General features: G+C 42.7%; 2 protein-coding genes and 2 long non-coding RNA genes across 11 annotated transcripts in view; 2 read left to right on the top strand and 2 right to left on the bottom strand.

Annotated features, from left to right (window-relative positions):
- Window positions 1-51,280, bottom strand: part of LOC308463436 (uncharacterized protein) — a gene marked incomplete at its 5' end in the record, with an annotated part of 341,915 nt that extends 290,635 nt beyond the window's left edge. The window contains 2 exons of the mRNA XM_080981832.1: window positions 46,697-47,657; window positions 51,205-51,280. Coding sequence (XP_080837958.1) covers window positions 46,697-47,657; window positions 51,205-51,280 — 1,037 coding nt within the window. The remainder of the gene's footprint in view (window positions 1-46,696; window positions 47,658-51,204) is intronic.
- Window positions 51,281-77,779: 26,499 nt separating this feature from the next.
- LOC308465023 lies at window positions 77,780-91,305 on the top strand. Its single transcript, XR_013980222.1, has 3 exons — window positions 77,780-77,864; window positions 80,296-80,416; window positions 90,516-91,305. It is a non-coding gene; the product is annotated as an uncharacterized lncRNA (long non-coding RNA).
- Window positions 91,306-95,005: 3,700 nt separating this feature from the next.
- SIPA1L1 (signal induced proliferation associated 1 like 1) lies at window positions 95,006-253,309 on the top strand. 8 transcript variants are annotated; one of them, XM_080993719.1, is made up of 23 exons: window positions 95,006-95,130; window positions 124,632-124,726; window positions 184,002-184,070; window positions 199,601-201,405; window positions 202,264-202,394; window positions 203,838-204,026; window positions 205,609-205,783; window positions 211,334-211,437; window positions 213,907-214,064; window positions 215,077-215,650; window positions 216,679-216,953; window positions 219,371-219,652; window positions 226,061-226,210; window positions 228,910-229,028; window positions 232,109-232,203; window positions 234,472-234,917; window positions 237,817-238,053; window positions 239,574-239,739; window positions 245,933-246,155; window positions 246,892-247,038; window positions 247,748-247,862; window positions 249,496-249,577; window positions 250,670-253,309. In XM_080993719.1, the coding sequence occupies exons 4-23, from the start codon at window positions 199,917-199,919 to the stop codon at window positions 250,811-250,813; spliced, it is 5,301 nt and encodes a 1,766-aa protein (XP_080849845.1). In that variant the 5' UTR covers window positions 95,006-95,130; window positions 124,632-124,726; window positions 184,002-184,070; window positions 199,601-199,916; the 3' UTR covers window positions 250,814-253,309. The 8 variants fall into 8 exon arrangements, with proteins under 8 accessions (XP_080849845.1, XP_080849841.1, XP_080849843.1 ...); XM_080993715.1 differs by having other exon boundaries at window positions 232,085-232,203; XM_080993716.1 differs by lacking the exon at window positions 95,006-95,130 and adding an exon at window positions 96,049-96,230 and having other exon boundaries at window positions 232,085-232,203.
- Window positions 253,310-274,482: 21,173 nt separating this feature from the next.
- LOC308474029 lies at window positions 274,483-276,398 on the bottom strand. Its single transcript, XR_013984465.1, has 2 exons — window positions 276,068-276,398; window positions 274,483-274,951 (listed from the first exon to the last, which is right to left on the bottom strand). It is a non-coding gene; the product is annotated as an uncharacterized lncRNA (long non-coding RNA).
- Window positions 276,399-288,358: the final 11,960 nt, after the last annotated feature.

Below are 288,358 nucleotides of genomic sequence, written 5' to 3'. Positions count from 1 at the left end.
ATTGAATGAATGGGTTTCCAAAATCTAAAATCTGACTGTGCAGGCAGTCTGAAACAGCCCCCAAAATCCTCATTTTTCCTTCTCCAAGGGTGCATTAGCTAAAAACCATTAACTTGAGCACTTGAGCAAATGCATAACAAGAACACAGCTGTATAAACAAAGCTCTCTCCTTTATCAGTCCGTGACGCCTAATGAATGGCCTTGCCAGTTCCAAAGTGGAGCAGGGATGACACTTCTGGGTCTTATCTTACATCCTGACTACAATGACGCACAGATCTTGTCAGCCCCCGGGAATGGCGCCAGGAGTACTCTTAGAGTTGGTGACCTTCTTACCCCAAGATAAGGAATACAGGAACATGAACACCCTTTTATGGTCAAGAGTACAGGAACAGGAACATCCTTTTATGGTTAAGAATACAGGAGCAGGAACATCTGTGATGTCAACTTACGTGTATAAGCTTACGTGGCTGGATTCCTGGGGAAGGGGGGAGGGGGTGCCTGGAGGATATATATACTGCATGGAATCTCTCATTTCTTTGGACTTGCTGTGAACTGACCACGCAAGTTCCCTCTGCTATCCGGAGAGCAGAATAAACTCTTTCTCTGAATCAACCTCAGTGTCATTTGACTCCTTCTCCCTGTTCTGGGAGCAATGCTCACCCTACCAATCGGTAAAGTCTAGTAAGGCTACAGCATTAGCTACCTGACCTGTTTCTATTAAGTCAGCAGCCTTTGGAAGACCAGGATATTTAGTGCTGAATGTTTCTTGTCCTCTATGGACTGCAATGCTAGAGCGGGAGTATTTTTACATAGATGATGGTCAATTAGGGAGCAAAACTGACGTGCTCGAAGTAGACATGGCAAAGATAGAATTTCACAGCTGTTCTATCTAGAGTTCTCCCTTGGGAGCCTAAGACTTAGCCAGAAGGATGACGATATATTGGCATCTGTGAAATTAACGTTAGCTGTAACTGAAATGTGGATTCCCCACTCCACACGCGCTCCAGTGCCAAGTATAGTTCTCTCAGATCTTGGGCGAACGAATGACAACTATGAAAGGAAGATGCAGTAAAGAATGTATCAATTGGAGTTCTGTCTGGACCACAAGCTGAGCTTTCCACATAGGAAGGGAAATGATTCTCACCAAGCTCTAATTGCAGCCAGGCTTACCTGCTTCTGTTCATGCAAGGGGCTTATGCTAGCTCAATTGATTTTACATATATTGCTGCATGCCACCCCAATCTCCAAGCAGTGCAAGGGATTCCAGGGTTCATGTTTCCTTTTGGAAATGAGACACAGCAGAGACAGTAGTGTCTTTATGATATATGGCTTATCTACACACATATATACCACCTGAGCCTTTGATGGAGGGGTTCACAGCATTGACACTCCAAAAGGGTCTTGTTTCTCTCATAGCCACAGCCTTGGATTCAAACTAAAATCAAACACCATGCTGTGCCTGTCTAGCTTCCCAGCTTGCTGCTTTTGTCTCCAGCTTCTAGTTCACATAATAGCTCTCAACTCTGGCTTTATATGTTGAGGGAGCCCCGCCCCCATTTTCCATCTCATGCTAGCCCCTTGAGCCTTTGTTCTCTTAATCATTAAGTAATTTGTTCTCTTAATCATTAAGTCAGGCAATCACCTTGAAACAGGATGCTAGTCTGGTTTAATTAGCTTTTAACACTTGCTGGATCCAGGGATTAGAGAGGTCTGGCAACCATCTTAATACCCCAAACCTTGATTAAATTCTAATAGCTACAAGATCCAGGAATTTAGAAAGGTCTAGCACCCCCCCCATAAAAAAAACACATAACAATATCTGTTTCATTTGAAATTCTCAGTACACTAAAAACTAGTACAATATTATAACAGGATATATTGTATTCATTTTAATAAACTTTCAACTGATTCCTCCACTCCATGCAGGGATGGTCCGACCATTAGGAAGAGTGGGGCAGCTGCCTTAGGCAACCGGTGTTGGATATGGGGGTGTGGGGAGGTAGCAGCAGCTGCCCTCCCAGCTTTTCCTTCTGAGTCTCCTGGCTATTCTTCTCTGTTGGAGGAACACAGCTTTTTCACATGCATTGGGATGGGTGAACCCAGCAGGACAGCAGGACAGAGGCTGCTGTCCTGTCTGGCCTGTGTTCAAGGGAGACTCTGTACACGGAAGGTTCCCAACCCCTGATTTAGGGCCTTAAAGGCTAAAACCAACCCTTTAAATCTGAGCTTGGGAACAAACAGGAAGCTAGTGCAACTGGTGCAGCAACGGCAGAACACATCTGTGAATGTGCAGGAGCCAGAATGTATTTGAAGACATCCAAACATTGTTAGCAGATCAGTTCTGAAAAGCCCTCTAGGCACTCAGGAAGATCTCAAAATGGGTCAAGTCCATCGTCTCCTAACCTATGTTGAACCTAATTAACTGCAGAGGGGCAAAAGGAAGGTGCAAGTGCAATCACACCTCTTGCAATGTGCTCTACGTGTGGCTACCTTTGAAGGTGACCCGAAAACTACAATTAATCCAGAATGTGGCAACTAGACTGGTGACTGGAAGTGGCTGCTGAGACCATAGACCATAGAGTGTTGGGGTATAAATAAATTATTATTGTTATTATTGTTATAATTGTTGTTGTTATTGTTACAGTACTATTTTTATCTTGCAGAACACAATTTTGCCTACAAAAATAAGTTTCCATTTTTATTTTCACAAATGGTGCAAAGTTGTGGCTTCTTAACTTGAAAAGCAAACAAACCCACATCCACCACACGAATGCTCATCCATCACATGGATTCCACTGATGCAGTAACATTCTTCTGGTGATATCTGGCATCCATTCACAAATATCCTGGGAGCTTGCCCAAGTGGAACTGCTGACAGAGGCGCTGGGCGCTCTACTGTTCTTTCTAAGCTGTTTTGCTTGTTTAATCAGCAGCTCTGAATTCAGAGGGCTTTTGCCCACCCAGTTGCTGCCGTGTGCAGTACATTTTGTACTTCGTTTTGTTATGTACAGTGCGCTGTGCTGCCTGAAGCTTCCATTGACTTCATTGTGTCTGGTAATGCATCAGAAAGACTGACAAACCCAGGGCTCAATCTGACTCGTGCTAAGCTACCGGAAGTCTCACTCGCTTCAACAGAACAGAGCTCAGGGCATGATTTACTCTCCTATAGAAATATAAATCATTGGGAGTTAAACATACTTATCTTTGGCTGGATTGTGCCCACGCGGATGCTGATTGCAAGTTCATTTTGCCCAACATATGTAGAAGACAATACAAGCATCTGCCTTAGTCACAACCATCTAATTATTCATGTATATGATGTGGACCACCTGAACGAAGCTCGTGAACCGCTGGTGCTCTGCAGAGGACATTTTGGGAACCCCTGGCCGGGATGTCGTTGTGCACACTTGCCTTAGAGCCTCGGAGAATAAAGTTCTGTCAAGCCATCCCTCATTCCTCTAGTCTATTTGTGGACCCAGAACCGATCTACACACAACATAAAATAAAGGTAAAGGGACCCCTGACCATTAGGTCCAGTCGTGGCCGACTTTGGGGTTGCGGCGCTCATCTTGCTTTATTGGCCGAGGGAGCCGGCGTACAGCTTCCGGGTCATGTGGCCAGCATGACTAAGCCGCTTCTGGTGAACCAGAGCAGCGCACGGAAACGCCGTTTAGCTTCCCGCCGGAGCAGTACCTATTTAGCCACTTGCACTTCATGCTTTCGAACTGCTAGGTTGGCAGGAGCAGGGACTGAGCAACGGGAGCTCACCCCGTCGCGGGGATTCGAACCGCTGACCTTCTGATTGGCAAGTCCTAGGCTCTGTGGTTTAACCCACAGCGCCACCCGTGTCCCTACACACAACATAGTTATCATCAAAATGCCAACCCATATTCCACCCCACCCTCCCTCTTATTTAATCTGGGTTTACCTTTTGCAGGGGAAATCCAATAAGTTTAACAAAACCTGTTGCCAACAACCCTTCTGTGATATGTGAATGAGCCACTTGCAATATTAAGCCTCTGCCTGAAATCACCCTTAATACCTTGCAGCTGTTTTTATTTTCCTGCTGTATGTTTGCTTCATTTGATGTTGGAGTTGGAATCTACCTTGGGGTGGGGTGGGGGCGACCTTTTGATGAGGTAGGTAGAAATATGTTTTAAAACAATGGGAGGAATTCAAAATCCGACGGAATAAAACTTTCCATCAGCACAAGCCTTTCTGCTTGTCTCTCTCCTCCCTATATGCTTGGGGGGGGGGGGCTTGACACCCCAGAGCTGATTTGAAAATGCACAGGATGCAAGGGGGAGAAAACCCCTGTTGCACTAGCAGGAGCCTCTGCACTAGGTTCTGTTAGCATAACTACTTAGTTGAATCTGGCCCAATAAATGAAATTACTGCCACACAAAATGTGGTGTGTGTCCCCCAACTACCCCCCAAATGTGTCTTCTGCAATGAGGTTTCATTTTTGTTTTTTGCAATGAAAGCAGCTCCAGGTGAATCACACTCTGCCTCAGTTTCCCGTTCAAAATAAAAATAAAATAAATAGTTAGGGGCTGGCCTTCATCTGAAAGTTGTTTTGAGGGAGATCTCAATAAAGAGTATAAAGGTATACCTGTGGGTATAGGGTGGTATATTAATAATAATAATAATAATAATAATAATAATAATAGTTAAAGTAATAAATCCATGATAAGTAGTAGTAACTTTCCCCCTGGGCCCCGTGAGCCACCTTGCACCAGTGACCCAGCAGTACAAGCAAGACTGGAAAATGATAGTTGTAAAGCACTTTGCACACTGAAAGAGCAGCATTAGTGATGTTAACTGTGATATTCTAGCTTGTTGAGCTAGATTGCCTTGTGGGGAGGATTTGGCTGAAAACACTAGCTGTTACTATGGAAACGCATTCTGGTACTACAGCAAGCGGGTTTATGACTCACCATTACCATAGGTAATAAACATCACAAGGAACAATTTGAGTTGGGGCTAATGGAGGGGGAGTGGATCACATATATGTGGTTCATAGAGGGTGAAGATTTTCCAGATTCTGGGGACAAGCACATCATCTCTGCCTTCTCAGTTCTCGGAGGTATTTGGCAGCTTAGTATTAGAGACAGTGTTCGGGGCAAGGTGCATGTGTGAACATAGACATACTTCTAATAAAGGAAGAGTGAGATGAGCATGTGCAGAGTGCCTTTCCTGGCCACCAGGCAACCTCCACTGGCGCACCCTTGCCAGCTGCCAACCTTGAAGTGCATCTTGAGAAGCAGCACAGCACCTCCCTTTTTAGAAACTGGCAATTTAGTTAAAATACAGCGCTGCCCCGCACAGGTCTAGCCAGGATTAATTCTCAACTGCAATCAATAGGACTTACTCTTGGGTAAGTGCAACCTGAGAGAGATCCCAAATCACATTCATTAATCCATCTTTCAGCTGACATATTGAGCAGATAAGAAATATTGCCAAAGATTTCACAGGGTGCTTGTTGTTGGGGAACCGTTTTCTATTTATAGTAGAACACAGCCTTTTATCAACACACAGAGTCATAAAATCTAATCCATTCAAGTATTAAAATATAAATTGGGCAATTTATTTTACTCATTCCCTTCACAGTGCAATCCTGTGCATTTTTATTTTTGTAAACTACCCAGGGGTTATGGGCTGTCTAGAAATTCCCTGGGAAGATCCCTGGGAAGAGGGATTGGATGTTAAATCACTCTGGAAATGGTAACTCTCAGCACTCTTAACAAGTCACAGTTCCCAGGATCCTTGCAGGGAAGCCAAGACTGTTTAAAGTGGCATAATACATTTTGTTGCAGGACCCACTTCCTTGTACTATTTCCCACTCACTGCCCTAGACTAGAATCATAGAATCTTAGAGTTGGAAGGGACCCCGAGGGTCATCTAGTTCAACCCCCTGCAATGCAGGAATCTCAGCTAAAGCATCCATGACATATGGCCATCCAACCTCTGCTTAAAAACCTCCAAGGAAGGATAGTCCACCACCTCTCAAAGGAATCCATTCCACTGTCAAGAGCTCTTACTGTCAGAAAGTTCTTCCAGATGTTTAATCGGAATCTCCTTTCTTGCAAATTGAAGGCATTGGTTGAAGTCCTACCCTCTTCCATGGGACAACCCTTGAGATATTTGAAGATGGCTACCACATCTCCTCTCAGTCTCCTAAGACAAGAGCCTTAGCATCAAAACCCCCAGAACCTTCTCAAACAAACTACTTGGGAACCAGCTCCAAACCCCACAGAAATGTGTGGATTTACTCTGTAGAAACAGATCTGTGTGTCTCAGCTTCAAAAGGAGAGGAGAGCAATATGTTTGCTTTCGGTGGATGCTTACAGCATAATGTGCATGTCAGAGATGCCATGTCCATTTGCCTCCAGGAGCTGTTTACTTGCAACGTTTCCTGTTCCAACACGTACCAACTTTGGCAAGTATCCTGTTGTAGCAGAAAATGCTACATGTTTCGGTGGACATCAGTTTATACTTCAAGCCACACATTATTCATCTCAGTTGTGATATTTATTTCATGGTTCTTTACCCTTGAAGAGTTTTTTGTGTGTGCTGGAATGCTTTCTAGAATAACAAGGCGATCTTTAGCAGTGCTGAATAATTCATTGCTTTGCTTGAATTTATGACAAGGCCAAAGAATTTTCCACATGCCTTAAGTGTTGCAGTGATGCAAGACCTCTCTGGGATTAGAACCACACTAGTAAATCAGCCCCGTTAATATCCCTGCAATATCCTATTATAGATCTTACCCCTAAGAAGATCCCGTCTGTGTTGTTAATTTGCTTGATGACTGCCTCCTGGAGTTTTATTTGACTGACAAGTCTCTCTCATGCTAGGATGTAAAGGGTTCCTTTTTAGAAACCAGTCCCTGCAAAATGACAATTTTGTCAGATAAGGCTCCCTAATAGCACTCTTTAGACTTTATGAGAGAGCTTTTTTACAAGTTGCCTGCAAAAGGGAAAAATCTTCTTCCATCACAAGACCACATTAAGGTTTTCAGAGTCTCTCTGTGTTGTTTTTAATTCTTTTGAACTCCTGGTTTCAGTCTTCAGACATTCCCGAGACCACAAAAAAGTTGGCATAAAAGGGAACTGCATAGCTGATGAATCACCACCACCAAGCTGAATACAGCCTGCCAGCAGCCATGAAGGGAGCCTCTCAACACCCTCCTGTTTTTGCTGCCTGTGTTGGACTGCCAGCATAAGATTAGCACCACACAGGGCACACCATATGACTGGAGCCGGGACCGGCCCTACCATTAGGCAATGCGAGGTGGCAGTTTGGTCTTATCATTGAAGGTTAGCAAATGATCAGTTATTTCATCATTATTTATACCACAGTGAAAGGTACCATTTCGCTTTGGGGCTCTGTCTCAGGTCAGACTCACGACATTTGTTTGTTTAATTTATACACTGCTTCATATTTCAAAAGAAATCTCCAGGCCGTTTGCAAATCCTAACAAAAAGGGATCAATATAAGTATGCAAAATCCATGTTCAAAACCAAACACTAGCACTGCATTCTTGTTATTATCCCACATTCTAAGTAATTTGCTAAGTAACATGATTAAATTACTTGTTTCTCATAAACTAATGCTTTCATATAAAAACATGCACATGCCAGTGTAAGGGGGAATCAGGCTAGCCTGTTTTTGCACAATTTCTGCTAATATAGAAACAGGTGTGACGTATATTGTCCACACCTAAACCCTTGTCCTTCCCCAGCAGAGCAGCACTTGCAGACATTTTTAGCCTGTGAGTTTTCAGTAAAATCTTATATCTATACTAACTTTGTCACTGACATTGTTAAACGTTGTCTCAGCTACCATCTCCTCCTGCTAGCAAGGATCCCTAGCTCATTGGAAGGGCATCTGCTTTCCATCCAGAAGGTCCTGGGTTCAAACTCTGGCATCTCCTAGTCAGGCTGGGATAGACCCCTGTTTGAAGCCCTTAAGAGAGGCTGCCAGTCATTGTGGATAGTATTGAACTAGGTGGATCAATAGTCTGATTCGGTATAAGGCAGCTTTCCACAACCCTGCAACTAAAGGTTTCGCTTCTAATTACAATTAATTTAAAGGGACGTGGGTGGCGCTGTGGGTTAAACCACAGAGCCTAGGACTTGCCAATCAGAAGATCGGCGGTTCAAATCCCCGCGACGGGATGAGCTCCGGTTGCTCGGTCCCTGCTCCTGCCAACCTAGCAGTTCGAAAGCACGTCAAAGTGCAAGTAGATAAATAGGTACCGCTCTGGTGGGAAGGTAAATGGCATTTCCGTGCGCTGCTCTGGTTCGCCAGAAGCGGCTTAGTCATGCTGGCCACATGACCCGGAAGCTGTACGTCGGCTCCCTTGGCCAATAAAGCGAGATGAGTGCCGAAACCCCAGAGTCGGCCACGACTGGACCTAATGGTCTGGGGTCCCTTTACCTTTACAATTTATTTCCTAGGTAAAATAGGGAAAGTAGCATGTGGAGGAAGGGAGCAGGTGGCATATATTTGTATGCCAGTGAAACATCGATGAGTGGAGCACAATATTTAATTAGTATGGGATGCAGATGGCGCTGTGGTTTAAACCACTGAGCCTCTTGGGCTTGCCGATCCAAAGGTTGCTCTGTCCCAGCTCCTGCCAGCCTAGCAGTTCGAAAGCACGCCAGTGCAAGTAGATAAATAAGTACTGCTGCGGCGGGAAGGTAAACTGCTTTTCTGTGCGTTCTGGTTTCCATCACGGTGTTTCATTGCCCCAGAAGTGATTTAGTCATTCTGGCCACATGACACGGAAAGCCGTCTGCGGAGATGATCGCCGCAACCCCATAGTAGCCTTTGATTGGACTTAACTGTCCAGGGGTTCTTTAATTTGACCTTATTTAATTAGTACCATTTCTTTCTTTTTCTTTTTAGGCATCTAGAGTTGTTTTTTAAAAATTACACCTGAAGATTTTTATGCTAGGTTAAAGCAGCATGACAAACCAATATCATAACAGCAAGGGGCATAGTTCAAGGACTCTCGCCAAAATGATCTAAGGTTGCAACCCCACTGACATGGGAGTAAGCCTGATTGCATCAGAAGGGAATGACTTCTAAGTAGACATAGTTAGGATGGCAACCGGAAAAGCTAAAGGCATTCCCAGAAGGCCCTTCCAGGGATCCTCAGCCAGTAAAAAGTAAGGCAGCAGGGAGCAGGTACCAATTTTGCATTTCTCACTGGGGAGAGCAGTGATGAGCAGAAGGCCCCACAGGTCTGCCAAGGTGACCTGTGCAATTTAACTTCAGCAGAACAAAGCAGCAACTTAAGCGACAGCGAGTGCTTGCAGTTGCAAAGGGACCCTCCTCTCAGTGAACTTTCCATTGTGCTCGGAGTGCGGGAGAGAGGAGCGAAGCAGGTGAAGTCTTAGCTCCAGCTTTTATTTCTTTTCAAGCAAAATTATAGGGCTGGATTTATGCTTTTTCTCTCTCCTCCCGCACCCCCCTCCACCTTCCTCCAGCTGCAGTGAAAATGCATTGCATGATAAAGCACCAGATCTGACAGGGGCTGGGCTGGTGAAGCAAGAACAGTAAGCAGTATTGAAAGAAAATCATGCGTTTCTTTTGCTTCGCGCTTATTTTTGCTGGACCACTGCCACTGCCGACGCCTCTCTCCGCAGCAATGTGTCCCAAAAGCAGGAGCCCAGCCAGAGAAAGAGCGAAGAGCCCAGTAGCAGCAGCAACGGGTCCTGCACAAACATTTGCTTTTAGCTGAATGAGAGGGCTTAGGATCATTTTTCCTGTTAGGCTACAGCTGAGGTTCATATTTCTTGAAAGGGCCAGGTTTCTGGTAAGATTTTGTGAAGACAAGAAGCCAACGAAATAGGATATTTTATGGTTTGTGGAAGTTCACAGTGGGAGAAAAGGAAATTGATTAGCTTTGAGGGAGGGTTGGGGGGTGTTAAGATGGACTATCTCACTGCTCTGAAAACACAGTCATACGCATGCTTATTTGGAAGAAAATCACAATGTGACCGTAGAGTTTTACCTCCCCCCCCCCCAGGAAGGGGGAGAAATAGATTCAGTTGATATTTAAATTTGCACGTACAGAAACATTGTGAGACCCGAAACAGTCATCCTTTGAGATTTACATTTCTCTGAATTTTGCAGTGCAGTTTCCCAGCCAAGTAAAGTATACAGAAATGCATATAGAAGGGTGAAGCATGCATAAAAATGCATGTGTGGGTGAAAATAACATACGAACATGCATTAAAGTAAGGAAATTTATTTGAACAAGTGTGTGCATTGGGAGAAATTGCATGCAAACCTGTATATTAGGATAAATTTACACTGAAATGCTTCTGAATTTTCATAAGCATTCCTTTTTTAAAACTGCAAACTGATATGAATATGTGAAGAAATTAGCTTAAGAGTTGAAAACTGAAAAACTGAAGTTGAGAGCTTTGTCCGTCTCTATTCTCTGGGATCAGGATTATGGCTTAAGTAACAAACGTAGCTAAGAGTCATTCACTTCTAAGCTGCAATTCTATACCCATGCACCTCAAAGGAACCCCCACTAACCAGCATAGAACTAGTTTCTGGGTAAATGTACATAGGGTCAGGCTCTTATTTATGAGCAAGGATTTTCATAGCCACTGTGCAAAAAAACAAAATATCACAGGGGAACTGCAACCTTTTGAACAGAGATTAGATTCTCCTACAAAATGCAAGAGTGTGGTGATAAAAAAATGTACAATAATAAATCCACAGACTGTGAGTGAAAATACCTAAATAATACAGTATTTGGAAACTAACAGGTTTTAGGTTCAAAGTGTTCAATCAAAACCAGCTGCAAAGAAAACTTGTGTAACATGCTCTTTCAGTAGTATTTATCTCCAGGCACACCACTAAAAAAAATCAATGTTGGTATGGTTATCAGTCAAGCACAGATTTCATGATTTTATGAGGAATTGCAAGAAGATTAAAATGTACTGGAGAAAGATTTAGTCTGAAAATTAATGAAATGTTCTCCCATAATGCCCTGGGATTTGTGTGCTTTTAGGGGGTGAAACTTAATTTTTGCAAATTTCTTCAGTGAGTGGTATTTAAAATATGTTTTTGGGTGCAAGGAATTAAAATCTGCTATTATTATTGTGATTGGAAGCTTGGTAAGTCTAAGTTCAATGAAGAAGCACATAAACTGCTTTGGAACGCCAAAGAATTTTACTTGTACTTTTAAAAATATCAACTAATGATAATAAATAATAGCAGTAGTATTAATATGCAACATAACTGCAAGTACTTAGAAATCATTTTAATTTTTAATGATTTCTATGCAATTTTAAACACATTTTACTTACCAAGTAAAACTCGATTGTATTAATATAACCAGAAAATGTTTTGAATTCCCAAGTCGTGTTACAACTTTTTAGGACCCCATATTATTGGAATTGAAAGTTGAAAAATTCAACACTCCCTCCCAAGGCATTCTTATTGGGTTAAGTCCACATTCCCAGCAGGTTTGCACTCCTGTCTCAGTGACGTCTACGTTGACTTGGTCAGGTCCATAGAATGGAAGATGGCAGGATCCCCAATGACGTGTCGTACGGGGAACTGGCTTCAGACACCAGGCTCTTTGGCAGACCAACTCTGTGTTACAAAGATGTCCACAAATATGACATGAAGGCTGACAGCATTAACCCTGCTGTGTGGGAATCCCTTGCAGACAACTGCAGTGCCTGGAGACAGGCAGGTCATGTGAAGTGTTAGCTGGGTTCCCACAAGGAAAGACACAGGGATAACAGCAAGGGCTTTTATTGAACTAACAGAACTGGACAACAGGGGCAAGCCAACTGCTTATATACATTTCTGCAGGCCTGGGCCACTCCCACTCCCAACGTGATTGGCTATCTAAACTCCCAAGCTGTGAATCATGAGTTTAAGGGCCAATAGCAGAGGCCCAAATCTTGAAATGTTCTCTGATTGGATATCATATATCGGATCAGAACACAGGGGCTCAGAATCCTTAGTCCAGACTCTAGCTCAGTCAAACACAGACCACTAAATTCATAACATCATGCATCCATAGCAGTGGCCAGAGGAAGAATAGCCACTGGGAGGAGCTCAGAGAGAAGAAACGCCATGGTGCATCTGCAGCAGCACAACCAGATGTGCCCCAGCAGCAAGAAAACATGTCCTCAACCATCTTGCAACAACTCCACTGTCCTAAGGGATATTGTGCAACACTTTGAGTATAAACTATTTTGTACTTCCTGCCCAAGTTCTAGCTAGGCAAGATGGGTTACTCAAGGTGCTGCTGGAATCCAGACAGAAAGTAGTAAGTGGTGTGTTCAGCAAAGGGCCAAAATGCTACCTAATCCATCTCCTTCTACAGGCTATCTGAGGAAGAAGGCAGAGAAAGAGCAAGGATAAATTAGAAGCAACAGAGCAAATAGATAGAGGTAAAAATATCAGCAGAGGTACAGTGGTACCTCGGGTTACATACGCTTCAGGTTACATACGCTTCAGGTTACAGACTCCACTAACCCAGAAATATTACCTCAGGTTAAGAACTTTGCTTCAGGATGAGAACAGAAATCGTGCTCAGGTGGCGTGGCGGCAGTGGGAGGCCCCATTAGCTAAAGTGGTGCTTTGCTTCAGGTTAAGAACAGTTTTAGGTTAAGAACAGACCTCCAGAACGAAGTAAGTACTTAACCTGAGGTACCACTGTAATAATATCCCAAACTTAGATGCTAGGAACTGTCTCAAGATTCCCCCATCTCACTGCAGTTTACTGCTGCAGTGATACTCTGCTTTCTGAGCTGGTAGACTGGGAAGATCCTAGCAGTCCAAGGCAATATGGTTTCCTATGATATGAGTGTTTATCTTTCAAAATACTGAGTAAACGCTTCCTGTTCAATCTCTCTGTGTTTGCATGACTGTCTATTTATTTTGACCCAGCTCATCAGCCATATTGAGCTAGTATTATTGCTGCAAAAAAGACTATCCCATTATTTATAGCCCTTAATGCATTTTGTCGATGCCTGACTCTGGGGACAGATTTTGAGCACTGAAGCAAGCATGTATGCTTGCTCAAGCTGAACAAATCTTAAATCGAGTGTGGGGAACTTTTGGGCCTCCAGATGTTGTCGAGCTACAACTCCCATCATCCCTTGTCAGTGGTCATGCTTGCTGGGGCTGATGGGAGTTGTAGTTCAGCAACATCTGGGGAGCCGCATGCTCATCCACACCTGTCTTCTATGATATCAGAAATGGGGGGTCTGTTAGGAATTGTAGTCCAAAGATTTTGGAGGGCACTAGATGGGAAAGGTTGTCCTATCGGCTGCAGTAGCATATGGAGCTATTTAAGCCACCAGCATAATGGGAACCTTGGCAAAAACTGGAGCGGTTGGGAACAGAAGCTTCTGATTTTACCTGACAGTCACAAGAACCATTTGTCAGTCTGATCCATTTAAATTGCTGTCATGCTTCATTAAATGGGAGACGGGGCATAAGAAATGTATAACAATGTGCAAAATGTCCAGTCTCCAAGCAAAACTCTAGCAGAAGCCCTACATGTTTTTAAAGTTGCTTTTCAACCGAGAAAGAGCCCAGTTGTTCTTTAAAAAAAATAATTAAAGCAATCAATTTGGAAACATATGTGATGAGTCAAGCTGGAAAAGATATATTTGTGTCTGAGCTGAAAGAGAAAGAGGATTTGGTTGCTGGCATCCATCTGTCTCAGGAGACAATGGAGAAGTGTCCCTTTGGGGGTGAGGTCAAACCATTGGAGAGTTACAGCGCCTGCTGTGGCTGTAGAGGCCGATAAGGGAGAGACATGTTTTGTTGCACCTGGGGCAGATGAAGGCGACTGGCTTTGCTGCTACAGGTGCACCATGGCGTTTCTTCTCTCTGTGTTCTTCCCAGCGGTCATTCCTCCTCTGGTAGAGAAGACTTTGAACCTGGTATAGCAGAGGACTTCATGATGATGGGGTTGATTGAATTCAGTGGGACAGGGAATCCTAGAGCTCCAAAAGTGAGACGTGCTACTACTAGACCTTTTATCAGGATATGAATATGGGCACCACAATTTTTACTAAAAAGATACAGAGAAAGGAAGGGAGGGAGGGAGGAAGGGCAAGCACTGGGTTTAAACAGCCGCAAAGAACACAAAGAACAAAAGGGACCAAGGTGAATGACACCCATTTGTCTAAGATCCTCAGAAATCTGCAATTTCAAGCTAGACAGCGGAACTGAGGCAGATAAGGTACCAGAAAACACTGTAGCAATATAGGGTGCAAAAAGCAGGCACCATCAGTAAATTAGTTACTTACTGAGGTACCAGAAATAAATTGAAGGGTGGAATAAAAGCTCACCGTAAAGCCTGGCTCAATGAAGCATGGCTCACACTTTTCTTTATCACTCAGAAAGATTCCTGCACTTGCAACTAGGCTAATGTGCTGGGCTACCTGGCCTAGCTGCTGATGTGCCATAGACTTGGGATAGACATACATATGATGATCCACCTCTAACTGCCTAGGCAATGTATACTGACAGTAATATGTTTCCGGTGAAAATTTTGTTATTTATCCAGGCATTTCCTATGAGAACACTGTGTATTATATATGATGATGGGTTGTATATTACAATGGTACCTCAGGTTACAGACGCTTCAGGTTACAGACTCCGCTAACCCAGAAATATTACCTCGGGTTAAGAACTTTGCTTCAGGATGAGAACAGAAATCATGCGGTGGCGGCAGCAGGAGGCCCTATTAGCTAAAGTGGTGCTTCAGGTTAAGAACAGTTCCAGGTTAAGAACGGACCTCCAGAACGAATTAAGTACTTAACCCGAGGTACCACTGTATTGGGTTTTTTTGTTTTAATGTATGGTTTTTAAAAAATAATTCTGTACTTCACATGTGGTTTATAAATGTTCTAAACTAAATAATTTTTTAAAATGCTCCACCCTGGATCTCATTAGGCAAGTTCATGTGGTTCTAATGCATGCACTCTCCAGTGAAGAGGAAACTTCTGAAAGCTGTCCTGCACCGAGCAGGAGAAAGGGCTACAAGCAGGGCTTTATTTCTGGGGGTTCCCAAGGGTACACAGTACCGGCACCTTTTTTTCCTAGAAGAAAAGCACTGGTTTAAAATGTGTATTAGGATATATGAGCTGAGAAATAAGACAGGACTCTGGAATTATGTCCTCTGTTATGAGGGACCTAGGGGTCTCTAGATAGGCTGAAACAGGGGTCAGCAAACTTTTTCAGCAGGGGGCCAGTCCACTGTCCCTCAGACCTTGTGGGAGGCCGGACTATATTTTTTTTGGGGGGGGGAAGGAATTCCTATGCCCCACAAATAACCCAGAGATGCATTTTAAATAAAAGGGTGCATTCTACTCATGTAAAAACATGCTGGTTCCCGGATCGTCTGCGGGCCGGATTGAGAAGGCAATTGGGCTGCATCTGGCCCCCGGGCCTTAGGTTGCCTACCCATGGGCTGAAACAAGCCACAGTTCAGGTGCTCCAGCAGAGCTACAAGAAGGGCAAGTGGGCACACCCAAAAACAACTTGTGCTCGTGTGTGTTCCAGAGAAGATAATCTAGAGCAGCCTTTCTTAACCTGTGGGTCCCCAGATGTTGTTGAACTACAACTCCCATCACCCCTAGCTAGCAAGGCCAGAGCTCAGGGATGATGGGAAATGTAGTCCAACAACATCTGGGGACCCACAGGTTGAGAACCGCTGATCTAGAGCTTGTGCATTGGGAGTGTTAAAAGCATGCAGACAAAACTCAGATTGAAAAGGAGCTGTTGGTCATTGTACTCACTCTGACCACATTCCATCAGCATGAATGTGGCACGCTTGTGAATATTCAGTCTGACCACAAGCTTCTGGAAACTATCATCACAAAGCCAATGGGTAAAATGCCAGAGAAGCTACAGTAAATAGTTCTTCTGCTACGGAAGAGTGACATACAAATTTCTTACGTGGCAGAGAAGGGAACCGCAGTACTCACCCACACACTGAACCTGCTAGGGGAATATTTGTCAAAGTGGGGCAGGGGTGTAAATGCAATCAATAAATGAACACGGAGTCAAACCTTCTGCCTGGAGAGTTTCAGAGATGCTGCCTTTTATTTAAGTTAGTAAATTTATATACAGCTTCACATTTCCACAGAAATCCCTAGCCGGTTTACGAATCCTAATAAAAAGTAATCAGAAACACAATACAAACTCCATATTCAAAACAGAACAATACTAAAAATAGTGCTTACAGTAATCCTACATGTTAAGCAACACAATTAATTGAGCATCTCTGGAATCATCTGCTCCTGCACTAATTATCCTGATTGGCTGTTGTTGGCACCTGTCTCTGAAGACAATGGAGGAGTGCGCCCTGATTGGCTAGGCATTGCCAATCTTACACAAAGAAACCTCAAGCCTTCTTTTCAATGGGAATATGTGGTTGTAGACCACACAGATGCTAGTGCAGCTGGTGGTTTCCCTGCTGCTAAACAGGAATTGACATGACAGACAGACAGACAGTGAGTGCGTAAGTAGACAGTGAGTGGCTTTATATGGGAAGAAAAGAAGGAGAATGTGCTCTTTGGTTTCTGGAGGCTCCAGCTAGCCCTGCCAAACCTCCCTGCCACTGAACTCCAGGCCTGAGCCATGCAATGCACAAAAACTGTATGGGAGCTGTTATTTTATGGTTAATGTTTAATGGGTTCCATAGACTTTGGAAAGTGGCATTTGTCAGTTTAGCATGTTGCCTGTATTTAAGAGAAGAAGAAAAAGAAGAAGAAGAAGAAGAAGAAGAAGAAGAAGAAGAAGAAGAAGAAGTTTATTTTTTATACCCTGCCCATCTGGCTGGGTTTCCCCAGCCACTCTGGGCAGCTTACAGCACATAAAAAATTGTAGAAGATTAGATGTTAAAAATTTCCCAATACAGGGTTGCCTTCAGATGTCTTCCAAAAGTCAGATAGTTTTTTACTCCCTTGACATCTGGTGGGAGAGCGTTCCACAGGGCAGGCACCACTACCAAAAAGGCCCTCCGCCTGATTTCCTGTAAGCTCACTTCCAGAAGGCCCTTGGAGCTGGACCTCAGTGTCTGGACTGAACAATGGGGTTGGAGATGCTCCTTCAGGTATACAGGGCCGAGGCTGTTTAGGCCCTTAAAGATTAGAACCAACACTTTGAATTGTGCTTGGAAATGTACTAGGAGCCAATGTAGGTCTTTCAGTACCGGTGTTATAAGGTCTCGACAGCCACTCCCAGTCACCAGTCTAGCTGCTGCATTCTGGAGTCATTGTGGTTTCCAAGTCATCTTCAAAGGTAGCCCCATGTAGTACAAACTGCAGTGGTCCAAGTGGCAGATAACCAGAGAATGCACCACTCTGGCAAGACAGTCTACGGGCAGGTAGGGTCTCAGCCTGCGTACCAGATGGAGCTGGTAGACAGCTGCCCTGGACACAGAATACATATTTACAGGTATTTATGTATTGCTTGTGAAGCAATATATGGTTGACTGGGGATGATGAGAGCCCAAAGCATCTAGAAGACAACAGGTTGGGGAAGGCTGGCCTGGAGGGCCACATTTGGTCCCTGGACCCAAGGTTCCCCATCCCTGCTTTAACCTCTCCAGGTTTTTCTTTTTTTGGCTCCTGTCCAGATGCATAAGGCAGATAAAGGGAATAGCATCTCCTGTGCCTCTCTCCAACAGAACATTTAGTTCTATGGCTACAGCAGTGAGCCTCTCCAAGGGAGAATGCACCTGACCTCTCTGTTTCCATAGCATTTCCCTCAGGTCAGATCTTTAGCCCTAGTGCCTCCCTTTGACATAATGAGTACCAAACATGCTTCAACCAAGTGGGAGGAAAAGATGTACAGCCACTGCAGAAGAAAATGTCAAGAGTTACACAGGAACAGAGTGTCATAACAACTGGAAGAATGGAGGGGATATAGCCAAACATTTAGAAGATAATGAAAGGGTATGGGAAAGGGATGATACTTTTCAAAGATGGGAAATGGGCCCTTTTCTTTTGCAAATGTATGGAAAGAGTAAGCACCAAAAACCAAACTAACCTTTGATAACTGGTGTTTGTGTGTGTGTGTGTGTGTGTGTAGCATCAAGGCCTCATCTGCACTAGACATTTGAAGCTGTATCATACCATGTTAAATAGGCATTTTTTTCTGCCAAAGAATGTTGGGACTTGTTAATGGTGTTGAGAGTTTTCTAACTCCTCACAAAGCTATGATTTCCAGAGTTTGCTGGGAAGAGGGATGGGCTGCTTAACTGCTCTAGGACTTGTAAGCTCTGAGGACTTGTAAGCTCTGAGGGCTCTCCTGGCAACTCTCAGGACCCATAAGAAGCTACAGCTCCCAGGATTCCTTGAGAGAATCTATTATTGTTTAAAGTCATATGATACTGATTTAAATATATAGTCCGGATGGGGCTCAAGTTTGGTCCTGAGACTTTAACAACAATGCTGCAACTGGAAATTCATCAGGCAACTCAGCCCTATCACTAGAGAGAGTGAAGCTATCATCTCAGGTGGCAGATATGAGGAGATTATCAGTAGCACCCATGGCCTTCCCTCGTGAGCCTCTGGCCTGGGATGTGTGAGATGTGTGAGGAAAACTACACCTGCTGAATTTCTGCCTGTCACGCAGCTACCCCAGGCATCGTCATGGAGCCTCTGTGGGGGAAAGTAAATGATAGCAACCTGAATTATGAGCATGAAACTAGAGCTTGTGGGTATTCAGGGTCAATTATTCCACAACAGGAGCATCTCTAAACATCCTTCTTACTGTGCACTCATGATTATTTGTGCTCACGATGGTGTCAGGGTGCCAATACACGATCCTGCTTTCAAAACTGTTGGTTCCTCCAAAGGTTTTGGGGGGAACATACTGCTTCATTTCCAATCAGTGCATGTCCCGGAGCTTCCCGCTGAAATCCTGTTTCTTTTCATACCACAGCTGTTCCGTGTGTGTGTCCTGCTTTTCTTGCGCTGTAGCACAAGAGTGCCCCACCAGCTGGCAATAATGCCTTAACACTGGGGAAGCGTGGCAAGGACAAGGCAACAGAGCCCTGTAATCCACTTTAACTGTGCAAACCTAAATACCCAGTATGTGCTTGAATCCTTCCTGCAAAATACTGACAGTCTAGTGGAGGCAAAACTATGAACAACAAGAAGGAACGTGAAAATGGCTGAAACCAATTCCTTTTCACTTGCAGTTCAGCAGGGGAATACAGCCTCATTCGAAATTGACCCAGGCAGGTACTATTCACAATACACAATACATTTTCTGGTTGAAAACTCCCATTCAACAGAAGCCCTAGGGTGTCTCACAGCTGCACATCTCTGTGAAATCAGCACAGCCCTCTGGTCTCCTAATGTAGTATATGTATTTTAGAATTTATTTTTATAAAAACCTATGCAATGGCATAAGGACAGAGTTATGTAAATGGGTTTATTTTGTCTTGAGATTGCTTTGTTTCTTTGTTTGTTTTGCTGCAGAGGCAAGTTTGCAGTGTGCTTTTATTTGCAATTTTTATCTCATTTTTAGCATATGTACATAATATGTACATAGGATATTTGGTAACAGAATAATGCCCCATGTCACCCACCTTCAATTCTAAGTGCTTAGAGGAGAAGAAAACCAAGTTTCGGATGTCCAAATCAACCACTGATTAGATAACGTAAAACTAATGTTACTTTTCACATTTATGCACCATAAGATGAAGGAGAAAGAGGCCCCCTTCTAATGAAGGAGAAAGAGGCCCTGTTCTTATCTTATCACAACAGCCCTGATGAGACAGGCCCAAGGCCCAAGTAAGCCCAGGCGGTGATCACGCTCCTCACATGCACAGTACTAACCGCAGTCACGAGCTTCCCTGCTGATAAGCACACCCTGAGCATGCGGTGGGCACACCCTGAGCACGAGGTGTGCATGACTTGGGCACGAGCACAGTCAGTACGTGGGGGGCTGGACACATGAATGGGATAGGCTCAGGGGGCTGAACAGGGCGGGGAAACAAATGTATAAAAGGCTTTGCATGACCTGTATGTGTGTGCCAGACTTTGGAAGCAATTCCGCTGGTACCTGCTGCGCAGTAACCGAATAAACTTTTTCTCTGTGGAATCACACCCTGGCGTTGCTTAACTCCTTCATGCTCCTGGCGAGGGTACGAGGTGACTGGACCCAGACCCATAGGTAAATAAGGCTACAAAGATTGTGTGTGGGGTATGCTCCTTTCAAGGTTGCATGTTCCAGCCCACCAACCAGCAGCTTAGCTTCAAAGTTCTGTTGATAATGTGCTAGGAAAGTTATATTGTACAGGAATTTAGTGCTTGGCAGAGTCGAAACATTTCATTTCTGGCTACCAGCTGCATATTATAAATGGAAGTTGTACAGTTATGGATGTTGCAAATCACCCCAGAGATCCTGCCTCACAGAGCCCAGGTGGAGCTTACGATAACAGGATGCAGGGATCCTTTCCAAAACGGTGCTGGAACACAAGAACAGAAATCCCCCAGGAAGCCACAAAACCTACGTTCTTTACTGCTGGACAAAATGCCCATATCTTCATCACATAGATGCACCTCTCCAGTAACTACTGGCCTCCAATAATATGGTGAAACAACCATCATGTTGAAAATACCAAAGATTTTTTAAAATGTTGCAGCAGCCCAGAAATGCACTTGTGTGCAAAATGTCCCTTTCTTGAAACCTCAAAGGTTTCTCTCTCCCTTTTTTTTTTAGGGATAATGTTTCTTTGTTTTTGGAAATATAGAATTTATTTCAATGTACGATAAGGCAACATGGCAGACAGAACTATAGGCTGCTGCCAACACAGACCATAAGAGAAGTTCATTTTATTAAACATTTGTTCCCTTCCAGTCCTTTTTCCTTCCCAGTGTTAGTGTTTCATCAAGAAGGATGATCTGCAAGGCTGGAGCTTTTAAATCACTTGAGTCTTTCTCTTGTGGGTGGAGATACTCAGTCCGCATTGGATGTTGCTCTAGATTGGGGGAGGGGGGGTTATACAAGAAGCAAATGCAAATTTATAAACATTTATTTATATAAAATGCCTGGAATGAAATAAATTTTAAATGAATAAAATATTTAAAATTACTACCTCAAATATCATCTTCATGTAGACTGATTTGGCTTCGGGAGGTTAGTGCTTTATTCACTACTTCATAATCTATAAAGTTTAAATTTCTGCATTTTGGGGGTGGGATTGTTGCTGGAGATTCTTACGTTCAGCAATAAAGCTGCGGTCTCTTCAAGTCCCCCAAAACTACATCTTGTCTCTGTTCTTTGTTGATGCACAACAGAAACCGCCCACCCAATTCCTCATGCAGCGAGAGTAACATGGAGGCAACCCCCTCTTCACTCCTTAAACTGTTGTCAGTGGAGAACACTTGCCCCATTGTTGCAGAACCTGAAGGCGGAAAAAGTTACTGGTATTTATTGTTGCCTATTGGGACAAATTTCTATGCTCATTTGCCCAATGTCATCTCAGAGGGGCTGCTTACATATTTCCAAGGGGGGAAAAGAAAAGGAAAATGCATCATTGAAAAAGAGGACCCTATTTGTGCAGAATTAGAAGAAGTTACTATAATTTAAATACCTCATACCATAGTGGCTCAGTGATTTGTGTGCCAGCTCAGGCTGCTTAACCCTTGCTGTTGACATTGCCTTATTTTCTGGTGCCTCAATCTTAAAAGTGGACTCGGACTGCACAGCCCTTCAAACAGAGAACTGTCCTGTATACAGTAGGACACATGGCCACCCTGAGATTTATGAGCCATAGAAACAAACATATCTGATGAACCTCATACACAGGAAGGTCATGTCTATGCTATTTAATTATCGTTTGGGGGTGGGTGGTAGTGCAAAGAAACGTTTAGTTCTACATTTGAACATCTCTGTTCTTTTTGGGGGACAAATGAACGGAACTGAAAATCCAACGTGGCAAGCTGATTCTGAAAAATGTGCATGGGTATCTCTTGACTTGAGGGATTTTGCAAACTTTCACATACATGCAATTCCTTCCCTCAATATCCAGATCGTAGCAGCCAGGAAGTGAAGTGTTTTCGCACTAAACTCCTTCAGTATTAAGTGTTTTGATTGTTCTGCTGTTCTCATTCCTATCTCCCTTGCAATTTGGAAGCCAGTGCTTTGGAGGCCTTGCAAAGGAAAACAGAGGGTGGGGCGGGAGGGAGGGAAAGCTCCACACCAGCACATGAGCAAGACAAAGCCTGGATTAGATTGTAACTTGTTTATGGAAATGAAAGAGAAATGAACAGATCACACACATGTTAGGAGCGCAGGCACTTCCTTCCTTCAGAGGCAGAAGCCCAACAACAACTAATCTGTAAACACCAGATTCCTGAGTTTCAATCTTTGGTTGTAATTAGAGGTAAGAAGGGGGGGGGGGCATTCTTTAGCCCAACAGCCAGGATTTTACATGACCAAAATTCCCCAGAATCTCAAAAGTTGTTGATTCTTCCCAAGGATTCAAACTTGGCCAGGTATTGCCAAATGATTTAGGAGAGCATCAATGATAGTGAATAGGAAAAGCGTAGGTGGCTAAATCCCATCTTCCAGTAAGTACAGTGGTACCTCGGGTTACAACACTTCAGGTTAGAGACACTTCAGGTTACAGACTCCGCTAACCCAGAAGCAGCAACTCGAAACTTGCCACAGAGCTTAAAGCAATCGCTTCTCCCATTTCACAGGGATGGCAGCAGGAGAATCTGAAGCCAGGACTGGGGTGTGAAGGGGGAATCATCTGACATGTCGTCCTCTTATTGCCAACTGCCATTCTTGAAGCAAGGACCACACCTACTGACCCACCTCCCACTCAGAAAGCAATATCCTGTGGGCCTTGAGATGGTGAGATAGAAAGACTCTACACACACACACACACACACACACACACACACACACACACCAACCCAGTGAGAAATTGCAGTGATCCCACTGGCCTGGAGCAAAGGTAGCTAGTTATTTTGAATCATCTCGTTGCGTGCTTTCCACCAGCAGATCACAGCCCTCCCTGCCCCTGGATTCCCAAGTGAGATTTGATTCCATTTGATTCTTGTTTCTTAGTGTCCCCTCATCCTTCTCTGCCTTGAACTACTCTGTCTCCTAAACAGCAAATCCCCCTGAAGCTTACACCCCTACCTTCTCCATTTCCTATATGAGAGTTTCTCCCATGCCTTATCTCCCTGCGCTTTGCCCTTCGATTCCCACTTCTCATTTCCTTCTCTTGCCAACCATTTAATCCTACAATCCAAAATTTATCCTCTTTTGAAACAGACTAAGCTATATTTCCACTTTCCTCAGCGACATTTTTCAACATTCGATGACTTTCCCCTGAGCATTCAGAATGTTTATGAATATTCTATCACAGCAGCTTGCTCAGGATCTGGAGAAGAAGGGAATCCAGGTAGGCAAAAGTCCATTTTTAGCCTGTTGTATAAAAAATTACTTTAGGCTCAGTTGTGCCACATTATTGCTCAGGTTAGAAAGTTAAATGCTGAATGGAAAGTGACTCATACAAATACTGTTGGAATGATGAAGTATTACCTTTCTTTTCTTTCTCCAGTTATTTAGTGCAGCTGGAAGCTTTTATGAGTAAATCTGGAAGAAGTTCCAGAGTAAGTTGTGCTGGACTTCCCAGAAAAGGAGCTGTAAAAACCTCCAGGAATTGCCAGCAGTCATCCAAAGTTCCTTGGCTAATAATGTGAGCAAGCAACTTGGATCGCCTAGTAGCATAGAATGCCTTGAAGCAGGTAAAGAAAAGCATTGTCTATCTTGGCAAAAATGTTGGTTTCAATGGTACTAGGCCTATAAAACTCGTTTGTTTTTGTGTAATTCCAGTAGGTCTCTCATTTACGCAGTTCCTCTTGAGACACACACGCGCGCGCACACACACACACCCTCCAGTTTAAGTGTTCTGCACTGTACACTGTCTCAAAACAAGGTACCATCCAAAATCTTTTGTTTAGGTGAACAAAAATCGGGATGGGAGCCATGAAGTGTTTTCAGGGATCTTTTCGTTGCTCCACTCAGAACATTTACCATCCTCTCCTTGTTGTCTTTGTGCCATTCCTTAAAATAAAAATTTAAAAGCCTCTTTTCCCTTCTACTTTCTCACAGCCTTAGACTGTGCAAGCTTTTTCAAGGAGAGTGATGAAGCCCCCCTGTGAACTTTCTTCCTCCTTGTGCTTCTCCCCTCCATCTTTAACCCATTCCCTCTGCTCCCACAACTTCAGCTGGACTCCTCTCCACCTCCAGTTACTTGACCATATCCACGTGGTCCATGGATATATCCATCACATCCACACTATGCATTTAAAATCCTCCTATACCACTCTTATCATGGCTTTCCCCAAAGAATCCTGGGAACTATAGTTTGTTAAGAGTGATGATAATTGTTAGGACCAACAGTTCTCAGCACCTTTAACAAACTACGGTTCCCAGGATCCTTTGGGTGAAGTCATGATGGTTAAGTAGTAGGAGAGTACTTTAAATAAATGGTGCGAGCGTGGTCTTGGTTTCCTCCCCCTCTTCCCCTGAGGATTATGGGAAATTTTATCGTGATGCGGCAGACTACAGGGACAAACTTCTAAACACAAGCTGGAGACTTAACCACATCTATTAGGATTCAAAAAAAGAAGAAGAAGGCACTTACCTGCTGAATAACCCCTGCACACCATTGGTGGCATTATTATTAATAATAATAATTAGTAATAATTTATATACCACTTTCATCTTCCAAGGATCTCTAGGTGGTTTACTCCTCCCTGCCATTTAACCCTCACAACAACCCTGTGAGGGAGGCTAAGCTAAGAGATGGTGACTGGCCCAAGGTGTCCACGGAGAGAAACAAGACCACCTGCTTTTTGCCTGCACGTGAAGCTGATTGCAAAGGTGCAACAACCCAAACTGTAACCAGGAGGAGATCCCAGGGCCACTCAGAAATTTCTAGCACTGAGCAAGTTTCCTCTGTGTGGGAGTAACGTTTTTTTTTAAAAAAAAAATGAGGCGTGACTGTGGAAAGTGTATGAAAAGTTGAAAGTTAATAATCTGAAGGATCTATTTTTGTGCGAGGCTGAGCAGTGAGGGCAGAAAGGAGGAAACTGCTCGGAGGGACTTTTCTACCCCTGGAAACATTTCCTCCTGAGTTATTTCCTTTGCAGTGCTTTGAAAGGTTAGACTCCCAATTAGTCGTGCATTAGGCCTAACCCGTGTCCCATTATGATACGCTCAATGGACTGTGATGAATTTTCTCCCAGGTTAAAACAGACTTTCTATTAAAAGGGGAAAGAACAAATATAAGGATCAGGTTGGTGGTAAAATGAAGGGTTCCCCCCACTCTCTCCTCCCTGTCAGCATACCATGCATGCCTCATTAGCTTGATATAAAAGCAAGATATTTTTTAATAAGGCCCTTTCATATTCGCCTTTACTCTTGGTCTTCTCCAATTCATTGAATTAGTAAAGGATGCGGTTACAAGTGTTTCTCCCTGGCCTGTGATCTGCTTCCAAACCTCCATTTGGCATGCAGGAGCCACGCCTGAAGCTGCTAGCTTGGGCCTCATCTAGACATTGTGTTTGCCATGGACACTGGCACCCCAGGGTCAAATTCCTCATGCTCCCACACTCCCACACCCCTGCCATACGCTCTAATGCGGCCTTCCCCAACCCGGCACTCTCCAGTTTCTGCTGGATCCCAACTCCCATCACCCCCAACAGGCATAATCAAGGCTGATGGGAACAGTAGTCCAGCCACACCCAGAGAACACCAGGTTGAGGAAGGCTGTATTGGACTGTATTAGAGAAGGCTGCTGTGGCAGAACAACCATGTACACCAGTAGCAAACGCCACTGCTGTGGAACAGAGTCTGTTAAGCTGACAGCCCGACAGCCCTTCCCATTTATTCGCAGTCAGAATTTGAGAATACAGTGGTACCTCGGGTTACAGATGCTTCAGGTTACAGACGCTTCAGGTTACAGACTCTGCTAACCCAGAAATAGTACTTCAGGTTAAGAAATTTGCTTCAGGATGAGAACAGAAATTGCATGGCGGCAGCGTGGCGGCAGCGGGAGGCCCCATTAGCTAAAGTGGTACCTCAGGTTAAGAACAGTTTCAGGTTAAGAACAGACCTCCAGAACGAATTACGTTCTTAACCCGAGGTACCACAGTAGTGCAGTAAGGAACTTCAATCAACAGGCGGCAGCAAAGAAGATGCAACAGCAACTGAGGAATATTGCAAGAAGGACCTCCAGCAGCTGGCAACAGAGGTCCTTCTGTAGTTCTGCAGCTCCAAAGTAATAGGAATTGCTAAACCAGGTATAGAGTGGTTGCAGGCTTATCTCACCAAGTTAGATCTCTTCCCATAATAACCCAGCCAGTGAAGTTTGGCAATCTTCTAACTAAAGCATTTCTACAAGAAACCAGTTCAACCCATCCATATTCTCTTTAAAAGCCTACTTTCCCCCTTCCCAGATCTGTGACCCTTGCTCTCCAGAAGTTATAACTGGTTAGCATGAACCATCAGGAGCATTCTTAAATGACGGTAGCTAGTGGACAAGGAGTCACAAGTGAGCCAGACACCCTTCTGTTTATTAATTTAGTCCAACGGTTACAATAAAAAAATAGTTGGTCTTTAAGGTGCTACTGGAAGGAATTTTTTTATTTTTAATAAAAAAATATTATTATTACTAGCCAACATGCAAATAAAGTGTGGCATGCTGGGTTTGAACACTACCTGCTTCTCTCTGCACTAGCTGCTTCTACCATTTGGTGGAGTGCATTTTCTCTACAGCTTTACATTAATGTGTAGGATTAGCGAGGAAGAAAGTAAGCCTTCAAGGAAGTGCTGTTTTGTCATTGGAGAGAGAGGGGAAAAGCTGATCAGGTTTTGGAAAGTGGAGGGGGTCTGACCCTCTAAGCCATGTCAGAAATATTGCGCATCAGCATAATAACTTGCAAGATCCTAGCAGAAACAGGATGGTGATTTTAAAAAAAAAAGGATGCTTGAAGTGCCTTAAAACGCTTCTGAATGTAAGAAAGGTTATTTTCCCCAGATCCAGTTTCCCCCTCCCTTTGACGTGTCAGTGAAAATTCACATGCTCTTAGCCATTTGCTAAATGCACATAAATCCCCACTGAAGTGAGAAACAACTTCCACAGTAATTGCTAAGGAGATGTGGAAGATCGAAGGCAGAAGCTGCCGCAGCATCGGAGGCCTGGATAATAAGATGTGATAATTGTATGGAGCCCACCTTTCTGCCTCTGCCAGAAGTGTCCATAAGCTCAAGGTCACGACACAGCAGCAGATCCCAGCAACGGCCTGGATTAATGGAGTGGAGCTGAAAGTGGCGAGTTCTTTTCCTTCAATTACCTCTGTGCTGCCATGAATGAGGATGATGACCAGTCTCTTGGGGAGATTTGTAGGAAGCTGAAGTTGGGCTCAATTATATAGCAAGTGGAAGTACACATCAAAAGCAGAAGGCCCAGAAACAGCAAAGGCTTCTGTGGCTCTTTTGTGTCTACAAATGTGATAAAGAGGATTGTAAGGGTAGTTTTCTTTTTCTTTTCTTTTTCTTTTCAGAGAAGTGAAGAAAATTCTCTTTTAGGCCTTATCGCCCATAGTTTTGTGTAGCTTAATAGAAAATGATTGGGACTTAATAGAGAGGCAGAGTTGTATCTAAACAGTCACACATTGGCAAAGCCCCATTGAGAGATGCAGTCACTAACCTCACACCTGGGGTCAAAGTGCACCTTCTGGAATAGGGAAGGCAGCTCTGCAGACGAAGCAGGGAGTCACATGATCTCAGAATAAGTTCATTACCTGTGCCCTGAATATGGCAAGACAGTCTGGCCAGTGGAACATTTGTGAAACATAAATAAGTTTGATGTCTAAGAGTGAGTGGATGTATAACGTAGTGCAACTGAACCTTGGTAGAATTCCTGGAAATCTCAGGAGGGGAGAGTGCTCTTATGCTAATATTTTACTTGCTGGTTTCCCACAGGCAACTGGTTGGCTACTGTGAGAATGGGTTGCTAGATGGGCCATTGGCTTGATCCATCTAACTATTGTTATGTTCTTACTTAGGGTGAACTGGGGGAAACTGTAACAGCCGGGAGACCAGAGTCAGAGGCAGGAGAAGCTGCAGGACTGGAGAGTGAAGAACGTTTGCAGGAGGGAGAGATAGGTCAGGCCAGTGTGTAGTCAAGGGCTTCCACCCCTCCTCCTCCTGCCCTCACCTCTCCTGCTCCACTGTCTCCCAGGACCAAAAGAGGATTGAAGAGGGAGGAGCAGAAGGCTACACACAGGCAGAGTCTGTGCCTGCTTGTGCACAGCTCGGATAGGGGAGATACATAAGCTGAGGTCAGTGGCAGGGCCTCTCTGTTGTTGTATCTGCTTCATCAGGTGCACACTTAGAAGCAGCTGAGAGACGTAGGACTAATAGACATGCCTTTTCCTAACTCCTAATTCCTCTCTGTGGACATGCCCTGCCTGAAGGTGCTGTGACAGTGGATTATGTACTAAATGAGAGAAAAGAAAGGGAGTCACAAAGGGGTGCTTACCATTCTTAGCTGTTACTACTACTACTACTACTACTACTACTACTACTATTTTTAAAAATTTAATCTGCCAGATTAATCAGGGGGTACCCTGTTAGTTGATTTTTAAAATGGATTAATCAAGCCAATTAGTGTCCTGGCATGGCCGCATTCCTAATACAGTGGTACCTCGCGTTACAGACGCTTCAGGTTACAGACGCTTCAGGTTACAGACTCCGCTAACCCAGAAATAGTACCTCAGGTTAAAAACTTTGCTTCAGGATGAGAACAGAAATCGCACGGCAGCAGCACCGTGGCAGCGGGAGGCCCCATTAGCTAAAGTGGTACCTCAGGTTAAGAACGGTTTCAGGTTAAGAACTGTTGTAAATAAAAATATGCCCTTTTCCCTTATGGGGTATCCAAGAGCCCATATAGAGTCCTTACATAGGTTCCCTATTGGTAGGAGAAAATAACAGAGGCCAACCAGAGAATATTGAGAAGCAAAGCAGCTAGTAAGCCTGATCTTCATTGATCTGTTGCAACAGGGTGCTCCCCTCACTCGAAGGAAAGGAGGAGGACCCACAAAAAATGCTGTGCAAGGGCTTATAAAGACTTTTGAAATTCCCATGCTGTAGATCAAGACCAACCCCAGAAACATTATACATACATCACAGAAGGGGTGTAACCTAAGACCACCCCTCAGATACATCACAGAAAAGGCGGTCTAAAACAGAACATTTGCATGTTGTTTTTCTCCTGTCGCTTGTTTATTTCCTGTCTGGCAGGTTACTTGATTGGATTGCCTGAGGAGCCTGACCATTCTTTTGTAGTGATAAATAGTGATAAATACTTAGTTCCTGAGCCATGTCACAGGCTCACACCCTTATTCAAACACAGACATACCCTTAAGACAGGATTTGTGAAGGAAAAGACAATGGGGAGGGTTTTCCATTTTGACCTTGCAGAGAAAACATTTGGTCAGTTTAGGAATCAAAATGGTTCCAGGTTAGTCTTATGTACGTGCAGTTATGAACATTACCATATATCTAGACCTCAAAATTCCTATCACAGAACGGCCCTCCGGAACGAATTAAGTACTTAACCCGAGGTACCACTGTACTCAAGAGTATACTGAGAGTATGAGGCAATACACTAGTGGATTGGATTTGCTGCTAGTTCCTTCTACAAAGGTGGCTCTAAGTTGAATTTAAACTAGCTTCCTTTGTGCAGCCAAATGCTGAGGAAGTTGTAGACAGTGTTGCACACCTCCCCCCCCCCCCGGCTCCCCGCCTTTCAGGCACATTATCTGCGCTACAAATCTTTCACACGGGTTACTGGTAGATTTCTACTGGGAGAGCTACCTTTGGAGAAATGCCTCAGGCATCTCTGCCGCCAATGCCCACACTTCTGATTTATAGTTTTGAAATGTTTTTGCCTTTCTCCCTTATGGATTTTCTTCTCGTCTCTGTTCATTCTTCCAGAAAAGAAAAGCACTGGTATTGACATGGGCGCATGACTCTGAGCAGGCCAGTTTCTCCAGGGCGATGGGCTTCCGCTTTGCTGGGTTTCAGCAAGCCTTTTCCTTCCGGTAATATGCTGTAATGTTTTAACCTTTTGGGTGGTCTGCAAGCATTGTATTCCCACCTCAGGGCATGGTGAAGAATCCTGACCCCATGATAACAATTCCACCCTGTCCGTGGCATGCCCTGACTGTTGGGATGGTTTGTTTCATAACACTGATGGGAAGCCCTCCCACCTGCATCCCAGAAGGCATTTGTGTGCTACCTACATCAAGAAGCCAATATTAGATGAAAGGCCTTTATGTTACCCAAGAGTCAGCCTCTTCCATGTCAGGCAATAAAGCAGGGAAATGAAAGACCAAAACCCCCAACGACATTGCATGCATGCTCATCCTCACACTTACCGTACTCCTGTTAATCTGCCCAACAGCCGGATCTGGAGGTCCTGTGGATTATTTGTGTGTGTGTAGAGGGAATGGAATGCTGCGGCTGAAGAGGATTTCTGATTTACCATCACCAGCCAGACTTTTACACAAGTAAAACAGCAGGAAGGATAAGCTGTATTTGCGGAATAATGATTTATAACTGAGGATTTTTGTGGGCTGACAAAGTGAAGAGTAACTCTACTTGACATTTTGGGAATATGTTATAGTTAAATAAAAGTCTAATCAGGAATCGAAATATGTACAGCTGATGGGAAATGAAGAAGGGGGGGAAATAATGATAAAATGCTAAAATATTTTAAGCATCGAAATGGTATTAGGAAATGTATGTTACACTGAGCAGTGAGTAAGGAAGGAAAGAGAAACATTGTGGGAAGTCAACTTTAAAATTTGTATTAAATTATTAATTTGATGTTAATTTGTTAACTTTTTTGAAAAGCAATAAAACATTAATTGGCAAATCACCATCACCATCATCTGTCCAACAACCCAGAGATATCACAGTGGAGGAATTCTCCCTACCAAAGATTCAACATGCCCATAGTGTGGCCTTCTCTTTCGCTCTGACATAACAGGAATGGCCACAATCCAGGGAGCTACAGCAAAGCTGAAAGCTAGGTGGCAAATGCCTTTCAGGGGAAGATTAGGGGGCTGGTCATTGTCACACTAAGCTTGGGAAGGCATTGAATGATGGAGGACCTAAGGCCATGTCCAAATGCTGTTGGCCTCCATCTCTCATCAGTTCCAGCCAACTTAGACAACACTCAGGGATGATGGGGATCTATAGTCCAATCATATTTGAAGAGGGCTGCCGGTTCCACACCCCGGTTTAAAAAGTACAACACTGAACCAAAGGCAAAAAGGCTAGGGGTGAAAAGCTGGGTTTTGAATTCTGTCCGCAAAAAGTTGATAGTACAAACTGTTAAGTACTAATGGAATCACACAGAGATCATTATGATGCTCATCGTCACTATTTATGAAAGGAGTAGATGTGGGGAAATGATGCAAAGGGCAGGCACCCTTTGCACTGTCGCAACTAATCGTAGACTGTGGTGACAGCAGCACCACTCTAATGCAACCTTAAGCATTTTGTTCCCTGCCCCCATTGTTCCTTGCTGTTTCTATGCAGGTTTGCTGACTGTAGCTATATATTATATGTGTCTGTACTTCCTTTCATGATCACCGAGCTATTCTTCCCATCTGTTGTGCAAGATGTAATACTTAAAAAAAATAAAATGCCTCAAATACATGTGCAACCAGCCTGTAGGTAGGCACGGCTAAGGTATATCCAGCTGGGCTCTATAATCCTGGTAAGAACTGCAGAAATGGGAAGCACCCCCCCCAAAAAAAATTGTACTTGCTCCCTGAAATCAGAGCCAGCCCCAATATTCCACCCACCAGTAGGGAATCTGCCTTCTCTGTTCCTATTCTTTCAGGTAAGCTCGTACTTGCTACCTGGTGCCCAAACTATGCAATTTATGCAGAGATATTTTTCATGGCTGATGAAAGCAATATGCTGGAAAACTGATGAGCAAAGGGGAAAAAAGGGAAGCCAGCGAGGCAACTTTTAAAAAGCACAGCTCTCCATTTATTAACCTAAGCAATCGAAAAGACAATCGGGAGCCGAGCACCTGGGAACCAAGGCCTCTGCGGTTGGCTGGATTCTTCACAACCCAGCATTTGGATGGCCTCCCAGAATAAGAAACGGGGAATGTTTTACAGAGGACAAGAGGATTCAAAAACCCTTCATCTGCCTTTTACAATCCTCTTCACTCCGACGGTTCACAGCCCAGGCCTAACCGTGTTTACTCAGAAGTGCCCCATTGATTTAAATAGCACACATTTCAGAGTTAAATTTGCTTGGGATTGCAGCCCAAAAGCCTGAGCACGGCAGTCAAATGTGCATGACTGAACGCTTTATTTTCCAGGGAAGACCACTTTGGGAGCAGGTGAAAGTGGCGGTGGAGGGCTTAACAATATCCCTGCCTGGAACCTCCTTGTCCAGAATCACTGGATGGCGTGTCAAATGTATGCTGCATTTGAACCCTGTGTTTGCCTTCTAACATGTAATTCCGTCCTAAAAAAGATGGGCAACTTGCTTACCTTTGTTATAGGAATTCTAAGGTCTTAAATATAGAATAAATGTTGATAATCACACAAGGTAAAAACACATACATAAGTATACAAACCACATGTCTAAAATAGTACATGAGAGCCATCCAAAAGCCATCTTGGCTCTCCTAAAGACTCTAAATATTTCCTCTGCTTCCTTAATCCCCCTTACCTGAGAATAGGTAGGCAGATAGCAATCGGGAAGTTTCTGAAGGGATTCCTCTCCTATATCTATGAACCTCCTTTGTATTAATTGTCATTGTTTGCCCAGACACTCTGCATTGAGGGACATCTGACGGGCATCCTGATTGTCTTATCAAATGCTAATGTCTTGTGTAAACTGTGTCTGGAACTATGTAAAACTTGCCAAATCCTCAGGAATATTACACCTTAGCCTGCCTGAGCCATAGTAACCCCACCTGATGTGTGATGTGATTTCTGACTGTTTGTAGAGGGGATGTGCTTCTTCTCCATGCCAAAATGCAAACCCTTAAAAGAGATGTTTCTTCTTGGTTCTGGGTCTCTCTTGCCTCCTTACAAGGAGGGGAGGGAACTCTGTTGCAACAGAAAAAGTAAGATCTGCCTTGCTTTCACTGCATCCTGCCTCCATCCATTCTTCTCGGACCAATCATGGACTTAGGGGACTCAGTCCCTTGAGGAGTTGGGCAGCAAATGCCAACCCCCCTTATTTTTTCTAAATCACCTTGAAGCAGAAGTGGGGAACCTGTAGCCCTCCAAATGTTGCCAGTGCATGTCTAGGTATAGTTTGAAGACACACAGGTCTACCATTTTGCAGAAGCTAAGCATCCCCAGATCTGGCCAGTAACCTCCACAGTTGGAGGCAGCAATGCTTCTGAACACCAACTACTGGAAACCACTGTGGGAGGGGAGGGGACTCTCATGCTCAAATCCTGCTTGCAGGTTTCCCGTGGGGAACTGGTCAGCCACTGTGAGAAGAGAATGATGGACCAGATGAAACACTGGCTGGATCCAGCAGGCTCTTCTTACTTTATTCTGGATGAGTGACCGCCTGGGAACTGTATGGACTCCACCTTGGGTTGCATGATGGGAGAAATCTGGGATATAAATTCAAGAAAACTAATAATGCCTGCTAAAGAAGGTAAGAAAGTTAGCACTGATTCATCCATGCACAATATTAATCACTTCTTTGTAGGAAGCCCAGCGTTCTTTTTCCTGTTCTACCCATCTCCAGGGAAGGAAATTCGGCTGCTTCTGCTGTTTATTGTGCAGTTTTGTGTACCTGAGCAGCCCCCTCTCCCCATGTACGTGCATTATTCACAGAGATGGCATCGGCATTGCAGAGGCAGAAGCTGATAATCAGGAAATGAATAGTTTGCCTTCCTTCAAGATCTCTGGGGAGAAAAGAACCCTTGTACTGCACTTGGAGTGACGTCTGAGCGCTGAAAGAACCTTTTTACTTAGTAACCTAATATTGCTTCCCATCTTTCTGAATGATAAAGGGCTTGGTTTCTAATTCATGTAATGTTTCCAGTGAGAACAGTGCCTAGTTTAATCATTTGATGAAAGCCTATAGGAGGTTAATTTGATGGGCGGGGATTAGGAGGCTTCTCTAATAGGTGAGGTCTGAGTGGCCCAAGGGGGATGGCAGTGAGATGCCAGCTGCTTTTGAAGGTCACTTGCTCAAATTCGTCCAGGTTAAGGCAATGTCTGCGAGCTCTTTGATTGCTGTTTAAAAAAAGATGAGGTTGTTACAGGTGGATGGTGTCACCACCCCAGATGTCTCCTCAGTGGATGCACTCAGTACCAAGATGAAATGAACGACTGGCCTGTTAAGAGTGAGCAAGGAGATCCGTGGTCTCTCAGATAAACACAGCTATAGGCCAGTGCTCACATGCACCACCTGATTTTCCATCATTGGATTGCTTGGCAATTGACAACTTGCCTCTGAATGTGCGAATGAACAAAAAAACACTTGAATTTTATTTGTTTATTAAGTTTTTATCCTGCCCTTCTTCCCAAAGGAACCCCAGGTGGCAAATGCATCTGTGGTATACCACTAAAAGTAAAAATAAGAATGCATTTAAAAACAATTTAAAGCACCCTTCATCCTCCTAGCAGTTGAGCCTTTGATGTCCTAGAGCAGCAGGCAAATGTGTCATTTCTTTCTTTGGTTCTGGGATGAGCGATGCATTTTGCTACCATTTGGGAATATTCTAGACCTTTTGGCTTTGCTTTTGTTTTAACCAGTTTCATATAAAATGTTTACAGGCTCCTCACTACAAGCTGCCTAAAATGGAACATTACCAGCAATTCAGATAAACAAGGGGAGCTTTCAGGATGAAAGCAGAGCTACTCTGAGAGTTCAGCACCTCTGCAGGTTAGTTAACACATGGAAAATTAATTACCAGAAGCATGACAGGCTTTTAAGAACTTACAAGGAAAAGGGGCCTTTGTCTGCTAAAAAAGAAATTATACGCACCATCTCACTGTGTCTTTTAACACACCTTTCAAAATGTTATCATGGTGACTAAACATTTCAGAATATCTTACCTAGCTTGTTGATTTTTCTTTTTCTCAAAAGCAGAAGACCAAAGTGTTCCGACTCAAATGCATTAAGTATCTACGAGAGAAAGGCAGCATCCTGGGCAACTTGCTCCTTCAATGGTTGGATGTGAATGAAGGCCTTCCTCTAGTTTGCTTTTCCTGAGCTTCACCCCCCCCCCATGGTCTTAAAGAGTCAACCCTCTGACCTGAAGGGGAGTGGTTCTTTGCTTTTCTGTGCCATCTTGCCCATAGGTGCCAACTCCCTGGGGCCCTGGGTACCCAAGCACCCACAAAATTCTCCAGGAAGAGGCCAGGCACCCACAAGTTTCAGTGCCAGGGCCATGCATGCTGCTTGGCACCCATGGCCCCGGGCATCCATAGTCACGGGGCCAAGTTGGCACTCCTGATCCTGCCTGTTGCACTCCCTGTGCTGATAGGCAAACATGATAGTGCAGAAGCCATTAGATTCCACCAGCAAGTCAGACTTGGCTGACAGCCTCTGTGAGAGTCTCAGAATGAGTCACAAGTTCCATGGATTCTGGGACCACCAGCGTCAGACTCAGCATCAGGAACCTGGTCCAGCTGGCGGTACAGCAACCCCAGACCTGCTGGCTCCTCCTCCTCCAACTCTGAACCTAAGGATGGTGCCATAGCACTAAGTCTCCTTGTTTTGGACTTTCACATTATGAGCAGGGATGAACAGACAAATCTTCAGTTGGTATTAGCAGTGCTCCTGATCTTGAGGCACCACAACACATTTACAATTGCCATGCAGCATTGAAGCTGCCTGTCTGTGCTTCTCTCCCACGTGACTCTGGTGTCTGTGAAAGCTGCGCCCATGTTGACAGGGCTGATTCTTGGATTATGCCGGACAAGAGTGTAAACAGAGGCTAAACATGGAGCCTGGCACACTTCCCATTCGCACCTTGCAAACTGTCCGTGCCGATGCAAAAAGTCCTCCTCTGCCTCTTTCTCTTGCCGGTAGCAGAGCGAACACAGCGGTGAGAAGCAATTGCAAACAGTGTGGGTAATAATTCAGAACAGACACAAGGCAGTCCTTATCTTCTCTTGCCTTTAATCATGAAGAATAACACCATAAATTCAGACCTGGCGAGAACTAACACATTCTCCCTCTCGCATAGCGTCCCAGAGGCAGACTGAAACACTTAGCGTCAAGCCACTCCCGTAAGTGTTTCTAACCACGCCTCAGGAAAGAGACGTCACACAGAACTCTTTAACTCTGTGAGTTCTGAAACCATTAACACCCCCTCTCGTCACGAATCCTGAGGGAAACTGTGAACCCCTATTTACAGACCTCTTTGAGTTCAACTCACCTCCCATTGCCTTTTGCCTCCCACTGGCATCTATCCCAGGCAATTGTTGAATCCCTTCCACACTCCCAGAATCACACTGTGCGAAACCAACCCACGCACTGGTGACCTGAAACCTCTCAGGTGGAATCCCCTTTGTGGTCCGAGTTGACCACCGGAGCACAACCTCGGGCGCTTCTCCTGACCCACTGGGGTCAGCAAGTGTGTCTCCAGCAAGCTCAGAAGACTCCCCCTCTGACTTGCTGCGTCTTCGGGCCTCCTGCACTTGGCTAACAGGAGATGAAGGCTCGCTCTTGGGTTCCCTCTTAACCTGTGGAGAAACCCACCCCTGTGCTTGACCATCATCAGCAACCTGGTCTTCAGCAACAGGCTCCGCCTCTGCCTCTCCTTCCTCCCTTTCTTCCTCCCTTTCCTCCCCCTCAGAATCGGACAGACATTCTGAGAGAAAATCAGAACCAACCCTAGGCTGTGACCAACCACCCTGCTCAAAGAACTCAGCATGCTTGCTGACCAGCAGCTTGGTCTGATCACCCTCTGGGTATGCAAACTTCCACCCATTCGTTGCAGGATCATACCCACAGAAGATCATGTCCTGGTACCTAGGACCACCCTCCTTCCGTTGCGCTGTTGGTATTGGCACTGAAGCCCTGGAACCAAACGAACGGAAGAAATGCACCTGTGGCTTCCTCTTGTGCAACAGAAAAAACGGTGTGTCACCTACATCGTGATTGTAGGACCTGTTAAAAACAAAGCTGGCAAACTTCCAAGCCTCACTCCAAAAGCTCTGAGGCAGCCCAGAGTCACACAGCAAAACCCTGACAGCTTCAGCCAGTGCTTCACTCCTGTGCTCTGCCACGCCTCTCTCTTGAGGAGACTTTGCACCCGTCACCTGGTGACGAATTCCCTTTTCCTTGAAGAACTCCTTCAGAGCAGACCCAGTGAACTGTGACCCTCGGTCGCTTCTGAACTCTTGCACCTTGGTGGAAAACCTTAGTTCCACCTCCGCAACCCAATCCTGGATGAGTTGCGCCACCTCCCTCTGCGACCTGAGAGAGAAACACCATAAATTCTGAGAAAAATCATCTGCCACTGTCAGCAGATACCTGGCCCCACCCAGACTCTCACACTTCATTGGCCCTGTAAGGTCTGTGTGAACCAACTCAAAAGGTTTTGTGGTTACCCTCTTTACCCCGGGAAACCTGCACCTTTGAACCTTGCTGCATGCCCTGCACACTAGGGATCCCTCACATGGCGTGATTTTACAACCTTTGGTGCAGCCTGGCAACCTCTTAACATCTTCCAAACAAGCATGAGACATTCTCTTGTGCCATATATGAACACATGAATCATGGCTGGGAACACTAGCACACTGCGCCTGTGCTTTCCCTGCATTCCCACCACCCTCCAGAGGTGTTTCCAGAACAAAGAGATTGTTCTTGCTTTCCACGTTGACAAGTTGTCTCCCCCCTCTGAAAATGGAACAGGTATCATTTTCGAAACAAATTTTGTACCCCTGCTTCGCAAGAGCAGGTATCGATAACAAGCAACACTTCATCCCTGGTACAATGAAGCACTCCAGCTCCGCCTGCAAAACAGAAACATATACATTTGCAGCATTAGAAACTTTCTTTTTTGTCCCGTCAGCTAATGTAACAGTCATTCCAGCTGAAACAGCTCTGCAATTCCGCAGCTCCCCAGCAGATGGCGTTATCAGGGGATGACTCGCTCCTGAATCCAACACCCACTTCACAGCTGTGTCCCTGCTGGCATTGCTCTGTAGCGTTGCCATGCCAACAAACGTCTGTCTGCACCTGTCCTTGGCAGCGTCCGTAACCGCAACATCCTGCGTTGCTCTGAAGACTGGACTTATCTCAGAGTTCCCAGACAACTCTGCAGCCGTTATTTCCCTCTGCAGCAGATGGCTAGCCTTGAAGCCTTTAGCTCTGTCCTGTTTCCCAGGCTTCGACTCACGACGCAAACAACTCTTGGCAGCCTTTGGAAAAAGAGGCTTCTCTGAGCTTTTACTGCTCACCGCCCCCCCACTGCTCCCAGGGCTCCCAGGACGCTTTCCTGCACCCCCAGTGATGGGTAAAGGGCCCCCAGCAGCTTGCCTCTCTCCAAGCTCCTCATGCAGACATGTTGCATCACCCACGCAGCTTTTAGACTCTGCTAAACCAGCAGCAACAGCAGCAGTGGCAATAGTCCCTTCGCCCCCCTCAGGGGTCCCACAGCCTTTCCCAGCTGTGCACCGGCTTTCACGAAGGTGATCCGTGCTCTCTTGCCTTTCCTGTTCTGATGCAGCCATCTCCCGGCCCTTGCTTCCGCCCCCAGCTTTACACGCTTCCTGGAGAGCTACCCAAGCGACCTCAGGCTTCCTTGCATCCAGAACAATAGGCCTCAAATCAGCACTCACGTTCTCAGCCAAAAACGCCAGAACACGCTCCTCAGCTTCACGTTGGCTTGCAACCGCCCCAGCTGACGTAGACATCGGCGTGACTGTTTCCCAGAGCTTAGCTCCGACTAGGGACAACTCTGCTAAATAACTCCACTCCAACCACGTTTGAATGGTTAACTTCACACATGGCAGCTTAAGCTCAAAGCCATGTTCCTGGGACTGAGCCATCTCCTCCCCCCCCCCCCGGGTAAGCTTACTCACAACTGGCATCAGCTTCCTCCGGCCTCCGGCCTCCAGCAGATCGCTTCTCCCCAGCGAGCTCCTTCCAGCTTCAGAGACACAGCTCCAGAGCTCCAGCTGGACCCCAGCAACTTTTCAGCTAGCTTGCTGGCTTCCCCCACACGTGGGACGTTCCTGCAATGCTTCAAAGCGTTGGCAAGCATCCATAACCTCTTGGATTATGCCGGACAAGAGTGTAAACAGAGGCTAAACATGGAGCCTGGCACACTTCCCATTCGCACCTTGCAAACTGTCCGTGCCGATGCAAAAAGTCCTCCTCTGCCTCTTTCTCTTGCCGGTAGCAGAGCGAACACAGCGGTGAGAAGCAATTGCAAACAGTGTGGGTAATAATTCAGAACAGACACAAGGCAGTCCTTATCTTCTCTTGCCTTTAATCATGAAGAATAACACCATAAATTCAGACCTGGCGAGAACTAACACATTCTCCCTCTCGCATAGCGTCCCAGAGGCAGACTGAAACACTTAGCGTCAAGCCACTCCCGTAAGTGTTTCTAACCACGCCTCAGGAAAGAGACGTCACACAGAACTCTTTAACTCTGTGAGTTCTGAAACCATTAACACTGATCTCATGAGTTTTTCCCACCCAGCTAGTACCCTGATGCTGATGAGCTGGCCAAGATCCATGCTATCAACCTCCAGCAACCCTGCTACAAACACCCCACAACTCCACAGAGAGACAACTCCCATCTGGTTTGCTGATTTTGTGAAGGAAGCCTTAACCATCAGGGGAAAGGGGTATCAGCTACCGATGCTGCAAAGCCTCTTAAGTGTTCCATCATGGTCAACTTTCTGGAGGGCCTTTCATTTCAGTAGTTGGTGGAGCCAAAGGAGAAAGTGGGCTGAGCAACAGATGTGACTCTCCCCTTTGTACAGTAGGCTGCATTCCACACATGCAAAAACCAGAGGTTTCCTCTACATGCCCTCCCCCTCTTCTCTTCATCATCCAACCAGGCGAGCAAGAAGCATCACCACACTTCAAGGCTGCCGCAGAGCTGGGGTGAGGGGTCCCAAGGGCTGGACAGAGTGGCCCAGTTGGCTGCTTAAAGTTCCCAGACCTGAGGTTCCTCACCCCTGACCTTGAGAAGTCAAATCCCCAAATAGGAATGAATTGAGAAACCAAATGCCTAATCATTTTCAAGCTGAGAAGCAGATTACTAGAGTGGTGTAGGAGCTCCTTTCCTATGGTCCTCTGTGAGATGAAGCACGTGAGCTGGCAAAACATTGTGGTTCCTTTCAGCACTACAGTTGCCAGATCCTGGCATGGACCAGCTTCTGAGTGTGAGTGGAATATGTTTTTCAACTGGGCTTCAATGGAGGCTATTGTGTGGGGAAAATGTGTATGATGCAGCACGGAGCTTTTGAAGAATCGGAAAGCTGCCATGGTGGTTCCTTATGTGAGTGACCTTTGACCCTCCAGAGGTTGCTGAACTACAACTCCCACCATCCCTGGCTATTGAACAAAACTGCAGGGTCTTGTGGGAGTTGTAGTTCAGCGACATCTGGAGGGTCATTCCAGATCCTGCTGTAAGGGATGTGAACTGGGAGTCTGTCAAGGGAGTTGAAGAGATGAGCTGGAAGAAGATGGGGAAGTCTGGGAAGAAACCTTTTAGAAATCTGCCATCATCCTATGGCTGAATTGTCAGCTTACTTCTCTTTTAGAGTCTTTCATGAGATGCTCTGATTGCAGTTAATATGACCAGACCAATATGGCTGCAGCATGTGTTTGAAAAGACGTTGCACAGTCGTTCAGCTTGTGGCTTCTGGCCTTCAGGTAGGAGGAATGAAGCAAAAAGCTGGAAAGCTGGCAGCATTTATTGGCACTTCTAATGGAAGCTATAAATTATACTTTTCAGAGCAGTGGAAAATAGAAACCCTCATCAATGCCTAAAAGCCAGTCCAAAAACGGGGAAATTTCAGAAGTGTGAGTGCTGGATTTCTCATGAGGAACAAATATAATATTCGCACTGTTTTCCCTGGCCTTGTGGTTTTAATAAACTAAGCATACAGCTACTCCCAACCACGGTGGTTTTGCATCCAATTCCAAACCTGACTGTCCATAACAGCTAGAAATGCAAACTATATGGAGAGGGAGCTAAACATGAAGTTGTCTTCCCGATGGCCAGGACTCAAGTGGTGGATTCGCCATGGATTTCTATAATGGTGCCTTTTTTAAAAATGTTGTTTTCTTTTTCTACTTCCTTTATCTCCCTGACATTCCATCTGTTTTTGACAGCTTATTATACTGATGTTTCCATGGAAGCATCCATAATTCCAACACCTGCTTTTGAGTGGTAATGGTAGTTAATTTAGAAGAAAATAGACCGTTTCACATATTTTCCACTAAGCACAACTTTGTACTTCACACCTGTCATTGCTCTACTTACCCTTCTAACACTGCGAGATCTTTCATTATTCCTCAGGATCTCAAATCCTGTGGTTAGCAATGCTTTCTTTGGAAGCCTGGATGTATCTAGACAAATATGCCTGCTAGTTTCTGTTAAAAGGGGGGGGGGGGGGAGAGATCAAGATGGGGAGGGAAGAAGAGGCATCTCTCAAGGTGCTTTGCTAAAAGAAGACTGGAGACTCCAAAATATCAGCTAAAAGACTTATGGTAAAGACAACTAGGTATTCAATAAACTGTAAAGCTACAGAAGCAGAATTTCATTACCTGACCCAAATGTTCAGAAGCTCAGAGCTATACAAACTTTGGAAAGAAAGCTGAGTCCTTTCTCTTGAAAGTTTAGAACATCTGTTGTGAAAAATCGCAAAGTAAAAAATCCCCACATTTGAAAAAGTGACTGTTGCTATTCCCAGGTTCAATTTTAGTCTTATTACGTATTAAGAATGTTGTGCCCCACAAGATATTGGGCATAATATTCAACTTTTGTCTTGGGAAAGATTATGGAAGGAAGATCTAAAATTTACAGTGTGCTGTTCATTGAAGGAAAACTATATGAAAATGATGTACAGATGGTATTTAACACCAGTAAAATTAGCTAAAATGTATAGAACTGCTTCTAATGTATGTTGAAAATGTAAAGAAAAAGAAGGCATGTTTTACCATATGCGGTGGACGTGCAAGATAACTTAAGCATTCTGGGAAATGATATATAACGAACTAAAGAAAATGTTTAAAAGAACATTTGTGAGAAAACCAGAGGCTTTTTTGTTAGGCATTTTAGGTACAGAGATTCCGAAAGAGCAGAAAAGATTATTCATGTATGCGATGACAGCAGCAAGAATATTATTGGCCCAGAGATGGAAAGAAGATAAAGTTCCAAACAGAGAAGAATGGCTGATGAAGATGATGGACTACACCGAAATGGAAAAACTGACCGGAAGAATCAGAGACGAGGATGAGAAGAAGTTTAAGAAAGAATGGGAAAAATTTATAATTTATTTAAGAGGACACTGTAAACAACTAAAAACTTTGTCAGGATTAGACTAATACTTGTAACGTACAAAACACAATGGAGATAGGTAATAATACTGTTAGCAAATGAGCTAAAAAATGGATAAGCTGAAAGAAAAAGGGATTGACATTGAAAACCAGAGAAGGGTGGTGGGAAGTCTAGGGATTCTGAGAATCCTAAATGTGAAGGCGAACGATATGTTTAAACTGAAATATGTTATGTAAAACTCAATAAAAATATTAATATATAAGAATGTTGTGCCCCCAAATCTGCTCCAGAGTATTGGGGGATCCTCCAGAACAGCACGGGAGGAGTTAAATGGGACTCCGGGGGAGGAGTTGCATGGAATCTACTATGCATTCCCCTCTCTCATCTGCCAGCCTGGCATGTGCCCACCTTCCAGTCATGGAAGTCACCAGCTGTTTTGGAGTAGAAGTTGGGTTGGGGCAGGGATCCCCTTTCCATCACTTTTTTTTTTACAAACCAGCCCAGCACGATGAGTCTGCACGCTCTGCTCTGTAGCTATGAAATGTTCAATTTGTGCTGCTTTTCATTGTGCAGAAGATAGAGTGAGTTTCTATCTAATTGAATCCTAAGTGGGGCTCTTTCTCCTGCAGATAAATTAAGGGGGTGGGCAATGTAAAGGTAAAGACATTAATCGAGGCAATGTGCTGGCAGTGTGGGTCCACTGCGAATTTATCTTGCATTTGAATATATATACACACAGAGAGAGAGAATATATATGAGAATATATATGAGAAAACACAGAAGATAAAAGACTGTGTGTGTGTTTGTGTGTGTGTGTGTGTGTGTGTACACACATACACACACAGAGACACAGTCTTTTATCTTCTGTTTTCTCATTATTCAGCTCTGTTTGCAGTGGATTTTATCAAGCCAAGCAAATAATTGAAAATTGTCAATTTCCCCACAGACAGCTTTCTTTCCTTCCCCCTTCTTTACCTAAAGGTACAGCAAATCCCCTGCCCTTTCTGAGGAGATCTGTGGAAAGTTGCCTTCTCTTGGGGGAAGTGAATGTCATGTTGTTTTGAAGGACTGTGGCTAGAATTCTGTTTGCGAAGCCTAAATGGGGCCATGAAATGGAATTGCTTCAGTAATTAATTAATTGGCTTTTAACTGATTAATGGATGAATTAATTGATTTCATTTAAATAAATGTACACATTGCAAACCTCAGTACTTTGCATATCCTGAAGGGGGAAATCAGTTTATCTTAAGATAAAAAGAAGAGCCCCACTGAATCTGGCCAAAGGCCTTTCTGTTGTCTCCCACAGGGAGACCTACCAAAACGCCTAGGAGATGCTCAAAAGCAAGACAAGTGGGCCCACACTCAGTGATATTCCCCAGTGACTGGTATTGAGAGGCATGCTGCCTCTGAGGCGATAGATAGATATACAGAAAGAGAGGGGAGGAATCATGTTATTTTAACTTCAGCGTTAATAAACATGATTTACGGACACTGAGGTCCAGAACACCCTCCCATCAGATGGCAAGGAAATGAGTATCTATATTACTCTTAGAAGACATCTGAAGGCTTTTTAATATAGGTATAGGGAAACCTTTTAATGTGCAATGTTTTATTATGTTTTTATATATGTTGGAAACGGCCCAGAACGGCTGAGGCAATCCAGTCAGATGGATGGGGTACAAATACAACAACAACAACAACAACAACAACAACCTATATAAGTGGTAAGCACATGGGGTGAGAGATGCCAGAGTTTCCTTCTTATTTCCTCGTCCAGGAAGACGAGCAGCAACTCTCCATGCCTATGTATCACAGGCAAAATACAATTTCCTCAAAAGTTCACATTTCTTCCTGATCAAGATAGGGACTTCTCAAAAGCACGGACAGAGCCTGGCTCACTTAATCTATATCCTCCACAAAGCGTATCTCCTTACATTTTGGAGCCAGGCTCTACCTTGCTCTTTTCCAGTCAGGAATATTTTTAAAAATGCTCTTACTCTATTGATTCCAGATTATTGAGGAGGTGAATAGCATAGCAGTTGGCCGGAACCAATCCGCATTTTGCAGCTTCAGTCTCTCTGAAATCTTAGTTGGAGAAGAAGGTGAAATCTATATCCTTTCCTTGGGAGTCTTGATGAGCCAAGGGACAAAACTGATAAGAGAATGGGGACAGGTTGCTAACAGTATTGATTGTTGCCGGTAAGAGTTGCCTTTTTTCATCATGTCTTCTTGTCAAATCCTCTGGGATCCCTGAGCACACTGTGGACATCATATAGGTTGAAAGGGAGAATGGCTGTGCTTTCCCTTACATATTTAATTTATGTGCTAATTGGGGGGGGGGTGTCTAAAGGGGAATTTTTTATAGTTAGAAGTGCAAAAGAAAATTGGATAAGACTTTCATGTGAGCATATAAAGTAGGGGTTGGTGCCCAGCACCTTCCCATCCATCCTATGGCTTTGATCCAGGGGTTCTGATCCAGGGCAACTCACCCTGGGCTAACCTGGGGACCACACACCTCACCCTGTATCTAGTTCTGAAGTAGTTGAGGGGCAGGACTTATGTATAAGAACCTTTTAACTCTTAATTGCTCTTCTCCCCACACCACCAACCTAGACCAAGTGGGGTGGTGGTGGTATTTTTCTTTGCTGGCAAAGAAGCACCCGGCCTCAGGCAGGCAAGAAAGTCAGGTGGTGTGTTCCTACCTTCTGGTGGTGGTCTGCAAGATTTTTCCATTTGATGCCAGATCAGGACCCAGGCATAGTGGAAAGGAGCTTTTGCTCCCCTCTGTGGTCCTGGTTTAGATCAGGGGCCCTGTGTCTGAAATTTGGATGAGGGTGAGTTCCGGTTTCACTCCAATTAGATCTTTCCTGTGTATGCAATGCTGCCATAATAATATAATAATAATAATAATTTATTATTTATACCCCGCCCATCTGCCTGGGTTTCCCCAGCCACTCTGGGCGGCTTCCAAAAGAATATTAAAATACTATGATACATCAAACATTAAAAGCTTCCCTAAACAGGGCTGCCTTCAGATGTCTTCTAAAAGTCTGGTAGTTGTTGTTCTCTTTGACATCTGGTGGGAGGGCGTTCCACAGGGAGGGCGCCACTACCGAGAAGGCCCTCTGCCTGGTTCCCTGTAACTTGGCTTCTCGCAGTGAGGGAACCACCAGAAGGCCCTCGGTGCTGGACCTCAGTGTCCGGGTAGAACGATGGAGGTGGAGACGCTCCTTCAGGTATACTGGACCGAGGCCGTTTAGGGCTTTAAAGGTCAGCACCAACACTTTGAATTGTGCTCGGAAACGTACTGGGAGCCAATGTAGGTCTTTCAAGACCGGTGTTATATGGTCTCGGCGGCCGTTCCCAGTCACCAGTCTGGCTGCTGCATTCTGGATTAGTTGTAGTTTCCGGGTCACCTTCAAAGGTAGCCCCACGTAGAGCGCATTGCAGTAGTCCAAGCGGGAGATAACCAGAGCATGCACCACTCTGGCGAGGCAGTCCGCGGGCAGATAGGGTCTCAACCTACGTACCAGATGGAGCTGGTACACAGCTGCCCTGGACACGGATTTAACCTGTGCCTCCATGGACAACTGTGAGTCCAAAATGACTCCCAGGCTGCGCACCTGGTCCTTCAGGGGCACGGTTACCCCATTCAGGACCAGGGAATCCCCCACACCTGCCCGCCTCCTGTCCCCCAGAAACAGTACTTCTGTCTTGTCAGGATTCAACCTCAATCTGTTTGCCGCCATCCATCCTCCAACCGCCTCCAGACACTCACACAGGACCTTCACCGCCTTCACTGGTTCTGATTTAAAGGAGAGGTAGAGCTGGGTGTCATCTGCATACTGATGAACACCCAGTCCAAACCCCCTGATGATCTCTCCCAGCGGCTTCATATAGATATTAAAAAGCATGGGGGAGAGGACAGAACCCTGAGGCACCCCACAAGTGAGAGCCCAAGGGTCTGAACACTCATCCCCCACCACCACTTTCTGAACACGGCCCAGGAGGAAGGAGCGGAACCACTGTATGACAGTGCCCCCAGCTCCCAGCCCCTCAAGACGGTCCAGAAGGATGTTATGGTCAATGGTATCAAACGCCGCTGAGAGATCCAGCAGAACTAGGAAACAGCTCTCACCTTTGTCCCTAGCCCGCCGGAGATCATCAACCAGTGCGACCAAGGCAGTTTCAGTCCCGTGATGAGGCCTGAATCCCGATTGGAAGGGATCCAAATGGTCCGCTTCTTCCAGGCGTGCCTGGAGTTGTTCAGCAACCACTCGCTCAATCACCTTGCCCAAGAATGGAAGATTTGAGACTGGGCGATAGTTGGCCATCATGGCCGCATCTAAAGATGGTTTTTTAAGAAGCGGTTTAATAACTGCCTCTTTCAGCGGGTCTGGGAAGGCTCCCTCACGGAGGGAAGCATTCACCACCCCACGAAGCCCATCGCCCAGCCCTTCCCGGCTAGCTTTTATAAGCCAGGATGGGCAAGGATCAAGGAGACAGGTGGTTGGTTTCACTCGTCCAAGCAGCCTGTCCACATCCTCGGAGGTAACAGATTGGAATTGATCCCACACAATTTGACTAGACAGGACTCTAGCACTCCCCCGCCCCGGCCCTGCTCCCACGGTGGCTTCTACCTCTTCCCGAATCTGAGCGACTTTATCTGCAAAAAACTTTGCAAAATCATTGCAGGAGATCATGTGGCCCGTATTGGGCCCCGATGTAGCAGGTGGTTCCGCTAAATTGCGGACCACCTGAAAAAGTCTCCTGCTGCTGTTTTCTGCAGATGCAATAGAGGCGGCGAAGAAAGCCTTCTTCGCCGTCGCTACCGCCACTTGGTAGGCTCGACACTGAGCTCTAACCTGTGTCCGGTCAGCTTCAGAATAGGTCATCCGCCACCGGCGCTCTAGCCGTCTCAACGATTGTTTCATTGCCCTCAGATCCGTGGAAAACCACGGGGCCGTCCGGGCTCCATGCAATCGGAGAGGGCGCTTCGGAGCCAAACAGTCAATAGCCCTGGTTAACTCCACATTCCAGCGGGCCACCAGGGAATCAGCTGAAAGGCCATCAACATGCCATAAGATGACAACTCTCCCTTGCAACCCACAAAGTGCCTGAAGAAGAGGACTTTGATTAATCTGTAACCTGCTGGTCACAATTTTTAATTTTAAGAAATTATTTAAAAATACATAAAGAGTGTACCTGTGCAAACTCCATTAAAACATGCAGTTACATATTCACTTAAAACATGCAATGTATTCATAGCAATCTGACCCAATAGAAAAATTAAGAATAGATATTATAATTCATAAACCCATTATGCAAATCACTTACATATAATATTTCTTAATATATTGAATTATAGCCTCCATTTTTCTAGCACTAATGCATATTTTTAGATGATCTTCGAAGTATACTAAAGCTTAACCCATCTCATTTTGGTCCCTTTTTAAGCAATTATGTTCTAATTGTATTTTTATTGCTCTTCTCTGTTCTTGAAAAAAATCTAATAATTAGAAGTGGGGGGGAAATGCAGTAAATGCTTTTTTAAAAGTGTTTTTAAAAATACACTGAATTTTCAATAAGGCTCACCATCGCCATCTAGTGTCACATTGCATATTGCACTTAAAGCACACTTGAAATGTTTTATTTGCAGCTGTATAGCTGAGTCCTCAGTGTTGGCCTCTCAGAGAATAAACATGTTGTGCCAATCCCCTCTATTTAACAGGGGTGTACTTTTCACGGAACCATTTTTTGTTTCTAGGAAACGGTTAATGCCATCTTGCCTTGACTTTGGATAGCCCAAAAGAGGCTTCTTTCTTAGCTAAGGACCATTAAATCAACTTTAATTATCCCTTTCTGGATAATTAAATCTCTCCCAGTAGTCAGCAATGACAAGACAACAGTAGTATTTTGTGTTGGGCAAAATATTACAGAAAAACATTAAAAGCTTAAAAGGGAAAGCATAAAACCGCAGACCGTTTAACATTCCAAGAAAATGCATTTGTTGTGAGCACTTAGGAGCTTTTTTTTTTTTTTTTAAGGATCTTGGAGAACCCAATTGTTGGTAATGTAATTTCCATAACTGTTCTCCAGAGACTGATCCACACAAGAGTGAAAATGGAGGAATGCAGTAATGAAGCTGCTCCACCTGCCTCCGTTGCAGCATAGCTGGAGAAACACAGAGACATTTTATGTTTCGGTATGCACCTCTAAATGCAAAATACACAGACAATCATCAACTGGAAAGGTTGCTGATAGAAAGGAGCCATCATATCTCCGTTTAAGCTCATGGCCTTCCTGGTTGCTGTTTTTGTTTTTTTGAAAGGTAAAGGTTGTATCTTCACTATGTGGGGATGCACCTCATAGCTGATGCTATGCCCTTCTGGAGCAACCCCTGGATTTTCCACTACACTGCGCACTTCTGGACATCAGTGTTCCATCGCAGGCCAATCAGACCACAGGAAGGAGAAATGGGGACTGGAAGGAAGCAGAACAGAGCTTCTGAGAGATTGTGGGCATAAAAAAAGAAATGGATGAAGAGTCAGAGGTGGGCAAGTGAGAGATAACCAGCAGCAGATGATTTCAGGAGCAGCGACCACTGGGGTGTAGGAGTGGAGTGAAACTGGAGATCCAATAAATGAAAGTGGCAAGAGAGAAAAGGCAAGAGGCTGACAAATCAAAGGGATCATCAGTGGCATGGGTCGGCAAACTAAGGCCTGTGGGCCAGATCAGGCCCAATTGCCTTCTGGATCTGGCTCACGGATGGTCCGGGAATTGCCTCGTGGATCGCCAGCATGCGTGCGTTCTTTCCCTCTCCCTCCCTCTCCCTCACACAGCGGTGGTGGTGGCACCTCCTCCCTCCCTCCTCCTGGCTTCTCCCTGCCCTGCCTAGAGGAGGAAGGGGGCTGGGCTTTGTCGGTGCCAGCAGCAGCCACTCTCGAGCGGCTGCTATTTTAAGCAGCCCCTCTCTGAAGCTCTTTGGTGCGCCGCTCATTGTCCCGCCACTGCCATCAGCCCCTGCTGCTTGCAAGGCACAGGTAAGCAACCACCGGGGCTAGTGGTGCTCTTGCATCATTTTTTTCTTCAAAATATAGTCCGGCCCCCCACAAGGTCTGAGGGACAGTGGACCAGCCCCCTGCTGAAAAAGTTTGCTGACCCCTGATCAGCGGGAATACTGAGCGATGCTTGATTTCTGTTTGAAGTCAAGGCTGAAGCTATGGGGAAAACAAAACCCCTTTGGGGTGTTAACGCTGTGAACCCCTCCATTGTAGGCTTAGGTTGTATATATGTGTAAATAAACCATATATCATAAAGACACCACCATCTCCACTATGCCTTGTTTACAAAAAGAAACATGAACCCTGGAATCTCGCACCACTCAGAGGTTGGGGTGATGTGCAACAATATTTAGGGTGCGCTGAAGATGGACACGTTAACTGTGGCATTGACGTGTGACATGGTAGCCAATTCAGGCAGACATCTATATTTCCCAGTGCAGGAAGATGGAGGATTTTATTGGTTTACAAAGTGGGCCCCAAAGGTAAAGCAATGCACAAGATAGCAGGAACCATCTCACAGTACAATGCAGAGCAGAAGTGAATAAAGAAACCAGTTCAATGAATGCAAGATCCAATTCGTGTGGGTAGGACCCATTCCCAACCAGTAGCCACTGATGATAGCGTTGCCTGCCCAATCCATGACCAGGTGATCACAGGCTAGAAGTTCTCTCGCCAATAATAATAATAATAATAATAATAATAATAATAATAATAATAATTTATTACTTATACCCCGTCCATCTGGCCAGCCCTCCCCAGCCACTCTGGGCAGCTCCCAACAGAATATTAAAAACACAATAAAACATCAAACATCAAACACTTCCCTAAACAGGGCTGCCTTCAGGTGTCTTCTAAAAGTCAAGGTAGTTGTTTATTTCCTTGACATCTGGTGGGAGGGTGTTCCACAGGGTGGGCGCCACCACCGAGAAGGCCCTCTGCCTGGTTCCCTGAAACTTCGCTTCTCACAGTGAGGGAACCACCAGAAGGCCTTCGGCGCTGGACCTCAGTGTCCGGGCAGAATGATGGGGGTGGAGACGCTCCTTCAGGTATACTGGGCCGAGGCCATTTAGGGCTTTAAAGGTCAGCACCAACACTTTGAATTGTGCTCAGAAACGTACTGGGAGCCAATGTAGGTCTTTCAGGGCTGGTGTTATGTGGTCTCAGCGGCCATTCCCAGTCACCAGTCTAGCTGCTGCATTCTGATGTGCTAGGGTTGTTGTTGTTTAATTGCAGGGTGTGGGACATTCAAAACGACGTTCCCAGCCTGCATCTATAGCATTCTGCCATATTCACCAAGGTTGTGAATTGAGCAGGTGACAGGAAACTTACCTATATGGTAGACAAAAGCCAAGTGGGATTGGGTGTAACATCCTGATCATCAACAAGCAGCTGCCGAAGAACTGAATCATACGACAATTATGCAGACAACCATTTTACCTGTGAACTCTTATAATAGTTTATACCCAAGTTACCTGGCCGTATCAGGTTGAAGGCAACAGATCCCCTTGCTTCACCGCCAAATTCTCATTAAAGCGGATTTACACAGCCAGTTCTTCCTGTTCACGTCGCTTTCCGCCCTCGAGGGTGATACCTGTATGAGATGAAAAAGCTCCGTCATCACAGCTCACAAGAATTTCATGAAAAATATGCATGACTGCATTGCATCTGTCCGTATTACATGGAAAGATCTAGAAAAGAGCTACACGTTTCTCTTGCCTGACCCTAACTGTTTGGGCTTGAGCTCTCTGGCTAGTCGTTGAAGTGTGTGCTGTCCAACTCATCACCACCTAAGCTTCTGATGTGAAGATCAAGGCAGCAATCAAAAGTCCACATTCTTCAGTGAACGAGAAAGAGTCACTGCAGTTTTTCAGGCAGTGAAAAGGGCCCACTTGACTCCCTGAAGCACTTGCTCCATTATTTCCTTTATTTTATCATTCATTACAGCAGAAAAAAAACAAAACCCTTCCCAGATATAGGCAGGGAGGGAAAGAAAGAGGGTGGAAGTAATGCAGGGAGGCTTGTGAACTACGATTCTGGGGTGGAGAAGTCCGAGAGATAGCTAAACATCTGAAACCCAAAAGGAAATGAATTCGCACAGCAAAGGGAGAGGACACAGAAAGGTCACAGATGTAGCTAAGCAACAAGGAGAGAACTCCTCAGTCCTGTTGTCCCAATAAGGAATGCCACACAAAGCAAAAGGATGGCTTTGCTACTGATAAGATAAGACCGGGGTGGGTAAACTAAGTGTCCTAGATTCTATTCCCGACTTTTGCAAGTGTTCACCAATGACCTTTGGGAAACAAAAGTCAGATATTTTCTTTGTGAAAGATAAATCTGTTGGGATTTTTTAATCCTACATCTGGAACATGAATGTGAAACTTACATCGTGTGCCTTTGGCTTTCAAATGGATCTCTTCTGTTCTCTAGCCTAATGAGGCACCCACAAATTGGGTGAGTGAGACACAGTGAACTAGGAATAAACTTCATTGGAAACAAAGAGCAGTTCTGAGGATAGGATTGTACAGTTAGAGGTGCTTCTCCATGTCATGCGGGGAAAACACGCATCACCCTTCTGCAGAGGTCATGTATTTTTATATCACTTTGCTACCTCATAGAAGTCTGGGAAGTGTTAATTCCATGTTGTTTTCAAAACACCTTCAGATTCTCACACAAAAGCTGTTACAGCCATGCAGAATAATATATATAAAAATTAAAGATTCCTCCCCCCTCTTTTTTAATGGATAGGCACACAACAGGAGCAGCTACAACATGTGTTTGTGTAGGAGTAAATGACTCATTTGAGTTGCTTAGAAGCTCGCTGCTAACTGTACTTAAAAACATGCATCAAAATAAAACCTGACATTAGAGATATGGATGGTAGAATGGTGAATGATACACTGTATGTCACAGGCAGCCATCTGCACCTTATAGGTTAGCACCAGTTGCTCTAGATTGCAATTGACTACCCAATAGGTAGAAGAGTCGGACACGACTAAACAACAACACCCAATAGGTAGAGGAAAGATTTCACTGAAGGATGAAGACATCCAAAAGAGGGATTCCTAGGGAATTCTGACCACTGGATCAACAGGCTAGTGCTGGTGAGGAAACTCTTCCCCTGAGGTGGCAGCAACAACAGCATAGAACTCAAGACCAGGAGCCTGCAATTTAAAACAGTACCAGCACAAGTGGGATTCAATGACATGCTGAAAAATTCAGGTTGCACAATTAAAATAGATTTAGACTCTTCCACAGCATAGTCACTTCCAAGAAAGTGTAGTGCCTGTGTATTATTCCACACACTTTAAACATGCATTCTGCATAAGGATTGTTAAATGGGAAAGCTCCTTAGAAATGCAGGATTTTACAGCATTTAATCAGAATACCCTTATGAGACTTTATACTCTGCAGCCTAGAGGGGTTTGTTAACAACTTCCTCGTATACCGGAATGTGATGCTGACATACTAGTAAAACATAATGAAGATATCCTCAGGAAGACGGGGGAAAGGCACTTTGCATTTCCTCTCTTGGGAAGAAGTATTGACACTCTCCTGCTTATCTTGGCAAATCGGCCTCTGATCTTTCAACATGTGCTTCTCTTCAAGACCAAAGCCTTTTGTAGGTGTCTTTCCCAAAGCAGCAGCAGCAGCAGAATGTGAATACAGTGGTGCCTCGGGTTAAGAACTTAATTCGTTCTGGAGGTCTGTTCTTAACCTGAAACTGTTCTTAACCTGAGGTACTACTTTAGCTAATGGGGCCTCCCGCTGCTGCTGTGCCGCCGCCATGCGATTTCTGTTCTCATCCTGAACAGTTCTGTATTTACAGAAGCCATCCCAGTTTCTGATTTGATCCCGGAATGGAATGTCCCACTTTTTCTTAGGACGTTCCTATTTTCATTGGTGAAATGTTAGAGCTTATGTCATTTTGGTTGCTCTCTGCCACTGCTTTTCCAGCTCTACAACATCCCTTTGGAGAACTGCACAGAACAGTTCAGGAATGATCACAGCATAGATTGCTGTAAAGGCATTACATTATTAGCAGCTGTTATTTCCCTTCTCTTTCCTCATGAGCCATTTCTATAGAATTTGCCGGTGACAGAGGAATTCTCCTATAATAGAACACAGACATGTTCTTGTACAGGTCCTTTTCAGGTCAGTGGGGCGTGCACAGAAGTTCCTGGTGATCTGTGCCCAGAATCGGAATGTGTTCATTTCAGTGGAAAAGGGAGTGTCACCCTCCTTGCACGTACCTCCATGCACCTAGACCTGACTGCCTCTTGCATCTTCTTCTTTTAAGCAGGAATTCCTTTACAGGTGGAGGAGTTCTTTGTGTGCATTGTGGTCCCCACTCCCACAACTGGTTTTTGTAACAGAGGAAAATATGTGCAAAATATGCAGATTGCCTCTGGATTCCTCTTTGGTTCATGGTGCATTTTCAATATGTTTTTGATTCTCTTCCCCCTGCCCCCTCTTCATTTCTTAAACTGAAAACAACAGTGAAGATAGTTCATGACCATTATTAATGGGAAAGAACAAATCATACAAGCCTGGCGATTGTATCAGGTCAAAGGGATACTCTCCATGACAACGGGTGTTGTATTTCTCCCTAGGAAATATAGCAAAAATAGGGAGAAATAAAGCCAGGGCATGGACTGGGAAAGCTTAATGACTTTTCCAGGCATGCTATTTATTTACCTGAGATTTCTTGGAGGGATTTAGAAATTTGAATGGCGAGGGTCTTATCTTATGCCATGTGTAGCTAATAAAATGCACATCATGTACTTGGTGCACTTCTAAATGTGAGACTATGCTTGCGTTCTGGGAAGGTCCATGAAGCGATCAAAATGAAGATTCAAAGGACATCTATCCCTTGTCTAACATACCCTGTTTCTTTTCATTAATCTAAACTGAGTCATTCGCCTAGGAGCTTAAATCTTGTTCTGTTTCATATTGGCAACAATACACTACTAACCTCATAGTGTCAGTACTGCATTCTCAGATGCTCTTTTTAAAACAACAGCAAGAATAATATCAATCGTAATAGGAGGTGGGGCGGTGATATGCACACATCAATATGTGCACATGCACTTTCTTTCAGGGCTTTAAGTTAGATATAGAATTTAATAATTGCATGGCTCAACGTTCCACTGAACTATGCAAAGGAAACCAGCAACTGGACTATTATGAAACTATTACAGCAAGAAGCTTCCTTCTCTTTTCCTGCAATCCTCTTAGTGCAGCTATGCTTTTTGGCTGACATGATCTGCCAAGATCAGACAGTCTTAAATTGCAAGGAAATGTACATTTGTCAGCTTTATGGAAATGTTTCCCACCAATACTACAGAAAACATGCAGTAGCACATGCAAAGTACTTCCTGTCTACCTTTTTGTTGTTGTTGTTGTTCGCATGCGCTGCAATCACCTGTCTACAGGGCTTTTCCTGAATGCAACGGCAAGTGGAGTAGAGGTTTCATGAGGAGTGAAGGAGAAACAAACAAGCGCTTGGGGTGTATGTCTTCCTCTTCTGTGGTGCATTGTCAATTTCACCAAGCTGAAATTGACAGTGCTGTACTTAGTATTACTTTGTGGGGTTCTTCTTCGGCGATCTGACAGCAACAATCGCAGATAACAATGGCTCTCAAAGTGAACCATTCACAGTGGGATCAGGTGTTAAACAGGGTTGTGTTATTGCCCCAACTCTATTCATTATTTTCATTGCAGTGATCCTACACTTTGCAGGGTATCACATTGTCTTCACAATTCTAAAATAAAAAGCGAAACAACGTGAAGTATTGTTGCAAGAAAGGGAGACAGCTTTGTTGATATTTCCTCCATTTTATAATTTAAATGTTTGTTGAAAGAGCATGATTTCCCAGAATTAGTGGGAAAGCAGAGAGCTTATGCATAGCTGTCAACCATCCCTTATTTGGCGGGAAACTCCGTTATCCCAGTGCCGTGTCCCGCTGGTGTCCCTTATTGATGATGGCCCTTAAATTTCCCAGGTTTCAAAGGAAGCAGCTCCTATCCCTCCCTCCCTGCCGGCCAGGGAGGAGGGAGGCTCCAACTGTGTTGCTTGGCTGCCCGGCCCGCCCCCCTCCGGCCTCCTCCCACCAGCCTTGGCCCCCGGGAGCCCCTTCCCGCCGGGACTGACAGGAGCCTCTGGCCCTTCTGCCGCCATCCTCCTCGCAGCCGCCAAACTGAGCGTCTCTGCCTGTGGCCTCCCCTCTGCCCGTCGCCGCCGCCACCGCTCCTGCTAGGCTGTACTGAGGCTGTGCCGCTGAAGGATCCGGATGAGATGGGCAGCCTGGCACGGCCTATGAATTGCTGAGGAGCCTTGAGAGGAGAGCTAGGGCAACCATAGAGAAAGCAGTTCAGAGAGAGGAGGAGGAGGAGGCGGCGCGGGCAGGTGTTCCAAGGGCTAACCATAGAGGGGGAAAGTGGAGAAAGGACTGCAAGCACTTCTCCCATAGTGGTAGACTAGCATAGATGGTCTTATCTGCGGGTTTACTTCGGGCGCTTCCCCCCCCCTTCCTCCTGCCCCACCTGATGGAACTGAGAGCTGCAGTTGGAGCACGAGGGAAAAGATACAGAACTGCAGCAGCATCTTTGTAGCTTGGACTTTGTTTTGCGCGAAAAGTGGTTGGTGCTGGTAGTTATTTAATTGCAGTGTTTCATCAGCTGGTGTCTTGAGCAGCGACCTCTGGAAACGAAGGGCTAAAAACCAACGCTGCTCTCCAAAATTATCTGGTCCCTTTTAACTTCGTATTTCAGCTGGTTGACTAAAATCCCTTATTTTGGCTGCTGATCCCTTATTTTCGAGGCTGCTGGTCCCTTATTTTCAAATCTGTAAATTGACAGCTATGAACTTATGTGGATTTTGTTTTTGTTTTTAAAAAGATCCACAGAATAACATTGGATGGGGGAGAAATAACTGAGGTTTCTGTTGCTAGTAATGTCATTGGAGTGTCTGGTGTCACACGTACAACAGGTCCACAAGGCCTGTCACAGCAATGTGCAAGCATTAGTGGCGGTTGGAGTATCATTTTCCAGGTAACACCAGGCAGAAATCTATTGCTGGGACAATACAGCTTCCTCGTAAGAGCATGAAAGACACCTAGATCCCCTGAAGCAACTGAAATGGAGATATAAACAAAGGAAGACAAAGCTAGAATAAGAATGTGAAAGCGTCAACTTTGTGTTGGCCTCTCACAGCAAAAACAACACCACAGAGGATGGTGGCATCTTAAAGACTATCAGCTAATTATAGTGTAAGCTTTTGATTTCCATTTCAACAGATGCATGCCTGTTTCTGATTCCAAAAGGAAAGGAAAGTGTTATGTACTGAAGTTCTCACCCTGGGCCAGCAGGGGGATACTATAGAGAGTTATGCAAATGAAGGATCGAAAGTGCACTTCAGTGATTGGATAGTTTTAGAAAGTTGTTATAGTAACGTGGTACTGGAGCTCTATATAAGCAGGCTGACTGAGCCCTTCAGTTCAGTTCTGTCCTGGCCTGTGAATAAACAAGAGCTGTTTGAAGAATCGCTGTGGCATCTGATATGTTCACCCACAACTTAACAGAAAGAAAAAAGGAAAGGAAAGAAAGATCTGTTATTGTTATTGTTTCAAAAGAACAGAATGGCCAAAAAGAATACAGTAGTGTAGCAGGCCTCAGCTGCAAAGTTTAGCTATACAAAGTCATATTTGAGAGCAATTTCTGCTTTAAAAATAGCTGGGAGTAAAGGGAATGAATTAATGTGACAAATGACAGATCAAGCCTTAGTAAACTGACACATACTGACAAGGGAATCCAATTTCTTAAGCTACCCTTCATGTTTTCTTTCTAAATCTCTTGAGATGGCAAAGTGCTCCATTTGGTACAGACAGCCCAATCTTATTTCATTTTCAGTTATTTTCCATTAGAAAAGAGTTTCAGCAAAAGGTTTCCCTCAAACATATTGTGTTCCATAAACCTTCTAAGACTTTTACAACATTTGTTAACTAATTTGGAATTTATTGCTGCTTTCAGCTCTGTTCTCTCCATCCCTGAATCTCTTTGAGTCATTCCTTACTGTGTTGTACCAAGGACAAACAGCCCTGTCAAAACATTTCAGCAAAGAGCTTTTTTAAAAAAAGACTTTTAAATACAAATATTGACCTGAAATGTTTTAAAATAGAATTTAAACAATGCTTCAATTGCTTCTGTTCCTTAGTCTCCTTAATCTTTCAAGCATGCCTCCCCATTCCATCCCAGGAGAGACGAAACAGCAGTAATTAGAGATTAAAAAGCAAAAATTGATTTTGTAATTCCTTATTTTTAGCAGCTTCATTCTGCATTATTGGAGAATGAGAAATCATTTGGAAACACTTGCTTTCATTTTATCAAAGGGCAAGGGCTTGGGAAAGAACAATCTGGGGATCACAGAAAAAAGACGAAAGGGTATTGTGGCACCTTAAACTGAGACTAACAAATTTATTATGGCCTTAGCTTACATGGACTACAGTTACCTTCATAAAATGCATGATGTGTTTATCCTGAGTTACAGATACTTATCTCTCTGGATTTAGACAATTGTTGGCACCCACAGTATTTTTATCAATATATGAGTACTGGTGCCCCATTATTATTTTTTACTAAAAATAATATATTAGGCACTTGTGTGTGTATATATATATTTAGAGAAAGAGAAAGAGATAGAAACAGACAGACATGCATACATACACATACACACACACACATACATGGTTGGCATGTTGGTGGTTTGTAAACAATGGCATCCGATGGAAATGGAATGCAGGAAAACAGAGAAAGTCATAATTAAATAATTAACAGTTGTGATTCAATAAAACAGTTGTTGATAACACAGACATCCTAGCATGGGTAAACCAGCTGAAGCATAACAATGTGCTGAAACTCATTTGTCTCAGCTCAATCTACAAGCAAGAGCAATGAGCCTTCTGCTGTATCCTAATTCATTGATTTCTTGTTGCATATTCCCTTTGAAGAAAAGAGGCCGTGGAGGAGCCACTGGCTGGGCAGCAAATAGCCTGAAAGAAAAAGGTTTAAAAGATAAGCAAGGTGGGTGTCAGCTGCCATTTCTCTCTTCCTGAACACGAATTTTGCTTGAACAGATTTAAGCAGAAATATTTGACGTCTCTCCAGCTTAGGAGTACATGGCAAGCATTGGATATTATTTTTCACTGCTGGGTGCTATCGCAACAGATCTCAGCTCTTGGCTACCTGGATGAGGTAGAAGCTGCTTAGAACACAGATATCAGGAGGCTCTAGCAAGTCATGTTAATCTGATTCCAAACAGGCCTTGCTCAGAAGCCTCAGGTTACAGAGACCGTCCAGTGATAACAGTGAATGGAAACAATACTAAAAAAACTCAAAACATAAATGACTAAGAAGTAAGACATTTCCCCATCTTTATTCATTCCCCTCCAAACATATAGAAAGCCTACCTGAGCATTCTTTTCCAAAGTCAGAATATATTGAAGGTAATTAGCATATACTATTAAATCTATTATTAAGATTATTATCGATATTCTTATCAAAGCTGACATGAACACAGCTGAGATGGACTTAACAGAAATAAATACTGATTTCTGCCTTATGCAAAGTGAGCTTCTCTGTAATTGCACATGTTGTCTTGACTAATAAAGAAGCAACATGCTTAGCGTTGTTTTTTTAAATTTAAAAAAGCCGTATTCCAAGTGGAAACATTTGACACAATCTCTTTTTATTATTTTCCCACTAATTACTGTTCTCATATTTTAATAAACAGCTTAGATGCAAGAAGAGAAGGATAGCACTGGCAATGATTGTTCTGATTATCTGGAGTATAGTTCTAATGAAGAACATGAATATGGCTTAGCAGAGGCGGGGAAGGTTGTGTGTTATATTTCTGCTGAATTAAATTAATTATTAAATTATTTATTATTATTATTATTATTATTTATTATTATTATTATTATTATTTAATTAAATTATAAATTATTAATTTATTATTTATACCCTGCCCAACTGGCTGGGTTTCCCCAGCCACTCTGGGTGGCTTTCAACAGAATATTAAAAACAGAATAAAACATCAAATATTAAAAACTTCCCTAAACAGGGCTGCCTTCAGATGTCTTCCAAAAGTCAGATAATTGTTTATTTCCTTGACATCTGATGGGAGGGCGTTCCACAGGGTGGGCGCCACTACTGAGAAGGCCCTCTGCCTGGTTCCCTGTAGCTTCACTCCTTATTTCCTATTCTCGGGTAACAATGCAAGCAATCAGTTTCACAGATGCCAAAGACAAGGCATGCATTACACTGACTGACCATGCAACATGCATGATTGACAGTGCCATTATTGTCTCCCAGCCCAGCAAAAATTGAAATGGCAACAGAAAATCTGTGATTGGATCTGCCATGTAAAAGTTTAAGAGCAGCCACATTTGGAGCACTCTTCGGAGTGACTTTTCCCAATGAAAATTGCTCCCAGTGCTGCTATTTCCCCCCCTGATCAAAACATTTGTGGCACCACACCTGTATGCTTTACTCCATATGGCAAACAGCAGCTTTGAGGGGGCAATGTTCATCAGTAAAACAGGAGGAGAATTAAATACTCCCTGTTCCCAACACCCTTGATTGTGTGCCCTTCACTACTATCAAAGCTAAGAAACATTTTAAAAGAGGATAGATCAATCATCCATTGACACTTGTAGGTCTGCCTTAGATCTTTTAGCAGTATCAAGGATTCCGTTTTCCATATTATAGATACCTAGGCATGACATCCATTCACTGCGAATTTCTGCCATGCAGGGGCCATTGAAATGAATGGGAGCTGCAGCAGAGCTGAATAGCACTCTTGCACAGCTCCTGTTCATTTTAACGGTGCCTGTGCAGGAGAACTTATAAATTGTGCCCTCTAGACTTTGAGATTTAGGGACGCGGGTGGCGCTGTGGGTTAAACCACAGAGCCTAGGGCTTGTCAATCAGAAGGTCGGCGGTTCGAATCCCCGCAACAGAGTGAGCTCCCGTTGCTTGGTCCCTGTTCCTGCCAACCTAGCAGTTCAAAAGCACGAAGTGCAAGTAGATAAATAGGTACCGTTCTGGCGGGAAGGTAAACGGTGTTTCCGTGCGCTGCTCTGGTTCGACAGAAGTGGCTTAGTCATGCTGGCCACATGACCCAGAAGCTGTACACTGGCTCCCTCAGCCAGTAAAGCAAGATGAGCGTCGCAACCCCAGAGTCGTCTGCGACTGGACCTAAGCATCAGGGGTCCCTTTACTTTTTTACCTAGACTTTGAGATAGTTGATAAACACATATCATTCGCTGGGGCCCTTGTCTTATGCCTTCCCATTTCTGTGATGAGCTACAGGATGATTTCATTCTACATCAAATGCCATGGCAGAATTCTATACTGCAGTCTCAGAAGGAAGTGAAAGCAATGTTACAGAGCAAGATGCACATTATCATTTATTTTAGTAATTGCAGCTGCTATGGTTACCAATTGTGCTCTTGCCTATTTTCAAGTTGAGGATGTTCAGTGTCATGACGTTGCACATTGTTTAACAGAAGCCAGATAAAGCACGGGGGTGGCTGGTAGATGTAACTAACTACCCACTATGGAAGGAATAAGTTTGCAAATGCTGGGCAGGTGGGAGATGTTGGAGTTCTACAGCTTTCTCACAGTTGCTTTGTGTAGACTTTAATAAAGATACACAAAGCACACGAACCATCTCTGCTGACTGCTACTTGCAGCAGGGATGGTGAACAAGATGTTCTTGTACTCAAACTCCCATCAGCCCAGCCAGCACGACCAGGAATAATGGAAGTTGTAGTCCAACAACATCTTCCACGCTTTCCCCATCCCTAGTTTACCCTAATTATGCATACTTTGCCCGTAATCCAGAGTGTATTTACTCTGTTCTAAAACTAACAGAATGGTTCAATAGTAGATGTTGTTGTTGTTTAGTCGCTTAGTCGTGTCCGACTCTTCGTGACCCCATGGACCAGAGCACGCCAGGCACTTCTGTCTTCCACTGCCTCCCGCAGTTTGGTCAGACTCATGTTTGTAGCTTCGAGAACACTGTCCAACCATCTCGTCCTCTGTCGTCCCCTTCTCCTTGTGCCCTCCATCTTTCCCAACATCAGGGTCTTTTCCAGGGAGTCTTCTCTTCTCATGAGGTGGCCAAAGTATTGGAGCCTCAGCTTCAGGATCTGTCCTTCCAGTGAGCACTCAGGGCTGATTTCCTTACGAATGGATAGGTTTGATCTTCTTGCAGTCCATTGGACTCTCAAGAGTCTTCTCCACCACCATAATTCAAAAGCATCAATTCTTCGGCGATCAGCCTTCTTTATGGTCCAGCTTTCACTTCCATACATCACTACTGGGAAAACCATAGCTTTTACTATACGGACCTTTGTTGGCAAGGTGATGTCTCTACTTTTTAAGGGTGTTCTAAAACTAACAGAATGGTTCAATAGTAGATAGGGACAGCCATTTTTGAAACTGGTCACTTACTATATTTAGTACAGTGGTACCTCAGGTTAAGTCATTAGTGTACATGCCAGTACTTAAGTACTTAATTCATTCCGGAGGTCCGTTCTTAACCTGAAACTGTTCTTAACCTGAAGCACCACTTTAGCTAATGGGGCCTCCTGCTGCACCGCCGGAGCACAAGTTCTGTTCTCATCCTGAAGCAAAGTTCTTAACCCGAGGTACTATTTCTGGGTTAGCGGAGTCTGTAACCTGAAGCGTCTGTAACCTGAAGCATATGTAACCCGAGGTACCACTGTATATGGTAGTAACTATAGCCTCATGCCAGGCATAGCTGTGTTTACCTGGAAGTGCAGCCATGCTTTTAGCTCCACCCCTCACATCATGTCTCCTTCATGTTACAACCATGGTTTGCATGTGGCTGTCTGTAAAGCAACTGCAGTATGCAAGCTCCTGCTCATGAGGAACCACCGAACTTTGTTTTATAGAGAGTGGCTTGGAACTGGAAAGGCAGATAGAAGTAGACAAAGCACAGAGAGACTTAGGAACAGAATTTTAGAGGAAACACAGATACAGATTGTTAAGTTGTGGGTGAACATATCAGACGACACAGCGATTCTTCAAACAGCTCTTGTTTATTCACAGGCCAGAACAGAACTGAACTGAAGGGTTCAGCCAGCCTGCTTATATAGAGCTCCAGAACAACGTAATTATAACAACTTTCTGTAACTATCCAATCACTGAACGTCACTTTCGATCCCTTATTTGCATATGTGGACCTGAACTATCTACAGTATCCCCCTGCTGGCCCAGGGTGAGAACTTCAGTACATAACACAGATGGAAAGTGAATTTGGGGTCCCTTGTTCATTAATCACAGAGGTGGAGGAAAGCTAGCTAGGAGAAGACAGCTCTAGGATAGCTCTAGGCCAGAGTTGGCTGAAGGAAGACACATTTTCAAAAATGTGTATGTTAGGCAAAATTGAATACAAAAATATGTATATTGTGAGAAATTACCACCATAATACTGGTGGCTACTTTTCTTTTTTAAAATGCAAACTATGGAGCACTGAAGTTAAGGTTGGAAATATTAGAATCTGAAAGAAACATAAATAGGCAGATTCTCCCCTCCCCAGTGGTGTAGTGTTGGTTGCCGGTGCCCGCCCTGGCCTGGCCTGGGTGAAAAGGTGCCACTGATGCTGTTGGAGCGACCCCACCCACACCAGAGCAAAGCAGGGCTGCACAGAGCCACCTGCCCACCCTCTCAGGGGGGGAGGCCGGCTGACTGACGCAGCCCTTGGTGGGTGGAGAGGAGTACTAGGCCAGCCTAGGGGTGCCTGCGCGGGGGTGCCTAGTTCATGCCCCTTGAAAAATTGTGCACTCGGAGCCACGGCCCCTCTAGTAGCCCCCACGCTATGCCCCTCCCCCTAACTCTTGACTTATTGATACCAATGGGATATTAAAAGCTTATTGACATATTGCTGCACATGTTGATTCAAAGTATGTCCCACTGAACATAATGAGGCTTACTTCCAACTGAGCAGGTGAAGTATTGCAGTCTAAGTCAATGGAATCCTATCTATGGGATACAAGTACTGCAATAATAAAAATTAGTTTAATTATACAAACCGTCACTGTTAATTTCTAACCTGCTGGCAACTGAAGTGATACCTTAAGACACTATTAATTATATAGCTAGAGTTCTTTCCTAACCAGAAGGTTAATCATTCAGCCACAGGCCAATGAAAAGAAATCAAACTGAGGAGAGGCTGATCCATCCATCTTGCTGGTGCAAAGTATAGGCGGTGGAGCATTTGGATGAAGGGAAGGCAGAGCAGATTCCAATCACTGTTCAGCCACGAAGCTCTCTGTGTGGGGCTGAGAAAGTGACTACCTCAATTACAGAGTTGTTGTGGAAGCGAAGTGAGATAATTGTTAATAACTTTCATGCACCGAAATAGTCTATAGAAATTAATAATGATAGCGTTAATCATCAGCGCTGAAAATATAATAGGGAGAATAGAGATTCCATTGAATAAGCAAGCACTTACCAAAGTCAGCATTGTTGTTGCAGGCAGTAGCAATTACTGGAAGATTTGTGAAAATCTTTTGCTGTCCAGCTTGTTATGTTTCTCCTCTCATTGAAGCACCACTCCACGATTATAGAAGCGATGGGTATTTCTCCTTCTCTTCCTGATTCGGTGTTTTGTCTACCTGGGCAACAAGCACTGAGTGCAAACAGCCCTTTCCAAATTCATTTGTAGGTTATCATTTTTAAAGCTTTACCCCAAAGTCAAAACAAGACTTCAGAAGTATAACTAGGGTGGCAATATATTGGTGTGTTGTTTTCTTGTGACTGTTGCAGAAACATATTAAATAGTGTTCTGGCTGACCCAAGACGTTTTGCTGCTTGAGGTGAAGAGCAAAGTGGTGCATTTCCCAACATGCCCTGTAATTTTATATACAGAAGCTGAGTGGACTGGTAGCAGTTGAATCTTACAGGTCCAGGTCCTCAACCACACCCAAGAGCAGCAGGCTCTTGGGGATGCAAAGCAAGACCTGTGGCACACACAGCTGTGTCTTCCAGCACCTTGACACCGATTGCTCACATCTCCAGGCTGACACCTGTTCACTGTTTAAACAAACGCCACATCGCAGAGGCTGTGCCACCAGCACATACATTCCAAGTGTCTCTATTTTCCAGGGACTGTGCTGGAATTACAAAAGCCATCCTGGCTTCTGATTTGATCCTGGAATGTCCTTATGTTTCCCACCAAGCTCAGGGAAGAGGATGAGCTGGCGCTTGTCATGTGGAACTTCGGTGGAAGTGGTGGCTGTGAAGGAGCATCCCGTGGCCTCTATATGACTGTTGCTGCCGGCCTCCTCCCTTGGAGGTGTGAGTTAGAAGCTAGAGGCAAGAGGCTGCAGGTTGTTCAGCTGGGAGACTGAGCCATACCAGATTTCTGCTGGAATCCAGGTGTTTACCCACGGTTCTTGTTTCCCTTGGGAATGAGGTACAGCAGAGACTGTGGTGGCTATAGTTTATTTACACATGTATATAACCTGAGCCTACAATGGAGGGATTCACAGCATTAAAAACCCAAGAGGGTCTTGTTTCTCCCATAGCTGCAGCCTTGGATTTAAACAGAAATCAAGCAGGCCTCTTTCTCTCTGGCTTCTTCTTCCTGCTGCTTCTCTAGCTCCACTGCAAACTCTCTGCCCTCAACTCTGGCTTTGTTCTTCTAACTAACCACAAGTTAGGGTCCCATACCAGTTGCCCTCTCACACAGAGCCCCTTTCTTTTGTTCCCCTTAATGGCCTATCACCCAGGTGATCACCTCTTCAGGAAGCTAGCCTGGCTTATATTTTAGCACTTGCTGGGTCCAGGGTTTAGAAGGGTCTTGGCATACAGCATACTCCCCCACTCAAACTCACAATACTACTATATAATCTCTGTTTCTTTTCTATTTTCTATTGAATATGAATCAAGAATATGAACTAAATTTGCCTGTATGTTGCCCAGTCATATCTGGCTCATTGAACATGATTGGCTTTAAAACTAAGCTGCCAATGACTAACCTTGCGATACAAGCAGAATGGATCTCAAGGAAGTATCTTTAAAAAGCTGTCCGGGAATAGGAGCCTGGGGTGCACACACTTCCCAAAAACAGTGTTTGTAAAACAATCGATTCACATGCCTAGCCTAATGAGATGAGACACAAGATTGCAAGAGGTTGGCTGAAAAATACAAACAGGATATTCATGATGCTTAAATAATATTCTGAGTCAAATCTTACAAGATTAGCTAAGGGTCAGACTGAGTTCATGGTAGATAGGAATTACTGTGATGGCTGCATCCAACACCAGCTAATTTATAAGCGATTAAAATTGTTAAGATTTCCTATATAATAATGCTATGAAATGTTATTTCATGCAACATATATTTCATAGAGCTTCTATAAATATATTTTTTTTCATTTTAGAATGCATGATGGATTCTGTCTGAAGGCTCTGACATGCATTACAACCTCATTTTGAAAGCATTTTACCGCAATCACACAATGTTTCCCACACTTTTACAGTCCCATGCATAACTTTAGGCTCTGAGCAACTCAGTAATCATCTTGTCAGGCAGATAGCTGTTGCCATTTTGGACCTAAGCTGGATCTTACTGCTCCACGAACAGCTTGATATCCTCCCATCGTCTCCTTCTTCCCCAGGAATGTTAGGACAGGGTAAAGCTAAGTCAAACCATTGCAGGTGGTGGTTCCTCCTTCTTGGCTTTTCTAAGGACCAAACTGCACCTCACATTGTACCAGCTGATTGAGGGTAAGGCCAGATAACAATTTGGCCTGTGGAGCCAAAAAGGTCCCCCCCTCCCGCCCCCGCTTGTTTTTACAGAAACTGCCAGTTCAGAAGACCTGATGTGGATCAGAAACCCAGTGGGGACGGGGTGCTAGGGGACTTTAACCCCTTGATCTCTGCCATGGTCCCAATGCAGACCAACTCCTCTGCACTTCCAATTTCCAGTGTTGAAGCAATGATTCTTCAACATCAACTTATTTGGACTGGTCATGTTGTGCGGATGCCTGATTATCATCCTCCAAAGCAACTACTCTATTCCTAACTAAAAAATGGAAAGCGTAATGCTCGTGGTCAACAAAAGAGGTTTAAAGACTGTCTCAAGGCAAATCTAAAAAATGTAGCATAAACACCAACAGTTGGGAAACAGCCTTTACCAAAGGTGTCATGGGCTTTGAAGACACTCAAACTCAGGACGCAAGGGAGAAATGTGCTAAGAGGAAGGCAGGCATGGCGAATCCACACCGTGACCAACTCCCACCCGGAAACTAATGTCCCCACTCTGGAAGGACATGTGGATCCAGAATTGGCCTCCACAGTCACTTACGGACTCATTGTTAAAACCGTGTTTATGGAAGACAATCTTACTTGACTATGAGTGATCGCCAAAGAAGAAGAAGACGACTTCCAATTTACCGTACATGGGGTGGGGTGGGGGGTGGGGAGAAGCTCCAGTTGGAGTGAACAGGAATTTTCTTTCAGTGCAAATTGCAGAAATAGGGGGTTGATCCACAACAGGATCGTGGGAGCTATTAAAGGTCCTCTATATCTCACACAGGGATCAGAGGCCCCATGATGTCAATTTTGTATAAAAACAACTGAAGAAAATCCTTGTATTTAAATGCACAGCCTTGTAGCTAACACAGCAGGTAGTTTGGCCCCAAGACCAGGAGCATGGGGGCTCCTATGCATGCTCTTTAACCAGATGCTAGCATGTAAAGCAGCTCTGAGCTGAAGCCATGATTAACTTTTCTTTAGCACCGCAAGACTTATCCAACAGGATTTGGGGACTATGATCTTCTTTAGCCTGCAGTATTCCCTGTGGATTTTACCACAGCTTCCCTTTCAGACTTTCCTTGACCTTAGCCCAACAGCTGGTTAATAACTTCAATGGGCTTCACTGCTGCCTGGAGGAACAGCCGCCTCTTAAGTTTTGTGGTTTTGAAAGCCATTCACATACTTTTTCCTGTGGTCTTCCATTCACTGTGCCTCTTGCCATTCATCTGTGGAAGAAATTCCATTACCTGATCTGGGGCTTCCCAGATGAAGGCTACAGGGGAGTTTGGGGCATCTTTTTCAATTAGCACTTCCCTAGTGGCGGCTGCATGGAGTGATATTCTTGTTCCCAAGGGTTAGCGCAGATAGAGATGCCGCTGGGGGATAAATGTTTTCTTTTTAATTGCAGAAAGGACAATTCCAGACTCTTACTATTGGCTGTGGTTCAGTCCCCTACCAGCCAAATTTAGGTTGCATGATTAAAGCTGTTTGGGAGCTCTCACACAACAGACCCACAAATATTGGATGTTTTGCAGTAAGGAAAACTGATAGGGAAATGTACGGTGGTACCTCAGGTTAAGTACTTAATTCGTTCCGGAGGTCCGTTCTTAACCTGAAACTGTTCTTAACCAGAAGCGCCACTTTAGCTAATGGGGCCTCCTGCTGCTGCCACGCTGCCGGAGCACGATTTCTGTTCTCATCCTGAAGCAAAGTTCTTAACCCGAGGTACTATTTCTGGGTTAGCGGAATCTGTAACCTGAAGTGTATGTAACCTGAAACGTATGTAACCCGAGGTACCACTGTACTGAAAAGCATGGGATAATGCTTGGTTGATGCCATGTCGTCTGACCTCCTTGCAGACAAATCAGAATGAAAGTTCAATAAATAGCCAATACCATCTGACCTCCTTGCAAACAAATGCAAACAGGCTAAAGCACCTCTTCAAACATTCTTAATTAGCCAGTCATTTTAATGATTCTTTTATGTTTTATTGTAGAAATTGTTGTGCACTACCTGGATATTTTATATGAATTAGCAGTTTATATATTTTTGAAAATAAATAAATGAAAATCAAGATGAATGCTCAATAAACAGTGTTTTTATTTTAGTACTGTCAAGTGGAGGGAATGTGATGAGGATAGTGGGGGAAGTGTTGAAAGTTATTTATAGAGACAGGATATTGAGATGTCCTGAGCTGTCATGGCACGGACTTGCAATGAACTTTGCAGTGTCCTCATACTATACAGTAACCAAGGGACACGGGTGGAGCTGTGGTCTAAACCACTGAGCCTCTTGGGCTTGCCAGTAGGAAGGTCGGCAGTTCAAATCCCTGCGACAGAGTGAGCTTCCGTTGCTCTGTCCCAACTCCTGCCAACCTAGTAGTTCAAAAGCACACCAGTGGAAGTAGATAAATAGGTAAGGAAGGTAAAAGGCATTTCTGTGTGCTCTGGCTTCCGTCATGGTGTTCCGTTGTGCCAGTAGTGGTTTAGTCATGCTGGCCACATGACCCGGAAAGCTGTCTGTGGACAAACATTGGCTCCCTCGGCCTGAAAGCGAGATGAGAGCCGCAACCCCATAGTCACCTTTCACTGGACTTAACCATCCAGGGGTCCTTTACCTTTTACCTTTACGGTAACCAGGACTGGTTCTGGGCTTGAAGGGAGCCTGAGTAAAGTAGCCTGGAGCCTTCCAGCTTCTCTGTTAGTGGCCCTGACTGACTTATCTGGTGTCAGGCATTGCAGAACTAAAATCCAGAGACAAAATCTTTTTGTAATGTATTGCAAACAGGAAAAAATATATATTATTTTGAAAGGTAATGACGAGAGATGCAGTCAGCTCAAGCTCAAGCACAACTTATACCTTAATAAGCTTGTTGTCGGTCGTTGCAAGATGAGATTTAATGGTTCACAGTTAACACTTGTCAGCTTCTATATTAGACAGTTGTTAGGCTGTTGTTAAAATTGTTTTGGCTCTCACTGACTTATCGTTAAAGGCCAACGAGCAGGCTGAGAAGGAAGATTTAAAGGTCGTTGGTCAATGGGTTGTGACTGAAACTGTATATAAAAGGACAGTCACACAGCATTGTTGAGGGGAATGTGGTTTGGTAGTCAGTAGGGGCAGGAAGCAGCCCAAGAGCCAGGCAGAGAGTTAAGAACCCAAACAAAGCTGGTGTGAGTTAGCTAGGAGTGCTCTAGGATAGCTTCTGGTCAGAATGACAAAAGTGGACAGTTGGCCTCAGGGTCAACAAAAACTGCCTCGCCAGCCCATCCCTCAGCGACGGTGACGACGGACGGGCACAGGGTATGGAGGGTTTGTGGGGCCATGCTGTGCCTCCTACCTACCCATGCAGGCAGAGCCAGGAGGATGAAGAGATGCCCCCATATATAGAACAGTATCTCTACCCACTCCCTAATCCTTTTGAGCCAGCTAGTGAAAGCTATCAGCTAGAATCACCCAGAAAGCAAGGACTGTAAATAAGTCCAAGGCTCTAACCAGGGTGCCACAGGAAACCCATTAACAGAAACCTAAGTCAATAATTTCCTGGCAACTAAATTTAGCATAGATCTGTCATCCCCCACCCCTTCCCTTCTCACACTGAAAGCTCTTGCTGGGACAATGCTGTCTTAGTGGTTCAGTTCATTCTCCTCTACCACAGTCACTGGGTCCTGTATAGCCACCAGGAAATTCTTTAAATACTCAGGCATAATTGACTGACTTGCATAAAGGCATGCAATCAAATCTGTTCTACCTGTCTGTTCTAACATTGGTGCATGAGGACTGAGTGCCCCCCACACCCACTGCCTTTTCTCTTGCTAGTAAGCACACGGCAGCAACAATGGAAATACCATCATGAGTGACAGAGGTGAGAAATAATGCTGAGCAAAATTTTGGCATAGCGCAAAAAAGAAAAATAAGACAGAGAAGGAGTGATAAAAAAATGCTGTGAAATAGTCTCGTAGTCATCTTGTCAGTTTTTCCCTCTGCAGAGATGGTTTAAAAAAATCGTTTTTAAACAATCCCACTAGTTTATTTTCCCAAAGACTCTTGGCAGGCTGTCACAGAAGGGGAAGATTATGATTAACTGAAATGTCATCAGCCTGTTATTCTCTGCAGAGGCGATATGAATGGGAATTAAGTAATGAACTTCTGCAAACAGATGATAGGAGAGAAGGAGTTCCAACTAGCCAAAGCTGATTTCTTATTTTAATGCACAGGGTGCGCTGACAAGGTTGAGAGAAGCTACACTCCTCCTCTCCCTCTCGACAGCTTGCCACATTGTTGAACCAAAGCAGGGTGCAGGGAAAGAGAACTTTGATGGCAAATTCAAACATTTTAAAAAATGTTCTCTAATCAAACATTTGACATTTCTTGAAGAATTGCTATTTTTTCCTTAAAATTTTGGTTATGCTCTGCATGCTTCTTTTCCTTCCACAAGCATCCCATGATGATATCTCTGTAGTAGCAACAGGGATGCATTTAAAGCCAGAGAATCAAAGGAATAAAGCAAACTCTGTCCCGTGGGAAGTTAATAGTTGATTCAATCAAACACACTTTAATTAATTTTTTTATCAAAAGGGAAAAAAGCAAATTACAAATTAGTCCATTATACAATTATAACTGGGGATGAGATCAAGCCACATAGTTTGTATCTGAATTTCAAACACGTATTATAGCAATAATGGCACTTCGCCATGTACTGTCCGTATCTAATTTCAGTCCACATCTTGTGAGTTTATAGCTACAAGCTCTGCTGCGTGTACAGATCTCTGCTTGTGCGTCTTTGAGTCTGAGCCACAGAGTATTTCTCAGCTTTAAAAGGCAGTGCAAATTGATAGATGCTGAAATGCCAGCACTGCAATGCAGTTGTCAGGACTTGCTGCTGCATACAGTGAAGATCCACAAAGTCACCCTAGATGTCAGTGCTGGAAGAAGACATTTACTGGCTGAAGAAAATGGCACCCACATAGCACCCTTTAAAAAGTCTGACTCTACCAGACTTCATCTTTCTGCCTTTCTATCTCCCCCAGTCTTTTCAATGGTGTTGCCTGAAGCTGAGCTGGTCCTTCCAGTTGTGCTCTCTCTGCATAATTTACCCTGTCCTCCTAATAACCCCTTCAAAAGAAACAGAGGGCCCCCCTGGACATCATTTTTATTGCATTTTCATGATGATTTCTGCTTAAGAAGCTGCCTTATCTTGAATCAGACCATTACAGTCATACCTTGGAAGTCAAACAGAATCTGTGCCAGAAGTCCATTCGTCTTCCAAAACATTCGGAAACCAAAGCACGGCTTCAGATTCGCTGCAGGAAGCTGCTGCAGCCAATCGGAAGCCGCGGAAGCCCCAACAGACGTTTGGCTTCCAAAAATAGTTTGCAAACCAGATCAGTTACTTCCGGGTTTGCGGCATTTGGGAGCCAAAACATTTGAGAACTAAGCTGTTCGAAAACCAAGGTACGACTGTATTCCATTTAGATCAATTTGGGTTGCCATATTTCAAAAGGTGAAAATCCAGACACAAGAGATGTTGATTTTTGGGCAAAATTGCAAAAAAGAGAGAAGTTTTTGAGCTATTTTAAAGGAAAATCACCAAAAATGACACTGCGGACACATCTAATTTCTGCCCGGACACTGCTTCCAACTGCAGTATTCCAACTATGCCTGGAAAAATTCTGGACATATGACAACCCTAACTCAATATTGTCTGCACTGACTGGCAGAAGCTCTCCAGAATATGAGAGATCTTTCCCAGGGTGTGGCAGCTTTTTCCCACGCCTACCTAGAGATGTCAGGAAAAGCATGTGAGCCAGTGTGGTGTAGTGGTTAAGAGCGATGGACTCGTGATCTGGGGAACCGGGTTCACATCTCCGATCCTCCACATGCAGCTGCTGGGTGACCTTGGGCTAGTCACACTTCTCTGAAGTCTCTCAGCCCCACTCACCTCACAAAGTGTTTGTTGTGGGGGAGGAAGGGAAAAGGAGAATGTTAGCCGCTTTGAGACTCCTTTGGGTAGTGATAAAGCGGGATATCAAATCCAAACTCTTCTTCTTCTTCTTCATGTGCTTGGCCACTGAGCTATGACCCACCCCCATGCTTCTGCATGTAACTGCTTGGATCCTAGGTTTTTTCAGGGTCTGTGTGCTGCAAAGAGTCCAGATTTACATAATTAAACCAAAATAATTATCCTATGCATCAAACTGTGTTTTATTTTTACTCTTTAGGAACTGGCTAGGCTGCATTCTGTTTAATTCCATTTTCTCAGTGTTGTTCTGGTGGTAGAAAGGAAGCAATCCCAGGGAGGATTTGCCTAGTATGAAGGTTGACCCTGCAAGGTATGCCCAGCTGTGTCCTATAACTGTCCCCTCGTACCTCCTCTTGTAATTGGCAGAGTAGAGAAACGACTAAAACCTGCACTCTGCTAGAAAGGCACCAGTTTTACGGGACCCTGGGGAACTGATTCCATTAAAGCTCCACGAAATCAGGACAAGAGAAGCAAGTAGCTGGAAGTTTAGCAGGTTTTCATTTAGTTGTCTTTGCCCATTTTAGGTCAGGCGGTGTGCTGGTGGAAGCACAAGCATTTCCAGGTGCTTCTTAGAGTACACTTATTTCCCTGAGAAAGGATAATCCTGATGGGCGCCTTATACAGTAAATGGGTGGGTCAGATTCAATTTTCCTGTGTGCATGTTTGGCATGTCAGCTTGCACACAGACACATTCCTGGTTTTTCAGTCCTGTATATTCACTGCTGATCTGCTGTTTGTTGTCCATAAAAGTGGACAGAGATTGGCAGGAAAATATGGAGGTGTGTTTTCCATCCCAACGTATGTACTACAGTTACAGACTTTGAGGTAATCCCTGTACTGTACATGTTTTGGAAAACGTCAGAAAGCAACTTTTTTCAGGTTCTTGGAATTTCAATTTGACTTCATTTATGCGACATTTGGTGCAAAGAGGCCTGCTCTTATTGTCTACTCTAAATAGCCAGAACAACCCCGCCTGCACCCCCCAAATTGTGCTCATCGGAGGAACAAACAGCAGTAGGAGGCTGCCTGTCAAAATGTCACCAAGCATTTAACCAACTTCCCACTAAAAAGAAAAGAATCACTTGCAAAGAAGCTTCCATGCTAGCAGTGACAGAAGATGTTGTGTGGTAAGGAGAGATCCAGATTAAATACTTTTTTAAAGAAAGTATGGGGTGACATTTTGATGACAACAATGGTGTATGAATGTGGCAAAAAACCCGCAGTAGTCCACAATAAACTTCCATGTGGCAGAAATTCAACAGAAGCTTTTCCCTCAGTGGGGGAATGGAAATGCAGAACACTTTTTTGTTTTGTTTTGCTTTGTTTTGTTTTTGCCAGCGGTATGTCTGTCTTTTTGGAACACAGGATCATAACCAGGCCCATCCCCCACTTCCTTTCAAAAGAAAAGTGTCAATTTTGATTCCTGGTAACTCACGTCGATTTGTTTGTGCTTGTTCCTTTGGCCTGTTGATTCATTCCTCATGGTATAACAGTTCTCTCTAGAATTTGCTTATGCTTAACCCTTGATAGAGTGGGACGCGGGTGGCGCTGTGGGTTAAACCACAGAGCCTAGGACTTGCCGATCAGAAGGTTGGCGGTTCGAATCCCCGCAATGGGGTGAGCTCCCGTTGCTTGGTCCTTGCTCCTGCCAACCTAGCAGTTCGAAAGCACATCAAAGTGCAAGTAGATAAATAGGTACCGCTATAGCGGGAAGGTAAACGGTGTGTCCATGTGCTGCTCTGGTTCGCCAGAAGCGGCTTAGTCATGCTGGCACATGACCCAGAAGCTGTACACCGGCTCCCTCAGCCAATAAAGCGAGATGAGCACCGCAACCCCAGAGTCGGCCACGACTGGACCTAATGGTCAGGGGTCCCTTTACCTTTACCTAACCCTTGATAGAGCCTAATGCTATCTTGGCCTGTGATCCAATTGTGCAAGCATCTGTTTTGGATTCACGAAACCAAAAAGGACAACATATCAGTATCGCAGAAAATTGAAATTTCTGTTGGTATGTCCAGCATGAGAAGCAAACTATCTGTCTGTATTACAAGGGTGAGGGATTAATAGGATAGGAGCCCGTTACAAGGTTTCCCTGTTTGTGAAAGTTCAAGCAAGCAAGGGAACGTGGTGAGGGTCAAAGTGTATTTCAGCGAAGGATCTGAGATGACATTTAAGGGTTCAGCTTCAGCTATATGCACATCCATTTGGAAGTATCACACTTCTAAATAAAGATGCGCAGGAAATGGCTGCATGAAAGATTTCATTATGTGCAGAATATAATTTCCAGACAGAAAGCTGAACACTTCATAGGGCACCCCAGGATGAGATTTGACAGTGGTCACTGCTGTCTCAGTTCTGCGCTATTGATGTGTGAAAGCCTTTTAGGCATGTCTAAGAATGCATAGAATTCTGCCATCTATTTTCCTGCCAATCTATCTTTCTTCCTCCATGCCAAAATTAGACCACGATTGTTTATTGACAAGGAGTTCCGGTTTCCTACTTACATCAGCTCCTCTTGGAATGTTACAATGGGCAGCCTGTTGCAGAATAACCTACAGCCAAGGCCAAGGGTAGAGTTCTTAAGAGAGATGGGGTTACCAGCGTATCTTTGGACAGGACCTGAAAAGTGCTGTTATATTAGCCTTATGGTGTGTGTGTAATATTACTGCAATGCATTATTCAACAAAGCAAGTTCAGATCATCGTTTTAGATTTCTGTGGTGTAACCTGCCCTGGAAAATGAAGGATGGGCTAGAAATATGTTGTACACTGCTTTGTTACATTTTCAACGACAAGTGAGATTCATAAATGTTTCAATAAATTAAATAAATATTTAAAAGGATACCAAACAGAGATCATATGTTGCCGTGAGGAGGAGGAAGAAGAGATGGATGTGTGTGCACGAACTGGTTGGATGCTTGTGAGTGGGATGGAGGGATAGGTTGGGAGGATAAACCTGAAAAAGTGTGAGAGAATGGGGGGGAGTGAGTTTATTTAGAAGTAATTTTGGCAAATTGGCTGCCTTCTGGGGTTTCTGTTGGACAGAAAACTGCAGTTCAAATGAGTAACTTCACTTTCAGGAATGAGGAGGGGCAGAATGCAGTCACTTGAGAGTCAAAGAACATAAAGCTATTACTTTATCTCATAAAATTAAGGAACAACTAAGCCAATAAATGAAGCATTATAACAATAAATAACCATATCACATTGTCCCAACGTCACATCAATACTGGTTATTCATCTCAGCACTTTTTAAAAAGATATATGAGTCAATGATGTCAGATAACTATCGCAGTTTGGGTGATAAAATTTCTGACCCCAGTCTTTCGGCTTGTCAGAGCTCACTTTATTTTCTGCTCTGTTGTGTAATGGCTTCCTTCCTCCCCCCCCCCTTTCCTTCTTTGTGACATTGCTCTTTCTTCAGCTTCTCATCACTCTGCTCTTCTCTTTCCTCACCCCTCTACACCGAGTCCTTCTTCAACAGACTTTGCCTTTTCTTTCCCACTTACCACCCCATACTTTTTAATTTATTTATTGAATTTATATACCACCCTATACCCAGAGGTAGTTCACAGAATAAAATCTAAATATAAAACCACAAAATACATAATCAAAATAAAAACAACAACCCATTAGCCCCATACCCCTCACATTTGCCCAAGTCATGCCTAAGAAAGGCCTTAGGCAAATTTTGCCTGACCAGTTTGAAATGGCTTTTCAGTGGAGAGGTTTTGTATGCAGAAATTGACTCCCCCCAACTCAGCTTGAAACTCAGTTTCTTGAGCAAGTTACTTGTCCTTTGTGACTAGCCATAATCCCCATTTTGTGATGGTGCCCACAGCAATTTTTCAAATTCTCAAATGTGCCTATATGCTGAAAAGTGTGGTATCCCTTACAGGGGAACTGTCACACAGTAAGAAAGATGGGGTGTTTCTAGGCCACACACAATGAAAAGGGCTCCAGTTGTAAAATGGTTTCTCAAATATAACAAAAGTTTTCATTGCTTACACTTGCTTTAATTACATGCCTATCACCTTAAAAGGGCAGCGGGGACCCATTTTAAAAAGCAAAGATAATAGATTTCACAATCCGAAACACCCTGTTAGTTGTGGCCAAATACGTTATCTGCTCTCTGAGATCTCAAGCAATTCCATGCAGTGTCATGAATTTATATGACAGTAATGGGTTTTATGGAACAGTTCCCTTCCATCTCTCTCTACTCCTTTGAAAGTGGCAAGCAAGAAAAGGAGGCAGAGTTGGGAGCATAAGATAATTTCTCTTTAAAAAATAAGAAGTCACAATTTGATTGGTTAATGCTCACATTTTGTTTAAATTACCCTTCTTAGCTAGAAAACATGCTATTTTTGTAAAACTGGAGGAAGGCAACTGTGAGATGGTGTCATTCTGTAGGGAGAGGAATACGTCCCTCCACCCCAGAATCTGTACTATCCCTCTTAGGAGTTCAGAAACAATATTTTAATTGCCAAAAAAATGAGGAAGATGTTGCTATAAAAATAAGCTACAAGCAGATTGCATGGTATAATATTTTGAAATAAACTTCATAGATAATTTGTATCCAATTGTACACACACACACACACACACACACACACACACCCGCTGTATTTTCTCTCTCTTTTACTCTTGAGTTCAGGGGACTTACATGAAATGTGCTTAAGGTGGGGCTTAGGGAATGTTGTTCAGCCCCATGAAATGTGGGGTTTGCAGGTTTACTTTTATCCCCCATGTAGTTCAACATCAGCATAATACTGCTGAGTGAGACAAGCTGGTGTTTTCAGAGTACATTGTTAGTAATAGGCTGATGAAACACAGCTCTGTTTCTTTTTTACACCTGCAGGTGTGGCAGTTGATGTGCTAGATTGATGTCTGGCCTCAGAAATGAACTGGATGAGAACCAATAAACTGAAGCTTCATCCAGACAAGGCTGAGGCATTGTTAGTGGGTGATTCCCTAGGCAGGATAATAATAATAATGATAATAATAATAATAATAATAATAATAATAATAATAATAATTTATTTGTACCCTGCCCATCTGGTTGGACTTCCCCAGCCACTCTGGGCGGCTTCCAACAAAGATTAAAAATACATTAAAATGTCACACATTAAAAACTTCCCTGAACAGGGCTGCCTTCAGTTGTCTTCTAAATGTCAGGTAGTTGTTTATCTCTTTGACATCTTATGGCGTTCCACAGGGCGAGCGCCACTACCGAGAAGGCCCTCTGCTTTGCTTCTCACAGTGAGGGAACTGCCAGAAGGCCCTCGGCTCTGGACCTCAGTGTCCAGGCAGAACGATGGGGGTGGAGATGCTCCTTCAGGTACACAGGGCCAAGGCCATTTAGGGCTTTAAAGGTCAACACCAACACTTTGAATTGTGCTCGGAAACGGGACGTGGCCTACTCTGGATGGGGTTACACTCCTTCTGAGGGTACAGAGAGGGTATTTCTGGGTCCATTACCATCACCAAGATGGCCCAGAGTGCCTTCCATCAGCTTTGACTGGTGGCCCAGCTGAGCCCCTCTCTAGACAGGGTTAGCCTAACTTCTGTTGTCTATGCTCTGGTGACCTCTCGGTTGGATTGCTGCCATGCGTTAAATGTGGGGATACTTTTGAAGATGTTTCAGGAATGTCAGCTGGTGTAGAAATCGGAAGCCAGTTTGCTAAGCAGGGCAGGACAGTCTGAGTGTATTATAACACCAATTCCGGCACGACTGCACTGGTTATAAACTAGTTTCAAAATGCTGGTCTTGACCTATAAGGCCTAATGCCTCAAGGACTGCTTCTCTCCACATGAACTGACCCAAACCCTGCAATCTTGAGCTGAGGGCCTTCTCCATTTGCCTCCTCCATGAGAGATAGAGGGTGGCAACATAAGAACAGGTCTTTTCAATAACTCCCTGCTTGTGGAATGCTCTCCTGGCCTTATTTTTATCTATTTTATGAACTAGGCAAAATATTTCCCCTTTGAAGGGTTTCAAGTATTTGTGGCTGCTTATAGAAGGGCAGGTTCTTGTAAGTCTTGCCTTTCATTTGTATAGATTTTGGGGGGGGGGTTATTGGTTTGTTTGCTGTAATTGGTTTTAGGGTTTATAATATGTTGTTAGTCGCTTTGGGTCATTTTTGTGAGTAAAGTGACTAATATCAATCAATAATAACAACTTGTGGTTTGATGGTACGCCTGGCCAGGTTGCCGCACCATTGTTTTCCTGTAGTGAAAACCGTGCTGCAAACACATCCATCCAAATCTAGTCCACTGCATGATCTTTCCAATAAGAGGTTGGCAAGCAGGGCATAGCCTACCTGTCTGTCCTAATGGTAGAAAACCAGACAATTTAAACTGTCACTGTCTTTATGCAGACATCAAAACTAAGAATGGATTCAGCTGGTGACTGGTGTAAGTTTCTCATCAGCATCTAGCCGATCATTAGCAATGACAAATCCCTCAAGAAGTCTAGACATCTCAAGCTTATCTCAGTTTTGGTTTATGCTTTCATGCCTTCTGAGACTAGAGAATAACAAACCTGGAGCACAGAACTTCCAATCTGTTAATGCGCTCTGTTTATTTCGTACATTCTTTATGAATCGTTGCAGTGTTGAAATACAGTCATTTCAGAGGTTATCAACAGATGTATTGGATTTAATGAATCACGCACATCTTTGTGAAGCCTGAAAAAGAGACCTCCTCCATATAACAGCATATAAAAAGAAATAGAATTTCTGCCAAAAAAAATAACGCCCTAAGCAAAATAGACATGAGTGTGTTTTAATGGATGTTTAGCCCTGTACATGACTCAGAGGGAAATGTGCTGCAAGGTGACATTGGAGGTACCTACCATTAAGGGATGGAAGAGAAATTTGATTTTGCTTGCATTATAATGAGAAAGTACCTAATGTGCCCTTCTTGAATCAATATGCGAACTGAAACACATCTATCCTTTGAAAGGCGAACTCCAAATTCTGTGTTGCAGTTTTCCAAGCAAGTAATTTATATAAAAATGCACTTATTGGGTGAAAGTGCATACAAATGCTTAGCATTTAGTGTGAACCATGCAAAGTCCATACTGAAAATGTCAAATAGGCCCATAAAGGTAAGGTCCTGAAAAAGTAAGGCTACAATCCTAAACACACTTGCTAGAGAGTCAGTGGTATTCTTCTGAGAACCAGTGCACACTGCTAGATCTGTACATCATCTGATTTATTGCATTTTTAATATTTGTTGCTGACCATCTCAGCTGATAAAGGAAGTGAGATTTAAAAGTACAATTGTATGGAACTTGGACTGTTACAAACCAAAATGCATTTTGAAATGAAGATTAAAATAGTTATTTCTTTGGGCCACACAATACAGAACACGAGCTAATTGCTATCTCTAAAGGAGTGTCAGCTGCCCCAAGATAATTTCTTCTTCCATTGTTATGATCTGTAGAATCAGACAGAAGTGATTTCTTTAAGATTAGAATTCCTTAGGCTCAAGTTATAGCAGCCGTTTCAAGGGAGAGAGATTTCTTGGGCAGAAACCCAGATAAAGAGTTCCTCAGACATGAGAGAGGTCTTACATAGGTATTTTGTTTGGCTTGTAGCTTGTGTACTCTTGTCTTAATTAGCAAGAAGAGAATGTAGGCAGAGACATTTCTGCTGGATAGTGTTTCCTTGGGCTGGACAGGAATTTTGTAAATACTGTAAACTGGGAAGTGCAGATACTTTATTTTCCTTAACAAGGATATCCTGTGAACTTTTCTCTCTCTCCAGTCTTCTCCGTCACTGGCTAAATGCTGCAAGCCGCATAGCGGACTGTCAGACGTCCCAGAAAGTAGCATCGTTAATGGGAGCAAAGGGTCACCAGAATATTTGAAGATTCTATTTCTGAATGGTGAGCTCAGCTTTGGAGGGGCTCACTGAAGCAGATGTGGGTGTGAGTGGTTAAACGGGAATGCTGGAGCATCCAGAAAAAACTTTCATAGTTCCACAGATTCAAAACCAACTCTAGAGCTACTTTTCCATTTTGTAGGGAATCCTTGTTTATAAAGCTTTAATCCAGAGACAGATATTAATATTGTTTGGGGGACATGGGCAATAATATTGTGTATGTTTTGCATGCTTATAATTGCCAGATAGCTAGAATTTTACAGGCTCATTCTGAATTTTCCCATATTGTTTTCTTGCCAGAACTAGGATGTACATTATTTGAGCTGTTGAACCGCGGTGGAAGTACGCTCACTGTGTTGTATACAAATGTACAATTTCCTGTCCAAGATTAAGCTAACAGGAGGTCAGTTCTCCCAGTTTACAGCAGAGGCTGGCTATATACAGCACAGTTTGGCTGGCACTTGAGTCGTCACTAACTTTTCTAGTCCCTAGTACAATTTTGCAGCTCTTTTAACATGGATTTTCAGTAATAAAAAAATAATAATGCAATCATCAAAATGTTTAAATGAATAGAAGATTAGTGCTGCACTGAAAACTGCTTTTTTTTAAAGCAGAAAGCTAAACAGTCCATCTGAAGATTATGGGAAGGGGTCTACTTTATGGGCAGAATTCAGTGTTGTTTTTGGACGCTATTTATGATGGAGAAATCCCGGGTATGTCCGGGAAATCCTGGGCATATGGCAGCCCTAGGAGATCCACAGTTAAAGCCCAAATTTTTGTGGTTTTCAGGGTGGAATATGTGTATTCACTTTAAGATCTGCAGCTGAACCATAAGAAAATGTGGAAGGTGGGAAAGCATCAGCACTCCTTTCTCTTTAGGGGCAACTGACAGAAGCAATAAAACACAACAAAAACCATTGATGTAACCTAGTAGTTAGCATAATGTCTTTCTCTTTTTACTGTTTATCCCTCAAATGCAAGCACTGCTCAGCCTAAATAAATCTATCATATGCTGATTTTTTCCCTTTCCTTCTCATATCACAACCTCATCTATCTCTACATGTGTCTATCATCACCTCTCAAATTTGGCTCGAATCTGTATTTTGGCTCTGCTGAAGCTGTTACTCAAACCACAGCCACTTCCTGACACAACAGTAATGCTTATACATCTGCAGTATCTATACATGAAAGGCCAGTCGTTTTCTGTTTTCTTCAGACATGCATTGCGTGCTCAGAAAAATTAATCTTAGCGTGCATCTACATTTCCCCTGATACCAGTGTTCAAATTCTGATTTTCTTGCCAGTTGGGATCTTCACAAGAGAGGCTAATGGATAGTCCTGAGTATATCACTGTTTCATCTGTGTTTCTGCTTTTATCTTTCCTAGCTAATCTTCTAGTAGAGCTTTATAGTATTCACAAAAGGGCTTATTAATCGTTGGAAATCGCAACATGTCTTTGGGGCACCATCAGTCAAAGAGTGCTTTTCTGAGATGAGACAGATCTGTAACTTGAGATGATGCAGCAGGACTTTTGCTACTAGTTTTTGGTAGAATGAGACAAAATTGATATTGCTCTTTATGGTTGGGTGAAGTTTCACTGAAAATTATATATACAATATAATGATTAATTTAACATATTCCTGGTTATTTATTGTCTTTTAAATATTAACAATATTTGATATATTTTGGACATGCTTTCCTCTTCCAGACAACAATGTGACACAGTCTTTAGATGATAAGACTCGTAGAAGCATCTGACCTGTTTGAGAGGAAAGTTTCAGATTTTGTAAAGAGGATATGTGAGCAGTATCCCTCAGAAGTTCAAAAAGGCTTTGACCATTTAAGCCGATGAGGCTTCTATCCATAATGAAAATAAAAAAAGAAGTGAGAACACTAAATAAAAATAAGGCAACGAAACCAGAGTGAGTGGTTTATTGAATCAGCTAATCTGAGAGGACATGTACATCATTGTCTAATCTTGTGCAATCAGAATTGACATATTTGTTTTAATATTTATGAATATTCTTAAATCTTTAATATGACAAAATCTATGGGAGGAATTCAAAGTAGCGCTTTAGCAATCATTCAATCAACTTGCCAGATGGAACAAACCCTCACTGTTTTGGGGGTTCTACTGACCATCTGGGCCAATTTAATAGTATTAGTAATAATAGTAATAATTCTATACCATCAAAAATCACAGGGTGGTTTACAATATAACAACACAAAAATATATACCATAATAACAGTATTGGGAGGTTTTTAATGCTTGTTGTTTTCATTATGTTTTTAGATATGCTGTAAGCTGCCCAGAGTGGCAGTATGGTGGGGCTGGTATAAATAAAATAATAATAATAATAATAATAATAATAATAATAATAAACGTAAGTTGCAGGTGAGTTGCTGGATCTAACGAGGATTCAATTGATGGAATAGCTAGGCAAGTTTATTGGTCATGGCCCTTAAGTATGGGTCGTTAGCCCTGCATGTAAAAACTTTCTTTTGGTTCTTGGCTAATAGCTAGGGTGATGGGAGTGGAAGTCCAGCAACATCTGGAGAGTTGAACAGATTATTCAACCCTGCATTGTTGTAGAGCTGCTTGTTGTAGAGAAATTTAGCAGATGAAGCCTCTGTTTCCCCCTTACTTAATCTCCTCATTATTTCATGTCCATGCCAATAAAAGTCACATTTATTTTACTTTAAAAAGTGGAGAATTTAGGAAAGAGCTAAACTGAAAATGTATTTCTGTTTTATAATAGTTTTACTCAGGGCTATTTTTCTAGAAAAACAGGTGCCAGAACTCACCGTGAACGCCTCCCTTTTTGTCTTATAATGGCAATGGCACCCACCTGACAGGTGCCAGAAATGAGTTCTGGATACATCACATAAATACTGTTTTTCAGAGTTTACTGGGAGAAGGGCAGTTTCTAAATTAGTTCAGGTCTACAGTAGATATATTCCCTTAGATTTAGCATGAGCAGGCCTCTTGGTGGCATCTTACTATATACAATACTCAGCTAGTAAAATAAGGCACCTCCCCCCATTTTGGTACATTTGGTATGTTTCTTTACAAATATGCAAACAGATCATCATGCAAGTAAATTCTAAGAGCAGGCAGTATAACTGTGAATCCTGCTCAGATTCTTATACCACTGCATTTCAGGGAAGCTTTCGATGTAGCCAACTCCAACCCCCAGCTCACTACATCAAATTCACAAACTCTTTTTCTGGATTTTGATTAAAACATTAATTCAAATTATGTTAAATATATGTATATGACTGTATTCGCCCCTTTGATCACTTTACAATGTATCCACCAAGTTGTTATGTGTTCATGAGTGTTGCATAACTGGACAGAACAATCGAGCAGGGAGAGTCCAAGATGGAGGAACTGCCAATTCCTAAGTATTACTGGCTAGGGTGGGAGATTGTGGGGCACCCCCTCCCTCCCTTGCTGTTGTTTTTTAAAAATTCATTCCCATTAGTTTCAGTAAGAAGTAAACAATTATTGTTATTGTTTAGTAGTGCCTGACTCTTTGTGACTCCGTGGACCAGAGCATGCCAGGCACTCCTGTCTTCCACTGCCTCCCGCAGTTTGGTCAAACTCATGTTAGTAGCTTCAAGAGCACTGTCCAACCGTCTTTTTCGTCCCCTTCTCGTGCCCTCAGTCTTTCCCAACATCAGGGTCTTTTCCAGGGAGTCTTCTCTTCCCATGAGGTGGCCAAAGTATTGGAGCCTCAGCTTCAGGATCTGTCCTTCCAGTGAGCACTCAGGGCTGATTTCCTTAAGAATGGATAGGTTTGATCTTCATGCAGTCCATGGGACTCTCAAGAATCTCCTCCAGCACCATAATTCAAAAGCACCAATTCTTCGGCTGTCAGCCTTCTTTATGGTCCAGCTCTCACTTCCATACATCACTACTGGGAAAACCATAGCTTTAACTATACGGACCTTTGTCGGCAAGGTGATGTCAACTGTACCATAGCCCATGTTGGCGGGCTTCAGATACTGCAGAGCCAGGGCCTCTTCTGCTTGACCCACTGTTGGAGTGTCAGTGGAAGAAGGTTTGCAGTGGCCAGAAGACCTCCGCAAACTGTGGACACAGAGAGAGGGGTCTGCAATATTGAGTGGCTCCTTAACCACCTTCCCAAAGAGTTCAGGATTGCTCTGTTAGTCTTCCCTGCTAAATGAAATCATTGCAGGCAATATTTGTCAACAAAGATCTACTGTCAACTAGTACTAATAAGTGCCAGGCGAAAACATTCCTTTTCAACCAGGCCTTTGGATGATTAAACTATCTATGGCCTTTTAAATACGTCAGGGAGGTATTGGTTTTTTACTCTTCTGTTATGTATTTTGGTTTTTTATGCTGTAAAGCTTCCTGTGATCTTCGGATGCAGTACAGAAATTTAATTATTAAAAACAATTCTACTGATGCCTGTTGTCTTTAGGGAAGATAGTAAAATCCTCTTCAGCACTCAAAGAGAAACTTATTCTATAACTGTCTATATTCTGTAACTATATATAACTGTCATTTCCCTAATTATATGTGGACCCTTAAAACACGTTGCATTCTTTTGCTATGAACAATGCTGGCATTTATCAGTGAATTAATTATGCAAGTTGCCGGGTGTTCTAATCATTGTGTTTAATGTTGCTAGGGAGATCATCAAGTGATATAAAAATGCTATGGCCAAATTTACAGTGCAACCAACTCAGTTTGTATTTATAATGGTTTCTATAAAATGTCTAGAGTTGTGATTGAGACATCAGTATATTTTAATCCGTGAAAGGAAAAAAAGCTACAAGATGAGATTGAATAGCTAACAGGAACAGATTAGTTTAGGAAGATCACCGCATTAAAAGCCATATTTGCTCAGAAACCTCAGAGCTGCAAGTACAGTTAATTTTAGAAACTTGTATTTATAAATGCACTTTATGTTATTACCAGTCAGACAGATTAATTCACCATACTGAGCTTTCAATGCTCACATGGTCGCTTGAGTCATACCAGTTGCTGGGGAAGAACAGCAGAAGCCTACTGTTTTCATCTCCTTCTTGTAGGTTTTCCATAAGAATGTGGTTTGTCACTGTGGGGAAACAAGATGCACAGCTGTTCTTACATTCTTATGGAACTGTTTGCATCACACATCCTTGATCAGCAGCACACATGCTTTCTGCTTGTTGTGCACAGTGATCTGAATTAGGCTGGTTTTAGGCTGGTGGCAGGTTCTACATTTTGGTTGGAAGTTTGACTATAAACCCTTTTGGTGTCGACCAATGCTGAGGTTCAGGGTAGAGACAGGGGCACAGCCTTGTATATTATTATTATTATTATTATTTAATTTATTTATTTATTTATTTATTTATTTATTTATCTTATTATTATTATTATTATTATTACCCCGCCCATCTGGCTGGGTTTCCCCAGCCACTCTGGGCGGCTTCCAACAAAGATTAAAAATACATTAAAATGTCGAGCTTTTCACAAATTATCTAAAAAGACAACAAAATGAACTGGGCTCCTTGGCAGGTTTTGAATAAAAATACACAAATTTATTGGTTGATAACATGATAGATAGATAAGGTAATGATATGTATAATTTTAAAGGGACACGGGTGGTGCTGTGGGTTAAACCACAGAGCCTAGGACTTGCCGATCAGAAGGTTGGCGGTTTGAATCCCCGCCAGGGGGTGAGCTCCCGTTGCTTGGTCCCTGCTCCTGCCAACCTAGCAGTTCGAAAGCACATCAAAGTGCAAGTAGATAAATAGGTACCGCTATAGCGGTAAGGTAAACAGCGTCTCCGTGTGCTGCTCTGGTTCGCCAAAAGCGGCTTAGTCATGCTGGCCACATGACCTGGAAGCTGTATGCCGGCTCCCTCAGCCAATAAAGCGAGATGAGCGCCACAACCCCAGAGTCGCTCACGACTGGACCTAATGGTCAGGGGTCCCTTTACCTTTACTGTGTATAATTTTATAACATGCAGAGAATAATAAGTGCAGAGAAATCAGAAAGAGGAGCTGAGGGACATCCTTGGTGGGAGTGGGGAGGGAGGGATGGAAGGGGGTGGGGGGAAAAGGGGGAAAATAATTATGTGATTATACGGTTTGACAATTTGTTATGTTGAAATTGCTTAATAAAAACATTTTTTAAAAAATACATTAAAATGTCACACATTAAAAACTTCCCTGAACAGGGCTGCCTTCAGATGTCTTCTAAATGTCAGGTAGTTGTTTATCTCTTTGACATATGATGGGATATACAACCATCCTGGCATCCATGGGCATCAAGGGATTCCATGCAGGTGAGCAAGTGGGCTGGCAGAGAAGGGGCACTGTTCCAGCACTTTGAATTAGGACCGGAAAGTAATCAGCAACCCGTGCAGTTGGCCACAATTGGCATTATATGTTCAAACCATTGTATGCTCAAACTGTCTTGCTCTGGTGAGCATCCCCGGTGGCTGGGAGCAGACAGTTGAAAATGATTCTCTGTAGGGATCCCATAATAGGAGAAAAACTTCAGAGATGTTTTGCTACTTCTGAAAGGAACCCCAGATATGTGTTTCTTAAAGAGGTCCAAGTACCCTTTCATTCCTTCTTTTTAATGAAATAGAGGCAGCTTCCAACAGAAGAAGAAAAAAAAGTATACAATTTTCTATGTATCTAGTCGGGAAGGAAGGCGAAGGACTGTATTTATAACAATATGTTGAATGTGTGAAGAAAATAAACTGAAATATACATAGTATGTTTTCCCTGGCTTGCATGCCTACTTTATCAGCATTAGTAGATTCTGAAAAGTTGATGGTGTCCTTTTTATGTAGATTTGGAAGAAGTACAGGCGATTTTTTTCTTTTACACACACAGGAAGAATATTTGTTGTCATGAAATGAAAATATTATATATAGCTCCTCACCTGTGGTATAGCTTCTAATTTAAAGGCTATTTTTTGGGAATGCAACTGCGTAACTAATTTGTAATTCTTTAAATGTGTTAGGAATGTAAACTCAGCAGGCTTGTCTGCAAAGAGTGAGGAAGTGTAAGTAGATTGTTAGGAATTTGTCTCCAGTTTATTATTTCTTTGTTTGTTTGTTCGTTCATTTGTATACTGCTTAATCATAGCTGTATCTAAATGCTATATAGGAGATCCAATACAATAAGACTAAATATGAATTAAAACTATGAAATTAGGATTCAATAAAAAGCCTGTTCACTAATCAATGGAAGTTCAACAAGGAGTGGTCCTCAGCTGACCTAAGGTGGAAGGGATTTCCACCATATTGGGCCCACAATACTGAACCCATGGCTCCTTGTGAATACAAGCCATGCATCCAAGCCATGGGGGATGATTAACAGTGAATTTTTCCCAAACCTCAGTGATCAAGCAGTGGCATAAGGAAGCAGGCAGTCCCTGAAGTATCCTAGACCAAAGTTGTTAATGGCATTGTAAATGAATACAAGAACCTTGAACCCAGCCTGGTAGCATATGGACAGCCAGTGCAAGCTTTTGAGCACCAGAACTTTTGAGCACCAGATGCTGACGCTGTTCTAGCCATCCTCGTCAGTAGTATAGCTGTAGTATTTTGCAGCAGCTGGAGCCAGCAGACAGATGAAGCGTAGCCCCAAATAGAGTGCACCACAGTAATGGGGTACTGAGGTTATCAATGCATGAATCACTGTGACCAGACTATCCCTGTCCAAGAACGGCTGTAGCTGATCTACCAGCTGTATCAGGTGAAGGGCACTCCTAGTCACTGAGGCCATGTGAGCCACCCACAATCAAGATGGAGCACCCCCAAACTCGAAACCTGTTTCTTCAGAAGGTGTGCAGACCCATTCAGAGCAGGCAACTGGCCAGTCTTCTTGGCATGGGAACCACAAACCCACAGTGCCTTTGATTCTGTCTCAAAATGGAACCGGAGCCCTGACTGAAGTTGATCTAGATACATAACTGGTATTCTCCAGGAACTCCCAACAACTGCCCAGTTTTATTTTGTATCTGTGAACTGTTCCTTAAAGATATCCTTAAAAATATCTGTATCATCTAATATTTTGTTCTGACTACAGTGGTACCTCAGGTTACATACGCTTCAGGTTACATACGCTTCACGTTACTGACTCTGCTAACCCAGAAATATTATCTCAGGTTAAGAACTTTGCTTCAGGGTGAGAACAGAAATTGTGCAGTGACGGCGCAGCGGCAGCAGGAGGCCCCATTAGTTAAAGTGGTGCTTCAGGTTAAGAACAGTTTCAGATTAAGAACAGACCTCCAGAACGAATTAAGTTTGTAACCCGAGGTACCACTGTAATATAAAGTCACAAGACTACTCTCACATGGATTAATTGCAATGTAATCATTTTATATTACAGCATACCTTCTTCAAAGACTGAAAAAACAAGTCTCTTTATCTATCCTTGCCATCTTGAATTAGAAGTTATATTACATTGTGACACTGAAGGCTAAATTTTTGTCTTTTGTTTTATTTTTTATCTGTGCTAATTAATGGCCTATACATCTCTCTTTTTGGAAGTATGTAGTTTGCTTGCTACTGTGTTTTGAACTGATAAATCACTAAAGATAGCCTACATGTATCTTTCTGTGTGCTAAACATTGGAGGGTACTTTCTTCTAATCTAGTATGATAAAACCTTTTGGCACTGTTTTAGAAAGTGTAAAAATGATGCAGTACTTGTGGACTGCAGGACAACAAAGAAGAAAGGGGAAAACTTAATATTTATGAATATGATTGAACATTTATCTGGACTAACATATGCGGCCTGCCAACATCCATCTTAACTGAATGCTTCCAGACTGATATCTCCCAAAGGATCATCCCTGAGTATATCTTTTCCTGTCATCTTTCCATTGTGTACCATATATCTGATTTCTACTCTATGATGTTTCATCTAACTTTCCTCCTTGGTAATACTTTCCATAATGATGCAGCAATACAGTTTTTATGTATTTTAAATCCCACTTTAAGGACAGGTGACAGCAATTATACACACAACAGGCTGGGTTAGCTAAACTGTAACTTGTGAATTTTGTGTGGCTTGTAGGTAATTAATGTGGGGCTTCTGAGTGATTAAAGTGATGAGAAATGGATTTGCAGGAGCTCTGTAATGCACATGTGATAGAGGCATGTCCTTCCTACCCTATGCTGAAGCCAGTAGTGAAGCTGCATGCTCCACTACCGGGGGCAGAGAGCAGGCGGGGACGAGGCTGCCCCGGGGAGGCATGGTACGCCCCCTGTGAGGGTGTGGTACGCCACCCACAGGGGCATGCCACGTGTTCTGGGGGCGTGACCGCCTGTGGGGGTGCGGCGCCCGGCGCACAGGGGGGTGCGCGGCACATGTCCAGGGGGGCCGCCACGATGGCACCCTACCGGAATAGTGGTGCCGGGGGCGGTCTGCTCCCTCTGCACCCCTTTCCTCTGCCAGTGGCTGAAGCCAAAGCAATCTAGAAGTGAAGGGGAAAGGATTTATAGTAGCAGAATCTGTGAGGATCTGGATTACAAACTCAGATTTTGCAGCAGGTATTTCATGAACTAATATGTGGGAATGAACTAATTTAAGTGGTCTGCAGAAATCGTAATCTCTGTTGAAAGCAAGATGCAATTATCTGCCTGAAAGCTGTGGAGAAGGAGAACATCAAGTGGGGGAGAAGGCAAAACAAGCAGAAGTTATAGAAGGAAAAGTGATAGTAGAAGCTCAGGGTCCTGTGCCTCTTGGCAAATGAAAACAGGTGTAAAAATAGGCACCGTTGTTTCTTAAGTTTAGGAACTTTAGCAATCTTTGAAATAGACAGACCTTTGTCTTCTAGGACTCCTGGTTTAGCAGATCTGGAAGGAAGTAATGAGGTGCCTTCAAAATTCGTAATGGATGGTTGGGGGGGGCATCTAGAGAAGACTTGCAGGGTAGGGTGAAGGAGGAGAGGAAACAGAAGTCTCATTCTTATGTTGTGAAGCTACAATTGTAGGTCAATTTCTGCATGTTGACCAAAATGGGAATGTAACCAAATATTGTGGATTTTAGCCACAAGACTTTTTGTAGAATAGCAGACTGATTGCCAATCCGGTCTCCTTCCCTCCCCTGGATCCTGTGTAGGTGGCCAGCATGATGTTGTTCAGATGAGAAGCTTACAGAGCAAAACATCAGTGATTCATGAGATGCACAGGATATAAACAGAACCAGAAGAAGAGAATGCTGCTTTGATCATCTCAAGTGGATGCTTCAAAAGCATTGCTGAAGCCAACAAACTCAGTATATGGGGCAAGATTCTACAGCAGCCAGAGGTGCCAACTTCTAAAAAAAGATTGTGGGTGCCTGACACGATGGACTGATGTCACACGCTCAACGTTGTGAGGAGCCAGGGGGTGGAGCTGAATGTGGTCCCAGTGGTCAGTGGCCCCCATCTTCCCCCTATGCCGCACAAGAGAAAGACGGGGAAAACTGCCCCTGGCCAGTGGTGGTGACAGTGGCAGGAGGAACCACTGGCCACTGAAGCCATACCATGCCTGGCTCCACATTTGCCCTCCTCCACCCACTGAACAATGGTGGGGCCCAGCCCCCTCAAGAAAACATTGGGGGGAGGCAAAGTGCTTATGACAGCAACTTCTTCATGCACTTGTCTGTGTGCAAATGAACCAATTTAAGGTGGTTTGGTGGATTTACTAAGATTAGTTGGTTTAAACGCAAGTGCAGTGGTTTAAGTGGTTTGTGCTTGTCACTTGAGAGGCAATTTGCTTTGAAGTGGATGGCATCCACTGATGCCAACATATTAATAACTGCAACACAAAGTGCAATCAATGTTTCCAATTAATGAGACTTGGCAGCTTTTCCTATTTGCAGTGATTCAAACCATGATGCTTGATAAGTTTTAATCTTTTCAATATTGCAATTTAAATAAAAGTCTGAAAATCTATAAGGCCTTGCTGGAAACTTTCAATCACTTCCTTTGTTTGGTTTTCAAATGACTCAGTACTTCCTTCCATATGTATATCACAAGCTGGCATCCAGTCTGATTTATATTTTGTATGAGTCCACCGGAGATTAAAATTCAAAAGTAAATAGCATGTTGATAGGAGAGAGGAGAAAGAAAGAATATTTGTGACTCTGCTATTGCAAGAAGCAAACACTATAATTCACTGGCTTGTTAAGCCTTAAGGGAAGGCTGGAAAACAAGAAGCCAATATGCTGTGGGCAGAGCTCAGCATGGAGAGGGAAACAAAAAATAGAAAGTACATGTTTGCCTTAAACGTAATTGATTTTGTGTTAAAAATACTGAATTCTATGGTATCTTGGAAAAATTCCAAACTCTCTAATTACAGTATGGGGAAGATGGCAGGTTTGGGAGAGAAGAGTTATGTGGATTCATGTAGGCATCACTGCACCTTTTTATGTATGGCATGTGTTTTCAAAGGTACCCTCATTGTTTTTCTAACTTTTTAATTAAGGGCATAAAAGCAAAGCAAAATAGGATTTTGGATATAGTGTGATGAGAGCATATTTGTGGCTATGTAGAGGGAATTAACCTGGCCAATTAAACACCATTAATACATGGGTCATGGCTGGGGAAATTTCTAGCAAGAAAGATACAGTCCTGAGCTGCTTGAGTCTAACATTACCCTGGATTTCTTCACCTCTGATGTGTCACCTTGAATTCCCATCACAGCAAGCAACAATAGGAGTGAACTTTACTTTCCTGAGACCACATAATGAGTTTACCAGTGCTTGGCTATGTTTTTCAATGGCGGGACACCAGGAGAAGTGATAATAAAAGAGTGACTCTGAGTATGTGGACAATGGATTCCTTTTGCTAATAAGTAACTACAACCAGGCCTCACACATTCTGAATTACAGAAAAGAGGTGGAGGGTATGCTTTCTGGGGATGTTTGACACATACTACACACCTCTTTTAGAAAATGAAGCCCTGGAGTTCTCTCATCTTGCAAATAGCAGAGGAAGGGGAGTGTTCAGTTGGAATCATTGTGAGGTGCCTTAGACCTAGTGAAACTGTAGAATCCTCAGAAATAGGGAAGAGCAGCACTTTTTTTAGCTGTAAAGCATGTGAATCTCTACTCTCTTAATCCCTTAGTATTCATACAACATGAACTGGGCTTTGCAAGCTGATGGAGTTATGAAGTGGGAACTATTTCTGAGAATGCTCAGAGCACTCTCACTTCTCAAAGGGACCTATATAAAGGAAAACAAAAGCTAGCTAAGCTTCTATTGCTCCAGGTTACCAAGCATGGGAAACTGGAGAAAACCCTCCCCCCAAATGATTTCTGGAAGCATTAGCAGAATATCTAATGGTAACATACATGATAGGACAATAATATCTGTCAGTGGAATGGACAAATACTGCAGCTCCTAAATTCTGCAATTATCAGATTTCACTTGTTTTGGAAAGTTCTCCTTCCGTACCTTTTAGGTAATAGAAGATTCCACAGTTTGGTTGGTGCAGTATTGTCTGTTGCTACTAATCTCCTCATACATGACAATTCTTGGCCTCTTTCTATTACTGTGCTTTTCTCACCTTTTCCTGAACCTGTCTTTATGCTTCTTTATGCCCACACACCACCTTTCTGTAGAATGTCAGGTGTAGATATTTCCTCATGTCTGTGGATTTTTGTCCTTCAGTGTTTCATTTGTGTGTGCATGGTTGTTTCAACATTAAAAATAACTTATGTAGCATTTCTCTATATACAAAACCCTGTACCATGTTTCTTTATCTTCAAAGCAACACTATGTTAGGAGAACACTGGTAACAGGTATGTGTCAGCATTTTATTGAGGCTATTTTATTTGTAAGTTGCTAGAACAAGAGCTGTGTGCCTTACTTTGGGAACTGACCTTAATGAAGTGGAACACAATAACTTAAGTTGTGCTTCCTTTAATAGGCCATGTCTGCATTGCAGTAAACTTGTCTGTCTGATGTGGTGTTCAGTTGGATTGCTTACACTGCATTTGAGCAAGCTGTCTGCTTTTCTAGTGTGTCCACTAATTCTACTATATCACGTATATCTGGTGCCAGGAGTGGACAAGACCCTGCATATCAGAAATAGATGGGCAAGACAGGGTCAAGAAGGAAAAAGTGAGATGGGGCATGTATCTTATATCCAGGTGTACTCTACTCCTAAAGGCCTTCTTAAGCATCTTATACAATAACTTTCCTTGGAAGTGCTATTGAAATTAATGAGACTTACTTGCAAATGAACATTGCTAGGATTGAACCATAGACCATTCACATCACATGAAATGACCAGATTCAGGGACACCTTTTTTTTTACCAGCAAAAGCACAGGAAAAGAAATATATTTGTTCCGTTTACAGGTGCATGCTGTTGTTTTTGTGCAATAAATGTGCACCCCCCTTTGCATGCACCAACAGCCTATAATCCCTCAAACTGCCTTTCTGTCAGGGATATCATGGTTTTCCAAGTCATTGTGCACTATTTTTTTACCTGTGAAAATATGGTGCTTCCCACACAGAAAGCATTCAGTGCTATTCAGATTCCTGTGTAGGATGTGGTTGCTTGAGTGCCACAGTTTAATATAGTGGTGAGCCACAAGTTTCCCCTCACTCTGCAGCATTTGTTGCATTTTAGTTTAAAATAACTCTTTAGTGACTGTATGGATCCAAACACATCTACTTAAACAACACCCTGGTTACTTCTCATGCCCCCCCCAAATGCATGGATTGTGAATTACGAGGAGGCCCAGGTACAAATCCCCCGTCTGTCATGAAGCTTGCTTTTAAAAAGAATAAAATCTTCGTTTATTTACTTTGAAGTAAGTCCCACTAGGTCTGTGGCATCTTTGATGTTTTTATAATGTTGCACTATTTTAGTGTTGTTAGCCGCCCTGAGCCCGGCTTCGGCTGGGGAGGGCGGGATATAAATAAAATTTATTATTATTATTATTATTATTATTATTCCTGTGACATTGGAGCTTTATGTCTGTGTCTGCTGGTTGCTGCCGAATTCAATCAAATTGAATTTTACGCAGTTATTTGGGAGCAAGCCCTACAAACAGCAGCAAGACTTGCAGTGTGCATAGCACTGGGTTGTTGATCGCTAATCTGTGTGATGCTAAAGGATCCACCCGCTGTGTGTTCGTGCATGGCTTGATGGAAAAAGCCACTGCTTTGCACGGAAGTCGCTGCACAGGAAGGCTTCTGCACTTTTTTTTTTTTGCAATAAGTTCCCAAGGACAGTCTCTACGCTGGATTTATGTCGGAAAAATTACGGGCGAGAATTTAGCAGCCGCATTAGGTATTATCAGTAGGTTGGCTGCATAGCCGCGAACCGGGAAGAAGCTGCTGGGGGCGCCTTTCCCCCGGCTTCGTCCGTCGAGCCACTGCTGCAACTGCAAGGGCGCGGAGCGTGCCTCGACTTTCAGAGCCGCTACGGAGGACAGGCTACCGCAGCGACAACCCCCTCCGGAGCCGAGCACCCTTTCCCCCTTTCCTTTGCCTGCGCTCGCAAGGCTTCGCGGTCCACCGCTAGGCCCGGCGCTTGGCAGTTGCCATAGTAACTGCCGCGGCTGCTCGGGTCCCACTCTTTGGCGCGGCGCGCGGCGATGGCCGCAGCCACGCGGCTTCTCGCGAGAGTTGGACTGCTAAGCAGGCGGAGCGAGGCAAGCTTGCTGGGTGAGCTCATCCCGGGCGCTGGAGAGGGAGCGAGCAGCGGCTCACGCAGAAGCCGCAGCAACTTTGTTGGGTGAGTTCTGGGGAGGGAAGCAGGGAGGCAGGTAGCTGAGCGAGGCTGGGCTGGGCAGCGGGGAGGGGGGGTACGGCTTCAGACCCCCCCCTCTTTCCCCCCACCCCACCTTCCTCTGCTGCCCCCGAGTGCGGCTGAACCTGGCGAGACACGCGCGCGCGCGCGCACACACACAAATATGCATGCACACATACATATTTCTAGTCTCCTCCGCATACTGACGGGGCAACGGCGACACACAAACCAGGACCACCCCCCGTCCTCTAACCCAAGTCCCCCCCCCCCACAAAATGACTCTGGTAGTCGCAGCGGGAGGGAGCTGAAAACCTGAATGAAATGGGTGGAGGCAACACGCCCCCTCTTTCACCGCTCTAATCCCACTTCTCCGAAAACCTCTGCTCCTAAAGCGCCTTTCCCCTTCCCTTCCCTTCCCCCTTCCCTTTGACTCCCGAGACCTTGAGTTTTCTGTGCTATTGATTCCCACCCCGCACCTTGCCAAAGTCCTGCTGCTGCATGATGGTCGCCCCCTCTGTCCCCCAATTCATTAAACCGGGAGCCTCTCCTCCCCCCCTTCGATTCATTGGAGAGAGAAAGACTCTCTTTTCAGCGCCCCCTACCCAAATATTTCCTATATCCCCGAGAAATGAGCTGCACGGAAAGTCTGCGAGCTTCGCCTGCAACTGACCAGCGAGATTCGGAGCTGACTTGCTCACCCTGCCCCCAGTTTAAACAAGGAAAAAAAAGAAGCAGCGGTATTCACTTGGCTTTCCTTCTCTCCCCCCCCCCCCGCCCCGCCTTCTGGTACTCATTGGATTCATCTCTTTTCCACCTCCACCCCTCCAAAAAAAAGAGTGTGCGGGAGGGAGAAGAGGACTCGTATTTCTCCCCAAACCTCTTGACCAAGTTGATTATTTTTCCTGTGGGTAGAACCGACAGGCGGTTGCTGTGGAAAGGTTTTCTTCCTCTGTGTTCCCCCATCCTTTTTTTGGGTGGTTGGGGGAATGGGTCAAAAGAGTCAGCAGTTTTAGTTGTCAGCTCTGCTGTAGTTATTTTCTTCTGAACCAGTTTGGACACTGTGATAATTATTAGCTAATTCAAAGGTAATGCCGTTGGGGATAATCTGAATGTTTATAGTGTGGGAAAGGGAGTGGAAGAATGAAACGTAGTTTCTTTCCCGGTAGTTCAGATAAGTGAATAGGGAATGCTTTAAAACTGGATCTTGTAGAACAGGTAGCTTTGAACAGGTTTGTTTCTAAAATAAAAATAGGCACACTTTTCCATTGTCTCCCGAGGCGGATGGTTGCCAACAAAATGGATTATAAGTGAAGTAAAACTACATTTTCTTTTATGTTCTAAATGTTATATTTTTAGTAACAGTTCTGCCACATGGTATGGTTTTAAAATTAATGTATGCATATCTATTGGATAATCATGGATTATGTTTATTGCTGAGGGGGGGGGAATTTTCTGCATTGGGGGGGGGGAATAGAACAGAAAATGCTTTTAGTAGGAAATTCTCCTTGTATAACCTTGACTGCTGCTGTTCATTTTTTTCTGCTACAAATCCAGACGTTTTTTTCTGAATTCATTTTGTCCAGGATGATTTAAAAATCTTACTACTGATTCTTGGGTTTTTGGTGATTCTGCCAAGTGTGGGTCCTTGCAGTGTTACAATTTTCCTTTAGAGGTGTCAGGTTTCATTAGATTCCCAGTTTGTCTGTCTGGATGAATGAAGATTGGTCCTTCCTCTTTAAATTTTGCCTTTCATGATGAAACTGACCTGGAACCTCCTCTTTTCCACTGCTGTGCACATTGCATGCGGCGCATGTTCACTTTTATGGATTTAAATTGTAAACAAGCTTCATAAAGGATTTTCTTTTGGTGCTTCTTGTTGGTTGTGCAATAGGTGTCTCCAATTTCATATAGAGTTGGGAGCATAGCAGTTTATTTTTGAGCAGTGCAGTTCAACAGTACAGCTCCTTGTTCTGCCTTTGAGGCATAAGGGAAAGTGGAATCTTAAGTTTCTGACAATAGTATTTATTGCAAAAGGTTTTCATTGCATTTATATTTCACTACCTCCATTTCCTAAGTTGGCCTTCTGGCTAACTGTCCAGAGGTTAACCAGGTCCAACTTTACTATATTTTTAAAGTATTTTGAAGAAACGAGTACAGTGATGGTCAACCAGCAAGAGCCTTGTGCACACACTATTCTGTTTGAGGAGTCTGTCTTTTTCCTCTGCATAGTAAATGATCACCTGTTGGGGGAAGGAAGCAGTTGAAGAATATCCAGGAATCACTTTTCCTGATCATTTGTTTGTTGTGTACACGGTGCATGAGCACTTATACATTTGTATGTGTGTTAAATATTGGTTGCCTGCAACCAGCAGCCTTAAGTTTTCAGTTACTCATCAAATTGTGCTTGCCTGAACATGTCTGTTCTTATACCCAATTGTGTTTTGCTGTGTTTATAGTTTGCCTTCTTGTTTTAACCAGTTTTTGCATAATGCAGTATAATGCCATTTAGATAGTATTCAAATTTTTGTTGAAGCATCTTGTCTCTTATGCTGCCTTTGAGAGTAAACTCCTTCAAGTCATCTTACAATAGAGGTATCAATTATATATGCAGTTGGGTTTACTTTGGGTCAGTTTACCTAAGCGGCTGAACAAAGTACTAAGTAGGTAATAGCTGTATCTTTTGTTTGAAATGTTGGTGATATTGGTGGTTCAATGAATTTTACTTCTGTGGTGGTGTTAGGTTTGAGCTTGGTATGTAGCATAGCTGTCAACTTTTCCCTTTTCTTGCGAGGAATTCTATTCGGAATAAGGGAATTTCCCTTAAAAGAAGAGAAACGTTGACAGCTGTGGTATGTAGACATTTGTACGAGCAGTTGTAGATTTGAATTTGGATTAAAGAAATATAGTATGAATTGAAATAGCATGTGGCACTTCTTCTGTTATCCCAGCCCTGTACACAGCTCTGCATATGTGGAAATTTACTTTTTTTGACAATTTCAAGCCTACCCTCCCAACTTGGATTCAGAGCTCTGGGGAAGAGCAGGGTTGCATAATCTCTTACATAGGCCCCAGAGTGGATTGGTGAACCTGTGGCCCTCTATATACTGTTGGGACTGCAACTCCCATCAACCCCAGACAGCATGGCAGATTGTCAGAGATTATGTAAATTTTAGTGTGAAAACATGTGGAGGGCTACAGGTTCCCATCCCTTCCCTAGATAGAATATAGTTGAGTATGACTGGACCTCCCACGTAATGGTCAGATGTATTATAGTGAAATACTAGAACATTTATTTAAAATGTTTTGTTAAAACCAAGACAGTTACTTAAAAACAACAATCCCACTTTCAAACAGTTTATGAACCTACTTTGTAGCTGATGTATACCACTAATATCTTAACTAGATTGTATCAAGTATAATTATTATTTTTATTTTGAAACATGTTGGATCTTATCTTTATTTATTCTCTTCTTACTATGCCTGATTATTCTGTATGTTCAACTAGGGTTTCATTTTTTTTGTACAGTACATGGTGAAGGACAAGTTGTAAAGCTGGAAGACAGCCATTGTTTTAGACAACCTACAAACTCTGAAAGAGGGAGAGAGAGGATTGTGTCCCCCTTGAATTTCTTTTGTATCCATCCTCATTTATACAACCATAGTATGTCTCTTCAGTGAGAGAAAGGGGCACAGATTTCTCCATAGCAATAGTATAGGCTTTACACCAAGGGACTTGCTGCTTAATATTCACTGCTTACAGGACATTCAGGATACCCCACTGAGATGCAGAAAAAGCTCCAGTGTTGCTTTAAAAAATGTAAATCCTGCAGGTTGATCGCTTGTCTAACAACTATTTTCTTACCACCACCTCTAAACTATTTCTAGTGAAAGTTGGGATTACTTTTGGTATGTCAGCAAAGTACTTTTTGGGTGTTATTTAGCTATTGCACCATGCCCCTGTTTATAGAAGCATCTATCACTTGACTCCAAGTATATACAGTACTTGGATGTACTGAATTTTTCAAATATATAACTGGTGATTCATACCTTGGGTTTTCCCCCTATTAACATCATTTCAGAAGTTTTATTTTTAGTTCTTCAGAAATTTGGTATATAGTTTTGTAGTGTTTTTTGTAAATGTGTGTGTATGCTGGATTTCTTTTGATAGCATGCTACTGTCAACTAGGGGGAAATGCCATGCTCCTTTGTATCTTAGGTAGGGGGAGATTCTATCACAGGGTTTGTTGGCTAATTTTCTATATCGATAGTCCAGTCTGTCATTTTTAAATCAGTTGAATTAATTCAATTTGAAAGGAACCTGAATGTGATGTTCCATGGCTCTTGGTAGATCTGGATATATTTTTTATTTTAAGAAGGGTAATTGTGTGTTAAATATCATCTTATAATCAGATGAAAATGTGCTGGATTGTTCTTAGTTTCATGTTTCCAGGGAGATATGACTCAGTGACTTTGCTTCCCAAGAATCTCTGTTAACGTAAGATTCCCCAGTTGATACATATTTATAAATTGTTGGCTTCATTTTGATTCTCATTTGAGATAGAAAGCTGCTTTTTAAAAAGTAACTCCTTAGTGAATTGGACACCAGCAGGTGATAAAAAATAAACTTGGTGATGATTGTTCATACTGTTAATTAATTATTTCAATAGCTATTTATTGGTACTAAATATGGGATCTTCTAGGTTGCTCTTCTGATTTTAGTTTTCTACAATTGCATCATGGAATTAACTTTCTTCACTATTGTTGGTACTCATTAGTGTGTGTTTTTTGTAAATATTTTTTTCTTAATTTTCACAGATATTAAACAATAAAATAAAGATACAAAAATCAAACCACAATCTAACTTTTGAACTTCTAATAAGGAATCCTACTATTTTACAAACTTTCTTGTGAGGTTCTTTAAACCTCAAGACTTCCTTCGACCCCCTTCTACTGATTCTTTACATCTCCTCTGCATTTTGTTATCATTTTTATCCAATTGTTACTCCTTAAGATTTTCTAGTTCCTTACTGCTTACAAGTACTCATTAGTTTGTGATAGCAAAGGTTTATGTAATGGTGAATCTTGTAAACATCTCATGTAACACTGGAACTTCCCAGATCACCTATTCAGGGTTACGTCCCTGGAATTAGATGGTGGAAAAGAAAGATAGAGCTGTGTTTCATCCACATATTAATGCTACCTCTGCTCAAACTATCAGTTGATTTCTCTCTGTGGTTTTATATACCTGTTGAAAAGCATGAGAACAAAGACAGAACTTTAGGGCTAGATGTCCAATTAACCCTAAATATCAAAGGCCAAGGGATGGAACAAAAGTCTCCCAGCACCATATTCTGGGTTTTTAACCCCAGAAAGGGACCGTAGCCATTATAACACCGTGCCTCCAAGTCTCATCCTAGAGAGTCGCACCAGAAAGGCTATTATGGTCAATGGCATCAGAAGCTGTAAAAGGTCCAGAAGAATCAGTAGACTCACCCTCCCCCAGTCAAATTTCGTGGCATAAGTTATCTAATCCAAAATTCATTGGTTCAGGTTATAGCGGGGGGGGGGGGAGGGATTGAGCAAACAGGTTCTAACAAACAAGCTAAAATAATAGAAAAAACACACTAAAACACATGCAAAAGAACACATGAAATATGAAACATACATGCACACGCGACATGTATCTCAGGTTGCAAGTCTTTCCTGAGTTGGAAAACTATTATTGCAAATTTAGCTGTATTCAACATGACAGGCAGTTGGTGTGAAGGCATTTTGATTCCTGTACAAATGCTGGGGAAAATGTGGTTTGGTTTCCATTTCAAAACAAGTTTTTCTTTAAGTGAAGATTTGATTTAATCCCCATGCTACCTGGAAATATATGTATATGCAATGATCTTGTTGAGAAATCTAATTCTACCCACCAAACTATAATAAAAGTGGGCCACAACCATTAAGAAGGCCAAGTGTTTGAAACAATTTTTAATACACTTCTCTATTAAAGAGAACTCCCCCTCTCACCAAGAACCTAACTCTACAAACCTGACTAGGCTACTTCTAAGGTTTGATGAGGCTAATTATCCTTCCACTCATCTTAAAAGTCCTTAATGATATTAAGAATAATGAAGAGAGCTGTAGATTGAAACATGTTTGGATCTGATATTTTTCTATTAATGCTTGATACCCAGTTCTTGAAAAATGTTCTCATCACTTACTTGTCATCACTGACAGTGTACCGCTTTAATTTCTGATTAATATAAATGATAGTTGTATGACTGTAGCTGGATGGGAGAACTCATGCTTTACACGCAAAAGATCCCAGGTTCAGTCACTGGGATCTCCACTTAAGGCTGGGAATTATTCTTCTGATCTGAAACTCTAGAGAGCAGTTGCTTATCATTATGATAAGACTACAGTGATACCTCGGGTTAAGTACTTAATTCGTTCTGGAGGTCCGTTCTTAACCTGAAGCTGTTCTTAACCTGAAGCACCACTTTAGCTAATGGGGGCTCCGGCTGCTGCCACACCGCCGGAGCACAATTTCTGTTCTCATCCTAAAGCAAAGTTCTTAACCTGAGGTGCTATTTCTGGGTTAGGGGAGTCTGTAACCTGAAGCGTCTGTTACCCGAGGTACCACCTTATAATCAAGCAAGATGGACAAATGTTCTGACTTGGTATAAGGCAGTTTCCTGTTTTCCCATTTAGTAATTTGTCAGTTGGAGAATAATGAACACATTCTTGTTCGTCCTTCTATTTATGCTCAGTACCTGTTGTCTGTGACTTTAAACCAGGGGTCAGCAAACTTTTTCAGCAGGGGGCCAGTCCACTGTCCCTCAGACCTTGTGGGGGGCCGGACTATATTTTTGGGGGAGGGGGGGAGAACGAATTCCTATGCCTCACAAATAACCCAGAGATGCATTTTAAAGAAAGGCACACATTCTGCTCATGTAAAAACACCAGGCAGGCCCCACAAATAACCCAGAGATGCATTTTAAATAAAAGCACACATTCTGTTAGTGTAAAAACACCAGGCAGGCCCCACAAATAACCCAGAGATGCATTTTAAATAAAAGGACATATTCTACTCATGTAAAAACATGCTGATTCCCAAACCGTCTGTGGGCTGGATTTAGAAGGTGATTGGGCTGGATCCGGCCCCTGGGCCTTAGTTTGCCTACCCATAGCTTAGCGGTTTATCTGCATAGGCTCCCCTCGGAGCTGCAGTATTCCATGATCAGGGTTCTGGTTTTTGGAGAAGCCCATAGCTGTATAGACTTTCCACCTGCAGAGGTCCACACATAACATGTAGATGTCAGGACAGGGCCAGGAAAGGCCACTTGACCTTATTGGTGGGTCCTCACTCCCTATGAGGACCCCTTCATGTCTTCTAAAATTTGAAAGGGACATGCTATATTTGTGCTAGCAGAATTCTTGATAAGTGCTGAGAAACGGGTTTGGAAGTAAAAGCTTAATGCTTTTTCAGCTAAGGATTTTCTGATGGGTTCTTTGTGCTTATCCCATTTTCTGCCAGCTGTATCCTTTATATATGCCTGCCCAGACCCACTGTGCCCCAGAACCCCACAACCCACTTGCTAATCCATAACCTTTCCCTTTGTCTTCTGTAATGTCAAAGTGGTAATAGTTACCTTAATAGAGCAATTGTATGTGTAAATTGGTCAATGGTTTTCAAAATCTGCAATTTTATGTTCTTTTTACATATGCTTTTGTTCCTATGCAGTTGTGTAGGGGGTAGAAGGCTCTAAGTCAGTGGTGTCCAAATTCGATGAAGTGAAGGGCCAACCAAAGTTGTTGACCTTTTTTAGGATTTTTTTTTTTTTTTAGGATCCTACCCCAGGAAATAAACTGACCGGCGGTCTGCATTAAGCCTCCAAAACGGACTTTGGACGTGCCTGCTCTAAGTCTAAGTGTTTCATAATCTGCTAAAAAATGATATAAGGAATATAAAATTAATTAAAATAAAACATTTTATGTTTTCCATTTTCAAATGTAGGCAAAACTGATAAAAAGCTTAGAGAGGGATATTCCCTCTGTAGTTTAACCACCAAAAATACTTATCTGTGCTGCTATTGCTCAGTAATTGTGAATTGATGGCATTGTTAAGCGCTGTTGCTGAGAGGGTGCACATGGGAATGGTGCCAATATTTAAAGAATGTAGGGCCAGATTTTTTACTCCAAAGCTAGTTTTGACCAGGAGCATCAGTGCTGTTTTAAGCACCCATGCTTGGTGGGAGACCGATGGCTGTGATCTGTCTTATTTTGAGTCTCCAAGGCAACTAGGGCTCTCTGGATGATTTGCACTACAACTGCTGTTAGCCCCAGTGAGCATGGCAAGGAATGACAGGAGGACACCAGGTTGTGGAAGGCTGCTCTAAGGTGTGAGCGCTTTCTCCTCCCAGTAGACAAGCCTTGTGCTTCTGAAGGCATGGAACTTGCTTGGTCCAAGGGTAGGTGGAAGGTTAGGTGGAAGGTTTGCATATTTGCCAGTATTGTGTGATGTTTTCCAAGTGTACCTGGAGTAGCAAGATGATGACGACTGATTTACCAAATATAATAATAATAATAATAATAATAATAATAATAATTTATTATTTATACCCCGCCCATCAGGCTGAGTTTCCCCAGCTACTCTGGGCGGCTCCCAATCAAGTGTTAAAAACAGTACAGTGTTAAATATTAAAAACTTCCCTGAACATCCTTCAGATGTCTTTTAAAGATAGGATAGCTGCTTATTTCCTTCACATCTGAAGGGAGGGTGTTCCACAGGGTGGGCGCCACTACCGAGAAGGCCCTCTGTCTGGTTCCCTGTAACCTCACTTCTCGCAATGAGGGAACCGCCAGAAGGCCCTCGGCGCTAGATCTCAGTGTCCGGGCTGAATGATGGGGGCTGAATGATGTATACCCTTCAGGTATACATGAGCTGTCTGGGCAATAGCTGCCTGAGCAGCAAGCCACTATCAATAGATCTTCTTTTTAGTGCTGCCGAACTCTAATTTTGTTTTCTTTTAAAGAGTAAGCCATCGATGGAGCAGTGCTCTCACTTCTTCCGTTACTACTGGGAAGTATTTAGTACTGGTAAAGTGGATTGTGTTGATGTAAATGTGCATCCTAAGGGATTTATACCTTTCTTTAAAGGGATTCCTGGCACTTACAATTATAATTTTCATTCTAGGTTGCCTTGACTGTTGGAAAGATTGATTTTTTGGCTTATCTGCACCTCTGTGGTGTTTTATTGGAGAAGGAGCAGATTTTGTGATGCAGCGTGCACTGTTTCAACAATATTTTACAGGTGGTAGCGCATAATAGCAGCTCTTGGCTGTGCTTTCGTACGTGGGTGTTTCATGCCTGTTCTTGCAGTTAAGGGCTATAATATTAAACACAAACAGGGCTTGTTTTTGTATGCATTCTGTGATGCAAGACATGCATTGGAATTGGTTGGTGCACCTGTGTGGGTCTGTTGATGGTAAAAGGTGTGTAACAGTTTTGCTGCTGAGGCTTTAAAAAAAAATGTGCTCAGAAATTGACATTGATTAAAATAACAACTTAGATTTAATCTATCCCATTGCTTACAATCATTGTTAATGGTTGAAGATATTACTATATATTACTATATATTCCATCACGGTGTTTTGTTGCCCCAGAAGCGGTTTGGTCATGCTGGCCACGTGACCCGGAAAGCTGCCTGTGGACAAATGCTGGCTCCCTCGGCTTGAAAGTGAGATGAGCGCTGCAACCCCATACAGTGGTACCCCAGGTTAAGTACTTAATTCGTTCCGGAGGTCCGTTCTTAACCTGAAACTGTTCTTAACCTGAAGCACCACTTTAGCTAATGGGGCCTCCTGCTGCTGCCGCGCCGCCGGAACACGATTTCTGTTCTCATCCTGAAGCAAAATTCTTAACCCGAGGTACTATTTCTGGGTTAGCGGAGTCTGTAACCTGAAGTGTATGTAACCTGAAGCGTATGTAACCCGAGGTACCACTGTAGTCGCCTTTGACTGGACTTAACCATCCAGGGGTCCTTTATTTTTATTACTATATAAAATGAGCCCTAATTGGACAAAGCAAAGTAAATTACATGGAATATCATAGAAAGGGTAAAAAAAAAGTTGAATGCTTACTAATAGTATTTACACATTCCTTTCCACTGATGTCACATTCCATGTTTCGTTAGAAGCATTGGGGGAGGGGAATGGTACATTTGTGTCTCTATATCATCCTTTCTCAACCTGTGGGTCCCCAGATGTTGTTGAACTACAACTCCCATCACCCCTAGCTAGCAAGGCCAGAGCTCAGGGATGATGGGAGTTGTAGTCCAACAACATCTGGGGACCCACAGGTTGAGAACCGCTGCTCTATATGAAGGGAGTACTGCTCTAATGAGGCTCATTGCAATTCTTATACGAGTGTGAGCTCTTCCCCCAGCAGTCAGATATTGGCACTGTGGTATCCCAGTACAGCAGGGGAGAGGGAATCTGTGGTCCTCCAGACGTCATACTCCAGCTCCCATCAGCTCCAGCTAGCATGTCCAATGGCCAGGGATGATGGGAGTTGTGGTTCAGCAGCTTAAAGACCACAGATTCCATACCCCTGCAATGGAGCTTTTCTTCCCTTCTCCTTTCCAGTATTATGCCATAGTAGTCTGTTCAACAGACATACCCAACTGACCCTTGGAAATGAGGCCCTTGTTTTATCTATTTGTCACTGTGTTAACTGATGTGCAGAATTCCTTGCCAAAGGGCATCAGTGTAGTCTGTGACATGAATTGAATAGATTCTGTTCCCTTGATGATGCTACAACATAATGCATTGCTTTGCTACTAGAGCTGTAGTAATAAGCTAGGATATGATTTATACAGTTGCTGGGTGACTAAAACTTGCTGATACATGCCAGTTATTCAGCACCAGTACAAACTTTTTCAAGTTATAAAGGTATAATTCACAGTGTTCATAATAACCTGTTGCCCAGAACCTGAGCTCAGTGTAAAACACACGTCTCACACGAAAAAATACAGGTTAAAAAGCCCAGAGAATGCTACATGAAAACTCAGTTTGCATATTACCTTTAACCATAGTTAAAATAAACTCTGGTTTAATGTGAAACAGCTGCTGAAATCTTGGGCGCTTGGCTCCTTATCTGCTCCTGCTTCTGTTGCAGCTGTGCTGTCTGTTCTTTCCAAGCAAACCATGAGCAGAAGACAACGGCTCATCTTGACTTGTTTCTTGTGAGTTTATCTGGGAGAAATAAACACGACAAGTCAGACTATTGCTCTTTCCCTGGGATTGTGGGAAGTTTAGGGGGAAAGTGAAGTGCCTTGGCTTTCAGCAGTGTGCATCAGCTTGTTGTTCATTCACATTAAACTGTAGCTTATTTTAATTGTGGTTTAATCTCCCATGCAAATTGCCAGTTTGTATATCCCCCCACTCCTTGATGACTTGGCAGAAATTACACAACCACTGCATTCTTTTACCCATGTATTTTAAACTCAATGAAACCTACTTCTGAGTAGATATTAATTTTTTTTTAATTTCATAAAATTTATATACCACTTGATTGTAGAAAAAACCTCAAAGCAGTTTACAATATGAATATGACCGTGCTGTAAAATATCAAGCCACAGACTGGATGAAATTTAGCTATTTTTTGTGAAAAGCTTTATCTCTTTGTATAAAGGCACATAACCTTCATAACCTTCAGAAAAAAGTTACCGCAGCTCAGTGCATGTATACTGGCATACCTTAATGTCTGGTACAGAGGAGCTCCTGTACTATATTGGAGACACAAAAGTCATGGGGCTAATTTCCTGGGGATTAAGTTGAATTGAATTGTCAAGTGTTGGGCTTTCCATTAATTCTGGAGAGTCAGCCTGTACAACATTTTTACTTCATTAATAAATTGGAATGAAAACACTTAAAAAATTAGTCCAGTATTGATGATGTCGTTTTATGAATTATTTCCAGCAATACAAATTATTTCCAGCATGTATTGTGAATGCTACTACCAATCTGTATCCGCATCTTTGTGTTCAATGAGGGTTGTATTAAGTACTGTGAGATGAGTAGTTGCATCCAGTTAGCTTGCAAATCTCCTCCTGATTACTTGTTTTTGATAAATGGTGAGATTAGAGCCAGCTGGGGGCCTATTGTACATAAATACTTCCTCAAATTGTTGCAGTTTAAATGTCATTAGCATAACATTAGTAAAAACTCATTCAGAAAGGATTTTGTGAGAACTGTTCTGTTCTAGATATTGACCATTGGTGTCTTATGGAAGTCATGCCTTACTGTTATCATTATCTCCCTATATTCTTACCCAGTTTGATACTGCAAGTGCTGTTGCTTTACTTGCTTATGTAGCCAGAACAAGAGTAACCACACAGAAGGAGGAGGTATCATTAGGCTTGGAGTATCTTGAGATTTGCAAAAGTATAAAAACACTTTTGGCATATTTTCCTCCCCATCACTTTTTTAAAAATTAAAAAAAAACCAGTCCTTGGAGTGCTCAGCATGTTCAGTGGGCAGAGAATGTTGATTAGTGTGTGTGTGTGTGTGTGTGTGAGAGAGAGAGAGAGAGAGAGAGAGAGAGAGAGGGAGGGAGAGAGAGAGAGAAACCTAGACCTGGAAGGGTGGGATTTGACACTAGTACCAGCATTATGTAGATTCTTAGAGAGAGGATGAAGGCAGTGATGACTATGCAGGGCTTTGCATTGGATGAAGGATTTAAGTATTAGCAAAAATCTGTTTTAACCTGGACTGGGCATTCAAATTCTCTTTCCCTCTGGACTCACTGTGGAACTGTGGAAATGAGTGTAGACTGGAATTCATCCCTGGACACGGTTTATTTTTCCATTTTCTGTTTGTTCATTATTATATAATGTATGCAGAAAATAAGTAATATATTGTTTAGAAAAAGAAAATGAGAAGGTGTGGGACTGGAGGTCCCTAAAGAGGAGCATCTCATGTTGCAACACTTTGTTCCAGGTATCACTTGTTCCTTTGTATTACTAAAGGGCAAGTTGCAGGAAGGCATCAGCAGTGTACCTGCAGAACTTCAAGTGAATGTTGGCATTGATTCCCACAGCACCACTTAAAAAGAAGTGAATAATTAAACGTGTCGTAATAATAAAATAGTTCACCTTTCATTTTGCCTAGCAGTGGTGTAATGCAGATGTGTGCTCTACCCTATTGCAGCATTGTATGCACATTGCCAGGCCTGTCTTAGGCTGTATTTGCAAGCAGAGTCTTGTGCTGAACTTCATGTCCAAGACAGCAGGGCACCTGCCTTGCCAAGACTCATTAAGAACCTCACTGAGGGGGCAGATTTATGACTTCAAGGGCAGCATTTTCCCTCTGCTAATTTCAGGCATATGTTTTTAGACGTCATTTGTGTGTTTGGATTCTGCTTTTGTGTTTAAGTAGCACATGGGTAGGCAAACTAAGGCCCGGATCCAGCCCAATCACCTTCTAAATCCAGCCCGCAAATGGTCCAGGAATCAGCGTGTTTTTACATGAGTAGAATGTGTCCTTTTATTTAAAATGCATGTCTGGGTTATTTGTGGGGCATAGGAATTCGTTTATCCCCCCCCCCTTCAAAATATAGTCCTGCACCACACAAAGTCTGAGGGACAGTGGACCGGCCCCCTGCTGATAAAGTTTGCTGACCCCTGAAGTAGCATCTTAAAAATTGTCGCAACAGATGTAACTTCCAAGTCACTAGCTTCTCTAATCCCCAGACTTCAGTCTAACAGAATCTTCTCAGGTTTGGACTTCTGTCAGGTTGGCACAGGGCTGCTTAGAATAGTGGAGCTTATGTACAACTAGTTTATTATCTGTGTTGCTGATAAAGCGTGCACAGATCCATACTGTTTTCCTGATTTAAACTTCTTTGGAGTAACAGAAGTGTTGCAAAGGTCAAACGAGCCAAATGCCTAGTGTATTTGAGGTGCCAGAACAGAAAAAACACTATGCTCATATTTATTATCTTACCTTGTTACACATCCTTGAATCTTTCCTTCCTGCAATGTACCCTCAGACTCTGACAGTAAAGTCCAGCCGCGTACGACTCTGGGGTTGTGGTGCTCATCTTGCTTTACTGGCCGAGGGAGCCGATGTTTGTCCGCAGACAGTTTTTCCAGGTCATGTGGCCAGCATGATTAAGCCGCTTCTGGCGAAACCAGAGCAGCACACGGAAACGCTGTTTACCTTCCCGCCGGAGCAGTACCTATTTATCTACTTGCACTCTGACGTGCTTTCGAACTGCTAGGTTGGCAGGAGCTGGGACTGAGCAACGGGTGCTCACCCTGTCGCAGGGATTCGAACTGCCAGCCTTCTGATTGGCAAGCCCAGAGGCTCAGTGGTTTAGACCACAGCGCCACCCCCGTCCCAGCAATGTATCCTACTTTCCTGTAAAATAATGTTCCCATTAGTGACACATAAAGAAAAGTGGGAAAACTATTTGTTTCACAAGTAGTTAAAACAGTGAAAGGTGGGCTGCTCCACAACCATGCCGCATTGCAATTGGTTCCCTGTTTCTCTAGTTTCTTGCAGAAACTGGAGTCCTTTCCAAGAATTATTTGAGAGAGTTCAGAATGACAAGGCTCAGTGAAGTACAGTGGAACCTCGGTTGTTGAATGCTTCGGAAGCTGAAGAATTCGAAACCCGAATGCCGACAACCTGGAAGTGAATGCTTCCATTTTCGAACACGCCTTGGAAGTTGAACGGCTTCCGAGACGCTTTTCTCCATTTTTAAAAAGGAATTTGACAACCGGAAACTGTGCCTCAGTTGCATAGCTGTCAACCTTTCCTTTTTTGCCGGAAATTCCCTTATTCCAGCGCCATTTTCCGCTGCTTCCCGCTGCTATCCCGGATTGTTAGATATCCTGTAGACTGTCCCCGGGACAGGTGAGGCTGCTGATCCCTTATTTTCAAATCTGAAAGTTGACAGGTATGCTCAGTTGTCGAACATTTCAGAAGTCGAACTGTCTTCTGGAACGGATTACATTCAGCAACCGAGGTTCCACTGTACCCCTTCAGCCCTGGTTTCTCCAGCCCTTTCCCCCCCAAACCTACCATTACTAATGGTGTCAGGAAGGGTAGGGTAGAAGATTTCAGCAGTGCCAGAGATACTATATTTTTAAAGGCCTGGATGCTAGAGGGGATTTCCATTGTTGCTGGGGGAGCCTGGGAAATAGAGTTCTCAATATCCTCTTTGTTGCTGGAGTGGGAGGCATTGGTGACACAGCCTCTCATATTCCCTGATAGTAATGGATCCTCTTGATGGGCACCTGGGTCTCAAACATTACCTCTACTCGTAAAGATAGTATTTCTACAGTATTCCCTGCCATTGGCCCCTCCTTTTTTTGCAATGACACTTTCTGAGAAAGGGGAGAGACAGGTGGCAGGAAGGACTTGTTGATTCTGGGGTGAGCCTGTTATGAGCCATTTTTGAAATTGGACAGGATTTGGGCCCTGCCCATGAAGGGTAGTTTTCTGATCTGGGGTAATTCATTTCTGATTTTCTTCCCAGTTCTTAAATTTATCACTCTCACTGCTTAACATGTGTGCTCTTCAGGCACTACTGGTTTATATACTGTCAGAACTGTACCATGCGCTGCAGAAGCAATCCTGGTGTTATTGTGGTGTGTATTTTATTGGTGATTCTTCTGGACTGAAAGGAAATATAAAAACAATATCATATCATATACTGCACTTATACTGCCTTTTTATTTATATAATTTAGGGTTTGCAATTTGATTCTGGCAGGCACATGCAGGCCTTACTTAGTCTCCTTGTAGAGATTTGTATAGCTACTTCTTTAGTAAGAGAATAAGAGTAGCAGGTAGTCCCTTGCATGGTTGGAAAATAAACAAAACAGGAAGCAATGAAGAGGTTTGATGCATTTGGTTTGGAAGTTCTTATGGTGCGTCTCATGGAGGCTGTCCAAAAGAAGGTTTGATCATCTAGTGGATAGATGTGTTATATTTTGTGCATCAATATTTATATTGCTGTAATTGCACATAAAGCTTTTATTTTTTTGACACTTTCTGCTATTGATTTTGTTAGAACAGTTGGAGCAGTGCAAATTAGTTTACTACTGTAAACACTCCAGTTGTGTTCAGAGCACATTCATTATTCATCTCCTACTCAAACATTCCTCTTATTTACTGTGATAGGCTGCCAACTTTCAAAAGTTAGAGACGTGTACATTTGTGACTTGGTCCTCTGGCTTCTCACATATATTCTATTGTCTTTGAATCCAAGTTCTCAGACTGTTTCTTTTCAGACGAACACTTTAAAAATATTTTCCATGCAGCTCTAAAAAAGTTACTGATGAAGAAATGTGGCCTTTGGGCTGAAAATGTTTCCCCACCCTGGGTTAGAGATTATGGCTTGCTTTTGTTGAAGACCTGGATTTAATAGTTCCTAAATGTTGGCTGGTCTTTGTAATCAGCCAAAATTTATACTTGCCAGGACTTTGTCCCAGAATGGTGAGATCTTGTCTCTGCACTGTGGAGGCACTTGTCTGTGATCAGTATGATGTGAAAGTTAATATATCCCTTCCAAGCCATAGGCAGAATGTTTGGGACCTTCTGTGCCACCCTATGCTTGGAAGCACACTGAGGAACAATATTATAATCTCCTGCTAAGCTTGGAGTTGAGGAAGGAGTCTCTGCTCTAAAGGTACAGAGACTCTTCTAGGAAAGATCTTGAATGGGGATAACTTAGTGTCTTAGTGCCTGTACCCACCAGCACTCTCATCTGTTAACCAGACAGATTAAACTTTTTGATCCAAGGGGGCTTGACTGTTAACTAACCCCACACTAATCTCACAAGCAAATGGGCCAGTAACAGGCCTTATAAAACCTTCCCCTCCAAATCAGCTCCACAGTATGAGCAACTATTTGCTTCAGTAGCAATGTGAACTCCTTGCCTCATTGCTCTCATTGCCTATTTAACCCAGTACCAGTGATGTGGGTTTTCCAGGAATATTTGAATTAGAAAAATCATCTGGAAATTTGCATAGGATAACTTGCATCAGAAAACTTTCTGATGCCCTAGAGCAGGGATTCTCAAACTTTCTTACCACTAGGGTCAACTTGAGATGGTTGAAAATTACTGAGGACCACCAATCACAAAGTGGTGGTGCAGGGGTAGAGCCAATCACAGAATGGAAACAGATGGAGTCAGAATTTGGCATAATCAGCTGGAAATTGCTGACATCCCTGTCTACTGATATCTAAATTCTTTGCCTCAAAATTTTCATTGTGGAAGGAGTTCCGTAGTTTCCCAGAATCTCAGTACAGTGGTACCTCTGGTTATGAAGTTAATTCATTCCGCAGGTCCGTCCTTAAGCTGAAACTGTTCTTATCCTGAGGTGTGCTTTTGCTAATGAGGCCTCTTGCTGTGTGCATGATTTCCATTCACATCCTGGGGCAAAGTTCGCAACCAGGAGCAGCTACGTCTGGGTTAGCGGAGCTCGCAACCTGAAGCATTCGTAACCAGAAGCGTTCGTAACCAGAGGTACCACTGTACAGACATGTGGCTCAACCTCCCAAATTTGCTGATCCAAAGGCTCTAAGCAGAGAAGGTTTTTTTAAATATATATTTTCCCTTCACATCCTGACATGCCTCTTGTCAGAGTTGCTTCCAGATCCTAGCTCACAGAGGATCACGCTAGCCAGCGATCATTAAATAAAAGTCTTTATTGAGTTACAGTTTCCATTCTCAAGCTGCTGCGTGCAACCCTACGTCTAATGGTTAGATCGGCGAAGCTCCATCTGAGTCTCTGCCCCTTGTACACCAACTTAATATCCTAGCCTTGCTCCACCTTTTCCGCCTGACTGTTCTTCTCTGGGTCCCTCTGCCCCCCGGGGTCTCTTCCTTCCGGGATTCCTCTGACGCTGATGCTGACCCCCCTGACTCTTCTCCCTCCTTTCGGCGGGCTTTAGGACCTGGCTCCCTTTCCGGGCTGCCTACTGCGCCACCTTCCTGTGCATTTGAACTTGGCGCGCGCGCCCAACCTTCCACCTTCCGTCTGACCGTTTCTTCGCTCCCCGATGGAGGTGTGGCCACTCCTGACTCGTGCCCTCCCCCCTGTTGTGAGCTGCCAGCGCTTGATCCCTGGCGCCCTTCCTCTTCCCTGCTCTCTGGCGGTGACGCTGGTCCCGATTTCCAACTGCTCCCCTCTGAGTCCCCTCTGGCTCTATCTTCCTGGGGTGTCCCCCTAGGCTCCCCCCTTGCCCTGGCCACTGGTGCTCCTTTCTGTGAATCTTCTGATTCACTGGAAAGACTCGGAGATCTCGGGTCGTCGTCATCACTCATCTTTTCTTCTGCCTCCTCCCCCTCGCTCTCTGTTTCCTCCCTTGCCCTTGCCTCTGCTCCTGAACCCCTGACACCTCTGAACGTATTTTACTCAGCCCCTGTAATTTCTTCTCCCATTCTCCTTATACCTTATTATCTCCAGTTGTTTTCATCTCACCTCCCGTATCCTTTTACATTCAGTTCTCTCTCCTATAACAGCTTTCCTCTCTTCCTTTTATGTTCCCTGTTTATTAATGTATTGTAGTTGTTTTCCCCAGTTAGTTATTATTCATGGGCGTAGCCAGGATTTATGTTGGGGGGGCAGGCTTCATGTTAGTGGGGGTCAGATAAATCAAATTTAGTGGGTAAATTAATAAGTATTTTTATTGATTTACTTGATCTGGGGTGTATGCGGCAGCTTGGTATTGTTATACCAAGGCTTCTTGAACAAACTTACTGTACAGCAATTAATATCAGTGGCTTTTTCTGAATTATTTAGGCTCTTTTGATGCCCCTTATTGAATGAGTGCCTTGTTCTCACTCTCACATGTTAGCAGCATGTTAACAGCAACCAAATTCACTGCAAACCTTAGTTCTTGGTGCTTTATAAAGCACATGCTGAGGCTAGCAGGCCCCAATATAGTAGCAGAAATTTAGATCAGGAATGTTACTGTTGACTCATGGTATCAGATTTAAGGACAGCCAGGGCTTTTAGGAAAATTCTGCCATGAGCACAGAGATTTGATGAGAGATTTAGAAGCTTATAGTTCATCATTCATCTAGTTACAGTACTGCAATTTGAAAATTGATTTGAGTTTTGCATGAACCCAGTCTTGGAAATAAGCACACAAGTTACTTGTTGTTGTCGTTTAGTCATGTCCGACTCTTCGTGACCCCATGGACCAGAGCACGCCAGGCACTCCTGTCTTCCACTGCCTCCCGCAGTTTGGTCAGACTCATGCTGGTAGCTTCGAGAACACTATCCAACCATCTCCTCCTCTGTTGTCCCCTTCTCCTTGTGCCCTCAATCTTTCCCAACATCAGGGTCTTTTCCAGGGTGTCTTCTCTTCTCATGAGGTGGCCAAAGTCTTGGAGCCTCAGCTTCAGGATCTGTGCTTCCAGTGAGCACTCAGGGCTGATTTCCTTCAGAATGAGAGGTTTGATCTTCTTGCAGTCCATGGGACTCTCAAGAGTCTCTTCCAGCACCATAATTCAAAAGCATCAATTCTTCGGCGATCAGCCTTCTTTATGGTCCAGCTCTCACTTCCATACATCACTACTGGGAAAACCATAGCTTTCACTATACAGACCTTTGTTGGCAAGGCGATGTCTTCCTCCATTTCGTCCCCTTCTATTTGCCAGGAGGTGATGAGACCAGTTACTAGCCTGCACATTTTTTTACTAGCCTTTAAGAGAGGCTGGTAGTCTGCATTCCTGGTCACCTATGACTCCTAGGCAAGTTGTTAAAAACAAGACAGTTATAAACCAGCATGTTTGTTTTTGCTCCAGATTTCATAAAACAGCTACTCGTTTCTGTTATGGAAGGAGTGCTGCCATTACTTGATCAGTGACTTGGCTAAGTATTCTGTTATGACTGGCTTAGCTGCCCTGGATTTATCTGCCTCAAAGGCAGAAGAAATAAGTACTAAGGCAAAAGAAATAAAGGACTTCTATTTTTGTATGTTGATTTGTGTGCAGTTGATTGTTCAGAAAATCAGCTAATAAATGTAATAAACTCTTAGCAAGTATGTGATTTCATACTGATTACCAGCTACTTAGTCGATTCCAGAACTAGAAATGGAATCTTCTTCTTTTAAATAAATGGTTATTGTTCTATCTCACAATAGAGAATGATGTTCAGACAAACACTTCATGGACATTTTCCTATATACTGTTAGAGATATGACTATAGATAACTTGTCTTATGGTTTGAGAAAAAACATGCTCATGTTTCAGTATTTGAAAATATGAATGATGGGTTGAGTTGCTGGGTTCTTCAATAAACTTTTTTTAGCATCATAAGCCTCTCTAAATGAGAAGAGACACCAATGCTTTACTAAAGTTTGACTCATTAATTTGGTCCGTGAAACAATTCCGTTAACTGTATAATCCCATAACTGAACTATCCCATCGCCCTTTAATCTCCAACACGATAGCCACCATTTACGTAATTACGCACTGCTGCAAATGCATGCTTTGCAGTTTGCCCTGTGCATTTTGAGATCTTTAAGGTAAAGTGATATTTCTAGCAAAATCACAAGTATTATCTGTTTTGTTTTCTGTAGGGTACTTAACTTGGTTTATTTGTGGTTTCATGTTCACTAACAAAGGCTTATACTTGTGTTTTGAATAACCAGGGCAGGGCTAGCCAATGGGATGCCTTCCAGATGTTGTAAAATAAAAATCTCATAAGCCCCGCTAGCATGACTAAAGATCGGGGATGATAGCTGTTATAATTAAACAATGTCAGGGGGTACCATGTAAACTACTTTGGATGTAGGCATTGAAAAATGTATTGTATCATAAACTTCCAGCCAGGGTGGATTTGATTTAAATAAATTGATTTAAATCACGATTTAAATCACTAATCAGTAAGACTTGATTTAAATCATTTTTTTACATACTTCTGCCTCGCCAGAGTGGTGCATGCTCTGGTTATCTCCTGCTTGGACTACTGCAATGCGCTCTACGTGGGGCTACCTTTGAAGGTGACTCAGAAACTGCAATTAATCCAGAACGCGGCAGCTAGACTGGTGACTGGGAATGGCCACCGAGACCATATAACACCGTTCCTGAAAGACCTACATTGGCTCTCAGTACGTTTCTGAGCACAGTTCAAAGTGTTGGTGCTGACCTGTAAAGCCCTAAATGGCCTCAGCCCAGTATACCTGAAGAAGTTTCTTCACCTCCGTCATTCAGCCTGGACACTGAGGTTCACTTTTGAGGGTCTTCTGGCGGTTTCCTCCCTGTGAGAAGTAAAGTTACAGGGAACCCGGCAGAGGGCCTTTTCGGTAGTGGCGCCCTCCCTGTGGAACGCCTTCACATCAGATGTCAGGGAGATAAAGAATTGCACAACTTTTAGAAAACATCTGAAGGCAGCCCTGTTCAGGGAAACCCAGCGAGATGGAAGGGGTAATAATACTAATAATAGTTTATTTTACAGAACCTTTCCACCCTTGTTTGTGGAACCAAGAGATCTGGAAATGTCCTTTCTTAAAATATAAGCTGAAATTGTCAGGGTTCTGAAAGAATGGACAGACTTTTAGAATCATAGCCATGGAAGAACTGTTCTAGAAATCCTGTGCGTGGTTTCTGTGGAAGGAGAGAGGAAATGAGAAATCCAAAACATGAAAGAACTAGGCTAGGCTAGAGGCAGCTTATTTTCAGAGCTGTGCAAATAAGAAAAAAATCTGTGCCAAGAGAAGCTGGGTATTGTGATGGGTATAAAATTGAGCACACTCACTTAAATAAAACAAAATAAAAAGTTATGTACTAGGATAGCACAGGTCAAAATATCATTCCACACCTGATGTAAATTATAAATGTATGTCTTCTCTTAAAAGACAAATCACCAAGGTCAGTGAAAGAGACTTTGCTTAGCTAGAAGTTCAAACTTTGAAGCTGCTATGTTGAACGAGAATATATGCATGGTCTGTGTGACAACTGGAAAATACAACAAAACTATTACGTATTACATATAACTTGCCATTGGGTCTTGCCAACCTAAATCCGTCTCTCATAATGTTTACCGGCCAACGGTTCCTGTTGAAATTTCTATTAGTTTGTTGTATATATTTGAGATTAGACCCATAACATTTAGAATAGAATTCTAGATCAGAAGTTCAAACCTTGTTAATGGGCTGGCAGATTGTAATTTGGATTTTTTAAAGAAAATAAAACCACTAATGTGCTTGCAACCACTCCCGGGTAATCTAGCCTAAATTGTACTTAAGTAACATAAAAGTAGGAACGCGGGTGGCACTGTGGGTAAAACCTCAGCGCCTAGGACTTGCCGATCGCATGGTCGGCGGTTCGAATCCCCGCTGTGGGGTGAGCTCCCGTCGTTCGGTCCCAGCTCCTGCCCACCTAGCAGTTCGAAAGCACCCTTAAGTGCAAGTAGATAAATAGGTACTGCTTTCTAGCGGGAAGGTAAACGGCGTTTCCGTGCGCTGTGCTGGTGCTGGCTCGCCAGAGCAGCTTCGTCACGCTGGCCACGTGACCCGGAAGTGTCTCCGGACAGCGCTGGCCCCCGGCCTCTTAAGTGAGATGGGCGCACAACCCTAGAGTTGGACACGACTGGCCCGTACGGGCAGGGGTACCTTTACCTTTTATAACATAAAAGTAACATAAAAGTCAATCCAAAAGCCCTTCAGTCTATATTACCCTTTTTTGTCCAAGCCTTCTACTAGTTTCCAGAAATCTGTATTATTATTTTTTTTTAAGCTAGCATTGTATGCAATAGGTGTCAGAGGGGAAGAGATAGGTACCAATTTTCTCTGCCATTCTTTCCAGACCACATAATAAGTGGATTAGAAAGATGCATCCAAGGTGGAGTAAATGTCTGAAATAGGCCCTGCTTGGAGGTTTCCCACATATTGTGGCTGCTATGAGAACAGGATGCTGGACTAGATGGAGCATCAACCTGCTCCAGTGGACTCTTCTTATATTCTTAAATGGCAAGTCTGATAGCAGAAATCTTACTCAGCTTCTTTCTGGTTTCTGAGCTTTCAGCAGGCATTGGCTGCACACTTTCTGTAACATCTTCCCAAACATAAGGGCAAATGTGAATTACTTTAAATGTTGTTGATGTAAGTCATTAAGACTAGAGCCCTTTAAAAATCACTGGTGTACATTGACTTTTCCATTTTGTTATTCATATATTCTATGAACAAGATTTAGTTGCTGCAGCAAATGAACACAAATTGGTTTGCAGCTAAATTATCCCACCTTGAAGCACAATCCAAGATCTCTGATCATGTATTTTGCACTACTCAATTATATCTGCCTGTAGAGATGAGGTGGGGATTATGAAAATTAATTTACTGGCTTTCTTGTATATGTGCAAAGTCTGTAAGTAATATCATTTGGAGCGAAGGGCCATAGTCCAGCATTCTGTGTCCAGAAGCTAGGCTGATAATTATTTTGGGGGGGGGGAGTGCTTTTCCACATAGGAACTGTAAATATTACACTTTCTCTGGATCTTAGCAGATAGGAATCTTGGTGTAAAACAAACTAGTCACTTTCAAAAAAGCCCGCTTCAAACTGTAGGTTATAAAGCTGATTTACATACGATTCTAGTTTGTACTTAATGATAAGTTGGGATTCAGGATAATAAAGTAATTTTGGCTGCTCTCTTCCTGCTGGCCTAATAGTAAGAAAATAGGAGGTGGGTGGGAATCTGTGAGCCACTTTGCTTTGGTTTGCTGAAGTTCTCCAATTACCACTAATTCAGCATACTTAACATGTTTATATTACATGCAGATTTCGTTTAAAGGACAACTTTTAATCTTTTAATATAACTGAAACTGAATCTTATTTAAATAATATAATCTTACATTTTTAAAATTATTCATTCTTTGAAAGGACTGGAAATGTTTTATTCCTAAATGGACACTCTTAGGAAGCTGAATTTGGCAATTACATGACTTCAAAACTCCTGTGCTTTCCATTTTTGAATGCATGAATTTGATGCAAAAATACAGTCATTTTTTCAGCTTTTGTAGCAAGTCTGTTCATTTGACCTCTGGGGATCACAACAAAATTAACAGTAAGTTAGTTAACTTAGTTGTAGAAACTGCAATATAAATGCTGTGTAGTCGCACCAGTAGAACAAATATGTAAGTTGATCATGGAGTGCCTTGAGGACCTGTATAATGTAATTTATACTGTGCTGGAATTGAATGTGGGAGACCTTGACAGGTTTAAATCTCTGCTTGGGGCAGTTACTTACTATGTTCCTAGAGCTTCATCTACATTTTTTCAGTAATCTTTACGGCAACTCTGAAAAAAGGAAGCTGAAGCTGAAAGAGTGGTTTGCTTTGGCACATCCAGTGAATGTATAGCATAGCTGAGAAGAAATTTGAACTCAAAACTGTTTGGCTAAGGGTAGCTCTTAACTATAAGTTTGACTAAACTGCGGGAGGCAGTGGAAGACAGAATTGCCTGGCGTGCTCTGGTCCATGGGGTCACGAAGAGTCGGACACGACTAAACGACTAAACAACAACAACAACAACAACAACAACAACAACAACAAGCTCTTAACTACTATACTTCATCTGCTCATGGTGGTAGTTATACTGTTACAGTGAAGCCCCTGGCGGCAGTGAAAGGATAAATGGGGTGAAATGCTACATGTTGTATTCTGAAGATCAGTGTGGTTTTGTGTTTCTAAAATTCCAACCCAGCCACTGAAACTACTCAGCACAGATGACTGGCTATCTGCAAAGTTTTATTAGATGAAATACTCAAAAACGTGATGTTGTTATTATTTTTTAATGTTTAGGCACATTGACTCTTAATTGTAGATTATGCTTCTTAAGAGTTGTATGTCTAAAGCACTGAGTTCATTTTTGTTTAAAGATGTACCGATCCTGGCCCCTGGATTCATTTAAAAAATCTAGTAGATCACATTAGGGCTTACCAAAGCTACCGCCAAATGACACTAACCTGAAATCCCCAGAACTTGTCTCTGGCCTAAATTTGCTCAGCAGATTCTCTTCCCCAACTACTCCTGTTCCAGCCTTCTGTTTATGGCAAGTGTACACAGATACACTCATGCTCCGTTCTTTTGTGTGCCTCAGCTGTTGTGCATGAAGATCTTTGTGTAGGAATAGTAAATGCACAATCAGCAGGTGTGCTCCTTCATCTCTCCACCACCCGTCACATGGTAAGCTCCAGTTTCAGTCTCCTGTGAGGTCTACCTCCAAGGAGACTTATGGAACAAATCTGTCTAGGACTAGCATCTTTGACAGGGGAATACTTTGTACTGTATGTTCACTTGTAGGACCCTAGTGAAGAACCAATAGGCTCTGCAGATGTGGAAGGGGTCTAAGGAAGTAGCAGTGCATGTTCAGTGACCGTGCACAAAGGTGACGGTCAGGAACTTAGTGAATCCTCCTTCCAGCAGCTGTTAGCCTAGTGTCCGGATGTGTTGTCGCTTACCTCAATTCCATCCTTTTCATCTTGTCCCATACTTGCCTGGAACCAGCTCTTTTACTGAGGGCTGGAGTCAGGAAAAAATGGGAAATCCTCAAGGCAGAATGGTTTCTAGCTGTTGCCTGTCTTCTGACAGCATGCTCTTGCATATGAGGCACATGGAGTATGTGGGCAGATTCATACCAGACGCTTAAAGCACATCTAATGCACATACCCCAAAAGAATCCTGGGAACTGCAGTTCTCCCTCACAGAGCTACATTTCCCAGCACCCCAGCAAGGCACAGTGTCCATTAGTCCTTGTTCCTTTGAGCATTGAGTTGAATGCTTGGAGAACCTGCTTTGGGTTTATTTTAAGCGTACAGCTTAAAGGATACTATGCATTCTGAAGGTGAGCACATGGTTGCTTGCCCGCCCTACAAAATACTCTATTGCATAAGGAGAGTTGGCTCCTGTCAGTCTGGTCTGTAAGTGGCAGATCATTAGAGAAACTCATGACAAGATGATTACTATCTAGTTTCATCTCAAAAGAATAATGATCTCGAATGCTTGATCCCCCCCATTTTGGGGGTGTTGTACTTTAAATTAAATTAAGCAAGAGAGAAAAAAGAGTTGCACAATTTGCAAACTGCTATTTTCATTTTCACAGAGAGTCCCAGAGAGGGAAGGATAACTGGATGGTATACCTTTTTTCCTTCCAATTCACCTGTCAACCGAGGTCCTTGTGCGTATAGTGGCAGTCCTTCCAGTCTGGAGGTGGTGTTTTCGAATTCCATGTCAGTACGTGGTAAAATATGACCTCCTAGGATCTGACCTAGAATGTATTGCAGAGCATGGTTGGAAGAAGTGGATGGGTAAACATATTTTAGCTCTCTGTACCAGGTTTCTCTGTAGAGCCATCAGCTGAGGCTGTGCATGTATGGGCAGGCAGGGAGGCAGAATTGCTGTGGTCTATCATGATTCCATCCACCCTGACCTAGTGCCCTGTTTGAATCATTTAGTTTTTGTTCTTGAGGGCACAGAAGGGAGATTCTGTTGTATAACAGGCTCTTTATGTGACCTAGCTAGGGTAGTTTCCCATGTTGTTGGAGTTTCCCAGCCTGTTGTTACTGAGTGATTTCGACATCCATGCAAAGACCACCTTGTTGGAAGTGGCTCGGGACTTTCTGCCCTCCAAAGCAACTGTGGGGCTATTCCAAATTATATTGGGACTCCTTCACATAACCGGATATACTTTGGGCTTGAATTTTGTTTTGTTTTTGTTTTTGTTCTGAACAAGAGGTATGGAGGGACAGTGTACGGCCCTCTGCCTGGTTCCCTGTAGCTTTGCCTCTCGCAATGAGGGAACCGCCAGAAGGCCCTCGGCGCTGGACTTCAGTGTCCGGGCAGAACGATGGGGGTGGAGACGCTCCTTCAGGTATACTGGGCCGAGGCCGTTTAGGGCTTTAAAGGTCAACACCAGCACTTTGAATTGTGCTCGGAAACGTACTGGGAGCCAATGTAGGTCTTTCAAGACCGGTGTTATGTGGTCTCGGCGGCCGCCCCCAGTTACCAGTCTAGCTGCCGCATTCTGGATTAGTTGTAGTTTCCGAGTCACCTTCAAAGGTAGCCCCACGTAGAGCGCATTGCAGTAGTCCAAGCGGGAGATAACTAGAGCATGCACCACTCTGGCGAGACAGTCCGCGGGCAGGTAGGGTCTCAGCCTGCGTACCAGATGGAGTTGGTAGACAGCTGCCCTGGATACAGAATTGACCCTCGCCTCCATGGACAGCTGTGAGTCCAAAATGATCCATTTCAGTCTGGCTTCATGCCTGAAGTTGGAACCAAAGCATCTTTGGTTGGCTTTGTAGACAACCTCCACTGGGAACTAGACAGAGGGAGTACATCCCTATGTACATCCCTATGGGCTCTGCCGAACTTCTCAGAATGTAGCAGTAGGTCTGTCTTAACACCTATCCGGCAATGTCAGCACTGGTTGTCAGTTGTTTCTGGTCACAAATTGAGACTTCAGTGATTGTCTTTAAAGCTTTAAATAGCTTGGGTCCACAATATCGGAGGAGTTACTTCCTTCCATAGTAGTCTTTTGCTCACTCCCTAAGATCAGAAGGAGATGCCCATCTCTGTGTTCAACCTGGGTGGAGGCATGGTTGAGAGCAGCATGAGATAGGGCCTTCTCAGTGGCTGCACCAATGTTATGGAATACAGTACTGTATCTTTTTTCTTGAAACATGTACCCCCCCCCGCCTGCCTGCTGCCTGTTGGTAAATACATTCTTTTTTGAGCAGGCTTTTGCCTGCTAAGTATCAGCAACTTTGTGTAAAGGTTGGATTATGTTTTTGGTCTTCGCTTTTGTTATGTTTTTAGTGGGGCAGTGAAATGGGTAGTGTTGATGTGATTTTAAGTTAATGTATGCTGTGCTAAGTTGTGCATATGCACCAGAAGTGTAGGATAGAAATTTCTGTATAAATTAAATAAATATTTTTTAAAATGTAATTATTATTCACTTGTTTCCCCCCATGTCAGTTCTCCTGTTGGATGTAATTTGAATACAGGTTTTTATTTCTGCAGCCAATTTACCACGCAGTCCAGTCATTTTTTCAGGAATAGTAGTACACAAGAAGCTGCCTAATAACTGAGACAGATCATAGGTACATCTAGTGTCAGTACTGTTGACACTGACTGGCAAAGTTTCAGCTGAGACCCAGGATAGAACCTATGGCATTTTGCGTGAAAATCATGTGAGCAACACAAGCTATAGCCCCTCTCTTGCAGCTTAACAGATGTAAATCTTCCAGGGCATAGAAACTAGTTCAAGGGCTGATCTTTCCTTGCTTGAGCCTCCTGAAACATAACGAATGTTGCTATAAAAATTAATCTCTTGCGCCAAAGCAACTGACTGTTTAAATTAGATATAGAAAAAAACATTCCTGAATCGATTCTAATCTGCCCATCTTTGAGATTTCCTCTGCAGAAAAAGGAAAAATATACAGTATTAAGATGTTGGCATTTGTATTTGGTATAATCTAGCCTGCTGTGAAGACAGCACTTATACACAAGATTCCTATAGACCAGGGGTCAGCAATCCCCAGGGGCATGGGGATTCTGTTTGTTCAGGCAGCGCCATATCCTCCCCTGAGCCATTCCATTCGCCCCCCTCCCACACACCGCGACGGCCCCTCCTCCCTCCTGGCTTCTCCCCGCCCTGCCTAGAGGAGGAAGGGGGCTGGGCTGGGCTGGGCTGGGCTGGGCTGGGCTGGCTGAGCGCCATTTTAAGCAGCCCCTCTCCGGAGCCAGCCCTTTTGCGCCACTTATTGTCCCTCCGCCGCTGCCCTGGTGCTCCTGTGGGCCAGAGAGCGGAGCGGATGAACTCGCTCTGCTCACCCACGAGAAGCAGCGGTGGCGGTGGCCCCTGGGAAGATAAGCGCAGCAGGTGGGGGTGGGGAGGAGGACTACTTGCCCCCTTCACCTCTTCTTCCAGCTCCCCCCCCCGGCCGCTTCTCCATCCCGCCACAAGGTCTGAGGGACAGTAGACCAGCCCACGGCTAAAAAAATTTGCCGGCCCCTGCTATAGAGTCCAGTCACCCCACCCCATGGCATGCATGTGTGAGCATTCAGCACGCTGGGCTATTACAGTGAAGAAGAGGCCTTTTATTGGATCTTCTCCCCTCAATTCCACCCTCTGTTTCATTAAGGAACATTGTGAATGGATCTGAAGGGGGGAAAGAACTTCATGCGGATATGAGAGATAGGAAGTACACCCTTGCAACTAGCTTGCCCTGGGCTCCTATGCTTTTCCTTTTATACTTTCTCAAGCAACTTGAGATTTTAGAGTCAAGGTGCTAGGGACATGTTTAAGGCAAAAGCCAGTAACACTCTCATTAATGTATATTTATGGTGTAGTGAAAATGAGTTTAACAGTATGGAAAAGGGTGAGAGTGTACTATAAGGGTTGTTCTAAAACCATTTCCTACGTGGTTATAAAATAATCTTTCTCTTTTCTTTGTCCCCCTGTATTTTACAGCTGAAATGCTCCCTGGGTATATTGTACAGTGATGCTGAAAAAAGGAATAGGAACTTCAATTATGTTAATGAGTGATCAGACAAACAAAACTTGAGGTAAGAATATAAACTTTGAAGAAGCACAATGTGTCTGAAGGCAGCCCTGTATCAGGAAATGTTTTAATGTCTGGTGTTTTACAGTTTTTTATATATGCTGTAAGCCGCCCAGAGTGGCTGGGGAAACCCAGCCAGATGGGCGGGGTATAAATAATGAAATTATTGCTATTATTATTATTATTATTGGTGGAATGGACAGCCCCAAATTCCAGATGTTTGGCTCTGTAGTTACTCTTGAATTTTTCCTTCTGGAATTAAGTGAGGTAAGGGGTAGCATTTCAGATGTATAGGGCATTGCAAAGGGGTTTTAGAGGAAGGGGAACGATCCTGACCAAGGTTTAAAGACTTGCTTTTTTGTATAGTCAAAGCAGACACATTTCTTTTTCGTCATAGATACCTAGTTTATAAGCCCACTTCCCATAACAACTTGCTGTGGTCAGGAATTGTGGTTGTCATGAATGAGTTTGGGTGACCCTTGGGTTCCCGCAGCCACCCTCTTTCTTCCTCCCCTACAACCAGTTAATAATAATAATAATAATAATAATAATAATAATAATAATATAGTTTTGTGTCTTCACTCTTCTAACCCTAACCCTTCTTAGTCCAGAACTATAGCTTGCTTAGTTCCCACGCATATTGGTGCTTAATGTATACAGATGCTGCTGTTTGACCAGGGCAGATACCCAGTGGTGGCTTGCTTATGACACTGGTCTCTCTGAATAGAAATCACTGATTCTTCATCTTCAGAGGAAGAGGAATAAGCTACACCTAAATGCTATCTATCAGTCATGGTCAATGGGAACAAAACCTGAGCCACTAAGGTTCCTTTTGAGCTACTGAGCAGTTGCTGATTTTGAACCAACTGCTGAATGTTGGTTTCCTCTCTGTAGAGAGATCACAGTGTTGGCTGCTTAAATGAACACCAAGGCAAGTTTTTTGTAACAGAAGCATTAAATAAATGGTTAATTTAAATCAGCAGCATTTTACTGGTTTGGAAACAGAAAAAATTACTCATTTGCTTAATAAAACATTTGTAAACAGAGGATTAGTGTAATGTGTGATGGAGTGAGGGACAGTTTAGAAAGTTGTCTTCTATCAAGTTAGATCATTGTTCCATCTATCTCAGTATTGCTTGCACTGGTGGTCAGCGGTTTTCCAGAGTTTTAGGAAGGGTTCTTTTCCAGACCTACCTGGAGATGCAGGGGATCACACTCGAGATCGTCTGAACAAAAAAGCATGCACTCTACCACTGAAATACAGCCTTTCTCTAAAGTAAAAATCAGTAGGAATGCAGACTGATACTTGCTGCCATTAGCTGATTTTATTCTTGTTCTGAGGGCAATCTTGAGAAAGGAGAACTAAAAACATTTAAACAGTGGCTAATCCTTTGGTTTACAGTCAGTATGCTGGTTGTGGTAGATAAAAATATGTTGAACATATGGAAATGGAATGAGATTAACTATTTTCGTAGACCCTTCAAATAACATACCAGATGGAGCTAATATTGCATGGAGCTAAGACTTGCCTGGAACTGGTGATCTTGATGCAGCGATATCTTTGCCCCATGCCCATTTTTCTAAGTTATGTAACATCTCTGAAGGTATTACATGCTCAGCTATCAATTACATGATGTTTTAGTCACCAGAACCAGTCTGCTTTGGCTCTTATAGTCTACATTTTATGGGTCTTGAATTTCTCTCCCTTCCCACATTGGGTCAGATTCTGCCTTTATAAAGACCCTTCTAGACAAATGGCATGAAACTTCATTGCATAAAAGAACTGAATCAGTTTTGTTTTTCAGGGTGAATACTAGTGCTTTTGATCTTCTTTAATCTGATCCTTTTATCTGTCTTGTTTTAGTCCTAACAAGTTAGCTCATGTAGTGGTTACACTGAGGTTAAGAGATACTGTGACTTAAAGGATATCTCTGCAGATGCTTTGGTGTTTCAAGCATAAAATACCTTCAGGCTACTACAGCTATTCAGTTGCATAATCTGTTGGATTATGTGCTTTGAGTACAAGACTGATTACATAGCCTGTGTGTAAGTCATCTCTAAGAGCTTCAGAAGCAATACATTGCGATATAAAGACACAAATAAACCAGCATGTTATTTTGCAGATATCTGCAAGAGATGCTCCATTGTATACCCAAGATTCTTCATATAAGAACAAACCGCATTGTAAATGTCTTTATTTTACAGCACACAGTCTCCTCAGGCCTTACACTCATCTCCCACAAGCCTTGATCCAAGGGCAACATTCTGCCCCTCATAGTAAAGAGGAATGAGCTTTGGGGCAGGGAGTTTTCAATAGGGTTGCCATACGTCCGGATTTTCCTGGACATATTTGGAATACTGTAGTTGGCAGCAGTGCCTGGGCGGAAATCATAAAAAATGTCTGGTACAATCTAGACTTTTGGCAGCCCATGTTGGCAGTGCTGTTATTGCTGTTTTTCCATAAAAATTGCTAAAAATGGCATTTTTAAAAAAGCAATTTTGCCCAAAAAGCTCAACAGTTTTTGGCAAAGCTTAAAAAAGCTCAATAGATTTGGCATAAAGAAAAAAGCTCAGCAACCTTTCTGTCCGGGTTTTCACTGTTTGAAATATGGCATTCCTAGGTTTCGATCTGTTACTCTTTGCCACGTGGAAGAAAAGATATTGGGTGAACACACTAGTTACAGGAGTTTTGCAGTGGGAGAGTAAACAGCCACAGAAGAATGTGAATGAAATTAAGTTTGGGATTGACAAAGGGGAGTAGTGCTACTTGTCACAATATAATTGTAGGGCTGGCCAGCAGGGTTTTCTTTCTCTTTATTCTATGTTTTTGTGTTGCACATTACCTTGTTTCGTTTAAGCATTTTATGAATAGTTTATGTTAACGTTACAGGCAACAAGTGATAGTTGCCCAGGGTACCTGTACAAACTGCATTCCATGTGGCACCTGCAATAGCAAAGGATGCTTTGAGGGGGAAGTATCACATTTTTGAAAGGGGCAAAAGGTGGTATGTTGAGTGTCAAATGTATTATTTTAGCAACTTAAGCATATCCTTCAGGGAAGTAGTTTGGACTAATTATAACACAAAAAAAACCTGATTGTAAACAATGGAGACATGTTGCAAGAGAAACAATGGACTATTTTAAAGTTAACCTTTTATGTTTTACCAGAGTACCTTCATGTAAAGGGCTAAGATCTATTTTTCCTTCTCTTTTTAAACTTTACATAATGACGTTTTAAAGTTACTTTACTCTGGGAGCAATATTGCACCTTGTGCTCATGGAGTGACTCCTACAGATAAACTTTTCCAACCCCACCAGTTGTTCCCACAAAACTTCACTGAGCATGTTGTGACATTGTAGGGCAGTTGCTGGACTACAGTTTACATCAGTCTGGACTACTGGTTGTGCTGTCTGGGGCTAATGAGAGTTGGAGCCCAGCAACATCTTGGGGGGGCAGAGTCTAGTCATCCCTGCTGTAGGGCCATTCAATAGCAGCCATTGCCCTTTTGAATATCTGTAGCATCCTCCCATTGCTGGCTCTTTCCCAGGCCCCCCCATGTATGGCACTCTTCTCATGCTTCTTTAGCTCTTCTGCACATTTGAATCCTGGGGCAGAGTTGGCAACACAGCAGGACATCAGCTGCTATTGAATAACCCTGCTGGGCCATAGTGTGCTCTGAAGCGCTGAGTGGAGGTAGTTGGTGAGCAAGGATTGTCACGTGCAAGACTCATAGAGCCTTACGGAAACTGCTGTTAGAGCACAGAGTGTGGGATAGCTTTCTGTGGCTTGGATCCTAAGTTACTTTCTGTCAATGGAACTGAATGGAATGAGTCTCTCCCACCTTATCTTCCCAATCCTAATAAACAGATTGATACCTGTAGTTCTTCCATTATGAGGCAATTACAGTTACAGACAAATATGTGTTAATGTTGGGGTTTTACTTCCAGTTGAAAACCAGCTGTTTCTCGTTAAAGCAAAACTCTTAATGATGAATCTCATTTCTTTGAAGCACATAAGGCTCTGGCAATGACCAGCAGAGTAACTGATCCAATAATGTGATAGGCCAGGTGTGCCTCATGGCTATCCCAGGAACAGTTCTCTCAGTCCTGTGATGTAATTCTGAATTTGTTGCAACTTGCTGCACCCATCAGAACAGTAGAACTGGAAATGTTTGTGTGGCCTAATCCTCAGAGTGTTCCAACCATGTCAGCTGTGTTACAGTTGATTGGGCTGGCAGAAACAGCACTTTAAGGGTCCGGTCATGGAGAAATAACACTTGTTGTTAAGTCTCTCTTTGGTTACGCCCTAACTAGCAGTTGCCAAGAAAGCTTTGTGTGCATGTGTGTCACGTTTTGATATTTGATAAACATTAGCTCAAGATGGCTTCTGAACATGTATAGCAACTATTTGGTCTTGTGTATTTTAAATTATGTAATTCGAATGATTCATATAATTGAAATAATATGTGGCTGCATAGCTAACGCACACAGCCACTTTCTCAAGCTGGTGTTAGGCAAGCAGTCTCAGGTGTCTCTCTCCTTCCAATGTAGCCTGACCTTTTTATTCACAATTGGTTCACCTCTGGGTATACAATCCTGGTGTTGGGTGAAAAGGAGGCCAGCAAATCAGTTTTGCTGCAGGCAGTATAGCTGGCTGAATGCCAAGATGCATTGGATATATTATCACTGGACACACAAGGCTTGCATTAAAGAACACTGCTCTTCAACTGGTCAGTTGGGACCCACTAGCGGGTTGCAGCCTGATTCAAGGTGGGTCACAACAAGACCACTACCATCATGCAAATATATGGTAAAAGATTAATTAAGAAATGGGTCCTGAAATGCATGTTTGGGTTAAAACAAGTCCTGAGATACCTGCCCTGGATGACAGGAGGATAAGATCTATTACAGTCAAACCTCCACTTACCACTGCCTCTTCTTATGGTTTGCCGCTGTTCGCGCAGGAGCGGCGATTGCGTTTGTGCATGTGCAGAAGCGGGCAATCGCTGCCCGCACCTGTGCACAATGGCACCTCTCCCAGCGACCCATTTTGACCTCCGGACAGACCTCCGGAACAGATTGTGGTCGCAAATAGAGGTTCCACTGTATTTGATTATTGGTGTAAACCTCCAGAATGTCTTTTGTATAGTTAAGTTTTTATCTAAATCTTCAGTACATTTTATTTTATTTTATTGCTATGGCTAGTGGCTGATGCAAATAAAGATTCTTCTGATTCTGATAGGAGGATGCATACATTGTGGTGTTGTGGACATTGAGGCAGGTCAGGTTATGATTGGGACCTACGATAAATGGTGGGAAGTGCTCTGTGATGATGACCAAGTGTCTCCTAAATATGTTCTGGGAGTTCACTCATCCCTTCAGAGCAGATTGGGGGTGGTGTGGAGGCATGTGCAGGTGGAGGAAGTGGAGGTTCCTGTTGCACTACAGCCCATAATCAGGGAAAAAAATTTTTTTTAGGAAATGAAGAGAATTTTATTTTTATGTTACTTTATTTATTAAATTTATATACTACCCTTCTTCCCAAATGAGCCCAGGAATGAAAAATGTAAATACAATAATAAGACTTCTGATGGTGAAACTGTTGAAATATATGATGGTTAACTATAAACTGTTCCAAATTAAAGGAATATATTTGCGAAGAGAAATTAAAGACATTATGACAGCATAGAAAGATTTTACTAAGACCGAGAGAACTCATATAGTGAAGATACACAAAACTTAATGATTCAGAAAAACAAGCAAACGAGATAAAGAATCCCAAGATGTGTTTTTATTTATAGTAATAAAATTGGGTGATATGTTAACAAGAAAAGGGGCAAAGATGCACAAATACCAACATGGTTTATTTATCTTCCATATAGCATTTGACTTATAATATAACACTCCACCTTCAAACGTAGAAAATATCCTTAAATTGTCTCTTCCAACACTCCACCAAATCACTCATCACAAGCAGAGATGGCTGTTGCTAAATGGTATGCACAGATTCTCTTATGAAAGGGATGGAGTCTGCCCATACACAATTTAGGAGGCATTCTGATAATTGTGAGGCTAAACTTCGCAGTATGCTGGCTCATCCTAGAGGTCTGCTTGGTTTCCTTTCTCTCATGCTTGCTTGGCCACAGGGGAGCATGAATCATGCTCAGTCAGTGATGCACAAACTCATTCACAAGACCAGATTTCAAGCATATCCATTACAACGCGATTTCCATAAATCATCTCCCAGCTCACTAATGGCTGTATGAATTGTACTGACTAGACAAAGCTAGCATTGCTGATAATATTCTAATGTTGATGTAGTAGTACATAACCAGTGACTCAGTCTGTTAGCAGTTGTGCTGTAGAGACAGATAATGTGGAGGTACAAAGTTCAATTCAATATTTGGAAAGCTGGGTGAATTGAGGCCTCTAGTTTTTAACCAGCTTATTTGAGAGACCAGAATGAGGTATATGTTCAGAGCACAATTCTACGTTCCATAATTGTATACTAGTTTGACACCCATTTTCAGTCAACACAAAATTGACTGATGCTTGTCACCGAGCACCATATTTTGCTAGTTGTAAAAATCTTTCCTTTCAGGCACCTCAAAACACTTGGTTTAAGCAGTCCTTTGGCTGAGGTGTAAGTGAAATGTAATGTGAGCAGTATTTAAATTGGGGATTTTAGATAGTGTGTCTTGCACAATTGGAAAGGTTATTAGTAGCTGCAGACTACCTGGAATCAGGCCTTTTTTGTGATACACCAGTAGAATGTTTATCTGTTTGGAGGCCATTCACATTACGTACAGAAATGAAATAGGTGGGAGGGAGCTGTAACAGACTGAGAGAGAAATTAGTCCATTCACAAATATTTTCCTGGTATCAGGGACTCGGTGTCGGTTCTGAACTCTGTGTTTTTCCACTGTTTGGGGTTGGATGAGGTCAAGCAAGTTAAAACTTAATTTAGGGACAATGGAGGTCCAGGTAGCAGCTGTTGTTGGGAGTGCCTTTGGTCTGGCCACTCACTCCATGGTTTTCTTGTTGAAAGGGAGTTCAGTTCTAATGAGGAACAGGTAAAACAAGTTTCTGCTTGGTCTGCAAAATCCATACATGCCTTGCTCATAGCAGTGGATGGCAGATGAAAACCAAACATTAGCTGGCAAAGCATTGCATGCAAAGCTTTGTGGCTCCCTTGAGATAACTCTGCAGTCCCTGCCCACAGGTTGGGAACCGCCATTCTAGATATCATAATCTTAGTGTAGCTACAGTGTTTGACAACGTTCCAGATAACGTTCCATTTTATGTTAAGTTTTATTGCTTAGTGTTATATGGAAAAGGTGCAGCAATTCTTCAAGTTAACATACTTTAAGTATGCAGTGAGTTTTTAGGAGTTAGACATGCATATAACAAAAAATACCCAGAAATAAAGTAAAGAAAAACATTAATATTCCTGGGTTTAGCCTATGCCCTAGCAGTAAAAAAAAAAAAGTACTGAAAGCACTTTCATATTAGTTATATTAAATATATAGCAGGAAACTGAAGTTAGTCTTCGTTCTCTTGTGCATATCTGCACAACACGTTTGTCACATGTGTACATGATGTTTGTGAGGTAGCAGGTGGCGCTGTAGTCTAAACCACTGAGCCTCTTGGGCTTGCTGATTGGAAGGTTGGCGGTTCAAATCTGCGCGACAGGGTGAGCTCCTGTTGCTCTGTCCCAGCTTCTACCAACCTAACAGTTTGAAAGTAGATAATTAGGTACTGCTGTGGTGGGAAGGTAAACGGCATTTCTGCACGCTCTGGCTTCCATCATGGTGTTCCATTGCGTTTTAATCATGCTGGCCACATTACCTGGAAAGCTGTCTGTGGACAAACGCCGGCTCCCTGAGCCTGAAGTGAGATGACCGCTGCACCCCAAAGTCGCCTTTGACTGGACTTAACTGTCCAGGGGTCCTTTACATGATGTTTGTCTGTACAGATGTATTATTGTTGTTGTTTTAAATTTCTGTTTTGCCTTTTCTCCAAAAGGAGCCCAGGGTGGCAAGCAACCAAGCAATAAAACAATACTATTAAAAAGAAAATAAAAACATGTTAAAGGATTATGAACATGCAAACGTGTATGGAGGAGCCCTAATTTTTTGGACAATAAACACCCTTCCCCCAATCATAAATGTGCCCTAGGTATCCTTATGACATGGAGCAGGCACAGCAGAACTTAATGAGACAGCTATGAGAGAGGCACCAAACCTTGGGCTAGTTAACAGATGCTATGTGTGCTGAACATCTGCCTTCAGCTGAAAGACAGGCCAAAAAAGTCATTCGGGATTTTTTCTTTTTGCTTGCATTGCAGACACCAAGCTATTTTAGAATAATACACTTAATCCCCCTTTAGATTTGGTTTTATTGTTATCATGTCCCGTCTGGCAAACCCACATAGGGCATGTTATGAGTAGTAAACAAATTTCCCCTCTATTTCTTCGGGATATTTTGTGTTGCTTAGATTTGTTATGGAAAGCATATCCTGTGTTTGTTTTATGGACTGGCTTTTTATGCCTTTTTGATACCAAGCAAAAGTTTGTAGACATTCATGGGCCTGGCTTGCACATCACATTGAACTTTAGTTAAAAGCAAACTATGTTTTAATATGCAGCATGCCAGTGCATACTTCTGAAAAGTTTTCAGTCTCCCTTTCAGACTTCAGTGCACTTTCACTGTTCCCCTTCTTTTGACATATCTATGGACATCTAAGGGAGATTTGTATTAGTGGTGAACTGATGATGTGATTCCGTTTCTATGTGTCTACCTTTAGTCTGTCGAGATGTGTTGATCTAATATAAATGTATATGTGAACCAGCTTAAGGTGAGTTTTTGTCCTTTTTAGATTGTACTAAATGTTATTGCTCTTGAATCCTGCTGTACTATTCCACATGCTCACACCTAGATTTCAGGGCACACCTGTATTGTCCCATCTCTTTCTCACTGCAGCTGAATTATTTGCACTGTTCCAATTCAGAGGAAGTGTCTTGAGATGCTAAACCAGTGCAGGGGGTGTGGCTGTACTGGAGCAATTCCAGTTTTGGCTGTTTGACTGGCACAGTGATCCTTACACCTTTCTTTAACAGAGCACTTAGCATTATATAGATTATATAATTTTATTTGGAACAGGAGGCCCAAATGCCTTGTGCTTCCTGTTTATTGGGCTCTTCGCCATTGTCCAAAATGGAACTCTCACGAGTTCCGTTCTGGATGACACAGAAGAACAGGAAACACAAAACACTTGTGCTTTTCCTGTGTCGTCCTGCATTCTATAGTTTGTAAAACTGCTCTTCAATTAAAGATGGGTGCCAAAAAAATTTATGTAGATTGTTTTCTATTTAAAGCTAGAATTGAATGCAAAGATGAAGAGAATAAGCAACTTTGGTTGTATCCAGTGTTGCTTGAGAGAAGTCAGCTGGTGCAGCTGATGATTCCCTTTTTGAAATACAACTTATTTACCCTTCTAATAATAGTAAGTGCTTTAATTTCACTCTTGGAAGTTAATTTGGATATTAATGATGGGAAATTGGAAAGGAGATAAAATTGTCAGTTGCTGTAACCACATTTCCTTAGGGGCAATTTTTTAGCTAAGAAGAAATATACTAGTTTTGAAAGAAACCTTTGTAGAATTAAGTTCAGACCACAATTGCTCTTCGGAAGGAAGATGAAGTGGAAAAATGGTTGTATTGATGGAAAAAGCTTACTGTGGCACACTTTCCAGTTCTACCCACAAAGCTTGACCCATCTCAAAAGCCAAAATGAAACCACCACCGTAACTATATTTAAGATCTTAACAATAGTTGTTTCTTTTTGTGGTGTTTGTGAAATGTCTAACCATGTTGGCATCTTACACCTTAATGTTGACATCACCATGAAATGAACAGTGCTGTTTTATTCTTTGTGCTATTGTTTTGACTGGCTATAGAATTTGCATAACATCTTCGTTGAATATATTCAGTACAAGCTTTTTGAAAAGTGGTTTTATATACTACTTATTTGGTCCAAAGACCACCCCCAAAGTAATAAACTAATACAAAAGAAAGATACAGTAAAAGTACAATAAAGCTATATAAAATGGCAATATCACCCTGCGATAACACTGCAGGTGCATTTGTGAGTTGTATTCCTGCTCTCACTACAGATGCCGCTCCTCATCATTCTACTTCTCACTTGAAAGCAAGGTAAACTACCTCAAATTCTCCCTCTCAACGCCTGTCCATTGCTCCAATCTCTCATCTAGGAGTAGGCCTGCCCATAACTGTTCACCCACGAGGAATGCCCTTGCCCTCGTCACACCCCAAAGGAGAGATCCCAAGGGATTTTTATCCTTTGCTTTTGGGGTTATCCCACCACAGATGACCCTTTCATAGCTGTCTACGTTCCCCTTTTTTAAAGGGAAATTCCCTTATTCTGAACAGGATTCCTCGCAAGAAAAGGGAAAAGTTGACAGCTATGGACCCTTTGCCTCCCAAAAGCCCTTAGTGGGGGAGCTAGCCAGGCTTTCTGGCTGCTTCAGTAGGTTGCCATTCACCAGGTACCATGCAACAGAAAAGGTCTGGGGAGGCTAAGGTTAGTATCCACCTCCCAGCCAGAACCCATCCTGCTACTGCTGCTTAACAGTTATTGACGTTATTGAAAAGTGATGCTGATTTGATTAACTTGTTGAGAATTTGCACGGTTCGACAGCTAGGACTAGAAAATGCACAAGTAGTCAGTGCATTTCCATGGAGGCTGACTGAAGGCCTAACTTAAAACTTTTTTAAAAATCAAGAGACATGGAAGGTATGTCCACTTAAGTTTGTTGGCTTGAGCAGATGCTTTTTAGTATTCAGGGGTTCAAATAGGCAAGCATTTTTGAAGATCATATATTTAACATAGACTGAGGAACTTTCATTTTAGTGACATCTCTGTAAAGTTTATACTAGAAAGCCTAGTCATAATTTTATGTTAGGTAACATGAATATGATTGTCGTGTTTATTCAAGCTCAAGTAGCTGTTGTTGGGGTGTGGGAATTGGAGAACAAAATATTCCCTCAACACTCACTTTTTCTCAGTGAGTTCAGGAGAGTTGGTAGAGAGTAGGGAATTCCATTTGTGTTTTTGAATATATTTTGCTGCTCTGAAGGTGGGCAGCAATTTACTTTTTATGGCCACTCAACCACTGTGCACTGCTGAAATTCATGCACTGCTGAAATTCATGTGGCTACACATTTGGTTTAAGTGACCTGCAGGAGCAATATAATTACTAGCTACAAAAATATTACAAGGGGCTCAGGCTGAATTTACAGGGCAATATGTTGCCACCCTTTTAAAAACAAGTAATGGAATTATATTATTTTTCTGCTGCTAATCACTCTGAAAAAATGACCACATGAGCTGGCTTATAAAGCTAAGTACAATAAAAATACATAAGCACCAGAACATATTCTTAAAAACAACTCCTAAAACTTCACACAATAATCAGAAATAAAACATTTCAGGTCATGTGCTGCCAATTCCTCTCCATAGTCCACAAACTGCAAAGCCTAGATCCTGCCCCCCCATCTGACATAATAGGAAGATTTTGATTTTTTACCTTAAAGGTTTCTGTGCAGTTCTCCCTTTGTCTTACTCTCTCTGTGTCTCTGTCTCTGCCTCTCTTTCTGACACCCACACCTAGTTAACAAGTCACTGCTTTTTGCACTTAGCAACTGATTTTTAAAACTCTTGTTTTTGAAATCCCACTTTGCAAAACCGTGGGAATTCAACACTTTGAGTCACAGACCTCCTGATGAGCCCAACATCAAATGCATTGTTTGACTCTGCTGCGATTGGGAGAAAATTGTTCTGTGCTATTTTTTCCAAGAAGAGGAAAATCATCACATTAGCAGCCTGCTAACAATTGTTTGTATGGGAATCCTAACCAAGGTCGTAAAATTGGTGACAACGAGCAAGAGGAACTTGATTTTAATAATTGTAAATTGCGTGGCAAATTTAAATCATAATGGAGTAATTTAAAAACAGTTTGGAAACAGTGTTAGCAGCCCTAGGAAAATCTTGTTCTTCTGCATGCTTCTTTGCCAATGGAAGTGCTCGTGAGCAGGCTATGTTGTGAGTCTTCCAGGCTACTGAGGGGATGGAGATTTTAAAGAAGCTGGTAAAATGCGGTCTTGACTATGCTACCACTCAGTGGATTTGTAACTGGCTGACTGACCGAACCCAAAGGGTGCTCATCAATGGTTCCTCTTCATCCTGGAGAAGAGTGACTAGTGGGGTGCCACAGGGTTCTGTCTTGGGCCCGGTCTTATTCAACATCTTTATCAACGACTTGGATGATGGACTCAAGGGCATCCTGATCAAATTTGCAGATGACACCAAACTGGGAGGGGTGGCTAACACCCCAGAGGACAGGATCACACTTCAAAATGACCTTGACAGATTAGAGAACTGGGCCAAAACAAACAAGATGAATTTTAACAGGGAGAAATGTAAAGTATTGCACTTGGGCAAAAAAAATGAGAGGCACAAATACAAGATGGGGGACACCTGGCTTGAGAGCAGTACATGTGAAAAGGATCTAGGAGTCTTGGTTGACCACAAACTTGACATGAGCCAACAGTGTGACGCGGCAGCTAAAAAAGCCAATGCAATTCTGGGCTGCATCAATAGGAGTATAGCATCTAGATCAAGGGAAGTAATAGTGCCACTGTATTCTGCTCTGGTCAGACCTCACCTGGAGTGCTGTGTCCAGTTCTGGGCACCACAGTTCAAGAAGGACACTGACAAACTGGAACGTGTCCAGAGGAGGGCAACCAAAATGGTCAAAGGCCTGGAAACGATGCCTTATGAGGAACGACTAAGGGAGCTGGGCATGTTTAGCCTGGAGAAGAGGAGGTTAAGGGGTGATATGATGGCCATGTTCAAATATATAAAAGGATGTCACATAGAGGAGGGAGAAAGGTTGTTTTCTGCTGCTCCAGAGAAGCGGACACGGAGCAATGGATCCAAACTACAAGAAAGAAGATTCCACCTAAACATTAGGAAGAACTTCCTGACAGTAAGAGCTGTTTGACAGTGGAATTTGCTGCCAAGGAGTGTGGTGGAGTCTCCTTCTTTGGAGGTCTTTAAGCAGAGGCTTGACAACCATATGTCAGGAGTGCTCTGATGGTGTTTCCTGCTTGGCAGGGGGTTGGACTCGATGGCCCTTGTGGTCTCTTCCAGCTCTATGATTCTATGATTCTAAGATGTTCTCTCCTCTTTACTAATGGCACCAGCTAAAAGCTTACTACTTCAGTCAGGCTTTTAATGATGTTGATTTTGAAATGATAGGCCACTGATCCTTGGAGTGTGAGTAGTTATAATGTTAGTGAGTTTTATAGTGCTTTTATGTAATCCTTTATTCCTTTTTTATTCCTGTTTTGTTGAATCAATCTGTTTTTATTTTATGTACCCCACACTGTGTTCACTTGTTTGATGAGGGGTATGTTAAAAGTATAATAATATAATATAATATAATATAATATAATATAATATAATATAATATAATATAATATAATATAATTAATATAATATAATATAATATAATATAATATAATATAAAATATATATTTTTATTATTTATACCCCACCCATCTGGCTGGGTTTTATTTTGTACAAAAATAAAAACAGAACTGAATCCCTACTGTCCCAAGTATTGGGCCCACAAAATTTTCCTTTCAGAGGTGAAGCAACAAATAGTGTACACACACACACAGAAGAAGAACCAGCCATAGTGCATAGTACCCAAGCCCCAGTCACCTTTGTTGCACCAGCTTATGTTTGCATAAGAAAATATTTTTGGGCAGGACCTCCCCCCACAGACCGCCATTTGCACTCTCTGCTTCAAAACATTTCTGTCTATGTGTTTAAAAATATGTACAGTTTGTGTAAATCAGTTTTATTTTAAGTATGAGTTACTATGAGACTGAAGCTGTGAAATGAGAATTCCTCCAGTTCTGATGAACTCAGTCCGGTTGCAGTTTAGAGCACCCTTACTAGGGAATTTCCACTTGCAATATAATGAGGATACTGAACTACCTTGTAAGTTTGTTGCAAGGATTACCTAGATAATGTGTGTGGAGCACTTTGAACACGTGAGGGTGCTGCATGAGGCTAATCATTACTCATTTCCCAAAACACCAAAAAAAATAGTTAATCACCCTATGGCAACCCAACAGAAGTTGCTGCTGTGCAGCGCCATCCTATGCACACTTGCTCACTGGGGTATACTTCTGAGTAGACTTACATGGGACTGCCCTGTTTAGCAGCCAGCCCTCCAAGGAAAGGGGGTATTAGAAAGCCAGCAAGCGAGAAATGAAATGAAACGAAACTCTACCTTTGGCCATAAATTAATTTCTGTGTTTGAAATTTCCTGCTGTGGAGGAATGAGGAGGACAATGACGATTTGGCAAGCACAACAAGAACTAGCCCGGGAAAAAGAAAAGTAATTTCATTTGTCAAACTGGAACTCAAGCTAGCAGCAGGATATGGCCACTTATCTGAATTAGACTTCCTTTTCCTTCCCTCCCAGGGAAACAAACTCCTACAAACTTTTCTTTCTTGGTTGCCCAAAGCTCCCTCAGCCCAAAGGTAAGAAGAAGGGAGATGTTGCATTAGAGACCTTGTATTTTATGTTCTTTGCTTTCTTTTACCTATGCACGAATCGGATCATGGGGATTTATCTCCCCATCTCTGCACCTGTCATCTGCCACCCCCCTCTTATTTTAAAAAAGCTGCTTCCGCTTTCACCTATTAATGTTGAAAAAGAAATGGGAAGGTGGAGATGAAAGCAAAATCAGCACCCCATTGCCTTTCCCACACATGATGCCCACAAATATGCACTGCCTGTGCTCTTTCCCTTGCCAAGAGCCTCTCCGTCTACGCCAGCCACAGGGTACACCTAGAAGCAGTTGTCCAGGCATCTCAGTGGAGAAGACAATGACAGCCCCTGGTGCCTGAAGAGAGGAGGTGGAACCCATCACCAGGCAGGGAGCCCTGTGGACCAGCAGTGGGTCTGCAAGGCAGGGACGGCAGCTGGCAGCAAAACTCAGAGCAGCTCTGAAGGCTGACTGGCAAAAGCAGTAGCAGCAGCAGGCTGTAGTGGGCAGGCTGCGAGGCCTGATCTGCCTCTCCTCCTGAGGCATTGCATAAGACAGATGTCTCATGGTGCTAATAGGGGGCTGGCCCTGCCTAGTCCCACAATTAAAATGTAAAAAAGGGTGATGAAATGCCACCTACATTTCCTTTTTAAAAGTGCAGTATAAAAAGCATACTGTATACTTAAGTATACAGTAGCTTCAGTTATATAACAAAAGTTACGCAACCAACAGTTAAATCTAATGCTACTGGTTGTAAGTCAGTATATATCATTATTAACAATGGAATGTATTAAGTAGATTGTCATACTTTGACAGCTCATTAAATAAAATCATTACATTGGTTCTGAAATCTTTCACTTACAGTGGTAGCTAACACGATGGCCTCCAGATGTTGTGAACCACAGCTCCCTTCATTCCAGACCCATTGGCCATGCTGGCTGGAGCTGATATCCGCAGAAGCCATTTGACTTCCGAGGCGCATTTGAAAACGGAAGCATTCACTTCCAGGTTTTCGGTGTTCGGCTTCCGAAACGTTCGGCAGCTGAGACATTCGAAAACCGAGGTTCCACTGTATCTCTGGAAGTTTAAAGAGAAACTATTTCAGTTGTCATGACTGAATGATAAGTACAGTCTTTCAAAGCAAAATTAATCTACTTGTCTTTGAGGTATACTTTGTACCACAGTCTATCCTCGTTCATTTTAAAAAATGTAAGTCCCACTTTTAGTTTGGGTTGCCTTAACCATTTCAGGAAGTTTCCATTTATTTTGGTCTCATGAAAGTATGTTGACTGACAGAGTAAATTCAGTTATTAATTCTGTTGCCTGACTCTCTTCAAACAGTAATGCGGTAAAGCAGGTTATGTAAGCATTTTACAGATAATAAAACATATTTCCATGCATATATTATGGAGTTGATTGCTGAAACAAGTTTGTTTCTTGAGCTTCATTTGCACATCAAGGTGTAATGATTATCTGTACTGCAGATGGGTAAAGCAATTCTCTCTTTGAAAAATAAGTTGTAAACTAATGCAGATTTTGAAGTGCTGAGAGTATAAAGAGTTTGATTAGCAAGACCTCTAGCTCTCTGCAATAATATATATATATATATATATATATATATATATATTTATTTATTTTTCTATGTCCTTACGTAGTGCCAAAGCCAAATATGTGATTTAATCCTACCTAAGCCAAAAGCCATAATCTCCTATTTTTGGAAATGGGTGGTGGTGGAAAGTCAAACTCCTGGTTGCATATCATACACAGCAAGCACTGTTATGAAACTGCTCAGCTGATTTGTGCAGCCAAGGTGGTGGTTTCAGACTTGTTGAAATTTATTGTTCAGCAATTTAACAATAATTGCTTAGAACTGAATTCTTCTTTTTATAAAAAAAGGACTGAATTATATGGTATCTCCAGTTCCCGTGAGTATTCAGCTGCTTGCTTCTAGGCTGTGATACTCCTCTATGATGTTAGAAAGCAGATCACTCAATGCCATAAAGAGAAGTGCATTCGTCATGGGCTAAAAATCAAAGAAATTTTACTAGTGTGCTGTTTGGTCCTGGCCCTGAAAATAATTTCACTTCTGCATTTATCTTGAATCCGCTAAAGGTCTTTAGGGACTTCAGCTGTGTGTTCAAACTTTGTTTGGAATACCAATTGCTCCATGCGGGAGACAAGTGAAAATCAACATGCATAGGATTCTGTCACAAGACAAGCAGAAAAGAAATCACAAACTCAAGTGACGGAATGTGGACACTTGAGTCTGGCTTAGTGTTTGGAGTACTTTGGTAGAGACATTTCTCCTTACAGATAGTTATGCTTTCTGGACTACAGTGAAGAAGTTTGACACCTGTTCAAAGCAGTTGCAGAGATGGGGTCAGCTCTTAGGCTTATGGGTCTGTTTTTTTACATGTTGAATGCAACTTGTACTGAGCTGAAAGTTCCAAATGCACTGTTTCTAAACTTGGAACAGTAAAATGAGTTGTCCTTACTGATTTAGGGATAACTTAGCACATGTATATATTAATTTACCCAGTGGGACATGAAGAGGAAACCCTTTCTTATTGGATTTAGTTGACTGTTAAGCAGAAAATGCCTTCTGAGGTGCCTCTATTGGTAGACAGACTCACATGACTAGTATGCTGTAGTTTCTTTTTCTAATAGTGAGGATGAATTATTGGTGTATTCATGCTAAATCATAAGGAAATAAGAAGATTCTTTTCATAGGCGCTGTTTCTTTTTTCCTCACATTTGTGATGGGTGTTTTTTGTTGTCTTCAAGGAGGTAACAGAGAGGTAGCAGCTATAAATGGAACAATGATAAATGTGGGTGGAACATAACATTTCATAGTAAATGCTTATCTTCAGGTCTTTTAACTGTTTCAGTATGGATAGTATTTTACCTGGACATAGTATTATAGTTCTATGCTATCAGAATTGTCTGCTTCTGAAGGTATTATTTCTTAGGTGCAGTTACTGCTTAATGCCACTGTAAGTAGTGCTAGATATGTTATGTAACATAAAATATAGAAGCTCTTTTACCATGTTAAATATTATGCCTTGCTTAAGTGGTGATTACAATAATGTTTTTTATGCTGCAATATTTGATATACAAACAAGTGAGTCTAACCACTGTTTGGCATGAAATCTTCAGTGAGTGACTGCATTATATCCACTGGCACCTGCCAGTTTTGTGGTGAGGATGACCTGGTTTTGCCCTGTAGGGGCTTATTTGGGGGTGTAAATCTCAAATAAATTTGCTCCTGAGAATGTCTCTGAAATCTTTGTATGTTCATGTTACACATTATATCCTAGTGTTTTGGAACTTGAAGGAGAGACAACACAGCTGGATCCTGCACGCTTTATTGGTAGCTAACCAACAGGTTTTACAGCATTGGAAGGAGTGGATGGCTCCTCTCATAGCTTGTTGGTTGGAGAATCTTTCCTCTCTTGCAGTTTATGAAAAAGCTGCTTTTGCCTAGAGGTGCAAAGGGCACAACTTTTCTTAGATCCCATCTAGAGCTATTGGTGCAATATGCATGTAGTATGAGCTCGGTCAGAGCTTTATCCTTTCCTTTCTGACTCCCTCTCCCCTCTTTCTTCTTTTTTATTATTGGTTTCCACATATGCCTGATTTTGTAAAATGGTTTTGTGAATGGACATGTTTTGCTGATATATTTTCTTTTTCCTTCTTCATGCTGATAAGGGGAAAAACCAATAAACAATGCATTTTAAAATAAGACTTTTTAAAAGAAAATGTTAGCATGTTGAGGTGTCCATATGGCTTGACGTTGGCAGAATGATCAGGTTGACACTATCCTCAGTTTTTATTTGGAGCTGTAACTTAGCATATCTTTGAGTGGTCACACTGGAAAGTGATAATGAGTTTGACATCTGTTGGGACTGGTATAATTCTCAGGTTTTTGTCTTGCATGCAGCTGCAAATGAAAAGCCATTGCCCAATCTTAATGTAAAAGATTTGGAAATTAAACAGAGCTGAGCCAAAGAAGTAATACGTTTGGTTTAGTTTTCTGTTGTTAGAAATTATCTCTGTTTTTCAGGAAGCTTTCAACTGTCTCCTTAGAACTGCCTTCTATTTTTCATCCAAATTATGGACACTAGAAGGACGTGTTCAGAAGCTCCCAAAGACTGACTTCTAAGGTTCCTACGACCTTTGCAGCCCCTGTGCTAGCTCATGGGGCATGACTTAGGGAAGCTCCCAGGCCTTTGGAACAAAGGCGATGTGAAATTCCTGAGTTTGTCTTCTTAATGCTAGGTAGAAACCTGAAGTCTTGTGTAGGATTAATGCAGAACTCTTACTAATTACATCATGGCTCTGAGGGTTGCTTCCTGAGAGTAAATTAAGAGGTTCTGCTGAAGCTGTTACTTTCTCTGGGATAGCACAGCTTCCAAGAGTTGGGAGAATGGAAGCTTCCATGAGCTCTGCCCTTTTTGTTAGTCCAGGGATTGCCCTGGGACTACTACATAGCTCTGTCTAAGCTATAATTAGATGACAAACAGAGAAACACTCTTCATGTGATTTTCTTAGCTCTGTTGAAGGTCTCTCACTGAACAAGCACATTCCTCCTTAAAGTGAAACTCGTGAAAATGCAGCTTGGCCTTTAATTAATGAAGTGAATGATTTGAGGAGGGCTGCAGATTCATTAAGATCTCTCCTTTTCTTTCCTTGCATATAATAATACTAACTGGAGGTAATTCCAAAAATAGAGCTTGTAACCACTGTTAGAAGCAGGTTGGTTTTAACAACTAAAGGTTTAGTGCTGATATCAGTAGAGGCATAATGTTGCTTCATAGTTCTGAACAGGTAAGTGTTAATTTGCATCTGAAGGGGTGGGGGAAAGGAGATGGAGAATGCTTCAGATTTCCTAACTGTAGTTAGGAGATGGGAAACGTTGGTTGTACTGATTATGATTAATATTATGCATCTGCCAGGATGTCATATGGCTTGTTCTTAATTGTGGCTGAAGGATTGTGCTGGGTATAAGAGTGTGTGCTCCTTCCCATCTTGAAAACAAATTCCCTCTCCCCTATTCCTCCTGGCCTGATCCATTATTACACTGGCACCACGATTTACCATGGCTAGGGCTTCCCATAGTTTCCATTTTTCCGGGATTTGAAGGTGGCTTCGTATCCTGGCTAAGAGAGAACTCTGTAATGTGAGAAAGGTCTAGGTCTAGTAGTACTTGTAGAAGAGAACAGAAGGTCTGTGCATATGAGCCTCTCAGTTAAGATCCTGGTGTGTAGAACATCAAGAGAATTATTAAAATTTTGCCTGGCGATTGTGACGTGTGAAAGTTATGTAAGAGAGATGCTAGAGCTTACTATCGGCATTAAAGAAAAAGCAGGAGAAAAATGCACACTAAAGGCTTTCTAGTGTTCTAGTGAAATGCATCATAAGGTTGGAGGTTGCATTTATAGTTGTATAGTATATCACTAAAGACCTGAGAGATGTTTGTGTGAGGGTGTTGATCACAATGGAAATGACAGAGGTTGCATATCTTTACTCACTCTGAATATACACGATCTGGATCTTTGGAGAAAGATTGAGCACAAACTTATCTAGCATTGTGGGGTCTTCTGGCTGAATTTGTATTACTCATTCATTAATTTATTTCATTTATGATCACTTCTCCTGAGACATCCCAAAGCAATTTACAGGACAACAAAAACATACACAGAACAGCTAAAACATTTTCGTATAGAAAACTAACCATGTATATCAAAACAATTTAAAACAACAGCAAAAACGGATATATAAAATCAGTTCAAATCCAAACCAGCTGGGGGAAAAGACTCTACAGTACTTCGAAGACTTGTTGAAAGAAAAGTGTTTTCAACAGGTACCAAAAAAACAATAGAGGAGGCGCCTGTCTGATGGGAGGGAGTTGCCTACATTGGCTGGTAGATGCCGCCAAGCCAAAGGTAGGTAACAGAAGGGAACAGAACTTGTCTGTCTGGATGAAATTATAATTGTGTAGCAGAACTTGGACTGTATTCTACTTACTTCAGTTACATTATTTAAGTAATGTTGTTTTGTTGGAAGACTAGTCAAGAGTTCTGTTAATGATACTGAAACAGGTAATAGATTTCTAAAGCTATTTCCACGTTCTTCAAGGTGGATGAAATTTGTATGAATCTAAAAGTACGCTTTATTAAATCCTGTATGCCAAAATGGAACTCTAATTCTCCAGTGTAATGAGAATACATAACCTGTTTTACTATTGCTGGTCATCTGTAACTGTATCTTTGTTTTCATTTAAAGTAATTTTTTGTTGCTGTGATCACTGACATTATCAGAGAAGGATAGGTAGCCGTGTTGGTCTGCCATAGTCAAAATAAAAAAAATCCTTCCAGTAGCACCTTTAAGACCAACTAAGTTAGTTCTTGGTATGAGCTTTCGTGTGCAAGCACACTTCTTCAGATACCTGAAGTATACCTTCAGATACCTGAAGCACACTTCTTCAGATACCTTCAGATACAGTATCTGAAGAAGTGTGCTTGCACACGAAAGCTCATACCAAGAACTAACTTAGTTGGTCTTAAAGGTGCTACTGGAAGGATTTTTTTTATTTTGACTATGGCAGACCAACACGGCTACCTATCTGTAACTGGAACCATGGAAGGCACCACATTGAGCCGCATGAAATGAAAGGTATCTGAAGAAGTGTGCTTGCACACGAAAGCTCATACCAAGAACTAACTTAGTTGGTCTTAAAGGTGCTACTGGAAGGATTTTTTTTATTATCAGAGAACTGAGACTTCTGTTTCATCCTTGTCCCATCTTTAGCTATTCACTTAACAATGCAGTATCATTAATGCATTACTACTGCTGCTAAGCAATAGTTGTAATAAAGAAATACTGTTGCTAAAATCACAGTTCAGCTGTGATGAGATTTGCTTAAAGGATAAAACGCTATGGCGGTTGCTACTATTGGCTTCCATTCCATTTTTTCCTGGCGTTAAGGTCAGGATCCCTGACATTTTTTTCATGCTGGGGAAATGGTATGTTGTATTATGGCAGCCTCTTAGGATGAGGGGGAGGAGAAAAGAACAGATGAACAACTAATGAACTTCCCAAAATATATTAGCACAGCAAAGCTGTTTTGATGGTGAGTAGCAATGAACTTATCAGATGACAGATCTCTAAGATACCTCCAGTATAGTATTTTGAGGGGAATGGAGAAATCTATTATTAGATTATGATGATTAAAAGTAATATGCAGTGATGTTGGAGTTTTTTTTGCAAATGAAACTATGAATTTCAGAAGTACAAACTATAGACTATAGATTGCTAGTAATGTTTAAATGACTTAACTCGGTAGCTACTTAAATAACTTCTGTCTTTCAAAGACCCTTCTAATGTTGGTCTCATGCTATCAAACACATATGTTTTTATTAATTTTTTATTTCACTGGTGGTAGTATTCCTTCTTAATAACATATTTGCTATCCTTTTCCCAGCAAAATTTCTAAAGTATAACTCCTTTTGTCTTCTTGAAAGTTACCGTATTTTTCGCTCTATAGGACGCACTTTTTCCCCTTCAAAAATGAAGGGGAAATGTGTGTGCATCCTATGGAGCGAAGACACCATAGCCCCGCGACCCTCACCCGGCTGGAGAGGTGACACGCGGCTATGGAAGGAGCCTCTATAGCCGCGCGTCACCTCTCCAGCCGGGAGAGCACGCGGGGGGCTAAAGAAGCCATAACCCCAAGACCCTCTCCCGGCTGGAGAGGTGACGCGCGGCTATGGCAGGAGCCTCTATAGCCACGCGTCACCTCTCCAGCTGGGAGAGCGCGCGCGGGGCTAAAAAAGCCCCCCGCGACCCTCTCCCAGCTGGAGAGGTGACGCGCGACTATGGCAGCAGCCTCTCCACTGCGCCTTTCCGCTGCTCCCTGACCTGCTCTTTGGAGCTGGTGGTGGGCTTCCCCCCGCCAGCCCCAAAGAGCAGGTCGAAAGGAACCTGAAGCCTGGAGAGCGAGAGGGGTCAGTGCACACCGACCCCTCTCGCTCTCCAGGCTTCCAAGGTAGCCGCCTGAACGCACCTTAAACGGCACCTTGTTTTAGAGCGGGAAAACAAGAGGGGGAAAGTTCTCCCCCTCTCTGCGCAGCGCCTCTTCGCTGGGCAGAGAGGGGGAGAATTTTTTTTCTTGTTCTCCCCCCTCTAAAACAAGGTGCGTCTTATTGTCCGGTGTGTCCTATGGTGCGAAAAATACGGTATATGTGGCATAATGCATATAATGCTTCATACCCTACAAAACTAACAAGCTGAGGACACCATTTTGGCTGCAGGACACATTTGTTATATACAGTATTTGCATAACATACAATTGTGCTGCAAGAGTCTTAATTTTTATGTGTTTGTGAACTATCTGCCCACTGTAAACTCTCTCTCCTCAGTTAGTTGCCCATCCAAATGGTGCAGCAGTTAAGTCAAGATTATTGGCCATATATGCACTTTGGGTTAAAAGCATCAAACCTGTTATGAACCATGTCTAAATATTTCATATGGATGCACTCTCACACCCATTCTGAAATAAATGAATTTTAATTTTTACACTGTTTGCTCCTAAGTAAATATACTTTGAATCAAGAGAATGTTTTCAATGGTGATGCTAATTAAAAGACATATAGAATGTATGTGTATAAACAGTGAACATAAAACAAGGGGACGTGTATGTTCATAATGTACTATATAATTATATATTATATTATATAATGTACTATATAAATTCAATAAATAATAAAACAATAATAATTCAGTAGCAGAAATACATACACAAACACACATACATAATCACCAACCAGTTGCCAGTTCCCTTTTTGGACAAGATTCTTGAGTTGCAGACCAGATCCAGGTACTCTTGGGGGAAACAGATTTTCTATATCTATTTCAGTCAGGGTTTAGGCCCAGTTTTCACATAGAAACTTCTTTGGTTGTCATAAATGATGACGCGCAGCTGTATTTCTCCATTACCATCTCCAGGTGTGGCAGTGGATCTGCTTGACTGTTATCTTGCATTAGTAATGGGTTGGATGAGAGCCAACAAACTGAAGCTCAGTTCAGATAAGACTGAGGCCCTGTTTGTGGGTGGTTCCCTAGACCAGATCAATAGTATTGTGACTTTGAAAACAGCTGCTGCCTGTTCTCATTGACTTTATACAATCTACTGATTCTGTCATACAGAGGTCCTGCAAAGTTTTCAACAGAGTGGCTGGGGAAACCCAGCCAGATGGGCGGGGTACAAATAATAAATTATTATTATTATTATTATTATTATTATTATTATTATTATTATTATTGCACCATGAAATTGTCAGGGATAGTGCTGAGGCTTATGCCAATATCAGAAGTGCACCTGTGACATCAATAAATTTGTTCCAAGTGTCCCAAGCTGACTTTTTGCTATTCTTGGCAAAGAATATGGTCACATCACAGCCAGTGAACACATGAAACATAGTTAATACCTATGATTTCCTTGAGCCCAAAGTGGTTGCAGTTTTATATGCTGCAGTGTACCTGGGGCATTTGTCTGGAATGTGTTGGACGTTGGACACAGTCCCATCTGACCATGAACATTTGGTGCCCAGTACATGCTGCATTAGATGGATGAAACATCATTAGACGTGTCAGCTTCCTTGTGTGAACTTTTTTTTTTTAAAGATATTTATTAAAATTTTCAAAATATTACAAAAAGAAAAAAGAAAAATACAAAATAAAAGTAATTAAAAACAACTCAATCTTTCCGTTACTTATCTTTCATTTGCTTGTTTCCTGGACCTCCTCGCGCCTCCCTTTTTTGTATTCCAATTCAGTTTGTTAGTTCAGCAAATCCTTCCCCTCTTTGTTTATCCTAGTCTTTAATCTTAAAATATTGTAACATTAAATTTTTACCTAATAATAATCCATTTTTCATATTCCCTTATAATATTACAGCTAAAAACCACTTAATTTCTATCCAACATCATTCTAACATTCATTAATTTTGCAATATTTCTGTAAATAGTCTTTAAACCTTTTCCAGTCTTCTTCCACCGACTCTTCTCCCTGGTCTCGGATTCTGCCAGTCATTTCCGCCAATTCCATATAGTCCATCACCTTCATCTGCCATTCTTCCAGGGTGGGTAGGTCTTGTGTCTTCCAGTACTTTGCAATAAGTATTCTTGCTGCTGTTGTAGCATACATAAAGAAAGTTCTATCCTTCTTCCCTTGTGTGAACTTTTGTCCTTTCTGCTGGGTGAGCATAGGATTTGGACCCCCGCAAACTACTGCACACAGGTTTGCTTTTTTAATGGATGCAATATGTTCCTCCAGCAAATGGAACAGATCAGTTTTGTTTTCATAGACTGTGAAGGAAGCTGTCAGTTACTAGGCAATCTTATTGCAAGATCAGCTCTCTACTTCAAACTGTTCTCTTTCCTCTACATTTGCTACCTTTTGCATATGTTTGATGTAGGCATCTAATACCATGTTCTAGCCTGTCCACATGCTCTAGCTGTTGATGTAGTCTAGGAATGCTCCTGAGTTTCCCAGCTGTTATGGTCTAGTCCTGCCACCATCCAACAACTACTGTATTTTTCGCCCTATAAGACGCACTTTTCCCCTCCTAAAAAGTAAGGGGAAATGTGTGTGCGTCTTATGGAGCGAATGCAGGCTGCACAGCTATCGCTGAAGCCAGAAGAGTGAGAGGGATCGGTGCGCAGTGATTCCCCTTGTTCTTCTGGCTTCAGCGATAGTCATGCAAAGCTTCTTGAGTGCAGCCGGAGCGCTCCTCCCCCTTCGCTCAAGAGGCTTTCCTCCTCTAAAAACTAGGTGCGTCTTATGGTCAGGTGCGTCTTATAGAGCGAAAAATACGGTAAGTGCTGTTAGCCTCATTGTACCTGCAGCTAGGGAATTCACCAGTTATTTAGTCTGATCTTCCCTGTATAATGTACACTTTGTTTTGTGTGCCACAAACAGAGCAGAATTCTTGGTATGCAGTTGGGTAAATTTGTGGTAAACCAAACATGTATGGTAGTCCCCCCCCCCCCCCACAAAATCTTAGGATATTCTTAATTACTGTGTTCAGTCTTGTTATGCCTGCAGTAAGAATAATAGATAGTAATAAACAGTGATGGTTGTGAACATGATTAAAAATTACATTATGAGTATGTAGGCCAATGCTTTTCATTATCATTTTAAAGTTGTATTATCCAACTACAGAATCATCACCATCATCTCCTCCTCCTCCACACAGTTACCATTGTGCCCTAGATCATTTCTGATATGCTTATTTGAAACTTGTACCCATTTTTGTTATAGCCTAATCAGTAAGTATGTTTGCTGCCAGAAATGGAGAACTTGTTACCCTCTAGGTGTTGTTAAATTCCAACTCCTATCAGCCTCAACCAGCATGGCTACTAATCAGGGATGATGGGAGTCCACCAACATCTGCAGATGTGAGGAAAGCTTTCCAGTGCTTTATTTTTCTGTGGAGAATTTGCCATTTTAAAAGTTTGGTTGCAACAATGAACCAGATGCCAGTTGCAAATACAATATTAAGAAAGCTTGGCACTTTCACCATTTTTAGGTTTGTTTAATAAATGCCTGTAAAATAGACGTGCTAAATTAGATCACTCTCAAAGGCTGGGATGGAGAACCAATGATCAGGGATGATGGAATGAACCGTATGAACTGACCTGGACCCTGTGATCATCATCTGAAACCCTTATTTGTGTGCCTCTTCTGCGAGAGGTCCAGAGGTGGCAACATGAAAACAGACTTTTCAGCGGTGGCTCTCCCCAGGGGGGCTTGTCTGGCACCTTCCTTACATATCTTTAGGCACCAGGCAAAAACATTCTTCTTCTCCCTGGCCTTTGGCTAGTTAAGCAATCCATGGTGTTTTAAACTGTGTATGGTGGGGGTATTGTTGTAGGTCAATAAGACCTGGAGGACCACAAGTAGGTTCCTCCTTCCTGCTCTAGAGGCATCAGTAAGTTTTCTGATGCAAATAACCCTAATTTTCATAGGTTATGTTTTACAGTTCAGAATTTTCTGGAGAACCAACCTTAGTGGTTGGCCTACAGTAAAACAATTTAAAGCTACCAACACACTGTAGAAACATGACACGTTTATACCATACTTGGTCACCTGTTTTACTGCTCTCATTTGCTATTAGGTTTGTGGTGCAGGCCACCTCCTAAGTGATCTCTTTGGGTATACCACCTGTCCTTCCCTTCGTATTGTGCAGTCAAAGGGGTACTTATTAACACTCACTGAGAGTGGTATAAGGAGAATCACTCCTGTGTCCACAGGGATTCCTGGAGACTCTCAGTTGTAAGTGACCCCACAGTGACTCATGCACTGAAGGGCAGTGAGGTATCTCTGGCTGGCTTGTGTGTGGTGGTGACACACATTGGCGGTGTCTCTCTGTATGGATTTGCATAGCCCATGCATGACTGATCTGAGGGAAATGTTGCCTTGTTCTCTGCAGCTGATTATTATGGGTGCTTGGGGAATGGCTGTCAGAGTTGCAGTGTTCCCTATAGCATCCTAACAAAAAGCAATGCAGATATTAAGACTGGGGTATGTGGGCCACAATTGTGGCGTGCCTATAGGATTGCCAGGACTGTGTCTGATTCTTTCTGATTGCTTCATGTGTTTCATATGAGTTGTCCTTGGCTTTATCGTGTGATGCCTGTTTGGACTAAAGGGTTAGCTCCTTTTGTTTCCAGGCAACCAGTTACCCATGTTTGTGAAGCCTGTTTGAGGAGGGAGGAGAGAGGCTACAATAGAGTTCAGTTTTCTTCCTTCTCGCTTCCATATACGCCTACACTATTGTGTTTTTTACCCAGTTCGGCAAGTGGTTTTTATCACTTTCTCTGCTGTGTAGGCGGCCTTCTGTGTCATACTTGAACTTTGTAAGAAATTTAAACCCGTTTTGTACAGCAGATCTATAATTTAACATTAAAGAAAAAGAAAATGGAGGGGCTGTTTTCAGAGTTGTGATGCATTTCAGTTCTAGCCAAAAAGGTTGCAGCTCTGAGAAAAGTATAAAAAGAAAAGAAAGTATTATGCAGATATATATTACGCAGATCTAAACGATGACATCACTGGGTTCCTCTTGTGAAAGGTATTTATCATTTCTCTCCCCCCCCACCCATTTGAGGTTTCTACCAAAGTAAAACAGGGCAAGATAAGCAAAAGGAGATTTTGGTATTTTTAGAGCCCCTGATTTGGATTTCGCAACCCCCTCCTACCTAGCAGCTGAAACTTTTGCTTTTTTAAAGCATGCCACATTTAGTTTACTAAACTGAAATATCGATAAACATTTCTGGATTTGGAGTTCATTTGAGTATCTTTCATTACATGCTCATTTATATTGTAACTAATGGTATAAACAGCCTGAGCCATCTGGAGTTGTTTTTCTTAAATGTCTACCTTTTGACAATAGATGAGCAGGGCTTGGCTTCTCCTGTTGTCTGTAAGTGGCACACTTGATCCCAGTCTCTTACTAGATTCACAGCTTTGTTTTGTTGTGCAGCATTTGACACTTAGTTGGAACCAGTGCCAGGATTTCTGATGAACTAGATCATGGGTAGGCAAACTAAGGCCCGGGGGCTGGATACTGCCCAGTCACCTTCTCAGTCCAGCCCGCGGATGGTCCGGGAATCACCGTGTTTTAAATTACCACTCCTTGATAGAATGGCCATATTTAATAACTTCATTTTATTCACTACTACCTGACCAAGCTTGCCACATCTTAAAAAAATTATACAGTGGTACCTCTGGTTAAGTACTTAATTCGTTCCGGAGATCCGTTCTTAACCTGAAACTGTTCTTAACCTGAAGCACCACTTTAGCTAATGGGGCCTCCTGCTGCTGCCGCGTCGCCGGAGCAGGATTTCTGTTCTCATCCTGAAGCAAAGTTCTTAACCTGAAGCACTATTTCTGGGTTAACAGAGTCTGTAACCTGAAGCGTATGTAACCTGAGGTACCACTGTACTTCCTTCTCTGGAACCTGCCCAGACTTCACGTAAAGCTTCACTTCTCCTTTATAGCAAAGGGCTTCATACTGGTAGCTAGCCCCTTTCCCTCCCTCCTGGCCTACCCAAAGGCCAAGCAGCCAGGATTCAGATATATATTTTCCAAAATATCTGTGGGTTGTATCCAATGGTGTTATTCAACTGATGGTAAGCCAGTGCAGTGGGAAGTGAAGCAATTTTCTGTGATTCTCCCTTTCCTTTGCAGCTTCCCCTAAAACTGCTCTAGAGCACCATCAACCCTCTAGATCACATTTAGGAGGGGTGCAGGGAGCTGCAGGGCTAAAGAAGGATCACCAAAAATTGCTTCCCTTTTAGTTCCACTGACAGAAGCCTTTCCACCATTGGATACAACCCTGTCTTAGTAAATCTCAATCTCCCTCTCCATCCATCTTGCCCCCTCCTCTCCTGAATGGGTGCTCAAAGTATAACTTCATGACATGCTTTCTTGTTCACAGTACTTGTAATAAACCACAAATGGCTTTTGAAATTCCAGACAGGATACCAAGCAGCTTGCTTGGCCACTCTTTAAACATAAATAAATTGGTAGCCTGAGTGCATATGCAGTTTGTCACAACTTTGGCAAGCTTTGGTAGCCAGCCAGAATTTCTGGGGGTCATATCTATGACCCTGCCCCTCCCTCAGCATGGAGAAGGGGTTGGGTCTCTGACATGGAGACTAGAGGCTTGTCTCTGTTGTGCGAAGTTCTGTGATGCTGAGAGCTCCTCTGAAGTGCAGCATGACTAAGAGGGTGATACCATTTCCTCCCCCTCCGCCTGCCTGTAAACCTGGGAGAAGGAAGTAGCCTCCTCATGCTTGCCAGAGATGGAGGGATGGTTTGGTGGATGGATTTGTGGAATTCTGGCCACAAGACTTTCTACATTGCACCCATAAAGTATTTAAAAAGAAATCAAGTCTGTCTACAAATAAGCATGACTTCTCTGTTACAGTATGCCATATTTTCTTTCTAATTGCACAAACAGTGGCACCTCTGGTCCGTTCCGGTGGTCCGTTCTTAACCTGAAACCATTCTTAACCTGAGGTACCACTTTAGCTAATGGGGCCTCCTGCTGCTGCTGCACCACTGCTGCACGATTTCTGTTTTCATCCTGAGGTAAAGGTCTTAACCCGAGGTACTACTTCTGGGTTAGCGGAGTCTGTAACCCGAAGTGTTTGTAACCTGAGGTGTTTGTAACCTGAGGTACCACTGTAGTGTATTTTGAAGTTCTCCGACAGAGCATGTTTCTCCCTGTGCTGTATTTGAAGTTGGAAGACTGTGCTGTTGCAAGCAGGATTTTTAAAAAAATGTTTCAGTAAAGCAGCCGTCTCAAAAAGCTTGTTTTGTGGCATGTATTTCTGTCCTAAATATAAACCAGTGCAGTAAACAATTGTTTTGTCTCCTGAATACTTTGTTTGAAGAATGTAACTTGTCTTGTGACACTTCTGCTTTAGCACATTTGAGCTGGTTATTCAGGGGGGAAATTGCTCTGTTGTATGTATCCTTCACTTATTTCTCCTATAAGCTATATTTTTTTAAAAAATGTTTACCTGTACAACAGATTTGTTTCCATATGTGCAATATTGTCTTCTGTATAGCTCAAAGTTTATTCTACTTTTCCTTTATTGTTTTTTCCAAGTCAGTTTAAACAGACCAGATTGCTAGGTATGATATAGTATATCCTTTTGCTTGCTCCACAAAATATAAGTATCAGGAATACAGTCATACTTCGGGTTACAGATGCTTCAGGTTGCGTTTTTTTCGGGTTGCGGATTGCTGAAACCCGTAAGTACCGGAACAGGTTACTTCCGAGTTTCAGCGGCCGTGCATCCACAGAAGCGCTAAATTGCGCTTTGCGAATGTGCAGAAGCGCCGAATAGCAACCTGCGCATGCGCAGATTAACCGCTGTGGGTTGCAGATGCTGCGGGTTGTGAACGTGCATCCTGCACGGATCACGTTCGCAACCTGAGTGTCCACTGGATGTGGTTATTTGCTGAAAACACTTCTTTGCGTATTTGAAAACATAGGGTTTGGGGGAGAAGTTGGTAGGTAACAGTTACATTCACTAAGGCAGTGAAAAACCTATAACGTGTAGGTGGAATAACTTATTTTTCATCCTGATGTTTCATCATTTTGCTCTCCTGTGTTTCATTTCCTTTTGTTGTGTTTTCAATCAATGCTTTTCCCATTATCTGTGTAAAATCTCAGTGCAGGAAAGGGATGCCTCTGAAAAATGTGATCATATCTTGAGTATTTTTACAAAGTCGAATAAAAATATTGGCAGCATGCCCCTCCTTGTTGGAAAGCAGTCTGGTGAAACACAGTGTGTGTGATCAAGAATGTAATTAGCTGTAACAAAGAATAGGATGATACACAAACCTTCCCCAGTGGCATTGACCCCTACATAAAATATCAGGTATGAACCGTGTGCAGAGAGTCAAGAGAATACACATTTTCTCCTTGTTAGGAGACCTGTACTTGGGCTCATGTGAGTGGTGCCCTACTCTATTACCATCACCATGTCCTTTTAGCCTAGCCCAGTAACCCCTTCCCTTCCACCACCTTTTTCTCTGTGCGTGGTTCCAGTTCCTGTTGTCTAAATCAGTGGTTCCTAATTAGTGGTCTGCGGACCCCAAGGGCTCTGTGTAACCCACCTCAGGGGGTCCGTGGCACCATTCACTAGGGCTGGGGGATGTCAGCTTTTCAACATTGCGGTTTGGCGATATACCGTAATGTTGAAAAAACAAGATGCATTGGCCTCTGTCCACGAGACACCGGGTGAAACTGCCCAAGCTCTCACCTCATGAGCTGAGGTGGTTTCACCCAGGCTTGCAGGCTGGGACAATGCAACTTGTTTGCGCTGCTCAGCTGGGGTGAGGGAATGTTCCCCCCTCCCAGCTGAGACAGCCCCGTGCTCTCAACGTTTGCATGTGAATGCAAACTCTTGACTTCCTCCATTGGACGCTGCTAGCAGAGGGACTCAGGAGCAGAATATACCACTGAGTGAAACCGACTTTGCGGTCTGCTCCTCATACCAGTCCTGGGCGATATACCATCCACATAACAAAAACTACCATAGAGATATCAACAATTTCAAAAGTATGGGGTCCATGGCTTGGCTTTTGAAAAACAGGGGGTCCACAGTACTTGGAAACCATTGTTCTAAACCTTTTTGCCGACCTGAAGCAGTTGCCTGTGCATAAAGAACAGCCTGCACATGGTTGCTAGTTTACTAAGCCTTCATTTGTTTCTTGCCTTGCTTCCTGCTCAGCCTTGATGTTGCCCAGCTTCCATGTTCCTATGTCTTAGGTTTTAAGGTTAGGTTGGTGTTGGGGGGGCGCGTTAGGTAACTGATACCTACTTGTCTTTGCTGAACAGTGACCGCTTATCCCTGTGGAAACTATGCTCCAAACTGATGTATGATGGGCTTATCCAGATGAATAAGTCTTAAAGTATCTAAAATGTTTGCCTTAACTGGTATCATACTGTTTACAAACCAAGATGCAAAATCCTTTAAAGGCTTGTAGGTTCCCCGACTTGAGCAGCTGTCAAGGGACCCTTAACCTAGTCTTGTTCTTCATAATGGTTTCTTGATCCCTTTAAAAATTAAGCTGTGACCTCCCCTTTTACAGGGCCGAAGAGGAATAATGTGGTACAGGCTTTCTCCTTCTCACCAGCACATTTCTAGACCTGTTGCAGCAGTGTCTGCTGGGATTTCAATCATTTTAAAAGATGCACAGCCCTAGCAGCTGTAATCTTTCCTAGCTCAGATTTGTAGCTTATTCTGATGTGGCTAGAGAGATTGGCTGCATTTAAGAATTCTGCTGTGTATCCATCCTAAATAAATTGTGCTTTCACTTCAAATGAAAGACAGTAAAGGATAAAATATTTTCTAAATCATTCTTACTGCATTCAGAAGGGTGATAAATGCACTTTCATGCACTGTATTGTGGTTGGAATTTTAATTATAAAGGGATCTGCACATTTATCTTTGTCCCCTTTCCCCCCTGAAGTGGCAATGGTGGGGGGGAGGTGAAGAGAATTCACTTGGCAAAATAGCAGGCACACACATTTTATTTTTATTTTTAAAAAAATCTTGCTTACGTTCTGGTTATAAAAACATTATGGCAATAACCATGGGAACATAAGAGCTAGCTAGCACTTATGTTATGTATTATGGAAGAAAGTTGTAAACTTTGAATCCTTCTCTCTCTCTCTCTCTCTCTCTCTCTCTCTGTGTGTGTGTGTGTGTGTTTTCTCAGTTGTACTCATACTGAAAGGTCTCTGGGTAGTTTCAAACTTTAAACCTAGAAAAACGTCTATCCTATTAATGATGAATTTGTTGCTGTATGACCTGCCAGGCATGGTGGTTGTCTAAGATGTATGTTGTGAATAATATTACTGCAGAAGCAAAGACATATAAACCCTTATGTATTTGAATTCTGGGAATAGAAAGGATGAAGGCTATTGATCGCAGTGTAGACCCAAAAGAAATTGAAAACACAGATTTAGAAACAGTACAAAAGGAAATTTTCTGGACTCAGTCAGTAGACAGTCTGCAGCTTTATTAAATCAGTGTCTCTGGGAAACACATGGATATGTTTTTGTCCCATTCCTTGATTAATTCCGTCTTGGAACTCAAATGTTATCCTCAGCTGGTTACCATCACTGGACCTTCACAACTGTGCAGAGAAGAGCTCTCTCATGAATATCAGCCATGCAGCCTTATTCATGAAAGATGAAATTTTGGTCACAAAATTTAAATTTGGTGGGATGAGTGAAGATGCAGGCCATATTCTCTCTGACTGTGCCAAAGCTCTTGGTCCTAGCACCTTGCCAGCTATGACAATAGATCCTTGCAGGGAAAGTCAAAACTCCCAAGACCAAAGTACTGGTATATGTACTTGAAATATTTTTGAGATTGTCTAATTCAGAAATACTGCAGAATGTATTTTTTTAAAATCAAGCTTGGACACATCCACTTGGCTGATAGCTGACAAACAGAGCTTTATTTGGAAGTTAGAATGTTTTCTAGGTGGGACTACAGTGTTGCCCCGCAAGACGAATGCCTCGCAAGGCGAAAAACTCACTAGACGAAAGAGTTTTCCGTTTTTTGAGTCGTTCCGCAAGACGAATTTCCCTATGGGCTTGCTTCGCAAGACGAAACGTCTTGCGAGTTCTTGCGAGTTTGTTTCCTTTTTCTTAAAGCCGCTAAGCCGTTAATAGCCGCTAAGCCGCTAATAGCCACTAAGCCGCTAATAGCCGTGCTTCGCAAGACGAAGAAACCGCAAGACGAAGAGACTCGCGGAACGGATTAATTTCGTCTTGCGAGGCACCACTGTACCTTTGAAAACTAGAAAATTCAGCTGGGCCACAATACAGCAGCTTAAAGGCTGGAGCTGGCTTCCGTGATCATGTGACTCCTCATTAGAGACAACTTCATGGCCTTTCAGTCTGTTTCCTGGCCCAATTCAAGCATGCTGGCTTTTGTTTTTAATCAGATGAGCCTGCTTTCATTTGCATCTGGCCAACCTATTGTGTGAAGAGATGAGGTTGTGGGGAAGCAGGAGGGAGCTTTCTTTGTGGCCATGCTTTGGAATTTGATGCCTGTCTTCCTGCTGCTTTTTATGTGGAAGACTTTTCCTTTTCGGCAATCAGCCAGAACATTTTTTTGTCAACTGGAAGAGAGTTGTTGGCCCTTTAGTCATAGGAAGGAAGGTGGGAGCAGCAGCGGGTGGGCAGAGTCCTAAGCCAGCTGATGAACAGAATTCCCTCCTGCCATTGCTGCCGATTCTCTAGCTGTTTTACTTCCTGGAAAGAAACAAGGGTATAGTCAAAAGGTGGGCAACCAGTTTGGCTGCCAAAGATCTGAATTTGAGGGGCTTATGGACTGGAAGGGAAAAAGCAGCTTGTTTACAAAATTGCTGTTAGTAAGATTTACTATCCATTCTGTCTACCTTTCTCCAAATGCAATTTTTCTTAGGGTAGAGGATGTATTCCTGCAGTTCCTAGGAGGGGTTTGTGTAAGGTGCAGGAATTTTTGGGTACTGTACTTGATTCCATAAACTTTTTCTTTTAAAAGTGTCCAGAACGTAATCATATGCATTTTTTTTAATATAAAAAAATAATAAAATCTTAGATATTTGAAATTTCTGTTTACGAGTTAAAGGCAGGTATTAGACACAATACAGTGATACCTCGGTTTTCTAATGGTCTGCAGAAAACTGGGGGGGAAATAACATGTACAGACAGCAGAAGCCATTCGACTTCCAAGGTGCGTTTGAAAACGGAAGCATTTACTTCTGGGTTTTCGGCGTTCGGAAACCAAAACGTTCGGCTTCCGAGATGCTCGAAAACCGAAGTACCACTGCATCTATTTTACAATTAGTGATGAGCACATTTTTCATGGATTTGGTCAGTCGGTATAGACATCCACAGTGAAGTGTTGATAAGTTGTCTTCAGAAATGTCTGCCTGAAACCACTTTGTTAGCTTATATCTTATAAATTGGTTTCACAAAAGAACACCTGCTGGGCATCTGGTAATGACTCATGCAAGGTTACTGTTACCCCAAAATAGATTTGCTACCATGAGAGATTAATTTTACTATCATTCCTGCTGTGGAATTCATGGAGCCTTGATAAGTTATTCCTGAGTTTTTGACCTGGAGGTGGCAGACTGGACCAGGTGGTATTGTAGAAGTATGTCTCTAGATGGGGGATTTTACTGTGGGAAATTGCTTTTTAGTATCCCTGTTAAACTTGTTCATGTTCCAGAACACATAGTAGGAGAGTGGCTGAAGTGTTTTAATGAGAATTTTTTTAAAGCACACATTATTTTGAATACACAAAGAGAGGCGCGGGATGTAGGTGAAGATCATGTCCGATCCTGCTATAGCTAGTCACTTCCCCTTACCCCACCATGGCCCTTCTAACAAGTACCCTGAGTGAATGATCCTGATATTTTATGTTAATATTGATTGTTGTGGTTATTTATTTATTTATTAAAAAATAGTTTAATGTTACTTGTAAGCTGCCATGGGAGGATTTGTAACCTGAAAGTCCGCACATAAATAATGTTAATAAATCACATATATTCCTAGTAAATCCATGCCACCTCCCATATCTTACTAATATCGAAAGTTAATTCAGTCACTATTTTGTCAAATAGTAGCAGCAGGTTTATAGATCTTAGTTCTAAAAATGTTGACGTAAAATCAATTCAATGCAATTTAATTAATGCAAAGTTTTCAATAGGGATAATATAAATTATGAAATATTAACCACATTCATGTAGTGTGCATGCATGTCGGGTTGTGGTTTAAGGGGGAGATATGGATTAGTTACTAATTAAATCAGGAGTTTAATTCTTTGTTTAAGTCTTGACTCAATCAATGGTAAACTTCTCCATGCTTGTTTTATAGCTTATAAATGCATGCTGCATTATGAATGATGGACATTGCTGTGTATTAAATACTGCTGTTTGCTCAGAAAGAAAATAATACAAGCTACTTACACTGCAAAATTTTCAATAGATTTTTGTTGTTTATAGCCAATGTCCATCACAATACAATATAAGCACAAATCATATAACTACAGAACGAAAGACATTTCACACATTAGACCAAGACACATCTGCAATGTCCAGAATTTTTTTTAAAAAACATACCTTCATATCATCCTTAGGGTTTGGCACTTGCACTATCCATAAAGGTTGCCCTTATATTTCTTGCCTCTAGTGCAAATAGTTCCACCCTATAACTGATGCATTTATCAACATCTTCCAACAGCTATTTAATTTTAAAGACATCTGGTTGACCTTCTGAGGCGGTCTGAAAAGGGGAGATAAATTTGGATCTGGGTGAATCATACAACGAGCAATCTAGAATATAATGTTCAATATCCTCAACAGACCCTGATCCACATATACAGAGGCGCTCTCTTGCAGGTCTGCTAGTATATCTCCCAGCCAGGTATTCAGTAGGCATGGTCTGGAAGCTGAGCTGGGTGAAAGCATGTCTGACAGGGGGGAAAAGTTAGTTCTTGCAAGTACATAGCCCTTTTGTGGTCTGTTTTAATTTTAATATACCAAATAGCAGATTTACAATTTTTTATGTATTCAGGATCTATTTTTGCATCTTGGCTAAACACAATATTTCGTATCTTACGACCAGAAGTTGGAGAGATCAAATAACTCTGCATCAGACTTCTACAGGATTTTACCCAGCCTTCCCTATCTCCAATCCAAAAAAACATCTTTTGGCTAAGTGTTGTTCTGGTTGTAATGATACTTTTTCCAAGTACAAAAATTTAGATTCGTGTCTACGGGCTTTTATAGAAGGAAGACCTAGTGCAGTTCTTAGTAATGCTCCGGGTGTACTATGTAGCACTGCCAATATCATACACAGAAACTTATTTTGAATTACATCAAGTTCCTCCCTGCAGTAATTACCCCAGATTGGTGAACCATATAAAAGGTGAGACACAATCTTGGCTGCAATTTTTTAAAATGCTGGTTCGACTAAACAGTGGCCCTCTGTGTGATACAGTTTCTTTATGGGCCCCAAAAGCATGTAGATGAAAGTGTTATTGTTTCTAGGTGGGTGTGGCATAGGGTATTTTCAGAAAAATTAAGCCCTAAATATTTATATGATTGGCATTGTTCGATATTATGTCCATCCATGGTCCATATGTGTTTCCTCCTTTTGGCAAACACCTTTGTTTTCCTGTAAGTCCTCTCTTACAGTAGCTTCTAAATTTGATGTGTAACCTTCTCATACCAATTAGATGAGTGTCATGTCATCTGCATAAAGCAAGGCTGGGATCTTCTGTTTCCCAACTGCAGGAGGGAAATCATCAGATGAGGAAAGCTCCTGGCCTATGTTCTTTATGTAAAGATTAAATAGAAGTGGTGCCAAGATGCAGCCCTGTTTAACTGCCTTTACTGTTGGGATTGAATCAGATAGAAAACCTGTCCTGCCAACACTACTTTTAATGTCAGTATTGGTATAAAGTTGTTTCACAAGATACAGCTGGTGTTTTATCAAGTGAAATGGTATCTAGTTTCTTCCATAAGTGTTGCCAGTCTGTTGAGTCAAACAAAGATGAAAGCTCAATAAATGTAACATAACTTTTTTAAAGGGCTGTTTCCATACTTTTGTATAAGGTAATTCAAGACAACGCACTGATGGATTGTGCTATACCCCATACAAAACCTGCCTGTAATGGGGACAAAACCTGATTTTCTCCTATCCACTGTTCTGAGTTGTCTAGTAGATCAGTATATATGCTGTGCAAATATATTAGCAGGGACATCAGGGAGGCTTATGGGGTGGTAGTTCTAAGGGTTTTCTTGATCACCTCTCTTATAAATTGGAACTATAATGCTAGATGTCCAACAATTTGACATTATTCCAGTTGAATTAATTGATGTGAAAAGTTTTGCCAGGATTGGTCACCAATCAGATAGAAATCCGTATTTCCAAAATATGAAACCCATTTGGCCATTGGAATTTATCGCCAAATCATGATACTGGGCTGGTGATAACATTGTGATGTTGAAAACCTGACCTTGCCCAGCCCCAGCTAGGGGGTGGTAATGGGGTGAGATCAGTCCTGGTGAAATGGCCCCATCGCTTGCTTACCTTACACTTATTGTAGTAGTGGCACCTCGATCACTACCCTGCACCCCCAATTCCTTCTTTCAGGCATTGTCTGATTTCAGGAATCTCAGCCTTTCTATAAACCATTCTCTGTGTACTGAGGAAGATGGTAAGCCAGGACTGGGTTTTATGTATGTGATGGCTCTTCTATAAAACTAAAGCAAAAATGTGCTGAATGCTTACAGAAATGCACAATGCAAAGGCTTTCCTTTGTATATGCTTCATATGCTGACTGAGCTCTGTGAAAAAACGACACTTCAGGGTTGCCCCCACCCCTTTGGCTGCTTGCATTTTTGGAAGCAGTACAGTGAAATGATTGAAAAGCTTGCATTCTTTTCATAGTCCCATAAATTAATTTTCTTCTTGTGTGAATGATTGCATTCCTGTAGCATACCATAGTTCCCAGATTAATAAGATCATGGTAGTCTATGTTGGTAGAAGTATCAGATACCCAATTTTAGGAATTACACTCAGTTTTACTGAGAGATGTTTAAGCATGTTCTCTGTGTACACTGTTAGATTTTAATTAAGTGCTTGTGATAGTTTGAATGGCTTTAATAGCAATTTTTAATATGTTTTAAAGTTGTCACATGGATGTACTAGGTTAACACCAATGGGTGGAATGCAGTTTTTCTGTTCCATGAAAGGAAGGACTTCAGATCCTGCTCACACCTCTAGTAATGGAAAGGGGGTTATTTTTCCAATTCACCTTTCCCCCTGCAACCACTTTTGTCCCCTGAAAATCTGCTCCACAGGTTTGGGGGGGGGGTCCCTCCAGAAGTGTGTGGAAGGTAGCACAGAAGGTGCGGAGAGAATCACACCTCCTTCTATTAGGAAAGACCTCTTCTAGGGTAAAGACACAACACACTTCTGTGAATGGAAGGACTCCTGTTTGCATAAGTGTACAGTATGATACAACCCAGTTTGCACAGGTTAACTGCATAAAGTATCTGAAATAAAGGCTGGAAGACTGAATATAGTGTTTAGTGTTTTTAGAGGAGGGGAATAAAGTAGAAGTGGATGACCTTTTGCCTCTAGATATGGTCCCATGTGGTCATGCTGGCCACATGACCCGGAAGCTGTCTGCAGACAAATGCCGGCTCCCTCGGCCTATAGAGCGAGATGAGCGCTGCAACCCCAGAGTCTGTCACGACTGGACATAATTGTCAGGGGTCCCTTTACGTTTACCTTTATGGTCCCATCATTCCTGACTATTAACCATGCTGGCTGGGACTGGTGTAAGAAATAAAGGCTTGTTATTTCATTTCATCTGCATTTCTTTGTTCTCTGAAGTCTGTAGTTTTGCATCTCCTTCTAAAGCTGCCCTGGGGGCTATAGGCTCTGAGGAGGGGTGTAACTATGAAAAATAACTTAACTTTTAAGGTCAGTGGGCAACTAGCCTTTGCACTCTTTCTCTACCCCACCCCTACTTCTTCTGGGGTGCCTATTTTCCAAGACTTAAGAGGGGTTAACAGTTTTGTCAATGAACATCTCCGTTTAACCCAGGATCTTAAGCTAATTTCAAACCCTGTTCTTTGTGGTGGCCCCCATTTCCCCCACCCTCTTCATCAGGGGCATTATGAGTGAAACAAAATGGCTTCCAGGCCACGGCTGCTAAAAGATGAGCTTTGATGCTGATGCAGCAGGCAAGAAAAGGAAGAGAGAGACTCTGGTTGCCTCTAAGGCTAGTGGTGAGCTTCCTTTCAATCCTGACAGGAAACTTGGGAAGAAAAAGCAGGATGCAGTTGAACAGATGTATACCATTGTATGTGCTTTTTAAATTATTTAAAAATTCAGCTTTTTGTTGCATTAGTGGATATACCTTGGTGGCGACCATTTTAGGTGTGTCCAGTTGATGTGTGACTGCAGACATGCAAGTACCGTATTTTTCGCTCTATTGGACGCACTGGACCACAGGACGCACCTAGTTTTTAGAGGGGGAAATCAAGGGAAAAAAAGCTTCTCCCAGAGCTTCTCGGGGCTGCGGGGGAAGCCCGGGTTCCCCCCCCCAGCCCCAAAGAGCAAAGAAGCCAAGACAGCGAGCGGGATCCATAGCTGCGCAACCTCTCCAGCCAGGAGCTAAACCTCTCCAGCGAGGCTAAAGAAGAAGACAAGGCAGCGAGCGCGATCCTTGGCTTCCTCTTTAGCCTTGCGCGGCATCTTTAGCCTTGCGCAACGGGATGGATCGCGCCCGCTGTCCACCGGGGCTGGACTAGATGACTCCTGGGGTTCCCTTCCAACCCTGCAATTCTATAACCTCGGAAGGTGTTGGGGGTCTCCACCACTGGAAGTTTTTAAGCAGCGGTTGGGGGACCATCTGCCTGGCGTTCTTTAGCTGTGATTCCTACATTGTGAGGGGGCTGGGCTAGATGACCCTCAGGTGGCCCTCCCAACTCTATACAGTCCTACAGTTCTGCGGCAGGAGATCCACAGCCACTTCACACAATACCCACTCACAATTTTCATGGGAGAGACATGTGGCTTCAGTGTCTAGGTAGGTACCCCCCTACCTGCCACACTTCCCCCACCCCACTTAAGCTGAGGGAATTCCTGCCCAGAGAAGCTCCCAGGTGAGGCAAGGGTTAAGATCTACCTCTGGTGGATCGCGCTTGCTGCCCTGGCTTCCTCTTTAGCCTTGCGCAGCTCCCCCCCGGCTGGAGGGGCGCGCAAGGCTAAAGAGGAAGTCAGGGCAGTAAGCGGGATGGATTGCGCTCGCTGCCCTGGCTTCCTCTTTAGCCTTGCGCAGCCTCCCGCGGCTGGAGAGGCGAGGAAGCCAGGGCAGCGAACGGGATCAATCGAACGGGATGGATCGCGCTCTCTGCCCTGGCTTCCTCTTTAGCCTTGCGCAGCTCCCCCCCCCGGCTGGAGGGGCGCGCAAGGCTAAAGAGGAAGCCAGGGCAGCAAGCGGGATGGATTGCGCTCGCTGCCCTGGCTTCCTCTTTAGCCTTGCGCAGCCCCCCCCCCGGCTGGAGGGGCGCGCAAGGCTAAAGAGGAAGCCAGGGCAGCAAGCGGGATGGATTGCGCTCGCTGCCCTGGCTTCCTCTTTAGCCTTGCGCAGCCTCCTGCGGCTGGAGAGGCGAGGAAGCCAGGGCAGCGAATGGGATCGATTGAACGGGATGGATCGCGCTCTCTGCCCTGGCTTCCTCTTTAGCCTTGCGCAGCTCCCCCCCCCCCCGGCTGGAGGGGCGCGCAAGGCTAAAGAGGAAGCCAGGGCAGCAAACGGGATGGATCGCGCTCTCTGCCCTGGCTTCTTCTTTAGCCTTGCGCAGCTCCCCCCCACCCCCCGGCTGGAGGGGCGCGCAAGGCTAAAGAGGAAGCCAGGGCAGCAAGCGGGATGGATTGCGCTCCCTACCCTGGCTTCCTCTTTAGCCTTGTGCAGCCTCCCCCCCCCCCCCCCGCTGGAGAGGTTGCTCAAGGCTTTTCTAGAGGAGGGAGAAGGGACTGACTGGCGGTGTCAGTCCCTTCTCCCTCCTGGGGAAAAGCCCGCAAGAGCCGCGTGAAGCTTGTGTGGGGCTCTTGGGGGCTTTTCCTGCCTGCCTCCCCCCCTGCATTCACTCCATAGGACGCACAGACTTTTCTCCTTAGTTTTTAAGTCGGAAAAAGTGCGTCCTATGGTGCGAAAAGTACGGTACTTTCGGACCCAAAAGAGGGAGGAATGGGGGCAGAATGGGTGTGTGAGTGGAACGAGGTGGTGTATGCTTATGCATGCTCTGCCAATGAGCGCTTTGAAGTGGAACTCAACCCCTGTGGAAATAGGGAGTTGCCTGTGTATTGCCCCCAAACCTGAATTATTTAGATCTATTTGAGCAGCCCTTGAATAACATGAATGACTGCAACTAAAAAATGTAAGAATACTAAAATGATTCAAAAAATGAATATAAAAAGGAACTGAGTGTGTTTATTTCATGGTCTTGTCTAGTACTGCAAAATAACCAACAAGTGGTGATGATGATGATGATGATGATGATGATGATGATTCCCCAGCCACTTTAGGCAGCTTACAGCATATCTGAAAACATAATAAAAACATCAAGCATTAAAAACCTCCCGATACAGGGCTGCCTTCAGGTGTCTTCTAAAAGTTGTGTAATTCTTGACATCTCCTTGACATCTGAAGGGAGGGCGTTCCACAGCTGCTACTGAGAAGGCCCTCTGCCTCCAGTAAAGGAAGCATTTTTACACAGCTGGAAATATGTTTGCGAGTGAAAGGATATTAAGTATATTGTCATATGCTTTCTGAAAACTTTTTCTTCAAAATGAGGTTGTATTTTAGTCAAATTTACAATTCCCTAGGCATTGCTAAATTATTAAAAGACTGAAGGGATTTTTGAATATTAAAAGGAGGCAAGTTCTACAACTGTTAATCTAGTGGGTCTTTTGGCTTGAATATAGCTTTTGTTATTGAGAGAAGGATGTGTACAGCTGCTAAATAGTGAAGTAGAGGAACTGTCAGATTTTACTTATTACCTAAGAATCATGTTACAATGAAGCAGTTGAGACAATACGTATTTAAAATACTTATTTCAAGGTGTCTCACAACAGAAAACAACAAAATGTAATAAAACCAACAGTACTGTATATATTAAAAAATCGAACTGGAATAACCAACAGTTTCTTTTATGAGAAAATGTTCCCCATAAACACTGAACTGAGAAACTATAACAGAACTTTTTGAAAAGTTGAAATACTTTCTTCTGAAATTGTTGTTCTAAAAACAGGAATGGAATTTCAAAAACCAGAGAAATTTCTCCTTTCCTTTTCCAAGGATCTTTTAAGTCAAAAGAGCTGTGCAAGTAAGTTAATTGAGGGAAGAACAGAGTGAAACATTCAGTATCACGTTCCATCAGTGCAGACATTGCAGCTTGCCAGATGGAAGACTACCTCCCCTCCTCCCACTGTGTGCTGTTCAGTGGTTCTCTCGACCCCCCCCCCCCGAGCAGATTTGGGAGACATCGGCAGGAGAAGAGGAGAGGAAAGCCCCACTGTGCTAGTAGAAGCCCTTCTGCTGGCACGCTTGGTTATTTAAATCTGGGCCACAGGTTTTTACTATTGCAAATCTAGCCCTTCCCTCCTAGACATCACTTGCCTTTTCAGATGTTCTTAAAGTAACCTGTAAGCCAAAGGGAGAACCTGACGAGTCTCTAAATACGCTCATCATATTTAACATATACTCATCAACTTCAGGAACGTTGGATGCAGCTGGAAACGAAGCATATGGTATCTAAACATTTTCTGTACATCTTAAAATAGCACTAAGCTGGCTGCTGGACACTTCCTGTAGATTAATAACCATCTGGGCTTTCAGTACAGCCCAGCTGGCTATTAATCTGCAGAATAATATCATGGACATGAGCTTGTTAGACTTTATTCCAACCGCTGTTCGGCTGTTCATTTATGCATTCTTTGACAAAAACAGAGAACTAATTGTCTTGGGCTGTGGTGCTGATCACACCTACTTGGAAGGTAGCCCTGATGAAATTAGCTGGACCTAGTTGATTGTAAGTGTGGCTGGAAATTCTTGCTTGCAGAAAATAGGTGCTTGCTCGCTTGCTTTTCAACTTTATACTGTATTTATGTTATGACTGAATCAGTAGTGCACACTGAAGCACAGAAATGCAAAAGCTTGGTGCCAATCAGAGGTGCTGAAATCTGGAGGAATTTACTGACATTTGTCTTGTTTCTGGAAAGCAGGCATTGAACTAAAAATAACGACAACCCAGTGATCTTTCAGTACAACCCTGTTTGACACAACTTATGTAAAATGTGCTCATTCCTATTACCTGCTCAAACCTGCATTGAAATCCTAAGGGTAGATACAGTGATGCACATTTAATTGTGTAGAATTGGTAGGTCCCAAAGAAGAAAATATTATGGATGGGCTTTTCTAACTACAAAGAGAAAATGAAAGAGAAGTTCTCTGAAGCCATGTTCGGGAGTAGACGCAGAAGTACGTTTACTAGTAACAAGTACAGTGGTACCTCGGGTTACATACGCTTCAGGTTACAGATTCCGCTAACCCAGAAATATTACCTCAGGTTAAGAACTTTGCTTCAGGATGAGAACAGAAGTCGTGCTCTGGCGACGCGGCGGCAGCGGGAGGCCCCATTAGCTAAAGTGGTGCTTCAGGTTAAGAACAGTTTCAGGTTAAGAACGGACCTCCAGAACGAATTAAGTACTTAACCCGAGGTACCACTGTATACTGGGACAAGTTCCTATAAAAGCAGGAAGCACTTTTTCTTCCCCAGTGGGTAAGATTGCACGGGGAGCTGTTCCCTTTGTTTCTAGCTCTAGCAGGGGAACAGTTTATTGCTGGGAGCAGAAGGGAAACATTGCTGGGTATGAAGCTTTGTCTGCATCAGCCATTACATGCCCACATACCACTTGTACTAGTCCTTTTTCTCCAGTATACCATTGACAACATAGGAATGTTGTTCTCAGTTTAATTATCTGGGGTTTTTTAAGCCCAAATGTTAGTATTGTGAGATGCTGAGGATGATTAAAGTAACACCATTCACACACAGAATGCTGCAGTTGGCAGTCAGCTGTATGACAATTGCACTGCTGTGAAACAATGTAGTAGCACTCTTCTGGAACAATAGTAATTGCCAAACAGTTATCAGAGTTTATCTGATATTTCTATGGTAACAAATCTCTTATTTCTACATCTATGTTCAGTACTACATTTATTTTTTTAAGAAAAGCTGTCATCTGAATCTCTTTTATCTATCCTTTTAATTTTCAGTGTTTACTGCGGTGTGTAATGTTTTAGAGAAGTAGGCCATAATAGCTTTCTTTGAACCTTCAAAGCAAGGTGCAAAGGGAACACTTGCACAGCAAATGCTTATTTGATGCTCAACAGCATATTTTTAATATGCCATGAAACATGAAGGCATTGCTGCATGCAGGCTTACTGCATTTTGACATTCAGTTGCACGACAAGTTATTAACCAGAGGGTTGACAGGTTGGGGGTGGGGTCGTGAAGCGTATTTGTTGTTGCAATCAAAAGGAAATCTCTGTGCGAGTTTATCTGGTCCCAAAAAAAGACAGGTGTATAATCTCAGAATGCTGCAATCGGAAATCAAAGTATTTTTAAAAAAAGTTTTGCTAAATGAGGGCCAACTGTGGTAGAGTGTATTCCTCTTTTGAAGATGTAAGATTTAGAGATGATCCCTTGTTCTTTCCTATATTATCATGTGTATTAGTGAAAGATCTTGAGGCCTTTCCATAATTAATGATACCTGATCATGACTTCATGCAGTATATATAACTGGGTGCCTTTAGATAGTAATTTTGGTCCTCAGTAAAGGCAAAAAATTACCTCAGAGACCTTTGCAGACTGTTTCTTCATTTTATCTGGAATAAATAGAGATTGACACAATAATAATTTTTGTATAATGAATTTTAATTTTTTGGAGGTCAGTTTGGTTGCTTACTGGTTTTTGCTTTATCTTATGTGAAATTAGGCTGGCAATGGGATACTGTTTTGCCATATGTTTCATTTCTCACTGCTGTACTGTGTTTACAGCAAAACAAACATAGCTGAAAGCAAAGCTAACTTTTCTTCTTCCTTGTGCATTTCTTTTTGTGTGTGTGTGTAAGCCTCATACCAGCGACCATTGGGTGGTTTTAGTTTGGCACTTCTTTTGTTCTTGTATGATATATTTTGTCATTTTTTTAAAAAAAGTATTATTCCTGGTTCAAGTCCGCATGAGAAAAACAAATGTAAAACGTTTAATTTGTTGCCTCGAAGCTTATCAAAGCCCCCTTTTCAGCAAATTGATTTGGTGGGATTAAGTTGTACGTTAGAATGAATATGCGATGTGCAAAGCCAACAAGTATAATAACATTCCATAATGAACTAAATTATATGGACAGGAGGGAGGTTCTGCTACAATATCACAAAATGACTAAACTCAACTGATGTATAGTAATAAATAAATAAATATATTTCAAAAGGAGAAACTACCACATGGTTTTAGCCAGCAGAATTCTGTTTTATGCACCTTAAATGGAAAAGAAGAAGCCACAGTCTAGGTTCCAATTCAGATGCTTTTGTTCCATAGCCTAAGATTAGGTAAACTTTAGGTTGAGGTGCATGTATAAAGTTTAGCCTAGGCTCAAACTTTTAAGCTGACTCATTTGAACTTGAGAAGCAGAAAACAGAATGTTTTAGACCCATGGACACATTTGGGTTTTTTTGCTTTAGTGCCTTGGGTACCATCATGCACGGCCACTTCTATCCACACCCCCTAACCTGGATCAGCCAGAGAAAGATGGAGAAAAAGCACACATATACACAATATTTGCTTTTCCAAGGGATCTAAGTAAAAATCAAATCCAGTAGATTTAATTTGAACCTTGAAAAGCCTATAGTTAGGCGGGAAAGTTTCACCCTTCCAACTTCCTCCTTTAACAGTATGTACTTTTCAAGAGGAAAAAGAAGTAACTATTCTCATCACCTCTTGACCAAAGGCAGTGTGTGGGGAACTCAGAGCTTTCATTGGGACCAACAGGAAGACCTCAAGGGCCACTGCACTCACAGCCACCACATTGGCTGCCGCTGCTGAACAATAAGCATTACTAAGCCTGGATACGACCCAAAAAGTCGATCTCAGAAAAGGTAATTATTGGTCTTTAAAAATTCCAAGCTTGGTCTGATGTGGTGTTTGGCCTATACATTAAAGTCCTATGCTAAGCTTAGTTTTGAATCTGTTGGTGACTGGCGTAGTGAGTAAATGCGGAGATGAGTAAGACTGAAAGAAGCAGGGAGACTCTCTGATTTCAGCAAAGTAAAATGTTGTCTGGGTCATTGAGATATTAGACAAACATAGGTAATGCAGTGCTCTGTTAATTCCTTTAAAAGGAGTTGAAAGGAACTGCTGCTGTGTGATAGCATCAAGCAGTATCGCTGAGGGATATCTAATAGCTGATTATGCCATGCTGACACAGCAACTAGAGATTCTCCCCCCCCCCCTTCCTCCTTGAAGCTTCTCAGCTTAGTACAAAGTCACCTTCGTGGTTGTTGTTTTTTTGTACTGTTCCAAAGAATCTTACAGTGGCAGTGCTTGGGTAAATGGAATACTTAATATAACAATAAATATTTATATAGCCCATTTCAAGTTTTCAAATAGTTATTCACACGTTATCTCAGTAAGCCTCACAACAGCTCGTATTATCCCCATATTGTCAATTAGGATGATTTACCTAAGATGTCCCATGAGTTCATGAATTTGTGATTTGGGACAGTATCCAACAAACACGCCCTGTCAGCACAAGGATTTCCCCATCCCACCCCAGATCTTCTCTGGACATTTGGGGGAACCACTAGAACAGGTTTAGGGGAGGAGATGGGGGAAGTCCTGTTGCACAAGTATAATATATTAATGACATGTTACTTCGGTACTACTTTGGATAGAACCCTAGTACACTACCTACACCAGTTTGCATAATTCTTGGGCTTATATGCTTCTCTCTTCTTTTTTGTCAAAAGCTTCTGCTTTTGATTTTATGTTATAGTTGGCACCCACTTTGCATGGGGGGGGTCCGTTCCTGGCCCCCGCACACATCAGTGGAGTGCGCATAATCCTGTTCCGCCCCATTCAGCCTTCTACCGCGTCCAAAAGGACCCACACATCAATTGGACGTGTGCAAAATGGTCACTGCCTGAGATCACAGTTTCCCATGATGATCAGACTTCAGGAATTGTGGCTTGTTTAACCTGTGTTGTATTTGACAACCGACAAGAGCAAACCATGTTTTCAGATTCTGTCTTGTTTTCATCCCCTAGTTTAAACAGACCATAGTTCCCCAAGTTGGGAGAACATGGGCAATTCCTCCCTTTTATATCTAGACTACACTACATCTTCTTTAACTGTGTCTCTGGGTAACTATTTCAAATTACTTTCAGTTAAGTTAGCACTTCTAAACATTTTCTTCAAATCGTATCTGGAGGCGGGAATGTAAATATTGTATCCTCTTCAGCTGTATACAAGATGCTTTATGGCACATTCTTATAGTTCATAGTAAAGAGCATTTTTAAAAGGTCTCTGCGGTGTATATGTTTAGTCTGAATAATAATTGGAAGCTTTTGTACACACACCAACAACTTTTCACTTCCATTGAAGGTTTCTCTCCCCCCTTCCCCTTTATTGTAATATTATCTGCCACTCATAGGAATTCACAGCCACTGCCTAATCGATCTTATTTTCTTATGAAGCCCACCTATCCAACTGCATTCTTGTTAGTATTTCCACTAATGAAGAAATATTTCTAAAAATATATGATTTGTTTAAAAAAATCAAGGATAAAGACCTTCCCAGTATCGCATATTGGAGCACAGATTCTTTGGCTCTGAACATGTTGCATATAGTGGGTTTCAGTGTGGTGTTAAACTGTTTGCAAATCAGGTGGCACTAAGATTTGCTTGCCTAATATTAACCTGCCAATGTTCAGCACATTCACTGGTAGAATTCTTTTGTTCTCATGAACCCTACCTAATTTATAATCAATAAAGTATGTTGTACATACCTATGCAAAGCAGATTCCTTGGATTCTCTTTTGCAGTTACAGAATGTTACCCAGAAATATACTCAAAGGGTTTGAGACTCGCTTCACGAGCGCTGTGACCTGCTCTGTTCCAGTCTTGCATGAATTTCTGCAGCAGGGACTTGTAAAGTTGCCAGCTGGGTGCCTGTAGATATCTTCAATTCATTAAGCATTACACTCTTGATCTAGCGGTTAGATAAGAGACTCAGTTTGAAAAGCTGTGCTTCATTCATTTTTTTGGCTCCAGTGTGGTGCCTCCTAAGAGGTGACATTCTTGCCTGGAGAAAATAGCACTCCACTAATCATTTTAGCAATAGAAGGGATTTGTTGCAGCCTGCTTGCTTTAAACTAGAATTCAGTCCATTCACACTTCCAGTCCGCCTTCTGCATTATCTTGGAGCCCTTCAGGCACTTGTAAAAACCACACTAAATCTGGATTAATTAGTCCAGAATAAATCCATTCCCTGCTTCTGACCTAAATTGCTAACTTCTTATAATTGCAACTTCACACACTAGGGCTTCGGGCAATTCACCAGGATGCCTAAAATGTTTAGCAGGGCAGAGTGCATCTTTATCCCAACTCCCAGTATGCCAGTTGTTTCTTGAAAGTTTAATTGAGCTGGAAGACTAAACCCACATACAGTGGTGCCCCGCAAGACGAATGCCTCGCAAGACGGAAAACCCGCAAGACGAAAGGGTTTTCTGTTTTGGAGGCGCTTCGCAAGACGAATTTCCCTATGGGCTTGCATCGCAAGACGAAAGCCCATAGGGAAATGCTGGCGGTCGGGAGCAAAGACTTTCGCCCACAGCCGGCCTTCAGAAGAGGACCTCTTCTGAAGGCCGGCGGGGGGCAAAAGTCTTTGCTCCCCCCCGCCTGCCTTCCCCCCCGCCTGCCCCGGGCGATCTTAAAATGCTGGCGGGCGGGAGCGAAGCGTTCGCTGCCGACCCCCAGCATTTTAAAATCTCCCCGGGACAGCAGAGAAGTCTCTGCTGTCCCGGGGAGATTTTAAAATGCTGGGGGTCGGGAGCGAAGCGTTCACTGCCGACCCCCAGCATTTTAAAATCTCCCCGGGACAGCAGAGAAGTCTCTGCTGTCCCGGGGAGATTTTAAAATGCTGGGGGTCGGGAGCGAAGCGTTCACTGCCGACCCCCAGCATTTTAAAATCTCCCCGGGACAGCAGAGACTTCTCTGCTGTCCCGGGGAGATTTTTAAATGCTGGGGGTCGGCAGCGAACGCTTCGCTCCCGACCCCCAGCATTTTAAAACGCTGTTCCGAAGCGGGGCGGGGGGCGGGAACACCTGCCCCAGCCGCCCCACTTTGGAACGCTGCTCCGAAGCGGGGCGGGGGGCGGGAACACCTTCTGAAGGCGGGCGGGGGGCGAAAGTCTTTGTCCCCCCTGCCTGCCTTCCCAGGGGCTTTTAAATCGCCCCGGACAGCGGAGAAGTCCTCCGCTGTCCGGGGCGATTTTAAAATGCCGCCCGCCAGCATTTTAAGATCGCCCGGACAGCGGAGAAGTCCTCCGCTGTCCTGGGGTTTTTTAAAATGCTGGGGGTGGGAAGAAAAGCCCTTGTCCCCCCCCCCCCCAGCCTTCAGAAGAGGTCCGGGGACAGACTGTCCCCGGACCTGGTCTGAAGGCGGTTTCCCTAGGAACGCATTGATTGATTTTCAATGCATTCCTATGGGAAACCGTGCATCGCAAGACGAAAAACTCGCAAGACGAAGAGACTTGCGGAACGAATTAATTTCGTCTTGCGAGGCACCACTGTAATTAAAAAAAAAATGGGTATCAAGTGACTTCAGTAGAAAATATCAGATCACGGTGCATTTCAAGCTAAGGCACTCTTCATTGTAGGTTACAGTATGACATTAATAATAATAAAAATGAACTCAATCATACATATACATACTCAATTATCTTATTAATAGAGAGAAACAATTTAAAACATCCTGCAAATATGAGAAAATTGATAACCATATAAAGCTCCCATATAGTTTTAATAACAGTTTTTGTATTTGGGAGAGAAGACTGCACCCTGTACATAATTCAGGAATAAGGGCAATTGTTAAGTAATTCAAAGTGTATATGTCTACTCAGAAGTAAGCCCCCTTGGGTTCAAGGGAAACTTATCCCAAGTATGTTTGTATAGGATTGCAGCCTAAATTTATTTGATTTTTAGTTTGAATAAATATAATCTATTATTACTAGTTATTTTCTTAGTACTTACTAAAAACAGTGCTTGGTAAAAAGTCTTTCTACTGTTCTTAATGAACCCAAGTGGTTTTGGGGTTTTTGGACTAAGAAATGTATTTTTTTATATAGTTACAATTGAAAATTGAAGAATTCATACTTCTTGCTAACAAAGTATGTAAAGGGTTCCATTCTTTGCAACAACATACAGCGTTATACACTGGATGTTAGTGAATTAAACCTGAAAGTGTCACTTCCCTATCTATATCTTTTTAAAATATATATATATATATATTTATTACTTTTAAAGATTACAAAAAGGAAAAAAAAGGAAGGGAAAGGGAAGAAAAAAGATGAAAAAAACGAAAAAAAAATACAATACAATGTATACACAATACACAACACATCACTAACACAATAAACTAAGCAAGACATAACAAACACAATTTAAAACACACATCAAACCATTTCAATATCATATCTTACATTCACTTGTTTCAACGACCTCCTCACACCTCCCTTTTTGTATTCCACTTCTATTAATTGTTTCAGCAATTCCTTTCCATCTTCCTCTATTTTCTGTCATATAGTTATCTTAACATATTTTAACCTTATTTTCCCTTTAATACTCCAATAATCTACTTGTACTTAATTCCTTCTAACATTTCTACTAAAGCCGTATAGTTTCATTCCAACATTTTTCTAACACTCATTAATTTTACAATATTTCCATAAATAGTCTTTAAACTTTTTCCAATCTTCTTCCACCGTCTCTTCTCCCTGGACTTGGATTCTGCCAGTCAATTCCATATAGTCCATCAACCTGGTAATCTTCTGTCCGAGGCTCTTAAGTCTTTTCCAAGTCCCTTCTGCAAGTCTTCTTCATATTTATACATGCACTTTCCTTTGTCTTCCACTGATCTTATTTTTATTTTCCTTCCTTTGAGACTGAAGGGTAGATCTCGGGGAAACTCCCACCTAGAGATGATTTTATTCCTTCTCGACAGGGCAGCCAAATCTCCGTAGTTAAAACTAAAATCCAAAAGATATTTCAGGACGTCTTTCAAAATTTCTCCAAGTCTGAAGGCCCTCACAATTTTAATCTCTTCTTGACCCAAGTCCAGGTCCGAGAAATCAGCAAGTTTCTGTGTAAGGGGATCTATCAAACTTTCCTTCTCCAGTTCAGGTAGAGCTCTGGTCCTCGAAATCTGATTTTCTTTAAATTCAATCATAGAAGGCATCAACTTACGATCATCAAGTTGCATCCGTAAGGCTGGGACCCTCTCTCTCTCCAGTTGTGTTACTTTAGGTTCAACAACAGCAACTTTCTCCCTGGTCTTCTCCGCAGTTTGCCATGTCAAAGTAGATTCCTGTATCAATTTCTGAATAGTTTCTGTATTGATGTTCACTTTTTGTCCCAAATTATCGATTTTGGTAGTTACCACATCCACCTTCTTGTTAAGCTGTTCCAGTGAGTCATTTATCTTACTTAATACAGCCACTAAGGCCTCTTCTGTCGACATTCTTAACCGATTCAAGGTCAGTCCCAGAATCTCACAGCTTTTTATCTTGCAGCTGGAAATTCCCCCAGCTCAACTCTTGTAACAGCTTCAAAGGCTTCCTCTAGAGGGAAACAGTTTCTATTTGTATTGGTCCTTTTAAACACAGTCCAAACAATAAAGTTAGTTTCAATTTTCAATTACTTTTACTTCTTTTTAAACGCAGACGGAGACAATGGAAACAAAGTATTTCTCTTATTTAACTAGCTGTCAGTGAACGTTCTAATCGCAGTCAATAAGCATTCTAAGGCACGTCAGTCCTACTGGCAGCCCGTTTCCAGGATCGGAGCGGTGGTATTTTAACTCTGTTCGCTCTCTCCTGCAGGTATATTCGGTCCAAAACTTTCCCCCCTCTTCTCCTGCCACCAAGGGGGGTTTAGTATTTTTTACCGATGGAAATTTAGTCCTTTACGATAGACTTTCCGCAACTTCAGCTTGCATTCATTGCTTCAATCTATTTACAAAGGGGGAAGGTGGACTTCCTGTTTTGGACCTCCCTGTTTCAACACCAAATTAAGACGTTTAAAAATCCAATTCTCCGCTCTATTCACGGGTAGTTGCTTTAAGATCAACTTGTCCACAGGAAAAAGTCAGCGCTCTCTGGCAACAGCTATGCGGCTTCGCTCCGTGGAAGAAGCAATCAATTTGAAGCACCGCGCCGCTCACCCCACGTCACTCCGGATCCCCGAAACCGGGTTTCCCCGCGAGTAGGGGAGGCGCAAAAGGTGCCAGCCGAATCCCACGTTCGTAGGCTTCACCCGCCTGTGATTTTTAGTGGGTCTCCGCCTTCGCCGTGGCGGCCAGACCCGAATTTCCACGAGGCAAATTCCTCCCGATCAGAGGAATTCCGCCATTACCAGAGGCGCCAACCCGGAAGTCCACTTCCCTATCTATATCGGTCAAGCTAGACAGTGTAGTTAATGTATTTTGGTTTTATTATTTAAATAGTAACAGAGGAGAGGCAGGGAGATCAGTTCTGGGACTCCACCATGTTGAAAGTGTATGGCAGTGCACTTGGTCCCAGAGAGAAGGAAGATGATACAGCATGGCGATGTGGAGGGGAAGAATGAGAGGAATGAGGGGTGGGAAGTAGTGTCAGATACAGTGGTACCTCTGGTTAAGTACTTATTTCGTTCCGGAGGTCCGTTCTTAACCTGAAACTGTTCTTAACCTGAAGCACCACTTTAGCTAATGGGGCCTCCTGCTGCTGCTGCGCCGCCGGAGCCCGATTTCTTTTCTTATCCTGAAGCAAAGTTCTTAACCTGAAGCACTATTTCTGGGTTAGCGGAGTCTGTAACCTGAAGCGGATGTAACCTGAAGCATATGTAACCCGAGGTACCACTGTATAGGGAAGGTTGCGAAGCAATGGGATGGATGGATGGGGATGAGTTGATAGGGGCATTTGTTCTATGTGGAGAAGTAATTTTCCACAGGTAGATAACCAATATATTTTAAGTCAAGTGCATCTATTTAACTTTCTTTGGCAGCCAGCCACATACTGTTTCTAACAGGATATGTGCTTTCAAGGAATAGGGGGAAAGGAACTTGTAAGAGGACAAAGATGCTGGCAGTCAAACGCAGTCTGTTAGAAGCCTCTGTTTCTAAATCCACCATGTCTAAAACTGGCAGCTGGAAAGCAGAGCAGAATCACAATAGTGCAGTAATGTTGTTTTATCTTCTTAAACTCTTTATTTAGTCAAATAAATAGGTTTCTGTGCCCGGAAAGTTGTGATGAGATTCCCAGAATATAGCAGCCGCTTTCCTCTGGAAGTATCTAGCAATTATTTTATTCTTTTCAGGTACCTTCTTGTTTCAATAGATAGACGTTTAGCTGTCCCAACAACATACGGATTCTTGAAATTTAGCAATTTAAAGTCTCTCAGACGCCTATGTGGAGAGGCCATGTGGGGAAACATTGAAAGTGGGTAATGCATGAAGCACAGGAACCTTGTGATAAGATGGGAGTTCTCATAATATTACATTGGTGGATACTTTCCTTGCTTCTTTACTGTACTTTGCTATGTACAAGCCTGCAACTGAAATAATTTTGTGTTGTTATATGTGTGGCTTGTGATGAATAATGAATTTTTTTTAAAAAAAACATTTTTGGAGAGATTTCTCTCCTAAAGAGATGTGCCATAAGGCAGATGATGCATTAGAATTCTAATAAGGTGAACAATGTTGTGACACTGTAGTGCTAATCAGATGATATACCTGTACAAGGAATGACAAGGTGAGTATGCGCTGTAGAGCTGCGTGTGTCAGCCATGAATGCTACACCATCAACCCTCCTGTGTTGAGCAGGAAGGTCTAAAGGGACCTTCTAAGAGCAGTCAGCTGAACATGCTTAGGAGCCTCCTCATGATCAGGAACCTTGATAACACAGCATGCCTCTGCATAACAGTTGCTGGGAATCTCAAGTGGGAAGAGTGTAGTTGCACTCACATCCGACTTTGAGCTTCCTGTGAACACCTGGCTAGCCACTGTGAGTATGGCGTGCTGGACTATGGACCTTTGACCTAATCCTGCAGGGTTCTTCTTCTTGTGTTCCTCTTGTCTCAGTTGTGCTTAGAAGACACATTCGTACCTTTCTAAAACATAAGAAACTTATGGGGTATGCATGGTAGGGACAGGATGTGACATTCCCCACCCCCGTGTTAGCATTCCCTATACAGATAATTTTGTGAGAAAAGCCTACTCAAGACTCCTTGACTGAGGATGTGGTAGCGATATGCATGCATTAATTTGAGGTATTCTGGATAATGGAGTGAGTTAAAATGTGGGGATAAATAGAGCAAGAAAACAAACTTCTCAGCTTTCTTAGCAGGAATCAAAGCAATATATACTGAGCAGTTTGCAAGAATATTAGTAAATAATCTCTCAGATTATTAAATAAAGAAGGGAACTAGACAAGGTTGCCCTCTATCCCCATTATTGTTTATTACAACGTTGGAAATACTGTTGCAGAATATAAGGGGAAACAAAGATATCAAGGGTATAGAACTAAGGCGTAGAACTTATAAATTAAAGGCTTTTGCGGATGATGTGGTCTTTACAGTGGAACAACCTAACGTAAGCGTTCCCAAGGTTTTTAGAGAAAATTAAAAAGTTTGGAAAAGTGGCAAGCTTTAAAATAAATGTAGAAAAGACTAAAATGTTGATTAAAAACATAGATGAGCAGTCGAAAGAGATTTTGGAAAGGTTGTCTGGCCTAAAAATAGGTAAAAAACATATTTCAAGATAATTATATTAAACTGTGGAAAGATATTTCAAAAGAGATAGAGATACGGGAAAGAATTCTTTCCCTATTAGGTAGAATTTCAGCCATTCAAATGAATGTATTACCTAAGATGTTGTTTTTATTCCAGTTGATCCCATTTGTCAACAACCTAAACTGCCTCAGAGAATGGAAAAAATACATTTCTAAATTTGGCAGGGGGGGGGGAGTCTAGGATTAAACATAAAATTTTGATTGATAAAAAAGAAAGAGGAGGCTTTGCTCTGCCAGACTTGCAATTGTATTATGAGGCAGCTTGTTTATGTTGGTTAAAAGAATGGATTGTATTGGAAAATGCATATATTTTAGACTTGGAAAGCCATGATTTAAAGTTTGGCTGGCATGCATGTCTTTGGTATGGGAAAGCAAAAATTTATAAACGAATTATATGAAAATGATGCATAGATGGTATTTAACTCCGAGTAGGTTGGTTAACATGTGCAAAGTAGGATTAGATCTGTGTTGGAAATGCAGAGAAACGGAAGGAACAATTTTTCACATGTGGTGGAAATGTAAAAAGGTTAAAGACTATTGGGAAATGATCTACAATGTGTTAAAAAAATGTTTAAAACAACATTCTAAAAAAAAAAAGAGGCTTTTTTGTTAGGAATAGTTCAGTCTAAAGTTCTCAGTTGTCAGAAAAAAATATTTATGTATGCAACCATGGCGGCTTGAATTTTGCTAGCCCAGAGATGGAAAGTGAGCGAGATCCCTAGTAAGGAAGATTGGCAACTTAAGCTGATAGAATTTGCAGAAGCAGCAGGTTTAACTTACAGAATAAGAGAGCCAGAAAATTTTTATTTAAAGAGGAGTGGAAATTTTTCGCTGAATATTCGAAAACAACTGTGTACAATTGAAAACACTGGTAGCATTTAGATAAATGCAACAGTATGGTAAATATTTGAAGGGTGAAAAATGGAGAAACGATTAGATTGGTTATAGTAAAATATGCAGGAATGAGAGATAAGTAAAATGAACCATGAAAGGGAAAGAAAAGAAGTCAATTGTTACATTGTATTATGTAAAATGTTTGTTTTGAGATGTATAAATCGAAAAATTAATTAAAATTGTTATAAAAAAGAAAGAAAACAAACTACTTGAAGTGCTAAATGTCCACAATATTTTCCATGAAATGTTATATAATAAAGTTACAAGATCATTTCTGAGCAAGTGCAGAACTTGATCGTAGATTGCATTATTTGAGATCCAGACAATCTCCATTTTTATTTTCAGCAAAAAATTATCTCATCCTCAAACTGCAAAGACTAGCTTGAGCAATTCCTGGACTAGTAAAGCATTTGAAGCCAAAGGGGAATTGTGGCCAGTAGCTGTAGCTTTAGTACTTTGAATTGCTTTTTGCCCTTCTTCATGACTTGCAGAAGCAGAATATATTTTATAAAATAAGCAAATATATACAAGCTTGTCTCATTTGCATAATCACACAATTCAGCATGGGGTTGTTTTTTTGGCACAGATTTAAATTTGTACAGATACCCATAGCCCTTAATAATGATGAAATAAGGGGTACCTAATTTTGTAGCAAGTGAACCGCCTGCAGCTCTTAGATGCTGAAAATTCTAATGCCCAGGGCAAAAGTTCTCATTAAAAGTGTTTTTATTTTGGCAATGCAAAGCATCAAATTGGTGGCATACTTATTATTTTGTTACCTTTCAGAATAGAAATCGTTTGAAGACAGGTTACATGTAGCAATGCATTTATTTATTTTCAAACTCACAGTAAACAAAATCAACATGCAACAAGTCCTCAAGACTTCTCACTGGAGAAATGGGAAACCGGAATAGGATTTGAGGTGGTCCTTCCCATAGTTATGCCTGCGTTGGGTTCCTTCTTCTATAAGGCTATTTAGCCACTGAAAGGAAATCTAAAATAAAGTGATTTCTGTTCTAAAATTGTACTATTTTCAAGAAATCAGTTCGGTTAATACCCTTTTGAGCTCACATATTGTATAGAATTTTTATCTCATACCAACACATTTTGATTAATTTGGTAATTCCTTGGAATGTCAATTAAGTCTGTATTCTGCCAGTATATTGGTCCTGGCTTTTGATACCTCGAGTGATCTTTACAGTCAATAGAATATTCATAGCTCTTTTTTTCATTTAAATATCACAGCCTTTCTCTGTTTAATTAAGTTCTGCTCTGTTATTGTCCTCCTGTTAGATGAAACTTTTTAAACAGAAGCAATAAGGCTGTTACTTCAGGGTGTGATGAGAGCTAGGTTTAAAAATGCAATATGTACGTTGTGGGTTTTAAAATTGGCCAAGGCACAGGTTCCACACACTGTTCGTCAGGCCACCTGGCACCTGCATAAGCTCACATTTTGAATTGTAATATTGGTGATATTTTATACATGCCAAACAAGTCAGCAGACTCCGCAGTGCCAAGCAAAATTAATGTGATGCTAATACTGTTTGTGGACACAGCTGGGCCACTGGTTGAAGCTGATGGAAGACACTCTGAGCCACTGAGGCCACCTGAGCCTCAAGTGACATCAATGGATTCAGAAGTACCCCCAAGCCACTCCTTCACAGGGAGTCTAACCCCATCAAGAGCAGACCACCTCCCATCCACCCGTGGTTGCACCCAGAATGGGGGGCTTCAGCTTAGGGAGGTTTAGTTGGCTTCCTTCTTGATGCTTTTGCATCACCTTGTGAAGGCCTTTTATTATTCTGACAGGCATTTGTCTTCCCAGGTGGCTGGTTGATTTTGTTTAATTTTGTTAAAAAAAACCTTTTTAACCTGCTGTCTCTGTTCTCCCAATATAATTCAAAATATCATGCTTTTATTGTTTTGTATTTCTTACTGACGTAAGCCACCTTGACTGACTCTTTTGAGACAGAAGTATGGATATAAATGAAATGAACCAGCCAAATATACTAAGCGCTATCCAATTTCCCACATATTTTGCTCTTGTGAAGTATGTCTAGGCATCTATTGAAGGGATTGTTTTGTGGTTTCTCTCACACACTACTTTTTTATTTTTATTTTTTTACAACAGCAAGGTATCACTATGCTCAGTACAAAGTATGCCTCTTGTATTCGTTGGCATTCCAGTGTGTATCCTCAGGCAACCATATACGTTTTCAGGAGTTCAAAAACAGTGAATAGGTTTTTAGAAAATGAACTGAATAGTTGTTTTGAATTAAATACGTCTGCCCTCTGTTTGCACCCAATTGGTTTGAACCCTGTCCCTGGATTTATGGAAATTGTTTCTCTTTCATCGACTTAGCCTTTCCACTCTTTCTTCTTGATTTGCATTATCATTGTTGTTGTCATTTGTAACAACTGATTGTCCCCTGAACGTTTTGTAACAGTGGCATATTGTTTGTTTTCTCTAGGTTTTACTTTTTACTGTGTGGATGCTGAAAATGAAGTTCATGAATTTGCCAGGATGCCATGAAGCTATAGTAGGTGCTTCTTTCTTTCCCATTGTACCTCTTATATGCCAGATCCATATGTGTACAGGTGAAACCATTTGGCTTCATTCCTAGGCTTAAATCAAGACTTTGGTTCTACAAATAGAAGGAGAGGGAGGTGACCTTGGCTGGTTTTCCTCTTCCACTGCAACCTGTTGCATTGCATTCTCTGAAAACATGCTCTGGAGAGTTGGGGAACAGTGTGAGAAATGACACTGAGGACTAAAGGAGGAGAGGGGAATCGTCAAGTGTTGCCTCCCACTCCTTCAGCCCCCAGGATCCCCCTGCTGGTTCAGAAGCCTTCAGGGTGTAATGAAGAAAAGAATGGGCATTCCATTTGTGGAAGGGAATTCTGACTCCAACCCATAGGATGGGGAAGTGGTTTAGGCCAGCAGGCCAGATCCTTACCTCCTTACTCCTGTGCCCCAACTTCGACAGATGGGCAGGATGTCAGTCAACTGATGGTACAGTGACATCTTGGTTGGAAGTCCTGGAAGTCCTGCTCCCTCCCTGCCTTGCAGGCCTTTTCCCACCTGGCCAGGAGGGTAGGTCCTTGACTAACTCCAGCTACGAAAGCTGAGGCTGCTGAACAGTATTGTGGGCTATGGGGGTTGTTTAGGAGGGTTGTTGGCAGGGATTGCTGCTGCTGCTAATATTTTATATCTTTATTTTGGATCTTAGGATCTATGTGGAAGTTGTTTGATTTTGTTGCATACTTTTTGAAGTTTTGTTTATTGTTTATGACTAGTTTTGTTTATTTGTAGTTATGTAGTTGTTATACGTTGTAAGCCACCTTGAACATGGTTTTAACTTTGGAAAGGTGGCATACAAATAAAATGACTGATTGACATCAGGTGATTTGTTTTCCTTTTCTCACATGGTTTGACATCGAACTGTTTGAGCCAATGTATAGGGCTTTGCAGGCACCACCAATCGGCTGATGGTCAGTGCTTGTGCCTTTGCAGGCAGGAACCATCATGGTGTTTGTAGGCATAGCTGATAGTTGGCTCTTGCAACTCCCTTCTATACAATTGCAATGCTCACCTATTAGCTGATTGGTACCATTTGCAAAGGCACAGGGTTTTTCAGGCACCTTTACCTGTCCCACACCTGACAACACCTTGTGGACCAAATACGGAGGCCTAATTAGGCCTGTGGGCAAAAGGTTCCTCATCACTGCCATAGTATATGATTAATTTTATTACTGTGTGTTGTTCTAGTGAGCTGTAGAACATACTAAAATACATATTTTTGTTGGGTTCAATTTAAGTCTGGACATCTGAAATAAAATCTGGGTTCATCAGCAAGAAGGTTGATTAATTTCACCTTCTGTGAAATAGCACACTGCCTAGGCAGTTCACTTGAAATGCAAATCTCCTTTTTATTTTTAGCAAACAATTAATCCCTCACAGGGGAATGTGGGTGTAATTGTCAAATCTAGCAAAGGACTGCTATTAAGCCAACTGCAACAGCAGGTGTTGGGTGGAATCTCCTCCAGCCCTTACCAACTATTGTGCTGATTTTTCATTCTTAAGATAGCCAGATGAAGCTCAAACAAAAAGGAAGGTGTTTCATGTATTCTTCCGTTCCTCCCTTATTTATTTTGATTGTTTGGGAGAAGGTTCTCTCTCTACCTTGAGGTTTTGAGTCTTACTGATTTCCTCTTCTGTATTTATGAAAGCAAAATTAGTCTGTGCGGTAAAGTTGGGACAATTGATTTTGAAAAAGGGGCTTTAATTAGACATATGAAAATGAATTTTTAGTACAGAGCCTGGGGGCCTGTTGGCTGCATCAGTGCCAGGAGGATACAGTTGCTGGAGTTACCTTCTTTCTCTGTCTGCTTCCCATGCACTTCCTGCAGCTTGCTTTGTGTAGGTCAGGTGTTTAACATGTGTGTATTGCCTAAGAATATACTAGTCATATTTAGAACTGTCAGAATTTTATTGCATTTATATTCTGGGCCAAAGTATATAGTTCTTTCCAAAGGTGGTAGGATATTCTCCAGAAGACCATAACCTTTAGATCATTTTCAGCCCCCTCTTACACCAGAGGACAGGGCTAAGAGCTTCTCTTGGCCCATGCTTTGGACCTGAAAGCACCAGCTCATTATAGGATAGGATTGAGGATATCTTTCTGTTTCTCTCTGCCCTTTCCTCCACCTTCTTTTCTTCCTCTTTCTCTGTGGCTTATAAAGCAGAAACAACCTGTCTCCTGCCTCTGTTCTTCCAACCTCACCCTCCTGACATGGGTGGGGAGAAAAACAGCCTCAGCATCTCTTCCAGCCTCATCACAGGAGGCTTTGCACTAGCAGACATGTTTCTGCTTGTGCATGAAGAGCACCTGATTCCTACAATACTGATTCTTCCAACACAGTGCAGCCCCCTCTGCCCCCAAAAGCTTCTCTTGCTCATGGGGATAACAGAATGGGATACACCATAGTGGGCTGGTGGGGTTGGGGATTTGATGAAAATGACTATTTCAGCAGAAACAGCTAGCCAGAAGTACACTAAAGAATCTTGACTCTTTGACTCTGCTGGTTTTGCAATTTTTGATGACACCTCTGCTGTCCTACTTGCAAAAACATTCAGATGTGCTCTTTCAGCATGTCAATTACATGTCTATATAATGTTGTAGTCCAGAGTGATGCAGCATTTATAGTAATTGTGGCTTAGCATGTTTTTGAACCTATCTCCGACTTGTAACTCCTGCTCCCAAAGTTTCCAGAACTAAAATTGCTACTATAGAAGATATTGTCTATACCAGCTTTGTGGCTTCTTCTGTGAATGCAGTGTAGAAACTGCACTTTAAGATAAATTTGATGAGCTCTCTTTGATTTTATAAGAGGTGATTTCTTTTATATTTTTCATCTGTTCAGTAGCACTTCAAGTCATTTCCTCCGCTTCTCCAAAATGTTTGGACTATGCTCCCAATTTTGGATAGGTTTTCTTTTCATTCTCTTGGCATTGTATTCCCCAAGCAATGCTCATAGCTTCTGCTGTTGCTTTAATCAGTCTAACTATCAGTATTACAACACAAGGTCAAACCCTACCTGAAGTTGGGGCAGGGACAAGGTGAGATGCAAAGCAGGTGCTGGTGTTCAATATCTCCTCCTACAAGCCCAGAGGGCAATGTGCCAGCTGAGTTTGCTCTGGAATGGAAAAAGATTATTCAGGAACAGGTGGGTTCTAAACATCATTCTAAGAGATTGTGTGTCAAGTTTGAGATGGTGCTCAGAGAGTGTTTGAGGTCTTCCCACTTGCAGAGTTTCTTCCAAAGCCACAGCTAATGGAAAAGTTCCTATAATCTCAAGCCAAGTGACAGGCACTTAGGAAGTTACTGGCATCTATTTTATAGTATGTGTGTTTTTTCTGATCCCTGGAAAAAACATATTTAACTTCAAACTGTTAAACAAAATTGTCAGATTCTGGTCCTTTCACATACAGTATACACCCTATCACTGATCGACTGATAGACTTTCAACCAGGCTTCTGCATAGTCTGATCAGACCTGTTCACAGGAGGTTTCTCCACTTCTGCACCAACAATCAGCACTCTCTAATATTGTGGCTTGCACTATGATCTTTCTACCTTACCCTCTCTGCCTGTCCCAGAAAATTAACCAATATTCTGGTTTAGTTAGTAGCTCATCTCCACTAAACGACTATTCACATATATCCTTTTCTAAATTATCTTCTCATCAACATAGCATCGTATCAGGAGCCCAGTTATACTAGAGGACCTTGATCAACTGGGAAAGTAGCCAGATGCAACCATTTTATCCAGCACCCAGGAATTATTATAGGCTCAGTAACCCCCAAAATATTTGTCCACAGGTAGTGATTACTGGCTATTCTTGCTTGTCAATTCATTTAGGACAGTCAGGAGTGTCATGATCTTGGGTACTGAGCCTTTTTAATTCAACAGTCCCATGCGCTGAAATTCTTCCATGAACTCTTCTCTACTCTGGAAAATCCCATGTATGGGAGAGACAACATGGGATTGTCTTTTCTTCTTTTTCTACATATCTGCTTCCTATTCTGAGGTGGGAACACAGCCCACATCAGAACGTGGAATAGGAAATAGCAGGGACATCAGAATGTGGAACAGGAAATAGCAAGAACAACTCAGACCCAGTTAGCTAGATGGAATTATTTAACTTGAACATGTTTTCAAGTAATGCTTCAAACCATGAACCAGTTTTTGAATTGGCTAATAACAAAGATCCCGAAGAATAACCATATGTCTGCCTCTGATACGTGGGCAAAGTTCTCCTTTCTGTTTGGCAGGATGATAGACAACCAGCTCACAAAATGATTTCATTCACATTTGATAAATGGTTATCTGATTCCACTCTACGTTGCTGAATATCTTCCTTGATAATGTGATCATGATAGTTTGTTGTACTATATTGTTGTACTTTCACTGATACAAAGCACAGGCATAGTTCTAGTGAAGCAACTGAAAAAGCACATGTATGTAAAAAAAGAAGAATCTAAGGGCCTAATCTTTTCCCAGTAGCTTCTCACGTGTAGTTAACAACAAAAATAGTTGTTTCTGTACAGATGAAACTTCTCACTTGTCCTGCAAAGCACATATTTTCTATTTTGCATTCTGTATCCAGGTAAAAAGCACAACACAAGAAAACACTGTCAAATATTTACAGCCATTTCTGCTTTCAGGTACTTTGGTATGAAATATAAAGTCAGTTTCTAAATATTGCCATGAATATTGTTTAGGGCTAAGGATGTCCGCTCTTAAATAACGGGTGAGTGGGTGGTGTGTATGCGGAGCTTGAGAGCAAAGGGCCCTTACACTCCCCATTACCATCAAATGTCACACCAGGATGCAAATGAAAAGGTAGGCAGCGACCTACACAAGAGCATTCTTGGCATCCTGAAGGACTTGACTGCTGTGAAATAATAGGAGACTGAGTTAGCTGTTTGATTAGCCAGTTGACCGGCTTCCTCACTTGGTGCTTTGCAAAATCCACTCAGTTGAATGCTTTTCCTTTTTACATGCAAATGCATGTGCGCACAAGTGCTGTCTTTCATTTGCTCTGATTAATTATAAGTTTGGTTAGTCTTTGAGATGCCACGAGGCTGCAGCAGACTAAACACAGTTACTCCTCTGGAAATTAATTATAAACGTATCTGTGACAATTTGAAACTACTTTTGAGTGAAATCAACCCATGTTTCTTACTTCTTTGTTACTCTTAGTCTCTCTGCAGATTAAACATATAATTTAGCTTTATTTTAGGAGGGCGTGAGTTATCAGGCAAATATGAATTAGCACAAAATAGTTGTGATTTGCCATCTCTCAGCATCTGCATTCTGAAGTGAAGAAACCAACCTCCACACTGTGGCGCAGTATAGAGTTTACAGATGAATCACATAGGTTTTGCATATCTCTGCAGTTTTATATTTATCTTTTATACCACCAAAAGCATTAAGTTGATGATAATAGCCATTTCCTTAGTGTGACACTGTGGGGGGTGGGGGTGGGGGTGGGGGTGTGACAGTGACATGGAAGGTGCTGAAAGAAGGAGCCTTAAAGCATGTTAAATTTCATTTTTAATGCTTTTGGTATCTCACATCAGCAGCTCATGTCCCTAATTAATTAAATCTTCTAGAACTATAGTCATGTAGAGTGTAGCCAATAGTCAGGTGAAGTTCTTGTCTCCCACGAAAGATAAATTATGTGTAATAGCTGGGAAAGGTTGTGGAAAGAGAACATAAAATTTACGGCCTGCACGTTATTGAAGGAAAATATGATGAAAATGCTCTACAGATGGTACCTGTCACCTGTAAGATTGGCAAAGATGTATAAGGTAGATAACAAATGCTGGAAATGTAAATGCAAAGAAGGGACATTCTTCCACCAGTGGTGGGAATGTAAGAAAGTAAAAAGCTTCTGGGATGAGATCTATAATGAGATGAAGAAGATGTTAAGGTATACCTTTGTGAAAAGGCCAGAGGCTTTTTTATTAGGTGTTGTAGGGAAGGACATTAGAAGGAAAGATTGCAAACTTTTCCAGTATGCTGTAACAGCTGCCAGAATCGTATTGGCTCAGAGGTGGAAGCAGGAGGAAATTCCAAGGGTAGAAGAGTGGAGAGCAAAATTAATAGAATATGCAGAACTGGACAAATTAACAGGGAAAATCAGATATACTAAAGACCAAAAATTTATAAAGGACTGGGAGAAATTTGTGTGTCATCTGGAAAATAACTATGGTGCAAATACAACGCTGGCGGGTTTTAAAGAGGCTCTGTAAAGAATTTATGAATATTGTTTAATAGAAATAATGAGGGAAGGGAGGTGTAAATGGCAATATGGAAGAATGGAATGTGTACCAAAAGGATAACTATGAAAGAATGTCAGTGACGTTGAAGGAAGTCTAAAACGGATATGATTTGTTGTATAATGGATAAAATGTATAATGAGTTGGAATTCAATAAAATCATAAAAGCAAAAAAAAAAAAAAAAATTATGTGTAATAGCGAATAACACTGTGTAACAAAGAGAGAAAAATGTAACTGGATGAAAATTTGGAGCTGACTTTAATAGATATTGGTCAAGTAAAGCAAAATATATTCAGACCTGCACTGAGATACACAAGGCTTGATTGACACTGGATGGAACCCCATAGCCAGCTCCAGATGGAAGGGCAACACAGAGGATGCTCAAGTCTCACAGCAATCATCTTGTATTTGTATTAGTATCACCTGCTAGAGGAGGTACACTTTTCTTAGTGCAATAAAGCTGGTCCTATTCTATGGTAGTGATGAGGAACTGCTCGTCAGGTGGCTGAAGGATTCCCATCCAGCCAACTGAGCCTCTGGATCTAGACCAGGAGTGGGACAGGATAGGGTGCGGAAGCAGTTTGCATTGTGGGTAAAACATCTATTCGCTTGATTGGAAAGGCTTCTGCTCACTCTACTGTGAAGCATACCTTGCTGTGTTATGCCCTGCCCCCCCATTACACCCCCATTCTGCCCTCTTCTGGGTCCAGAAGGACCCATGCACTGGCAATCGTGCATCAGTTGGACGTAATAAAATGGTTGCCGCCTGTAGGCTAATGGTTACGGCAGTAAAATAAAGGGGCTGGAATTTTAATTGATAAATTGCCACCTATAACTTTTTAGTTGTGAAAATTAAAGTCCCTTGATTTCAGTGGGTTTAACAGGATAGCACCCTATGCTGTGATTTATTTATTTATTTTTTAAGTAATAGATTCTTGACTTTTTCTTTGTCTCAGCCGTGGGAGGCCTTTTTTTCAGTCACAAATAACCAACAGCCAAATAGGCTTACAAAATTCCATCCTAGAATGAGTTAAATTTACTTTTATAGAACGCTCACCCATGTGACGTTATTATATAAACTGCAATCAAAAAAATAGTGTGGAAAGGCTGATTAAAGCTGTTTGATGCAGAGGAACAGGCATACGCCTACACATGTGCCGTAGGTAATTTGCTTGTGCGGATTTTGAATTTGAATCTAAATCAGATTGTTTATGTGCATGTGTGTGAGAAGTAAAAATAAAAGCAGGCTGGAACAGATGTGAGTATTTTCCTTACTAACCATAATTAACCATAGAGTTGGAAAGGATTTTAAAGGTCATCTACTCCAAAGCCCTGATCAGTGGCCATCTACGCTCTCTTTAAAAACCTCTAATGAAGGAGAGTCCACCACCTTCTGAAGCAGTCTGTTCCACCGTTGAACAGTTAGTACTATCTGGAATTTCTTCCTAATGTGTGGTCAAAATGAGAAAAGCAGAATATTCGGGGGCAGGGACCTATCCATTCGCATCCACCCAGCATTGCTTCTAACTGGTTCCTTGTTAAATAAAAGTAATCAAATATCACTGCTAACTAGAATTACCGCCTAACTAGAAATGCCCCAAATGAGATTTGATAATGGATTTAGAACTATCAGTAGATCCCCAACGATGTGCTCCAGGGAGAGCTGACTTCAGGCACCAGGCCCTTTGGCAAAGCAGAGGAGGAATGACCACTGGGAGGAGCGCAAAGAGAAGAAACACCGTGGTGCATGGTTGTGAAGCAGCACAGCCGGAAACCTTCATCTGCCCCAGCTGCAACAACACATGTCTCTCCCGTATCGGTCTCTACAGCCACAGCAGGCGTTGTAACTCCCCAGCAGTTTGACTTCACCCTCCATTGTCTTCCAGGACACCAACCAACCAATGGATTTAGAACTATCGGTAGAATTCCTAGGCAGCGCTCTCTTGGGTTCCATCCAGTATCCTTGTTTGCAGATTCAGCAGGCCTTTAAAAGAATCTGAAGCTTTGACAAACATGCAGCAATGGCTAGAGGCTCCTGAGGGGGCTGAGGCCTATGCAGAATCATTGCGGGTGGTTAAGAGAGAACGTAGGGATCTTGATTTTTGTGCAGTTTGTTGCCTGTCTGAAGTTACGGAGTGTTCCATGCATATGTAGGGGCATCCAAAGTGGTTCTTCTAGCTCAAGTTTGGGGAACCTCCAGGCCAGGGGCTAAATGCTTGAAGGGTCTGGAGTTTAAGCTCCTGCTTAGCTGTGAAGCTTACTGAATGGCCTTGGCCATCACTGTCTCTTCAGCCTACCCTTAGCTCTTTGGAGCAAACATGGGACACAGATGTTATTGCTAGATTTGTATTGTTTTGATTATCATTATTTTCGTTTTGCTGGTGGCTTTGAAGATCACGGATTTTGAGGAAAGGATTGCATTGATTTACAGCATTAACATTCTAATAATAAACTTTGCAGTGTGCAACTTGAGCATCAAGGTCAAACAGCTGGTGTGGCTTGTGACAGCCAGCTAATAAGGTGGAAATGAGTTTACCCCAATGCTTTTTTTATTTTAAGATCCCTAGATCAGTTTAGTTCATTTCAATATAAATTATAAAAACAAACAGTTAACACACAAAACAGGCAAAAAATGCAGCCACTCCCTTCCTGACTCTTTCCTAAGCTGAATAATATCCAGTACATCTAAAGCTCTGGCTCCACCTTACAATGTCACTTAGCTTGTTTTTGTTTGGTTCTCCCTTCTCCCCACTCCAGTATTTAAGAGGCTTGTTTGTTCCATACCTCCCCTTTGGCCAGGATTCTTAGGGAATTGTTTTCAGGAGTAGATTGCCATCCACCAGTGTTATAAAGTTTCGGGTGCCTGCAGGAACTTAAAAGTTATAAATCTGTAGGCTTGCCATATGTCAGGAAAATTCCTGACATGTCCTGGTTTTTGGGTGTAAAAATGGCGTCGGGAATTTTGCCGAATCAGGGAAATCACTGTTAAAACAATTTTGAAATATGACAACCCTATGAATCCGGCTCAATGCTCAACATGTTTCTTCTTTGACAATCACTGATAAATTGTAGTCAAGCTGGAGAGCACAGCTGACATTAAGACAAGAGCTAGATTTGTTTTCGCAAATATTTTGTATTTCCAGTCAGCTTTACGTGTGAAACAGCACAGAGTATGCAGAGTTCTCTCTAGAAGTAAGCACCAGACAGCTGGATTTATTCTGAGTAACAGACTTATAAAAAAACACATTGAATAAATCCCAGATGACTAACTCCCCCCCTCTTATTTTTACTTGTTTTTAAATACCAAATATTTACTTTACAGATTATGTTTGGCATGCAGAAATTATACCTTGTCATTGAATTATATTAAACATAAAATACTGTATTTTGTTTCCTTTTTCTTTTTCTGAGCAATTGTGTTTTTGCAGTGAGTTGTGATCAGTTGAAGCCAAGGAAAGAACAGTTATAAGCTCACCAAACTCAGTGGATCTCTATCTCTTCCTTTCTTTCTTTCTTTCTCTCTCTCTCTCTCTCCCCCTCCCTCGCCCCCCTCCCCTCCCCTTTCTTCAGAGTTCATCTAGGCACCCCAGCTATTTAAATACTCAATTCAAAATAAAAACTTTTCTGAAGAAGTTGTGATTCTCCCCCTTCCCTTGATGAGTATAAAGGTAAAGGGACCCCTGACCATTAGGTCCAGTCGTGACCGACTCTGGGGTTGCGGCGCTCATCTTGCTTTACTGGCCGAGGGAGCCGGCGTACAGCTTCCGGGTCATGTGGCCAGCATGACTAAGCTGCTTCTGGCGAACCAGAGCAGCACACGGAAACGCCGTTTACCTTCCCGCCGGAGCAGTACCTATTTATCTACTTGCACTTTGATGTGCTTTCAAACTGCTAGGTTGGCAGGAGCTGGGACCGAGCAACAGGAGCTCACCGAGTCACAGGAATTCGAACCGCCGACCTTCTGATCGGCAAGCCCTAGGCCCTGTGGTTTAACCCACAGCGCCACCCGCTTCCCTTTGATGAGTATAGCCTCAAATCATAATTATTGCCAACAGTAGTAATTCAGATATTTAAATCTATAAAAGGAATGTTCTTTTTAAAAGGTTAGATGATTATGAAGACACTTAATGTGGCCATTACTGATTGTGAGATGTCAGTCTCCTTGTGGAACAAAAATCTGTCTGCACAGTGGGACTTCTGGTTTCTCTCGGCCCCCCCTTCATCCCCTTTGTGCCACCAAAATACGCTCTGGAGCAGGGGTCGGCAAAGTTTTTGTGGCTTGGGCCAGGCCACGGTCCTGCAGATGCTGCGGTGGGCCAGAGTGTTTGTGTGCGCAAATGCTATTTTTGGCTCTTTTTCCTGCACAAAGGAGGTGTGTGCAGCTTCCCATTGGCTGCAAGAGCTTCCTGCAGCCAATGGGAAGCCGACCAGCATTGCAGAAGGTGGTCCCCGCTCTGCTCCACACCGGTTTAACGCGACACACAGGAGACAACCAAGCGGGCGGTGGGGGTCCATGGGCTGGTTAAACGCTTGTGGCCCATGGGCCTTAGGTTGCCAACCCCTGCTCTAGGGTGTCCATAGACACTCCAGGGCAGGTTATGAGCCTCCATCCATAGTTCTTCAGGCACTCTGTCCACAAAATCTAAATCCTTAAACCTGTTCCTCACTTCCACTGTGTATTCATAAGGGATTTGACTTAGATTGTATCTTACCGGCCCAGTGGTTTTTCCTACTTTCTTCAGTTTAAGCTTGAATTTTGCTATAAGAAGCTGATGATCTGAGCCACAGTCAGCTCCAGGTCTTGTTTTTGCTGACTGTATAGAGCTTCTCCATCTTTGGCTGCAGAGAATATAATCAATCTGATTTTGATGCTGCCCATCTGGTGATGTCCATGTGTAGAGTTGTCTCTTGTGTTGTTGGAAAAGAGTGTTTGTGATGACCAGCTTGTTCTCTTGGCAGAACTCTGTTAGCCTTTGCCCTGCTTCGTTTTGAACTCCAAGGCCAAACTTGCCAGTTGTTCCTTTTATCTCTTGACTCCCTACTTTAGCATTCCAATCCCCTATAATGAGAAGAACATCCTTCTTTGGTGTCATTTCTATAAGGTGTTGTAAGTCTTCATAGAATTGGTCAATTTCAGTTTCTTCAGCACCAGTAGTTGGTGCATAAACTTGGATTACTGTGATGTTAAAAGGTCTGCCTTGGATTCGTATCGAGATCATTCTATCATTTTTGAGATTACATCCCAGTACAGCTTTTGACACTCTTTTGTTGACTATGAGGGCCACTCCATTTCTTTTACGGGATTCTTGCCCACAGTAGTAGATATGATGGTCATCCAAACTGAATTTGCCCATTCCCGTCCATTTTAGTTCACTGATGCCCAGGATGTCAATATTTATTCTTGCCATCTCATTTTTGAGAAGGCATAAAGGGGGACAAAAGGAAGGAGAAGCCCCATTGCACGAGCAAACTCCCATTTGCACTGCATTGCTTCTCACCCTGTGTGTTTTTAAAACCTTAATTATAGATTTTAAAATAGCAATTGGTTTATGAAAGACGTCTTAAACATGGATTGTTTGGAATGGCTTGTTTAATTAACAGTCTAGCCATTGTGTTGCCTTAGCAGATAAAGCATGGTGATTGTTAACTTAGACATATAAGCTCTATTATTCTTTTAATAATGGATAATAGGAAATTGCAAGGCAAGCGTGTGAATATTGCAGCAAACCTGTGGCACATTTTATTGCAGTTTTAAACAGGAATATTTTGCCTACGTAAGGGAGGCCTGCAACAAAAAGTTGCAGCCTAGGGTGCTTCCGTTAACTGTTCCTTTTTGCATTCCATGAAACGCCATGAAACTGTTCCTTTTTGCATTCCATGAAACGCCTTTAAATTTGCTAGTTGTTGGAGGTAGGATATGTTCTGGCTAGAGGTTTAATTACTGTGGTAGCAAGCACTTGTTACTTTTGAGAAGAGGCTGCAGAAAGTGCTGGTTTCCGTAGAACTGTCAGCAGCCTTGATTTGTACACAATACTTCTCTGTCAACGTGCTGCTGGTTCAGCAGCATCCTTACATGCATAGACTTGGCAAGTATTTGAAGGCCACATTTTGTGTAATTGGTTGAGTCTCTGAATAGGATTCTCTTCTTTGTGTTAAAGGGTGTATACAGCAGTGCAGGATTTTATGCTGACATTCTCTTGCCTTTGTCTACTCCCTGCCAGGGTGCATTTGTGGAGGTGGCTTTTGTTGTTGTTCCTGTTAAAGATGCTTTAAAAGACAAACTACCACTTTGTAATCAGTCCAGAGCCAATGTAGGAAGTGCCTTTTGTTTCAGTAACCTTATAAAATTAGAATTTAAAAGGTGCTTTATTTTGACAGAAGATAAAACATTTGTATTTTAATATGCAAGATGAGTGTAGAAAAATTTAATTCGTGTATTGAATCACTAGTTTGGGGCAGGGAGGGTTTGAGTATTTGTACTTTTTGTTTTGTGAACCTTCAGGTAAAAATATTGCGGAAATGCTTCAAAATGTTTTCACTTGCTTTTTGCGTTTTGTTTGGGCAGCTTTCATAATCGAGGGCTTTGGGCCAGAAAACGCTTCTGTGGAACCTCTGATTTTTCACCCCAGTTGTGGTCCCAGAACTGCATCCCATGCTGTTCCAGAAGGTTCCTTGACCTTCAGAAGCCATTTTTCAGAAGGTTCAAGGGGCTGTGCTAGAAAGGAAGTTGAAGACTCAGTTGCAGATGCAAAACTCCATTTGTATTTTTATAGCCGCTCGTGGGGGAAATGCTGCGATAATTTGTCCTAAGCAATACTTTTTCTCACACCAGAGTGCCACATGGCTGTCTGGAGTCCCACTGGTGCTAAGCAAATGTGTTATACACATTGATGACTTGGATAATTTGTGAACCATCACGCCAGATACAGCCCACTAACCATATATTGTGGGCTACTAAGGTCTTACAAAACTACTTTCGTTTGCTTAGAATAGCAGAAACGGGAGCAGCAATAAATGGTTGGCAGATGTATCCAGCCTGGCAGTTATCAGGGGGCTGCTCTATGGCTCCAGCTTAAAACTTCTCTGTGACGATTCTTGCACTGCCCGCCATTAGCAGTAAGAGCTTGCTTATGCAAATAGAGTTCCAATTTGGGGATGAGAAGAAGATTTGGGATGGTGGGTAGAAGGGATGAGAGAGGAAAATAAGTTTGAGAACATGAAGCTAGTAAGACCAGCTTTGTAATAGGCTGAGCAAGCCTGATTTGGAAGTCTAGTGTTAACTATCAGTTTATTATTATATATTTGGCACCATGAAGGTGACATTTGGATATTCTGCCGTCAGCAAAATGTCTTGAGTCATCTCTGAACACTAACCTATGCCAAGGTTTACAAGGAGAAATGCGCTGGGAAGACTTCCTAGTCATCGTCCAGAAGGTTGACTCGGGCTTTACTCTTCATTGGCCACCTTTAAAAATTGCTTTCAAGGAGGGGTCTCTTTTTGATGATCTGGGGGGAAGGGGTGATCTAAGCCATCTCTAATGAGATTGGCACTGCTAGGGCAGGGCACATAGCCTGCTTGGGGGGGGCATCTTACCCAGCACACTATTCCCCCAGGGTATCCCACCTCCTGATTAGTCAGCTCCACATAGGAACACTGGTCAGGAGAGTGGAAGATGACTTGGCCATTCCTTCTTATTCTCTGAGCTTGGCAGAGGAATATCTGCCTCGTGTTGCCTCATTTTCAGTCAGGGGTCGGAATCATTTAGTGGTGGTTGCAACCCCAGCACGTCAGGAAGAGCCACTCAGAAAGACTCCTCCCAAACTGCTGCTGCCTCTCTCCACTATCTATTCATTTCTTCACCCTCTTGGTGAGTGAAAGAACAGCAGGGAGGCAAATGACCCATTGCCACAGGCAGTGGCAACACCAAAGACGGGTGTCACTGGAGGGGAGAGCCCACCCAAATCATCATGCCAAGGGCTTCACAAAACCCAGAGTTGGTCCTAGTTTTGGAAGTGAGATTGGTGATTTGCAGCAACATCTTCTCGGCAGTCATCAGCTTTGCTACATTAATTGTGTGAAAATAATTGATGTGTAGTTTTTGAAATGTAGATAGCTGCCACAAGGTGAGCCAAGTGAACAGGATCAGGTCCATGCACATGGGGGGGATTAACTCTTCAACTCTTCCTATCCACTGTTACCCCCCCCCAAAAAAAACCCACTTAAGGTATTTTTAGCTTTTCTTTTGTTTGGGGAGGAGGGACATTTTCATTGGGACTGTGATCAGAGGAGGGTTAAACCCTCACACATTTTGATTCCAGTCTTGGGTGGTCATTTACATTTCAAAAACTGCTTTCATGCAATTAATGAAGAGATTTTCTGAAATACTGTAACTGACTTTCATTTCACTTTGCTGCTACTGCTGAGCTTCAAGATACGTCTTTTTTAAGGTGTCTTCTGAATTTTGAATAGAAAACCAAGCAATTAATAATAATAATAGCCATAATAATGATAGTAACTAATAAATAGATGAAAAGGAATTGCTTCTCAGGTCTGTCCTTGGGATATTAACCAGCAGTAGCAGCCTAGTTCAGCAGTCATCTCCAAATCAATCCTGACTACTCCATACAAAAACCCAAAATTTATACCTGGTCTTCCCAAATCATACATGTAATCAATAGACAATCTGCTAAGAATGGCTTGAATCCTAAGTAAGTCCCATTCCATAAATGTTTACAAAATGGAGCTTTCATGCTTCCTCCTTTCCTCTGCAGTCTCCTGTGCCCCCCAAAATATTCTATTGAGGGTTGGAGGACCCTCTGGAACAGAGTGATCTGAGAAGGGAGAAGGAGCAATTGCCAAAAATAGGGGGTGGAGAGTCCCACAGTACAGAACCGAAAGTGCTTTCCACTAGCAGAACAGCAGTTTGGATCCAACTCAGTATCTCCTAACTGAGCAGCACATCTGTTCTTTCTCCATATTTATAGATGGTAATAGCTATCCTACAGCTTGTTGATCTAGAGAGAAGTCTGTTGTATATATTGAAAAGTAACTTACATCATTCTGCATTCAAAGCTGTAAAATACAGTATATTAGGTCTCAATCGCTGATCTTTGTGGTGAAATGTACTGAGAAAGCAACTACTGCATTGAAGCTTTCAGTTTTCTGCTTTATATAACTGTGAATGTGCTGGCTAATCACTTTCTCTTCTTTATTTGCTCTAGGATTAAAGCAAGTTTACCAGTTGAAAGTTCATTCTTCAAACGAAGATTATTATTTTTTGAAGTATGGAAGGATGACTACTTTTTGAAATGGATGGATTAAGACTTCTAAGAAGTCAAAAGTGATTGAACAACGGTAGTTCGTAGAAAAGCTGCATCTGTAGAACATTTGCCATTATATTACATGATCATAACTGGGATCTCATGCAACCTTTGTGTTTTCTGGATAACCTTCTCCGGAAGAGAGTTATAAATGTGAAAGGCAGAGATGGCTGTGTTTTCTTTTGGAGCTTACTAAGGATAAACACATTTTCCAATAATGACCAGTTTGAAGCGGTCCCAGACTGAAAGGGCTGTTGCCACCGGAGTGTCAGATGGAACTCCTAAAGTCCACTCAGATGACTTTTATATGAGACGCTTCAGGTCACAGAATGGTAGCTTGGGATCTTCAGTGATGGCTCCAGTAGGCCCTCCACGCAATGAAGGGTCTCATCACCTTACATCTACTCCTGGAGTACCTAAAATGGGGGTTAGGGCAAGGATTGCTGACTGGCCCCCAAGGAAGGAAAATGTCAAAGAAAACAGTAGATCAAGTCAAGAAATGGATACATCAAGCTGCCTTGATAGTATGTCTTCAAAAAGCAGCCCTGGGAGCCAGGGGAGCTCTATTAACTTGAATTCTAGTGACTCTGTCATGTTAAAGAGTATCCAAAACACACTTAAGAACAAAACAAGGCAGTCTGAGAACCTAGATTCTAGGTTTCTCACTCCTGATGGATACCACAGCTCCCCAAGAAAAGCTCTTCGCAGAATAAGACAGCGAAGTAATAGTGACATTACCCTAAGTGAGCTTGATGTAGATAGCTATGATGAATGTATCTCGCCCAGTTATAAATCTGGACCATCACTGCACAGGGAATACGGCAGCACTTCATCAATAGATAAGCAGGGTACTTCAGGGGAAGGTTTTTTTGACCTGTTGAAAAGTTATAAAGATGAAAAGTCTGACCAGAGAGGTCCAGGCACCAGCAAATTCTGTGAACTCCTTATTGCTAGTGGAAGTAAGGGCTCAGGATTTTCCTTGGATGTGATAGATGGACCCATAACTCAGAGGGAGAACCTTCGACTATTTAAAGAAAGGGAGAAGCCACTGAAGAGGCGTTCAAAATCAGAAACGGGAGATTCTTCCATTTTTCGAAAGCTGCGTAATGCCAAAGCTGAAGGGGATCTTGGGAAGTCCTCAGATCTTGAGGACAGCAGATCAGAAGACAGTGTCAGGCCTTGGACTTGTCCAAAGTGTTTTGCCCATTACGATTGCCAGAGTATATTATTTGATTTAAATGAAGTGGCAGTTAACCGGCACAATGTGATCAAACGAAGGAATACAACGACTGGAGCTTCTGCTGCCGCAGTTGCGTCATTAGCTTCTGGACCATTGTCCCATTCTGCAAGTTTCAATTCCCCAATGGGCAGTACAGAAGACCTGAATTCCAAAGGAAGTCTCAATATGGACCAGGGAGACGATAAAAGCAATGACCTTGTTATGAGTTGTCCTTATTTTCGTAATGAGATTGGTGGGGAAGGAGAAAGAAAGATCAGTCTCACAAAATCTAACTCTGGATCCTTCAGTGGCTGTGAAAGTGCCTCTTTTGAGTCCACTCTTAGCTCTCATTGCACAAATGCAGGAGTGGCTGTTCTTGAAGTACCCAAGGAAAACCTGGTGTTGCACTTGGATAGAGGGAAGAGATACATCGTTGAACACGTGGATCTTGGTGCATATTATTATCGTAAATTCTTCTATCAGAAAGGTGAGCAGTCATTTAATACCTTGAACAGCATTATTCTTTGCTATTTTACAAAATGTTCCCCAAGTACTGCCTGCTACACAGAATGTTCCTTGATCATTCTAGGCATAATTCATACAAACACTTAAATTTTGCAATTTGCTTTTTAATAATATGACAGGGATTTTTTTAGACTTTATAGTTTAGGCAGTTTTCTAATATGTACATGGCACGAGACCAACTCGAAAGGTACAGAAAGATGTGGAGGTTTTAAAAATATTTTGGAAATGGAAATATAATTAAAACTTGTTTAGCAGGGAATGTGAGAATGTTCAGGCACCTATAGCATTATAAAACATGTATTAAAACGGTCAAATGGAGGTTTCTCTATGATATTATATTTCATTGTATTAAAAGGTTTTTCCAAATTCCCAGTTGACACTTAATTCTTCTTACTGTTCTAGAAAGGGGAGTATAATTAACATAATTCTGGTGTGCCTTTAATACAGAACACGTAACTCAGCCTGTAGGTTGGGAAAATGTCTGCTGTGCCTGGAAGGTGGTTTTGTTCTTTACAACATTCAAATATTACCCTGAGCACGTGAACCAGATGTTCATAGCTACAACTGGTAGCAGTTTCTGTTATCACAGTGGTTAGAATGAGTATCACCAAAATCTTTAGAATTGTTTTCCAGCTGTATGTGCATGCTACATTTGCCGATGTGAGCATGTGCCCATGGATGGTTGGAACTTGCTCACATGTAGAACAAAACTGTCCTTAATCCTTTACTTACTATGGAAATGTAACATACAGAACCCCTTTTTTCTGAGATGGAAAATAATTTTTTTCTCCTCCCGCACCCCTTTTTTTAAATGCACAAGAACACTGGAACTACTTTGGGGCAGATGAGAACCTTGGTCCCATAGCTGTCAGCATCAGAAGAGAAAAACCTGAAGAAATAAAAGAAAATGGATCGCAATACAATTACCGCATCATTTTCAGAACTAGTGAGGTAAACAATATATGGAAAGTATAAGAGTAAGAAATGCAAAAATGTATTTTCTCTATACTCTTAAGACTGACTGCGAATGTGAGTTGTATAAGGGTTATTTTCATGTTCTGCCTGTGTCTAAATTGTACTGATCCTTTAAATCAGTAAATATATAAAGATGACAGAAAGAGCTACTCAAAAGTGGAATGGACTACCTCAGAAGGTGGAGTCACCTTCATTGGAGGTTTTTAAGTAGAGATTAGATGGCCATCAGTCAGGGATTCTTTAGGTGTGATTTGTGCATTGCAGGGGATAGGATTCGATGACTCTCAGAAATCCTCCCACCTCTATGATTCTACACTGGGTTGTTTTAGATCTGGGTATCAATTTTTAATTGCCATTTTTTGCAATGTTGTAAACTGCTCTTGAGTATATAATATTTTATATCAGAAGGCAACTTGATCTCCAGGTGTTCTTGTCTACAAATCCCAACACCCTTGACTATTGACCATGCAGCCTGAGGCTGATGAAAAGTTACCACTCACTAATAACCAAGCCTGGTTCACACATACCTAAGCCACAGTTTGTTTAGCAAACACGTGGCATATTTAAAGAATAAGCCAAAACACTAACTTTTTGTAAACCGCTTTGAGGTTTTGTTACTCAAGTGGCGTGTAAATGTTGTGAACCAAGCTTTGGAGAAACAAGTTGTAGCTTATTTGTTCTTCTGGGAGATGACACATGGCTTGTTGAACACAGCCTGTGTATTCTTAAATCATATGTACATCTTCTGTTTCTGGTACTTGGATTGGTTTTTTTAAAAATTCAGCTAGGTGTAAATCAAGGGAACATGCTAGCTTATAGACAGCCTTTAACACAGAAACCCAAGTAAAAAGAAATATGTACAGTGGGGTTTCTATCATATAGACAGAAACTGCCTTGATTCCCTGTCAGGGGAAAAGACAGGGTATAAATAAACATGTTATAATAATAATACTAATAATAATAAATTAACTAGTCCAAATGTTGAGTTTGGGCAGGTGGGGAGCATTGTTCTTGTTTTACTTCTGCGTTAACAGTAGCACAGAGGTGCTTGACTTAATGAAACAAAACCATTTTGCACATTCCTGGAAAGAGGCAAAAAGTGAATGCATGAGTAGCTTGTCCATCTGTTTTCTGTATTTCTGGATAACATATCAAGAGGTAAATTCCTGCATCTTCTAGGAGCACAATGCCTGATTTTCCATTTAAGGAATCGTTCAAATTGAACTTGTGTAAGTTCTTCAGATATTGGTACTAAACAAAACAATGATGCAGACATGCACAACTTAGTATAATTTACGTATTGGAATTTCTTTCTTGTAACATTTGAAGCACAGCACCCAGGAATCCTTAGTTCTTTGAGTTACTAGCCTGCCCCCACCTTCCCTTCATATATCTACGTAAATAACTTCTGTTTCACAGCTTACAACCCTAAGAGGTTCTGTCTTGGAAGATGCTATACCTTCAACTGCAAAGCACTGTACAGCTAGAGGGTTGCCCTTGAAAGAGGTGCTTGAGCACGTGGTTCCTGAACTGAATATACATTGTCTCAGGTTGGCCTTCAACACTCCTAAAGTCACAGAACAACTTATGAAACTTGATGAACAAGGGGTAAGTTCAAAATAGCAAACTCCAATTCTTTGCTAGGCCAGCATTACGATAACAGATCTAGATATCTTTTTTTCCACCATCTTTGGAAATTCTAAAGAAATCCACCAAGTCTATTCAATGCTATATGATGAAGGGTTTGCCTGAGATCTCAGGAGTTTGCTGCTAAAAAAATATGAATTAGGCAAACTCAAAAATAGATATTCTAAGATGTGTACTGTTTAAAGCAGAATATTATAACCTAGCATGTTTAAATTTTTTTCTGCATGGTATAATGGAAGATAGTGTGTAAGACATTGATACAAGAATTATGCCTTATTTCTCCTGCTTATGTCATCCAGGACATATTAGGCACTATCATCATACATTCTAACTAACAACTTAAACCTCTTATGGTATTAGACCTGACTTTAATATCTGAAGACTCTTGATACTGCTTTTTTATATCTAGAATTTCATAACTTAACTGAAATTAAGTAATTAACTTAACTTAACAGAAATACACTAGCTTGTATTTAATGAAGCTGTTTAATTGGTGGTGTCCAAAACCAAAGTATTCAATTCATCGTTTGGATCTGTTCCAACTTGGTTTTCTGGCCTCATTCGGAACTGAAAGTGGCTTCATTACTCTCTTGAATGGCATATGCTAGGAGATGGATGGGACAGTGAGACACTGTTTAGTCTCCAGAACCTCTCAGCAGCTATCAGTAGTTTATTTATTTTATTATTGATTGGAAATATTTATAGCCTGCCCTTCATCAATACTGATCCCAGGGTGAAGTACAACATAAGATAACATAACAACCAAATTAATATATAATCCACAATAGAACACTAAAACCCACTTTAAAACTTCTTCACTAGGTACATATTGAAATCTACAGAATTTGCTCCCATGAGATTGCCCCCAACTTGGATGGTTTTAAAAGAGATTTAGACAGATTCATGGAGGATGTGGCTTGCCATTGTGTCTAATAGCCACTGATGTGTTCTACCTCTACTGTCAGAGGCTATATGCGTATAAATATTAGTTGCTGTAAATCACAAATGGAGAGATTTCATGTCCTGCTTTCAAGCTTCCCATAAGCATTTGGTTGGCCATGTAAGAACAGAATTCTGAAGTAGATGGGACTTAAAATTGATCCGGGCCACACTTATGTTCTCAGTATTCCATTGACTTGATTATTTTCATAGACTAAACTACACATTTAAATTCAAATCATCTCCCAATACAAAGATAATAGTGTTGCATTCAAGTCAAAACTTGATGGCATAGAAACATTACGCTAAAGTCTACAGTTTAGAAACTATATTTTTCTTTCTCTCTCTTTCTGTTTTGCATCCTTTGGGGGAAATCTTGAACTGGAAATGCAAGTAGCAACCAATGTCCTTTGCAGAGCGTTTTGAAATACACAGATTTAATGTGCCTACATTTATTAGTCATAGTTTTCTCATTGTTGAAGGGGAAGAGGAAGAAGTCAGTGGTGACTTTTGGAAGGACTCTCTATGTTAGTCTTTTAATGCAGCATAGATGCTACATAAGCTGATGAGAATGCAAAACTTGAGTTTCTGTTTGTGTTTACAGCTAAGCTATCAACTTAAAGTGGGGATCATGTACTGCAAGTCTGGACAAAGCACAGAAGAGGAAATGTACAACAATGAATCAGCAGGCCCGGCCTTTGAAGAGTTTCTTCAGTTACTGGGAGAACGGGTTCGGCTCAAGGGATTTGAAAAGTACCGTGCTCAACTAGATACAAAGAGTAAGAGACCCTCTCTTATGCAGATTAATAAGACATAGTTACAGCCATGGTCAGCAAATAGATTTTGACAGTGGACCTATTGAGGAAGTGGAGAGTGGCAAGCCACCACTCTCTCTTATCTTTTCAGTGTGATCTTCTCAGAAACCTCCTCATGACAACACTGCAGCTGCAGCTCATCTTTGTTACAGAAGTACTTGTTCTGAGAATTTGGTTGATTTGTACAGTCCCTCATGTTGATAGTCTATCTTTATGGCATCTTCTCTTATTAGTTCTGAAATTTCATTTTGCTTGTTTGTTTCCATCAGTGTACATGGCATTTCACAAAATAACCTAATCAAAAGACAAGTTCCTGTCCTAAAGAGCTTTCAGCATAAATTACCTTCTTTCTTCTTAATCTCTACATAGTTTCCCCTCAATTGAGTGCATTAAAACATAGTTCCTGGCTTGGTTTATAAAATTCATGGCTAAAATGAAGTAAAGAGGTGACTTTTTGCCAAGATCTTGAAACAAAATGCATGTTTTTTAAGGGAAGGGGAGAAATCAGCAAAATTACTCCTGTAAACACCTCCTCAGTGTGTAGTCCTCCCTGTGAAATACACACACCTATAGCTGTGAGCTTTCATTATGTGGTATTTAGATTGACCCGTGCGTATTGAGGTCCATGGTTATCTCACTTGCAGTATAGGAAATTAAAGTAAAGAATGCGTCATGAAAGTAGAAAAGCGTTCGCAAACAGTGCAGTGAATTTTCTGTTGCCATGGTTTCTGCTGTTACTGATGTTTTGACTATAGGCAGCAGAGAAGGAAACGATTAAAACATGAAATAACCTAGAATATTTTAAAGCCAGTTAGATATATTTAGAAACGCCAATAAATGTCAAAATCTGTAGTACAAAACTGAAATTACTTTATTTCTTTTGAATTTAAATGACCTTCCCGTATTTCTACCTAGTCATTGCCATGTAATTTACCTGTAACATGAGGGGTCTTATGCAGGAAAATATTTAAGGGAGAAGAGGGGAAAATAATGCTGGTTCTTCTAGCAAGTGTTGAAGCACTGCTACCCTGGTCTTTTCTTTAAAGTTGAACTGTGCTAAAATGCAGCTAATGTTGTTGATGTTCTGCTCACTTTGCTTAAATTTGTTTTTTTTTTAAAATGATATTTATTGGAAATTTTTTTTTTTAGAGTTACAAAAGAAAACAAAGTAGAAAAAGAACAAAGAAAGAACAAAGAAAAACACAAACCGCATCCAACAATACAAATTCAAAAAAAAATAAAATACACCGCAAACATTTAAAAACAAATCCATTATTCTCAAGTCCTCAACTGTCATTACCTTCTTTCTTTGACCTCCTCCTCCTCCCTTTTTTTGTATCCTAGTTGTTAATTGTTGCAGCAAATCCTTTCCATATTTCATAAAATTCTGTCATTACATTACCTTAAACTATTTTAATCTTATCTTACTATAAAAAACCTTGAAACTTAAAACTTAAATCTTATTTTTACCAACTTCTCATAACCATAATATTCTTACATAATTCTTTAAACATTTTTACTAAAGCCAAGTAATTTCATTCCAACATTTTTCTAACATTCATCAATTTTATAAAACAATCCTAGTAGTACAAAAAGAAATAAAAACAATCCAATCTTCATACAGCGTCCCTTCCTCCTGGTCCCGGGTTTTGTCAGTCCTTATTATCCCATTGATCTAGCGCATTAACCTGGTAACCTTATATCCGAAGCCCTTAAGTCTCTTCCATGTCCCTTCCGCAGCTCTTCTTCATATTTGTAACTGTATTTTCCCTTGTCTCCTGCTCGTTTCACTCGTGGGAACTCCAGCTTAACAATATTTTTGACCCTTCTCGACAGATCAGCCCCTTTTCCATAATCCACACTAAATTCCATGTGGTATTTAAAAACATGTTTCAAAATCCCTCCAAAATTAGGAGCCCCCACAATCCCAGACATCTCACGGCCCATTGCCAGACTTGAAAAGTCCAAACATCCCTGCATAGGGGGGTCTATCCAGCCCCCCATTTCCAAACCAAACCAAACTTTTCCTTTCCAAATCTGGCTTTTTCCAAGTTCATTTGTCAAATCCGAAAGCTCATGTTCCTGTTGGGCCTGTTCTGTCAGGGCACACTCCTGATTTAATTCCTGGGTGGGCTCCACATATTTTCCCACTGCCTGTTCAAAATTTCCCACTGCCTGTTCAAAATTTCTAATCGAATCAGCCATCAAATTCGTCTTCTCATGTAGCTGTTCCAGTAGGGCATTTGTTTTATAGAAAGCACACAACAGAGCTTCTGAATACATTGTCCTGCAAGGTCAGATGTCTATTCCCATGATTGTAATCTGTGACAGCTGCAAGCTCCCCGGAGTTGGTTACAGTTTCACAGTCTCCCTCTAGGGGGAAAACTTCTATTTGTTCTTTCTTTTAAAGACAAGTCTAGCAACAAAAGTTTCCTTTTTCAGATATTTTGTCAATATTTGTTCCTTTAAGAAGCGAAGGGGAACAATGGAGTCAAAGTTTCTCTTCTTATAGCTATCTGTCAAAAACGTTGTCTCTGGTCAATGAGCTTCAAAAAACGTCAGTCCTAACACCCCGCTCCAGGATCAGGACGGTGGAAAGTTACTTTACTTTACCCTCACTTCTGCAGGTTTAAACAGACCGAAAAAATCCCCCCTCTTCTCCTGCTTCCGAAGGGGGTTCAACAATTTTAAATGATGAAAGTTAATCTTTTACAGGCGATTTTCTGAGCTCTAGTTTGCCATGTCTTTGCTTTAATCTATCTACAAAGAAACGGAAGGCTGACTTCCTGTTTAGACCTTCCCGTTTCAGCGCCAAATTAAGGTAAACTTTTAAGTCCAATTTTCCTTTCTGCTCACAAGTCCTTATTTAGAGTCCAATTGTCTGAGTTTAGGTACTCACGGGTGATTATTTTAGAAGCCAGATTGTCCCAGGAAAAAGGCAGCGCTCTCCGGCAACGGCTGTGCGGCTTCTCTCCACGGAAGAAGCAGTTGACTCTCAGCACCGCGCCACTTCCCCTTCTTCGCTCCGGAGCCCGTTAATGGGTTCTTTTGAGGGTTGGGGGGCGCTAAGGGTGCCCGCCGAGTCCCATGGTCACAGGCTTCATCCGCCTGTGATTTTTGAATGGGTTCCCGCTTCGCCATAGCGGAAAAGACCCGATTCCCGTGGAGCTAGTCCCTCCAATTCAGAGGGAGTCCGCCATTGCCGATGGCGCCACCCCGGAAGTCCACTTTGCTTAAATTTGTTATCAGCATAGACCTTTTCTGTTTAATGAGCCCTGAGTCCCTTAGTTTTTGCATGAGGTGACCCAAAATTGAATAGCTATTTACAAGCAGCAGGTCTATAACATGATTTGATAGATGCTACATATTGCTTCAAACAGCTACAAAATGTGTTTATTATTTAGATTATTTATATGCTGCTTTTCAAACTGACGAAACAACCATATGCTCTTTTACTCTGAAGGAAGTCCCATTGAGATCAGTCATGTTCATGTCTTAAGTAAGTGTAGGTAGGAATGCAACCTAATTTTCAAAAGCAACTGATGTGATGCATGCTACTTTTGATTCATTTTTATTTTTTAATGCTCCTGCCCTCTCCCCTTAAACAAAAAAGAATTCTCAAGAGTAAATCATGTTGAGATCTTTCCCAGCCCCCTGCTACCTGTGATCCTTAACTGGCTATAACAAGGAGTGAATCTGGGGGTTTCTGCGTGCAAAGAACCTGAGCTTCAATCAATACATAGTGTCTCACTGATGTACTTGGCACTTTAGAATAACAAGCAGAACAAACAAAAAGCAGGTCCCTTCCCCAAGGAACTGACAATGATTATTCACCACGCTTCCTTTTTATTTTCAGGTATTTAACAATCTAATGTTAAATCCTAGACCTGAAAAACGACCAAAGTTGAAATATTCAAGTATATGAATGCCTTAAGGAAACGTTTCAGACTAAAAATTTATGCCTACTTTGTGCATCATTAGAAAATGATCATATTTTGAGCAACTGTGTACTTACAATTTTCTGCTTTCAGCTTGAAGAATTTCTCCATCTCAAAAGGGGATTGCATCCCCCATCCCAAATCTTTATAGGCCTAATGTTTGTTTCTCCTATGTTTTTCACACAGTAGACTTTTGCTTTAAGTCGACAATGTTGACTTCAGATATAAACTCTCTCATGGTTGAGGAGGACTGTGGTTACTTACATGATTCCCAAGACAAGAGTCTTTTATGATAAGCACTTGTTGCCTTGCTTGTAGTAATCTGCTAGTTCAGGTCTCGTTACTTAAGCGGCAAATGGCCAGGAGCCATTTGAAGACTCGGTTGCTTGATTTTTATTTTCCCCTGTGTTTTAGTTCACTGCTCCATTTAGATCAGTTCTCAAAAGTTTCTCTGCACACCAGAGCTATGATTATAATCATTTATGAAGTAAAATGAATTGTTAAACTAAAAGTTGTTATTGTTCTGGACTTTTAAAATTTTCAGAAGCTTGGTCATCATGAGAAGGCTGTATTTATGTTCAACCAGAACCTTTTTCCAAATACTTGCTGCTGTGTGAAATATGCTGCCATCCTTCCCCATCTGTTTCTCACGTTTTAGGCATTGGTTTTGATGTTTTCCTTCTACCAGGCAGGCAAACAAGGGACAAGATAAGCAACACATCTAATTGGGATGAGGGCACAGTGCAGATGGACTTTCCTTAAACGCTTCTGGTGTCAGCAGCAAGAGACCACCCCTGCAGAGATCAATGCTTGTTCTGATTTTAAAATGTAGTCTTGGGAGCCATATTGAGAGTAGTACTAGGGCCCAGATAGGCGATTAAAAGAGGCTTGTACAACTTGTGACCCATCATAGATAACCCTTCAACAGCAGTCATAAAAGGCTTAATAATCCTCCTGGTTTTCCACCCTATGACTGCAGAATTGCAGAACTTTAAGCACCTGCCATACTGTATGTAGTTGGTGTAGCTTAATAGGTCACAAATTGTGCAGGCCTGTATTAAAATATATTTTTTTTTGTTCAAATATTAAAAAAATTAAATTGTAATCATAGTTTTCCTATATCAAAGAGCTTTAAAACTAGTCTGTTAGTTAAATTACTTATATGTATTCTTTGGGTAGAGGGGATTGTACATATCATACATAATGCATTATATTAGGGAACATCTCTTGTAAAATGTGTATGTTAGGAAAAAGGCATTCAGGCATGTACTTCAGGAGAAATGTGCCTGTGAATTTTTGTGTGGTCTTCCTTTTTTAAAAAAATCACAAACTGATGCCGAAATATATCATACTGAGATTAAGAGTGGAGGGAAATGAAAAAGTGGAAGCAGCCAAAGGTGATAAATTATTCCATCTCTATTACATACTACCTCCCTTTCAGATTTTGTTTGTATTTTTCATGTTGTTCTTGATGCTATTGTACGATTGTTCCCATAGCTGATGCTTACAACATCAAGCAGTTTTGCAGCTTATTTTAAAATAGTAAGTTGGATTTCTTTTGTTATTTGAATCTTAGCTGATTCTACTGGCACCCACTCTCTTTATACAACGTACAAGGACTATGAAATCATGTTCCATGTTTCCACCATGCTGCCCTACACACCTAACAACAAGCAACAGGTAGGATTCATTTTCACTGTGTAAAGAATTCTGTGGGTCCATTACAGATGTAACACTAAAGTATTATTTAGCACTGTGTGAATAAGCGGAAGAAAGCTTTTGACAGACATGATTTCCCCTCCCCTATCCTCCCTAGTGCAGCCATGAATAAGAGATTAGAGGCATTTGTTTCCTGTTTTAAACTAACAGAAATGTACCATTGTATCTGAATTAGGAGGAGCTAGGTTTTCTTTAGACTGCTTTGTGAACGAGTCATAGTCATAAACCTCTATTGGATTCTGTCCTGTTTAAACAAGCCGCAGTTTACACTAACTGGAGAATTTGGTTCATTGCAGAAGAAATTTCATGAGGTATGACACCATAGCATAAGTCTATATACAACGTACAGCTATAGTATTCGAGTGTTAATTCCTAGCAACAAGAAAAAACTTTGCTGCTTGCTGCAGTCTTGCATCTGAATCAGTATAAATGCACCAAGTAGGTTTGGAATGCTCTGAAATGACATTGCTCCTTGAGTGATAATGTTTTCCCCACCCATTTGCATTGTTTCATTAACATCCTCCAAGATGTTTAAGCTGTTTAAAAAATGGTTTTGGCGTAATAAAGAAAACTTCCAAGTGGCTGCAAGAAGTTATGTTGCAGTAGGCAAGTTGGCTAGTGATGGCTTAAGATTTTGGGAATGAACAAATCTGGGGCTGATTTAAAGTTTGTTTCTCTTTAGGAAATGTGAGTTAAGTAGTAAATCTGATCAGCATAGCTTTTTCAAGATCATTTGCTTTCACATGAGAGCTGTGATAGAGTCAGAGAGAGAGATTGCAGTCTGGGGTACAGAAGGGGTGTCTCCCCAGCCTTGGGGGAATCTTGTGTTTTTACTGCTTAGAGCCAGTGAGTAAACTTCAGCCTAGTTGATACATTCAGCTTGGGGTAGCGCTATGATAGTGTGGTATAAGTCTTGTACAAAAGCATATGCAAACAGAAGAATTTACCTAGGTTTGGGGTAGGAAGCAGCCCTTTCATGAGTGGAAGAAATTGTGTGCTAGTGCAAGGGCGGGGAACCTTTTTTCTGCCAAGGACTGCATACCAGTGGGAGTTAGTGTCAAAGCCAGTGCGTGGGCAATGCCAAAACCAAAAGTACATGGGGTATCCTCTCTTTTTCCTGCTGCTACTCTTCCCTCCTTGCCATTCACATGTGGCCCTCAGCATACAGGTTGCATCCCCATGTGCTAGAAGAAGGGCACACTTGGATCCACCCCATGTGTCCCATGGCACTTTTCTACATTTGTAAAAGCAATGTCCAGGGGACGTGGGTGGTGCTGTGGTCTAGGGCTTGCCGATCGGAAGGTCAGCAGTTCAAATCTCCATGACAGGGTGAGCGTCTGTTGTTCGGTCCCAGCTCCTGCCCACCTAGCAGTTCGAAAGCACGTCAACGTGGAAGTAGATAAATAGGTACCGCTCCGGCGGGAAGGCAAACGGCATTTCTGTGCGCTGCTCTGGTTTGCCAGAAGCGGCTTAGTCATGCTGGCCACATGACCCGGAAGCTGTCTGCGGACAAACGCCGGCTCCCTTGGCCTATAGAGTGAGATGAGCATGCAACCCCAGAGTCGTCCACAACTGGAGCTAACGGTCAGGGGTACCTTTACCTTTAAAGGCAATGTCTAGTTTCTTTCTTGAGTGATTACTCAATATACTTTACCTCATACATTGCCCTCTTTGATATCATTTTCATTTTGTAAATTTTTGCTAATCATTGTTTGAACTGAACTGAGCTGCGGAAGTCTATGTATAGCTGGAATTTATATCTGATTTAAACAAAAAACAAACAAACCACAAAACAATTGTTAATTCAAGGAGCTAACATTGAATTCAAGGAACAATAACATGGTTTAGTTGATTCTGCCTGCTCATGAACATACTTTAATCTCATTATATTTTAAATGGTCAGTTCTATCATACAGATGGTTAGTGCTATGCTGTAATTTAAAGGAAGCTTTCTGGCATTCTTTTCAGGAGAAAAAGAATAAGTTGACAAAAATGCATAACAATAATTTGTTTGGTAACACTGCCACTATCAAATACAAAAACACAGTTTTAATGCACAGAAGAACATTGTCTAGGTTATGAACAAGTTATAATGGTTGGAAGAAAGTAGCAAGTAGACAAACATAGTGTTATATTACGATAAATTTGATTCTAGAGACATTCAAAATCTGTCTGTTATGAAGACATTTCTGGGTATTAAAATAGATGTGTAGCTGTTGTTATGGAAACAGGGGGTGCAAGATGCTAGTCGTTTCAGCATGTCATATATTGGCCAATTTCTCATTTACTTGCTCAGAATAAAGCATTGAATGAAATAATTTAAAATATTCCATGATTCGCAAACATTAATTAACAGGAATAATGCACAATATGCTATAAGGGGATACTCCCCCCTCCAATACCTTATGTTTCTTGTCTTTACCCTCATAGCTCTTAAGAAAACGACATATTGGAAATGATATTGTGACCATCGTTTTCCAAGAACCTGGAGCAGAGTCATTCAGCCCAAAGAATATTCGCTCTCACTTCCAGCATGTCTTTGTCATTGTCCGTGTGCACAATCCATGCACCGACAACGTCTGTTACAGGTACCTATTACTTTGTGAACACGCAGAGGCTAACCGCATTTTGGAATTTTTTATGCTTTATTTTACAATGCTTTTTTACTGTTAATTTTCAGGAAAACTACTTTTGGGTTTAACATTAAGTACTTGGCAGGCTGAGAACCAGTTAACATTTCTACTTTTTTTCCACAGAAGAAAGAGCATGCAAGTTAATTGGATACTTTAGAACCAGAGTTAGCTGCCTTGCATTGAGGCCAAGCTTCAAAAATGGCCAAGTGGGCTTCATATTAACCTGGTGATAATCCTAGCCTGGGTTAATTCAGCGTGTATGAAAATAAAATAATAAAATTCTGGGGAGTTGAAAAGCAAGTCTGGAAACCATGTATGCCAGATTCATGGTGGCTTTCTCACATTGTTTATATGCATGGAGTTTCTTAGGAATTCACACCTAGGGAGCAGAGAATGTGGTTGTGAAAGATAGCAATATATTGCCCCCTCTGGAAAACATCCAAGAAGAACAGATGAATTCTGTCAAATTTAACATACTACCCTTTGGAATAAAATACTGGAGAAGTCTATTCTTAAGAAGTAAGACATAGTATTTCAGTAGAAATACTTTTCAGGACTGTTGTCCATGAACTCTCAGGCAGTAAATGTCTTAGTCTTTAAGGTGCCACAAGACTCTTGGTTGTTCTTGCTACAGAAGGCTAACACAGCTGCTCTGCTGTAAAGTAGTACTGTTGCTTGTTTGTTAAAGCATTGGCTCCCATGTGAAGTAGGGGACACTAGAATGCTGTTTCGTAAATCCCCAACCAGCAATTTCATTGCTGAGTGGGGTCAAGGTCTTTGATTTGGGAGAAAAGAGGCTGTGACTGTTTTCTGTTCTTGTTTGTACTGCTAGGCCATGCTACCCTGTCGTAGATCATAAATTTTGTCGTTTCTAAAGATCAAAGCAAAGAAGTCAAAGGCAGAGTAGAAAGATGAGTTCTGTGGATTCAGCTCATCATTAACTCACATTTCCTTTTCCTTTATGTAGCGTTGCTGCGACGAGATCCAGAGATGTGCCATCGTTTGGACCACCAATCCCTAAAGGCATTACCTTCCCCAAATCCAATGTATTCAGGGACTTCTTACTTGCTAAAGTGATCAATGCTGAGAATGCAGCTCATAAATCAGAGAAGTTCCGTGCCATGGCCACCAGAACCCGTCAGGAATACTTGAAAGATTTGGCAGAGAAGAATGTCACAAACACACCCATTGACCCTTCGGGCAAATTCCCCTTCATCTCACTTGCCTCTAAGAAGAAGGAGAAGTCCAAGCCTCATCCAGGAGTAGAACTCCACAGTTCTGGTGCTGTTGTATGGAGTCTCCGTGCTAAAGACTATAGCAAGGGTGTAGATATAGACTGTCTCCTGGGGATTTCTAATGAATTTGTTGTTATCATTGAACAAGATACAAAGAGTGTTGTGTTCAATTGTTCCTGCAGAGATGTCATAGGGTGGACTTCAACAGACACAAGTGTCAAAATTTTCTATGAAAGGGGTGAATGTGTTTCTGTGGAGAGTTTCAAAAACCCTGAAGATATCAAAGAGATTGTCAAAAGGCTAGAGGTTAGAGTTTGTTCTCTCTCTCTCTCTCTCTCTCTCTCTCTCTCTCTCTCCCTCCCTCCCTCCCTCTCTCTCTCCCTCCCCCTCTCTAAATATGTAGATCTGGTCTTCAGGTATGAGTAAATTCAAAGAACTGTGATGGAAACATTAACATGGTTTGGATCCATTCTTAGATTTTGGTAACAGATCCATTGATAGTGAAACAGTCCCTCAACTTGTGATGTAATTGTACAAAAATATTAATGGAAATTATTTTCTAATTCTTCTCCCAGTTCTCCAAAGTTGCAAGCAGACTAGGTCAAAGAATACCTTCTTATTGCCTGTTGCTTGTTCAGTCATTAACTGAGACCTTTGAGTAGTGTATTGCTGTGGGAGCACTGACACGTAGCACAGTCCCTGACATGTATCAAATATTATGCAAGACTTAATATTATAGTTTCTACCTATTCTAGTAGCAACTGCATTTTATTCTCTTATTCAGAAAATAGCAGTCTCTACGTCATGAAGAAAAGCTGCATTTGTCTATTGCATTCAAAAATATTCATAATTAGCAGGATCACTTAGCCAATAGAACAAGTTTGCATTTTGTGTAGATAGCTGCATGCCAGTAAATAAGATGACTAAATTACAAAGAACTACCAATTTATTGAATCAATAGGGACATAATAATATAAAGGAACATTCTGTCAGCCTAACCATGAATACTGGTATATAACCCCACCCATGAATTTTCCAGTTGTATTGCTACATTACCTTAATGCTTCTATAATTTCCATAAAGTTCTAAAGCCAGTCATTTATACAAAATCTGACTGTGCCTGGATTTTCATCCAGTAGTAACCTAGCCAACTTGCACTGAAAACTGTACGCAGCAGTAGCTATCAAAATAAGGAATGTCATTGTCCCATCTTGCTTCATGTACCATTTTTTTTAAAAAAAAACTGCCCCATGTATTTGTCTCCCACTGAATGTAAATACTTGCACTAAACTCTTCCCATTGCACCCCCCAACCCCTCTCTCTTCACTTCTCAGCTTGTGACAAAGGGCTGTGAGTCAGTGGAAATGACTTTACGTCGCAATGGACTAGGCCAGCTTGGTTTCCATGTGAACTATGAAGGAATTGTGGCAGATGTTGAACCTTATGGCTATGCTTGGCAAGCAGGATTACGACAAGGCAGCAGATTAGTAGAAATTTGCACTGTGGCTGTAGCTACTCTGAGCCATGAGCAAATGATTGATCTCCTGCGGACTTCAGTTACTGTGAAGGTTGTCATTATCCCACCTCATGAGGATTGTACCCCACGAAGGTATTTTTATTTGTGAGGGGATAAATGAGTTATATCTGCTGCTGACTTTTTTTCAGGGTGTTCTCTGAATTTATAAAGCAGAAATTTTGTTCTAACTTGGTCTATATAAAAATAAGAGTCCCATTTCACATTAATTTGGCTATGGACGTAGAGTCGTAGGTGGCTACTGTGTTTTTAAAGGGGACCTATTTATTCTTAAATAAATATGTTTGGGGCACCAATGGCACTGTGGGTTAAACCACAGAGCCTAGGACTTGTCGATCAGAAGGTCAGCAGTTCGAATCCCCGCAACCGGGTGAGCTCCCATTGTTCGGTCCCAGCTCCTGCCAACCTAGCAGTTCGAAAGCACAAAGTGCAAGTAGATAAATAGGTACCACTCTGGCGGGAAGGTAAACAGCGTTTCCGTGTGCTGCTCTGGTTCGCCAGAAGCGGCTTAGTCATGCTGGCCACATGACCCGGAAGCTGTCTGCGGACAAACGTCTGCTCCCTCGGCCACTAAAGCGAGATGAATGCCGCAACCCCAGAGTCGGTCACAACTGGACCTAATGGTCAGGGGTCCCTTTACCTTTACCTATTTATTCTTATAGTATGGGAGTGCTTCTGCATTGCCATTGATATGTCAAAGCATCCCACTGGATTGTGTTACATGTATAATGTCTCTGACGGAAGCATTGGTGATGCTGAGTATTCTCAAGTCAGATTGCCAGTGCTTGTGTTTGCTTACATTCTCACCAGTCAGTTTATAATTACGTAGCCTTTGAATAGCTGCATCTCGTAGCTGCATTTATGTTGGCGATGCTCACTTTTTAAATAAATGCATGTGAGATACTGCAAAATCTTTAAATGTCATGTAGCTATTTTAACACTTCACTGAACAAAAACACCATTTGCGCTTTAAGCTGGGCATCTCCATATATACTTAATTTGAAGGAGCCCCTGCCTGTTTTTATTATTTGGATCCTTCAGCCTGACCTCAGAATAACTTGAGAAGCGTTTCACCTTTTACTTTAACTCCCTATACAAAAGTTCTAGTTACAGGTAGGTTTCCGTGTTGGTCTGCCGTAGTCGAAACAAAACAAAAAAAATCATCTCAGTAGCACCTTAGAGACCAACTAAGTTTGTTATTGGTATGAGCTTTCGTGTGCATGCACACTTCTTCAGATAAATTGAAACAGAAGTCACGAGACCTTTATTATATAGTGAGAGGGTGGGGCGGGGTGGGAATGGGTGATTGACTGATAGTTGTGGTAAACCTGTTGACAACTGTTAACGACTGCAATTGGTCTTAAAGGAAAAAGCAAGGGGTTTACAGCCGTTAACAGTCATCAACAGGTTTCCCACACCTATCTGTACAAAAGTCAAGTGCCAGGGTATGAAAGAATAGAACCTTTCTCCTGGAGCAGAATGAACAAATATTATGTGGGAGGCTATCTCATTTTCCTAACAGCTAGTTCTGTGTGAAATGCATGTTTTAAGATAAGTCAGCTCAAAGTTAGGGCAATTGATGTTTACAATTTGTCAAATGTTATTAGCCATCATTCATATTGTTGCTTTCAGATATTTTTCAAAAACTACCTGTTCATATAATATAAAACTTGCATAGCCTTGAAGTAGAAGAATAGAACAGCAACCCTGTCATTTTTGAAGTTCAATATTTTCAGTTATTTCCTAAATGCAATTTTTAAAATAACATTTAGACTGCAATCCTATACCCAGTTTCCTGAGAGTAAGCCCCATTGATCTGAGTTCCATTTCCAGGATCTCTGAATCCAAATTTTACTGCATAACCCTAAGCATATTTATTCTGCTGTAAGCCCACTGAATTCAATCGGTCTTTCTTCTTTCTGTTTTTACGATTGTAATTGATTTTTAATTTTTTGGAAGTTCAGGTGATATGACCAGACCTCTGTTCCAGAGACTATGGGATATATCAAGTGTTAGACATACAGAAACATTAGTTAGATTAAGTCAGTTGATTTCCTTGTGTCTGAGTATGACTGGATTGGCTAGTGCCCTATAAATTAGGGATAGAATTAATGTATAATTAACCAGTCTGGGCCATATTTAGCACTCAGAGTAGGGGTATCACAGTTGCTGTCATATAAGGGTATATTGCAAAAACCTTGGTTTTTGAACAGCTTAGTTCTCAAACGTTTTGGTTTCCGAACGCCGCAAACCCAGAAGTGAGCATTCCGGTTTGTGAACTATTTTAGGAAGCCAAACGTCCGACGGGGCTTCCGTGGCTTCTGATTGGCTGTCGGAGCTTCCTGCAGCCAATCAGAAGCCGCACTTTGGTTTCTGAACATTTTGGAAGTTGAATGGACTTCCGAAACAGATTCCGCTTGACTTCCAAGGTAACGACTGTACTTTTCTCCCTTATTTCAGAGTTGCATTATGCTTTCTTCTTTCTCTTTCAGAAGTTTTTCAGAAATTAATCGCATGCCGGTGATGGAATACAAAATGAACGACGGCGGCGTTCCATATGAGTTCAAGTTCCCTTTCAGGAATAACAACAAATGGCAGAGAAATGCTAACAAGGGACAAGGGCCTCATGGGCAGCAAATGCCATCCCAGATGCAAAGTCCCGCTACCACTAGGGTTGCCTCAGGGAAAGGTGAAGGGAAAATGCCTCCCCCAGAGCGAGCAGCCAATATTCCACGCAGTATTTCTAGTGACGGGCGGCCACTGGAGAGTAGAAGGTAGATAACTAATTTGTGTGTTGTCTTTCCTCCAAGGTATGTTGCAGCATTATGAAACTTTTGAAACAACAGCAGTAAGAACTCTCAGGCACATAAGTTCACATTCCAATTCCCCTGCTTCTTATCCAGATCAAATCTGACCCCCACCTCAACAAAATGTTTTTATTCACTTCCAGAAAGTATTTGGTATCTAAAAGGAATGACACTAAACTAGTTCACAGCATTTGGGGATTAACTCATAGTCTTCAGGTGCCAATTCTAGTCATGCCACCTTACTTTTCCAGTAACTGGAGTATGAAGAAATGCACATATATACTCATGTTTCTCTATTGTTTAAAAAAAATCTTTTTTAAAAAGAAAAACATCCCTAATTATATTTTCCTCTCCGAACCTGCATAAACACATTCGCCTGTGTTGTTATATCTATATTAAAAAAGAGCATCTTGTAAAGCAAGAAAGGCAAAAGCAGTTCATATTGGAATATGAAAGAATCGCCTGTAGGTCTAGCCCTTCCGCTTGTGTTCATGTTTGGCAAATTGCCTCAGCACTCTAAAACCTTATTTCCACCCCCTTTTTGCACATTGAAATCAATGGATTTTGAACTTTTTAGGGGATTAGCACATGTTGAAGATTGGTTCGGTAAGTGGAAGGGCTAGCTTTAAAGTATATGAATAACACAGTCCTTTGGAAGAAAGACCTCACTATAGTGGTTGTATGAGCTCTAAGCCCTGTGGTCAGTAAAGAAGGGGGATAGTTCCAAGATAATTGTGCTTCTCTTTCCTCAGATATTATTTGCCGGCTTTTAGGCAAAATTTCATTATAGCATTGCAGAGTGCAGTGCCCTTTACCTGGCGTACCAATACCTGTTGTTGCAATTTTAGATCTTATCAGAATTCTCTTCCTTCTGAAGAGAACGTGTGAAGTCTCTGGCTGATGTTGTTTCTATAATACACAATTAGTTTTACATGTAAAAAACCACCAACCTGTTTTGTTCATTCTGGATTTTCCCAACATTGCTGGAATGCAGAGCAAATGTAGTCTGAAACACTCCATTTCTAGGACGAAGTAAATTGGCCCTTTTTTTCTTTTTTGATCACTTGATACCAGCTATTCTTCCTGCCATTTCATGCTATCATGTGGCACAGCCAGTTTTGCCTAGAGAGCTGAGCTTTGACTAAAGCTCATTTGACATTGATAGAGCAAGCCTGTGTGCTCTTGGCTGTCATATGTTCTGCTCACAGCAAGTCCTGGGCACCGTAGAGTGTTGATGCCATGAAATGTACTTTTGCTTTATTTCTCCTACTTCCCTTCTCCCCTCAATGAACTGCCTTATTTTTCGCTCTATAATACGCACTTTTTTCCTCCTTCGCTCTTATGGAGTGAATGCACTGGGTGGCAGAGGGATCCCTCGGCTACCACTGCAGTCGCAAGCTGAGGGATGCCTCCGCAGCCAGAGCCATGGCTCCCATCCATCACTCGCTGTGAAGCCAGCAGAGCAAGAGCTGCTGCGCAGCTATCACTCTTCCTCTGCTGGCTTCAGCGAGAGCTGCGCAGTGGCTCTTGCTCTGCTGGCTTCACAGTGAAGCGGGAGGAGGGACGGACGGGAGCAAGCAAAGCGAGAGCTGCTTACATGGCTTCTGTCCCGCTTTGCGCAGCTCTCACTTTGCTTGCCCATCCCACCTCCCGCCTCGCTGTAAAGCCAGCAAAGCACCTGTCCCGGTGCCTCTTCCTCCTCTTTTACAGCGAGGCAGGAGGAGGGATGGGCAAGCAAAGCGGGACAGAAGCCATGTGAGCAGCTCTCACTTGGCTTGCTTTACATGCTTTGCGCAGAATTTTTTTCCCCTTGCTTTCCCCCTCTAAAATCTATGTGCGTCTTATGGTCAGGTGCGTCTTATGGAGCGAAAAATACGGCAGTTCACAGCTGAAAAGAATCACTGAAGTTAAAAGTGTCAGGTATTACTTTCTACAGTAAACAGCCTTGATGTTGGGTTTCTGCTGTGTTCAGGTGGGCCAGTTTCATTTCTTTGTTTTGTTTTGTTATTTATATGCCACCCTTCATCCAGTCTAACCACAGAGCCACTTCTTCCAAATGTGTTAGGAATGCTGGGAGCTTCTTGTTAGTTGTAATTTGGTTATTGCTTTTGACAAGAATGGGCTTCTGTGGTAGCTCCCCATCTGTGTAATGCTCTCCCCGGGGAGGCTCTCCTGACGCCTTCATCACATATCTTTAGGCACGAGGCGAAAACATTCCTCTTCTCCCAGGCCTTTGGCCAGTTAAACCACCTACGACCTTCTAAACTGGTGTGTGTATGTGGGTGTTACTGTTTTGTTTCTTTGTATTTTTGTATTCTGATACCGTAAGGCTCCTTGTGCTTGCATGAAAGGTGGTATATAGACTTAATAAATAAGTAAAAATTGAATTTGTGATAACAAACCTGATAAGTATACAAAGATTGGAAAACGCTTTATGCCACATGTTTTGCAACCCCACACAAAAACTCCTATTGAAGACAGTGGGTTGTAGCCAGTGTATATTTGCAGTAGCAGAGAGCACAAGGTGTGGCAGCTCCCTTTCCATCTGAAGAGCTATTCTTGAGGGGTGAAGCGCCCTCTGGAACTCTTGAGTATGGAGTAAAGAGGGCTATGGTAGGTGAGGAAGAATCACAGGAAATCAGGTTCTCCACCTTGCAAAATAAAATCACTTTCCAGGAGCACAAAGCCACCTTTGGGTAGAACCCCTCGGAGCTTGCTTCGAAGTGAACCTGTGTTTAATTGAGCTGTAAAGGCACTATATTGGCAGTCCCTCCTTAGGCAGCTTGCAAATTACATTTTTAGTTTTCTGCTGCTGCGTATATCATTACCTAACCCATTTCATAACTATAGAATTCAGGCACAAGGCATAGCAGGGGACGTTTTGTAATATGTGCAACATATTTTTGAGGCAAATACAGGGAGCAAAAAGCAGGTGCCCTCAGGCACAGAAGCAACAACTAAAATAAATATTTAAAAGAAACGCAGGCAGAAGAACTGCCAAAGAACAGCATTACGAAACCTCAACATGAATTTCAGAACAAAATATTTTTGGTATAAGCATATTATTTGTCTGAAAAATTAAACTTTGCAAATGGGAAGCCTGGAAAATGGCTTTAATGCTTCAGTGAATATGCAGAGAGCCTTGAACTGGATAACTGAGTCAAACTGTCTGGTTCTCAATAATAGCACCTCAAAGCCAATGCTTTTGCTGCTGTTAAATTGGATTTCTGCCCCAAGATGCAGTAGAATTTTTAAAAATGAAATTTAGTCTCTTGCAGACAGCATTTAATGATTAGCAGGCAAAATGGTTGGGACATGAACTTCAGAGCAGTCATCTGGTGGTAATAATAATGTTTAACCAAGACTAAAAATACTGATTTGAGCAAAATGGCAGACACCTCATTTCTAGGGATGCTAGTTGACCAAATGAAACAACCACCCTGCTTAGCTTTGCAAATATGATAGCCGTTTTATCGTGGTACCATATTGCTCAAAACAATCCTAGTCCAATAACGGTGTTTTTGTTGGTGTTTTTTACTCCTAAGATAGCAGTTCCTAGACAAGAAAGGAGAGAAGCTGATTTCTCATCCATGTTAGCCAATTTTAATTTTTTATTTTTAAAAAATAAATATATTGTGATGCATGTGTTGTGTACATATTGCTTTAACAAAAATTTTGGCTGTGCTAGGTTTTTGTGTGTGTTTATTACTATTTACATTTATTATTATGTACATTTCGAATCTTTGTAAGCCACTCCACCTTAACAGCAGTTTTATCGCACACATTGGGTGTGCATGGCAAGACCAAACCTTCCCAGCTAGCCAAGCTGCCTGTTTTTTGCCAAAGGCATGCCTGCTGGCCACCAGCCCAGAAGAATCTATCTGGCTGTTATTTTATATTATATTTGTTGGTCAGTTTTCTTGAAAAGCAATCCAATGTGACTTACATTAAAGCCCATTATAAACAATGAAAACCTAAAAGCACAGCCTGAAAACGCAGGTAAACAAAAGGCAGGGCTATGGGTCCCACCCCACTTGAAGAGGTCACAATGACATCCTTCGAGTGAAGGGCCAAAAGTCAGAGAATAGGCCTTTTCATTTGTGGCCTCCTGCTTGTGGAATGCTCTCCCCAGAGAGACTTGCCCAGCACCATCTTTATCCAGCTTTAAGGTAAAGGTAAAGGGACCCCTGATCATTAGGTCCAGTTGTGGCCGACTCTGGGGTTGCGGCGCTCATCTCGCTTTATTGGCCAAGGGAGCCGGCGTACAGCTTCCAGGTCATGTGGCCAGCATGACTAAGCTGCTTCTGGCGAACCAGAGCAGCGCACGGAAACGCCGTTTACCTTCCCACCAGAGCGGTACCTATTTATCTACTTGCACTTTGACGTGCTTTCGAACTGCTAGGTTGGCAGGAGCAGGGACCAAGCAATAGGAGCTCACCCCATCACGGGGATTCGAACCGCCGACCTTCTGATCAGCAAGTCCTAGGCTCTGTGGTTTAACCCACAGCGCCACCCGCGTCATAGAATCATAGAATCATAGAATCATAGAGCTGGAAGAGACCACAAGGGCCATCGAGTCCAACCCCCTGCCAAGCAGGAAACACCATCAGAGCACTCCTGACATATGGTTGTCAAGCCTCTGCTTAAAGACCTCCAAAGAAGGAGACTCCACCACACTCCTTGGCAGCAAATTCCACTGTCGAACAGCGTCCCTTATCCAGCTTTAGGCATCAGGAAAAGACTTCTCTTTTCTTGTGTTGCCACCTTCCAAATCAGAGCTTTCCAAACTTTTCATGTTGGTGACACGCTTTTTATACATGCATCATTTCGTGACACAGTATTTCAGTTTTAGTACCAAACCGGAGGTTAAACTAATCCCTTTCCAGACCCAGGAGGAGCACAAGGAGTGTTCATGTGACACACCTACACACTGCAGCCGACACACTAAGGTATCACGACACACAGCCTGGAAAGCTCTGCTCCAAATAGTCCATGGACGAGGCATACAAAGAAGGGACTCAGATGGTGATCACAGGGTCTGGGTGGGTTCATGTGGGGAGAGGCAGTTCTTGAGCTACTGTGGATCCTAAGCTACATAAGGCTTTAGGGGTAAGAATCAGCACTTTAAATTGAGTCCAGAAACTAAGTGGTACCCAGAATTTGTGTTATATGTTCCAACCATCCTCCCCCAGTCAGTGGTCTGGCTGCCAAATTCTGTACCAGCTGCAGTTTCTGAACTATCTTCTTAGGCATTCCTATGTAACACATTGCATTAGTCCTAGAGTTTACCAGAACACAGACAACAGAGAATAGGCAGTTGCTATGCAGTGGTAAAGCTGGGTCACCATTGGAAGCAGAAAGAAAGCTGTGATCTACTCAGAATCCAACTGGGGTTGAGCAGTGCTGCGCTCATCTGTCAGCTAGCCAGCAAGCAAAGAAAGTTTCCTTTTCTTACATATGTTTTGCACTGTCTCAGTTGTACGACTATCTCCCTGCTACACAGTTTTAAAAACCTCCAGGGAGGCTCATATCATAAAAACAGAAACCGTTTTTTACTGTTTCACCACCTGTGAAACAGTGTGTGTAAGTAAATCAAAGTGCAAAGTGAATTAAGGGACTGTTTGGGTGAACAGGCCATTAAGCTACTGATTATGCCAGGTGTGGGGAACCCATAGTCCTTCAGAAGTTGCTGAACTATAATTCCCAGCATACCTGGCTATTGCCCATGTTTGCTGGTGCTGATGGGAGTTGTAGTTCATCAACATTTGGAGGACCAAAGATTCCCCACACCCAGCTTATGACAAACAATTGTCTTTTTATACTTGTTGAGAGCTATTAAAAATGAAGCATTCCTGTGATGCAAGGACTTGTATCTGTAAATACCCTGCATCATGTTTTCTTGACTATCTGAGGAAATGTGCTTTATCTAAAATTCCATTATTTGATTTTGCAAAGTTGTGGCATGTTTTGCAGATCGTATTGGTAAATACAAAGTTTAAAAAAATGGTTTGCTAAAGCTTGTTCTGAGGTGCTTAGTTAAATCACATTTTATTTGGGATTTGTATAAAATATGCTACGTGTTAATATTCCTTGCTTGCAAATAGCAAATGCAACTCAGCAACTTTATTTCTGGAACTCCTTGGAAACAGGCATTTCTCCCCTTTGTCACTCCCTAATCTTTCACCGCTGTTCCATAGGGAGCAGGTTAATGGGGGAAAATACATACTGCCCTCCAGCTGGCTTCATTTCTTACTGTCTCAATGAATTGACACTGCTGATGTGGCAGTTCCCACAAAAGTGTTGTTGCTCTATCAAGCTTTGTGCTGCAATGGTTCCTTTAATAATGTAACGTTTGGGATTGTTTGTATTGAACAGATTATCCCCTGGCTCTGATGTTTACGTCACCGTTTCATCCATTGCCTTAGCAAGATCACAGCAGTGCCGTAACTCTCCCAGCAACTTATCATCCTCCAGTGAAACTGGCTCTGGTGGAGGCACCTACAGGCAAAAATCTATGCCCGAAGGGTAGGCCCTCGTATGTTTGTTTATTTTGTGTACTGTTTCGTTGAGACTGGAGAAGAGTATAAATTAGTACTTAGCCTCTTTTCAAGTGTTGTTAAACTCACTGGGCTGGTTCATACATAGCACTAAACTATGGTTTACTGCTGTGTGTATCAGGAGGAAGAAGCCCAGAGAAGACTCATAAACTCATGCTTTCCCCTCTCCTTCTCTCTTTATCCAAGTTTTTGGAGAAGGACTTTGCTAGCATTTCCCCTAATTCTGAGTGGTTTTCTATAAGCCAGAGATCTTGGTTTGAAACAAGCTTTAGTTAAACAGACCAGCTTTATAAGCCACAGTTTGAAGTTGGCTTGCTTAGAAACTGACCAGCATTTGTTTTGACTTAGCCTGTCTTTAACACTTAAGGCAGAGCGTATATTAAAATTCAATAATTGTTTTATGGGGCCAGTTCCCAGAATAGCATTATGCTTCCATGAGGTGGCTTTCAGGCAATTCCCACTGATGAGTATATGTGAAAACATTTCAGAAGACTTTATCTTCTAGTCTTGAAATACAGTGTTGCTGAATGGCAACCTATCAACAGTCCCAGCTCATGAAATTGTCTTTGAAATGATAATACATATTGTCAAATTATTTCTACTTCTAGACATCTTTTTGTCCATCTTCTATCACCTACCCCCAAATACTGAATATGTAAAATGTTGTACTGCAACTGGCCCTGTATGTCTTCGCACTTTGTGATTTGTGAAAAATACTATCCAGTATTGCAAGTGGACATGAGAAGGCCATTGTCCCTCCACATTCTTTATTAGCTGTAGTTTTGAATGGGAACCCCAGAATAGGAGCAGTGATGCACTTTCAGAGTTGTGATGGCATTCTTGCATGACAGCTGCTAGGTCTGAATCAGAAAATGCATTGCATCCTTGATGGAGTTGGTAGGATTCCTGGCTATGGCTGTGTTCTGAAAGTCCAGATTGTAAACTTGAATAAACAAGATAGCAGCAATAATAAAACTTTCTATCCATAGTCACCAGCCCAACAAATCTTCATTATCACCTTTCCCTGTTACTCATCTTCTGTCGACTCACTCACATCTTTTCTCCGTGGCTATTTACCAGTGCTGAAGCTGTGAGCCACAGGGGATTATAGCATTGTTAAAATGAATGACGAATTTGATTGCAACCAACAGTTCTGAATGGTTTAAGTGATTGAAATCTAGTGGTTACAAAGTCTACCCATTTTCAGATTGTTAGTATGAAGGAAATTAGAGTACAATTGTTTCATACAAGTGGCAATCAAAAACATTGAAAGCTGTAGTGAAGTGACTAAAGCAGAGTGCAGAAATTCACCCATGAACAGCCACTTCCCAAAAGCATTCCAGTATCATACAGGGCAATCATATGCATATTTACTCAAACGTAAATCCCATTGTGTTCAGTGGGAATTATTCCCAGGAAGGTGTGTTTGGGGTTGCACCCTGAGGCTTTCAAGAATGGAAACCCCTTACTGTCAACTTTTCCCTTGAGAAAAGACCAGGTGGGGGGAGCACACCCATTGGATTCCACTGCTTTCTCTCCCCTTGTTCAGTGTTTTCCCAATGAAAAGGCTGGGTGGGGCAAGGAAGCTCACCAATTGGACTTTGCTGCCTAACAGCACCCTACACACCTCAGGAGCATCACATTCATGTTGTAAAATAAATCAGCTTCAAGGAGAGAGTCGTCTGTGGGAAAGGCCAGGTGCAATGCTCTGCTACCACTGCTTCTAGACTCAAGGTGCTCTCAGACGTTACACACCTGGCTTGTCTAATTATAATGTATTAGATGTGCAAAGTTCCTGCAAATGCACACCGATAATGTTGATCAATTTGGATGCCCTGGATGCATTTTTAGAATTAGTGTACCCACCCCAGTTCAGTGGGACAACAGTTCTTTCGGTACCATTTCTGGCACTGGAACTGCCAGGATAATTCCATACCTGTCACTGTCTTACTGTGCTGTCCCTGATATCTGTGCTGCCTCCATCCAGGTGGGAATCTGAGCCACCACCTGTTCTTTTCCTTCAGTAACCCACAAAGTCACAAGTAGGAGTGGTATGACAGATGGGCCCACTCACTCAGCTTGCACCTCCACTGTGTACAAATCTCAGTTGTGCATCATACAAAACTTGGCCAGTCAGAATGCACCCCCATGTGGCATGTTCACATTTGGGAGGTCTACTGAAAGGACTGCTAGCCAATTCATGGTGAGGTGTCTTTTGCAGAGAATCCTTAAGTATGGCTGAAGCCCTCTGTTTTGTTGCTGACTTTGGCTCTGAGGCCCTTTTGGGGCTAGCCATGAAAGGAGTGTTTGTTGTTCGTGTTCCATCTTTCAGACTTTTCTCTGTGCAGGAATGGGCATCACAAGATCACATATTTCATGTTTGGGTTAGTTATTACCACAGTCCTTTAAATCCTGGCTCTTCATACACTTGGCTAGCAGTAGTGGAGTTTACCTATGAAGGATGTTTGGCAGTTGAAGTGTATTCTCAATTCATAATCCTAGAAATGGAAAGTCAGAAACCTCCACAATAAGAAAAGCATAGCTTTTAAAAAAAAAAAAAATTGTATCAGAAGTGCATTGTGTAAGTATGGCTTCTTGATGTAAAGAGATGTTTGCTGTATACCACATTTACCATGTATGGAACTAAAGAATAATTATTTACCTCAGGTTTGGAATGAGTCGAAGATCTCCTGCCTCCATCGACAGGCAGAACACAGATACGAGTGGCAGTGGCAAATCCACCCCCAGTTGGCAGAGAAGTGAGGATAGCATTGCTGACCAAATGGGTAAGCAATAACTTCTGCAGCAATTAAATGGTTTCCCCCACAAGGTGACTTTGGCAACCTGTTCCTTCCTTAAAAGGAGCAATTCCATTTTTTTTTTTAATGTTACCCCTGTTAGTGAGAATGAATGATGAAATGTGAGGTATACTGTCATCTGCACTTTGTGTCCTTGAGACCTGGGAACATCATGTGATGTAGAAATGAAGTTCTCTAGAGAATAGATCAGTTATAATGGTTCAGTGCCTGGGGCATCTTTTAAGAAGCAGCGGTGCAGGCACAAATATTACTTGGCCTTACTGCTTATTTACCCTCATCTCTTTTCAGCACTGCATCAGCTTAATTTAATTTTTACCTTTTCTGTAGCTCTTTTTGTAGTGCTTCCTTTCTAATGGTGCTATATGCTGACTGTTAGATGGTTGAAAGTATAAACAACCCATGTACAGATTATTATTTTTTAATGCAGATAAAATATAAGTAAAAATGTACAGTTGGGTGAGAATCACTTTCTACTGCTGGGTGTATTTGCACGGTGCGTTGCAGTTAAGTAGTTAGATGAAAGAAAGATCCTCAGCACTCAGTAGATTAAATGAAGTTAAGCCTTCATTTGGCATCTCAGTACATGGACCTGTTTATCTTCGTTTGTAGCTACTGAAGCAGTGACCTGACACTGGTAGATCCTGCTGAGGCTTTTGCATTAATAGGAATTTTACTATGGTTTCATTCATCTTGGCAGTGACACTGATACAGTGTGACTAGCTTTGATTAAGGATTCCAGCGTGGAGAGTGTGGCTTCCTGGTTGGCAGTACACCAAATGCGATGCATCCAGCCTGGTATCTGTTAGGTCTGGGAGGGAAGTCTGTTGCATCATCAGTTCTCAGGTCAAACTGGCATGGTTTGTGTATTGCGGGAATGTAGGCAAAGAAGAATAGGAGCTGGAAATGGTGGTACTTGGACTGGATATTTTAAAAATAAAACAAAAGAAGTTGTGAGACAACCTGATTCCCAAAACTATAAGATTTGACACAGGCTCAACTTCTCTGTAGGGGCTTATCTAACTACCTGGAATACCACATCAGAGCCTGAACAAAAGTTAAATTCCATACGATGTTACCTTGAAAACAGAAAGGTTCTGTGACTTCCTAGGATAATTGGGAGTTGGGAGATCCTTCCTGTTATCCTAGGTATCCATAATTGACAGCTAGATTGGTGGGTGGGGGTAACTCCGTTGTCCTAGTTTAGCTGAATGCTAGAAGAGAAGCTGAAGATGCTCAGCTCTTACTATCATTCTTGTCATCACAACATACTGCTACTGTGTAAATAAGGTAGGCTTTGAGACAGATTGAAGTATTCAGCGAATGCCTCGGGAGTTCAGGAAATGAAATGCGATTCTCAGATTCAAAAGATACACTTTTGTTCTAGTAACTTCAGAGGCTCAGTGAGCTGCGCCTTATTATTAAAGCCATCTGGTAATTCCCCATCCCCCATATCTGCTTAACAGGAAAAACCTGTGATTATACTGATCTCTAGTTTCCATTTTGGCAGAATACTTTAATCACATGTGTTTTTATACTGTTGAGATGGTAACAACATGTGTAAAGTTAATCTTACTCAGAATTACCGTATTTTTCGCTCTATAACACGCACCCGACCATAACACGCACGTAGTTTTTAGAGGAGGAAAACAAGAAAAAAAATATTCTAAACGAAACAGTGGATGTATGATTTTTGTGGTTCATGCTGTGGCCACAGACATGTGATCTGACAGTGAGTCTGGAGTAGCCCAATGCAAAAATCCCGAGGATCCATGTGGATCCATGCTTTGTAACCACGTTTTTGTACCACTGCAGCCCCAGGCAACAGTGGGTGTGTGATTTTTTTGGTGCAAGATGTAGCCATGGACATGCTATGTGATCTGATGGTGAATTTGGGGTGACCCAGTGCAAAAATCCTGAGGATCCATGTGGATCCGTGCTTTGTAACCACGTTTTAAGTGGGGAGGGAAGGAAAAGCACTCAAGGGACAAGAAGCATGTGTGGGGTGGGTGGAGAAGGATGCTGCTAATAATGAAGAAGAGGGGTATAAGGGGAGAAGGCTCCTCTCCTCTCCCGCGTTGCTCCTTTAAAGCAAGCAGGCTCTGCTTTTCTCCCTCCTCCCAGCTCATCCCCGGCTTAGCGAGCTGAAAAACTTTGCTGCTATTTAGCGAGCTGAGTGGGGAGGAGAGAGGGACAGAGAGCCTGCTTGCTTTAAAGGAACCAACCGGAACTGCTCCTTTAAAGAAGCAGGCTCTCTGTCCCTCTCTCCTCCCCACTCAGCGGCTCTTCTCCCGCTTTGCTGTTTCAAAGCGAGCCACAGAGGAGGGAAGGGGAACCATGGATCCTCTGCTCACGACTGCAGCAGATCCCCCCCGCCACCCGTAGGCATTCCCTCCATAACACGCACAGACATTTCCCCTTACTTTCTAGAAGGAAAAAAGTGAGTGTTATGGTGCAAAAAATACGGTACTTTTGCAGACCCTCCCCTGTGTGTTAATGTTGGCACTGAACATAGCTGCCCCCCCAAAAAATCTGCTGTGGAAACTAAAATGCCCCCATATCAACCTGAACAAAATGGAACAGGTAGAGAGGAAAAACTGTGGTTTTGGAGTGAAAGGACAATGTCATAGGTAGAAACCCAAATACAGTGATACCTGTTGGTCTCTTTGAATAGTTTCCTGTTTTAAGGCAGTTAAAAGTACTCTCTCATACACCCTCTTTTTTTAAAAAAGAAAGAAAGAGTTGATTCTAATTATGTAGTTTGAAATAATTCAGATACAAACTGTATCAGGTAAGCAACTTTAGTTCAGGAGGTGAAGAGGTGGCATACTCCTTTTCTATTTTATTGCTTATATATTGGTATTTTTTGTAGTGTATTTAAAAGTTGCGAAGGCCTATTGCTGGTACAATAATTTTGCTGTTGATGAGAAAGCATACTCTGCTTTTAGTTCTCTTGGTTCTAAGCTTCTTCTTTTTTAATGCCAAACTTCCTGAAAGCAAATGCTGTATTCCATGCTGCATTACAGAACCAACATGCCATCTCCCTGCAGTGTCGAAGGTGCTGCCATCCTTCAGAGAGAGCCCTACTGGAAGGCTGATGAGGCAAGATCCAGTAGTCCACTTGTCTCCAAATAAGCAGGGTCATGTAAGTCCACTTTCAAAATTGTTGTGCAAAGTTGTTTTGCTTTCCCTTCAGTTCTCCGAAGGTAAAATATTCTTCACTTTCCCTGAACCTGTACGTCCTTGTTAAGAATATGGAGGAAATGGCAGTAGAGCTGACCTCAGTATTTTAAGAGCTAAATGCAGCTTTAAGATAAAGTTTATTAATAGAAATGTTTTGCTGCCAACTCAAAAGTAGAGTTATGCTCCAGTATAGTGTGATAGTCCAAAGATCTGTGGGAACCTTCATTATTCTAGAAATAAGATTCCTCCTGCTCAATCCCTCTGGCTTGTCGCGCATTCCACAAGCGAGACTTTGGTGACTTACCAACATTAATATGTTCTTTCAGCAAACTATTTATAGCCCTATATTCTTTTTTTCATTCTGTTTAGTTGAGATTCCTGCATTGCAGGGGTTTGGACTAGATGACTCTTGGGGAGGTACCTTCCAACTCTACAATTCTGTGATTCTGTCCTCCCACTCCTGCTGCCTTAACTTTTCTTTTTCAATATTTCTGCTTGGGGAGATCTGATTCACATGTCATGGTAATGACCTATGGCTTGCCAAGAATGAGCAGCTTACGAGTGTGTGCTGCTCATTCAATCCTGCATTGCTCTGCCCTTCCTGGAGCCAGGAGAAACAAACCATAAGCTTTGCGTTACATGCAAACAAGCCATGAGCAGTTGCTCTACAAATCTTTGCTTCTGTTCATGGTTTGTTTGGGAAGAAACAAATGTTCTTTCACAAGTGATGCTGAGTCAATCTTCACAGTTGTTTCTCCCAGCTCCAAACAAAATGGCGCAGAGTGGGAGCAACTGAGCAGCGTGTTCTAGCCCACTGCTTGTTCACAGCAAGCCATAACCCATAGCTTACCATGACATGTGAACTGACTCACAGTTTTAGTCCTAAGCTCTTGTGGTGTTTGACTGACTAATCCACACTCTCGAAAGTGCACAAACACGACCCTTGTAACAATGTGCAAAGATTGATGCATTGCCAGATTTCTAAAGGGGAAGAAACTAGTCCAAGAACTAGGAATTTTCCCCAAACCATTAAAATCCTTTTTTATTTTAATAGTACATACCATCACACTTTTGCATTTGAAGCTTTCTCTCTCTCTCTCTCTCTCTCTCTCTCTCTCTCTCTCTCTCTCTCTCTCTGACACACACACACACACACACACACACACACACACCTCTTTAACTGTTGCAGACATTTGCCGGTGTAACTTGTTTTATCCATATCCTTCAGCATGGCTTCTTATATACTGAGCTGCTGCTGTCCTAACTCCTTCATTAATCAGTTGCTTTAACTGGCATACAGCTGCCTTGAGGAACGATGCAAAAGTTTCACTTCTGATGCTGTGAAATGCATAGGATGTTGATTGTTTGGTGTGTTCTGTTCCCCTGATGTCTTGAATGTCTGAATCCTGTCTTGGAATCCTTGTGGTTCATTTCACCTGGTTAAGCTCTGAACATGTAGATTTTCATGCTCATAACTTTCCACTAATGATTTTTTTCTTTCTGACAATACGACAAATCGTTCTGCTTTGTTTGAATATGAATATATTAAACAATGAATTTAAAGTGGAGTTACTTGCATTTCAAAGCAAATTGATGGAAAATTATTGTGTAGGTAAAAAGGTAAAGGACCCCTGGACGGTTAAGTCCAGTCAAAGGCAACTATGGGGTGCGGCAGTCATCTCATTTTCAGGCAGAGGGAGCAAGCATTTGTCTGCAGACAGCTTTCTGGGTCATGTGGCCAGCATAACTAAAATGCTTCTGGTGCAACGGAACACCGTGATGGAAGCCAGAGTGCATGGAAACACCGTTTACCTTCCCGCCACAGCAGTACATATTTATCTACTTGCATTGGCATGCTTTTAAACTGCTAGGTTGGCAGGAGATGGGATAGAGCAACAGGAGCTCATCCCGTCACAGGGATTCGAACCGCCAACCTTCTGATTGGCAAGCCCAAGAGGCTCAGTGGTTTAGACCACAGCGCCACCTGCGTCCTGCCTGAAAATTATTGTGGAAATGGCTGTTTCATTTATAAAGTGGTCTGTTGGTGGGTGTTTCAGACTCATAACTCTTGTAGCATAAGTCTTGAGTTCAGCGTTCATGAATTTTGTTCTTGTTAATTTTATATTTGAGCTTATGGATGTTTGGTCTTCAGTACTGTACAGTTATTCCCATTTTATTTTATTTTCTCCCGAATCCTTGAATTTATCTACAATTTCTCCCCTTTTTGCAGTCTGATAGCCACTACTCCAGTCATTCAAGCAGCAACACGCTGTCCAGCAATGCATCCAGTGTCCATAGTGAGGAGAAGTGGTATGACAGTGGAGATAGGACTGAGTCAGAGCTGAATAGCTATAACTATCTTCAAGGTACTTCTGCTGACAGTGGCATTGATACCACCTCCTATGGCCCCAGCCATGGCAGCACAGCCTCCCTGGGCAACTCGGCAACATCTCCCCGATCAGGACTTGTAAAAGAGAAAGTGGCACCACTATGGCACAGTTCCAGTGAAGTAGTCTCTATTGCAGACCGGACTTTAGAAAAAGACAGCCACATGATGGACAGGAAGACAGAGTCTTCGTTAAGCTTGGACATTCACACCAAAAGCCAACCAGCCTCCAACCCTTTAACAAGAGAGAACAGTGCTTTTAGCCTTAGTGATGCCGTTTCCCATACAAGGTAATATTCTTTAAAATGATGATTGGTGTCTCTAGATCTTTCTAGCAGACATGGGGAGTGAGTGCTATGGATAATGACATACCTGTGATTCTTGGCAGCCCAGCAGTTTGAAAAGAGGCACAATGTGGAGAGTTTGGAAATAGGAAGCAAGTTTAATATTTCCATATGTGGATGGAGATTGCTTTCCTTTATTGTAGGGGGGTCTTGGAACACATGGGAATCTGGATCTGAGCATGGCAGAAATATACATTATGTTACAGTGTACACAATGTTGCAGATGTACAAGGCTTGTGCGAATATGACGCTCTTGATCTCTTAACCATAGCTTCAGGGATTGGGAATAGGTTACAGGATTGTCTGTTCTATTTCCTTTCCAGCTCATCTCCTTCCTTCTCTCTGTCCCTCTCTCGCCCTCTCTCCCTCACACACATACACCACATTAAATTTAAGGCTAGTGTATATTATTTTACATCCAGGTATGGGACCTGGATGTGTAAAGTCTACAGAATGCTGGGACCTTTCTAAAGGAACTTCAGACTTGCACTACAGAGCTACTGGTTCACACATAATGCTTAAACCATGGTCTATGAGCTGGAATGAGTACAAGCAAAGCCTTAGGCCAGGATTTCCCAAACTTGGGTCTCCAGTTGTTTTCAGACCACAATTTCCATCATCCCTGACCACTGGTCCTGAGAGCTTGGGATGATGGGAGTTGTAGTCCAAAAACAGCAGGATGAGGGAGATAAGATGGATACACAAGCAGCTTCAATTTCACATTAAACTCCAGTGTGGATGAGACCTATGTTTCTAGCATTTATAGAACATGAGAGATGAGGCAAAAATGTGCAGACTGGCTTCTGCTCATTTGTTTTGTGAGAAACTAGCTTTTTAAAAATTTGGAGTATTAATACACCCACCCAAACCCAGAAATATTCCCATGGGTGTCCATGACTTTATCTGGACAAAATGAATAACACTTGTAGAGGTGAGAGGAGGTTCCACTTTGGTTTGATTGTTCTGTTAGAAAGCTAGCTATGACAAGGATAGATGCATCACCTAATAATGTAAATAGCCTTTCCTTCAACATACCAACTTTTTTCAAACAGGATTAGCATTCCTCAACACACCAATTATCTTGTCATTTCTCTATGGATATTAAGTTTGCTGCCATTCAAACAGAGTGCTTCTTAATGTAGAAATTTCTATATCTATTTATATCTCTACATTAATATCTACTCATATATACTTGTCCTCTTAATTTTATTATCTTAAGAAGCTGACTTGCAGACTGGTGCAGTGTTCGTTGCCTTTTCAACCTAGCCCTTTTTGTGGGAATTTGTCAGTCTGGTGACTTCACCCTCTTCAACTGCATGTTGAGAAAAATAGATTCATCACACGGTGATCTGTCTGAATCTTTTCTTCAATTTCTGAAATCTTAGAACTAGCATCTATAGCATTAGACAACCATCCATTTTGTAAAACAGTGATTCACCTCTGGTAAGATCTCTTCTTCCCCCGCCCCCCATCTTGAATTTTAGATGTAGAGAAGGCCTTAATGTACATTTAAATCACAGGCTTAAACACTGAAAGTGTTGCTGAATTTATGTCACCAACACAGTGTTCTGCAGCACAAACACTCAGCATTTGAAATGATGGTTTCTTCAGGCCATTTATCTTTTCCATCATCTTATCTGCTTTTTCTAGGGAATAAATAGGAAACAACATTTGTTGCAAGCATTTGTAATATAAGGTGGCTTCTCAAGTTTATTTAGTTTTGTTATATAGTAGGCAAGGTCATTTATCATTGCTGTGTAATGCTAGCATTCTCGAGTAGTTACCAAGTAGTTTAGAACCCTTTAAACAGGACGATGTAAATAATAATAATAAGGCTGCAATCCTATTTAAAATCTGGAAGCCTGTGTCACTGAACTCATTGGGGCTTGCTTCTGAGCAGACATCTATAGGATTGTTCTGTAAATATTAATAGGACCATTGTTTAAGTGAAGGACAGCCCAGGAAGCAATGTGTATAATGGGAAAGAGCACTTGCCCGTTTGGAGCTGTGGAAAGATGTGAAACCACCAGGCAGCTTCTCTGTAAACTGGTTAGTGCACTGCAAAGACCTGCCTTCCCAACACAACCTTGGCATGATGTAATGATGCAGAAGAGCTGTTCGCTCCCTTACCAATCCCAGTGTTTGAATAGGCAGTATTGGAGTGCATTTCAGTTTGGAAGAACATGCTGTTTCTTAAGATTCGCAGAAGAAGCTGGGCAGCTACATTCAGCAAAATCTTTTAGACCTGGCCTGACCTCAGAGCAACAAAGCAAATCAGTCGGTGGAAAACTGGGAATCTAAGATAACAGCAGAATAAATCAGAATGAGTAATTTCTTAGAGCAGTTTCTCACATTATAGTTTTTGCTCAGGGAAGTCCTCTCTTACGTCCCTTCCATATGGGAATATGTTACCACACAGTGGATTTATGTCCGGATTCTTAAATCCAAATGGAGGCTGAATAACATGAGAGTGTCCTAGCGTGCTGTACCAGTCTTGCACATAAAGACACACCAAATCCATCCCACATCACAGTTTTGCCACAGGAACAAACACGACGAGAGAAAACTAGTTAGTCTGCAGAGTCATTTCTCTCTCTTACTAAGTTTGATGCAAGGGATGGATTAGGGATGGGTGGGTCTCCTGATAGGTAACTAAGTTGTGTAGTTAATCTTTCTGTGCCTCTAATTTAACAGGGTGAATGATTTGTTTTCCAGCTGTGGTGTTTTTGTTTTTTTAAGGCAGCAAAGGTATCTGCCCAGCATGACAAAATGCAGCTTTGAAATTAATTGCACGTGATGTCGGCATGTACACTTAAGCTTTGTCTTTGTTATGCTTCTCTCCCAGTACCATGAGTTCCCGACACTCTGCCAGTCCCGTTGTTTTCACCAGTGCCAGAAGTTCACCTAAAGAAGAGCTTCATTCTGCCACTTCACCACAGCTTGCGCCTTCTTTCTCCTCTTCTTCCTCCTCCTCTGGTCCTAGGACTTTCTACCCACGCCAGGGTGCTACTAGCAAGTACTTGATTGGATGGAAAAAACCTGAGGGGACAATAAACTCTGTGGGGTTTATGGATTCCAGAAAGTAAGAGCATTTTTTTGTTCTGTTCTGGTGGGTGCTAATTTTCAACATGAAGAGGCCTCTAAAATGTATAGTAATTTGATACATTATGGGGGAAAACTCTTTTAAGGGGTAGTACAGTGATTTAAGCTCTTAAACCCATCTAAGAATTCTATGGAGATTATTAGAGTATTCAAATAACTAAAGTAAAATGGTTTAATTTAATGAATTTTAAAACTCTTGTTCTATCTCTTCAATTGCACATTTTATCCTATGGCAGGATATTTTAATTGAACTGAAAAATACCAAAAATTCTCCAGTAGTGTTTAGGATCCTCCAACTGCAGTTTTTAAATGTATTGAGAGGAGGAGCTTTAGAAAAAGTGTTTAGAAAAAGTGGCTTTGGCAATAGAAACTGAACTGCAGCACAAAGTGTTTCAAGTCAAGTTAATCAGCAATCCCCCAATATTGCCTTGGTGTGTGTCAGCCATTTTGTATGGTTACCACCATTCATCTCTCTATGCAGAGAGCTTAAATTAGAGTTGAGTCTTATCTCATGTGTGCTAGGATATGGGAAAGGTAAGAAAGAGTGGGAGGGAGCCTGTTATTCCTAATTTTCTCCAAACCACAACATAAAGCACCAGGAGAATCTGTGTCCTGCTGGCCATCCTACTCATCAGAGCTGGTGAGTGGATTTGTGGACAACTCTTACTGGTGAAAAAGAAACTCCCCACTCCCCTGCAAATAATGCCAATAACCCTTCAACTGAGTGCCAGTGGGAATACTGGGGGCCAGTGGGAGACTGCAACAACAGGGTTTTGCAAATATGGGCTTTCAAAGATGATCTGAATAGGGTATTTTCCTTTTGTACTATTTCAAAAGGATTTGCCAATTAGGTTTTTAGCTATTGTGGAAAAAGAGCCGCTCTTTTATGCCAAGAAGTGGCGCTATGTTGAGAACCGAGATCATAATTGAAGAGTCAGGATGAGGGCTCATGCAGCAGAGTGCCATCATGGGTAAAATGAAAGTAAGGTCAAAGGTTAATCACATTCCAAGTCGTAAAGCATTACAGAGGGGGCAGACTAGGTTACAGATTGACTAAAAAGGGCTTGAATACAGGTAGTAGTGTTAAGACTGTTCTCAAGAAGGCATGTGGTTGGGATGCTGAAATGGTACTAAGCAAAACCAAAGCAAAGGGAATGATAGCAGCAAAGCCTCTTAGACATCTCTTTGATAATCATACGGCTTCACATTAGCCAGGAAGGTGATAGTCTGGTGTCAGTTGCCTTAACTGTGGTTATACGGTGGCAATGCGGTCAGCCTTTCTGCTATTAGGATGAGCTTCTTATAGAGATATGGAAAAGCCAATGTACCTAACAGGTTTATTCCTTTAAGCAGGCATTCCTATACACCTTTTCTCAGTCCCTCTCCCCATCCAAGTGCCCACCTTCTATGCAAACATTTTCTCTGAATAACGGGAGGGTGCTGCAAAGGTCTGGCCCCAGGGGCTTGGATACCTAAGTGTTTATCTTCCTTCCTTTAAAGGCGTCACCAAAGCGATGGCAATGAAATGGCACATCCTCGGTTGCGCGCATCAGCCAGAGATCTTCGTGCCTCCCCAAAGCGTGCATCTAAGTCAAATATCGAGGAAGAGCTGAAGAAGCTAATAGATCTAGACAGCCCGACACCAGAGTCTCAGAAAAACTTTAAGGTAGGTGTTACAGAATGGTATCATCGCCTTCCTGCTGAGAAGAGGATGTCAAGGCCAGCCAGCAGCTGCTGCAGTTGGTGTGAAAGAGCAGGTTTTTCGCAGTCCTATGACTGCTGAGCTTATCTCTTTTTATGATTAAGTATAAACAACAGTGGGAGTCACGGTGCGCAATAAAAGCTACAACTGTCAGTAACCTTTCCCATACATTAACTTGCATTTCCTGTAAATAATTGATCAGTGGGTTCTGAGTGTAATGGCCAGGATGTTAACTTGATTTGGCCACAGAGATTCCCTTAATTTTCTTGAAGGGCTTCTAATTGCTTTCTCAGACTCGGTTCAAAGGTCTAGTCCTGATCTTACATGGCATGGTAGTAGCGTATCTTAAAAATCACTTTCTCCCATCTGCATTCCTATGTGCCTAGGGATTTGCCAAGATGTGTCTGCTTTTGCGCTCCTCAGGGTGGGTTGCGCCACAAGGAATAGGGCATCTTTTGTGTTTTGTGAAACAAAATCTCCAGAGAAGCCCACCAAGTTTATTTTCATTTGGCCTTAATGGAGTTGCCCTTTTCGGCAACCCTTTCCAAACCCGCTGTATTTCTAGAGAATGGATTTATGTGAACTGCTGGATATTTTTCTTCAATAGCTTTATGTTTATTTGTATATTTCTGAAAAGTGCAAGGCTGAGTAAAACACTAAATCTGAAAGTTTCTGAATATCTGCTAGATTAGAAAATGCTACTGTGTTTCAACACCAGACAGAGTAGGGAAGGAGATGAATGCTTTCTGTTTTAAAGAGCTTTCGTGGTATCTCACATTACAGCATCTTAACAGCATCTCATGGAAACCTTTTACAGACTGATTTGTGGTCCGATGAATGGTACAGAGCTTCTGACAGGGTGTGAATTTTCTTCATGAATTGCAACATTGCCACTGGCCTCCTTTGGTTCTTGGGGAGTTTTAGTTAGGGAAGGTTTCAATATACTGCATTAGCAGGTGCCACAATTGCACCTCATAGTTCTGCATGCAGCCTTTTATCAGAAGGAGGTATCACTTGCTGAAAAGCCACTAGTGCTAATGGAATGTTTTCTTCCAAAGGCCGCCTTCATTCAGTTGAGTGGCTCTTCCACTTTTCTGATCAGAGCTCTTGAGTAATGGCATGCTTGGAGTGAGCAGAACTTTTCTACTGAACCCATGCCTCATTTCGTGAGGGCCAAAATTGCTTCCCAAACTTTAAAACGCTTGAAATAAATCCACCCAGAACAATTCCTTAAGGTTTCACCAGAAGTACTAATGACTTAACCATCTTTAAACATCCAGTGAATAATCTTGAAGAAAGAGCCTTGATTTCTAAGGCCTCTGTGCTGAAAGCCACTGCTTAACATTTCAAGCTTGTCAGAGACTAAATGGTTTCCACAGCAACCATGCAAAAGAGGGCACTAGCAACTTCTTTCTTTGCTTGTCAAAACCCAAAGAGGCTTATTAAAACTTGTAAGTATGAAGTTCCATATACAGATTATTTTTCAGTGTTGTCTTTGAGGCTGGAGCAAAGGCAAATTGCCACAGGCAAGTATTCCCCCCGCCCAACTGCCTACTGGCATTTTGAGGGGAAAGATGAACAACTTTCTCATGACTCGTCAGACAAGGACTGGTCTCTTTTCGCAAAATTGCTAATCATTTAAATGATTGATTGTCCTAGTAGCTGTTAGTACATGTCTCTTGTGGAACTCCTTATGATCAATGGAGTCTGCTCTCTCTCAAATTATTTTCCTCATTTAGACAGTAGTCACTAGTTTAAACAAATAACCTGCCAAAATTCATGAATCCTGATACCAGTGTTACTATTACTGCCTATTCTCTTTATTTAAAAAATCCTCTTAGTAGACAAGGGCATTAAGATAGCCCTTCCCTAACTCCTTGAAAGAGTTCATTATGAGCACTTACATTCTCTTTGTTCAAGATTAGCTGTTTTCTGAGGGGACGCTTCTTTCTTTCTTAGCCGCTCTTTTATATAATTTCCTTCACTTTCCTCCTGTCAGAAGAAGGGGAGGCGACTCCTCTTCTTTTGGCAAAGTGCTTCCAGTCCAAGAGAAGAACTTGTGCTGCAACACCCACTCTGCCGCGTCCTAAAATTGCTAAGGGGAGCACTTTTCACAAATGGCAAAAAAAGAAGTTGGTGAAGCTCCTCCCCCGCAACCCCCACGTTTGTCTCAGGCACATCTCATTAGGTGGGGATTTTAAAAAATCCAAGTACACAATGGTCATATGGTTCAGCATCTGCAGTGTAAAGTGAGGTCTGGTCCAGAAAGAGTTTCACCTCTTTGATAAGTTGTTTGTCTACCAAGATTCTGAGTTACCACCATGCCTGAACAACTATAGAACTTTTGGCAGAAGACATGCAGTAGCAGAGTGGGCTTGCTCTTTCTCTCTCTAAAGATACTCATATGCATTGGTACAGTGGTAGAGTAGCTGCCTTGAGACCCTTGCCTGAAACCCTGGAGACCCACTGCCAGCCATTGAAGACCATACCAAGCCAGATGGACCAATGTTCTCGATTCTGTATAGAGCATCTTATTATGTTTGAGGTCTCTTTTCTTTTCTCCTCCTCTCTTCTCATAAACAAGCCATACAGGAGCAACTCACTTCAGGGATGAGTACTTCTGCCCTGGGGACCAGGTGCAGCCCTCCCAGCAAATTTTATGTCCCCCCACCCCAATGGCCCCAGCAATTTTGGCAGCAGTAGAAGGAAATGAGAAAAAGTATGAAGTCACAGCATTGGAGTAGGTAGAGAACTTTTAAACCTCTCTGTGAAGCCCTGAAGGGCATGCGAATTGACCCCTCCCTATTCATCAGATTAATCTTAATGAATGGAGAGGTAGCAATAAGTCCCCCAGCAACTGAGGAGGGGAGCTGTGTTTATCTGTCCCGGGTGTGGAAGTGAGAAAGTGTTGGTGGCACGCAGCTCTCAGACAAAATAATAATAATAATAATAATAATAATAATAATAATAATAACAACTTTTATTTATATCCCGCCCTCCCCAGCCGAAGCCGGGCTCAGGGCAGCTAACAACAATCAAATAATCAAACAATCAAATAATCCAACATTCTAAAAACATTTCATTATAAAAATTAATTAAAGTCAAATTGATGGCAACCGTTAAGCAAAATTCTGTGCAGGTTGCCAGAGGAGGGAGTCAGGCTGCGCCCTGACCAAAGGCCTGGTGGAACAACTCTGTCTTGCAGGCCCTGCGGAAAGATGTCAAGTCCCGCAGGGCCCTAGTCTCTTGTGACAGAGCGTTCCACCAGATTGGAGCCGCAGCCGAGAAAGCCCTGGCTCTAGTTGAGGCCAGCCTAACCTCTCTGTGGCCTGGGACCTTCAGGATGTTTTTATTTGCAGACCATAGGTTCCTCTGTGGGGCATACCAGGAGAGGTGGTCCCATAGGTACGAGGGTCCTAGGCCACATAGGGCTTTAAAGGTTAAAACCAGCACCTTAAACCTGATCCTGTACTCCACCAGGAGCCAGCGCAGCTGGTATAGTACCGGATGAATGTGATCTCGCAGCAAAGACCCCATAAGGAGTCTCGCCGCGGCATTCTGCACCTGCTGGAGTTTCTGGGTCAGTCTCAAGGGCACCCCACGTAGAGCGAGTTACAATAATCCAGTCTGGAGGTGACCGTCGTGTGGATCACAGTGGCTAGGTCAGGGCGAGAGAGATAAGGGGCCAACTGCTTAGCTTGGCGGAGATGGAAAAATGCCTCCTTTGTTATAGCTGTAATCTGCGCCTCCATAGAGAGGGAGGTATCGAAGATTACACCCAAACTCATAACGGACGGTGCTGGCACTAATTGCACCCCCACAAGAGATGGGAGTTGCCCCCTCGATCCCATATCGTCCCGTCCCAGCCAGAGGACCTCTGTCTTCGAAGGATTTAACTTCAACCGGCTCCCACGTAACCATCCAGCCACAGCTTCCAGACATCTGGTCAGTGTGTCTGGGGCCGAGTCAGGATGGCCATCCATCAACAGATAGAGTTGGGTGTCATCGGCATACTGATGGCAACCCAGCCCAAAACTCCGGACAAGTTGGGCGAGGGGGCGCATAAAGATGTTAAAAAGCATCGGGGAGAGTATCGCACCCTGAGGCACTCCACACATCAAGGAGTGGCGCGATGACAATACCCCCCCAAGCGCCACCCTCTGTCCCCAACCAGAGAGAAACGAGCGCAGCCATTGAAGGACTGTGCCCTGAATCCCCACATCGGCAAGGCGGTGGTCCAGGAGTTCGTGATCGACCATGTCGAAGGCTGCTGACAGGTCTAGAAGAATCAGCAGCCCCGACCCGCCTCGATCCAGCTGCCTGTGGAGATCATCTGTTAGGGCGACCAGAGCCGCCTCGGTCCCATGACCAGCGCGGAAGCCGGACTGGAATGGATCCAGAGCCGATGTTTCATCCAGAAACCTACCAAGCTGTTCAGCAACCGCTCTCTCAATCACCTTACCCAGGAATGGAAGATTCGAAACCGGGCAGTAATTGGATAGATCTAAGGGATCTAATGATGTTTTCTTTAAGAGCGGGCGCACCACTGCCTCCTTCAGTTCCCCTGGGAATATCCCGGTGTCAAGGGACAAATTGATGATATCCCCCAGGGGGACCCGCACCTCGTCTGGACACGCTCTAAGCAGCCAAGACGGACAAGAGGACAAGTGGTGGGCTTTCCAGCTCGGAGGAGTCTGTCCACATCGGCTGGGGATATCCAGTCAAAGTGGTCCAATACTGGACCCGAGGACAGTTGAGGGGCCTTCAGTTCCTTTATTGTATCCAAAGAAGAAGTTTGCCCTACACTATGGCTTTTATCCACAACAACTCTTGGATAACTTTTGTACATACAAAAATACAGAACGTAAGGCTTCAAAAAAATTCCTACAGGAGAAATAATTAATAAGCTTCTGATTTGGAGGCTAATTCTAGTTTGGCACACTGCTATCCCACCCTTCTGGTGTCTACATGCCACCCAATAAGTCCTGCTACAACCTCACTATGCAGTGCTTGCAGCCAATCAGTGATGATGATTGAGAGATTTGGAACTTGGGAGATTGGGGAGATAAGGTACTAAGGGAGACCTCTGCTTTTAGCATTGTTTACCATGCAGATGTAAGAGCCATTCCTTCCACATCTTCTCTGTGTAGGGAGGAATATTGCTGAATTGATAGATTCTCTTCAGCACTGTGTTGAAAGTTTATTGTATAATAAAATAGAAAATGCAGGAAGTAGAAGAAATGATAATTGCTTTTTCCATCTGAAGGGCCATCTAGACGATGTTTTTTTGTGCCGTAAAGGCACAGCAGCTACTCATTTATTGTAGTGGATCCACCAAGCAACTTTCACAGGTTAATGATTTCTGTTTCTTGGAGATGTTTACCTAGCACTCTGGCCATAATATTTCATTGTTGAGAAAATCAGCCTCTCCAACCCTGCCGCTCTCAGCACCCAACAAACACTGTTTGGTGGAACATGGTTATGTGAGCACTCAAGTGCAGGAATGTTCAGTGACCCCTTTAAAAAGTGACTAACAGACAGATAGGCTTACCCTCCAACACACATATCGGTCATAATGAACGTTGTGCTTTCTAAAATGTATTTCATTCTTTGGAGGATGGATGCAGCGCTAGAACATGTATCTCCTTGAAGTTCAAAAAATGTCAAGCAGCCACCAAGCATGCCTGATCGCTTTTTGTTACGTGAGAGCAGGTTATCATGTTATTAGCACAGACAGGAGAATATCACTAAGAATATTGCTTTTACAATTCAGGATAGGCCTTTAGTCCTTTTCGGGACATGCTTACTTAAAATTAGTCCAGTGTACATCCAGATATGTTTTTCCACGTTGTAGCTGTGGGTATAAATGCCTTTGGGATGCAGACACATGTAACCTTTGAATCGGTACAGGTTAACTACAATTTTCTGTGCACCCATTCTGAAAGACCTGAAAGGGACGAAATGTTATACTGGAACTGGTTCTCACTTTTAAAGGGACATTCTAAAATCACCTTATTATTACATGTTGTTGTCATTAATATGCCGCCCATCTGACTAGGTTATCCAAGCCACTCTGGGTGGCTTCCAAAAAATTAAAAAACACCATGCGCTTTTGAGATGTACTAGTGGCAGTTATCGCTCCTTTCTCTTCTTCCAGTCTCCGTTCCCCAGCACTCCTACCTCAAGGCGTGCGTTGCAGAGGACTCTGTCAGATGAGAGTATTTACAGCAGTCAAAGGGAACACTTCTTCCCCTCGCGAGCTTCCCTTCTAGACCAAGCCCTGCCAAATGATGTCCTTTTCACCAGCACATATCCTTCTCTTCCCAAGTCATTACCATTAAGAAGGCCGTCGTACACGTTAGGAATGAAATCCTTACACGGTGAGTATGCTTCCAACTTCAGTTTTATTGTGAAAGTGCCGTGCGTTGATTCAGCCGGCAGCCTGCTCTGTCCTGAGAACTCAGAATAAGCAAGCCTCTTTCATACCAACCATGCTTTTGTGCTTAGAGATGGGTTCAAAGGTATGTTCCTGCCTTATGTAAGCTTGAAATGTGAATATTGCAATGTATTCTGCTTGGTGCTGCCCTTGATGATCCAAAAGCTACAACTGATACAGAATATAAGACCTGCTTTTGAAGAGTATGGCCATTACTGGCTTTTTATGTCAGTGCCTCCAGCATCTGCTTGACTCTTCATTGGCTCTTGAGCATAATTTAAGGTGATTGTTTTGGCCTATAAAGCTCTATATGGCTTTATCTTAGACATATCTTAGAAACTTAGACCTATCTTAGACATATCGTAGAAACTCTTCCAAGAACAATCTTTAAAATCAGTGGTATGTTCCTGTTTCACCATACCACCGATATGCCAAGTCAGAGCAGCAATGGCACAAAGAATGGCATTCTCAGTGGCTGGACCTATTAGTTTAATCTGGCCTATAATGCTCAGTTACCTTCCTTTTCACATTTGAATAACCTCCATGTGGATCTGAAGCTGTGGAAATTCAAGAAGAAAATTGTTTCTTTAGAATATTCTCTCAACTGAATTTCAGTGTTGTTAGCTTTTCCTGATTTCTGCTTTTAATTGTGTGTTTGTCTATGTTCTTTGTTGCTTCAGGAGAGTTCTCTGCCTCTGACAGCTCCCTCACAGATATCCAGGATCAGAGAAGGCAGCCCATGCCAGATCCTGGTCTCATGCCTCTGCCCGATTCTGCTTCTGACCTAGACTGGTCAAACTTGGTAGATGCTGCCAAAGCCTTTGAGGGTAGGTCTTGGCAGGTTACTGCTTCAAAAGCTCTTACACCTGCTTTACAAATTTGTTTTAATTTGCCATGTCTTGCATAGGTTTTCCAGCTCTGAAACCCAAGTTTCCTCTTCAGTTGCAATGACAATCTTACGTCACTTAACACTATTCCAGTGTAGTTTCTTTTTGCATTTTTTTGGTGTGCTTCCAATTTCACTATTGTATCTGAAATGCAATAGGTGCTTTGCTGTCAATCAGTGTTTTCAGTTCATCCTTATTTTGATTTGTAAATATCAAGGCTTAAGTGTGCAGCCTTTTGCCACAGGACCAGAAAGACTTTTAAAAAGGAATGTGGACCATTTAGTGATAGAACTAGCATTTTCAGCAGAAAAGGCTCCCAGAGCACCTTATACATGATCAATTAAAACAGGGTTGTTCCTGCAAGGAGGCTTGCAGTCTAAAATACATGACATAAAAATAAAAAAATGAGGAGGAAAGAGGAAAACAAAATCAGACACCACTTCATAAAGTTACATAGTCATTTCTGTAATGATTATCTGAAATGCAAACATTTTCAGAAGAGGATTCCAGTTCTTGGCTTTGTTACAGGACATTTTTTCCCTTGTCTTCCTGTTTTGTTTTCATGTGAAAGAAGACTGCTTTCTTCTGCTGCAAAAGAAAAAAATAATTATTTTGTGGCATGTGTTTGTGTGTGTGTGTCTCTCTCCAGTCCAGCGAGCCTCATTTTTTGCCACTAGTGATGAAAACCACAGACCTGTCAGTGTTGCTTCCAACAGTGATCAAACCGAAGATCAGCTTCCTGCTCAGATGAAGCCTTACACTGGGTATGTAAAATGTTAAATAATGCTTGGCAGTTTATTCTAGGGAAGGAGTGAGGAATCTGTGACCATCCAGATGTTCTTTGACTCCAGCTTTCATCAGCCCCAGCCAGCATAGCCAACAACCAAGGATCATGGGTGTTGTGTGTAGGCAGTCCATCAACATCTGGAGGGTCACAGGTTCCCTATCCCTGATAGAGAGGATGAGTTCAAGGATCTGCTCATCAGCATTTCAAATAATCATTGTCTGGTTGATGGAGAAGACGGCATGTGTAGTATTACCATACAATAGCTATGGCAAGTAGCACACATTGCTTTAAAACTCTAGAACAGGTCCACCTTTGAGAGAGTCTTCCTATGTTTTTAGATCAGTCTTTCCAGAAGGGGTATTAGAAACACGCAGTTGCTGTCATAGAATGCCAAACCAACCCAAAAGTCTATACAGCTGTTCCGAAACGTGTTGCTAAGGCTTCCCACAGACATAAACCCAGGCAGATGAGCAGGGTATAAATAAATTAGTAGTAGTAGTAGTAGTAGTAGTAGTAGTAGTATTTTATTATACCAGGTGGACCCTGGTTAGCACTAACCTTGATTTGGTGCCTTAAACTGGTTAACAAGATGCAATAGGTTCAGAGCAAAGGAAATAACTGTTCCACACAGTGCATAATTAACCTTGCAAATTCACTGCTGCAGAATGTGGTAATGTCAACTAGCTTAGATGTCTTTTACAGAAGGAGAAATGTAGTGCTTGTTATCTAAATGGATCCTTCCTGGTCAGAACCATGAAAAAAGAAAGGGGCATATGCTTTTCTTGGTGGGGGTAGGGAATAGGTGGGTTGATATACCTATGAAAACCAGCTCCCAAAGACAAAACACCTGCGGAGGATGCCCTGCTGCATGGCTTCCAAGAAGTGCCTGATTGGCTGGAACTAGAAATGAAATGTTGGCTTCGATTGACACTTGATCTGTTTCAACAGGGGCCTTGTGTTCTTACTGATTAACATCCTTTACTTACCAGGGGTTATATATGCAGATGTAACACTGATTTTAGGGACGCGGGTGGCTCTGTGGGTAAAACCTCAGTGCCTAGGACTTGCTGATCGTAAGGTCGGCGGTTCAAATCCCCGCGGCGGGGTGAGCTCCCGTCGTTCGGTCCCAGCTCCTGCCCACCTAGCACTTCGAAAGCACTCTTAAGTGCAAGTAGATAAATAGGAACCGCTTTATAGCAGGAAGATAAACAGCGTTTCCGTGTGCTGCACTGGTACTGGCTCGCCAGCTGCAGCTTCGTCACGCTGGCCACGTGACCCGGAAGTGTCTTCGGATGGCGCCGGCTCACGGCCTCTAGAGCGAGATGAGCACGCAACCCCAGAGTCGGACACGACTGGCCCGTACGGGCAGGGGTACCTTTACCTTTTAACACTGATTTGTGATTAAGGAAAGCAAACCACTGGTTCTGTCTGCATAAGACAGAGAATGGGGGACTTGGTCCCTTCAGACATTATTGGAATCCAACTCCCATCATCCCACCATTAGCCATTGGAGCTGATGTGAGTTGAAGTCCAAAACATTGGTGGAGGGGGGCTGGCATAAGGCCATAGAGAAAGTAAACAACTCTGTGTCTGTCTCCTCCTTCCTGCAGTAAAGAATCTCCTCCTTCTCTTGCTTCTAAAGTGAACCAGCTGGAAAGTATGCTGAGAATGTTGCAGGAGGATTTAAAGAAGGTAAATATTTTGACTTAAATAACTTCTGAGTTATTTCTGTTTAAATGCTAGTCCGTGCTAACAGCTCTATGAGCCCTGATCTCATGCTGTATTTCAAAACAGAGTTTTTAAGAAGCCCTGGAACTAAAACATAGATAGGAGATGAAATCAGAAGGTGTACTTTCTTACATCTAAACCAGTGCAAAACGCTTCACTTGAAGTGTCACTGATGCTTTTTGTTATGCGTAGCTGCTGGGGTGGGGGGAGATTGTTTGTCAGGAGTGCAGAAAGAGAACTTGACCCTTTATTCCCCCACCACAACACTCCAAATAAAATCTGCCTTCCACAGCAGCTGTTAGTCTCAGAAGACAAGTGTGTGGGGGAGCTTACCTCCTGTAACTAATAGCCACCAAACCAGAGGTGACAGTGGTGGTTTTCATTGAGAGCATGGCAGGAAAAGATAGATTTAAGCCCACATACTGTAATTCTAATGAGAATGGAGACACCTGTGGCAGTTAAGAATAATTGTATTAATAGAATAATATAGTGATAATTTGAAAACCCAAGCACTTCTGATGAAGTGTGTGGTTTGGTGTCATATCTTGTTTGAAACACGGAATAACATTGAGTCCTACTGATGGCGGATGAAGAGGAGATCTTGCTTTGCATTGGCCAGTGGTCAATTTCCTGTTTGGCAGAGGGAGGAAGCCTTGGATTTACAAGGGAAAACTCAGCAGAATTGATGGCACAAGGATCTAGGAAGAGGGAAAGGAATGTCATCGCAAACACCAGAAAACGTGGCATTCCACAACATCTCAAAACGCTGTATCAGGAAGTCTTTAATGCTTGACGTTTTGTTCTGTTCTTATATTTTGCTGGTAGCTGCCCAGAGTGGCTGGGGAAACCCAGCCAGATGGGCAGAGTAGAAATAATAAAATTAGTAGTAGTAGTAGTAGTAGTAGTAGTAGTAGTAGTAGTAAATTAGAAGGCGGGAAGCCTGGGGAGGTTGGAGAGAACACCTTTTTGATGAAGGTCTGCCCTGGTGATCACTATAAGGCTTGCCACATAGAATCCGCCGTCTGAGATCTATTGTCTTTTGCTCATTCTTCCCAGGAAAAAGAAGACAAAGCCAATCTTCAGGCCGAAGTCCAGCATTTGCGAGAAGACAATTTACGGTTACAAGAGGAATCCCAGAATGCCTCTGAGAAACTGAAGAAATTCACGGAATGGGTTTTCAACACAATTGATATGAGCTAAGAACAGCACACATTGAAACAAACACATTGGCAAAAAAAGTGAAATCACCTTTGTAGTGGGACTTTGCTTTAATACCACACTAATCATGACCTTTGAAAGTCCAGTCAGAGCACTTTTACATCTTTCATACTCTGATTACCCTTTTTTTGCATCTCTGCAAGCACCCAGAACTATTGCAGATCAACAATCATTGTCTGCCTTTTGTAGGAAAAAAATAAAAGCAACAAAAAAAGTAATTTTAAAGAAAATAAAAGTTTAACTGCTAAAATGTGAATGTCTTTATTTTTTTGCACATTCTCCTTACTTGTCCTGTACAAAATGACTTGGGAGAGTGGACCAGAATAACTTGTCCATCTGCCTCTATTTATTTCTATTCACTCCTTTGTATCAGTTTCAGATTAATCTGCTTTATTCTTGCTGCTTTGGCAAATATTACAACTTCTAGAAAACTAGGAAGATGTTTGTTTTGCTGCTTCCTTTCTATTGTTTCTGACGTATTCCACAAGCCAGAGGATGTGAGCTACGTTTTGGGTGTCACCTTAATGATTTGTGCTTGACCATCCTTAGTGCTATCTCCACATACCTTGTATAGAGCCATTTCCCCTAGAGTGTGCACGTGTACAAGTGTGTACAGTGTAGCCAGTGGAGACTTGAGCCATGGCTATGCCAAGTTACCCAGTTCCATTTCTGCACATCTCTTTGAATCGGTGGTTGTTGCGCCTTTGTTTTCCAATGGAAGTGCATGGGCTTCCAGCTACCTAAGGGACAGGAAGGCAGTACAAATTTGATATGCTGAACAGATATCCTTTCTCAGGCTCCTTGAGTGAAGAGAATACTCACTCCTTTTGTAAGAACTGCCCTCTGTGTCTTCCTACCTAGGGACCTTTCTCTCACCAATCCCTTCCTGATAGCATTGCATATTTTACATTTCTTTAATAGAGATAGCCCACTCCTGTTGATCTGGAGATTGTGTAATTATGTCCAGTGTGGATTCTAGGTTTGGGGAGCTCTTTGGGCCAGACACTCTACATCCGTGGGTCTCCTCCTCCTCTTCTCCACTCAATGCCTTTCTCTCTCCCTCTGGGCCCAATCTGCACAACTGCCTAGAGGGAAGTAGAGGATGCTACCCTGCTTCCCCGTTTTTGTCTTTTGCTTGCATGTTTGGAGAAGACAAATAGTCAGCAAGAGCAAGGAGGAAAAGGGCCAGGAAGCAGTGGTCTGTGGGCCTTGACAGGGCCCACTCCCGAGAAAGGAAATGAGCCAAAGCTCTTTCTCCGTGCCCCACCCTAGCAGTGTGACACTTAGCACCCTTACGCAGCACCCCTGAAGTTTGCCTTGGAAAGGAGAACGAGACAATACCCACCCCCAGTTTCCATTGGTGGCCTTTTGACAGATAACGTGCTGTACTGTTAAGACTGCACACAACGCCATGTGTGCCTGAATGCTGTGGACCTCAATGGATTTTCATTTTAATAGCTTGCATATTGAGACTTTAATAGGACACACCAGTGTCGCTGCCCATGTGTTATTTCTTAGCACTCGTACATATCCAAAATAAGGCGAAGCTGTGAAGCAACTGTTGCGAGTTGCGCTCCATGCAGCAGGCGTCTGTCATACAAGTAAAATTTTAATAACTTTGTCATCAATGCCCCGAGAGAAAAGACAATGGGATGGCTCCTTTATTAACATGATCGAAGTCTTCCCTTGATTTTTAGAATCAGGAGAAGGAAGAATCCTTACTCTTGAATCTTTCCATTAGAACTGCCATAAAACGTCGCATCGGCAAGGAATGAAGTCTTAGCATTGGGAGAAGAAACCAGTGTGCCCTGCAGCCTGCCTAAGCTTTGTTTCAAGTGGCATGTGGTAAATCTCATTTGTGACCTTCTCTGCATGCAGCCGTGATGCTCTTTCCTATGCACTGTTGCACCTAACGGCAGCAGCCCATGCCTGTCCATTTCATCAACCTTCCTCTCCTTCCCTGTGTTCTAGGCCTCATTCATCACTGGGAATGTTCTTTACCTTCCATTGAGTCTTCCTGGCCTTCTTTGATACGCATTTTCATAACTCTTAATTAACTGTACAAACCCACATGGTTCGTTCTGACCTACAGCTTCATTTGATGAAAATCCCCCCGGGGTGTCCCCCCCCCCATAACATTTTGCCATGTGAGAGGATTGGTTTGAGAGTATTTCTGGAGTGCTTTCGCAGAAAGATAGAATGTCTTAGGGTGTTGTTGTTGTTTTTCATCTTCAATAATTTGTATGAAGGAGATCTATATAATGCCTGATGTAATTTGTAAATGGGAAATATTGCTAACATCTCTCAGCATCCTGACTTATTTTTCTTTCTCTTTAGTTTTTATTTTATTTTAAACAGTGGGACTTGGGGCAGACTATTTATTAGAGTTTTGCAACAGAGTTCTTGTATGAAGCCTCTAAAAGGCTACTTGTAAAAAATAATAATCTGACAATAAAATTCATTTTAAAGGCTCTTCTATATACGATATCCTGTTTATTTTCATTCTTTGAGCTTTTCTTACATAATGATTCCCCACCACATCACCTGCCTAAGAATCCATAAAGACAATGATTAAAAACTTTTTTTAAAAAATATATGCACAATTCTTTTTTATATATACCATTCCATAGCCTTTGTAGTTTCCCTTCTTGCGTTTTAGCACATTCCTATCTTTCTTGCAGTAGAAACAAATCCATTAATTGTGGTTTTGCTTTAATTTCCCCTTAGACTAGCACTTATAGCATTAAAAGGAAGGCTGATGCTGGTTGCTCTGCAGGGTGGTCCCGGCTACTTTTTTCTGATGCTTGAGTGAGAGCGTTACTTCCTTATAGCAGAGTGCTCATCTGGAGCCAAACTAGATGGGACATTTGTCAATGTAGTGTGCTGGCCAACCATCCCTGGACACTAAAATGTGCTGAAATGCTAAAAAGAGACCCGGTTCAGAGTGGGAGAGCAGAGCAATTGACTCTAGGGAGCAAGATTCAATTTCCTTCCCCACTTCTCCAGAATGAACTGAGAAGCTCTTGCGGAGCTATGAGGCTTTGTTTTATGTGTATGTATTGCACCACTTCAGTTGCAATTCCAAACACTCTCTTATAGGGAGCAGGACTGCACTTTAACTTGGGCTTACTTCTGAGAAGACATAGATCCGGCTGACACAATAACTTCCACTGTAGAGACCCGAGCTGCAGTCTTAAAAGTACTTATTCAAGAGTTAGGTTCTTTGAACACAATGTGACTGACTTCTGAGTAAACATACCTGTGTGCTGTAAAGGTACTGAAGGAGACATTCTTGATTTTGATTATACTGATCACGGTTTTATTTGGGCATGCGGCATTTGGGTGTTTTGTGAAATAGGTGCTTTGGTTTATTGGCATTCTTGGCAATGAAGAATATTAAATCTCATTGTTTGAACTTACACTGTGTTGATGATATTCAGATGTTCCTGTATTAGCTTGTGCCTTTGTTTACTTGCACATTTCTTGAAGTGAGTAATTTCCCTTTAATACAAGTCCCTTTATTACTCGTAAAGGAAGCATATTTTAAGTGTACCATGAAATGTTCCTTTCACCTTTTATTTATTTATCAAATCACCATTCCTATGTCAAACAGATGTTGGCTGCAAGTAGCAGCCTTTCTATTTTGGTTGATTTAATATTTAATGCAGGGGGTGACCTTTCACCCTCCAGATGTTGTTGGACTCCACATCCCATCATCCCAAGCTAATATGGCCAATTATTGAGATGATTATAGGCCAGCAACATCCCTTTCCCTGATCTAACTCACAGATTAGCAATGTATTCGCTAGGCAAGGTTTTACTTTATTTTTTTAAACCCCCACTAGTACATCAGTTCCATACCAGCGCATGCACATTCATCCACAGAAGCGTGCTTTGAGAACACGGAAATCTATTGTACAGTGGTACCTTGGGTTAAGAACTTAATTTGTTCTGGAGGTCCGTTCTTAACCTGAGGTACCACTTTAGCTAATGGGGCCTCCTGCTGCCGCCGCGCCGCCGGAGCACGATTTCTGTTCTCATCCTGAAGCAAAGTTCTTAACCAGAGGTACTATTTCTGGGTTAGCGGAGTCTGTAACTTGAAGCGTCTGTAACCTGAAGTGTCTGTAACCCAAGGTACCACTGTAGGAAATAAATGTTTGGACAAGGGCAGCAGTTACAGAGACATAAATAACAAAATGTGAGTTCATATTCTGTATTTAGAACAATTCATAGCATTTGTCCTTAGGAACTCCTGACAAATCATCACTAATACCAATGCAGCAGAAAGATAATACCCGTGAGATAGACCAAGAACCATGATTGACCTGTTGAGGATCTATTGTCTTCTGCTGAGTCTGACTGCAGTTGATTCAGGGTTGGTACTGTAGGTGCTCTCATCTTCACACCAACAGAGAGAGGTTTGGGGAGATTTTTTTGCCTCTTGCTGAATGTGGCAAGGCACCCCTCAAGAAGATGTCTTCAGCATCTCAACATAAGGCAGCCCTTGTGAGCTGTTCACCCCGAGGAGAAATATATGTGCACTCCTTCTGGGTCTTCGGCTGACATAGCACACTCCTCCACCCCAGCAGTTTCTGTCAAAGTTGTAGGACAGTAGAACAGACTCCCTTAGAGAGCAGTGGCTCTGCAGTGTTGGAGCGCTTTGAACAGAGGCTGGATGACCACCTGTCTCTCCCATTCTCTGACTTTTAGGGAATTGAAGCACTCTTATTCCCAGTGCATTGAAAGCTGTGAAAACCAATTTCTCACAAGTCATTTATTGTTAACTAAGGGGTTTTTTAGGGAAAGAATTTCACTGATCAATGCAAAAATAAGCATTGAAAAAAACAGTTGCTGAAGTTTCTGTGCAGCCAGCATAAAAGCAAGCGCCTCCTCATCGTGACACATGAGCTCTCTGAGCATAATGCCAGCTGCTGCTGCTGCTGCTGCTGTGCTCCTTGGCTCTTCTGTTGCCATGCCGCTGCCTCTATAGATGCCTTTCAGGAAAATCTGCATTCTTCCCAGTTCTGCTGCACATTTCATTATATACCTCTGGATCTAGGCCAACATCTGTGAGACACGTTGAGCAGATGGTGCTCCGAATAATTAAAGCAGATTCCTTGCCTCATCGATTTTTTCAGTACTCCAGGAAACCTATCCATCATCTCGGGCTGATACCTCCTCAAGGTGCAACTTCTTATGCAGTGCCTTACTAGCAGGCTGGAGGCAGATGCTAGTAAACAGCTGACAGAAAAGCAGAAGCCTCTTGCCTCAGGGGCAATGAGGGAAGGGGATTCTTCTTGCACTTGCAGGTTGTTCTTTTAATTAAATCCCTCGCCCTCTGCTTCTAAAATACTGCTCTTTCCCATTTCTGCCAAATAAACCAACAACTAGATAAATGAACAGATACAATGGCTAAGGGTGAGCTGTAAATTAGAAAATGCCGGTTTCTGTGTGACGTCTCTCTCTTGTGACTGGAGAGGAGGCTGCCTTTGGTTTTGGAGCAACTTCCAGGATAGCCTCCTAGAAGACTTATCCCAGTGGCATAGCATAGACTGCTGGCGTCCGGGTCAAGGCAAGTATCCTCTGCACTGCCCACCAATAGGCTGGAGAGAAGGAGAAATATCCCAGCAACCTACCTGAGTGGCAGCTGCCGTATGAATGCTGAGCATGGCAGAGAGCAGGTATCTTTCTAAAGCCCATGCAGAGGGCACCCTAGCAACTGGACCACCCAAATCCACTCAGTCCCCCCATGCAAACATTGGGAGATTCTCCATGTGAGGAGGAGAGCGCTCTCTTTAAATTTTTGTTACTAATTTATTTTCCTTTTGAAAAAGTAAAAAAAAGCCTCTTCCTTCTGCCCCCGCCTCTCCTGCTCCTCTGTCTCCCGGGACCAAAAGAGGGTTGAAGAGGGAGGAGCAGAAGGTTACACACAGGCGGAGTCTGCACCTGCTTGTGCGCAGCTTGGATAGGGGAGATACATAAGCCAAGGTTGGGGGTATCTGCCTCATCAGATGCACTCTCAGAAGTAGCTGAGACACATAGGGCTGATGGACATACCTTTCCCTAACTTGTAAGAGTGCTTTTGACAATGAAGAGCTGATTCCTCACCCTGGACATTCCTTGCCTGACAGTGCTGTGGCCATGCTGGCTGGTGCTGATGGGCGCTGGAATCTAAGGGCATCTGGAGAGCCAAGGGTTCCCCATCCCTGGCTTAAGGAGCATGTGCTCTGTCACACACAGCATGTCCTGGGTTCAATCCCTGGCACTGTGACTGGAAATACAGTGGTACCTCGGGTTAAGAACTTAATTCGTTCCGGAGGTCTGTTCTTAACCTGAGGTACCACTTTAGCTGATGGGCCTCCCGCTGCCGCCGTGTGATTTCTGTTCTCATCCTGAAGCAAAGTTGTTAACCCGAGGTACTACTTCCAGGTTGGCAGAGTCTGTAACCTGATGCGTCTGTAACCTGAGGTACCACTGTACCTTTTCCTGAAACCCAAGAGAGCCATTTCTTGGTCAAAGAAGACAATACTGGGCTACGTGGCAAGTGGCCTGACTTGGTACGAAGCATCTTCTTCCTTTTTTTTTATTTGATATAGCACTATACACAGGTATGTATTTATTTGTAACAATGCTGACATTGCAGGGCAGGAATGGAAGGCAGGCTCCGCTTGAGCAGAAAATAGTGGTGCTGCTATTGCCTGCCAAATGTTTGTGCAGATTTGCTTGTCTTGTACTTCTGTTCCCCAGTTTTCTTGAATGAGAGAAATAATTGCCGCTGACCAAGCTCTAATTAAAAGAGAATGGACCCTCAGACAAATCCTGCAGCTCTCCCCCAAGACATTGTGGGTATAATAAGGTCTTGCCCATCATTTAAAAAGGTAAAGGTAAAGGACCCCTGACAATTAAGTCCAGTTGCGAACGACTCTGGGGTTGTGGTGCTCATCTCGCTTTACAGGCCGAGGGAGATGGTGTTTGTCCACAGACAGTTTTTCCAGGTCATGTGGCCAGCATGACTAAGCCGCTTCTGGCGAAACCAGAGCAGCGGACATTAGTGCCTGATAAATCTCTGAGCCCTTTTCAAGGAATTAGTTGTAGAGCAGTAGGGCAAGGCTTTCTCCATTGCACGTCTTCTGTTCACAAGTTTTAAGTATCACAGGGCAAAAACATACAATTGAAATCACAATAAAATAGAGAGTTTAAATACGTCTATAACATTCAATAAACACCAGGAGGGAGCCTCAGCAACAACCCTTTCACCATAAGGAGGTCCTGTCACTGATGCCTGCCAGCCTAAGTGACCTTAAAGGTAGTTACATGAGGCAATTCTCCAAATAACCTGCAAGCAAACCAGCACTTTGAACTTAAAAATGGAAAGTGTAATGCTGGTGGTCAACAAAAGAGGTTTAAAGACTCTCAAGTCAAATCTAAAAAAATGTAGTATAAACCCTGACAACTGGGAAACATTGGCCTGCGAGAGCGCCAATTGGAGAACAACCTTTACCAAAGGTGTCGTGGGCTTTGAAGATGCTCAAACTCAGGACAAAGGGAGAAACGTGCTAAGAGGAAGGCATGCTTGGCAAACCCTCACTGTGCTGTGATCAACTCCCATCCAGAAACCTATGTCCCCACTGTAGAAGGACATGTGGATCCAGAATTGGCCTCCAAAATCACTCATGGACTCACTGTTAAAACCGTGTTTATGGAAGACAATCTTACTCAGCTATGAGTGATCACTAAAGAAGAAGAAGACTTTGAATTGGACCCAGAAAAGCACCATCAGCCAGTGCAAACATGCACAGAATTACACAGGATTTGTAACTGGCTGGCTGACCGAACCCAAAGGGTGCTCATCAATGGTTCCTCTTCATCCTGGAGAAGAGTGACTAGTGGGGTGCCACAGGGTTCTGTCTTGGGCCCGGTCTTATTCAACATCTTTATCAACGACTTGGATGATGGACTCAAGGGCATCCTGATCAAATTTGCAGATGACACCAAACTGGGAGGGGTGGCTAACACCCCAGAGGACAGGATCACACTTCAAAACGACCTTGACAGATTAGAGAACTGGGCCAAAACAAACAAGATGAATTTTAACAGGGAGAAATGTAAAGTATTGCACTTGGGCAAAAAAAATGAGAGGCACAAATACAAGATGGGGGACACCTGGCTTGAGAGCAGTACATGTGAAAAGGATCTAGGAGTCTTGGTTGACCACAAACTTGACATGAGCCAACAGTGTGACGCGGCAGCTAAAAAAGCCAATGCAATTCTGGGCTGCATCAATAGGAGTATAGCATCTAGATCAAGGGAAGTAATAGTGCCACTGTATTCTGCTCTGGTCAGACCTCACCTGGAGTACTGTGTCCAGTTCTGGGCACCACAGTTCAAGAAGGACACTGACAAACTGGAACGTGTCCAGAGGAGGGCAACCAAAATGGTCAAAGGCCTGGAAACGATGCCTTATGAGGAACGGCTAAGGGTGCTGGGCATGTTTAGCCTGGAGAAGAGGAGGTTAAGGGGTGATGTGATAGCCATGTTCAAATATATAAAAGGATGTCACATAGAGGAGGGAGAAAGGTTGTTTTCTGCTGCTCCAGAGAAGCGGACACGGAGCAATGGATCCAAACTACAAGAAAGAAGATTCCACCTAAACATTAGGAAGAACTTCCTGACAGTAAGAGCTGTTCGACAGTGGAATTTGCTGCCAAGGGGTGTGGTGGAGTCTCGTTCTTTGGAGGTCTTTAAGCAGAGGCTTGACAACCATATGTCAGGAGTGCTCTGATGGTGTTTCCTGCTTGGCAGGGGGTTGGACTCGATGGCCCTTGTGGTCTCTTCCAACTCTATGATTCTATGTCTGCTCCCAACAAGGTCTCAAGCAGCTGTGGCCCAGCTAACATTTCTTTACCATCATCAAAGGCAGCTCCAGGCCAGATAGATTAAGTCAGGGGTAGAGAACCTACAGATATTGCTGAACCACAACCCCTATCTTCACCGATCACTAGCCATGTTGGCTGAGGCCGGTGGGAGTTGTTGTTTGGCAACATCTGGAGGGTCACTAGATCCCCATCCTTAGTTTAGGCCTCACCACACCCTCCTTAAGAAAACCAGTGTGATGGCCTGGGAATCTGATTCAGAGGGTGAACCGGAGGAATCCCAGCCTGCACAGGAGTCCCCACCTCCAGGGCCGGCTGAGCTGGGGCAGGGCCTTGATTCTGAGGCACCTACACCTGTGCCGGATCCTCAGGAGCAGGCACCAGGTGAATCCACTCTGGCTCCAGAGGTGGTTGAGGACTCAGTGCCTACAGGTGAGTCTCCCCCTGGGCCCAGTAACCCTTCAGCCTCTCCTGAACTGCAGAGGCTCAGGGCAGAGAGGTGAAGGGAACTGGTTTCTCCCAGGAGGAGTGCTCGCCTTAAGGCCAGCAGAGGCGGGTCTCCTGGGGGCCGGGACCGCCCCTGGCCTCAGAGAAGATAAAGGCCAGACAGCCCGGTCCCAGGTTGCGGGAGCAGCGTCGTCGTTGAGTACCTGCTCCTACCCGGACCTGACCTTCCAGTGTTCCTGTCCCCGCCCGGCTTCCTGCTTCTGACCTTCCAGTGTTCCTGTCCCCGCCCAGCTTCCTGCTTCGGACCTCGTCTCGCTCCTTGTGAACTGTTTCCAGGCTAGTGACTCAGGACTGGACTTTGACTACGACAACGGTAACCTTCCCCCCGGGACTAGCACAACCAGGTACTTGACTTCAGATACTATACACACACACACACACACACACACACACCAGTCATCCCCCTTCCAACAAATCAGCACCAACCTTGTCAGGCAAGCTGGTGAAGCAATAAGAATGTTATGCTGCTGTCACCATTAGAGTCAGGCCATGAGCTTGGCCTCTAACCCACGACCTCTTTGATTCAGTCCTTGTTTCTGCACCACCACATTTGCTGCTACACAGGCACTGCCATTTCACCACCCAAAATGCCTTTCATAGCAAGGGGGAAGATATTTGTGAAGGACACTGTGACAATGGGATTATTTTAAGGCAGCTGGCCCTCGCAGCAGAAAAGAAGACTGGTGCTTCAACAGGTTAAGCATCTGCTGCCGTATTGGCACTTAAGAGAAATGATCAAAAGCCTATTAGCCACAGACAATTCCTCATTAATGGAATAATCGATGCCAGAGTAACAGTAGCTCAGGATTGACTCGCCAATTAACTGGCTTGGACTCTCAGCTGCATCAACACAGAGTGGCTTTTACCATTAAGTGTGACTTTCAGTAAAGTGTTTTCTGAATTAGCAACACAGATGCTAATTTTAATCACACTATTTACATTGGGTTCTGGGAAATCTGTATCCCTCCCTAGTGAACACAATCCAAAAGCTGCAGAGGCTTCATCAATTTGAGCAAAGGTTGCTAGCACCCCCTAGTGTTCACTTTGAACACAAGATATTATTCTTCCGAACAAGAGGAAACTTAGCAAACAAATACATTTTCTGTTAAACATGTGACTAAGGAGAACGTGTGCCTGTGTGTCTGAGATATTCCTATTCAGTGGAGGAAGAGATACCAGATGCTGCAGCTTCAGATTAGGGTCCAGGGTAGGTGATGATAGCTAGCTGCTGTTGTCAGTAATGTTGTTGTCTTGCAGCTAAGTGCTAGGTTTTGGTTTTAAAATTGGGTTTGAACTGATTTGGGAATATGGCACTGTGCTGTAAGTTGCCTAGAGGCCTCTTTACAGTCTGAAATGGTGGGACAGAAAATGAAAATGATACTTTTAAATTAAAACAAAGGAATACTAACATCAAGTTTCATTAGACACCACCACTTATAGCTCCCATTGGCCAGTCATAGTATAAACGCATTAGTCTGCTCTTTGTAGGGATCATAGCTGTTAACGTTTCCTGTTTTTTAAGGGAAATTCCCTTATTCCGAATAGGATTCCTTGCAAGAAAAGGGAAAAGTGGACAGCTATGGTAGGGATGGGAGAGAAATCTGTTCACTTGATATTTAAAAGCAAACCCACTTAATTTGCATATTCCAAAACATTACATGAACCACAGCCATCCTTTGAAATTTCCACTCCACCGAATTTTGTCATGAGGTTCTCCTGCCAAATAAAGTGTACGAATATGCATATAATGGAGCGAGGTGTGCATAAAAATGCACATATTAGTGAAAACAACATATTAAAATGTATTCTATTGGGGCAAATTGCTTTGCCAAAACATGTACATTCAACAAGATTGCATAAAACTATTGTGTATTAGGAAAAGTTCCCCAATGAATTTTCGTGACGACATTTTTTAAAAAGTAAAATTGCAACCAGATGCAGCAATGTAGATAACCAAACTTAAGGTTGGGAAAATGAGACACTTGGGGAAATGTGTGTGTGTGTGTGTGTGTGTGTGTGTGTGTGTGTGTGTATTTCCCCCAGCCACTCTAGGTGGCTTCCAACAAATTAAAACACAGTAAGACATAAAACATTAAAGACTTCCCTATACAGGGCTGCCTTCAGATGTCTTCTAAAAATCAGATGGTTGTTTATTTCCTTGATGGGAGGGCATTCCACAGGGCAGGCACCACTACCGAGAAGGCCCTCTGCCTGATTTCTGTAGCCTCACTTGTTGCAGTGAGGGAAACGCCAGAAGGCCCTCCGAGCTGGATCTCAGTGTCTGGGCTGAGCAATGAGGGTGGAGATGCTCCTTCAGGTATACAGTTAAGCACTGCCAGCACTGTCCGACAGCAGTTCTCTGGATATGTATTTAATTTTTGCTAATTTATTAAAGGAAGGAAGAAAAACCCACAAAAGAGACTGGAAAGGGGAGAACAAAACAACAAAACAAAAACAGAATCGTCTGCTCCCATTCACAGTACAAGAAACATCAATGCATCCATCTTTATTTACACATAGAGATTGACATATGCCCTCCAAATATTTGGAAAGGTCTCCAACTGCACTTGGTGTTTATAGAAGGTAGCAAGGGCATTAAGGTTTTCAAAGCACTGCATAACAGATGGTGAAAAATGTCCTTTCAGGCTCAAAAGTATAGGTCTCTTAGCAACCACAAGGACTTGTAGCATCCATTTTTGTTGTCCTGCTGTTAGCCCCCATATTACAGGAGTATGACCCTAAAGGACATCAGCAGCCATCAAGGATTTTCCAGTGCAAGATTAATACAGACAGCAACTTCAGACTGAAAAGGACACATCCTATGTGAGGCTCGTCTCCAGATTGTCAGGTTTTCCCCAACCCTACCTGGAGATGCGGACAATTGAACCTAGGAGCTTTCACTTGCAAAGTGTGCACCATTGCATTGTAATCTGCAGCGCATGCACATTCATCAACAGAAGCGTGCTTTGAGAGCACGGAAATCTATTGTACAGTGGTACCTCGGAATTCGTTCCAGAGGTCTGTTCTTAACCTGAAACTATTCTGAATCTGAGGTACCACTTTAGCTAATGGGGCCTCCCGCCGCCACCACACTGCCGCCGCACAATTTCTGTTCTCATCCTGAAGCAAAATTCTTAACCTGAGGTACTATTTCTGGGTTAGCGGAGTCTGTAACCTGAAGCATCTGTAACCCGAGGTACCACTGTATATGGAGAAGATAGCAAGAAAGTAATCTCTCCCCCCCCCCACCTGAGATGATCTCATCAGAAGACTGCCCAGGCTGCACAACACTATGTGCTGGCAAAGGCAGAATCACCGTGGGGAATCAGGACTCGTTCAACTGTAACTAAAGTAACATCTGTGGTTCGGCTGAGAAGTGTACCTGTGCATGAAATATGCAGATGCAGAATTGTTACTGAGGCATCAAGACACACACACTTCTTCATTTCTGCAAGGATTAAACTTCCAGTATGTGGAGCAGGGGAAGCTGTTCTGCAGCTTTGCAGGCGGTTCCCTCACTTCAGAGGCCAAACATGTTCAAAACCTGTTACCCATTCCTCTTTCACTAACCATTAACTTGGAAGGATATCTGTCCAGAAGCTTGCAGCGGTTCTATGCAACACTTCCAGGGTGTCTCTGCTATGAAGTTTCTGCTATGGTGTCTCCTTTATGATGCTTTAGACGAGATTCCTGCATCGCAGGGGGTTGGACCAGATGACTCTTACAGTTCCCTTATAATTCTACAATTCTATGATACTAAGTCCCGCAATGCAGAGAAAGAAGAAACTTCATATGTTAGCTGGCCTTCTGCTAGGCCAAGCTTTTAATTCAGAAGCTTTAATTTTTCTGAAGAAATACCAAAACAAAAAACCAAAAAACCGCACAGTGTGATTTGCTTTGTAGGGACACTTCATTGCCCCATTACTTGCCATAATTTATTGTTGCTGGAATTTTTTTGGGTGGTATTCAATGCTAGTCCTTTATGTCCATTGAATTTAGGACTCGCTTAGGTTCATTCCTTTCAATGGGTCTGTTCTGAGCAGGGGCAATGTGTCCTAATTCGCTGTGCAATGGAAAATCCCACTTTGCCCTGCTGCTGCTGCTCCCACCCTCACCTCCCTGCTCCTGCTGTACCCCCTATGTCCTGAACCATGGGGTAAAGGTAAAGGTAAAGGTAAAGGTAAAGGACCCCTGACAGTTAAGTCCAGTCGTGAACGACTCTGGGGTTGCGACACTCATCTCACTTTACCAACCGAGGGAGCTGATGTTTGTCCGCAGACAGTTTTTCCAGGTCATGTGGCCAGCATGACTAAGCCACTTCTGGCGAAACCAGAGCAGCGCACAGAAATGCCATTTACCTTCGCGCCGGAGCAGTACCTATTTATCTACTTGCACTTTGATGTGCTTCAGACTGATAGGTTGGCAGGAGCAGGGACTGAGGAATGGGAGCTCACCCCGTCACGGGGATTCGAACCGCCGACCTTCCGATCGGCAAGCCCTAGGCTCTGTGGTTTAGACCAAAGTGCCACCCAAGTCAGTTCCAATCTGGATCAGTTCCAATCTGTTACCTCCGAGGATGTGGACAGGCTGCTTGGATGAGTGAAACCAACCACCTGTCTCCTTGATCCTTGCCCATCCTGGCTTATAAAAGCTAGCTGGGAAGGGCTGGGCGATGAGCTTTGTGGGGTGGTGAATGCTTCCCTCCATGAGGGAACATTCCCAGACCCGCTGAAAGAGGCGGTTATTAAACCGCTTCTTAAAAAACCATCTTTAGATGCGGCCACGATGGCCAATTATCGCCCAGTCTCAAATCTTCCATTCTTGGGCAAGGTGATTGAGCGAGTGGTTGCTGAACAACTCCAGGCACGCCTGGAAGATGCGGACCATTTAGATCCCTTCCAGTCAGGATTCAGGCCTCATCATGGGACTGAAACTGCCTTGGTCGCACTGGTTGATGATCTCCGGCGGGCTAGGGACAAAGGTGAGAGCTGTTTCCTAGTTCTGCTGGATCTCTCAGCGGCGTTTGATACCATCAACCATAACATCCTTCTGGACCGTCTTGAGGGGCTGGGAGCTGGGGGCACTGTCATACAGTGGTTCCGCTCCTTCCTCCTGGGCCGTGTTCAGAAAGTGGTGGGGGGGGGATGAGTGTTCAGACCCCTGGGCTCTCACTTGTGGGGTGCCTCAGGGTTCTGTCCTCTCCCCCATGCTTTTCAACATCTACATGCAGCCGCTGGGAGAGATCATCAGGGGGTTTGGGCTGGGTGTTCATCAGTATGCGGATGATACCCAGCTCTACCTCTCTTTCAAATCAGAACCCGTGAAGGCGGTGAAGGTCCTGTGTGAGTGTCTGGAGGCGGTTGGAGGATGGATGGTGGCTAACAGATTGAGATTGAATCCTGACAAGACAGAAGTACTGTTTTTGGGGGACAGGAGGCGGGCAGGTGTGGAGGATTCCCTGGTCCTGAATAGGGTAACTGTGCCCCTGAAGGACCAGGTGCGCAGCCTGGGAATCATTTTGGACTCACAGCTGTCCATGGAGGCACAGGTCAAATCCGTGTCCAGGGCAGCTGTTTACCAGCTCCATCTGGTATGCAGGCTGAGACCCTATCTGCCTGCGGGTTATCTCCCGCTTGGACTACTGCAATGCGCTCTATGTGGGGCTACCTTTGAAGGTACCTTTGTAGTTGAACTACAACTAATCCAGAATGCGGCAGCCAGACTGGTGACTGGGAGCGGCCACCGAGACCATATAACACCGGTCTTGAAAGACCTACATTGGCTCCCAGTACGTTTCCGAGCACAATTCAAAGTGTTGGTACTGACCTTTAAAGCCCTAAACGGCCTCGGTCCAGTATACCTGAAGGAGCATCTCCACCCCCATTGTTCTACCCGGACACTGAGGTCCAGCACCGAGGGCCTTCTGGCGGTTCCCTCACTGCGAGAAGCCAAATTACAGGGAACCAGGCAGAGGGCCTTCTCGGTAGTGGCGCCCTCCCTGTGCAACGCCCTCCCACCAGATGTCAAAGAGAACAACAACTATCAGACTTTTAGAAGACATCTGAAGGCAGCCCTTTTTAGGGAAGCTTTTAATGTTTGATGTATTACAGTATTTTAATATTTTTTTGGAAGCCGCCCAGAGTGGCTGGGGAAGCCCAGCCAGATGGGCGGGGTATAAATAATAAAATTATTATTTTTATTATTATAAGTCCCACTGCTGTACACAAGGACATGGCAGATGCTAGCATGTAGTCTAGTAGGCTAATGAGTCCAGAGTCCAGTCAGGCCACGTTCTCACCTCTGCAGCTGATCCAGGGATCAGGGCACCTGGAGATCAGTCCCATACACCCAGTCGTGATCTAACCAACATGGGCAGTTGAGGAGACACAGCACCTCAGCTCTGCTTGCCTTTGGTACTTTGCCTGCTGATTGTAGCACCCGAGTTTGAAGAGGCATGTGATCCTCACATGTTCTAAGCCTACTCCAGCTGAGGAATCACATACCTCCTCCCAGAGCTAGCGAGCCCCACCTGGTCAGCTAGGGAGCTGGGCTGTGAGCCCTTGCCTACCTCAGCCTCCTAGAGTGTTCCTCCCACTGCTCCCTATGCCTCAGAGCCCACCATGATCATGGAGTCAGGGGCCCCTCTGGCTCTGGTGATGGGTCCTGCTGCTCTGGTCCCTGTGCACTGACCCCCATCCCCTCACCATTCTGTCCTTCCATGAGTATTTTCTACACCAACTTCTTCTCCATCCCCAACTTGCCCTGGAGTGTCCCAGTCATGATGACAGCCCTCACTGGGATCCTCTTCCTCCTCCCCACTATTCTGTCAGTTCATGACACCCTACCACATCTGCCACTGGCAGAGAAGCAACGCTGCCATTGGCGTGGATTTTGGGCAAGATCACACAGGTTTTGGGTGAGGTCTTGCCCCAACTCATGCACGCGCCACAAGATCTCACGTGGTTTCGGATGAGAGCTCTCTCTGAATGGACACAATCTTGCTGAAAATTGGCACCAACTGTGGCAGCACTTCTCCGCCAATCGCAGGTGGGGCACCCTGGAGGGCTTCTGCCGCCTGAAGCAGAGGCCTCACCCTGCCTAATGGTTGTGGTGGCTCAGGTTCCACTTAACGGAATATCACCCACACTTTTTTCCTTGGCCATGCTCAAGCAAAGAACATGGAAAGTTGCCTTCAGTCTTTTCCACACTGGAGTCTATTGTGGATTTGAAGCTGCTTCTGTTTTGTGTGTGTATTGTTGTTTTTGCAGCATTCACATGGCATCCTCCTCATCCAAAAGGCAGTCTGTGCTTGCCTACTGTTAAATTTGAATTTTTGCAATACATGTACAATCTGATAAGGGAAGAAAACTCAATATAAAAGCACATTACCTGACTGTGTATGCACTGAGTTGCATTGTGTGGGCAGGTTTTATGGTAACTGCTGGGCACCATCAACCACGACACCCCATACTTCTATTTTGTTTCTAAAGGAAGGGATGCAGCCTGCCTTTTTCCACTGGTTGTTGCTGAAGGGAGGTGAGCAGAATTTTTATTTTTAACAGCTCTTTCGCACATAACTGCTCTTGCACAAAACAAATATATTAAAAATAAAAATAACATCCACCCCTAAAAATACAGGAGGCAAGAGAGGACAAAGGAAGTAAAGGAAGTGGAAACCTTTCCTGTGAGCAACGGTAAATTATTCCCTGCCTTGTGGAAACACAATTTTTAAAAGTGCTTTTTTGTGGCAAATTTGGTATATCAAAATGACTCGTATTTCAAAAAGAAAATTTAAACGAGTACACACACACACACACATGCCCACACCAGAACTTAGGTCTCCTGTCTTGGGATTATTATTTTTTTATCTGCTCTTTTGTATAAATATAGTAGACTGAAAAACTTGTACGGTGGTACCTCTGGTTACGTACTTAATTCATTCCGGAGGTCCGTTCTTAACCTGAAACTGTTCTTAACCTGAAGCACCACTTTAGCTAATGGGGTCTCCAGCTGCCACCGCGCGGTTTCTGTTCTCATCCTGAAGCAAAGTTCTTAACCCGAGTTACTATTTCTTGGTTAGCGGGGTCTGTAACCTGAAGTGTATGTAACCCGAGGTACCACTGTATTTCAAAAATACCTTTTTAAAAAAAGTATTGCCCATAATGGACCTCAAATTTCTGTAACTTATATTGGGCTGGGAAGTGCTAACTGAGGGGAGGGGCAGCAACACACAGTGGAGATGCACCCCACAAAGTCTACTTGAAAGATTTCAGAGGCATAAACTTGAAAACACACATGCACACATGGAATCAATGGCGCCTGCAGAGCCCAAGACAGAGTCAGACTGTTGGTCTACCCAGCTCAGTACTGTCTACTTTGACTGGCAGTGGCTCTTTCAGGCGGGGGTCTCCCCACTCCTGCCTGATGCTGCTGGGATTGACCCTGATGCTCAGTCACAGTGCTCCTTCCTCTTTCTTTTCGAATGCGGTGTGGATCATGGCTGCACAGCTCTCCTGGGAATTCATTAAAGCCTAATAGTAGTCGTGTCAATTTTATAGCTCGAGACGTCACCGTATTTCACGGAAAAGCCCTTGGCATTCTCCCTGTGCCTTGGACTGCTCCGTTTTCCTCCTTCAAAAGGGCAACAGCCTTGGCATGTGCTGCATTTCAGCCACTGGGTGGCGCAGCCTACTGCATCATTGCATAGTGCAACAGCTCCCCCACCCCTCTCATTTTTGTGTCTAAGCTTGGCTGCTATAATGTAGAAGAGAGAGTTTTGTTACAGAAAGTATTATGAGGAACTAGGAGTCAAAACTGTCATGTAGTGCCCTGATAACCCACCTGTGGCAAATGTGTCAGCAGAAGAATGGGTAGTGGGGGTTAGTGGGCACACCTGTTGGCCTCTTCTGCGATGTGATGCTGTGTGGATCCTGGCTCTGTAGCCTAGAAGGACATTGCTCTTTCATTGGGCGAATTTGTTCAGCAGTTAGTTAGATATATCACCTCGCCTTCTGATAAACATGATAAACTTGCACAGGGCTTTCTTTCAGCTGGAACTCGCAGGAACTCAGGTGGGTGTCATTGCCATTGTAAGAAAACAAAGGAGGCGTCCATGGTTAGTTCCAGCTCCTCTTTTTCTAGAAAAATATCACTGTCTAGAGGAGCTATGTCTCCAAACATAAAAGCAGGGAAATAAGTTGGGTGTGATCTCTATGATACAGTGGTACCTCGGGTTACTTACGCTTCAGGTTACAGACTCTGCTAACCCAGAAATATTACCTCAGGTTAAGAACTTTGCTTCAGGATGAGAACAGAAATTGTGCAGTGGTGGCGTGGTGGCAACGGGAGGCCCCATTAGCTAAAGTGGTGCTTCAGGTTAAGAACAGTTTCAGGTTAAGAACGGACCTCCAAAACAAATTAAGTTCTTAACCCGAGGTACCACTGTATAACTAATGGGCCTTTGTGACTTTGCCTGACACATCCCTGCTGGTTTGGAGATATAGCTCTGTGTGTGTGTTTGCGCATGCATGCCCTAGCACACTGGGCACAATAATTCTCACAATCTGCTATGCCAGTGGATATGACCGTGGTGTTTGAGTGTGTATTATGTCAGGAGCAGGCAGGGGTGTCAACTTGAATAAAAAATTGGGGAAGTCCATGTAAGACCCCCCCGCATAATAGATCACATGATACAGTGTATGCATACCATTTTAATGACTATGCCTATCAACAGGGGAGGGGGGGCGGCTGGGCCCCTCAGATATTTTAGGGGGGTGGAAGACCCCTCAGACCCTAGGAATTGGCTCCTATGGAAGCAGGGATGTGCAACTATCAGTTTCGGTTTCTCTTAAGTTCAGTTCTCTACATTTCTACATCAATTTACCATTTGTTTTATGTCCCCATGAAAAGTCATCAGTGAACTTATCCTAATAGACACTTGCCCCACGAAAGCAATTTCCCTTTTTCAATGAACACTCCCCCCCCCAAAGCAATTTCCCTTATTCAGTGCACTTTTGTATTAATTCCCCCCACTAACGATGCATTTTTGTACACGTGGCTTGGCTTGAGAACTGCACTGCAAAATTTGTAGAGATGTGAATTTCCAAGGGCTGTGCTTTGGTTCATGTACAGTTTTGGGAAATCGATTCACCTTTAAATGCAAACTGCACAGAACTGCTCCCATCCCTTCTCAGGAGGAGCGGAGCCTGTGGGTGGTGTCAGGCTTCCGTATCTGCAAGTAGAAAAGTCACATGGCCTTATTCTGAGTTCTCTTGTGGGAGTCCGTGCTGTAGACACAGCCTTGGGAAATGAGCCCAGAGTGGATTGCTTTTCAAACAGTCTGGGCTACACCTGTATTTTGCCCAACTTCACCACTGTTGTACCTTCCTACTCAGTTGTTAATATATAAAAAAAAGACAAAGGTAATCAATGTGTTAAAAAAACAACACCACAATGCAATTTCTTTCAATGAATCCTTCACTGATGAGCTCCTAATGAGACTGACCTTTAGAAGCCAATTAGCCTCGGTAAAACAGCATAATCACATTTAAATAATGCTTTTTCTTTATCCAAACGAAGCTCTTTGTCATTATGCAAGTTTAAAGAGCACAAGCTACCTAATTGTTCCACGCATGGAGGTCTGTTACCCTCCTGGGCTGAGCAAGCCACTAGGTGGTCACAGCAAAATGAAATCGGAGAGGACAGATGCCGAGTCTGATTGGAGATGGGTTTCTTAAGTTCATTTTGATCTGCTCTGGTTCAACTCTCTAAGGAGATGTTTCCGCAAGGTGGGAAAGGGACTTGGTCAGATCAGGCTCGTTGCCAAATTAAAAAAGATTTGTCCTTAGCATCTTCATACTGGGCAAGGGATGGGGAACCTGTGGTCCTCCAGGTGTTGATGGATGCAGCTCACAGCATCCCTGGCTGTTGCCCAGGCTGGGGGGGGGGCGCAAACAGGGCTGGAGCCCACAAGCATTTGGAGAGCCATGAGTTAGTCATTGCTGCTCTACAGAGAAGACTCATTGTGCAAGTTGTTGTATAAAATCTACGGTAGAAGCTGCAAAGGGAAAAATAATACAAAAGTGCATTGAATAAGGGAAATTTCACAGAACTTGCAAACAACCTGTAATCACTGAATTTTTCCGCGTATGACGAGGTTTTTTTTAATTTTAAAATTATGTAAAAAATTGCGGGTTGTCTTATACACAGATAGTGCAGAGGGTGGAAAGGCGATTGGTTGCTGCCGCAAGCAGGAGATTGTCAGCGGCGATAGGGCGGGTGATTGGTGGCTGCGGCAATGGCTCCTGTCGATAGGCTGGCGCTGCAGCAATTTGGCAGGCGATTGGTGGCTGCTGGCAGCGAGTGGGCAGTTGATTGGTGGCTTTGTCGGCACTTGCTATTGTCAGCATTGGTTAGTCGGGTGAGCGATTTTAGGCAACCCCCCCAAAAAGCTGAAAAAAGTTCAACAGCTCTGGAGGCAATCCTCCCCCCCAAAAAAGATTAACAACTCTTGGCAAGCTCCCCCCCCCTTTTCTTAATTTGGAGTCCCCAAAAAGAGGGGGTGTCTTATACATGGGGGCATATTATACACGGAAAAATACAGTATTTTAAATAAAAGACTGCATCTTCAGGGCTTCGTTCCACCGAGTACTGAATGCTCTTATCTGCACATGTGAATCAAGAGCACGCCGAGTCCAGTTTTTGCTCACAATTAAGCTTACTTTGTCACTTTTGCCTTTAACCATGATACCCCCACCCTCAGGGTGTGTTGTAGATGCTTATTATCTGTCTTTTAATGATTAAAGATTATTCATATCCTGAGCGTCTCCACCCTCATCGTTCTACCCGGACACTGAGGTCCAGCGCCGAGGGCCTTCTGGCGGTTCCCTTGCTGCAAGAAGCGAATTTACAGGGAACCAGGCAGAGGGCCTTCTCGGTAGTGGCACCCACCCTGTGGAACGCCCTCCCATCAGATGTCAAAGAAATAAACAACTATCTAACATTTAGAAGACATCTGAAGGCAGCCCTGTTTAGGGAAGTTTTTAATGACTGATGTTTTAATGTACTTTGTTGGAAGCCACCCAGAGTGGCTGGGGAAGCCTAGCCAGATGGGGGGGGGTATAAATAAATTATTATTATTATTATTATTATTATTATTATTATTATTACTACTATTATTAATCCTGCTGTTGCAGATAAGAGAGCCAACAGTGTATAGTGATTAAAGTGCAGGGCTGTAGCTAGGGGGTGGTGAGGTGGGCCCCCGCCAGGGGTGCAGGCGACTGGGGGGCGCAAAATCAGCTTTAAAAAGTCCATAAATATAAATTTTGATTATTGCATCTTAAGAAATGGTTTTATGAATGGGTGGAGGGGGGGTTGGAGGAGAGGCAGAAAGAAGAGCTAATTTGTCTGTGGCTAGGGGGTGCAATCTGGACGGTTCTGCAAGGGATGCAAGATCACCTAGCTACAGCTCTGCTAAAGCGTCAGACTAGGACCATGGAGATCAGGGTTAAAATCCCTACTTGTCCATGGAACTGACTGGGTGACCTTGAGCCAATCACTATCTCTCACTCTAACCTACCTTACAGGGTAGCTGGGAGGATGAAATGAGGTGGAGAAACATGTTCTTCACCTTGAACTCCATGGAGTAAAGGTGGCCTATAAAATGTAAGGAACAAATAATAATGAACAAAATCTTAATATCGCTACCAGTGAATATTGGCCAGCTCAGACTAATCTCTGTGGAAAGGGTCATGGCTCATATGGCCTAGAAAGTGTCCTCAGCTGATTTTAAAGGTCACAGAAGGTCACAGAGATGGCTATGGTTTCTGGGGATGTCCAAAGGTGGAATTCATTCTGAATGCTGAAGTACACTCCAGCGTTATTATTTTATTCTGGATTTCCCAACACATTCTGAAATGGTGGATCCACCCAGTCCTGCCATTCATGCAGATTTTAACTAGGCTTAGAGGGCATAGCTTGCCCCAAATCATCTATGGAATTCAAGCCTTTGAACCCAGGTCTGTTGGAATCAGGAATACAGGAACCCATGCTGAGTTAGGCCGTGGGTCCATATAGCTTAGTGTTGTCTACACTGACCGGTAGCAGCTTTGTAGGGTTTCACACAGGGTTCACAGCCTGACCTGGGACCTGCTGCAATACTCTTGCTAGTAGGTCACACCATTTATGCTTTTCCAGGCCACGTGTTACATTGACATTGGGTTACTTGCTCATTCCTTGACCATCCTCAAGACTCACACTAGACCACATCTGCCTTCACCTCAGCTTTTGCCCAAACAACCTGATCATCTTGTGGATACCTCCAAGTGCTGCAGAGCTGTTTCTTTCCCACTTGAGCCAGAGGCTCAGGGACAAGAAGAATGGTTGTTCCTGCTAAGGCCTCCAAACACATTCTGCTAACAGTTTGGGGGACAAAGAGCCAGGGTGGCGTTCTTTGAGAAATTCCCAAGCATGATGGCATGAGAAGAGCAAGTCCTTCTGTCTTCTGCTTCCTCCTTTCATGGCTATAAGGAAACAAGGAAATTTGACCCTAAAGGCTGAAGCAACAAGGGTGCAATGAAAGAGATGGAGGTGGCGTGAGGCTGCCATAGTGCCCATTGCATCCGAAAAGAATGATGCAACAGCAGTCAAGTCCCATCCTGTTTCCTTCCTCCAGCTGGGATAGTGCAGAAAAATCTGAAACTTGAAGCAGGCACACAGAGGAAGGTGACTCATTTGAATGGGGTGTATTAATACTTAATAAATGTGTCATCCATAATAAATAAGAACTAGCCCACCCACAAGGGCACCAACTGCTCATGAATACCAACGGGAAGCAAAAGCAATCCCAGAGGAGCTGATCTGATGGTGCCCTTTCAGGGGAGGAAAGAAAGATGATGGCTCTAACATTGTAATTGTACAGAAAATAATTAGCGGAGAAACAAAAGATGCACACACTTCTAACCACTGTTCTAGGCTTCCCAACAAACACCCCACCGCCACCGCCAAGTCTAGGAAACATGTGCTTCTGTCTGAAAAGTGGCACCTTGGTAAAGTGATTCATGATCTGGTCATGTCCAGACTAGACTACGTAGGCTACCTTTAAAAGACGGTTCAGAAATCTCAGGTGGTCTAGAATGCAGCTACCAGAGACCTATTGGAGCAGCCAGTCATGTAAATTCTCCTTTCTCCACAGCGCTTAAAAGTGTTTAAGTGGACTGTGCGCAGCAAATTTTCCCTCCAGATATTTTACAGGTATTATGTATTCCTCACTACAGCATGTTTCTTTATTATCTCTGTGTGCACATTCCCCCCAGAACTCCAAATACAAAGGCACTGTGGCAGTTTAATCTCTGTTTGCCAATCACTGAAGACCTGACAGGCATTTCCAGAGGGAACTGTGCGCATTGAACTATAGCTCCTGCTACAACAGTACTGAGATTTTCATAGGAAAACAAGAAAGCAGTTTATCTGATGGTTCTGAGCTTCTCCAAAGAATAATAAGGGAGTAACTCCTCCCCGCAATCTTGTGATGCAACAGAATCTTGTGGATGGAAGAAATTTAATACAGAGGTGAAGGAACTTCCTTATCTGTATTCCTCCTGCAGTCCTTCAGATCTTAGTTCTCCCTACTTCACACACACAGTAAACCCATCTCTTTCTGAACATGTTCTCTCTCTTTCGGATCTTCTGGTTTTGCCTCTCTTGCTCTGTAATTTCCCTGCCTCATCAGTGGAGCCACCTGAAAAAGATACAGCAGGGATCAGCAAAGCAGATTCTGAGAGAGAGAGCTCTTTCTCAAACATTACACTTTCCCAAACCGAAACATTTTAATATTTCATGTTTGCACCCAAATCCTAAATATATTTACTCAGAGGAAAGTAAAAAAAATGATTTCCAGAAGATATACATCAAAGTAAGTACATTAAAGGCAGAAGCCTTACTTAAAAGCTGTTTTGGGTGGGATTTGCCCAGAAAAGTGGCATATAAATATGTTTTGGATTGAGCTGTAGTGCTTCAGTGCTGTCAGAAATGTGTCTGACCTCTACAAATTGAGCCACTGAATCAGCTGGCATACCAGGGTTCTGCCTAAGCCACTTTCCTCCCTCTGTATTTTTTGCTCCTTGCACCAGCAGTGCTCCACTGGCACAGGGGTGTCCCTTTGTTAGGGTCTATTCCCCAAGCACTACCACTGTTCTACCACGCCGGGTTCTGCAAGCATAAGAGCAGAGAAGGGCTGGAATGAAGAAGATGGAGAAGACAATTGCTCCAGATAAGAAACAAGAACTGATAGATGGAAATTGCAGATAATCAGATCTCTGCTAAATGTTAGCAGAAATGTAAGAGCTCTTCCTGTCTCAGGAGGTAGAAGTTCCTCCTTCATTGGAGGTATTTGAGCAGAGGCAGTGTCTGCCAAGGATGCTCTACTTTCATATCCTTCATTGTGCTGTGGGTCGGACTACCTCACCTCCAAGGTCCATTCCAGAACTATGATTCTATGACAGGAGTGAGTCTGACCCCATTCAGCAGGCGTAACTCAGGAAAAGAATCAGCCCACCAGCCACTCATTATCACCACTGTCTCATGGCGACGAACTGCGATTGTGTTCCTCATGCTGACAACAATGCTTTTGTGAAACAAACTCATTCCAGATACATTCATCTGGTCCACAGCTTTTGTCCCTTCCCGTGTCCCCTGCTGCTGACAGAGTGTCTAAACATTTAATCATCCTGCCTTCTCCGGCAAAATATATGACTTGTCTAAGAGCAGGACTGATGCATCTCTGTGTTGTCAGCAGCGGGGAGGAAGTCAATTGCACTAGCTCTTTGTCGGGAGGCTTCCTGTTCAGGGAACGTACCTGCTAACAATAGCAAGCTTGCCTCAAAACGTAATGCACGTATGTGATCCTCTGGCATTGTGCACCTCTGGGCACCTCTCTGAATGCTGCTTTCAGTTAAACCTTCTGCGTTTGTGGCAGTTGTTTTCTTCAGTTCAACTGAACTCACTGGCCTGTTAGGGTCCCTGTTTCTCTGAAAGAGGCCCACACATATCTGACCCAATTTGTGTAGGTCACCTTCACACCAGTGCCAATTTAGCAGCTGCTGGGTGTGTGTGGTGAGCAATCCCACTGCCTCCTCATATACTTAGTGAACCTGTGAAGGGAATCCTGATCTGAAGGACGTCAGGCCTGGCCCTACCATGAGACAGGCAGCAGCCTCGGGTGACAGGTACTGAGGGGCAGGAAGTGGGCAGGCCTAAGCTGACCTGATGCCCTTAGGGGCAGTGGAGGACGCTGTCCCATTGCCAGTGTCAAATGACAATTCAGTTGCCAGTCTGTTAGACTGAATGGGGGCACAGAAGCCATCTTGTCCTTTGCTTCTGTCAGCAAAGTGTCTTGCACTGACCCTGCTCTGCTGACAGGTGAAGGGACGTCCAGTTCTAACATCAGGGGTGTCAGCTTGAATAAAATATGGGTGGGGCAGGAAATCCCCACCCCGCATAATCGTTCACATAACACAGTACACATACACCATTTGAACGGCAATGGCCATCAACTTGGGGGGCTTTTATTGTTGTTTAGTCGTTTAGTCTTGTCCGACTCTTCGTGACCCCATGGACCAGAGCATGCCAGGCACTTCTGTCTTCCACTGCCTCCCGCAGTTTGGTCAAACTCATGCTGGTAGCTTGGGGGGCAGCCCCTTCAAATATATATATTTTGGTGGGGCCAAAGAGACTGTGGCCTCTAGGAGCTGGTTCCTATGTCTAACACAATCCTTTATGGGTCAGGCCTCTGGGGAATTTTAATGCAAACGTTCACATGATGTTATAAGAAATGAATTAGCATATAGAGACTTTCTGGAGTAGAAACCATAATTGAGCTCTGTATACTTCCTCAATTATGAGGCGAATGGGGGTGACTCAGGTGTGGTTTTCTCAGGCCGAAATTAGATTGTGCCGCTAACATGGTGTCTCAAGTCAGTTCAGGGATTTCCTAAAGTCCCACGACACTCTTTGGACTTGGGTACACAACACAAAAATTGCTGCATTGTTAAAGGGACCACTTTAATTTTTTGGGTGTGTAAAGGAGCGAAAGCAAGCTGACTAGGGAAACACACTGAGCAGGTGAGGAAGAGAGTGGGAGAGGTAGGGGAATCTTTCATTTTGGCGGTGAGGTCTATCTAGCATACCCTCCAACATTTCTCCAGTGAAAATAGGGATGTCCCATTCCATAATGATAATTTTACTATTTATAACCTACATATCTTACTGGGTTGCCCCAGCCACTCTGGGCAGCTACCAACATATATAAAAACATAATAAACATGAAACATGGAAAAAACTTCCCCATATAGGATTGCCTTCAGACAGCTCAGGGGTCAGATAACTCCATACCCTCCAACATTTCTCCAATGAAAATAGGGACATCCTAAGGAAAAGTGGGACATTCCAGGATCAAATCAGAATCAAGGACATCCTTGGAAAATAGGAACACTTGGAGAGTCTGGTCTAGGTTTTAACTACAGCGAATTATTTTCTTTCTTTCTTCAGTCACATTGATTTGGGGGAAGAAAGTTTAAATAAATGTTTTCAATTGGCTCTATGCTGTTTTTTTCCCCCCACTTCCCCTTCCTCTTGGCATGTTAAAGGGGAGATTGCTCTCTATCCCTGAATTGTTCATTAGTTCAGTGGAACTAACTCCCGGTTTGGGTAAATGGGTATAGAATTGCATTTTCCTGGGAGTTACCGGTAGTTTGCCACTTTTCCAGGTAATAGGAATCCAATTGCAGCTATTGCCGTTTTAAAAATGAATAGACAGATGCAATGTAGAAAACACATTCCTGTATGAAAATATTGTTAGAAAAAAGATATTAAAATGTTAGTTTAAAAAAATATATCAGATTGCTGCAAGTGATGGGAACTGTGAGTGCAGTGGGTTTGTTTTTATGTTCTGTTACAGAGATAATAGACATTTATTGAGGGTTGTAAATTTTAAGGGTGTACTGGGAAGGGCTCTGTGAGGAGTCTCCTGACAACTCTTAGCATCTTTAGCAAACCACAGTTCCCAAGATTCTTTGGGGGATGCAATGACTATTCAAGTGTGTCAGAGTGATTGAAGCCTATGGTGTGGATGTGACCTCAGTTTTTAGAACAGGCCCTTTTCTGGGGTTGCAAGGGTGTTCACTACTTTTATATTTTAATGTTAACTTTTAACATGAAATGTGTTTTTTTACTGTAATTATCACAAAAGCCCTGTTAGCTTGGCTGTGAATCCTACATTGTATGTATACGTGACCCAGTTTTAATACTCCTGTGTATCAGAAAGTTTACAATATTGTGTTTCTGTTGCAGCATATCCAAACATAGTACACTGTTTTCTAGAATAGGACCAAAAGCTTTAAACATGTGAGTGTATAAAACATTCTGTGTTCCCTTCGCTGCTCCATCAGCAAGTGGAATGGCTATTGCAATTAGTGAGAATGTAACTCTGGAAGTCAACCATAAAAGTGCAATTCCCGGAGGCCTTTCCCCAGTGAAAGTTTCATGCAGGCCATGCAATATTAACAAAACACAGCCACCACAAAGCATAGAGTCAAAAACCTCCATGTGTTCACTTTCCTTCAGCTATAAAGGATTTTACTCTGCAAAGCTCCTTCAATATATCTGAGAAAGTAGCAAACAACAGGTACCCTTCTGGCTATAGAAGAGGTTCATGGCCACTAGTAGCTCAGATGAAAAACCAAATAAGCAGGGATTGCTGGCAGTTCAACACTGTTACAGGGATTGCTGGCAGTTAGTAGGGTTAAATTTGCTGAAATACCAGTTTATGGTGGCTTGGAGCTAATTTCACTGTCATTGACATATAACCAGGAAGGAGATCATCTGGCCCTACAGATTCTGTTGAATGGCTGCAATTGGCTGAGCCTGATGATTGGAGTTATAGTTCAGCCAATCTGGCAGACCAGAGGTTTCCCACCACCACATTGTAAGGTTGTCTGCTTCTTGTCTAGATATGGTACCTACAGATCACTTTGCTGTACTAAGGGACTGGATATCTTGAGCCACCCAGTCTTGAAACGTAACTCTTCAGGAAGCTGTGGGCTCCTATCAGAAGTGATTGGCCTCCCTATGATCCCTTACAATATTCACCCCAGTCTGGTATAAATGTTTACAGGAATTTTGAGAAGTAGAAGGATAGCTATTTGTGTTCCTAAATTACTCCCTAGGTTTGGCTATTCATCCCTGTAAAGCTATTAACCTGACTGCAGAAACTTCCTGTTTCCTTCTAGGCTGGGACAGACTTCCTCTACATGTGACCAGAGGTGGGCGTGGCCTCGCCTGTGCAGGTAACAAAAGCATAGGACGACCGTCATCTCTCTCTGACTACATTCGTCAAAGAAGCAACATTTGCTTAGCCGAAGATTTTGTGGACTACAATCTACCTCGGCAGATGCATGAAGTGTCATCCTGAGTTACACAGAGACAGACTCGGGAGGTCAGAGAGAAATCCAATGCCAAAAAGTACAGACAATAATAATTATGAAATCAGTAGTAGCGCTGTATTTTATCCCAGATCAGTTCACAAGTGAGAATATTGAACTTATTGATGTATTGTAATTCAGCAGTTCCACTTTTCAGTCTCCCTTTGAGATTCCTTTGTTTCAGGATGGCCACTCACTCTTAAAGTCACATATAGGGTGTCCTGGTGGTTGAAATGTTTTGACACACTGGCTTTTGAATATTGCCATTTCTGATGTCAGATCTGTGTCCATTTATTCTTTCATGTTTATCCTATCATTGCTGGCACATGTGTGACATGGGAAGGTGAGCAGTTTTGTTTCCTGTGCTGTAAAAAGAGCACTATAGTGACCTTCTTTATGAGCCCTCTGATAATTCAATACACATCATGAAGTTCTAACTGAAAGAACTAGATGCAGCCTATCTCATGTCTCAGAGGGGCCAGTGCAGCATGGACAATCTAAGTTGTGACTGCAGGGATCTCACTTCTCATCCCAGCTCTGCTATCTTGTCATTATATTCATCTGTGACTAATGGTTCTGGTTCTGGTCTGATAGGCTACAGTCTGTCTCCCCTGCCCAAGGAAGCACAAAGAGGATATTGGCAGGATGATCAGTGATCGATCTGTCTAGATAACAGTGTATGTATCTATAGCTATATATATATCTGCAGCCAATGCCCTTGTTAAAAAAACAAAACACTGTTTTTGCAATTTAACCTCTACTGAAAACAGGAATTGTGTCCCTACCTTGTTCCCATTCATTTTGTTCCTTATGGGTTGCCCCACTACTTCTTTTGGCATGGCAGCCAACCCCACCCCTTGGCCCATTTATCTGCTCCAGATCTGTCTGCTCTGAATTTTCCTGCTCAGGGTTCTGCCCAAGACTCCTTCCCTGGCCCCAATCCAACCATGCCACATGGTCTGAAGACAAAGGAGGCCACCAACTCCTTGATGAAGCAAAGCCAGTCAGGGTCTGGTCATGCCTGGGAATCACGTGTATACCTTCGGTGCCTTAGGTTCCATGAAGGATGTGAGATAGGAATGTGAGAAAGTGAATCAACCAAAGCCCTTGATCTTGGGCATCAGTGACGATGAGGAGAGTCTTTGGGACTTGGCTTCCCCTGCCCCGCTTTGCTGTGTTTCAGGTTTTGCATCACAGTCCCCAACCGAGAGTGTGGGAAGCAGCCATCTGGGCATGCTTGGAAAGCGCTTCAGAAATGGCAAGTAATATTCATAATAGATTTCACGGCAATTAATTACTCATGAGACTTCTAGTTTCCTCCGTGTTCTGTTCCTTCCGAACAGCAGCGTTGTGCAATATATCCTCATCATACTTCAAACGCTTACACAACTGGGCTCCGCAAGAACTAGGTCACGTGGGAGGAAGCTGCTTCTTCCAAGCCGGAAAAACTTTTCAGAGAGGTCAATAGTGCTTTCAAAGCTGAGATGCAGAACAGGATCATTCTTCTCCCAACCTGCAGAAATGAATGTGTACGTTCTCCGTTGCTTGCTCAATGGATCAAGGCTTAAAAGGAAATATTTGCATGTTGGTAGCATGGAAGAGGCAATAGAGTCCGGCAACCGTTTGAAAATAGTATTGCTCCTGGATGTACCATATTCAAAAGAATATGAAACTTGCTTTCTTGTAAATATTTTTTTCTAATCCATGGCCTGTCTAACACATGTGCTTTTAAAGGTTGTGATCCTATGGATACTCTCCTGGGAGTAAATCCCATTGGAGTCAAAAGGACTTACCGTATTTTTTGCCCTATAGGACGCACTTTTTCCCCTCCAAAAATGAAGGGGAAATGTGTGTGTGTGTCCTATGGGGCAAATGCAGGCTTTCACTGAAGCCTGGAGAGCGAGGGGGGTCGGTGCGCACCGACCCCTCTCGCTCTCCAGGCTTCAGGAAGCTATCCGCTATCCGTGGGAGACGCAGCTCTCCCACGGCTAGCGGAGAGCTTGTCTGTACCCAGAAGCTTGGGGCGTGCTGAGCTCAGCACGCCCCAAGCTTCAGGCTTAGTGCAGCGCTCTGCTAGCTGTGGCTCCCACGGCTTGCGGAGAGCTGCCTGTTCTGGGGGCTGGGGTTGGGGGAAGCTCGGGCTTCCCCCGCCCCAGCCCCGCACCTGGGGGGGGGGAAATAATTTTTTTTCTTTATTTCCCCCCCAAAAAAACTAGGTGCGTCCTATGGGTCGGTGTGTCCTATGGGGCGAAAAATACGGTACTCCTGAGTGGACATTGCACTGCATAGAACCAACTGAGAACTTTTTATCAGTATGTATAATTGCTGAGCTGTCTTGAGCCTGCTATGTTAATAACTTTGCATCTGTTTGGTTAGATTTATTTTTAATTTGCACTTTCAAAAAGGTTTAATGAATGAAAAATGATTCTAAAAGAACTATAGTTTGATGGGAACCTCATTTCAAATATCTTCTAAAACATCAGGTTTCTGCATGCCTAGTTATCCAGTTTTAGACGGCTCCTGTCTTCCCCAATAGTTTTTCCTATGCATTTAAGCAATCCAAAAGTGCTATTTTAGGTTTAAGACGCAACTTTGTTGTTGTTATTGGGGATCAAGCTGCTACTATGGAAAAATCAGAGGTCGAAAGAAGAATATGCTTTGCAATAACAGCTATTCTGAGTTAAATTCCTTTCATAGATCTGTTCTTTGCTGCATAATTCTTTACAAAGCTGACTCATCAGGACACAAGAGCACTTTGAGTGACGATATTGAGTCTGCTTTTGTACAGGCTGTGCATATTTTTGCAGCTAAGTAGTTAAAAGTCCTTTCCAATAAAGAAGTTTCATTATTATCAATTATTTACTCAGTGCTGGCATTATGACGGATAGGGCTGCCCAAGGCAGGACGACACCAAAGCTTCCACAAGGATCTTACTGTGCTGCACCAAAAAAAAAAATCCCCACCAGTAAATAATGAGCGCGTGAAGCGTGCTGAGACACGGAGACTGAGCCCAGATTGATTTACTTCTGCTTGCTTATCTAACAAGAGGCATAGTCTTAAGATGCAGGCTTCTAAGATGTTTAACAAGTAAAGCCAGGACTACAGAACTGGCGCTTAAAGACCTGGTGCCCATTGGGACTGGTAAGGCAGAAGGCAGGGAGAAATACAGTAGATGAAGTCAGAGCAAATGAATCATAGAACTGTAGAGTCGGAAGGGACCTCAGGGATCATCTAGTCCAACCCCCTGCAAGGCAGGAAACTCAGCTCAAGCATCCAGGACAGATGGCCATCCAACCTCTGATTAAAAACCTCCAAGGAAGGAGAGTCCACCACCTCCCAAGGGAGACAGTTGCACTGCCGAACAGCTCTTATCATCAGAAAATTCTTCCAGATGTTTAGTCAGAATCTCCTTTCTTGTAACCTGAAGCCATTGGTTTGAGTCCTCCAGAGCAGGAGAAAACAATCTTGCTCCCTCTTCCATGTGACAGCCCTCAAGATATTTGAAGATGGCTAGAATATCTTTTCTCTGACATGCAGATCAGCCCACCCCTGAGTGGCTGTAAATAAATAATAATAATAATAATAATAATAATAATAATAATAATAATAATTTATTTACACCCCCGCCCATCTGGCCTGGCCTCCCCAGCCACTCTGGGCTGCTCCCAACAGAATATTAAAAACACGATAAAACATCAAACGTTAAAAACTACCGTAAACAGGGCTGCCTTCAGATGTTTTCTACATGTCAGATAGTTGTTTATTTCCTTGACATCTGATGGGAAGGCGTTCCACAGGGCGGGTGCCACTACTGAGAAGGTCCTCTGCCTGGTAGCAGGTTGAGGTTGGTGTGGGACTGCCCTTTTCACCCTAATGGAGCACCTTCCATTGATAGAGCCCCTTGTAGTTTTTAGGGTGGAAGGGATAGCTGCCCCCCATCTCATACACCCACCCACACCCCACAGAGTGTTTCAGCTCATATGCTGCTCACCTTTCAATCAAGAAGAGGAGGCCATCCTTAGATTTAGTCAACCCTTTGAGGATGCTGGGTACCTTTCTGATCAACCAGCCAATGGAGGTTCCTTGCAAGCTCCTACAAACCCTCTTGCAGTTTTTCCCAGCGGAACTTCAAATCCATAAGTCAGCCAGGTGGCCCAAGCACCCAAGTCTAGAGGAAATGGAGCCGCTACAGAAGGTGCCCTCAGAGCTGGAGCTGGAAATGAGTCTACCCATGGGGGGAAAGCGATAGGAAGATGGTGGTATATGCAATTTGGTGACATATTTTCTATTCTGCCAAACCTTTTAGGGTGTAAGAATTTTTCCACTGACCTTGCTGTATGTTTTCACTGGTGTTTCAACTGGTTTCGCTCTCCTTCTTCTTGTATTTTGTATTATTATAATCATATATCGGTTGGCATCTTTGGCTTTCTTTCGAATGAAGGGTGGGGCATACCTTCATTGAAATAAATAATAAATAAGAGAAATAATAAATAAAAAGACAAATAATGCCCAACACATTTTAGTGCCTGATATGAAAAATCCAAGTGGAATTCCCCTACCCTTGAACTCGCACGCAGCAAAGTCCATGGGGATCTTTTCCTGTGCAAGTCTCATTGAAATGAACACGCACTGCATAAGAGCACTCCTCATGTGTTCCATGTGTTGTCTATAGAACTGGGTGTCCAATTTTTTTAAAATGTTATATATGACTCTGTGGCAGGGGTCCTAATGCCGGCTTGCAGCAGGGTTTCTCTTAGTCCAAAAGCCAAATTAGGCAAGATTGCCCTTATTGTTTGTGCCCTAAACTTGTGGTTAATGGACACAGTGAGATGGGCTCCCGCCATGCCTAGTAGTCTACAAACGTTTCAGATAATTTAAAACTCTGAAAGTGACAACCAGGGACAAAGAGCCTGAACCAAGTTTTTCTGTGAGTTGTTGTCACAACTTTGCATTCCAACATCATGTCAAACTGCCAAGCGGAGAAAGATGCATGCTTCATCCTGGCAGGCAGCGGAGCTGACATTCCTAATTTGGCCATGACATTTATAGGCTTTGCCAATCTGACACAGCTAATTGCAGGCTTGGCCGGTGTCCCAGGGCCACGGTGTTACTATGCTTGGTCTTGTAGCTGTGAGTCTGTCTCACAGCTCAACAGATCACTGCCCCCACCCCTTCTTGACTCTTTGTTATCAGATGCAGCACTCTACTCTCTGGCCTTTTCTGAGTTGTTATTTAGGGGCCAGGGTAGAGGGGGGATGATGGCACATCTTGATGCCTCCAGAAGATGGAAAGCCATTGAACTTGTGGATGAAATGAATGGCAGGGCTACGAAAAAGCATTGTCTTGTTTAAACAGGTGATGTCCCTAGGAACCTGTGGCCCTCCAAATGTTGCTGAACTTTGTGGAAGCATTCACTCCAGACATTTAAACCATATCCCCCAATAATTGTGAGCGCTGCAGTTCACCCCAACAGAGCTATAATTCCCAGCATCCTCAACAAATTACAGTTCCCTGGAAGGGGTGTTTTAAATGTATTGTGTGCACACATCCTCTATCTCATCAGCCCTTGCCAGCATGGCCAGTGATGAAGGGTGATGGGAATTATAATCCCAAAATTGTAATCCCAAAAATATTTGGAGGGCCACAGGTTCCCTGGATATCCACATCTTCTGGGGCTGGCTTGTGTGAAAGCACAGCTCCCCAAAATGGGCGTCTTTGGGGGTCGCACACTTGTGGGAGCCAAAACGGAACATCCCATGATCCAATCAGAAGTCAGGATGGCTTCTGTAATTCCGGGATATCCCGCTCAAATCGGGACAGTTGAAAGGTGTGCCAGAGTGATCTGAGCCTTGTCAAAAGGAGAGTCTCTTTACTACTGCGAGGACCATAATGTAAAAAGCTTTGCTTCGGTACAGTATAGCGGCTCATGGGATCAGACCAGAAGAACATCAGTTGTTTGGCTTGAGTGTTTGTGATGCTTCCTGTGCCCTCCAGGTTATGGATAACAAGTGCCCCCAAACATTTCACTGCAAACCATCTGTGCTTTCATTCCTCATGTCGCTCCTGAAGATTTCTTATCTGGCCTACACACACACACACACACACACACACACACACACACTCCTAGTAGAAATAATAGATTTAAACACAGTGCATTGTAGGCATTTATTTATTTTTTTAGTACCTCAAGCCAAGTGAGGGAAAGAGCTTTGTGTTAATGTGTAACAGAGCACAAAGAGGGAGAAAGAAAACAGAAGGCTGCTGTGTCTGGTGGGAAAGGAGAAGGAACAAAGTATATGAAAATATATAAATTTAGATCTTTGGGTGAGGGAATGTTTGTTGCAGGCTTATCTGTTGGAATGATAAATACTTTTGAGTGTGGCTCTAAAAGACTGGTGATCTCAGCTAGCTGCCTCTGAAAACAATATATAAGGAGTGACTTGTGCTTCAGCCCCATTGATTTTCGCCTGATTTAAGCCTGCAATACACATTGCCCAGACAAGCCATCTTCCTAAATCAGATCTTTTGTAGCTGGCCTGGAAAAAACAGACCCCAAAGCCCTTCTACTCAAATGGAGCATCAGGGGATGTCTAGTAATTTCCACAGCCCAGTGAGGAGCAGCTGCAGCAGCAATCCCCAGGTCTCCTCTCAGTCTTCATTTGAGGAGGCCAATACAGCTCTTGTCTGTAAAGAAATTCTTACAGAGACATACATCTCTGGAGCACAGAGAACTGGGTAAGCTCTGATTGTGCACCACGTATGTGGGGGTCCAGAAGATGGGTCAAAATGCCCATCTTCCTATCTGGCTACGAATAGAATAAACAAGAATATGCCATTCTAAAATATTTTGTGGCTTCCAACATGGAAACAGGGAAAGGGTAAAAACAGGGACCTGGGGGACATATTGTAGTAACAGAGATGCTGCCCCATGCCAGAGTTTTTAACAAGGAAATTAATCCAGGCAAGCTTATCTGCTTTCCAAAAATAAAAATTAGGTGATATTTATTGTAAGATGGTCTGCTCCCGCCTCTATGCTAAATGAGAAAGAGGGAGGTAAATGTGCTACTCTGAATGGCACATAAAATCAGACATGGCTTGTATTGCCTGGAACTGTTTGTAGTAAACATAACAACTTGCTAGGAATGTAACCAGTTTCATTCCACGAAAACATTGCATTAGCTGGTTTCCCAAATAATTACTTCCAAAGGATGCCGCAAGGAACATGAAGGTGATTTGTTATTTTCTCTCAGTACGAGGGAGCTCCTCTCCCCACCAACACCTATAGTACAGAGCAAGATGCTGAGCATTTGTTTGACATATTAGGTGTTGGCATGGACTGAAGAAAGCCATTATAGCTCTAGCAGTAATGTATATAATGAATGGAGCATCCAGGTGCTGAAATGCTGCTATTTCAATTGGCCTCTTAAATCTCTCAAAACATGGGCAGCCTGAGACAGCATAACATTCCCATGGCCTCAAAGACTCAAAATAGTATTTCCTTCCCTGCCTAAGGCTACTTCAAGCCCTGAACAAACATTCTCCTACTTACATGGCTGTGAGTAGAGAACTTAACTCATTTTTTATCGGATTATGTTCTCACTACCCCATAACCTCCTGCTGATAACCTGGGTTTCTGCCAGATAGCAGTCCTGCTTAAAATGTATAAAGAATGAACTTGCGTCTGACATTCAGCTCCCTCCGCATTTGCAAGTAACCAGAAGCGCTCAGTGCTTTTGAGGGAATGTCAACACTACACATGTAAACTGGTGTCACAGTAATTCCCTCTCCCCAGGGAACACCCTGGGAACTCTTCCTCCAAGGGCCAGAGGCTATGTATTTGCTGGCAACGACCATTTGCCTGGTGGGTGGAGTTTGAAAGAGCGCCCCCAGTGGGCCAAAGCAGATGTGACATCAATGGCATGAATTCAATGTTTATTCCAATAAAAGCAGCAAGCCATGGGTAGGCAAACTAAGGCCCGGGGGCCAGATCCGGCCCAATCACCTTCTAAATCCGGTCTGGGAATCAGCGTGTTTTTACATGAGTAGAATGTGTCCTTTTATTTTAAATGCATCTCTGGGTTATTTGTGGGGCATAGGAATTTGTTCATTCCCCCCCCCCAAAAAAATATAGTTCGGCCCCCCACAAGGTCTGAGGGACAGTGGACTGGCCCCCTGCTGAAAAAGTTTGCTGACCCCTGCTCTAAGCTGTGGGCACCTTCTTTGATTCGCTTTCCCCCTGCCACAGTTCCAGCAAATGCCATTTCTCCAAAGCTGCCATTTGGGTTTCATTTGGTGTCAGCGAAGGATTCCCTTGAAATGCAAATAGCAGTGCTAGGGAGGCAATTCTTTCTTGTCCGGACTGTGTTAGGGAAAGAATTAAACTTCCCCTCCCCTTCAGTTCTAAGGCTGCTACATACACAGCAACAAAAATACACATTAAATGTGTTAAAATTCCCCAAGCTTTTATTTAAATAGGCTGTGGGCATCCAAACAGGACAATCGTGGAGCGGGGATGCATTGACAATTCAAGTCTAAAAACTTTCCCGTTTAGCCAAGCCTACCCAGACATGTAAAGTTGATGTGTATTCTAATCTGTCTTATTAGCTTGCAATGTATACTTTTGCTTTTTAAAATAAACTTGTTTTTAACATTGACTTTTATTGACAAAT

The sequence above is a fragment of the Podarcis pityusensis genome, assembly GCF_964106645.2.
Source record: "Podarcis pityusensis genome assembly, chromosome: 1".
Lineage (NCBI taxonomy): Eukaryota > Metazoa > Chordata > Lepidosauria > Squamata > Lacertidae > Podarcis > Podarcis pityusensis.
The sequence above is the reverse complement of the archived record's forward strand: the minus strand, read 5'-3'. Positions and strand labels throughout refer to the sequence as shown.

Coding starts and splice junctions, on each gene's coding strand:
- SIPA1L1 (XM_080993717.1), top strand. CDS start 199,917: ATGACCAGTTTGAAGCGGTCCCAGACTGAAAGGGCTGTTGCCACCGGA. Junction 226,211..228,909: donor CAAAAATCTATGCCCGAAGG/GTAGGCCCTCGT, acceptor TATTTACCTCAG/GTTTGGAATGAGTCGAAGAT. Junction 239,740..245,932: donor AGTCTCAGAAAAACTTTAAG/GTAGGTGTTACA, acceptor CTCTTCTTCCAG/TCTCCGTTCCCCAGCACTCC.